Source organism: Symphalangus syndactylus, chromosome 11 (assembly GCF_028878055.3).
Source record: "Symphalangus syndactylus isolate Jambi chromosome 11, NHGRI_mSymSyn1-v2.1_pri, whole genome shotgun sequence".
NCBI lineage: Eukaryota > Metazoa > Chordata > Mammalia > Primates > Hylobatidae > Symphalangus > Symphalangus syndactylus.
This window is the reverse complement of record NC_072433.2, coordinates 119,785,073-120,033,084: the sequence shown is the minus strand read 5'-3', so window position 1 is coordinate 120,033,084 and position 248,012 is coordinate 119,785,073. Positions and strand designations below refer to the sequence as shown.

The 248,012-nt window shown below is 43.9% G+C and overlaps 7 protein-coding genes, 1 long non-coding RNA gene, 1 other non-coding gene and 1 pseudogene across 25 annotated transcripts; 5 read left to right on the top strand and 5 right to left on the bottom strand.

The window, feature by feature from the left end:
• The first annotated feature begins 23,930 nt into the window (after positions 1 to 23,930).
• ZCCHC10 (zinc finger CCHC-type containing 10) lies at positions 23,931 to 55,976 on the top strand. 13 transcript variants are annotated; one of them, XM_063612462.1, is made up of 5 exons: positions 23,931 to 24,173; positions 38,558 to 38,680; positions 45,421 to 45,582; positions 52,764 to 52,833; positions 54,112 to 55,976. In XM_063612462.1, exons 1-5 carry the CDS (start codon positions 24,133 to 24,135, stop codon positions 54,115 to 54,117), a joined length of 402 nt encoding a protein of 133 aa, XP_063468532.1. In that variant the 5' UTR covers positions 23,931 to 24,132; the 3' UTR covers positions 54,118 to 55,976. The 13 variants fall into 13 exon arrangements, with proteins under 13 accessions (XP_063468532.1, XP_055155482.1, XP_055155483.1 ...); XM_055299507.2 differs by lacking the exon at positions 38,558 to 38,680 and adding an exon at positions 28,391 to 28,456; XM_055299502.2 differs by lacking the exon at positions 38,558 to 38,680 and adding an exon at positions 28,391 to 28,456 and having other exon boundaries at positions 23,936 to 24,173; positions 52,792 to 52,833; positions 54,130 to 55,976.
• LOC129457633 (cytochrome c oxidase subunit NDUFA4-like) lies at positions 49,528 to 52,569 on the bottom strand (annotated as a pseudogene).
• An 18,661-nt stretch (positions 55,977 to 74,637) lies between the features above and the next one.
• Positions 74,638 to 163,241, top strand: AFF4 (ALF transcription elongation factor 4). Of its 2 annotated transcripts, XM_055299482.2 has the most exons (21): positions 74,639 to 75,481; positions 101,270 to 101,396; positions 103,504 to 104,298; positions 106,232 to 106,276; positions 111,233 to 111,319; positions 134,091 to 134,127; positions 136,018 to 136,063; positions 138,869 to 138,923; positions 139,369 to 139,406; positions 140,126 to 140,288; positions 141,208 to 142,125; positions 145,319 to 145,407; positions 146,029 to 146,269; positions 149,251 to 149,345; positions 150,261 to 150,324; positions 150,439 to 150,575; positions 150,826 to 150,897; positions 152,008 to 152,101; positions 153,517 to 153,560; positions 155,069 to 155,289; positions 157,433 to 163,241. In XM_055299482.2, the coding sequence occupies exons 2-21, from the start codon at positions 101,274 to 101,276 to the stop codon at positions 157,558 to 157,560; spliced, it is 3,492 nt and encodes a 1,163-aa protein (XP_055155457.1). In that variant the 5' UTR covers positions 74,639 to 75,481; positions 101,270 to 101,273; the 3' UTR covers positions 157,561 to 163,241. The 2 variants fall into 2 exon arrangements, with proteins under 2 accessions (XP_063468487.1, XP_055155457.1); XM_063612417.1 differs by lacking the exon at positions 111,233 to 111,319 and having other exon boundaries at positions 74,638 to 75,481.
• LEAP2 (liver enriched antimicrobial peptide 2) lies at positions 162,819 to 170,727 on the bottom strand. The gene is made up of 3 exons (XM_055299512.2): positions 164,863 to 170,727; positions 164,526 to 164,665; positions 162,819 to 164,204 (listed from the first exon to the last, which is right to left on the bottom strand). Exons 1-3 carry the CDS (start codon positions 164,917 to 164,919, stop codon positions 164,168 to 164,170), a joined length of 234 nt encoding a protein of 77 aa, XP_055155487.1. The 5' UTR covers positions 164,920 to 170,727; the 3' UTR covers positions 162,819 to 164,167.
• A 149-nt stretch (positions 170,728 to 170,876) lies between these two features.
• On the bottom strand, positions 170,877 to 171,683 carry UQCRQ (ubiquinol-cytochrome c reductase complex III subunit VII). Its single transcript, XM_055299511.2, has 2 exons — positions 171,530 to 171,683; positions 170,877 to 171,074 (listed from the first exon to the last, which is right to left on the bottom strand). The coding sequence occupies exons 1-2, from the start codon at positions 171,681 to 171,683 to the stop codon at positions 170,980 to 170,982; spliced, it is 249 nt and encodes an 82-aa protein (XP_055155486.1). The 3' UTR covers positions 170,877 to 170,979.
• Positions 171,684 to 171,972: 289 nt separating this feature from the next.
• GDF9 (growth differentiation factor 9) lies at positions 171,973 to 177,331 on the top strand. 4 transcript variants are annotated; one of them, XM_063612450.1, is made up of 4 exons: positions 171,973 to 172,229; positions 172,921 to 173,103; positions 174,221 to 174,397; positions 175,973 to 177,331. In XM_063612450.1, the coding sequence occupies exons 3-4, from the start codon at positions 174,265 to 174,267 to the stop codon at positions 176,941 to 176,943; spliced, it is 1,104 nt and encodes a 367-aa protein (XP_063468520.1). In that variant the 5' UTR covers positions 171,973 to 172,229; positions 172,921 to 173,103; positions 174,221 to 174,264; the 3' UTR covers positions 176,944 to 177,331. The 4 variants fall into 4 exon arrangements, with proteins under 4 accessions (XP_063468520.1, XP_055155468.1, XP_063468519.1 ...); XM_055299493.2 differs by having other exon boundaries at positions 172,921 to 174,397; XM_063612449.1 differs by having other exon boundaries at positions 171,973 to 173,103; positions 174,154 to 174,397.
• Positions 177,332 to 197,778: 20,447 nt separating this feature from the next.
• On the top strand, positions 197,779 to 197,838 carry LOC129457893 (U7 small nuclear RNA). Its single transcript, XR_008649434.1, has one exon. It is a non-coding gene; the product is annotated as a U7 small nuclear RNA (small nuclear RNA).
• Positions 197,839 to 207,595: 9,757 nt separating this feature from the next.
• SHROOM1 (shroom family member 1) lies at positions 207,596 to 216,830 on the top strand. The gene is made up of 7 exons (XM_055299479.2): positions 207,596 to 208,336; positions 212,786 to 213,805; positions 213,895 to 213,950; positions 214,550 to 215,119; positions 215,205 to 215,346; positions 215,447 to 215,719; positions 215,841 to 216,830. Exons 2-7 carry the CDS (start codon positions 212,828 to 212,830, stop codon positions 216,171 to 216,173), a joined length of 2,352 nt encoding a protein of 783 aa, XP_055155454.1. The 5' UTR covers positions 207,596 to 208,336; positions 212,786 to 212,827; the 3' UTR covers positions 216,174 to 216,830.
• A 1,426-nt stretch (positions 216,831 to 218,256) lies between these two features.
• Positions 218,257 to 220,008, bottom strand: LOC134731859 (uncharacterized). The gene is made up of 2 exons (XR_010114514.1): positions 219,637 to 220,008; positions 218,257 to 219,510 (listed from the first exon to the last, which is right to left on the bottom strand). It is a non-coding gene; the product is annotated as an uncharacterized lncRNA (long non-coding RNA).
• A 2,446-nt stretch (positions 220,009 to 222,454) lies between these two features.
• SOWAHA (sosondowah ankyrin repeat domain family member A) lies at positions 222,455 to 226,138 on the bottom strand. The gene has a single exon (XM_055299480.2). The coding sequence runs from the start codon at positions 225,636 to 225,638 to the stop codon at positions 223,986 to 223,988; it is 1,653 nt and encodes a 550-aa protein (XP_055155455.1). The 5' UTR covers positions 225,639 to 226,138; the 3' UTR covers positions 222,455 to 223,985.
• Between the last annotated feature and the right edge of the window lie 21,874 nt (positions 226,139 to 248,012).

Genomic DNA, 248,012 nt, shown 5'->3' with positions numbered 1-248,012 from the left:
GAGTGAAATGGAGAGTTTAATGGATACAGAGTTTCAGTTTGGGAAGATGAGAAAATTCTGGAGATAGATGCTGGTGGTAGTTGAATAACAATGTGCGTGATCAGTGACACTGATTTGTACATTTAAAAATGATGAAAATGGTAAATTTTATGTATATTTCACCACAATTTTTTAAAGTTTTTTTAAGTTAGGTTGACCTTGACCTTCCTTCCTCTGTTTTTCTCCTACCTAGGGGCAATATCAATAATACCAACCACACTGTTGACGTTAATTATGACAGAGTCCTGTCTCCATCTGTTTATCTCAGTTGTTAATCACTGAGCGAGCAAACAGCCTGAGCTGCCTAGGCTAAAGTGTCCAGTGGACCTAAAAGATCACTGTCTGTGTTACTGCCTGTTTCTGCCTTCCTTCTATTGGAAGACCTCCCTAGGTCTTAGCTAAGTTGATGAAAATTACACCCATATCTTATTATGTTCCAGCTTCATACCTCAACTGCCTTGTTTGCCTTGGTACTGCTTTCAGTTTAAAATACCACCAGCCCTATCAATCTTTTTAATGATTTGTCCTTCTCAAAATAAAACATAACTACCATTAGTCACAGAGAGTACTCATCCTCCTATAAATAGTTTCCTGGATCATCAAACTTATAGCTCAAGAGATTATTCTGGGATATTTAAATAAATGAAGTCAGGAAAAGGTTATTTTAGAATCCTGAAGAATCTAAAGTGGCAAGTTTCCAAGTATCACAATTGCGAACCAATGAAGTGTCCAGAGTATTTAATGTTGGAAGAACTGTGATCGGAGGACAAATTCTTTCCATTTGGCAGAGTGTCTTCAGTATTTAAGTATTTTAGAAGCAGGAAGTTGTTAAATGCCACTCTCAAATGCAACGATTAAATTTAGTCCTAAGCAATCACAGAAGTGTTTTGTTTTTAAATATACAGTGTTCATAGCCTGCCCACCAAAAGACAAAAGGTTCTCCATCAGCGGGGGACTCATATTTCTCCCTAACAAGTGTCCAGTGGAATCTTGCCCTACACTCTGGAGCAGCTTCTGCAATTTTTTGCCTCACAAGGAAACTACCTGCTCAGGTAATGGTGATTTTCTGACCTCCCTGATCTTACAGTGAGTGGATCAATGCCTTTAGTCAAAACGACAACCCTTTCTTAAACTCCAAAACTCCAATAACTCAATAATAATGGTAATTACCATGTCTCTGGCATTCCTACAGCATATGCTAGCATTATGCCAGACACTATACTGATATCAATATCATAATTCCTTTACTCGTCATAGCAAGGCCATCAGGTAGGTGTTATTTTTCCTATTTTATAAAGACCTGATAAGGTTAAGGTACTTGTTCAAGGTCACACAACTTTCTCACAACTACACTGCTTCTCCATTTCTTCTTTTAGATGATCGCGTTCTGTCACCCAGACTAGAGTGCAGTGTCACGGTCATAGCTCACTGCAGCCTGGGCTCAAGCAATCCTCCCACTTCAGCCTCCTGAGTAGCTAGGACTACAGGCATGTGCTGCCACATACAGCTCATTTTTTCTTTTTTTTGTAAAAATGAGGATCTCTTAGCCAGGCACAGCGGCTCATGCCTGTAATCCCAGTGTGTCCAGAATTGGTGGGTTCTTGGTCTCCCTAACTTCAAGAATGAAGCCGCAGACCCTCGAGGTGAGTGTTACAGTTCTTAAAGATGGTGTGTCCGGAGTTTGTTCCTTCTGCTGTTCGGACGTTTCTGAAGTTTCTAACTTCTGGTGGGTTCGTGGTGTACGCTGACTTCAAGAGTGAAGCTGCAGAACTTTACAGTGAGTGTTATAGCTCTTAAAGGCAGTGCAGACCCAAAGAGTGAGCAGCAGCAAGATTTACCGTGAAGAGCGAAAGAACAAAACTTTCACAGTGTGGAAGGGGACCTGAGCAGGTTGCTGCTGCTGGCTGTTGGGGAAGGGCAGGGGTGGGGGGGTGGCAAGCTTTTATTGCCTTATCTGGCCCCACCCACCTCCTGCTGATTGGTCCATTTTACAGAGAGCTGATTGGTCCATTTTGACAGAGTGCTGATTGGTGTCTTTACAAACCTTTAGCTAGACACAGAGTGCTGATTGGTGCATTTACAATCCTTTAGCTAGACACAAAAGTTGTCCAAGTACCCTACCCGATTAGCTAGAGACAGAGCACTGATTGGTGCGTTTACAAACCTTTAGCTAGACACAGAGTGCTGATTGGTGCATTTACAGACCTTTAGCTAGACACAGAGTGCTGATTGGTGCGTTTACAAACCTTTAGCTAGACATAGAGTTCTGATTGGTGCGTTTACAGTCCTTTAGCTAGACAGAAAAGTTCTCCAAGTCCCCATCAGACCCAGAAGCACAGCCGGCTTCACCTCTCAATGGTACTCGCCATGGGACTTTGTGGCACCTAGCTCGGGCACTCTGGAAGCCCAGAGGGAGTTCGTCGCCCCATCAAGCCCAGCAGGCACCAGACAGCCATGCTGAGTGCGGGCTGCCAAGCCCTCACCCACCCAGAACCCACGCCCACCCGGATCCCACACCAGCCCACGAGTGCTGTGGGCAGCCCCAACTCCTGCCCGTGCTTCTCCCTCCACACCTCACCGCAAGCAGAGGGAGCCTGCTCCAGCCTCAGCCAGCCCCAGAGAGGGGCCCCCACAGTGCAGTGGCAGGCTGAAGGGCTCCTGGAGCAAGGCCAGAGTGGACGCCAGGCTGAGGAGGCACCGAGAGCAAGCGAGGGCTGCTAGCATGTTGTCACCTCTCACCAGCACTTTGGGAGGCTGAGGCAGGTGGATCACCTGAAGTTGGGAGTTCAAGACCAGCCTGGCCAACATGGTGAAACCCCTTCTCTACTAAAAATACAAAAATTAGCTGGGCCTGATGTCACGCATCTGTAATCCCAGCTAGTCAGGAGGCAGGGGCAGGAGAACCGCTTGAGCCCGGGGGGTGGAGGTTGCAGTGAACTAAGATGGTACCACAGCACTCCAACCGTAGGCGAGAGAAAGAGACTCTGTCTCAAAGAAAGAGAGAGAGAGAGAAAGGGAGAATGAAAGAAAGAAAGAAAAAGAAAAAGGAAGGAAGGAAAGAAAGGGAAGGAAGGGAAGAAAGAAAGAAAAAAAGAAAGAGGCAGGGCACAGTGGCTCACGCCTGTAATCCCAGCACTTTGGGAGGCTGAGGTGGGCAGATCACAATGTCAGGAGATCGGGACCATCCTGGCTAACACAGTGAAACCCTGTCTCTACTAAAAATACAAAAAATTAGCCAAGGGTGGTGGCGGGCGCATGTAGTCCTAGCTACTCAGGAGGCTGATGCAGGAGAATGGCATGAACCTGGGAGGTGGAGCTTGCAGTGAGCTGAGATCGGGCCACTGCATTCCAACCTGGGCGACACAGCGAGACTCTGGGGAAAAAAAAAAAAGGAAGGAAAGAAAGAATGAAATGAATGGGGGTCTCGCTACATTGCTCAGACAGGTCTTGAATTCCTGGCCTCAAGCAGTTCTCCCACCTCGGCCTCCCAAACTGTGTTTCACAGGACTGCGTTTGTTCTGGGAGATATCAATAGGTTAATATTACCATTTTTAAGGTTCTGAGAAGCCCTGTGGAAAACCTCTTTAACTTTGTATAATCATAAATAGAAATATAAGAAATACTGGGGGCTGGGGGCAGTGGCTCACGCCTGTAATCCCAGCACTTTGGGGAGCCGAGGTGGGCAGATCACGAGGTCAGGAGTTCGAGACCAGCCTGACCAATATGGTGAAACTCCTTCTCTACCAGAAATACAAAAATTAGGCGTGGTGGCACATGCCTATAACCCCAGCAACCCAGGAGGCTGAGGCAGGAGAATCACTTGAACCCAGGAAGAAGAGATTGCAGTGAGCTGAGATCGCACCACTGCACTCCAGCCTGAACCACAGAGCAAAACTCTATCAAAAACAAACAAACAAACAACTACCGGATTAATGGCTGGGCACAGTGGCTCATGCCTGTAATCCCAGCACTTTGGGAGGCCGAGGAGGGCAGATCACAAGGTCAAGAGATCAAGAGCATCCTGGCTGACATGGTGTAACCGCATCTCTATGAAGAATACAAAAATTAGCCGGGCGTAACAGTGCATGCTTGTAGTCCCAGCTGCTCGGGAGGCTGAGGCAGAAGAATTGATTGAACCCAGGAGGCAGAGGCTGTGGTGAGCTGAGATCGTGCCACTGCACTCCAGCCTGGGCAACAGAACAAGACTTCTCAAACAAAAAAAAAGAAAAAAAAGAAATACCGGGTTAAAAATACTGGGAGAACATAGTTTAGTCTTCTGCTTTTTTTCCTCAAGCGTTTTTTCGTTTGTTTGTTTTTTTAGTTGGAGTCTCACTCTGTTGCCCAGGTTGGAGTGCAGTGGCGTGATCTCTGCTCACTGCAACCTCCACCTCCTGGGTTCAAGCGATTCCCCCTGCCTCAGCCTTCCAGGTAGCTGGGATCACAGCTAATTTTTTTTTTTTTTTTTGATTTTGAGATGGACTTTCACTCTTGTTGCCCAGGCTGGAGTGCAATGGCACAATCTCAGCTCACCGCAACCTCCGCCTCCCAGGTTCAAGCGATTCTCCTGTCTCAACCTCCCGAGTAGCTGGGATTAGAGGCATGCGCTATCACACCCGGCTAATTTTGTATTTTTAGTAGAGACAGGGTTTCTCCATGTTGGTCAGGCTGGTCTCAAACTCCTGACCTGAGGTGATCCGCCCACCTCGGCCTCCCAAAGTCCTGGGATTACAGACGTGAGCCACTGCACCTGGCCAATTTTTGTATTTTTAGTAGAAACAGGGTTTCACTATTTTGCCAGGCTGGACTCAAACTCTTGACCTCAAGTGATCCACCCACCTTGGCCTCCCAAAGTGTTGGGATTATGGGCCTGAGCCACCTCGCCCAGCCACTCAAGCATTTTTCTAAGCATAACACTTTTTTCTTTTGACACAGGGTCTCACCATGTTGCCCAGGCTGTAGCGCAATGGCTTGATCATGGTACACTGCAACTTCAACCTCCTGGGCTCAGGCCGTCCTCCTGCCTCAGCCTCCTGAGTAGTTCAGGCCACAAGTGCATGCCACCACACCCAGCTAATTTTTTAATTATTTGTATATATGGGGTCTCTCTTTGTTGCCCAGACTGGACTCGAACTCCCATGTTCAAGTGATCCTCCCACCTTGGCCTCCCAAAGTGCTGGAATTACAGGCGTGAGCCACCATGCCAGGCCCATAATGCTCTTTTGATACAAAAACTACCATCACAGCATTACAGTTCACTTCTCTCTTTTTTTTTTTTTGAGATGCAGTCTCACTGTGTTGCCAGGCTGGAGTGCAGTGGCACGATCTCACCTCACTGCAACCTCTGACTCCCTGGTTCAAGCGATTCTCCTGCCTCAGCCTCCTGAGTAGCTGGGATTACAGGCACGTGCCACCACACCCAGCTAATTTTTGTATTTTTAATAGAGACAGGGTTTCACCATGTTGGCCAGGATTGTCTTGATCTCCTGACCTCATGATCCGCCCGCCTCGGCCTCCCAAAGTGCTGGGATTACAGGCATGAGCCACTGCTCCCAGCCTCACAATTCACTTCTAACTCCAAATTGGCTAAAATCCCAGGGTCTTTACTCCACTCTGGCTATCAAACTGTCTGCTTACATAACAGCACTATGATCTCATCCAGTGGCTTTTTCTCTTAAGCCCTATTTTTTTGTCCTTATTCAGGTTGGTTCACTTAATGTATATAGCTTGCAGCGTCATTCCCTCTTTGTAACTTTTAAATGCTGGGGGAGGCCGGGCGCGGTGGCTCACGCCTGTAATCCCAGCGCTTTGGGAGGCCGAGGCAAGTGGATCACGAGGTCGGGAGATTGAGACCATCCTAGCTAACACGGTGAAACCCTGCCTCCCCTAAAACTAGAAAAAAATTAACCGGCTGTGGTGGCGGGCACCTGTAGTCCCAGCTACTCAGGAGGCTGAGGCAGGAGAATGGCATGAACCCGGGAGGCGGAGCTTACAGTGAGCCGAGATTGTGCCACTGCACTCCAGCCTGGACGACAGAGCGAGACTCCGTCTCAAAAAAAAAAAAAAAAAATGCTGGGGGAACACTGCACAGATTTCTCTGGGCCACATAAGCTGACTTTCTGAAATTTTAACCCTTTCATCTAGGCCCCTTGATTACCAGTAATTTTCCTGACATGACTCACATTTTCACTGGCTCCAACACTCCTCACCTAGCCCCAGACTAGGTTTTTTTCCACCTCTAGCAGCTAACGTTCCAACTCCACCCCCAAGTCCTGCCTATTGGCCTAGTCTGCTGATGCCCAACATGACTCCCTGCTCAGCCCAGCTCTGCTCTAGCCTGGCCTGTCCCTGTCCTGTCCCTAAGTATAGAGGCCCCTACAGGGAACTGTACTGCAGTAATAGCAGCTGCCATCTCATTCCTGCAACTTACAAAACTTTTTTTTTGAGACAGAGTCTCACTCTGTTGCCCAGGCTTGAGTGCAATGGCACCAACTCAGCTTAGTGCAACCTCCTCTTCCCGGGTTCAAGCAATTCTCCTTTCCCAGCCTCCCAAGTAGCTGGGACTAAAAGCGCTCACTGCCACACCCAGCTAATTTGTTTGTATTTTTAATAAAGATGAGTTTTCACCATTTTGGCCAGGCTGGTCTCGAACCCTTGACCTCAGGTGATCCACTCACCTCAGCTTCCCAAAGTGCTGGGATTACAGGTGTGAGCCACCTCGCCCTGCCCAGAGTGTGAATATTTGCAATTTGATAAAGGATCAGTGTGATGGTTAATACTGAGCGTCAACTTGATTGGATTGAAGGGTGCAATATTGATCCTGAGTGTCTGTGAGAGAGTTGCCTAGGAAGATTAACATTTGAGTCAGTGGGCTAGGGAAGTAGATGGTGGGCAGGCTGGGGATTAGATGGTGGGCACCATCTAATCAGCCACCAGTGAATATAAAGCAGGCAGAAAAACATGAAGTGACGAGAGGGGCCTAGCCTCCCAGCCAGCATTTTTCTCCTGTGCTGGATGCTTCCTGCCCTCAAACATCGGACTCCAGGTTCCTCAGTTTTGGGACTCAGACTGGCTCTCCTTGCTCCTCAGCTTGCAGACAGTCTACTGTGGGACCCTGTGACCATTTAAGTTAATACTTAATAAACTCTTCTTTACATATATATGAAGGTCCTACCTATACTAAAAAGATCACTTTTGGCCAGGTGCGGTGGCTCACACCTGCAATCCCAGCTCTGTGGGAGGCCGAGACAGGCAGATTGCCTGAGGTCAGGAGTTCGAGACCAGCCTGGCTAGCATGGGGAAACCCTGTCTCTACTAAAAATACAAAATAATTAGCCAGGAGTGGTGGTGCGCCGCTGTAGTCCCAGCTACTCAGGAGGCTGGGGCAGGAGAATCGCTTGAACCCAGGAGGCGGAGGTTGCAGTGAGCCGAGATTGTGCCACTGCACTCCAGCCTGGGCGACAGAGCAAGACTATGTCTCAATACATACATACATACATACATACGTACATACATGCATACATACAATAAAATAAAAAAGTCACTTTTAGTAGTTTAGAATAGTACCTGAAATATCTCCATTAGGACTTCTCTCTCATGTTCTTTCCAAGGGCATCCTCTCTCAAAGTAAAATTCCTTTCCAAGGTTAGGAGACAAAGTAACAGTCTGCGATCTCCATGTGAATGAAGACAAACGATAACCACAGAAATGAGAGGAGTTTGGGAAGAAGCATGTAATACAGTCACATGCACAAGAAGGAAGGCTCAAAGGGGCAAAGGCAGACAAACCTTACCAACTTTACTGTTTTGCTGAAGGGGCTGACCGTGCAGTATCTAATCCAGTTAGGGTAGGCTTGTTTTTGGAGAGTGGCGAAAATAATTTAACATTAATAACGGAACCCTTTTAAAGGAATGGAAAGTTATATGGCAGCATATTGAATCCCTCTAGAGATCGTACCATAGGCCAAATCAGGTTGCTGCTTTAATTCAAAACCACCAGGAGGTTGGGCACAGTGGCTCATGCCTGTAATCCCAGCACTTTTGGAAGCTGAGACAGGAGGATTGCTTGAGCCCAGTAGATGGAGGCTGCAGTGAACCATGTTCATGCCACTACACTCCAGCCTGGGAGACCAAGTGAAACCACCTAACAATAATAAAACAATCATGCCACTGCACTCCAGCCTGGTGACAGAGTGAGACTCCATCTCAAAAATAATAATAATAAATAAAAATAACAAAACAAAAACCCACACACACCATGAGAAAATAAGAAGGAATCAAAAGATAGGGCTCTGAATACCATAGCCTAACTATAGAATACAGGGTACCTGGACCAACCAACCTTTCCTCTAGGTGCATCATTACTCTTCATTTGTTTGGGTCTGATTTGGTAAAATCTTAACTCAGTATTCAGTGGGTATATGGAGTAGCTTCAAGGGGACTTTGAATATGAAGTTGCAAGCCAGATTGCAAAGGGACTATGAACTTAAAGTTACAAGCCCAATTGTGGGTGTGTGGGCATGCAGGCACATGTAACATAGGGAGAGACAATGCCTGTGTGCCTGACCTAGGGAGGAGGGGATAAATTAAGAAGATTGGAGAAGGAAGGGACAGATCAGAAAACAAAGAATGAAGACCTGTGGTACCTGGCTGGTTTTGGAAGGCTGCTCTTAACACTTCTGCCTGGCAGTTAAAATCCCATAAACTCACATCTTGAACTTTTGGGAGATCATTCCCAGAAACAGGCCATTCTTTTCTTAGTGTAGGCAGGCCCCTGCATGCCTGTTCCTGAGACCTCACTGCATGCCAGGATGAAGAAGAGGAGGTGTAGCCTCAACTCAAGGAATATGGCCTAAGAAGGGCAAGAGTGAAAAATGGTGGCTGGGCGCGGTGGCTCACGCCTGTAATTCTAGCACTTCGGGAGGCCAAGGCGGGTGGATTACCTGAGCTCAGGAGCTCGAGACCGGCATGGGTAAGATGGTGAAATCCTGTCTCTACTAAAACACAAAAAAATTAGCCAGGCGTGGTGGCAGGCACCTATAATCCCAGCTACTCGGGAGGCTGAGACAAGAGAATTGCTTGAACCTGGAAGGTGGAGGTTGCAGTGAGCCAAGATCACACCACTGCACTCCAGCCTGGGTGACACAGCGAGACTCCATCTCAAAAAAAAGAAAAAAGAAAAAGAAAAATGGCAAATAAAGGGAAAAGTACAGAAAAGAACCAGGGCTCCTCTTTTGAGAACCACCGAAGTCAAGGATTTCATTTATTTGCCTTCTCTGAGTACACAAGTTTGCTGATTCTATCTCTCCCCACCTAGACACACACACACACACACACACACACACACACACACATATCACTCAGCATTTGCTTTGCTTTCAAGTTCCTTAAGTTAGTGTCTTTCTCTAGGACTTTCAATGGAAGTTCTTTTTTTTTTTTTCTGAGACGGAGTTTTGCTCTTGTTGCCCAGGCTGGAGTGCAATGATGCAATCTCAGCTCACCTCAACTTCTGCCTCCCGGGTTCAAGCGATTCTCCTGCCTCAGCCTCCTGAGTAGCTGTTATTACAGGCATGCACCACAATACCAGGCTAATTTTGTGTTTTTAGTAGAGACGGGGTTTCTCCATGTTGGTCAGGCTGGTCTTGAACTCCCGACCTCAGGTGATCTGCCTCGGCCTCCCAAAGTGCCGGGATTACAGGCATAAGCCACCTCGCCTGGCTTGCTTGACCTTTCAATATCATAATAAATCGTTGTCTGATAAGTCCATCTAATAGTCATGTGCTAGAAAATGTAACTGACTTGCCGTTTTCTACTGATTAAGGCTCAGACTATAAAATTAGATGTTAACTTATAGAAGACTGATAAATTGCAAATAATTTTTTTTTTTTTGAGACGGAGTCTCGCTCTGTCGCCCAGGCTGGATGGAGTGCAGTGGCACGATCTTGGCTCACTGCAAGCTCCATGTCCCGGGTTCATGCCATTCTCCTGCCTCAGCCTCCCGAGTAGCTGGGACTACAGGCGCCCGCCACCACGCCCGGCTAATTTTTGTATTTTTAGTAGAGACAGGGTTTCACTGTGTTAGCCAGGATGGTCTCGATCTCCTGACCTTGTGATCCGCACGCCTCGGCCTCCCAAAGTGCTGGGATTACAGGCGTGAGCCACCGTGCCCAGCAGCAAATAATTTTTGTATGGTAGCGATATTCATTATTTCTTTTTTTCGTTTTCTTTTTTGCCTCCACCTCTCAGGCTCAAGCTATCCTCCTGCTTCATCTTCCCGAGTAACTGGGACTACAGGCTCATGCCACTATGCTTGGTCAATTAATTAATTTATTTTTTTGCAGAGACAGGATTTCTTCATCTTGCCCATGCTGGTCTCAAACTCCTGGGCTCAAGGAATCTGCCTGCTGCATCCTCCCAAAGTACTAAGATTATAAGCATAACTCACCCACCATGTCCAGCTGAGATGTAAATTATTTGTGTCTGGTAGAAAAAAATATTCCCCGCCAGGAGCGGTGGCTTGCGCCTGTAATCCCATCATTTTGAGAGGCCAAGGCAGGGGGATCACTTGAGGTCAGGAGTTCGAGACCAGCCTGGCCAACATGGTGAAACCCCCATCTCTACTAAAAAAAAATACAAAAATTAGCTGGGCATGGTGGCAAGCGCCTGTTATCCCAGCTACTCAGAAGGCTGAGGCGGGAGAATCGCTTGAACCCAGGAGGTGGAGGTTGCAGTGAGCCATGATAGCACCACTGCACTACAGCCTGGGCGACAGAGCAAGACTGTCTCGAAAAAAAAAAGGCTGGGTGCAGTGGCTCATGCCTGTTAACCCAGAACTTTGGGAGGCCGAGATAGGCGGATAGCCTGAGCTCAGGAGTTTGAGACCATCCTGGGCAACATGGTGACACCCCGTCTCTACTAAAATACAAAAAATTAGCCATGCATGGTGGCGCGCGTGTGTAGTCCCAGCTAGTCGGGAGGCTGAGACACAAGAATCACTTGAGCCTGGGAGGTGGAGGTTGCAGTGAGCTGAGATGGCGCCACTGCACTACAGCTTGGACTACAGAGTGAGATTCCATCTCAAAAAAAAAGATAAAATATTCTCCAAAATTATGTTTTTATGCTCTGTAGAATAACAAGTTTTGTATCTAATTTAGAAATCTAACTTCAGCATTCTTTCTTTCACGAGTCTCTTGAATTCTCTATTGAATCAGCTTTGTTCTCCTGCTGGCAGTCTCTTGAGTCAGTTAAATAAATCACTGACATACCCTCACTACATATTTGCACGTTCATAACTTTTTAAAACTTATACTTTTATGATTCAGACATTTCCTTAATAAAATACAAACAAAAAAATAAAAATTATACTTTGTCCTCAAAGAGCCAAGCATAGTATTACCTATGAGCCAGCAATTCCACTCACAAGTGCCTGTATACCCAAAGGAATTGAAAGCAAAGACTCAAACAGACACTTGCGCACCAATGTTTATAGCAGCATTATTCACAATAGCCAAAAGATGGAAGCAACCCATGTCCCTCAACAGATAAACAAAATGTGCTATATACATAGACTTTTTTTTTTTTTTTGAGACAGAGTCTCGCTCTTATTGCCCAGGCTGGAGTGCAATGGCACAATCTCTGCTCACTACAACCTCTGCCTCCCGGGTTCAAGCGATTCTCCTACCTCAGCCTCCTAAATAGCTGGAATTACAGGCACCCACCACCACGCCCGGCTAATTTTGTATTTTTAGTAGAGACGGGGTTTCACCATGTTGGTTGGCCAGGCTGGTCTCGAACCCTGATCTCAGGTGATCCACTCACCTCGGCCTCCCAAAGTGCTGAGATTACAGGTGGGAGCCACCATGCCCGGCCATACATGGACCATTATTGAGCCATAAAAAGGAAGGAAATCCAGATAAATGCTAGAACATGAATAAACCTTGAAAACATTATTTTGTTTTTTGTTTGTTTGTTTGTTTTGAGATAGGGTCTCACTCTGTCACCCAGGCTGGAGGGCAGTGGCACAATCTCGGCTTGCTGAGACCTCCACCTCCCAGGCTCAAGTGATCCTCCCATCTCAGTCTCCTGAGTAGCTGGGACTACAGGCTTATGCCACCACACTTCGCTAATTTTTATATTTTTTGTAGAGACAGGGTTTTGTCATGTTGCCTAGGCTGGTCTCAAACTCCTGGGCTGAAGCAGTCCACCTGCCTTGGCCTGCCAAAGTGCTGGGATTATGCGTGTGAACCACCACCTAGCTGAACTTTGAAATTATTATGCTAAGTGAAATAAGCCAAACCCAAAAGGACAAATAGGATATGATTACACTTATATAAGGTACCTAGAATAAGCAAACTCACAAACTCACAGAGACAGAATGTAAACTAGAGGTTATAGGGGCTAAGCAGAATGGATGGGGATTTTGTTTGTTTGTATGTTTGTTTGTTTGTTTTGAGACAGAGTCTTGCCCTGTCGCCCAGGCTGGAGTGCAGTGGCACCATCTCGGCTCACTGCAACTTCCACCTCCCAGGTTCAAGCAATTATCCTGCCTCAGCCTCCTGAGTAGCTGGGACTACAGGCGCCCACTACCATGCCCAGCTAATTTTTGTATTTTAAATAGAGACGGGGTTTCACTATGTTGGTCAGGCTGGTCTCCAACTCCTGACCTTGTGATCTGCCTGCCTGGGCCTCCCAAAGTGCTGGGATTACAGGCATGAGCCACTGTGCCCAGCCAGATTGGGGAATCATTTTTAAGTGAATACAGAGTTTCTATTTGGGATGATGAAAAAGTTCTGGAAACAGGTAGTAGTGATGGTTGCCGGACATGGTGGCTCACGCCTGTAATCCCAGGGCTTTGGAAGGTCTGGGTGGGCAGATCACTTGAGCCCTGGAGTTTGAGACCAGCCTGGGAAATATAGTGAGACCCTGTCTCTACAAAAAACATTTTTTTTTTTTTTTTTTGAGATGGAGTCTGGCTCTGTCCGCCAGGCTAGAGTGCAGTGGCGCGATCTCAGCTCACTGCAAGCTCCGCCTCCTGGGTTCACGCCGTTCTCCTGCCTCAGCCTCCCAAGTAGCTGGGACTACAGGCACCCGCTCCCGCGCCCGGCTAATTTTTTGTATTTTCAGTAGAGACAAGGTTTCACTGTGTTAGCCAGGATGGTTTCGATCTCCTGACCTCGTGATCCGCCCGCCTCGGCCTCCCAAAGTGCTGGGATTACAGGCGTGGGCCACCGCGCCCGGCAACATTTATTTTTATTTATTATTATTATTATTATTTTTGGAGACAGTCTCGCTCTGTCACCCACGCTGGAGTGCAGTGGCACCATTTCAGCTCACTGCAATCTCCACCTCCTGGATTCAAGAGATCCTCCCACCTCAGGCTCCTAAGTAGCTGGGACTACAGGCATGTGCCAACATTCTCGGCTAATTTTTTTTTTTTTTTTTTGAGATGGAGTCTCACTCTGTTGCCCAGACTGGAGTGCAGTGGCGCAATCTCAGCTTACTGCAACCTCCGCCTGCTGGGTTCAAGCAATTCTCCTGACTCAGCCTCCCAAGTAGCTGAGACTACAAGCATGTGCCACAATGCCTGGCTAATTTTTTGTATTTTTAGTAGAAACAGGGTTTAACCATGCTGGCCAGGCTGATCTCGAACTCCTGACCTTGTGATCTGCCCGTCTTGGCCTCCTGAAGTGCTGGGATTACAGGCACGAGCTACCGCGCCTGGCCCTGTATTTTTAATAGAGACAGGGTTTCACCATTTTAACCAGGCTGGTCTTGAACTCCTGACTTCAAGTGATCCACCTGCCTCAGCCTTCTTTCTCCGTAAACCAGATTTCTCTCTCTCTAGACACTGGCTGCCCCTCAGCTCTGAATATACATGCTTCAGGACCAGCCCTACACAGGGATGAAAAGTAAAGACTGTTAGTTCTAACATAGAATTCTCAGGTAAGCAGCCTTGATTGACCCAGCTCAGATCAGTCAAACTAGTTCAGTCAAGTGTGGCTAGGGGTATAGGGTCACCAACATCCAGTTTTTAGGGGACTATCATCATGAAGTAGAAAGATACACTAAAATGGCCAGGCGTGGTGGCTCATGCCTGTAATCCCAGCACTTTGGGAGGCTGAGGCGGGTGGATCACTTGAGGTCAGGAGTTCAAGACCAGCCTGGCCAACATGGTGAAACCCCATCTCTATTAATAATACAAAAATTAGCCGGGCATGGTGACACGTGCCTGTAATCCCAGCTACTTGGGAGGCTGAGGCAGAATTTCTTGAACCTAGGAGCAGAGGTTGCAGTGAGAGGAGATCGCACCACTGCACTCCAGCCTGGAGGAGAGAGCAAGACTCTATCTAAAAAAAAGAAAATACCCTGGCTGGGTGCGGTGGCTCACGCCTGTAATCCCAGCACTTTGGGAGGCCGAGGTGGGCAGATCACAAGGTCAGGAGATTTAGACCATCCTGGCTAACACGGTGAAACCCTGCCTCTACTAAAAATAGAAAAATTAGCCAGGCGTGGTGGTGGTCGCCTGTAGTCCCAGCTACTTGGGAGGCTGAGGCAGAAGAATGGCGTGAACTGGGGAGGTAGAGCTTGCAGTGAGCTGAGATCACGCCACTGCACTCCAGCCTAGTCGACAGAGCCAGATTCCATCTCAAAAACAACAACAACAACAACAAAAAATACCCTAAAAGATATCTCACAGTGTTGATGTAATTAGAGGAAAAGTTGGCACCAGAGTACCAGTGAGCAGAGGAATCCAAATAGGCCTGGGTGGGCTTTGAGTTAAATTATATAGGGGAGGGGACATTTATTTACATAACTTTCCAGGGAGTTTCACAAGGCGATTTCTAGGGACTGTGGGATTTTGGAAGGGGTCCTGATCAGAGAGAAAGTGGGGAAAGTCATTGAGAGCCAGAGAGACAGCGGTCACATCATCTGGCATGTAACAACCCTTTCCTGCAGCCCACAAACCTTCAGTAAAATCATGAGATGCTTGGCGCAGTGCGATTTCTAGTGGGCACCCACAAATGAGATGCAGCCTCTTATTCGGATATGACCTAGAGCAGGAACAGAAACAGTGAAGCCTACATGAAATTAAACCACTAAAAGTATAGAGTCATCTTTCAACTACCCTAGACCCTAGATGTTGTAGCCAAGATTACCCAGTTCTCCAAGTTCAACAAAGCCCCTAGGTAACACCTGGGTTACAATTCTAAGGGTCAAAAAAAGAAAACCACGTAGATTTCACCAATAGCAACCTGATTGAATAACCTGTGATTATATTAAGCCCAATTAACTACTGGTTGGAAATCCAATTATTCACAAGAAGAGATTTCTGAGCTCTAAAACCAGCATTTTCGCTGGTTGGAATGGAAAGGTGAGGATTTAAAAACTCTTCTGTGTTTCTTAAGCTCTAAGACTTCCTGTCTATATTTGCTTATTTTGTCCTAAGGAATCCAATTTCCCTGGAGCATTATTGCAATAGCCTGTTTTCTCACCTTACTGATTCAGATAACTTGAGGCTTTAAAGCTCTTAGGTGTTGGGAACAAGGATTTCGGGAACAGGGATTTCAGGAACAGGGATTTCTGTGACCTCTAGCTCACATTAAGCTAAATTAGGCCTTGAGGTAGGATGGGAAATTAGGAAGTACCGCCAAAAGAATTGTCAAAAACAGTAACTTGAAATATTACCAACGCTTCTTAACATTTGCCATCTCATTTTTTTTTTTTTTTTTTTTTTTTTGAGACGGAGTTGCGCTCGTTACCCAGGCTGGAGTGCAATGGAATGATCTCAGCTCACCACAACCTCCGCCTCCCAGGTTCAAGTGATTCTCCTGCCTCAGCCTCCTGAATATCTGGGATTACAGGCATGCGCCACCACGCCCGGCTAATTTTGTATTTTTAGTGGAGACGGGATTTCTCCGTGTTGGTCAGGCTGGTCTCTAACTGCCGACCTCAGGTGATCCGCCCGCCTCCTCAGGTAATCCGCCTGCCTTGGCCTCCCAAAGTGCTGGGATTACAGGCGTCAACCACCATGCCTGGCCTTGCCATCTCAATTTTATAGAATTAAGATTTGAAAGAGGGAGGGGCAATTTGAATGAGGAAGGAAACGTGGGATGTCACGTGAGGCTCCTTGGACTGTCTAAAGGTCAAGAAAAAGATTCATGGTAACTTAGGAGCATCATCATTACAGTGCCACTATCTAATTTTATCTAATTTTTTAAATCTAATTTTGAACAAAGGTTTGTGTCTTTTTCTGCTATAAGAAAAAGTTTTCGGCTGGGCATGGTGGCTCACACCTGTAATCCCAGCACTTTGGGAGGCCGAGGCAGGCGGATCACCTGAGGTCAGGAGTTCGAGACCAGCCTGACCAACATAGAGAAACCCCGTCTCTACTAAAAATACAAAAAATTAGCCAGGCGTGGTGGTGCATGCCTCTAATCCCAGCTACTTGGGAAGCTGAGGCAGGAGAATCACTTGAACCCGGGAGGTGGAGGTTGCAGTGAGCCGAGATCGTTCCATTGCACTCCAGCCTGGGCAACAGGAGCAAAACTCTATCTCAAAAAAAAAAAAAAGTTTTCAAATTAAGTTCCACTGGAATTAAATTGTGAGTTTGCCCACTGTGGTGGTGATTTTTCTTGATCTTCCCAGGACCCCTTCTCTTTACCACGCTAACAGTAGGAGTGGGCATAACCCAAGCTGAATTATCACAGCACCTCCTCTCACTGGACCACAATGATTTGAAAGAGAGATAAGCAGATAAACATGTGACTAAGCACATGGGACTCTCTTCAGAGTGTCTCAGCTGGTGGAATAGTCTTTCTCCTGTTTTCACAACACTGAACTCTATGTAAGTCCTACACTTCCGGAAAACTGAGATGGTTAAGAACCACCCGCCCCCCACCCCCCTCACTCCATGCCAACACACTCACTCTTTGTCCCAGTTTACTGCAAAGAATCACTCTTCTGGATAGGACTTAGATAAGACAACTGATGCTACCCCTGTTTACTTATGGCAAGACCAGACACAGACTCTCCAAATTTGCGTTATTTGTCTCATAAGGGGAACTGTTTGTCCCTCTGAGACTAGCTAGCCATAGAGATATTTCCTATTCAGCTGATTGAGACTCACCTTGATCACAAAAACAATTCCAACTATAAAACACCCCACCTGTGAATTACCGACGCCTCCCTTTAAGTGTCGGACTAACATACCCTGTCAAGAGTCTGACCTTCAGATCTAAGGTGCTTGCCCTATCACAACAGCCTGAATAAAATCAATTTCCTTATTTGCTTGGGTTTTGCCTTTGACAGGCTGCGGAATCATAAGAATGTGTTCCCAAGGTTTCAGTGGCCATACTTTCAGCCAGAGAGGCCAGAAGGAAAGGGACCACTACTTGGAGGAAAGCAGAGGTTAGTTGGTCTTGCCAGAAGGCATCACATCCTTGGTTCTGGGCTGAGGTGCTTAGTTTCCCTGCTCTGGCGTCTCCCAGTATCTTCCCATCCTTTAAATACACTTTTTTTTCCAAGGATTGATTTTGGTTCACTTGCAATTTGAGGAGCCCTAACGAATCAGTCTACCACATATAAAATTCACGATGCAGTGCAGTAGGTATGTTCACATAAAAATGCCAGGGATTAAAATACACTTTGAGCATTTATCAATGATGAAAAACCCTGTAGCTGGATCTGGTGGTGAGCACCTGTAGTCCTAGCTACTCGGGAGGCTGAGGCAGAAGGATCACTTGAGTCCAGGAGTTCAAGACCAGCCTATGTGGTTGTGAACCTGCAAGACCCTGTCCCTATCCCCCCCAAAATAATTTTTTTAATTAGCCAAGCATGGTGGCACATGCCTGTAATCCCAGCTATTCAGGAGGCTGAGGCTGGAGGATGGCTTGAACCCAGGAGGTCGAGGCTACAGTGAGCTATGAATGCACCACTGCTCTCTAGTAGTCCCAGCTACTCAGGAGGCTGAGGTAGGAAAATCGCTTGAACCCGGGAGGCTAAGGTCGCAGTGAGCCAAGATCGCGCCACTGCACTCCAGCCTAGGGGACTTAGCAAGACTCCATCTCAAAAAAAAAAAAATTAAATTAAATTAAAATTTTAAAAAAGCCCTTCAGAACATCGATTTTTAAATGACCTCTAATAAAATTTAATTGGAGAAAATGGAAAAGAAATTGTTTGTACAGTTTTTTTTTTTGAGACGGAGTTTTGCTCTTGTTGCCCAGGCTGGAGTGCAGTGGCACGATCTCTGCTCACCGCAACCTCTGCCTCCTGAGTTCAAGCGATTCTCCTGCCTCAGCCTCCCAAGTAGCTGGGATTATAGGCATGCGCCACCATGCCCAGCTAATTTTGTATTTTTAGTAGAGATGAGGTTTCTCCGTATTGGTCAGGCTGGTCTCAAACTCCCGACCTCAGGTGATCCGCTCGCCTCGTCTCCCAAAGTGCTGGTATTACAGGCATGAGCCACCGTTCCTGGCCAGAAACAGTATTTTTTAAATGCAGAGACAGAACATGAATATTTTGTCACAGAAATAATCCTGGTCCAACATATAATAAATGGACAAGTGTACTGTATTACCTAAAGTGGACACATTTACAAATGCTGGCAATACTTGGAAATTTGAAGCAAGCTTTAATATGCATGTGATCCCAGCACTTTGGGAGGCTGAGACTGGTGGGTTACTTGAGCCCAGGAGTTCAAGAGCAGCCTGGGTGCGCGCACACACACACGTGCACACACAAATTAGCCAGGTGTGGTGGCACATGCCTATAGTTCTAGCTACTTGGGAGGCTGAGGTGGGAGGATTGCTTGAACCTGGGAAGCGGAGGTTGCGGTGAGCTGTGATCGCACCACTGCATTCTAGCCTGTGTGACAGAGTGAGACTCTGTCTCAAAAATAAAATTAAATAAATAAATAAAAACAAATTAAAAATTATACATATGTAATATAGCTCTATCACATATATATGATAGAGACAGAGTTTTGCCATTTTCCCAGGCTGGTCTCAAATTCCTGGGCTCAAGCAATCCACTCACCTCAGCCCCCTAAAGTGCTGGGATTACCGGGATGAACCACTATGCCTGGCCCTAAAGTGTTCTTAAGCTATATTTGCTTTTTGTGGAGACAGGCTATCTTGCCGTTCTTATTCATAAAACAAATTGTAATTACTGTTTTATTTTGCATTACACACCATGTAAACTTAATCTTGATTTAGTATTTTTCTTTTTGAGATAGAGTCTTACTCTGTCTACCAGGCTGGAGTGCAGTGGTGTGACCTTGGCTCAAGCCGAGGCAATATTAGGTACACACGGATACTGCAGAGGGTTGAACCTGATGATCTGCTGGCAATTGTTTAAAGAGGAAGCACACAAGTTCCCAGTCCTGAGATCTGAACTTTTCTGATTCAAGATCTTTGCAAGGCCTGGGTGTTCAATTACTTCTATACTATGAGCTAGCCAATAAACTTCCAATAAATTCATTGCTTCTTTAGCCAGAGTTTTGTTTTGTTTTTCTTCCAATTGAATCTGAATTGACATAAGGAAATTGGTTCTATGTTATCTCAAACAAAACTGGCTGGAAAGGAGGAATAGATGTGTAATGGAAAAAGCTCAAGGCTATGGGCCTTGGACAAATCTCTTAACATGCCTGAGTCTCAGTCCCTTTATTTGTAAAATTAGGATAAACCCTACCTCTGGTGATAAAGTCAAGGATCCTTTGGGGTCAAGAAACAGAAACCTAACTTGAACTATCTTAATAAAAAAAGGGGCTGGGCGCGGTGGCTCACGCTTGTAATCCCAGCACTTTGGGAGTCCGAGGCGGGCGGATCACGAGGTCAGGAGATGGAGACCACGGTGAAACCCTGTCTCTACTAAAAATACAAAAAAAAATTAGCCGGGCGCGGTGGCGGGCGCCTGTAGTCCCAGCTACTGGGAGAGGCTGAGGCAGGAGAATGGCGTGAACCTGGGAGGCGGAGCTTGCAGTGAGCCGAGATCGGGCCACTGCACTCCAGCCTGGGTGACAGAGCGAGACTCCGTCTCAAAAAAAAAAAAAAAAAAAAAAGAATACAGGCCGGGTGCAGTGGCTCATGCCTGTAAAACCAACATTTTGGGAGGCCAAGATGGGCGGATCATTTCAGGCCAGGAGTTTGAGACCAGCCTGACCAACATGGTGAAATACCATCTCCACTAAAAAAACAAAAAAATTTAGCCGGGCATGGTGATGCATGTCTGTAATCCCGGCTACTTGGGAGGCTTGGGCACGAAAATTGTTTGAACCCGGGAGGTAGAGGTTGCAGTGAGCCGAGATCATGCTGGAGCACAAAAAAAAAAAAAAAAAAAAAAAAAAAAAAGGAATATACTGAGGAAGCTGAGATAACCCCAAATAATCAAAGGAAAAAGCAAATCAAGTCTAGGTAGGTCTTTTTCTGTCTCTCATCTCTGTTTCTCTTGGCATGTCAATTTCCTTCTCTTCTATTGCAGACTAGTTTAAATCACCAGAGGAGCCAGCAAATCCTGGACTCACAATCACAAAGCCTTATGATCTATGTCACAGCAAAGTGTTGCATCAAAGCCCAAGGACTTTAAGGAACCCAAGCAGCTTCATCTGAAGATAAGGAAACATGACACAACTTTTGAGCATTTTGTTTTTAGGTCTTCTTGCAAAGTGGAAATAAATTGAGGAAAGCAGCTCTCACCTCATTTTGGGGAGTTTTGGGCACTACTCATGCCCTCATGCCCAGAGGTGGATGAAAGAGCCAATCCTGTTTTCATTTGGAGAATCAGAGCTTCTTACCCACAGAGGCCCAGAATGGCCACTCTCAAATCCCCTTGCATAGCCACTCTTCTTTACGAAATGAATGGTCACCCTGCTCTGAACCACTCCCCTATTTAGCCAAGTTAGTTAAATTCTTTTTCTTTTTCTTTCTTTTTTTTTTTGAGATGGAATCTTGCTCCGTCACCCAGGCTAGAGTGTGGAGTGCAGTGACACGATCTTGGCTCACTGCACCCTCCGCCTCCCGGGTTCAAGCGATTCTCCTGCCTCAGCCTCCTGAGTAGCAGGGATTACAGGCATGTGCCACCATGCCTGGGTAATTTTTTTTTTTTTTTTTTTTGAGACAAGTCTCGCTCTGTCACCCAGGCTGGAGTACAGTGGTGCAATCTCGGCTCACTGCAACTTCTGCCTCCTGGGTTCGAGCAATTCTTCTGCCTCAGCCTCCCCAGTATCTGGGATTACAGGCACACACCACCACGCCCGGCTAATTTTTGTATTTTTAGTAGAGATGGGGTTTCACCATATCGGCCAGGCTGGTCTTGAACTCCTGACCTCAAGTGATCCACAAGCCAAGATCATGTCACTGCATTCCACAGGTGTGAGCCACCATGCCCAGCCAAGTTAGTTAAATTCTTTTATGCTACTGGAAGAAGAGTTCTTGTTGTTTTATGCCAAGGCACATGAAGGGTAAACCCACACTTGATTTTTGTACCAGATTCCACTTTTACCAGTTACAGCACTGAGGTTTCCTAAATAGTTACAATAACCAATGGTAAAACATAAAGGGTAAAAACATTTTTTAAAAAAACAATAGTGCCATCCTGGTGCATTGGCTCACGCCTGTAATCCCAGCACTTTTGGAGGCCAAGGCAGGCGGATCACCTGAGGTCAGGAGTTTGGGACCAGCTTGGCCAACATGGTGAAACCCTGTCTCTACTAAAAATACAAAAATTAGCCAGGCACGGTGGCAGGCGCCTGTAGTCCCAGCTACTCGGGAGGCTGAGGCAGGGGAATCACTTGAACCCGGGAGGTGGAGGGTGCAGTGAGCCAAGATGGTGTCACTGCACTCCAGCCTGGGCAATAGAGGTAGACTCCGTCTCAAAAAAAAGAAAAACAGGGTGCATGTCCTTTGACCCAGCAATCCTACTAGGATGTCATCTTATGGCAACACGGGGGATTGTTTAAAAATTTACTCTTTCTTTTTTTTTTTTTTTTTTTTTTTTTGAGACGGAGTCTTTCTCTGTCCCCCAGGCTGGAGTGCGGTGGCGCGATCTCGGCTCACCGCAACCTCCACCTCCTGGGTTCACGCCATTCTCCTGCCTCAGCCTCCCGAGTAGCTGGGACCACAGGCGCCCGCCAGCACGCCCGGCTAATTTTTTTGTATTTTTTAGTAGAGACGGGGTTTCACCGTGTTAGCCAGGATGGTCTCGATCTCCTGACCTCGTGATCCACCCGCCTCGGCCTCCCAAAGTGCTGGGATTACAGGCTTGAGCCACCGCGCCCGGCCTAAAAATTTACTCTTTCTGTTGTTGTGGTAAATGATCTAATTGTTTAGTAATAGGGTAGTGGCTGGATACTTGGGGAATATCCATGTAATTCATAACATAATATATAAAAAGAATGAATTAGATCTATATGTGTGGACATGGGAAAATATTTTCTTTTTTTTTTTTTTTTGTTTTTGAGACGGAGTTTCACTCTTGTTGCCCAGGCTGGAGTGCAATGGCGTTATCTCGGCTTACTACAACTTCCACCTCCCGAGTTCAAGCGAATCTCTTGCCTCAGCCTCCCGAGTAGGTGGGATTACAGGAATGCACCACCACACCCAGCTAATTTTTTTTGTATTTTTAGTAGAGATGGGGTTTCTCCATGTTGGTCAAGCTGGCCTTGAACTCCCAACCTCAGGTGATGCGCCCTTCTCGGCCTCCAAAAGTGCTGGGATAACAGGCGTGAGCCACTGCGCCTGGCCAGTAAAACATTTTCATAAATACACTGAGGAATGAAAAAAGCAAGCTGGAGAGCACAACATGTAAGAGCCCATTTTTTTGAAGAACAAGTTGTGCTCAAAGGTCACATCATCACCTTCCCTAACTGCTAATCACTCTTTAATCCCTTACTCTGAAATATTTTGCGTTAGAGTACTTATGCCCATGGGAGTAGTCTTCATTCATTGTCTGTAGAAAGTTCCATGTGTACACGGATTTTATTTGTTCAAATGCTCTGTCCTCAGCTCCTAAAACGTTTTAAGTGTTAATTATTAATTGAAAAAATATGGCTGGGCACGGTGGCTCACGCCTGTAATCCCAGCACTTTAGGAGGCCTAGGCGGGTGGATTATGAGGTCAGGAGATCGAGACCATCCTGGCCAACATGGTGAAACCATGTCTCTAGTAAAAATACAAAAATTAGCTGGGCATGGTGGCGCGTGCCTGTAATCCCAGCTATTCGGGAGGCTGAGGCAAGAGAATCTCTTGAACCAGGGACCCGGAGGTTGCACTGAGCCGAAATCGCGCCACGCCACTGCACTCCAGCCTAGTGACACAGCGAGACTCTGTCTCAAATAAAAAAAAAAAAGGAAAAAATATGGATGACCCAGAAACACACACACACACTTCAGAAAGTCATATATATTTCAGAGAACGTGGGTTTTAAGAGAATAATAGCTCCGTGAGCTGACGTTAGATGTAGATGCAGCTAAAATATTCTAAAATATTTGTATAGTCTTTTTCTGCTTGACAAAGCAGGTTTAGTTATACAGTCCCATTTAGTACTTGTAATAACGCTGTGAAATACATAAAAAACAGAAATAACGTATATGTTTGTACTCTATGGCTGGCTAAAGTCATTCTTTCAATTGATGGTCTCAATCCTGGTCAACTAATTCCTTTCTATTCTCCAGACTACTTCTAGTTTTCTGAACACCACAGTTTCATTCTTTGTCTTTGTATGTGTATCCCTCGTTCGAGAATGTTGTTCTCATTTTCCACAGATAATGTTCTTGACTGTAATCATCCTTTGAAACCCTGTTCGGCCCGAGAACCCGAGACCCACACTGGAGACACTAGCCCCTCCCGACCCACCAGCCCCTCCCATCCCGACCCTCCAGCCCCTCCAGCCCCTCCACTTCCGACCCTCCAGCCCCTCCCCTGCCGACCCAACAGCCCCTCCCCTGCCGATCCACCAGACGGCACTAAGATACTGCCGCGGAGGCTGCCCCAGAGCCCCTAGAGACCTGTCTGGCCCCGCCTACGTCTACGGCCTCCCGGTTGGAAGCCCCGCCCCTCCGAGGAGTTTCCCAAAACCCTGCGCGGCCGGCTTTCACCGCGCTAAGATGGCGACTCCCATGCATCGGCTGATAGCCCGGAGACAAGCGTAAGTAAGGATCCGGCTCGGGCCCACTGGAGGGCTGGGAGCGGGGAAACGCACGTCAACGGGCTGGCTTCGGACCCCTATTGGGACTGGCGGAGAATGTCCGTTTCTCAAGCACGCTTCTGCCTCCCGCGAGGCTCGGGCCCGGGCGATAAGTCTGGTGACCGTGGGTTAGCGATTTCGCGGAAGACAGCCGCGTAAAGTCTGCGGCACGGGACAGAGCGGGGTTTGAAGACAACTGTCGCTTTTGGTTTCTCTGAAGGGAACGCCCATAGTTGGTCACTCAGTGATTTATGCTCCTCCGCCAACCCCACGCGTGGACAGGGGAGCCCTGAAGCCCCGGTCTGACACCTTTATTCCAGCCGACGTAAACCTTCAGTTTCCTATTCAGCGTCCAACCCAGCTGCCTTTTCCTACTTCCTTATTCTAGCGCCTTCCCTAGGAACACCCTGCCTACAGTGCCGGTTGCTTTCCCAGGCTATCTTATCACCTTTTGCTACTCATTTTCTCTTTCAGTAAATATTAATTTATTTAGTTCCTACCGTTCTGTGCCAGACATTGGGTATAAACAAAAAGAGGTGTTCAAGACAAAATCCTTGCTTTCAGAGAGCTTACATTCTAGTGATGGAAACAGTCGATAAACCACAAATTGTAAATACAGCTGGTGATAACAGCTTTGAAGGAAATAAGCTGTTGTGATGGAAAGAGGGAAAGGCCCACTTTAGGTTGGTTGGACTGGAAAGGCATCTCTGAAGAGGTGGAATTTGAACAGAGATTTAAGGGGTGAAAAAGGAAAAGTCATACGAGGATTTTGAGAAAGAGCATCCGGATAGTGGCAGAATTGCTTTGAGCCTGAAATTTACGTTTTACAGAACGGAAAGATGGCCGTTACGCCTAATGAACAAGAGAGAGTGGCAGAAGAGATTCACAGCTGACAAATAATGCAAGGGTCACCCCAGATGCCTCTTTCTTTTTTTTTTTTGTTTTTGAGGCGGAGTCTTGCTCTGTCTCCCAGGCTGGAGTGCAGTGGCACAATCTCGGCTCACTGCAAGCTCCGCCCCCCGGGTTCACGCCATGCCCCTGCCTTAGCCATCCTGCTGCCTTAGCCTCCCGAGTAGCTGGGACTACAGGCGCCGGCCACCACGCCCGGCTGATTTTTTGTATTTTTAGTAGAGACAGGGTTTCACCGTGTTAGCCAGGATGGTCTCAATTCCCTGACCTCGTGATCCGCCCGCCTGAGCCTCCCAAAGTGCTGGGATTACAGGCGTGAGCCACCGTGCGCGGCAACCCCTTTCTTATAAAGCTTTTTTTTCCAACAGCCTTTGCACATCCAAACATCTGCCTCTTTTTCATAAATATTTCATGCCATCTCCATTTTCATGTCTATATGTAGCTCAAAGTCTGCTAGTATATATATGTGTGTTTATCTGTATGTCTTTTTATGTATTTTTAATTCAAATAATCTCTTTCTCTTCTCCTTTCCATGTACTCTTTCAGGCCTGATGAGAAGAGTTCCTCAAAGGTACAGACAGACTTAGGGAGTTAGAAGAGTAAGCTTGGTGAAGGAAGAAGGCTCGAAGTCAGACAGTTTTTTTTTTTAGACGGAGTCTCACTCTGTTGCCCAGGTTGGAATGCAGTGGTGCGATCTTGGCTCACTGCAACCTCTGCCTCCCTGGTTCAAATGATTCTCCTGCCTCAGCCTCCCGACTAGCTGGGACTACAGGCGTCCGCCACCATGCCCTGCTAATTTTTGTATTTTTAGTAGAGACGAGGTTTCACCATGTCGGTCAGGCTTGTCTCGAACTCCTGATCTCAAGTGATCCGCCCACATTAGCCTCCCAAAGTGCTGGAATTACAGGCATGAGCCAGTGCGCCCACCATTAAGTCAGACAATTCTGAGATCAAAAATAGGATGATGATATTTAAAGGGAGTGCTAAATGATGTCACCAGGGTCCCATTTCTCCCTGTCTGTCTCTCACGCTTGTTCTTTCGTTGTTGGCTCCATATTTGGCTAGGCTCTATTCTTTGCTCCCAAGATGGCTGCAGTATCCAGGGTCCTATATATTCTCTCAGCTTCAAGTTGATTGCACTTCTTTGGTCTAGATTGGATTACATGCCCTGTGCTAAACCATGCCTGTGGGATTGTGAAGCTCTGATTGATTTAGAGATCTTATTCTCCTTTCAGTACAATTGAATGGATGACCATAAGCCAATGATGACCAGGGTGGATAGGTCAGAGGAGGTAAATGAATGCAGGATTGGCAAAACCAATGTCCACTTTAAATATGAAGTGAAAATAAGACTTAGCATCTGAATAATACTGCTATTTCTTGTTTCAGAAGTATCAAAAGTTAAACAAATTTTTATTTTTTAATTTTATTTTATTATTTTTTTTTTGAGACAGAGTCTTACTCTGTCGCCCAGGCTGGAGTACAGTAGCACCATCTCAGCTCACTGCAAGCTCCGCCTCCCAGGTTCACGCCATTCTCCTGCCTCAGCCTCCTGAGTAGGTGGGACTACAGGCGCCCGCCACCACGCCCGGCTAACTTTTTGTATTTTTTTAGTAGAGACGGGGTTCCACCGTGTTAGCCAGGATGGTCTCAGTCTCCTGACCTCGTGATCCGCCCGCCTCGGCCTCCCAAAGTGCTGGGATTACAGGCGTGAGCCACCGTGCCCGGCCTTAAACAAATTTTTATATCTACAATGTATCTGTATTTGGTACATGAGTTGCATGATTTGTAAAAGACAAATCTTACCTTTAAGGAGCTTCTGGTCTTGTTGGGAAGCAAACATGTGGCATATTATAAAAACTGTTGTGGTATACAGAGTGTAAGTCTCCAAGGGATTCAGCAAAGGAGGGCCTTTAGAGGCTTGCGAAGTCCAAGAGAATTTGGGGGGAAAGCAGGAGAGGAGCCTTTACTTTCATTTTATATTCATCAAAAAGTTTTAATTTTATTTACAAGGAGCATATATTACTTCCATAACAACAAATTTAAAATAGTTTTTAAGTTAGTAATGAGAAATGAGAAAGTACTATCATCAATTTTTTTTTTTTTTTTTTTTTTTTTGAGATGGAGTTTTGCTCTTGTTGCCCAGGCTGGAGTGCAGTGGCATGATCTTGGCTCACGACAACCTCTGCCTCCCAGGTTCAAGTGATTCTCCTGCCTCAGCCTTCTTTTTTTTTTTTTTTTTTTTTTTTTTTTTTTTTTTTGAGACGGAGTCTCGCTTTGTCTCCCAGGCTGGAGTGCAGTGGCACAATCTCGGCTCACTGCAAGCTCCGCCTCCCGGGTTCACGCTATTCTTCTGCCTCAGCCTCTCCGAGTAGCTGGGACTACAGGCGCCCGCCACCACGCCCGGCTAATTTTTTTTGTATTTTTAGTAGAGGCGGGGTTTCACCATGGTCTCGATCTCCTGACCTCGTGATCCGCCCGCCTCGGCCTCCCAAAGCCTCAGCCTTCTTTAGCTGGGATTACAGGCATGTGCCACTCACCTGGCTAGTTTTGTATTTTTAGTAGAGACGGGGTTTCTCCATGTTGGTCAGGCTGGTCTCGAACTTCTGACCTCAGGTAATCTGCCCACTTCAGCCTCCCAAAGTGCTTGGATTACAGGTGTGAGCCACCATGCCTGGCCTTATCGTTCTTTAAAAAAAAAAAAAAAAAAAAGGTATTTGGACTAATAGAAGAAAACGGGAAAAAAGCCTAAATACGAACTCCTCATTCAGTAGATCTTTCGGAGACTTAACTAGTCAGTCTACTAAATCAATTGGAATGAAATAATTGATTTAATTAATTTTAGCTTGTAAACTGTACTTTCATCTACCTATTTTAAGTAAATTATGGAGTCTAGGCACTATTTGGGGTCATTTCTTCTATTAAACCTTATATGAGATTCCACTACTCCTTCTTCAACATCCAGAGTCGTCATCAAACTTGGCTTGAAGACTTCCAGTAATGTGTACTTACCTCCTGAAGTGGCCTGTTGTGTTTTTCAAATCTATCTAAAAGTTTATGTTGAGCTGAAAAAAAAAATAATATTTATAAAGTTAAACCCCACTTCTTTCTTACTCCCTTGTTTTTGACCCTTGCTATGATTTCAGTCAGTTAAAAAACCCTGTTTTCTACCTGAATTGTCATCAAGTCAGACCTCCCCTGCCTTGTATTGATTTTCTGGACTTAAGTGTCAGACTTACCTTTGTCCTTGTTAAATTTCATCTTGTTAGATTCGACACAGAGTTGCAGCCTGTCAAGACCTTTTGGATCCTGATTCAGCCATCCATCATTATTAGGTATCCCTCTCAGCTTTGTGTCAACTGCAGGTTTGATAAATATGTACATTTGTGTCCTCATACAAGGCATTTATAAAAATGTTGAACAAGGCCGGGTGTGGTGGCTCATGCCTGTAATCCCAGCACTTTGGGTGGTTGAGGCGGGTGGATCACAAGGTCAAGAGATCGAGACCACCCTGGCCAACATGTTGAAACCCCGTCTCTACAAAAATTAGCTGGGTGTGGTGGCATGCGCCTGTAATCCCAACTACTCAGGAGGCTAGGGAGGAGAATTGCTTGAACCCGGGAGACGGAGGTTGCAGGGAGCCGAGATTGTGCCACTGCAGTCCTGCCTGGCGACAGAGCGAGAGTCCATCTCAAAAAAAAAAAAAAAAAAAAAAAAGTTGAACAATTCCAAACCATGCACGCCATAACTGGATCTCTCTCTATGTTGTCATGCACCACATAACAGATCCCATATATTAATTCTATGGTTGTCCCATAAGGTTATAATGGAGCTAAAAAAATTTCTGTTGCCTAGTGACATCTTGATGATCCTGACCCTGTGTAGACCTAGGCTAATGTGTGTGTGTCTTAGTTTTTAACGAAAAAGCTTAAAAACAAAAATAAATTTTAATAGAAAACAGCTTATAGAATGAAGATATAAAGAAAAGAAATTTTTGTACAGCTATAAATGTGTTTGTGTGTTAATGGTTATTACAAAAGAGTCAAAAAAGTTTTAAACATTTATAAGTTATAAAGTAGGCTGGGTGCGGTGGCTCATGCCTGTAATCCCAGCACTTTGGGTGGCCCATGGTGGGTGGATGACCCGAGGTCCAGAGTTCAAGACCGGCTTGACCAACATGGCGAAACCCCGTATCTACTAAAAAATACAAAAAATTAGCCAGGTGTCGTGGTGGGCACCTGTAATTCCAGCTACTTGGGAGGCTGAGGCAGGAGAATCACTATCACCTGGGAGGCGGAGGTTGCAGTGAGCTGAGATCACACCATTGCACTCCAGCCTGGGTGACAGAGCAAGACTCTGTTTCAAAAAATAAAAAAGTTATAAAATAAAATTGTAGTAAGCTAAGATTAATTTATTATTGAAATAAGAAAGTTTATAAATTTAGGGCAGCCTAATGTACAGTATTTATAAAGTCTATGGTAGTGTCATGATTACTGTAAGTTCATAATAAGTCTTGAAACCATGTGTTAGACCTCTGATTTTGCTCTTTTTCAGAGTTATTTTGACTATTTTAGATTGTATTTCCAGATAAATTTTAGAATTAGCTTATCAAAAGCTGCTGCGATTTCAGCTGGGATTGCATTGAGTGTACAGATCAACCTATGGAGAATTGGCATCCTAACAGTATTGAGTTTTCTGATCCGTGCGTATGTATATCTCACCATTTATTTAGGTCATCTTTAATTTCTCTTAGCAGTCTTTTGTAGTTTTCAGAGGTCTTGCACGTCTTTTGTCAGATTTGTCCCTAAGTATTGTAATAGTGTTTTTAAAAAATTTTAGTTTCAAAAGGCTGGGCGCGGTAGCTCACGCCTGTAATCCCAGCACTTTGGGAGGCTGAGGCGGGCGGATCACAAGGTCAGGAGATCGAGACCATCCTGGCGAACACGGTGAAACCCCGTCTCTACTAAAAATACCAAAAATTAGGCCAGGTGCAGTGGCTCACGCCCGTAATCCAGCACTTTGGGAGGCGGATCACGAGATCAAAAGATCAAGACCATCCTGGCTAACACGGTGAAACCACGTCTCTACTAAAAATACAAAAAATTAGCCGGGCGTGGTGACGGGCGCCTGTAGTCCCAGCTACTCAGTAGGCTGAGGCAGGAGAATAGCGTGAACCCGGGAGGCGGAGCTTGCAGTGAGCTGAGATTGCACCACTGCGCTCCAGCCTGGGCGACAGAGCGAGACTTGTCTCAGAAAAAAAAATAAATAGAAAAAATTAGCTGGGCATGGTGGCGGGCGCTTGTCCCAGCTACTCGGGAGGCTGAGGTGGGAGAATGGCATGAACGCAGGAGGTGGAGCTTGCAGTGAGCCAATATTGCACCACTGCACTCCAGCCTGGGTGAGAGAGCGAGACTCCGTCTCAAAAAAAAAAAAATTTTTTAGTTTCAGTTGTTGCTGGTAGTCTTGTGTATAATGATCTTATGTCCTCTGACCTTACTAATTTATTAGTTCTAGTAGCTCTTTTTTCTTTCTTTTTTTTTTTTTTAAGAGACAGGCTTTTGCTCTGTCACACAGGCTGTCGTGTAGTTGTGTGATCATATCTCATTGCTGTCTTGAACTCCTGGCTCAAATGATTCTCCCAGCACAGCCTCCCAAGTAACTGAGACTACAGCTGCAACCCACTACATTCAGCGATTTTATTTTATTTTTTTATTTATATTTTTTTGAGACAGAGTCTTGCTCCGTGGCTCAGGCTGGAGTACAGTGGCGCGATCTCGGTTCCTTGCAGCCTCTGCCTCCTAGGCTCAAGTGATTCTCATGCCACAGCCTCCTAAGTAGCTGGGATTACAGGCTAATTTTTGTATTTTCAGTAGAGTCGGGGTTTTGCTGTGTTGGCCAGGCTGGTCTTCAACTCCTGGTATCAAGTGATCTGCCTTGGCCTTCCAAAGTGCTGGGATATTACAAGTGTGAACCACCACTCCTGGCCACAATTTTATTTTTTGTACAGGTGGGGTGTCGCTATGTTGCCCAGGCTTGTCTTGAACTCCTAGGCTCAAATGATCCTCCCAGGCCAGGCGCGGTGGCTCACGCTTGTAATCCCAGCACTTTGGGGGGCCGAGGTGGGCGGATCACGAGGTCAGGAGATCGAGACCACGGTGAAACCCCGTCGCTACTAAAAATACAAAAAATTAGCCGGGTGTGGTGGCGGGCACCTGTAGTCCAGCTACTCAGAGAGGCTGAGGCAGGAGAATGGTGTGAACCTGGGAGGCGGAGCTTGCAGTGAGCCGAGATCGCGCCACTGCACTCCAGCCTGGGTGACAGAGCAAGACTCTGTCTCAAAAAAAAAAAAAAAATGATCCTCCCACCTCTGTTTCCCAAAGTGCTGGGATTATAGGCGTGAGCCACTGTGCCTGGCCTAGTTGCTCTATTTTTTGGATTCTTAGTATTTTTTAGATAAATGGTCATCTTTTATGTTCTCTTTTTGGTATGTACTTTTTTTTTTTTTTTTTGAGGTGGAGTTTCACTGTGTCACCCAGGCTAGAGTGCAGAGGCACGATTTCAGCTCACTGCAACCTCTGCCTCTGGGATTCAAGCAATTCTCCTGTCTCAGCCTCCCAAGTAGCTAGGACTACAGATGCACCACCCCACCCAGCTAATTTTTTTATTTTTAGTACAGATAGGGTTTTACCATGTTGGCCAGGCTGGTCTTGAACTCCTGACCTCAAGTGATCCACCTGCCTTGGCCTCCCAAAGTGCTGGGATTACAGGTGTGAGTCACTGCACCTGGCTGGTATGCACATTTACAATTTTTTGGTTGCATATTAACAAGTTGCCCTTTGAAAAATTTGTGCCACTTTACATTCTCACTAGCGGTGTCCATTTACAGAGTGGCTATTCCCTGCTTTTGCCAACAATAGGCATTAAAAAAACAACTTTGCCAATATGGCAAGTGTGTCCTAGTATTTTTGGTATCAAAGAACGTCATTTCACGTAAAAAGCCTGTACCGTTAAAATACATCCCTCAGCCTTACCTTAGCAAATAGAAATGAATATTGTTTGAATAGATAATTTGTTTGGGTAGAAAGAAATGGTAATCTTCTTTGTTTTGAAATTATGTTTGTCTAACTCAGCAATCTTTATGGAAAATTAGTAATTTTAGGGGTGATTTGTGAGTGTTTAAAACATAAATATAAAATATGTTAATCATACCTGGGCTTCATTTGCTTTCTCTCTCTCTCTTTTTTTTTTTTTTTAGAGACAGTGTTGCCCAGGCTGGTCTCAAACTCCTGAGCTCGGGTGATCCTGCCTTGGCCTCTCAAAGTGCCAGGATTATAGGCATAAGCCACTGCGTCCAGCCTCATACCTGAGCTTTAGATGGTATTTGTGAATGTCGTATTTATAACAATAAAAAACAAACTCCACAATGTCTGGTGGATATTTTTAATGACTAGGGTCCCAAGCTATCAGTTTCTCAATATGGAGAAGACAACCTATAAGCTTGGAAAAGAAGACTATGGACCCCCACCCCCAACACCCTCACATATTTTCATTTTTAGGGAAAATCGTGAAAGGCTTTGAAATGGACAGAAAGAAAAGATGATTACTGAGTGCTCTGTCTAGTCCACCCTTCCTGGCTATGTGACTCTTTGAGGACCTGCTTCTTTCATTGTCTTTGCACTGTTTCTCAAATCTTTAAGTCATAGGAAACTTACAGTATTGCAGAAGATTCTTGCCCATAAAAATGCAGTGCAGAGGCCGGGCGCGGGGGCTCACGCTTGTAATCCCAGCACTTTGGGAGGCCGAGGCGGGCGGATCACGAGGTCAGGAAATTGAGACCACGGTGAAACCCCATCTCTACCAAAAATACAAAAAATTAGCCGGGCGTGGTGGCGGGCGCCTGTAGTCCCAGCTACTCGGGAGGCTGAGGCAGGAGATTGGCGTGAACCCGGGAAGCGGAGCTTGCAGTGAGCCGAGATCGCTCCACTGCACCCCAGCCTGGGTGACAGAGCAAGACTCCGTCTCAAAAAAAAAAAAAAAATGCAGCGCAGGCTGGATGCAGTGGCTCATGCCTGTAGTCCCAGCACTTTGGGAGGCCAAGGTGGGCTGAGGCCAAGGATCACCTGAGGTCAGGAGTTCAAGACTAGCCTGGTTAACATGAGGAAACCCTGTCTCTACTAAAAATACAAAAATTAGCAGGGCAGGGTGGCACGCCCTGTAGTCCTAGCTACTTGGGAGGCTGAGGCATGAGAATCGTTTGAACCTGCGAGGCAGAGGTTGCAGTGAACCGAGATTGCGCCACTGTACTCCAGCCTGGACGACAGAGGAAGGCTCCGTCTCAAAAAAAAAAGGGAGAGGCCAAGGAGGGAGGATCGCTTCAGCCCAGGAGTTTGAGACCTGATTGGGCAACATAGTGAGACCTTGTCTCTATTGTAATTAAAAAAAAAAAAGTCAGCTTGCTGAAGTTCATATAGCTATGTAGTGAAAGAGTAAAGATTTCTTTAAAACTTTAAAGAAGTGCTGGGATTACAGGTGTGAACCAACACACCTGGCCTTGGTTTATTTACTATCTGTGCACTAGAGTTTAATTTTTTTTTTTTTTTTTTTTTTGAGACAGATTCTCACTTTGTTGCCCAGACTGGAAGGCTGTGGTACGATCTCGGCTCACTGCAACCTCCGCCTCCTGGTTGGTTTCAAGCGATTCATAGGCCTCAGCCTCCCGAGCAGTTGGGACTACAGGCATGTGCCACGACACCCAGCTAATTTTTTGTATTTTTAGTAGAGACAGAGTTTTGCCATGTTGGCCAGGCTAGTCTCGAACTCCTGGCTTCAAGTGATCCACCCACCTGGTCTCCTAAAGTGTTGGGATTACAGGAGAGAGCTACCACACCTGGCTGTCTCTTTAAACTTTGTATAGAATCGTTCAATTTGGATTATTCTATCTTATACCTTATGTTAAATGAAGCTGTAATTTATTCTTTGTTATTACCATGAAGTATTCCACTGTATTTTCTACCACAAATTTCTGTTCTAGTTTCATATTATTTCCAATTTTGAGGATACTGCAAATCATGCTGCCAAGCACAGTGGCTCATGCCTACAATCCCAGCACTTTGGGATGCTGAGGTGGAAAGATTGCTTGAGGCCAGGAGTTTGAAACCAGCCTAGGAAACATAGTGAGACCCTATCTCTACAAAAACTAAAAATATTAGCCATGCGTGGTGGTGGGCGCCTGTGGTCCCAGCTACTTGAGAGGCTGAGGTGGAAGGATGGCTTGGGCTCAGGAGATTGAGGTTGCAGTGAGCCATGATCACACCATAGCACTCCAGTCTGGGCAACAGAGTGAGACACTGTCTCAAAAATGAAAAAAAAAAATCATGCTATGGACATTTTTATAGTTCTTCCTCTTCCCTTCCTTAACAATGCAATCCTAAAGGTATTGGGTAGAATAGAGCACACTAGGTGTCTATGCAGAGGGTCAACTTGGCTTTGAAATATTAGAGCTGAATGTGGGGTCAGGAGAGCACCTACAGAGGAGCTTGAACTGGCTTGTGATGTCAGCAGGTTGTAGAGGTCATCCAGTAGTGGGGAAGTCCAATGCAGGGTGTCAGATCCCAAGCTGGGTCAAAGGTGTCCACACGAGGCAGTTTAACAAAAGTTGTCTCCTCACGGAGAGAACATCCACACAGGGTATGTGAGTGGGTATAATTTGGTATAGGGTACCGGAGCCTGAGTATAAAGAGAAATGTGTCTGGGGGGCCCACCTGGCAATGGGAGTCGCGGGTTGGGGTGCAGGGCAGATTCCAAGCGAAGTTAAGAGGATATGGGGGAGGAGGCAGCAGTGGCAACAATGGGCAATTGGTTACATAAGGGGAATTGACCAAATAAGTCATCTATTAAGGATAGTGGGAGCCAGGTTTCTTCCTGAAGAAGGAAGTATAGAAGAGAAAAATAGCTGGGCGCGGTGGGTCACACCTATAATCCCAGCACTTTGGGAGGCTGAGGCGGGCGGATCACCTGAGGTCAGGAGTTCACGACCAGCCTGGCCAATGTGGCGAAACCCCACCTCTACTAAAAATACAAAAATTAGCCAGGTGTGGTGGCAGGCACCTGTAATCCCAGCAAATTGGGAGGCTGAGGCAAGAGAATCGATTGAACCCGGGAGGCGGAGGTTGCAGTGAGCCGAGATTGCGTCATTGCACTCCAGCCTGGGCACAGGCGCAAAACTCCGTCTCAGAAAAAAAAAAAAGAGAAAAATAAATAATAATTGCTTCTCGGCTTTTTGGCTAAGATCAAGTGGAGAAAAATTTAAAAATCTGTGAAATTGGGTTAGAATTAAACTTATCAGTGTGAAATCATGGTTTTCAAAATATTAAATATAGATGTAAGTGTGTATATTTGACAGATGAGTAGGTGTGTGTGTTCCCTAGCTCTATCCACTGACAGTAACTAGGAGCAGCAATATCCCAGTAACAGCAAGCAAGTCTGTGCCCGCATGTTGGCTCCAAACATTATCAGAGCACCTTGGAGAAATGGCTGGTTTCAGGGCTGGAGCAGGGAAAATAAAAACTAAGCCTGTATTTTTTTGTTCTTGTACCAGAAATCAAGGAAATACCCAAATAATAAAGGAGCCATGTCAAAAGAACACAGAATCCAGCTTGAAGGGACTCCCACTGACCAAAACTATGACAATTTGAGCCTCAGACTAAAAGTTGGTGATGGATTATAACCCACTGAATAAAAGGGAAAAACATTAATCCACACTCATGAATAAAGGAACTAAATATTTAATGAGGAGTAGGATACTTATGGACTTTCAAGTATTAGCCCACAAAATAATTATTAGTTATCAATTGCTGTGTAACAGATTACTCCTAAAATTTAGTGGCTTATAACAATAAATATTAATTCACAGTTTCCCTGGGTCAGGAATTGAGGAGTGACCTAGGCGAGTGGTTCTGACTCAGGCTCTCCCATGTGGTTGTTATCAGGATGTTGGCAGGGGCAGCAGTTATCTGAAGGCTTGACCAGAGCTGGGAATCTGCTTCCAAGATGGTTCACTTACATGGCTATTGACAGCAGGGTAAGGTTCCTTGCCACATGGGTCATTGTGGAGGCTGCTTGAGTATATTCATAACATGGCAGCTACTTGACCTAGTCTTCAAAGTCACACTCCCTCACCTTGCTTCATTCTGTTAATTGGAAGCAAGTTGTGAAGTCCAAGCCACACCCAAGGAGAGGGGAATTACAATTCCACAAAATTTGTGAACATATTTTAAAACTGCCACAATTACAAAAGGATGAAAAGTAACTTTACAGGCCAAATGCGGTGGCTTCTGCCTGTAATCCCAGCACTTTGGGAGGCTAAGTCAGCCAGATCACTTGAGGTTAGGAGTTCGAGACTCCTAACCTGGCCAACATGGTGAAACCCCATATCTACTAAAAATACAACAATTAGCTGAGTGTGGTGGTGCACACCTGTAATCCCAGCTACTCAGTAGGCTGAGGCAGGAGAATCTCTTGAGCCCGGGAGGCAGAGGCTGCGGTGAGCTGAGATCACGCCACTACACTCCAGCCCGGGTGACAGAGCAAGACTTAGTCTCAAAAAAAAAAACACCTCACAGTGGTGAAGTCTGGTAGATACTCCTTAATCAAGGGATCAAAGTGAACATCATCAGTAATAAGACAAATTGAAATCTTATGTTAACCTGATAGGATACAATGAGAAGTACACAGCATCACTTCTGTTTTATTCCTGCCAAAGATACTCAGAGATATCAGATGTGATAGCCAGCCTCTAAGATGGACTATGATGATCTCTGTCTCCTGGTACACCCTTGTGTAATCACGCATTATACCATGGTTGGTCTGTGTGATCAGTAGAATACAGCAAAATTTATGGTCTTGGTCATTCATTCTGGGCAAAGCTGTGTTGTAAGTAGCACTTTGGAAAGGCCAACATGGCAAGGAACTAAAGCCTTTTGCAAGTAGCCACGTGAGTGGGCTTGGAAGCAAATTTTCGAACTCAAATTGAAGCACACTGCGAAGATACCTGGCTTATAATCTTGTAAAAGTGTCAAGATCATGAAAAGCAAGACGTGACTGAGGAACTCTTCCCTACTGAAGGAAACTAAAGAAATGTGACAAGTGCAACTCTGGCGCTGAACTGAATTTGCTATATGGGACATTAAGACATTTGATGAAACTTAAATGTGGTCTAAAGAGTAAATAGGGCCGGGCGCGGTGGCTCACGCTTATAATCCCAGCACTTTGGGAGGCCCGGGTGGGCGGATCATCTGAGGTCAGGAGTTCAAGACCAGCCTGACCAACATGGAGAAATCCCCCTCTACTAAAAAATACAAAAAAAATTAGCCAGGTGTGGTGGCACATGCCTGTAATCCCAGCTACTGGGGAGGCTGAGGCAGGAGAATTGCTTGAACCTGGGGGGCGGAGGTTGTAGTGAGCTGAAATCGCGCCATTGCACTCCAGCCTGGGCAACAAGAGCAAAACTCTGTCTCAAAAAAAAAAAAAAAAAAGTAAATAGTAGGAATGTATCAACATTAATTTCTTGATTTTGATTGATATATAGGAGAAGGTTCTAGTTTACAGAAAATATGCAGGAAAATATTCTGGGTTGATGAGGAATCAAGTGGGCAACTTACAAATGATTTAGGAAAAATTATTTGAAACAGAGTTAGAACCTTTCTGTAAGGTTGTGACTGAAAATTTTTGAAAGCTATAGTACATAAAGGAAAAGCAATATTGTAAATATTTTTTGGTATACTTGTGCATGGATTTCTATTGCATACAAGTAGAATTGCTGGGCCATAGAGTAAGCATATCTTTTCAACTATAGTAAATGGTTGTTTTTGAGGCTTTTTTTTTTTTCCAAAATAGTTGTACCAATTTGTATTCTTATCAATAGTGGATGGATGTTTCTTTTCCCATATATATATATATATTTTTTTTTTGAGACGGGGTCACTTTGTTGCCCAGGCTGGAATGCAGTGGCGCGATCTTGGCTGACCACAGCGTCCGCCACCTGGGTTCAAGCGATTCTCCTGCCTCAACCTCCCGACTAGGTGGGACTACAGGCGTGCACCACCATGCCCAGCTAATTTTTGTATTTTTAGTAGAGACGCGGTTTCACTATGTTGTCCAGGCTGGTCTCGAACTCCTGACCTCGTGATCTGCCTGCCTCGGCCTTCCAAAGTGCCAGGATTACAGGTGTGAGCCACGACGCCTGGCCTCCTTTGCTACATATCTTTGCTAACATTTGCTATTACTAGTTTTTATTTTTAGTCTTTCTGGGAGGTGTGTAGTGGTATTTTGTTGGGGTTTTAATTTGCTTTTCTTTGATTTATAATGAATACTTTTTCATATGTTTATTGTTCGTTTGTGTTTCCTACTCCCTTTTTTTTTTTTTTTTTTTTTTTTAGATGGGAGTCTCACTCTGTCGCCCAGGTTGGAGTGCAGCGGTGCTATCTTGGCTCACTGCAATCTCTGCCTTTTGGTTTCAAGCAATTCTCCTGCCTCAGCCTCCCAAGTATCTGGGACCACAGGTGTGCATTGCCATGCCCAGCTAATTTTTTGTATTTTTATTTATTTATTTATTATTATTTTTAATTTTATTTTTTATTTATTTTTTTTTTGAGACGGAGTCTCGCTCTGTCGCCCAGGCTGGAGTGCAGTGGCGCCATCTGGGCTCACTGCAAGCTCCGCCTCCCAGGTTCACGCCATTCTCCTGCCTCAGCCTCTCCGAGTAGCTGGGTCTACAGGCACCCACCACCACCACGCCTGGCTAATTTTTTTGTATTTTTAGTAGAGACGGGGTTTCACCATGTTAGCCAGGATGGTCTCCATCTCCTGACCTTGTAATCTGCCCGCCTCGGCTTCCCAAAGTGCTGGGATTACAGGCGTGAGCCACCGCACCCAGCCTATTTTTTGTATTTTTAGTAGAAATGAGGTTTCACCATGTTAGCCAGGCTGGTCTTGGACTCCTGACCTCAAGTGATCCACCCACCTTGGCCTCCCAAAGTGCTGGGATTATAGACGTGAGCCACTGTGACCAGCCCCTAGTCCCATTTTTGTACTATCTTTTCATATTCTACTTCATCTTATTTTTCTGTTATCCATCTTTTTTTTTTTAATTAAAATCTTCCCTACTTGTTGTTTTACAAGGGCATTTTGTCTGTTACTGGCCTTTTGAATTTCTGTACACTTTTTTTTTTTTTTTTTTTTTGAGATGGAGTCTCACTCTGTTGCCTAGGCTGGAGTGCAGTGGTGTGATCTTGGCTCACTGCAACCTCTGCCTCCTGAGTTCAAGAAATTCTCCTGCCTCAGCCTCCCAAGTAGCTGGGATTACAGGCATGCACCACCACACCCAGCTAATTTTTGTATTTTTTTTTTTTTTTTTTTTTTGAGACGGAGTCTTGCTCTGTCGCCCAGGCTGGAGTGCAGTGGTGCGTCCTCGGCTCACTGCAAGCTCCGCCTCCCGGGTTCACGCCATTCTCCTGCCTCAGCCTCTCCGAGTAGCTGGGACTACAGGCGCCCGCCACCACGCCCGGCTAATTTTTTGTATTTTTAGTAGAGATGGGGTTTCACCGTGTTGGCCAGGCTGGTCTGGAACTCCTGGCCTCAGGTGATTCACCTGCCTTGACCTTCCAAGGTGCTGGGATTACAGGCGTGAGCCACTGAGCCTGGCCCACTTTTTTCTATTTTTTTCTTTTCTTTTCTTTTCTTTTTTTTTTTTGCGATGGAGCCTCTCTCTGTCGCTCAGGCTAGGGTACAGTGGCACAATCTTGGTTCACTGCAACCTCTGCCTCCCAGGTTTGAGCAGTTCTCCTGCCTCAGCCTCCCAAGTAGCTGGGGACTACAGGTGCATGCCACCATCCCCAGATAATGTTTTAAAAATTTTTTTTGGTGGAGATGGGCTTTCACTGTGTTGCCCACGCTGGTCTCGAACTTCTGACCTCAAATGATCTGCCTACCCTGGCCTCCCAGAGTGCTGGGATTACAAGAGAGAGCCATCAAGCCTGGCTGTATACATATTTTAGAATGAGCTTGTTAAGTTCTACACCCAAAAAAACTTTTGGGATTTTTTTTTTTTTTTTTTTTTTTTTTTTTTTTTTTGAGACGGAGTCTTGCTCTGTCGCCCAGGCTGGAGTGCAGTGGCTCAATCTCGGCTCACTACAAGCTCCGCCTCCCGGGTTCACGCCATTCTCCTGCCTCAGCCTCTCCGAGTAGCTGGGACTACAGGCGCCCGCCACCACGCCCGGCTAATTTTTTGTACTTTTTAGTAGAGACGGGGTTTCACCGTGGTCTCGATCTCCTGACCTCGTGATCCGCCCGCCTCGGCCTCCCAAAGTGCTGGGATTACAAGCGTGAGCCACCGCGCCCGGCCAACTTTTGGGATTTTTATTGGAATTGCTTTGAATCTATACGGGAATTTGGGGAGAATTGACATTTTATAATACCGAATCTTCCAGTCTTTGAACATGGTATATCCCTCTATTTGTTTAGCTACTTTTATTGGTATTTAATTTATCTCAGTCAGGGTTTTTTTTTTTTTAGATGGAGTCTCACTGTATTGCCCAGGCTGGAGTGCAGTGGTGTGATCTTGGCTCACTGCATCCTCTGCTGCCCAGGTTCAAGCAATTCTCCTGCCTCAGCCTCCCGAGTAGCTAGGATTACAGGTGTCTACCACTGCACCCAGCTAATTTTTTTGTGTTTTTATTAGAGATGGGGTTTCATCGTCTTGGCCAGGATGGTCCTGAATTCCTGACCTCGTGATCCATCTGCCTTGGCCTCCCAAAGTGTTGGGATTACAGGCGTGAGCCACCACGCCTGGCCTAAGGTTTGTTTTTGCATAAAAGTCTCACACTTCTTTTCTCTGTTTTCTAGGTATTTGGTAGTTTTTAGGATTATTATAAATATTATCTTTTTAAAATGTTCACTTATGCAGTGGCTCATGTCTGTAATCTGGGAGGCCAAAGCAGGAGGATTGCTGGAGCCCAGGAGTTCAAGACCAGCCTGGGCAACTTAGTGAGACCTCTTCTCCAAAAAAAAAAAAAAAAAAATTAATTAAAAGGTTCCTTTTAGCCAGGTGTGGTGGCTCACACCTGTAATCCCAACACTTTGGAAGGCCAAGGCAGGTGGGTCACTTGAGGTCAGGAGTTCGAGACCAGCCTGACCCACATAGTGAAACCCTATCTCTACTAAAAATACAAAAAATTAGCTGGGTGTGGTGGCTGGCGCCTGTAATCCCAGCTACTCGGGAGGCTGAGGCAGGAGAATCACTTGAATCGGGGAGGTGGATGTTGCAGTGACCTGAGATCGCGCCATTGCACTCCAGCCTGGGCAACAAGAGCGAAACTCCATCTCAAAAAAAAAAAAAAGTTCCTTTTAAACTGTTTTTGTGGCTGGGTGCAGTGATTCACGCCTGTAATCCCAGCACTTTGGGAGGCCAAGGTGCGAGGATCACTTGAGCTCAGGAATTTGAAACTAGCCGGGGCAACATAAGGAGACCTCATCTCTACAAACAAAATACGAAAACTGTTTTTGTTATATAGAAACTCAATTCATCTTTATATGGTGTCTCTATAGCTAATATAAGGTTCCACAAACCATGGTCACTGAATCCTGCCTGCTACCTGTTTTTGGAGGCTCATAAGCTAAGAATGTTGTTTATATATGAGCCTTCATTTCATCCACAAAATACGGAAATTTGTTTTCTCTCATGTTATATGAGTACCTGTATAACATCCACAGTTTTGCCTCTTGTTCCACAAAGCCTGTAATATTTACTACCTGACCCTTTACAGAAAAATTTGCTGACCTGTACCAGGCGTGGTGGCTCACACCTGTAATCGTAGCACTTTGGGAGGCTGAGGCAAGTGGATTGCCTGAGCCCAGGAGTTCGAGACCAGCCAGGATAACACGGTGAAACCCCGTCTCTACTAAAATAAAAAAAATTAGCCGTGCATGGTGGTGTGTGCCTGTAGTCCCAGCTACTCCTGAAGCTGAGACAGGAAAATTGCTTGAACCTGGGAGGCAGAGGTTGCAGTAAGCCGAGATCGCGCCACTACACTCTAGCCTGGGCGACAGAGCAAGACTTCGTCTCCAAAAAAAAAAAAAAAAATTGCTGACCCAAATTTAAAACCTTGCTAAACTCACTTAATTCTAATTATTACAAAATATTTTATCTGTAGATTCATTAGGATTTACAATGTACCTAACGCGTTATCAATAAGAAATGACAGGTTTATTTCTTCCTTTTCAATTCTTTTACTTCTTTTTCTTCCTTGGCTGTATCTCAGTCCAATTTCAGGGACTGGATTTTTCTCAGTCTTCTAGGTAACTAGAAGTTGGCTGAAGTTTGTAAAAACTTGGGTTTATTTGTAGGATATAGCCCTTCGTCTTAACTCTGACACAGAGTTTATCTCCCTAGCTTGTAATATGTGATGCTTACCCTCTTGCGATGGACAGACACACCCAGCACAAAAGTTGACTTAATTCTGGATTTCTGTCTTCTTCCATATCTTGTTTTGATTATTCTGTTTTTTTTTTTTTTTTTTTTTTTTTTTGAGACGGAATCTTACTCTGTCGCCCAGGCCAGGGTGCAGTGGCGTGATCTCGGCTCACTGCAAGCTCCGCCTCCTTAAGTTCAAACGATTCTCCTGCCTCAGCTTCCTGAGTAGCTGAGATTACAGGTGTGTGCCACCAAGCCTGGCAATTTTTGTATTAGTAGAGACGGGTTTCACCATGTTGGCCACGCTGGTCTCGAATTTCTGACCTCAAGCGATCCGCCCACCTCAGCCCCACAAAGTGCTGGGATTATGGGAATGAGCCACCGCACCTGGCCATCATTTTTTTTTTTTAAGAGACAGAATCAGGCAGGGTGCAGTGGCTCATGCCTGTAATCCCAGCACTTTGGGAGGCCGAAGTAGGTGGATCACTTGAGGCCAGGAGTTTGAGACCAGCCTGGTCAACATGGCAAAACCCCACCTCTACAAAAAATACAAAAATTAGCCGGGCGTGATAGTGCGTGCCTGTAGTCTCAACTACTCAGGAGGCTGAGGCAGGAGAATTGCTTTAACCTGGGAGGCAGAGGTTGTGGTGAGCCGAGATCGTGCCACTGCACTCTGGCCTGGGCAACAGAGTGAGACTTCATTTTTAAAAAAAAAAAAAAAAAAAAAAAAAAAAAAGAGTATCTCCATCTGTCACCCAAGTTGAAGTGCAGTGGCGCAATCATAGCTTACTGTAGCCTCGAACTCCTGGGCTCAATTGCGCCTCCTGTCTCAGATTCCCAAGTAGCTGGGACTACAGGTGTTTGCCAGCACACCTGGCTAATTTTTGTAGTTTTTTTAGAAACAGGGTTTCACCGTGTTGCCCAGGCTAGTAGTCTCAAACTTCTGAGCTCAAGTTATCTGCCTGCCTTGGCCTCCCAAAGTGCTGGGATTACAAGCGTGAACCACCAGGCCTGGCCCTGGCTAATCTTTCAAAATTTGTTGTAGAGGTTGAGTCTTGCTGTGTTGTCCTGCCTGGCTGGTCTCAAATTCCTGGCCTCAAGCAATCTTTCCACCGTGGCCACGTCTGGGATTACAGACGTGAGCCATTTCAGCTGGTCAGCTTGATTGTTCTTTACCCCCTTGTTGATTCTCTGATTCTTTTTTTTTTTTTTTGAGATGGAGTCTCACCCTGTTGCCCAGGCTGGAGTGCAATGGTGCAATCTCGGCTCACTGCAACCTCTGCCTCCCAGTTTCAAATGATTCTCCTGCTTCAGCCTCCCATGTAGCTGGGATTATAGGTGCCCACCACCACGCCCAGCTAATTTTAGTAGAGACAGGGTTTCACCATGTTGGCCAGGCTGGTCTCGAACTCCTGACCTCGTGATCCACCTGCCTCAGCTTCCCAAAGTGCTGGGATTACAGGTGTGAGCCACTGCTCCCGGCCTGATTTTCTGATTCTTTTTTTTTTTTTTTTTTAAGGCAGAGTCTGACTCTGTCACCCAGGCTGGAGTGTAGTGGCGTGGTCTCGGCTCACTGCAGGCTTTGCCTCCTGGGTTCACACCATTCTCCTGCCTCAGTCTCCCCAGTAGCTGGGACTACAGGCTCCCACTACCACCACGCCCAGCTAATTTTTTGTATTTTTAATAGAGACGGGGTTTCACCGTGTTAGCCAGGATGGTCTCGATCTCCTGACCTCGTGATCCGCCCGCCTCGGCCTCCCAAAATGCTGGGATTACAGGCACGAGCCACCGCGCTCAGCCGATTTTCTGATTCTTAAAGAAGCTCGTTAAAAATGTTTTGATGGTCTTTTCTAGTTCTGAGCCGGAAAGTAGTCTGAATGACCTAGTCTCTCATAACTGGAAGAGAATTGAGGAGCCAAGATTTGAATTCAACTGTATCTTCAAGGTCTATGCTTTTAACCATTTATTATATGTATTAATCCATTTTCACGCTGCTGATAAAGACATACCCAAGACTGGGCAATCTATAAAAAAAAGAAGTTTATTGGACTCACAGTTCAACATGGCTGGGGAGGCCTCACAATCATGGCAGAAGGCAAGGAGGAACAAGTCACATCTTACATGGACGGCAGCAGGAAAAGAGAGAGAGACTGTGCAGGGAAACTCCTGTTTTTTGTGTTTTGTTTTGTTTTGTTTTTTGTGAGACGGAGTCTCGCTCTGTTGCCCAGGCTGGAGTGCAGTGGTGCAATCTTGGCTCACTGCAAGCTCTGCCTCCCGGGTTCACACCATTCTCCTGCCTCAGCCTCCCGAGTAGCTGGGACCACAGGCACCCACCACCATGCCTGGCTAATTTTTTTGTATTTTTAGTGGAGATGGGGTTTCACCATGTTAGCCAGGATGGTCTCCCAATCTCCTGACCTCATAATCCGCCTGCCTTAGCCTCCCAAAGTGCTGGGATTACAGGTGTGAGCCACCACGCCCAGCCAGAAACTCCTATTTTTAAAACCATCAGATCTTGTGATGTTTATTCACTATCACAAGAACAGCACAGGAAAGACTTGCCCCTATGATTAAGTTACCTCCCACCAGGTTTCTCCCACAACATGTGGGAATTCAAGATGAGATTTAGATGGGGACACAGCCAAACCATGTCATTACACTTATTATACTTTGTTATATTAAATCTCACATAACATAAAGGGTAAAATGTTGATTTTTATGAATTGGACCATAAGAGTAAACATAATTTTATCCTTTATATTTTTTATAGTTTTCAGGGTGAAAGTCACAAGACAGAATTTTAAGGGTTGTATTCTATTTTTTGTTCTGTAGTGAAGCAAATAAGCAACATGTAAGATGTCAGAAATGCTTGGAATTTGGACATTGGACTTATGAATGCACAGGAAAAAGAAAATACCTACATAGGCCCTCAAGGACAGCAGAACTAAAGAAAGCTTTAAAGGAAAAAGAAAACAGATTATTATTACAACAAAGGTAGGTTTACATGTGGTATCCAAAGGAATATTTTTTTAATGTATATATAGAATTTATTAAAGGACCAAACGTTTCATGGTGGTTCTCCAGATTTTAATTATAATGTTACTAATGTTTAATGGATGCTTACTGTGTGCCAAGTACTATTCTAGGGTCTTTATAAGTATTAGCTTATTTAAACCTGATATCTACACTATTAAGGTAGGTAGTATTATTGTCTTCATTTTACATATGAAGAAACTAAAGCAAGGAGATGTTGAATAACTTACTCATTGTCATACAGCTAGTAAGAAGAAAAAGTAAGTGTTAAATCATGCAGCTTGTCCCCCAGATTCATGGTCTTAATCATTTTGCTTTTTTGCCTCAACTGTCAATGAAATGACAGTTGAATTAAGAGATAGATTATATGAGCTGACATGGAAAGCTATCCAAGAAGTATCAGGTCTATTAATTAAGGTAGAGAACAGAATATATAATATGCTATGATTTATGTTTATAAAAAGAAGAATTGGCTGGGCAGGGTGGCTCACACCTGTAATCCCAGCACTTTGGGAGGCCGACACCTGGCCAACATGGTAAAATCCCATCTCTGCTAAAAATACAAAAATTAGCCGGGCAGCTGGGTGTGGTGGCTGACGCCTGTAATCCCAGCACTTTTGGAGGCCGAGGCAGGCGGATCACGAGGTCAGGAGATTGAGACCATCCTGGCTAACACGGTGAAACCCCGTCTCTACTAAAAAAAAGCACAAAAAATTAGCCGGGCGTGGTGGCAGGTGCCTGTAGTCCCAGCTACTCAGGAGGCTGAGGCAGGAGAATGGCGTGAACCAGGGAGGCAGAGCTTGCAGTGAGCCAAGATAGCGCCACTGCACTCCAGCCTAGGCGAAAGAGCGAGACTCCGTCTCAGAAAAAAAAAAAAAAAAATTAGCCAGGCATGGTGGCAGGTACCTGTAATCCCAGCTACTCAGGAGGCTGAGGCAAGAGAATCACTTGAACCTGGGAGGTGGAAGTCTCGGTGAGCTGAGATTGTGCCACTGCATTCCAGGCTGGGCAACAGAGGGAGACTCTGTCTCAAAAAAAAAAAAAAAGCAGCATCTTCCTAAGGGCTGTTAGCTGTATAATAGTGTCTTAAATATTTAGACTTTCAAGGCAACAGTCTTCCAATTTGTGACGTGAAAGGTCTTCAAGAGTTATGCAGGAATACATAACCAATTTCTAGATTATCAACATTCATATACAATTCTTCCTAAAACAAATCTGGTGAGAACTTGCCTACTGGTCTCCTTTTCTGCTTCCCCTTTTCCAACAGCGCTTCTCTAATCTCATAAAAGAAAGGTATACCTCTCACCCATCTCTAACATACCTTAGTGTATTGTCCTTACGTATAAAAACCTAGACGGTTTTTCAGAATAGTGGTGTTTGTGCTGAGAAAGTGAATGGTCATAATAGTTTTGTTTGTTTGTTTGTTTTGAGACAGGGTCTCACTGTGTCACCCAGGCTGGAGTGCAGTCTCAGCTCACTGCAACCTCCACCTCCTGGGTTCAAGTAATTCTCCCACCTCAGCCTCCCCAGTAGCTGAGACTTCAGGTGCACACCACCACGCCTGGCTAATTTTTTGTATTTTTGGTAGAGATGGGATTTTGCCATGTTGCCCAGGGTGGTCTCAAACTCCTGAGCTCGAGCAATCCACCCACCTCGGCCTCCCAAAGTGCTGGGGTTATAGGCATGGGCCACTGTGCCCAGCTGGCCATAATTTTTTAGAGTAAAATTTTTTTTTTTTTTTTTTTTTGAGACAGAGTCTCTCTCTGTCACCCAGACTGGAGTGCAGTGGTGCGATCTCAGCTCACTTCAACCTCTGCTTCCCAGGTTCATGTGATTGTGCCTCAGCCTCCGGAGTAGCTGGGAGTATAGGCGCATGCAACCACACCTGGCTAATTTTTTGTATTTTTAGTAGAGACGGGGTTTCACTGTGTTAGCCAGGATGGTCTTGATCTCCTGACCTCGTGATCCACCCGCCTCGGCCTCCCAAAGTGCTGGGATTACAGGCGTGAGCCACCGCACCTGGCTGAGAGTAAATTCTTTTTTAAGGTTTTTCCCTCAACAAAATTAAAGAGGACCTAATTGAATTGTCAATTAAAAAACATATTTTAGGCCGGGCGTGGTGGCTCACGCTTGTAATCCCAGCACTTTGGGAGGCTGAGGCGGGCGGATCACGAGGTCAGGAGATAGAGACCATGGTGAAACCCCGTCGCTACTAAAAATACAAAAAAAAATTAGCCGGGCGTGGTGGCGGGCGCCTGTAGTCCCAGCTACTCGGAGAGGCTGAGGCAGGAGAATGGCGTGAACCCGGGAGGCAGAGTTTGCAGTGAGCCGACATTGCGCCACTGCACTCCAGCCTGGGTGACAAAGCGAGACTCCGTCTCAAAAAAATATATATATATATATTTTAATGGTATATTATTATGTGACTTGTGGAATATAACAGATGGAATGCAGAGAATTGAGTGACATGGAAATAACAAAAGTCTTTCCATTCCAATCCATCTATTTAGGTTAGGGTTTCTCTAGGTTAAATATGTAACACTTAAGAATTAAGCCGGGCGTGGTGGCTCACACCTGTAATCCCAGCACTTTGGGAGGCCGAGGCGGGTGGATCACCAGGTCAGGAGATCGAGACCATCCTGGCTAACACAGTGAAACCCCGTTTCTACTAAAAAGATACAAAAAATCAGCTGGGCGTGGTGGTGGGCGCCTGTAGTCCCAGCTACTCGGGAGGCTGAGCCAGGAGAATGGCGTGAACCCGGGAGGTGGAGCTTGCAAGGGAGCCAAGATTGCGCCACTGCACTCTAGCCTGGGTGACAGAGCGAGACTCCGTCTCAAGAAATAAAAATAAAAATAAAAAAGAATTAAGCTGTGTGCGGTGGCTCATGCCTGTAATCCCAGCACTTTGGGAGGCCGAGGCGGGTGGATCACCTGAGGTTGGGAGTTCGAGACCAACCTTACCAACATGGAGAAACCCCGTCCCTACTAAAAATACAAAATTATCCAGACCTGGTGGCACATGCCCATAATCCCAGCTGCTTGGGAGGCTAAGACAGGAGAATCACTTGAACCCAGGAGGCGGAGGCTGTGGTGAGCCGAGACTGCGCCATTGCACTTCAGCCTGGGCAACAAGAGCGAAACTCCATCTCAAAAAAAAAAGAAAGAAATAAAAAATAAGAAATAATTCCCAAGGAACCATCTCTGCTGAAAAAATAGAATTTAAAAATAGGAATTTAATTGATGCCAAACCTGGTCACATTCTACCATGAAAAAATATTTATTTATAGATACCTGAACTAGAAAAAAATCTGTCATTAAGAAATGCATTTCCAGACTGGGCACAGTGGTTCACGCCTGTAATTCCAGCACTATGGGAGGCCGAGGTGGGTGGATCACTCGAGGTCAGGAGTTCGAGACCATCCTGGCCAACGTGGCAGAACCCTGCCTCTACTAAAAATACAAAAATTAGCTGGTGCGGTGGTGCACCCTGTAATTGCAGCTACTTGGGAAGCTGAGGCAGGGGGATCACTTGAACCCAGGAGGCAGAAGTTTCAGGGAACTGAAATCACACCACTGCACTCCAGCCTGGGTGATACAGCGAGACTCTATATCGCCAAAAATATATATATATATGCACATTACCAGTAAGTTTGTTTTAATGTAATAGTTATTAAAATTTATACTATCAGCCAAATGCTGTGGCTCATGCCTGTAATCCCAGTACTTTGGGAGGCCAAGACAGGAGGATCACTTGAGGCCAGAAGTCTAAGAACAGCCTAGGCAACATAGCAAGACCGTGTTTTGCTTTTTTTTTTCAACTTTCAGTTATTTATTAATCAGTGTAATCTCCAGTAGATTACCTCAACATGATTTCATGCATTTAGAGGAGAAATATTTCCTGTTAAGTGGAAAATTGTGCGGATGGCTTCTGGAAGACCTTCATTCTAAAGGAGCTTTATAGTGAAACATTTCATTTAGAAATCTGAACCCTCTTTCTTCAGTTTGCTGTAGTCCACATTCACTGAGTAGAACTTGTATTGATCATTGGGACCCAGTTTGTTCAGGGCTCTGGGTTATTCTTTCTGTCCCAGCAAACATCCGAATTGAACAATGCCAGACGCGAGAGAAACAGTGCTGCTCCAGTACCTCCAGTTCCAATAAATACAAAAAGGGGGATCAACTTCACCTGCTTCTTGGCCTGATCCATGATCTGGCAGAGAATGTTTGCAGCAGAAGCCTCCAACTGGAAAGGAGACAGCCAGCCTAGCCACCAGGCCCTGGGCTAAGTAGTATCTGCCAAGACCTTGTTTCTTAAAAAAAGGCCGGGCGTGGTGGCTCACACCTGTAATCCCAACACTTTGGGAGGCCAAAGTGGGTGGATCACCTGAGGTCACGAGTTCAAGACCAGCCTGGCCAACGTGGTGAAACGCCATCTCTACTAAAAGTACAAAAATTAGCCAAGCATGGTGGCGGACACCTGTAATCCCAGCTACTCAGGAGGCTGAGACAGGAAAATTGCTTGAACCCGGGAGGCAGAGGTTGAAGTGAGCCAAGATCGCGCAACAGTACTCCTACCTGGGCGACAGAACAAGCCTCCACCTCAAAAAAAAAAAAAAAAAGTATCAGCTGTTAAAAATGTTAGTATGTTCTTATGTGAATAATAGGTATTAAATTATTGTAGAACTTCTTATAATATGTATATAATATGCGCTTTGCAAATATTAAAACTTAGAATTGCAAGTATGAATTTTCCAGAAATTATTTTATTAGGAATGTAAGCAAAAAAAATGTTTGAAGACCCCTGTCCTAAAGAATGAAATATGGGTTATGAAAATTTTCATTCTAGTTTGGGTGCACACCTCTAATCCTAGCACTTTGGGAAGCTAAGGTGGGAGGATCACTTGAGGACAGGAGTTTGAGACCAGCCTGGGCAACACAGCAAGTCTCATCTCCACAAAAAATAAATAAATAAAATTTTATTTTGACATTTACTTTTGTTTTTCTAATTGTATCTCACAAGTATTTTGGTCTAAAAATATATATAATTACATGAATCTGGCTCTGTTAAAAAAGATTGCTGGCCGGGCACTGTGGCTCACACCTGCAATCCCAGCACTCTGGGAGGCCAAGGCGGGTGGATCACAAGATCAGGAGATCGAGACCATCCTGACTAACATGGTGAAACCCTGTGTCTACTAAAAATACAAAAAAATTAGCCAGACGTGGTGGCAGGCGCCTGTAGTCCCAGCTACTCGGGAGGCTGAGGCAGGAGAATGACATGAACCTGGGAGGTGGAGCTTGCAGTGAGCCGAGATCCTGCCACTGCACTCCAGCCTGGGTGACAGAGGGAGACTCCGTCTCAAAAAAAAAAAAAAAAAAAAAGACTACTGAATTTTGATTCAGTTATAATTTAATAAGTATACTTCACCCTCTTATTTTACTCCCCAAATGACAATTCCGTAAGTAATTCCATTGTGTAAAAAATTTTACATAAATACATGTTTATGTTTGGAGACTCAGGAAACAAGGACAGAAGCATTATCTAGGAAATATAGAGAAGGCCAGAATATAAAAACGTTGGCCATGTGTGGTGGCTCACACTTGTAATCCCAACACTTTGGGAAGCTGAGGTGAGCAGATTGCTTGAGCTTAGGAGTTCAAGACCAGCCTGGGCAACATGGTAAAACCCCGTCTCTACAAAAAATACAAAATTTAGGCATGGTAGTGCGTGCTTGTAGTCCCAGCTACTCTGGAGGTTGAGGTGGGAGGATTGCTGAGCCTGGGAGGCAGAGGTTGCAGTAAGCCAAGATCATGCCACTGCACTCTAGTAACAGTGGCATGGGTTACAGTGAGACCCTGTCTCAAAAAGAAAAAAAAAAAAAGTTAAATTTACAGGACAGTGGTGATAGAATTAATTCTGTTTTTTTCTTGTTGTTGTTGTTGTTTTTATTTTGAGACAGTCTTGCTCTGTCGCCAAAACTGGAGTGCAATGGTGCAATCTTAGCTCACTGCAACCTCCGCCTCCCAGGTTCAAGAGATTCTCCTGCCTCAGTCTCCTGGGTAGCTGGGAGTACAGGCGTGTGCCACCAATCTGGCTAAACTTTGTATTTTTTTTAGTAGAGACAGGGTTTCACCATGTTGGCCAGGCTGGTCTCGAACCCCTGACCTCAAATGATCTGCCTGCCTCGGCCTCCCAAAGTGCTGGGATTACAGGTGCGAGCCACCGCACCTGGCCTAATTCTGTAATTTAAAAACCTGATTTAGTATGCATGTTGTTTGACAGAATAATAGCAGCAAGCCATTTGTCCCTTTCATTCAGATTTACCAGACTTTATTCTTTATAAATAATGTGAGTGAGCATAGTTTTGAAGTATTAAATTTCTGGTCTTTAAAGAGTAAATAACTCGGCCAGGCAGGGTGGCTGACACCTGTAATCCCAGGACTTTGGGAGGCCAACGTGGGCGGATCATGAGGTCAGGAGTTTGAGACCAGCCTGGCCAGTATGGTAAAACCCTGTCTCTACTAAAAATATAAAAATTAGCCAGGCTTGGTGGCACACACCTGTAGTCCCAGCTACTCGGGAGGCTGAGGCAGAAGAATTTCTTGAACCCAGGAGGCAGAGGTTGCAGTGAGCCAAGATTGCACCACTGCACCAGCCTGGACAACAGAACAAGACTTCATCTCAAAAAAAAAAAAAGTAAATAACAGGGGACATGCAGAAAAAGAAATAGTTATTTTAAATTAAAGGGCTGCTTTTGAAAAATTATGAAATGGCTATTTATATGATTCTGAGAACTCAAACTACAAATTACGGCTATTGTGCTGTTAGCTTTGTTCTGTTGTTCAGGAAGTAGTGATATAGCTATATCAGCCTAAGTTCCAGACTAAAAAAATTTAATCATCTTAACTACTAACCTACCTGACTTTTATACAGTTGCCAAGATACATTGTATTGCTTAAATGCTGGTTAAGTTGACTGCATGTACCGTATACAGCCTACAATGGCAGACTTTCCACTTGCTTATAATAAGAAATACTGTACTCTATATGTGATAAAAACAAAGAATGTTTCCCCAGAGTAAAATGATTTGGGGGATAGCAGAAGGGCTTGTCTGAGCTGTGTATAATCACTCTATTAACAGGAGCTTTTTCCCCCCTCGTGTTTATCAGCATTGGAGAAACCAATGTAGAAAGAAAGGCCAAGAAAAAAAGGTATGTGTGGTTTTAGCAGTGTTTTATAGATAACATGTAATACTAATTGGAGGGATGGGAAAGGTGATTTTAAAACAATAGCTATGCCAGATGCAGTGGCTCATGCCTATAATCCCAGCACTTTGGGAGGCCAAGGTGGGTGGATCACCTGAGGTCAGGAGTTCGAGACCAGCCTGTCCAACATGGTGAAACCCTCTCTACTAAAAATACAAAAATTAGCTGGGTGTGGTGGCACATGCCTGTAATCCCAGCTACTTGGGAGGCTGAGGCAGGAGAATCGCTTGAACCTGGGAGGCAGAGGTTGCAGTGAGCCAAGATCATGCCATTGCACTCCAGCCTGGGCGACAGAGCGAAACTCTCTCAAAAAAAATAGCTATAAGATTTGGATCTGAAGCCTCTTATTGCAATTTATAATTAAATAATCATCCTATTTTCTGATAAGTTCCTTTTTTTAACCTGTCTGGAAATGCATTGCTTCCATTTCTCCTTTTACTCCAACTTTTTAGAGTCCTTATACCTGGAAACAATAAATAATTGTCTTCTCTTGGCTTAGAATAGGAAGTGTTAATAGGCTGGGAAGAAATTGTTGGCCAGCCATATCTGGTCTGAAGTAGTTAAAGATGATGAAACAGTCACCAGCTAAGCTACATGAGGTTTAAATAGACCCAATTGTTATACTGCAGCTTTATTCTAACATTATTCCCTCTGAAACATAATATAGTAGATATGCTTATCTTGAACTCCATACAAGAGAATTAAGTTGCTGAAGTAACAATGCCTTGTAAAGAGAGGGACTGTGGTTTACAACAGTTAGGCAATCTCCAAAACATCAAACCTAAGGATAACATTCTAGCAAAGCTTCAATATATAAGCATATATATAAACGGAATCATATGAAATTACTTTTGGCCGATCATCGTGGCTCACCCCTGTAATCCTAGCACTTTGGGAGGCTGAGGCGGGCGGATCATGAGGTCAGGAGTTCGAGACCAGCCTGGCCAACATGGTGAACATGATGAAACCCCGTCTCTACTAAAAATACAAAAATCAGCTGGGCATGGGTGTGCGCACCTGTAATCCCGGCAACTCGGGAGGCTGAGGCAAGAGAATTTCTTGAACCTGAGAGGCGGAGGTTACAGTGAGCTGAGATTGTGCCACTGCACTCCACACTGGGCGACAGAGCAAGACTCTGTCGCGAAAAGGAAAAAAAATGAAATTGCTTTCAACATTCTATTACATGTCACCTTCCCATGTATATAACTGTGTATTGTCTAATAGGTCTAAGAGTGTAACCAGTTCCAGTAGCAGTAGCAGTGACAGTTCTGCCAGTGATTCTTCATCAGAGAGTGAAGAAACATCTACCTCTTCCTCCTCAGAGGACAGTGACACTGATGAAAGCTCCTCTAGTTCCTCATCCTCAGCCTCCTCCACAACCTCTTCCTCCTCCTCTGATTCAGACTCAGATTCCAGCTCTTCCAGTAGCAGCAGCACCAGCACAGATAGCAGCTCTGACGATGAACCACCAAAGAAGAAGAAAAAGAAATAAAGTTGCTCCATTCATATTGGACCGATGGACTGAAAACATTAATGTGATTCTTGAAAGGGAATTTAGAATATGTTAAGGCCAAGTAGGTTAACTGGTGAACATTTCTAGAATTCAAAAGTTGCTAAATGTTTTACATTGTAAGAGCATAAAGAGTATTAATAATGGCTTATATAGAGAGAGACTTTTTTATTTGAAGGGTGAATCTTGTTTTTTTTTAATCTTTAAAATATATCTCCAGAACTTAAAGCTGAAATCTGCAAATCTGTTTGTGTGATGAAACAATCTTTTCTCTCTATGAAATAAATGCCATACTTTGTTATATATGTTAGTTGTATGTATCAGACATATTTTCAGGGTGGTGCATCAGGATATCTGGCAGTGGATTTCTAATGCTTTTGGCTGTGTGTTATGTAAGATTTAATATGTTGTTACTGTAAGCTTAGGAGTTTTCCTACTATTAATAAATGTGCTCTATTTTTACATTTATGTTCAGAAAGTTATCTTTTTGTCCTAAGTGGTATGTTCAAGGAGCCTATTAATATATTTATAGTTTTTTAATGCTGTAAGTTTCAAATTGCTGTGTTACATCATTCATCTTCTTCTGGTTCCTTAAGTTTTTCAAGTTATCCTTTTCTGAGGAAAATTATTCTAGAGGAACCTAAAAAGGGACAAAAAATTTGAAACTACTTAGGAGTCTAATCTTGGTGCCTTCTGATAAAAGTCAGTGTATCAGAAAAGAAAGCAGCCATGTAAGAGGCTAACTTAAGTAAAAGTGCTAGAAATATCTTTGTGTATTAACATGCAATAAAAGGTACCATTCAAAGCAGGGGGAAAGGTAGGAAGAAGAGGTAATTTTTACTGAAAATTAGGGCAATGTTGGTTGCCTTTTATTGAAAGCTTTTTTTAAGCTTTCATTAAGATTGCCTTTTGCTATTTTTGAAAATACGATATTATAGTTTGTATGGTAACTGGTCATATATGACAGTCTACTGCATAAATATGAATGACTAGGATTAATCTGGTGTGTTTACATAGGTTATACATAGTTGAAATCTAGCATGAAGGTTAAAAAGGAAACACTGCACAATCTTTCTTAAAAGTAAAATGCTGTTATTGTGATGAGTCTTTGGTTTAATATCACAGTATTCTGTGATGTCTTTTTAACTTTTTGGAAAGAGGTATCATTTGTAGAAAAAATTTGATTTGGGTTAAATATAGGTTTTTAAAACTATAACTTGTCTTTTTTATATTTTTATGAAAAAGCAGTAGAAAATTACTTTTGAAGAAAACAGGCTATTTAAATATTGAAATATATGTATGTTGTGAGTTTAAGGAGCCTGTAATTGTCAGTTTTACAAAACCATCTGTGTTCAGTGGTTGTAAATAAATTCTCAAAACATCATTTCAAAGGCTGCCTACAGAATATTATCACTTGACAGACAGAGTTAATAAATTACCAATCAGGCACATTTTATAATGTTTGTCTCTGTAAAGGTAATATTAGCAGTTAAAGAACACGGATGAGAGAAGAATGTGTTACGTAGGTCGCATCACTTGCAGTTAAATAAAACTCACAATTTGTGCTCACAAGCTTAAACTTCTGTTCTCTTTACTGTTTTATTTAATGCCAGTTCTTTTTTTTTTTTTTTTTTTTTTGAGACGGAGTCTTGCTCTGTCCCCCAGGCTGGAGTGCAGTGGCGCATCTCGGCTCACTGCAAGCTCCGCCTCCCGGGTTCACGCCATTCTCCTGCCTCAGCCTCCCGAGTAGCTGGGACTACAGGCGCCCGCCAACACGCCCGGCTAATTTTTTTGTATTTTTAGTAGAGACGGGGTTTCACCGTGTTAGCCAGGATGGTCTCGATCTCCTGACCTCGTGATCCGCCCGCCTCGGCCTCCCAAAGTGCTGGGAGTACAGGCTTGAGCCACCGCGCCCGACCAATGCCAGTTCTTATTCCATTTGAGGTGTAAAGACATTTGAACAAATTCCAATTTTAAAGTTTTACTATTATGGCTGTTAATAGTATGACTGGAGAAGTACAGAGAGCAGGAACTCAGTTCTTCTAGTCACACATTTCATTCAAAAAGACAGAATCAGGCTGGTCACAGTGGCTAACGCCTGTAATCCCAACATTTTGGGAAGCCAAGACAGGAGAATCACTTGAGTCCAGGAGTATGAGACCAGCCTAGGCAACATAGTAAGACTCTGTCTCTACAAAAAATTAAAAAATTAGTTGGGCATGGTGATGTGCCCCTATAGTCCCAGCTACTCAGGAGGCTGTGGCAGGAGAATAGTTTGAGCCCAGGAGGTTGAGGCTGCAGTGAGCCATGAGTGTGCCACTGCACTGTAGTCTGGGTGACAGAGTGAGAAAACACAAAAAAAGAGAATCAATGGCAAAGTGGAGACTAACTTTTAGAGAGTTTTATTTTTAGTCCTGCCTAAAGGCAGGACTCTGGAAGTTGAGTCCCTGGCAAATGTATTGAGTATGTTACTTAACCACATTCGTATCAAAAGGAGTCGTTAGATCATAGGTTTTCATTCCACACACATTTTGTTTATATTAATAGACTTTATAATATAGCAATTTTGCCCTAGAATGAAAATACAGCATTAGCCATAAGTTAACACTGGAAGTGGAAAAAGTGCAGAGAGGGTGTTTCATATTCTTAGCCATATTTATTCTTTTTAAATCTTGAACTGTAGATTTATAGAAAAGTTGCAAAAATAGTACAATTTCCTTATAAACCTCATCTAGCTTCCCATAGTGTTAGCATCTTACATAACCATGTCACAATTGCCAGAACCAAGAAATTTAACATCTAGTAAAATGCTATTTTTAAAGACATCCTACTATTAAACTGAAAACCTTATTCATATTTTGCTCATATTTCCACTAATACCCTTTTTATATTCCAGAATGCTACCCAGAAAATACATTTCGTTATTTCTACCTTTACTACAGTCTCAATACTTCACTGTTAACCTTGTCTTTCATGCCCTTGTCACTTGTGAAGAATTATCTTGTCTAATACCCCTCAATCTGGGTTTGTTTGGTCGGGCGCGGTGACTCCTGCCTGTTATCCCAGTACTTTGGGAGGTCGAGGTGGCTGGATCATTTGAGGTCAGTAGTTTAAGATCAGCCTGACTGACATGGTAAAACCCCCTCTCTACTAAAAATACAAAAAAATTAGCCAGGTGTGGTGGCGCACGCCTGTAGTCCCAGCTACTCAGGAGGCTGAGGCAGGAGAATCGCTTGAACCTGGGAGGTGGAGGTTGCAGTGAGCCGAGATTGTGCAGTTGCACTCCTTCATGGGTGACAGTGAGACTGTCTTAAAAAAAAAATTTGGATTTGTCTGATGTTTTCTTGTGATTGAACTGAGGTTGTGCTTTTTGGAAGAATATTACAAAAATGGAATGTCCTCAATCATATCATGAGATATGATTCACGTGTTCATGTGTCTTATTTATTACTGGCAGTGTTGACCTTGATCACTTGATTAAGGTGGTTCCAGGCTGAGCGTGCTGGCTAACGGCTGTTATCCAAGCGTTTTGGGAGGCCAGAGCAGGCAGATTGCTTGAGCTCAGGAGTTCAAGGCTGACCAACATGGTGAAACCACATCTTTACAAAAAACACAAAAATTAGCCAGGCACGGCTGGGCACGGTGGCTCACACCTGTAATCCCAGCACTTTGGGAGGCCAAGGCAGGCAGATCATGAGGTCAGGCGTTCGAGACCAGCCTGACCAACATGGTGAAACCCCGTCTCTAGTGAAAATACAAAAATTAGCCAGGCACAGTGGCGCATGCCTACAATCCCAGCTACTCAGGAGGCTGAGGCAGGAGAATCGCTTGAATCTGGGAGGCGGAGGTTGCAGTGAGCCGAGATCATACCACCGCACTCCAGCCTGGGCGACAGAGTGAGACTTCGTCCCCCCCAAAAAAAATTTGCCGGGCGTGGTGTGCGTCTGTAGTCCCAGCTACTGGGGAGGAATAGGTGGGGGGATGGCTTGAGCCCAGGAGTCTCAGGCTACAGTGAGCCGAGATTGTGCCACTGCACACTCCAGACTGAGCAAAAGTACCAAACCTTGCCTCAAAAAAAAACAAAAAAAACAAAAAAAAAAAAAACAGGCATGGTGGCATGGCATACACCTGAAGTCCCAGCTACTCAGAAGGCAGAGGGTGGGACGATTGCTTGAGCCCAGCAGGTCCAGGCTGCAGTGAGCCGAGATCAGGCCACTGAACTCTGGTCTGGGTGACAGAGTGAGACCCTAACTTAAAAAAAAAAGGTTATTATCAGATTTTTCCAGGGTAAGTTACTACCTTTTCCTTTTTCGCTAACAGATACCTTAGGGAAGATATTTTGAGAATATGCAAATTATTTCTCCTCAATCTCACTAGTTTTAGTGGATCAGTGGACCTTGTCTACAACAATTATTACTATACTATCATATTTTCCAAATGATGTTTTTCTTTTTTCCTTTTTTGAGGAGTCTCTCTCTGTCACCCAAGCTGGAGTGTAGTGGCATGATCTCAGCTCACTGCAACCTCTGCCTCCCCAAGTGATTCTCCTGCCTCAGCCTCCCAAGTAGCTGGGATTACAGGCGCCCGCCACCACGCCTAGCTAATTTTTGTATTTTAGCAGAGATGGGGTTTCATCCTGTTGGCCAGGCTGGTCTCGAATTCCTGACCTCAGGTGATCCGCCCACCTCAACCTCCTAAACTTCTGGGATTACAGGTGTGAGCCACTGAGCCTGGCCCCAAATGATGGTTTTCGTGGTTTTTTTTTTTTTTTTTTTTTTGAGCTGGGGTTACAGTCTTGTTGCCCTGGCTGGAGTGCAATGGCACGATCTCGGCTCACTGCAACCTCTGCCTTCTGGGTTCAAGCGATTCTCTTGCCTCAGCCTCCCGAGTAGCTGGGATTACAGGCATGTGCCACCACGTCCAGCTAATTTTTGTCTCTACTAAAAATACAAAAATTAGACAGGCATGGTGGAGCATGTCTGTAATCCCAGCTACTTGAGAGGCTGAGGCAGCTGAATACCCATTTTCTGACACCAGGCTGTGCCTTTGGCAAAAATTAAAAAAAAAAATACTGGAAACCAGACCTTGAATTACGGTGCCTTAATTGAAACAAGTTGACCCAAAACACGATTTCAAATTGTACTTTTGTATGCTTCCCTGTAGGATTTTACACCCTGGGAAAAGTGTGCCATAAAGAGATTTAGAGGTGTGTTTGTGCCAAAGAGGGAGAAAGGCTTTATCAAAGAAGAGAGAAAGGAAAACCAATATGATACCTGGGCTACAGATTCCTTCTCAGTTCAAATTTAGGAGTGGGTACCCATGGAAATTGAAGACCTGGATGTTGCCAATGTTCTTGAAAGTTTTTTGTGTACCCCCAAGGGCATTTGTGTCTGCTATTCAAGCTAATCAGTAATAACCACAAACATTAACAGAACTGTTCTTTGGAAAGTACTATACAAAGACATATAAATAACACTTCAACAGTGGTTTCCTTGGAATTCGCCATCTAGTTGGGGAAACCAGACAAACAAAAAACAAAGAACATGGCCAGGCACAGTGGCTCACGCCTGTAATCCCAGCATTTTGGGAGGTCGAGGTGGGCAGATCACGAGGTCAGGAGATCGAGACCATCCTAGCTAACATGGTGAAACCCCGTCTCTAGTAAAAAAACAAAAAAAATTAGCCAGGCTTGGTGGCACATGCCTGTAGTCCCAGCTATTCGGGAGGCTGAAGCAGGAGAATCGCTTGAACCCGGGAGGCGGAGGTGGCAGTGAGCTGAGATTGTGCCACTGCACTCCAGCCTGGGCAACAAAGCGAGAATCCGTCTCAAAAAAAAAAAAACCAACCAAACAAAAAAAACCACAGGCCTTCCAGCCTGGGCGACAGAGCGAGACTCCGTCACAAAAAAAAAAAAAAAACAACAAAAACCACAGGCCTGGCGCAGTGGCTCACGCCTGTAATCCCAGCACTTTGGGAGGCGGAGGCGGGCGGATCACCTGAGGTCAGGAGTTCGAGACCAGCCTCAACATGGAGAAACCCTGTCTCTACTAAAAATACAAAATCAGCCGGGCATGATGGTGCATTCCTGTAATCCCAGCTACTCGGGAGGTTGACGCAGGAGAATTGCTTGAACCTGGGAGGCGGAGGTTGCGGTGAGCGGAGATCACGCCATTGCACTCCAGCCTAGGCAACAAGAGAGAAACTCTGTCTCAAAAACAAACAAACAAACAAAACAAAAAACAAAGAACAGTCGGCCGGGCGCAGTGGCTCACAAGTGCTGCTGTAATCCCAGCACTTGCGGAGGCTGAGGCGGGCGGCTCACGAGGTCAAGAGATTGAGACTATCCCAGCCAACATGGTAAAACCCTGTCTCTACTAAAAATACAAAAATTAGCTGGGCGTGGTGGCATGCGCTTGTAGTCCCAGCTACTCGGGAGGCTGAGGCAGGAGAATCGCTTGAGCCCAGGAGGTGGAGGTTGCAGTGAGTCGAGATCGTGCCGCTGCACTCCAACCTGGCAACAGAGCAAGACTCTGTCTCAAAAAAAAAAAAAACCCTTGCAGGAAATATTTGAATTTATCAAATTCAAATTGATAAACTGAATTGTGTTATTGAGCCAACAGTGTCAATAGTGAACTTTATTTGCTCTTCTGGACTTAATCATTATGAATTCCAGGATTTTTTTCAGTAATGAAGCTGAATATCCTGACTTGATCTACCATACGGGAGTTTGATGGCTTAGCAGTTGTAACTTATTATTTTATTTAAGCTCAGGGCTGAGAAGGAAATTTTTTTTTTTTTTTGAGATGGAATTTCACTTTTGTTGCCCAAGCTGGAGTGCGATGGCACAATCTCAGCTCACTGCAACCTCTGCCTCCCAGGTTCAAGCGATTCTCCTGCTTCAGCCTCCCGAGTAGCTGGGAGTACAGGCATGCACCACCACGCCCAGCTAATTTTTTGATTTTTAGTAGAGACAGGGTTTCTCCATGTAGGTCAGGCTGGTGTCGAACTCCCAACCTCAGGTGATCTGCCTGCCTCGGCCTCCCAAAGTACTGGGATTATAGGCGTGAGCTACTATGCCTGGCTGAGAAGGAAATTTTTTAAACTTGTGGTAAAATACACATAACATTAAATTTACCATCCTAACAAATTTTAAGTGTACAGTTCAATGGTATTAAGTATATTCACAATGTTGTGAAACCATGGCCACCATTACCACCATCCATCTCTAGAACTTTTCATATTGCAAAACTGAAGCTCTATACCCATTAAATAATAATTCCTCATTACCTCCCTGCTCCCAACCCCTAGGAACTGCCGTTCTACTTTATGTCTTTGTGAATTCGACAGCTCTTGGTACCTTATGCAAGTGGAATCATATAGTATTTGTCTTTTTTGATGGTCTTATTTCATCTTGCATAATATCCTCAAGGTAAATCCAAGTTTTAGCACTTGTCCCTCCTTTTTTTTTTTTTTTTTGAGGCACAGTCTCACTCTGTTGCCCAGGCTGGAGTGCAGTGACATAATCTCGGCTCACTGCAAACTCTGTCTCCCAGGTTCAAGGGATTCTTCTGCCTCAGCCACCCAAATAGCTGAGATTATAGGTATGCGCCAACACACCTGGCTAATTTTTGTATTTTTAGTAGAGATGGGGTTTCACCATGTTGGCCAGGGTGGTCTCGAACTCCTAACCTCAAGTAATCTGCCTGCCTTAGCCTCCCAAAGTGCTGGGATTACAGGCATGAGCCACTGTGCCCAGCTGTTCTTCCTTTTTGAGTTTGAATAATATTTCATTGTATATATATATATACCACATTTTGCTTATCCATTCTTTCATTGTTGAACAGTCAGTTGCTTTTACCTTTGGCTATGATGAATAATTCTGTGAGATGGAAATTCTTATGAATGAGAATTGCCCTCAACCAGTTTTACTGAATCCTAAGTGGTTTTAGAGATTAGCTTTTGCTGAAGATGTGATAACGTTTCTTAATACGTTCAACCTAAAATTATCAGTTAAAATGGTATTGATATGTGAAACTCTTACTGTGATAAAGTTATTTTGGGCAATACATAACGTTGTTTGAATCACAAGAAATGTCAGGCTGATTTACACACTTCCTATGGTGTCAATTTTTTTTTTTTTTTTTTTGAGACAGAGTCTCACTCTGTTGCCCAGGCTGGATTGCAGTGGCGTGATCTCGGCTCACTGCACCCTCCACCTTCCAAGTTCAAGCGATTCTCCTACCTCAGCCTCCAGAGTAGCTGGGACTACAGGTGGGCGCCACCACACCTGGCTAATTTTTGTATTTTTAGAAGAGACAGGATTTCACCATGTTGGCCATGCTGGTCTGGAACTCCTGACCTCAGGTGATTTGCCCGCATTGGCCTACCAAAGTATTGGGATTACAGGTGTGAGCCACCGTGCCTGGCCTAGTGTCAAAGTTAAAACAAGACCTGAGATGTCCATTATCGCACAAGTTTGCAGCATACATCTTTTCTGTGATTTGAACTACAGTGCCTGCAGCATGTTTTGGCTCTCACATATAAAGTAAATTTCCGCACATTTCTTTTTTTTTTTTTTTTGAGACGGAGTCTCACTCTGTCACCAGGCTCGAGTGCAGTGGCATGATCTCGGCTCACTGCAACCTCCACCTCCCTGGTTAAAGCGATTCTCCTGCCTCAGCCTCCTGAGCAGCTGGGACTACAGGTGTACGCCACCACGCCCAGCTAATTGTTGTATTTTTAGTAGAGATGGGGTTTCACCATGTTGGCCAGACTGGTCTCGATCTCTTGGCCTCATGATCTGCCCGCCTCAGCCTCCCAAAGTGCTGGGATTACAGGTGTGAGCCACCACTCCCGGCTGGAAATTTCCATATTTCAAAATCAGTTTAAATGTACAATTGAGGATCTCTCATCTAATCTTCAATTGGAGGTGATTACTTTTCAATGTAATGATATGCTCAAAAGCATATATTAAGAGAAGAGTCTAATACAATTTACTTATTTATTTTTTTGAGACAGTTTCATTCTGTCACGCAGGCAGTGGCACGATCTCAGCTTACTGCAACTTCCACTTCCTTGGTTCAAACGATTCTCCTGCCTCAGCCTCCTGAGTAGCTGGGATTACAGGTGCGCACTACCACGCCTGGCTAATTTTTGTACTTTTAATAGAGATGGGGTTTCACCATGTTGGCCAGGCTGGTGTTGAACTCCTGACCTCAAGTGATCTCCCCGCCTTGGCCTCCCAAAGTCCTGGGATTTCAGGCATGAGGCACTGGGCCCAGCCTCTAATAAAATTTTATAAATTTCTCTCCAGCAATGATTATTCTAAAATAATATCACATGACAGTGGATTGAGATCCTATTTAAGAGTACCTATCTGTGTGAAAAGATATTTTCTTTTTCTTTTTTTCTTTTTTTTTTTTTTTTTTTGAGACAGAGACTCATTCTGCAGCCCAGGATGGAGTGCAATGGTGTGATTGATCTCTACTCACTGCAACCTCCGCCTCCCAGCCTCAAGCTATTCTCCTACCTCAGCCTCCCAAGTATTTGGGATCACAGGCACGCAAAACCATGCCCAGCTAAGTTTTGTATTTTTAGTAGAGATGGGGTTTCACCATGTTGGCCAGGCTGTTCTCAAACTTCTGACCTCAAGTGATCCTCCTGCCTTGGCCTCCAAAAGTGCTGAGTTTACAGGCGTGAGTCACTGCATCTAGCCAAAATTGCTTTATTCTTATTAACAGGCTTGAAAACTTAACTACTATATTTTAAATTTTATCAATAAGCTAGGCGTGGTGGCTCACCCCTGTAATCCCAGCTCTTAAGGAGGCAGAGATAGGAGGACAGCTTGAGCCCAGGAGTTTGAAACCTGCCTGGGCAATATGGTGAGACTGTGTTTTCCACACACACACACACACACACACACACAAAAACTGTAAATGTTATCAATAAAATATTTATGGAAACTTTCATATTATTATATAAGTACCTAGATGAAATCCTTGATTTAGCCGGGTATGGTGGCTCACGCCTGGAATCCCAGCACTTTGAGAGGCCAAAGTGGGTAGGTCTCTTGAGGTCGGGAGTTCAAGACCAGCCTGGCCAATTTGGTTAAACCAAATTGTATACTAAAAATACAAAAATTAGCTGGGTGTGGTGGTGGGTGCCTGTAATCCCAGCTACTCGGGTGGCTGAGGCAGGAAAATTCCTTGAACCTGGGAGATGGAGGCTGCAGTGACCTGAGATTGCACCACTGCACTCCAGCCTGGACGATAGAGTGAGATCCCATCTCAAAAAAAAAAATTTGATTTTGCCACTTGACCTGCAAAGCCTAAAATATTTTACTATCTGTTTCTTACATAGAAAGTTTGCTAGGCTGGGCACGATGGCTCACGCCGGTAATCCCAGCACTTTGGGAGGCCGAGGCAGGTGGATCACTTGAGGTCAGGAGTTGGAGACCATCCTGGCCAACATGGTGAAACCCCGTGTCTACTAAAAATACAAAAAAATTTAGCTGGGCATGGTGGCATGTGCCTGCAATCCCACCTACTCGGGAGGCCAAGGCAGGAGAATAGCTTGAACCCGGGATGCAGAAGTTGCAGCAAGCTGAGATTGCACCACTGAACTCCAGCCTGGGCGACAGAGCGAGACTCCCTCTCAAAAAAAAAAAAAGAAAAAGAATTCAGGGGAGTCCATCAATAGGGTAGAGTAAAAGCAAGTTTACTACAGAAGTAAAGAAACAAAAGAATGATACTCCATAGACAGAACAGTGACATAGGCCGCTTGACTAAGTATACTTGTAGTTATTTCTTGATCATATGCTAAATAAGGAGTGGATTATTCCTGAGTTTTCCAGGAAAGGGACAGGGATTTCCCAGAACTAAGTGTTCCTCCCCACTTTAGACCATATAGGGTAACTTCAGGACATTGCTATGGCATTTGTAAACTATCATTGTGCTGGTGGGAGTGTCTTTTAGCATGCTAATGATTTATGATTAAGAAATAATGAGCAATGAGGACGATCAGAGGTCACTTTCATCACTATCTTGGTTTTGGTGGGTTTTAGCCAGCTTCTTTACTGCAACCTGTTTTATCAGCAAGGTCTTTGTGACCTGTATCTTGTGCCGACCTCCTATCTCATTCTGTGACTAAGAATGCCTAACCTCCTGGGAATGCAGACCAGTAGGTCTCAGCCTTGTTTCACCCAGCCGGTAGTCAAGATGGAGTCTCTCTGTTGGAACACCTCTAACAATTTCAGCAACTTTTCAAAATGGTGTATTAGTCTGTTTGTTTGTTTTTTCAGAGTCTCACTCTATTGCGCAGGCTGGAGTGCAATGGCCGGGTCTTGGCTGACTGCAACCTCTGCTTCCCAGGTTCAAGTGATTCTCCTGCCTCAGCCTCCTGAGTAGCTGGAATGACAGGCATTAGTCCGTTCTTGCATTGCCATAAAGAAATACCTGAGGCTGTGTAATTTATAAAGATAAGAGGTTTAATTGGCTCACAGTTATGCAGGCTGTACAAGAAGTATGATGCTAGCATCTTCTCAGCTAATGGGGAGGCCTCAGGAAACTTACAATCATGGCGGAATGTGAAGAGGGACCACACACATCACGAGGCCAGAGTAGGAGAAAGAGAGGATAATGGAGGAGGTGCCATACACTTTTTATATTTTTTTGAGACAGAGTCTCATTCTGTTGCCAAGGCTGGAATGCAGTGGCGTGATCTTGGCTCACTGCAACCTCCGCCTCGAGTTGAAGCAATTTTCCTGCCTCAGCCTCCCAAGTAGCTGAGACTACATGTGCACACCACCGCACCTGGCTAATTTTTGTATTTTTGTAGAGATGGGGTTTTTCCATGTTGACCAGGCTGATCTCAAATTCCTGACCTCAAGTGATCTGCCCACCTTGGCCTCCCAAAGTGCTAGGGTTACAGGCATGAGCCACCATGCCCAGCTGTGCCACATACTTATAGTCAACCAGATCTTATGAGAACTCACTATCATGAGACCAGAACTAAGAGGATGGTGCTAAATTATTCATGAGAAACACCTCCATGATCCAATCACCTCACATCAGGCCCCACCTCCAACATTGGGAATTACAATTTTACTTGAGATTTGGGCAGGAACACAGATCCAAACCATATAAATGTTTAAAAGAACATCTAACTGCTCAGCTTTTCAATAGATGACTTCAAGTGACTTTATGCTGTGTGGTAGGCAGAATAATTCTTCCCCAAAGATGTTCATGTACTAATCTTCAGAACCTGTGAACCTGTGAATATACTAATATGCTTTTTTTTTTTTTTTTTTTTGAGACAGGATCTCTCCCTGTCACCCAGTGGCAGGATCATGGATCATTGTAGCCTCCACCTCCAAGGCTCAATTTATCCTTCTACCTCAGCCTCCCAAGTACCTGGGATTGCAGGCGTGCACCACCACATCTGGCTAATTTTTCAATTTTTTAAGAGATGGGGTCTCACTGTGTTGCTTAGGCTGGTCTTGAACTCCTGGGCTCAAGTGATCCTCTTGCCTAAGTCTCCCAATGTGCTGGGATTACATGCATGAGCCAACCCACCCAACCTAATATGCTATTTTATTATTTATTTTATTTTATTTTATTTTGAGATAGAGTTTCACTCTTATCACCCAGGCTGGAGTGCAATGGTGTGATCTCAGCTCACTGCAACCTCTGCCTCCCAGGTTCAAGCGATTCTCCTGCCTCAGCCTCCTGAGTAGTTGGGATTACAGGCACCCGACACCATGCCACCATGCCCTGCTAATTTTTGTATTTTTAGTAGAGATGGAGTTTCGCCACATTGGCCAGCCTTGTCTCAAATTCCTGACCTCGTGATCCACCTGCCTTGGCCTCCCAAAGTGCTGGGATTACAGGCATGAGCCACCACGCCTGGCCCTAACGTGCTATTTTATATGGCATAGGGGAATTGAGGTGGCAGATGAAATTAAGGTTATTTAGTTGACCTTAAAACAAGTAGATGAGATTCTGAATGATCTGAGTTGGCCCAAAATAATAAGTCTCCTTTACTTTCATATAATACATATATATATATATATTTTTTTTTTTTTTTTGAGATGGAGTCTCACTCTGTCGCCCAGGCTGGAATGCAGTGATGTGATCTTGGCTCACTGCAAGTTCTGCCTCCCAGGTTCACGCCATTCTCCTGCCTCACCCTCCCGAGTAGCTGGGACTACAGGCGCCCACCACCACGCCTGGCTAATTTTTTGTATTTTTTTTTTTTTTTTTTTTTTTTGAGACAGAGTCTTGCTCAGTCACCCAGGCTGGAGTGCAGTGGCTCCATCTCCGCTCACTGCAAGCTCCGCCTCCTGGGTTCACGCCATTCTCCTGCCTCAGCCTCCCGAGTAGTTGGGACTACAGGCATGTGCTACCACGCCTGGCTAATTTTTTGCATTTTTAGTAGAGACGGGGTTTCACTGTGTTAGCCAGGATGGTCTCGATCTGCTGACCTCATGATCTACCCGCCTCGGCCTTCCAGTGCTGAGATTACAGGTGTGAGCCACCACGCCCGGCCAAATATATATTTTTATATATATAAAATAAATAATGGAGATGGAATAGAAAGTCAAAGTGGCGTGATTTTAAAAGAACACAACCAGCCATTGCTGGCTTTGAAGATAGAGGAAAGGGTCACAAGCCAATGAATGAGGGCAGCCTCTAGAAGCTGGAAAAGGGAAGGACTCTCCCTTAGAACCTGTAGAAAGCAAGTCTTGCCAATACATTGTCTTAATCAAGTGAGACTCGTGTCAGACTTCTATTGACACAATTGTAAGATAACACATTTGTGGTGTTTGAAGCCCCTAAATTTGTGGTAATTCATTACCACAGCAGTAGAAAACTAATACACTATCCCAGACTCTTTAAAACCCTTTCTTGGCCGGGTGCGGTGGTTCACGCCTATAATCCCAGCACTTTGGGAGGCTGAGGCAGGTGGATTACCCAAGGTCAGGAGTTCGAGACCAGTCTGGCCAACATGGCGAAACCTCGTCTCTACTAAAAATACAAAAATTAGCTGGGCGTGGTGGTGGGCACCTGTAATCCCAGCTACTCAGGATGCTGAGGCCAGAGAATCACTTGAACCTGGGAGGCGGAGGTTGCAGTGAGCCAAGAGATCTCGCCCTGTACTCCAGCCTGGGTGACAAGAGCAGAACTCTGTCTCGAAAAAAAACTCTTCCTTGGCCGGGCGCGGTGGCTCAAGCCTGTAATCCTAGCACTTTGGGAGGCCGAGGTGGGCGGATCACGAGGTCAGGAGTTCGAGACCATCCTGGCCAACATAGTGAAACCCTGTCTCTACTAAAAATACAAAAAAATTAGCAGGGCGTGGTGGCGGGCGCCTGTAGTCCCAGCTATTCGGGAGGCTGAGGCAGGAGAATGGCGTGAACCCGGGAGGCGGAGCTTGCAGTGAGCCGAGATGGTGCCACTGCACTCCAGCCTGGGGGACAGAGCCAGACTGACTCAAAAAAAAAAAAAAAAAAAGAAAAAAAACTCTTCCTTACTATGTTCACAAATCCCAATGTATCATGATTCTTATCCAGTTGTAATCAAGCCCCTTGAATTGAAAAACTCTCTTAAATCAGATCCCCAAACCTTATAAATATTCCAACTTTGCTTTCCCCCTTAAAGATGTTAGTGAGACTGTGTTAAGGTAGTGATCTTTTTTACTGAAGTGAACAATCACTCAGTTTTGCTTTTTTTTCTCTTGAGACAGAGTCTCATTCTGTCGCCCAGGCTGGAGTGCAATGGTGCAGTCTCGGCTCGCTGCAACTTCCACCTCCCAGGTTCAAGCAATTCTCTTGCCTCAGCCTCCCAAGTAGCTGGGATTACAGGCGTCTGCCACCATGCCTGGCTAATTTTTTTGTATTGTTAGTAGACACAGGGTTTTGCCAATGGGTTGTCTTGGTGGTATTTTTGGGGAGCTAGTTTCTGACAATTGTCTTATCCGTGTGCTTAGCTATGTAGTAGATGTTTAATAAATATTTGATAAATAATGAATAAATTATCTGAGTTTCTAAAATAATATGGAATAATGTTTATGTAGCTGTAGTTGTGACTTGGTAGTTCCTATAGCTAGGTGTGATTTTCAGAAAATATTGGTGGAGATCATTTAAAGCCCAAATGAAACCTTGTACATGGATATTTATAGTAGCTTTATTCATAATTTTTATTTTGTTTTATTTTATTTTTGGACTTCTACAATGACTTCTAATTGCTTTTTGTTAATGGAAACAACCCAAATGTTCTTCAACTGATTAATGGCTAAACAAGCTATGTTATATCCACACAATGGAATACTATTCAGTGATTTAAAAAAAAGAAATGAAGTACTGATACATGAAAACAACAATGGATAAATTTCACAAGCATTATACCAAGTGAAAGAAGCCAGACTTGAAAGGCTATATACTGCATGATTCCATTTGTTTGATATTCTGGAAAAGATAATGGTATAAGGACAAAAAGTAGATCTATGTTTTCCAGGAATTGGGGTTGAAATGAAGGGTTCATTACCAAGGGGCAAGAGGGAATATTTTGTGGTGATTGAAATGTTCTATGTCTTGACTGTGGTGGTAGTTAATCAACTGTATGCATTTGTAGAACTCATAAAACTGTACATTATATACTTTTTTTTTTTTCTGAGACGGATTGTCACTCTGTTGCCCAGGCTGGAGTGCAGTGGCAAGATCTCGGCTCACTGCAACCTCCACTTACCAGGTTCAAGTGATTCTCCTGCCTCAACCTCCCGAGTAGCTGGGATCACAGGTGTGTGCCACCATGCCTGGCTAATTTTTGTATTTTTAGTAGAGAATGGGTTTCACCATGTTGGCCAGGCTGGTCTCAAACTCCTGACCTCAAGTGATCTGCCCACCTCTGCCTCCCAAAGTGCTGGGATTACAGGGATGAGCCACCACGACCAGCCAAGGATGAATTTTATGATGTGTAAATTATACCTCCAAAAACCTAACTTAAAAACAGTACTCAGTTACTAAGTATTGCTACTCTAACAATATACATTAAATCTTTATTTTTTTTGAGACCGAGTCTTGCTCTGTTGCCCAGGCTGGACTGTAAATGGCACGATCTTGGCTCACTGCAACGTCTGCCTCCCGGGTTCAAGCAGTTCTCCTGTCTCAGCCTCCCAAGTAGCTGGGATTATAGGTGCGCGCCACCATGCCCAGCTAATTTTTCTATTTTAGTAGACAAAGAATTTTGCAATGTTGGCCAGGCTGGTCTTGAACTCCTGACCTCAGATGATCCACCCGCTGTGGCCTCCCAAAGTGCTGGGATTACAGGCATAAGCCACCGCGCCTGGCCTTTGTTTCTCTTTTAGTTTTATGGTACATTATTTTCTGCAATTTCTCCATTCTGCACAGTAGTCTTACACTGTTCTAGAACATGAAGTTAGAGATAGAACATTCACTTTGTTAAAACAGATGTAACTTCTTAAACAAAATGATACAATATTAAAATATTAAAAATTTAGAAATAATTTTAGGAACTTTTTATTTGTTGAAACAGAGGAAACTTTTTTTTGAGATGGAGTTTCGCTCTTGCTGCCCATGGTGGAGTGCAACAGCAAGGTTTCGGCTCACTACAACCTCGGCCTCCTGGGTTTAAGTGATTCTCCTGCCTCAACCTCCTGAGTAGCTGGGATTATAGGCACTGGCCACCACGCCCAGCTAATTTTAGTATTTTTAGTAGAGACTGGGTTTCTCCATGTTGGTCAGGCTGGTCTGGAATCACTCCCGACCTCAGGTGATCTGCCTGCCTTGGCCTCCCAAAGTGCTGGGATTACAAGTGTGAGCCACCACACCTGGCCAGAAACTTCTTATTTGCAGAATAATGCCAAATAAAAGGCTACACTGGCCATTCCTCCCCTTTTTGGTTTTTAAATAAGGTTTCGTTTTGTATTGAAAAAGTATCACTATCCTTTTATACTTTATCTAATAAAAGCATATTATTATTTGCATTAGCCAAATAACCTTTACTTCAGAATAAGCAAGGAAACTTAAAGTTTGTTACATATTTTCAATTTGCACCTTAATACTCATCTTTAATCAAAATTATTATGGTGTGGCCGGGAGCAGTGGCTCATGCCTGTAATCCCAGCACTTTGGGAGGATGAGGAGGGCGGATCACGAGGTCAGGAGATTGAGACCATCCTGGCTAACACAGTGAAACCTCATCTGTACTAAAAATACAAAAAATTAGCCAGGCCTGGTGGCGGGCGCCTGTAGTCCCAGCTACTGGGGAGGCTGAGGCAGGACAATGGCGTGAACCCGGGAGGCGGAGCTTGCAGTGAGCCCAGATGGCGCTACTGCACTCCAGCCTGGGCGACAGAGTAAGACTCTGTCTCAAAAAAAAAAAAATTATTACGGTGTAAAGTGACAAATACTCTTTTCTTTTGCCACTCTCCATCCCCTCAACCCTCCAACCTATACAGCCTTGTAAATCTTCTTAAGCAGAATTTGAAAGCAAGTAAATGAAATAAGCACAATTTCTGTGTAGGATAATTTAGTAGTATCTATCAAAATTAAAAATCCTTTTGATCTAAAGATTCCAGGCTAAGGATTTATCATATAGGTATAATTTGCTCATTATATGGGGTTGTTTTTCGTTTTTAATTATTTTAACTTTTTTGAGACAGGGTGTTGCTCTGTCACTGAGACTGGAGTGCAGTGGTGCTATTAGGGCTCACTGCAGCCTTCACCTCCTGGGTACGAACGATTCTCCCACCTCAGCCTCTCTAGTAGTTAGGACCACAAGCCTGTGCCACCACAAACAGCTAATTTTTTATTTTTTATAGAGATGGGGTCTCACTATGTTGCCTGTCTTGTATGAGGTTATTCATTGCAGCTTAGCATGTAATAGTAATGGCTTGGCAACAAGCTGAATATCCACCTGTAGAGGAATGGTTAAATAAATTAGGATATTTGCATAAGTGGAATATTATTCTGCCTCTAGGAAGAAAAAGGTAGTTCATTATATACTGATATGGCAGGATGTCCAAGACATTTTTTCTTTTTTCTTTTTTTGAGACAGGGTCTCACTCTCATCCAGGCTGGATGGCACGTTCCCGGCTCACTGCAGCATCGACCTCCCAGGCTCAGGTGATCCTCCCACCTCAGTCTCCAGAGTAGCTGGGACTATACGCATGCACCACCACACTCAGCTAATTTTTGTATTTTTCGTAGGGTTGGGGTTTTGCCATGTTGCCGGCATTGGTCTCAAACTCCTGGTCTCAAACGATCAGCCCCCCTCGGCCTCCTAAAGTGTTGGGATCATAGGCCTGAGCCACTGTGCCCAGCCTATCCAAGGTATTTGAAGTGAGAAAAAAAGGACTGAACAGCGTATATAGTGTGTTACCTTTTGTGTAAAAAGAAGTATTCCTATATTTTAATGTATTACTTACAAATATGTAGGGAAGGATACATTATCAAATGCTAAGTGACTGCCTTCCAGGACTGGAACAGCTAACAGGCAGAGATGGGAGAATCAATTATTTTTTACTCCGTCATGCTTTGAGTTTTGTATTAAGACATTTCCTAATTTATATAGCTCTATAGAGAAATTGCATATAAAGAGTGAAGCTTAAAAGAAATAGTAGGTAGTCAGGAATTCTTTTTTTTTTTTTTTTGAGACGGAGTCCCGCTATGTCGCCCAGGCTGGAGTGCCGTGGTGCAATCTCTAGATCTTGGCTCATTGCAACCTCCGCCTCCTGGGTTCAAGCAATTCTCCTGCCTCAGCCTCCTGAGTAGATGGGATTGCAGGCGCGACCACCATACCTGGCTAATTTTTGTATTTTTAGTAGAGACGGGGTTTCACCATGTTGTTCCGGCCGCTCTTGAACTCCTGATCTTGTGATCCACACGCCTCGGCCTCCAAATGTGCTGGAATTACAGGCGTAACCCACCGCGCCCGGACGGTAGTCAGGAATTTTAGAAATGAAAAAGGGCTGGGCGCTGTTTGGTGGCTCACGCCTGTGATCCCAGCACTTTCGGAGGCTGAGGCAGGCAATCCCTTCAGCCCGGGAGTTTCAGACCAGACTGGGCAACATAGTGAGACCCTGGCTCTACCAAAAGCAAAACAAAACAAACAACAAAAAACCCACCCCAAAAAACAAAACGAAAAGTTTTATACTTCTGTTGCTACCTTTGAGGCTCATAAAAGCATTTTTCATATTTCTTATACTACTTGATTACAAAGTTCCTCAAAACCTTTGAATCTCATTAAAAACAATCTCTAAATTGACCGCTTCAAAATCAGAAAGTAAACAGCAAAAAGAAAACAACAAAAAACTTCATAAGGCTTCTTCACTGAAAGTAAACAGGTTAGAGACTGGCTCTGCCGCCAGGCTGGAGTGCAGTGGCACAATATCGGCTCACTGCAACCTCCGCTTCCGGGGTTCAAGTGATTCTCCTGCCTCAGCCTCCCAAGTAGCTGGGACTACAGGCGCGCGCCACAACGCCCAGCTAATTTTTGTATTTTTACTAGAGACGGGGTTTCACCATGTTGGCCGGATGGTCTCTATCTCTTGACCTCCTGATCCGCCCACCTCGGCCTCCCAAAGTGCTGGGATTAGAGGCGTGAGCCACCACGCCCGTCCAATATCTCGTTTTTGAAATGATGAACAAGAGGTTCATCCCTGGACAGTTACCCTATTAGGTTCTATGAGACCCTTTGAAAACCCTGTCAAGTCTATATCATTTTACTCTCTGAGTTAAATTATGGCTTGCCCTGACTGAAAGGATGTTTAGAGGTGAAAAAAGTGTTCAGAATGATATGCTGAAGAAAAACATTAGTGGGCCGGGTGCGGTGGCTCACGCCTGTAATCCCAACACTTTGGGAGGCCGAGGCGGGTGGATTGGTTGAGGTCAGGAGTTCGAGACCAGCCTGGCCAACATGGTGAAACCGTACTTCTATTAAAAATACAAGAATTAGCCGTTGGTGGTGGCGCCCGCCTTTAATCCCAGCTGCTCCGGGGGCTGAGGTACGAGAATCGCTTGAACTCGGGAGGCGGAGGTTGCAGTTAGCCGAGATCGCGCCATTGTACTCCAGCCTGAGCGACAACAGCGAGATCTATCTTAATAAATAAATAAAAAGGAAAACATTAGTGGCAGAAGACGTTTAAATGACGAAGAAACAGGGACGGTTTGGCTTCTTAGGGTAAGTTTACTGGAAATACCGAACAGCCTCCTGCGTCCTTTGCCTTTTTGCTAGACCTGTTGAGGACTCGAGGCTTCGACACCTGGAAGTAAGTCTAGGGAGCTCCGGGTTGGGCCGGATCCCCACCAGGGGCGAGGGGCGGAAGGCCTGGGTCTGTCACCTGAGCCCCAGAACCGGCATATCCGGTTCGGCCCGGCCCCGCCCGTCGGAACCTCACTAGCGGGCTACGCGCAGGAGGGCGTGCGCTCCCGGATGTGCAGGCCCTGTCCGGCCCTGGCAGCCCTGCCCGACGCGGCCGCAGTGCCCAGAGGATCAGGCCTAGATCGCTCGGGCGGGTCCTTTGCCTGGCCCAGGTCATCGGACCCCACAGCCAGGCACGTCACCACCCCGGGCGTCGCCTCCCTGCCCAGCCGGCCCACAGACCCCCGCCCCCTACTCCCCCAGCGGGGAGGGGCGCAGAGGCATCACGTGACGCCCCGCACCCGCCCGGTCCTGGTCACATGGTGGCACGGCCGCTGCGTCAGTCACAGCCCAGGCTGCGGGAGTCCAGCTGCCGTCGCCGCCGCCAGCGGACGGGGCGGGGATCGTGGTGCCAGGTCCTCGTCAACCCGCCCCCGCCGCCTCAGTCAGCTGTCCCAGCCCCGGCCCGACCGTCATGGAGCGGTGCGGGGCCTACGCCTGTTCCGTGTGAGGCGCGTCGCTGCCGCCGCCGCCGCCTTCGTTTGTCGAGGCCTCCGGAACCCCAGCCGCCTCCCGGAGCCCCTCGCCCTTGGCAGCCTGTCACCGCCCCCTGGGCGGGCTCGAATGCGCGTCCGGTGAAGGTGCAGGCCCGGCGCCGCCACTGCCGCAGCCAGGAGATGGTTCGGGCCTAGCGGAGCCGGGACTGGAGGTAAGAAGGGCTGACAGACTGACCAAGGGCCTGGCCGGGCCGCGGGGGTTGTGTCCGGGGGCGGGTGGGGTGGCGGGGGGGGCGCAAGTTCTGCGGGGAGCCTCGGGGAGACCCTCCGGACTGCGGCTGCTCGATCAGGCGTCACCCCTCCCCTCATCTGCGCGTCCCACCCCACCACCTTCCCGCAAAAATAAAATAAAAAAAGCTAACCCAATCCTAACAAAAATTCCCAGAAATCCATCCGTTTAGTGTTTCTCCTTTCCTCTTTCTTTCCTCAGACATTCCATCGGCTGATTTGTTACTTTTTCATATCCTCTTCAATTTCCATTTATGTCTAATTAAAGAGAAAATAGGCCTAGATTCTGGCTAACATTACCCAGCTAGTTCTCGCTTTCCTTCTCGCGATCCTGCGCACCTCTCCCACACCCCCACCCCCGCAAAAAAAAAAAAAAAAAAAAAAAGGAAAAATTTCCGCCTTCGTCTTGCGAAGGGGGTTGACTAAAAATGGGAACGTGGGGGTATAATACTCGAATACTCCCCCCCACAACTTCTGAATCGGTCTGTTACCTAGTTATCCCAGTAGCCTGTGCGTGGATATTGATGTTTAGGCCTTTCCTCCAGCTGCCTGTGCTTGGGGTTAATCTCGTAATTGACGTCAGTGCTTTGTTCCTTTTACTTTGCTGTTCCTTCCACTCTTTCAGGATGGATCATGGAGTACAGGAGTTTTGGGAGTAACCTAATTGCCTTTTCGTTTACAAACAGTATTATTTTCAGGAAGTGGAAGTACAAATCTGAAATGTTTGTATATGGAGTTCAGGGCGAAGAGTTCAATTTAGAGTTCTCGTAGTTTTGTCAGTTGTAATTCAGAATTGTGCGGTTTCTTCCCTGCTGGCCACATGGAAATTTTAAACTAAGGCCAGTCACTTTTCCATTGACCAGTGTTTTTCTTGATGGAATCTAAGCTATAGGTGTCTGTGAATAGACTGTAAATGTAACATAAAATGTATGCTGTTTTTAGGGCTCAGATATGAAAAGCGCAAAGCTTCGTTTCTATATTGATTCTGCACTTCATAAAGTGCTTTTTAAAACTTAACTGGCCTTTAACTTATGAAAATTGAAATATTTATGAGAACTTTCTTAATTTGGGATTTGATAGAGAGCCTTTGTGGTCTGTGAGTCTGCCTAGAATCATCTTTGGTCATACGTGCATAAAGAAGTGTTGGCAAGTGGCCACTTGGTTTTCAACAAAGCTGGCTTCTTTAAATTTCTCAGGTTCGTTTTCTTTATTATCACTGCATCTTTCAGCTCCTAAACATAAGAAAAATTCCCAATAAGTTATTTTAAGTTATCTTTCAGAGTTAACTTACTAAAAACCTGTAAGCAGTCAAATTTTTCTTTTTTTATTACCAGCAGTTTCATTCAATTTGTGGTGGTTTGCAGGCTGGTACTTTGATTTTTGTTAGCTCTCTAGGAATAGTAGGCAAATTTTACTTTAAATAAAATTTTGCTTCAAGTGGGGACAAGATAGGGTGTCTGAAAAAGGAGCCTAGCTGTGTAAATTGGAACATGATCTACAATTTGGGAGTGTAACGTGAAGCTGTGTAATGAAGAATTCTTAAAGATTGAATATTTTTGTTCTGAGTCACTTTCTACTTGTCAGATTCTCACATTCAGGTTGATACATTTTCTCTACTGTGTACTCTTCAGTTATTGTACCCTTTTTGTAGCAATATATTCTGCAGCTGGGCCTGGTGGTTCACGTCTGTAATCCTAGCACTTTAGCACTTTGAGAGGCTGAGGTGGGCGGATCACCTGAGGTCAGGAGTTCTAGACCAGCCTGGCCAACATAGTGAAACCCCCGTCTCTACTAAAAATACAAAAATTAGCCAGGTGTGGTGGTGCACACCTGTAGTTCTAGCTACTTGAGAGGCTGAGGCATGAGAATCAAATTAGCCAGGCATGGTGGTACACGTCTGTAGTCCCAGCTACTCCAGAGGCTGAGGCCCGAGAATTGCTTGAGAATCGCTTGAACTGGGAGGCAGAGGTTGCAGTAAGCCGAAAGCACACCACTGGAGTGCAGTGGCTCCATCTCTGTTCACTGCAACTTCCGCCTCCCGGGTTCAAGCGATTCTGCTGCCTCAGCCTCCTGAGTAGTGGGGATTACAAGTACGCGCCACCATTGCCGGCTAATTTTTTTTTTTTTGTATTTTCAGTAGAGACGGGGTTTCGGCAGGTTGGTCAGACTGGTCTCGAACTCCTGACCTTGTGATCCACATACCTCGGCCTTCCAAAGTGCTGGGATTACAGACGTGAGCCACTGCGCCCGGCCAACCTAGGCGATGTCTCAAAACAAACAAGCAGAAGCCCACTATATATTTTTAATTGTAATTTTCTTCTTTTCCCTGTCTCTTGCAGATATTGAGGGGTGCATAATAATTTTCTTATAGATCTGTTACAGGGTCTTTGAAGAAGTACTATATTTATTCCTGTTTTTATCTTCCCCAGTATTTTACACAATTACTAGATTGAATTTGAATGTGATAATATTTTGAACTTGAAAGTGTTGCTATATGAACTTATCTAAGATTTCACAAAAAGGTAATGTAAAGAAAGCTGTATGAGCAAAGGATCAGTATTTGAAAGGGAAAAACCTGTCAGTTTCAGAAGATGAGACAGAAGATGCAGCTTTCTAAAAGTTATGTATTTTGCCTTTTTTGAGAAGGTAAGGTAAATGCCATAGTTTTATGTGTACCTGAGAGGAACAAATAAAACAGGTATTTCTTCCTTTGTGGCCATCTACTGGTTTAGAATGGAGTTCAAAATCTATGAGGACTTTTCTTCGTGGTATTTTTTTTTTTTTTTTTTAGACGGAGTCTCGCTCTGTCGCCCAGGCTGGAGCGCAGTAGTGCGACCTCGGCTCATTGCAAGCTCCGCCTCCCGGGTTCACGCCATTCTCCTGCCTCAGCCTCCCGAGTAGCTGGGACTACAGGCGCCTGCCACAGCGCCCGGCTAATTTTTTGTATTTTTAGTAGAGACGGGGTTTCACCGTGTTAGCCAGGATGGTCTTGATCTCCTGACCTCGTGATCTGCCCGTCTCGGCCTCCCAAAGTGCTGGGATTACAGGCGTGAGCCACCGCGCCCGGCCTCTTTGTGGTATTTTTAATAAAATCAAAGAGATATTCTTAAGTATTGAGAGCACACCTGGACCATGACCCAGAAGTACAGCATGTACTATAAAAAATTGATGACTTAGATTTTTTTTTTACTTTAGCTTTATTCTACAGATATCTCACTACGAAGACTTTTCTATATGATATAAAGGTTCCCACCTCTCCTGCATCCTTATTATGTTTTACCCATTCCCTTATTCATTTCCTCTGATAAGTTGGAACAATTCTATTTGATTTCTGGGAGGGTGTTAGCTAGTCTCAGTTATTGTGAAAGAAGGTGTAGTTAGTGACTAAAGACTGCATAAAGCTAACCTGACCTGTTACCTTGCTGCTTTTTCCTTTGGTTTAAGAAAAGCACTCCTACTGGCCAGGCGCGGTGGCTCATGCCTGTAATCCCAGCACTTTGGGAGACTGAGGTGGGCGGATCACGAGGTCAGGAGATCGAGACCACAGTGAAACCCTGTCTCTACTAAAAATAAAAAAAAAAATTAGCTGGGCGTGGTGGCGGCCGCCTGTAGTCCCAGCTACTCGGAGAGGCTGAGGCAGGAGAATGGTGTGAACCCGGGAGGCGGAGCTTGCAGTGAGCCGAGATTGCGCCATTGCACTCCAGCCTGGGCAACAGAGCAAGACTCTGTCTCAAAAAAAAAACAAAAAAACTGTAACCTGAGGAATGTTCTGACAGAAGGCATTTTATGTAACTTTTTCTCTCTTGGAGTTCTTAATCAACTGTGTTGGTGGCTTTTAGGCAAGGAAACATAGCTTATTAGTGGATACTGTTTTAAACTAATTACTTCAATAATCATTTCCTAGGACAGGTAAAAGAACTTCATGTATTCTTTTCCCAAGGTTGTTGGGTAGGAGGAATCAGGGACTGACATGAATAGACTGCACTGGAAAGCCAGTATGGTTTGATTATCCAGAGATCTCTTCGGGGACAGGGCTGCCTGGGGTTGCTTTGGGCCTAATAGCTCTCTCAGGATTTTGTCAGTTTGGAGTTGCCTAGTGGGTTATGACTTTTCCTTTTCATGTCATCATTAGGGAAGGGGCAGTTTTATGGAGAGGTGAGTACCAGCCAATACTCTGCAGAGACACACCTTCTCACCTTTCTGCAGTTGCTTCCATTTCTTCCAAATGGAATATTATTTCTTCTGTCTTGTTTCTTACCTGTTAAAATTTCACCATTTTTAAAGGTCTGATTCACGTTTCATTGCCTTCTTGAAGTTTTGCTTAATTCTTCACCCTACTCCAATTGTGATCTACTTCCTGCATCACTTTGTAGCTCCTTTTTTTTTTTTTTTTTTTTTTTTTTTGAGACAAGGTCTCACTCTGTCATCCAGGCTGGAGTGCAGTGATGTGATCTTGGCTCACTGCAACCTCTGCTTCCCAGGCTCAAGCAATTTTCATGCTTCAGCCTCCCGAGTAGCTGGGACTACAGGTGTGCACCACCATGCCCTGCTAATTTTTTTTGTATTTTTTATAGAAATGGGGTTTCGCCCTGTTGTCCAGGCTGGTGTACCTCTTTTAATTATTCGTTATGCAGCTGCTATGGGACTATAGCCTGCTGAGTAACATCACGAAAAATGTATTAGGGAAGACACTAGTAAAAGAAGGACTGTAACTGTTGTAATATTTCATTATGTGTTTCTAAAATATAAAGATTAAAGCGATCACAATATTATACACTAAAAAAAGTAACACTCATTCCTTAATATCATCAATATCCAGTTAATTGTTCACATTTCCCTGATTATAGTTTTTGTATTGTTTTTACAATTTGTGTGAATTAGGATCCAAATAAGGTCTGTATATATTACGTTGGGTTTAGGTAATTGATACTTTTTTTTTTTAATCTATAAGTTTTCCTCTATCTTTTTATTGTGGTTATTCCCATACAATTGGTTTGTTGAAGAAGCCAGGTCTTTGCCCTATGATACTTCTCAGAATCTAGATTGTGTTGATGAGATCCCAGTGGTTTCATGTAATATGTTCTTTTGTCCCTTGTATTTTCTGTAAATTTTATTTATTTTATTTTATTTTTTTATTTCTATTATTTGAGATGGAGTCTCGCACTGTCACCCAGGCTAGAGTGCAGTGGTGTGATCTCAACTCACTGCAACCTCCGCTTCCTGGATTTCAAGCAGTCCTCCTGCCCCAGCCTCCTGAGTAGCTGGGACTACAGGCACTTGCCACCATGCCCAGCCAATTTTTGTATTTTTAGTAGAGACGGGGTTTTGCCATGTTGCCCAGGCTGATCTCGAACTCCTGACCTCAGGTGATCTGCCCGCCTTGGCCTCCCAAAGTGCTGGGATTATACGTATGAGCCACTGCACCCGTCCTTTCCGTAAATTTTAATGCTTAACCTCTAGAAGTCTGATCTGATTTAGCATTAAATTAAATAACATTTTAAATAATAATAATAATTATAATTTTTTTGGACAGGATTGCACTTGGTTGCCCAGGCTGGAGTGCATGGAGCAGTCATGGCTTACTGCAGCCTCGATCTGCTGTGCGCATGTGATCCTCTTGCCTCAGCCTTCCAAGTAGCTAGGACTACAGGCACGAGCCACCATACCTGGCTAAATTTTTTGGTTTTTGCAAAGATAGGGTCTTGCTGTGTTGCCTGGGCTGGTCACAAATTCCTGGCCTCAAGTAGTTCTCCCACCTCAACCTCTCAGTGTGCTGAGATTCCAGGCATGAGTTACTGCACCTGCCCATTTTTCCTTTTTTTTTTTTTTTTTGAGACGAATTCTCACACTGTCACCCAGGCTGGAGTGCAATGGTGCAATCTCAGCTCACTGCAACCTTCACCTCCCAGATTCAACTGATTCTCCTGCCTCAGCCTCCTGAGTAGCTGGGATTACAGGCGCCTGCCACGACGCCCAGCTAATTTTTGTATTTTTAGTAGAGATGGGGTTTCACCACTTTGGTCAGGCTGGTCTTGAGCTCCTGACCTCATGATCTGCCTGCCTTAGCCTCCCAAAGTGCTGGGATTACAGGTGTGAGCCGCCTTGCCTGGCCCATGTTTACATTTTTAAATGGTGGGAGAAAAATCATTTCTTTAGCAAGTGAATATTTTAGGAAACTCAGATTTCTCTCTCTCGCTCTCTCTTTTTTTTTTTTTTTTTTTCCTTAGGTGGAGTCTTGCTCTGTTGCCCAGGCTGGAGTGCAGTGGCATGATCTTGGCTCACTGCAGCCTCTGCCTCCCAGGTTCAAGCGATTCTCCCTGCTTCAGCCTCCCGAGTAGCTGGAATTACAGGCGTGTGCCACCACGCCTAGCTAATTTTTGTAGTTTTAGTACAGATGCAGTTTCGCCAGGTTGGCCAGGCTGGTCTTAAACTTCTGACCTCTGGTAATCCGCCTGCCTTGGCCTTCCAAGGTGCTGGGATTACAAGCATGAGCCACCGGGCCTGGCCAGGAAACTCAGATTTCAATGTCCATAAATAAAGTTTTACTGGAACACAGACAGCACACCTGTTTGTTTTTTTGTTTATGTATCGTCTGTGGCTGCTTTTGCTGCTGTGATGGCAGAATTTAGTAATTGTGACTATATGGCCTGCCAAACCTGAAATATTTACTGTGGCCTTAAAAACATTTGTTGAATCCGGCCTTAGTGGATACTTGGGTTTGAGGATTTCTTTAGGGTTGAGCAGTTAGTTACAAAGTCCCTATTTACTGTGGTGGCTGTTAGGGTTTTTTGTTTGTAGAATATGTATATTTGTGTAATACATATGTGTATAATACACGTATATTATATTTACATATATTACGTGTATTATATATTTATATATTACACATCTTGTGCATTATATTATATATACTATAATATATAGTATAGTTTATATTATATATACTATAATATATAGTTTATATTATATATACTATAATATATAGTATATATGTACTACATATAGTATATATGTAGTATATATTATATACTCTGCTGTATATTATATACTACATAATCTAGGTAATACATGTATATATTTTATGTGTGTATATAGATATATATAAATTTTTTTTTTTTTTGAGACGGAGTCTCACTCTGTCACCCAGGCTGGAGTGCAGTGGCATGATCTTGGCTCACTGCAACCTCTGCCTTCCGGGTTCAAGCAATTCTCCTGCCTCAGCCTCCTGAGTAGCTGGGATTACAGGCGCACGCCACCACTCCTGTGTAATTTGTGTATTTTTAGTAGAGATGGGGTTTCACCATGTTGATCAGGCTGGTCTTGAACTCCTCACCTCGTGATCTGCCCGCCTTGGCCTCCCAAAGTGTTCGGATTACAGGCGTGAGCCACTGCACCTGACTTGTATAGTTATATGTACACTATTATGTAGTATACTATGCAAGTGAGCATTACTGTCTGAGCTTTGCTTCCTATGAGATCAGATTCCCCTAGTGATACAGACAGGAGGCAGGGAAATACTGGCTAGAAGAGGGTGGGGTACCTGGTGAGGGCCCCTCAAGCTTGGACCCATAACACTAAATAAGAACTTCACATCCCTGTTTTCCCGCCTGAATGTTGCCTTTTCCGTAACCACCCTGGCCCGCCACGCCCCTCCACCCTGTACCCATAAAAACCCCAAGCTCCACTAGCAGAGGAACCGAGTGGTACTGCAGAGGAGAGAAGAGAAGAAGCAGAGAGGAGAAGCAGCAGCTGGACACTGGAGACTATGGGTTGGAGAGGATTTCAGCTAGGGACAGCTGAGCTCCAGGGGAAGATTATCTTCCCACTCCATCCCTTTTCCAGCTCCCCATCCTGCTGAGAGCCACTTCCATCACTCAATAAAATCTCTGCATTCAGCATCCTTCAAGTTCATGTGACCTGATTCTTCCTGGATACCAGAGAAGAACCTGGGTACCAAGAGGGCAGGATGTGAAAGACTATCACCCTGACCTTCCACTGAGCTTAACACTTAGCCATCCATGGACAGCAAATGATAAAAGAGCATTGTTTGTAACACACACCCTCTGGGGCTCCAGAGGTCATGGGCAACCACCCCTAGATGCTGCCATGGGCCAGTAGGGGGTTCATTCCTGCCGGCACCCAAAAGCTTCTGCACCCACTCACCCTGTGTGCTCCCCCTCCTGCAAGGGGTTTGAGCATGGCGGGTAAGCAAGTGAGCCACCCCTGTCACAAGTCACGTGATGGGGTAGAGGGAACTCTGCTGTGTCAATAGGAGCTCCAGCCCTGCTGTGAACTGCACATGCAAGGGATCTAGGTTGCATACTCCTTATGAGAATCTAACTAATGCCTGATGATCTGAGGTGAAATGGTTTTCTTTCAAAATCATCTCCTTGCGACCCCTGTCCATCCATGGAAAAATTGTCGTCTGTGAAACTGGTCCCTGGTGCCAAAAAGATTGGGGACTGCTCATCTGCATGACTTTTCTGAATCCGGAATGCACACCGTGTTCAAGAACTGGAAGGGACTGGTAGAAAGTATGAGATTAATCTGATGAGGAGACAAGAGTCAGATCAAGTAGAATATTGTAAGCCACGTTGAGGACTTTAAAGTTTATCTTAAGGTAAACGGAAAGCTTATTTAAAAATTTTAAGCAGAAGTTAGGCAATCTGACCTGATTTGTGTCTTAGAAAGATTACTTTGGCTGCTGTATGGCATATAAAGAGAGACCGAGGGAAGTAGAAGTCCAATTAGAAGGGCTGCAGCGTTTATTCAAGCCGAAGATAAAATGTGGTGTGTTTTGAACGGTGGCAGTGGAAAAAGAAGTGAGGAGGGAGATTCAAAATATATTTTGGAGGTTATGGTGATGGATTAGATTTGGAGAGAGGTTGAAGGAAGAATTCAGCAAAAGCAGTTGGCTGGCTGGATGCACTACTATTAGGATGAGGATCACTGGAGGAGGAGTGGTTGGGGTTAAGGGAAAGCAGATCAGAAAATTAATTTTAGATGTATTAAGATTGAGATTTTTGGGACTGGGCATGGTGACTCATTACAAAGTTCTTGTAATCCCAGCACTTTGGGAGGCTGAGGTGATAGGATTACTTGAGGCCAGGAGTTTTAGACTGGCCTGGGCAACATAGTGAGATCTTGTCTCTACAAAAAATTAAAAAGAAAAAAAAAAATTAGCCAGGTGTGGTGTCATGCACCCTTTAGTCCCAGCTACTCAGGAGGCTGAAGTGGGAGGATCACTTACCTAAGGAGTTTGAGGTTACAGTGAACTATGATTGCACCACTGCACTCCAGCCTGGGTGACAGACTGAGACCCTGTCTCTAAAAAATAAAAAATGAAAATTAAGCAGAGATTTCTTAGTTTTGAAGCCTTTGGGATTAAAAAACGGTAATACAATTTTTTTTTTTTAATAGAGACAGATTCTCCCTATGTTGCCTAGGCTGGTCGTGAATTCCTGAGCTCAAGTAGTCCTCTCACCTTGCCCTCCCAAAGTGCTGGGATTACAGGCATGAGACATAGTATCTAGCCCTGATTAAGATTTCTTTTTTTTTTATTTTTTATTTTATATTTTTATTTTTATTTATTTATTTTTTTTGAGACAGAGTCTCGCTGTCACCCAGGCTTGAGTGCAGTGGTGCAATCTCGGCTCACTGCAGGCTCCGCCCCCCGGGGTTCACGCCATTCTTCTGCCTCAGCCTCCCGAGTAGCTGGGACTACAGGTGCCCGCCACCTCGCCTGGCTAATTTTTTGTATTTTTAGTAGAGACGGGGTTTCACTGTGTTAGCCAGGATGGTCCCGATCTCCGGACCTTGTGATCCGCCCGCCTCTGCCTCCCAAAGTGCTGGGATTCCAGGCGTGAGCCACCGCGCTCGGCCATGATTTCTTAGATAGCCAAAGGGCGTTGTCAAACAGGTTCCTGGATGTGTGGTTTTGTATTTCGGGAGAGAAAGTGTCATGGAGAGCATATCTGGGCATTCTGGTTGTAGGCATAGAGTTGTTTTTTTTGTTTTTTGTTTGAGACAGAGTCTCACTCCGTCACTTAAACTAGAGTGCAGTGGCACGATCTTGGCTCACTGCAACCTCTGCCTCCCAGGTTCTAGTGATTCTCATGCCACAGCCTCTCGAGTAGGTGGAATTACAGGCATGCACCACTATGCCTAGTTAATTTTTGTTGTATTTTTAGCAGAGACGGAGTTTCACCATGTTGGCCAGGCTGATCTTGAACTCCTGACCTCAAGTGATCCGCCCGCTTTGGCCTCCCAAAATGCTGAGATTACAGGTATGAGCCACTGCGCCTGGCCACATAGAGATATTTTAAGCTTTGGGAATGTAAGGAGAGGATATAAAATGAATGAGAATAAGACCCATGGCTGAGCACAGAGGAGCACCAATTTTGAAGACATCTGGTAGGTAGGATGGGAAGAGCCAGAGGAGCTGGGGAAACTGGGAAGGCTAAGTGTTACAGAAGCCAAAGAGTATATCAAGGAGAGGTAAGTGGCTGAATGTATTGAATGGTTAAGTCAAGTAAAGTGATAAAATATCTGTTGAATTTAGCAATATGGAAGTTGCTAATGATCTTGGCAAAGAAATATGATGTGGGAAATTGGAAACAGAATATTGGGAAATTGGAAACAGTAGAATGTTGAATAGTGATTGGATACGGCATTTTGGAAAGTACTAATAATTTGACTATCTACTAAAGTTGAAAATGTTCATCCTCTGCAGTAGTTCCACTTCTAGTTGTCTATTCTAGAAGAACTCTCACTCATTGGTACAAAGAGATGTGCATAAAAATGATCATTTAGCATTGTTTGTAATGGCAGAGAAAGGGGAAACTACCTAAATATGTGTCGTCTGGAGAGTAGATAAGTAAACTGTGTGGATACACAGTGAAAATAAATGAACTACAGCAATGGATTAACCTCATAATGCTGAGGGTTAAAAAAATAGAGTTGTTAAGAGTATACCTTTTTAATAACGTTGAAAAAATATGCAAAACAATTCAGTTTCTTATTTAGAGATATATACATATGTAGTAAAAGTATAAAGAAAATTCCTAGCTGGGTGTGGTGGCTCATGCCTATAATCCCAGCACTTTAGGAGGCCGAGGTGGGCCAATCACTTGAGGTCAGGAATTTGAGACCAGCCTAGGCAATATGGTGAAACCCCATCTCTACTGAAAATACAAAAATTAGCCTGGTGTTGTGGCAGGTTCCTGTAGTCCCGGCTACTTGGGAGGCTGAGGCGGAGAATTACTTGAACCTGGGCTGTGGAGGTTACAGTGAGTCGAGATCGTGCCACTACACTCCAGCCTGGGGAACCAAGTGAGACCCTGTCTGAAAAAAAAAAAAAAAAAAAGAAGAAGAAAAGAAAAAGAAAAAAAAGAAAAGAAATTCCTGAGAATGGTTGACAGCAAAATCAGAATAGTGTCTGCTGCTTACAGGGGGAGAGAATACTTGGAGATGTGATCCAGGAGAAGTACACAGCAGCCTTCAACTATGTTGGTAATGCTTTTATTTCCTAAGGTGGTTGTTTGATGGGTAGCACAACTGTTCGCTGTATTGGTCCTTACCTTTTAGGGTAACATTTTATAAAATGAGTGGTTGCTGAGGAAGTGGAGAATCACCAAAAGTCCTTTTGAGAAGCTTGGCTGGAGAGAGATGTGGGGCCAATGAAGACTTTTTTTTTTTTTTGAGACTGAGTTTCGCTTTGTTGCCCAGGCTGGAGTGCAGTGTCGTGACCTCTGCTCGCTGCAACCTCTGCCTCCTGGTTCAAGCGATTCTCCTGCTTCAGCTTTCCGAGTAGCTAGGACTACTGGTTTGCACCACCACGCCCCGGTAATTTTTGTAATTTTAGGAGAGACATGGTTTTGCCATGTTGGCCAGGCTGGTCTTGAACTCCTGGCCTGAAGTGATCTGCCTCTCTCAGCCTCCCAAAGTGCTGGGATTACAGCAGACATGAGTCACCATGCCTGGCCTTTTTAAAAATTTTTTTTAAGAAGAATATGTTTGAATGCTGATGGAAAGGATTCGTAGGATTCACTAGAGACGGAGAAGTTGAAGTTGTTGGAGAAAATCGCAACTGCTAAAGGTCTAGAAGGTAGCAAAATGAGGATAATTGTTCTTTGTTAGGAAGATTCGAGTTTTTTTCCTTTGTCACTGGAAGGGAAGAGAATAGATGTACACGCTGATAGTTTGAAAGTTGATGGTTAATTGATAAAAAATATTTTTCTTCCATTGTTTTTTATTTTTATTTTATTTTTGAGATGGAGTCTCACACTGTCGCCTGGGCTGGAGTGCAATGGCGCAATCTTGGCTCACTGCCTCCTGGGTTCAAGGGATTATCCTACCTCAGCCTCCCGAGTAGCTAGGATTACAGGCGCCCACCACCATGCCTGGCTTGTTTGTTTGTTTATTTATTTATTGAGATGGAGTTTCGCTCTTATTGCCCAGGCTGGAGTGCAATGGCACGATCTCGGCTCACTACCACCTCTGTCTCCCGTTCAAGTGATTCTCCTGCCTCAGCCTCCCGAGTAGCTGGGATTACAGGCATGTGCCACCATTCCCGGCTAATTTTGTATTTTTAGTAGAGGCAGGGATTCTCTATGTTGGTCAGGCTGGTCTGGAACTCCCAACCTCAGGTGATCCGTCTGCCCCGGCCTCCCAAGGTGCTGGGATTACAGGCGTGAGCCATCGCGCCCGGCCAGGCACGGCTAATTTTTTGTATTTTTAGTTGAGATGGGGTTTCACTATGTTGGCCAGGCTGGTCTTGAACTCCTGACCTCGTGATCTGCCCGCCTCGGCCTCCCAGAGTGCTGGGATTACAGGCGTGAGCCACTGTGCCTGGCCGCTTTTTATTTTCGTTTATTTATTTTTGAGACCAGGTCTTGCTCTGTTGTTGGCCATGCTGGAGTGCAGTGGCACAAACATAGCTCACTGCAGCCTCAAACTCCTGGGCTGCAGTGATCCTTCTGTGTCAGTCTCCAAGTAGCGAGGACTACAGGCATGCACCACCTTGCCTGGCTAATTTTTACTTTTTTTTTTTTTTTGAGACAGAGTCTCACTCTAGTGCAGTGGCACGATCTCTGCTCACTGCTAGCTCTGCCTCCCGGGTTCACGCCATTTTTCCGCCTCAGCCTCCCGAGTAGCTGGGACTACAGGCACCCGCCATCATGCCTGCCACGTGTGTGTGTGTGTGTGTGTGTGTGTGTGTGTGTGTGTGTGTGTTAGAGACGAGGTTTCACCGTGTTAGCCAGGATGGTCTCAATCTCCTGGCCTCGTGATCTACCCACCTCAGACTCCCAAAGTGCTGGGATTACAGGCTTGAGCCACCGTGCCCGGCCTAATTTTTACATTTTTAAGAGATGAGGTCTCACTTTGTTACCCAGGCTGGTCTGGAACTCCTGGGCTCAAGTGGTCCTTCCACCTTGGCCTCCCAAAGTGCAGGGATTGCAGGTATGAGCCACTGGGCCTGGCCCATTGTTTCTTAAAGCAGAAAAATAATTTATTCCAAAAGATGGCAGAGAGCCAGGTATGATGGCTTATGCTTGTAGTCTCAACTACTCTGAAGGCTGTGGCAGGAGGATTGCTTGAGCCAAAGAATTTGAAACAAGCCTGGGCAACATGGCAAGACCCCATCTCAAAAAAAAAAAAAAAAAGACAAAAGATGGCAGAAATAAGATTTTCATCCTGAAAATGTAATTTGGTGTAGTTTTGTTGGGATCTTGCCTCTCAACATGCCTTCCTACTGACTGCCCCACTGGAGTCTTGTTTGTCTAGTAGCAGGTTTTAGACCCGTCACTGATTCCCATGTTTTGATAAGGCAAGAGGCATCTTCAAATCTATAAATTCCAAGGGATAGATTAATATATTTCTCAGAAGAGAGCATCTTCTGTCTTAGAAGAGTCCATAAACATTGTGTGGAATCCGCACAGTTTAGGTTAAGTAGACACATAATTCATCAAAGTGTAAATAAGGTGAAGGAAAAAATAACTGCATTGTGAAAAAAAATTCAAATGTGGTATGAACATTTAAGGCAACTGATGCCCCAAATAGGCAAAGTCAAAGAAGGTGGCCTGCATCTGGAGGTGATTTTGCATCCAAAAAGGAATTCACTTTCTTGATTTCAATGACTGAACACTGTAGAACGTGTCTTCTTCCTCAAGGCCAATGATGCTTCAGATACCAGGTGGTTTCATCTTTCAAGCATGGTCCATAGAGAGGACTGCATTGGGCCAAAATTGCAATCAGCCAAAAGAGAGCGGCAAACTGAACAGGTCACCATCATGGTGATGATAACTCCCCAGTTAGTCCCCTTAGGGATGAACTAGGGCACAAAGAAGCCAACAAAGCCCCAGAACATGCTCGTCACTGTGAGGTCGTGATACGCTATGTTTTCTGCTGGAGCTGCCACTCTCTGATTTTTAGTATTCTGTTTTTTAATCTTTGTCCATTAAGACAAGGTTATTTGTGAATAAAAATTAGGATTGTGGGGAGTCACAGAACTTCGTGAAATACTTGTGAGGAATGGGAAAGAACATTAATCAGAGAAAAACAGTACAGTTTCACTTTGGGAGGCTGAGGCGGGCGGATCATCAGGTCAAGAGATCGAGACCATCTTGGCCAACATGGTGAAACCCTGTCTCTACTAAAATACAAAAGATTAGCCAGGCGTGTTGGCGGGCGCCTGTAGTCCCAGCTGTTTGGGAGGCTGAGGCAGGAGAATTGCTTGAACCCAGGAGGCGGAGGTGTCAGTGAGCCGAGATCGTGCCACTGCATTCCAGCCTGGCGACAGAGCAAAACTCCATCTCAAGAAAAAAAAAAAAAAAGCACAATATCTGGGAAACTTTGAGGGACGAGTTGAGAGTGATTTATGAAATACAATAAGAAATTCATGTAATACATAAGGATGTGATGAAGAAAGCAAAAATGTGTGGAATTGTTATCTTTGTTTTCATATTTTTCACTACATTATTTTAAACCTGAAGGCTATAGAAGTCTCATGACTAACTTTGGGGCAAAGGTCCTTCTGTGCTAAATATTGTCTTGGGACCTGATGTTTTGTTATTGGCTTTGATCTCTAGGTGTACAACCCTTGCTTCCCTGACTTGTAGGAAGTGACCTCTTCAGACTGTCTCACGGGTAGAGAAATCCTACCAAATGAGGCCAAGAGGGATTTATGTACTGTTGAGGCTTTGTGCTTTAACATAGTGCATTGTGGTAAAGTTACAGTTTAATAGCAGTTGTAATATACTGGGTTTGAAAATAATTGAAATCCTAGCTCAAATCTCATTTTGACTTTTCGGAGTTTAAATCACTCAATAATCTTATCGTTGAATGACTGTTTTTCAGTAGGATAGTTATTCTAAGACACTAAGTGAAAAAAAAAAACATTGTAACAAATTCTGACCTCCACTTGAATGGGGAAAGTTAGAGTACACATTTTACACTAAACAGTTTTAATTTTTTGTTTTTGAGACAGAGTCTCACTCTGTTGTGCATGCTAGAGTGGAGTGGCACAATCTCGGCTCACTTCAACTTTTGCCTCGCAGATTCAAATGATTCTCTTGCCTCAGTCTCCCGAGTAGCTGGGACTGCACGTGCGCGTCACCACACCCGGCTAATTTTTGTAGTTTTAGTAGAGATGGGGTTTGGCCATGTTGGCCAGGCTGGTCTTGAACTCCTGACCTCAAGTGATCCACTGCCTCAGCCTTCCAAAGTGCTGGGATTACAGATGTGAGCCACAATGCTCGGTTGTTTTAAATTTTTAAAAATTAAACTTGCAAAAAGTCATAAAGTGTTTTATATACTTATTTAATTTATTTGAGACAGAGTCTCATTCAGTCGCCACAAAGTGCAGTGGCATGATCTCGGCTCACTGCAACCTCTGCCTCCCGGGTTCAAGCGATTCTCGTGCCTCCACCTCCCAAGCAGCTGGGACTACAGGAGCACGCCACCATGCCTGACCTAAAATGTTTTATAACTAATGTATGTGTTTATAAAAAAATTATAGAATGAATTTAATTCCTAGGAATACACATTTAAATTTTTATTTTTACGGTGTACTAATTTTTTTATTGTGGCAAAATATATATAACATAAAATTTACTATTTTAATAATTTTACATACACAATTCAGTGGCATTAAGTACATTCACAGTGTTGTACAATCATCAATACTGTCCGTTTCCAGAACTTTTTCATCATCCCAAAGAGAACTTCCCCACCTCTATTCTATTTTCTGTCTCTGTGAATTTGCCTATTCCAGGTGCCTCATATTAAGTAGAATCATACAATATGTGTCCTTTTGTGTCTGACTTATTTCACATAGCATAACGTTTTCAAGGGTCATCTATGTTGTAGCATGTATCAGAATTTCATTCCTTATGGCTAAATAGTATTCCATTATGTGTGTGTGTGTATATATATATATACCAGATTTTGCTTATCCGTGTTGATGGATCATCATCTGTTGATGGACACTTGGGTTGTTTCCATCTTTTTGCTATTGTGAACAATGCTGCTGTGAACATTGGTGTACATGGATCTGTTTGAGTCTCTGCTTTCAGTTCTTTTGAATATATTCCTAGGAGTAAAATTGCTGGATCCTATGGTAATTATTTGTTAAAAGTTTTTGAGGAACTGCCAATCCATAGCAGCTGCACCATTGCACATTCCCACCAGCAGTGCACAGAGGTTCCAATTTGTCTACATCCTCACCAACATGTGTTATTTTGTGTTTTTGTTTTTATCATAGCCATCCTAGTGGGTGTGGAGTGATATTGTGGGTTTTTTTCTCTCATTAAAGTTTACTTGTTTATTTATTAATTTATTTTTTTTGAGACAGAGTTTCGCTCTTGTTGCCCAGGCTGGAGTGCAGTGGTGCAATCTTGGCTCACCGCAACCTCCGCCTCCCAGGTTCAAGCAGTTCTCCTGCCTCACCCTCCTGAGTAGCTGGGATTACAGGCATGCGCCACCACGCCTGGCTAATTTTGTATTTTTAGTAGAGACAGGGTTTTTCCATGTTGGTCAGGCTAGTCTCGAACTCCTGACCTCAGATGATTCGCCTGCCTCAGCCTCCCAAAGTGCTAGGATTACAGGCGCGAGCCACCGTGCCCGGCCTGTATATTTTTATTTTTATTTTTATTTTTATTTTATTTTATTTTGAGATGGAGTCTTGTTCTGTCGCCCAGGCTGGAGTGCAGTGCAGTGGTGCAATCTCGGCTCACTGCAAACTCTATCTCCCAAGTTCAAGCAATTCTTCTGTCTCAGCCTCTTGAGTAGCTGGGATTACAGGTGCCTGCCACCATGCCCAGCTAATTTTTGTATTTTTAGTAGAGACGGGGTCTCACTATGTTGGCCAGGCTGTTCTCGAACTCCTGATCTCAGGTAATCCGCCGGCCTCGGCCTCCCAAAGTGCTGGGTTTACAGGCGTGACCCACCGCGCCCAGCGTTGTTTGTTTTTAAAAGTAGGTAGTCAAGTGTGGGAGTGAGAAGGGGTCAAAGACTAGAGCAAGGGGTTCAGTCTATAACTTGACTGTGAACAATCAGTTGAGATAACTGACTACCTTCGAACCAGCCTCTCATTAAACTTTGTTTCATGGATCTCAAAATTCTGTGACAGATTCTCGGTTAAGTCGCTTCCATTAAACAGTACTGATTTTAAAAACTAGTAATTTAAGACTGCCATGTGAAAAAAACTCAAAATGGATCACAAAACAGTCATCTTTTCCTTCTGAAGATTTTACCATGCACTGTTATCATTAACCAGTCTCTTACTGTTAAACTTAAATGGCCAATTGAAACAGTTCTGAGACTGTTCTTCTACCATTGATTGAGACTGGGGTGGCAGGTATTAGGGATGATATTCATTTAGTCTTCTGAGCTTTCTGAGCAGACTCGATGATATTGCCAGGTCCAGGAGCCTTCTTGTCCCCCTTTTTTTTTTTTTTTGATTAAAAAAATTTTTTTTCTTTTTTTTTTTTGAGACGGAGTTTGACTCTTGTTGCCCAGGCTGGAGTGCAATGGTGTGGTCACGGCTCACTGCAACCTCCACCTCCCGTGTTCAAGTGATTCTCCTGCCTCAGCCTCTCAAGTAGCTGAGATTTCAGGCACCTGCCACCATGCCTGGCTAATTTTTGTATTTTTAGTAGAGATGGGGTTTCACTCTGTTGGCCAGACTGGTCTCGAACTCCTGACCTCAGGTTATCCGCCTGCCTCAGCCTCCCAAAGTGCTGGGATTACGGGCGTGAGCCAATTTTAAATTTTTTGAGAGAGAGTCTCATTCTGTCACCCAGGCTGGAGTGCAGTGGTACTATCTTGACTCATTTGAACTTCCACCTCTCAGGCTCAAAGCATTCCCCAGACCTCAGTTTCCTGAGTAGCTGGGACCACAGATGCATGCCACCATACCCAGCTAATTTTTTGTAGAGATGGAGTTACACCATGTTGCCCAGGCTGGTCTCAAATTCCTGAGCTCAAGTGATTCTCCTGCCACGGCTTCCAAAGTGCTGGGATTACAGGTGTGAACCACCGAGCCTGGCCTTATCTTCCGTTTTTTTTTTTTTTTTTTTTTTTGAGACGGAATCTCGCTGTGTCGCCCAGGCTGGAGTGCAGCGGCGCGATCTCGGCTCACTGCAAGCTCCGCCTCCCGGGTTCACGCCATTCTCCTGCCTCAGCCTCCTGAGTAGCTGGGACTACAGGCGCCTGCCATCACACCCGGCTAATTTTTTGTATTTTTAGTAGAGACAGGGTTTCACCGTGTTAGCCAGGATGGTCTCGATCTCCTGACCTTGTGATCTGCCTGCCTCGGCCTCCCAAAGTGCTGGGATTACAGGCTTACCAACTCTGTTTTGATGACACAGCAACTGTCTGTCTTACATTATGAATAACAAGACAACCCAAAGAAGGATAGTCAGAAGCTCTCAACACACATGGGCTTGCCAGGAATCATATCAAATATGGGAGCATTATCAGATTTCAAGAATTTAGGGCCATCTTTCAGCTTACCAGAATGGCAGTTGGTCTTTCCCTTCAGCTCAGGAAACTTGCAGGCAGTGTGAGCCATGTGGCAATCCATTACAGGAGCATAGCCAGCACTGATTTGGACTGGGTGGTTTAAGATAATCACCTGAGCAGTGAAGCCAGCTGCTTCCATTGGTGGGTCATTTTTCCTGTCACCAGCAACATTGCCATGATGAACATTTTTGACAGATACGTTCTTGACGTTGAAGCCCCCATTGTTCCCAGGAAAAACTTCACTCAAACTTCATGGTATATTGCAACAGATTTGGCTTTAGTTGTAACATTGACTGGAGCCAAGGTGACCGCTATGCTGACACCAGTCTCCACTTGGCCCACAGAGATAGTACCAATATCACCAATTTTGTAGATATTTTGGAGAGACAGACACAAGGCCTTGTCAGTTGGACAAGTTGGTTGTAGGATGCAATCCAGAGCTTCAAGCAGGGTGTTTACACTGGCGTTGGCCATCTTTACAGGTGACTTTCCATCCCTTGAACCAAGGCACGTTAGCACTTGGCTGCAGCATGTTGCCATCATTCCAACCGGAAATTGGCAAAAATGCTACTGCGTTGGGGTTGTAGCCAACTTTCTTATTGTAAGGGCTGACTTCCTTAACCATTTCCTTGTATCTCTTCTGTCTGTAGGGTGGCTAAGTGGAATCCATTTTGTTAACTCCAACAATTAGCTGTTTCACACCCAGTGTGTAAGTCAGAAGGAGTTAACAGCTTCAAATTCACCAGCTGCAACAATCAGGGTAGCACAGTCAGCCTGAGATGTGCCTGTAATCATGTTTTTTAAAAAGTCTTTGTCTTGGGGCATCAACTAGTTACATAATACTTTCTGGCCTCAAGTTTCCACAGGGAACTGTCATCAGTGCCACCACCCTCACACTCAGCTTTCAGTTTATCCAAGACCCAGGTGTACTTGAAGGACCCCTTTCCCATCTCAGTAGCCTTGTAGAGACTGGGTCTCATCATGTGGCCCAAGGTGGTCTTGAACTCCTGAGCTCAAGCGATCCTCATGCCTCGGCCTCCCAAAGTGCTGGGATTACAGGCATATGCCACTGCACCCAGGTGATAGATAGTATTTTGTCAAGTGGCAGGATTAATAATATCTGACATGGGCCGGGTGCAGTGGCTCACGCCTCTAATCCCAGCACTTTGGGACGCTGAGGTGGGTGGATCACCTGAGGTCGGGAGTTCGAGACTAGCCTAACCAACATGGAGAAACCCCATCTCTACTTAAAATACAAAATCAGCCTGGCATGGTGGCGCATGCCTGTAATCCCAGCTACTCGGGAGGTTGAGGTAGGAGAATCGTTTGAACCCGGCAGGCGAAGGTTGTGGTGAGCCGAGATGGAGCCATTGCACTCCAGCCTGGGCAACAAGAACGAAACTCTGTCTTAAAAAAAAAAAAAAAAAAAGGTCAAAGGACTGAGTTCAGGGGGCTTCCAGAGAGGTAGCCTAGAACGTGTTCATGTGCTGAGAGGGTGGCGCACCATTCTCCAAGGGAATTGAAGCTCCTACACCATTGTACATCTTGCCTCTGTAAGTCTTCATTTGACGGTTTATTTATATCCTTTAAAATAACATTTGTAAGAGCCCAGTAACCAGGTTTCCATTCATTCTGTGAGCTTCTCCAGCAAATTATTAAAACTGAAGGAAGGGGTTGCAGAACCCCAATTTTTAACCAGTTGGTGAGAAGCACAGATAAAAACAACCTGGGATTTGGGATTGACATCAAAAGTGGGAGGCAGCCTTGGGGACTGAACCCTCACTCAACCTGTGGAGTCCGACAGTATCTCCAGGTAGGAGACAGAGGATACCCAGCTGGTATTTTCTGAAGAATTGATTGCTTCCTTTTTTTTTTTTTTTTTTTTTGAGACTGAGTCTTGCTCTGTTGCCCGGGCTGGAGTGCACTGGTGCGATCTCGTCTCACTGCAACCTCTGCCTCCTGGGTTCAAGTGATTCTCCTGCCTCAGCCTCCTGAGTAGCTGGGATTAAGGCCTGTGCCACCATGCCCTGTCAATTTTTGTATTTTTAGTAGAGGAGGGGTTTCCCCATGTTGGCCAGGCTCGTCTCAAACGCCTGACCTCAGGTAATCTGCCCTCATTGGCCTCCCAAAGTGCTGGGATTGCAGGCGTGAGCCACCGCGCCCAGCCGATTGCTTGCTTGTGTGTGGGAAAAAAACCCCACACGTCTGGTGTTAGAAGGATGTTGTGAGAGTATTGTGTGAGAAACTGAGTTTGTTGGCTGGGCGCTGTGGCTCATGCCTATAATCCCAGCACATTTGGAGGCCAAGGTGGGCGGATCTCTTGAGGTCAAGAGTTGGAGACCAGCCTGGGCAACATTGAGAAACCCTGTCTCTAATAAAAAAAAAAAAAAAAATTAGCCAGGTGTTGGTGGCGTGTGCCTGTAATTCCAGTTACTTGGGAGGCTGAGGCATGAGAATCATTTGAACCTGGGAGTCTGAGGTTGCAGTGAGCTGAGATTGTGCCACTGCTTTCCAGCCTGGGAGATAGAGCGAGACATTGTCTCAAAAAAAAAAAAAAAAAAAAAAGAAAGAAAGTGAGCTTGTTTATTCCTGTATTCTCATAGCTATAAAATAGTTTTGCCTGTATGACAAAGATATACTTCACATTGACTCATTTAAATTTCATGTTAACATTAGAGGAGTTCAGATTACTGGAATTACTGCTTTTGGAGAAAACTTATTTCATCTTAGGCAGAGATAGTGATGGTAAGAGACACAGGAGGGAAAAAAATCGAACCAATATATTTGATACAAAAAGATCAGAAAAAAATAGAGAATAAGTGCTATAACTGGTATATTAATTTTTTCTTTTCCTTCTTTTCTTTTTTTTTTTTTTTTGAGATGTAGTTTCGTTTTGTCACCCAGGCTGGAGTTCAGTGATGAAATCTCAGCTCGCTGCAACCTCCGCCTCCTGAGTTCAAGCTTTTCTCCTGCCTCAGCCTCCCGAGTAGCTGGGATTACAGGCACCTGCTACCTTGCCTGGCTAATTTTTGTATTTTTGGTAGAGACGGGGTTTCACCATGTTGGCCAGGCTGGTCTTGAATTCTTGACCTCAGGTGATCCGCCTGCCTCGGCCTCCCAAAGTGCTGGGATTACAGGAGTGAGCCACGGCACCTGACCTAATTATTACAGTGAGTTAATTTAGTTCTTAGCTTCCTGGTAGCCTTATAAATGTTCACTTGTGTGACTTTGATTGTTTAAAAAACCAGTTTCTTTGACGTTGAATTACAGAAAGAATTTTATTATGGGAATCACCTATTTTTACAAGAGATATAGAAATATTTCTTGAATGATTATTTTAGTTCTGCTCAATCTATAAAATAAAATCATACTTTATTTTTTCTTTTTCTTTTTCTTTTTTTTGAGACGGAGTCTTGCTCTGTCGCCCAGGCTGGAGTGCAGTGGTGCAATCTCGACTCAGTTCAAGCTCCGCCTCCCGGGTTCACGCCATTCTCCTGCCTCAGCCTCCCGAGTAGCTGGGACTGCCACCACGCCCGGCTAATTTCTTTTTGTATTTTTAGTAGAGATGGGGTTTCACCGTGTTAGCCAGGATGGTCTCAATTCCTGACCTCGTGATCTGCCCGCCTCTGCCACCCAAAGCGCTAGGATTACAGGCATGAGCCACCACACCCAGCCTTTATTTTTATTTTTTTTGAGATGGAGTCTTGCTCTTGTCACCCAGGCTGGAGTCCAGTGTTGTGATCTCGACTCACTGCAACCTGCACCTCCCAGGTTCAAGCAATTCTCCTGCCTCAGCCTCCTGAGTAGGTGGGATTACAGGCACCTGCTACCACAGCAGGCTACTTTTTTGTATTTTGTAGTAGAGATGGGGTTTCACCGCATTGGCCAGGCTGGTCTTGAACTCCTTACTTCCAGTGATCCGCCCGCCTTGGCCTCTCAAAGTGCTGGGATTACAGTTGTGAGCCACCGCTCCTGGCCTTAAGCCAAAGTTTTCAGGCTCACGCCTGTAATCCCAGCACTTTGGGAGGCCAAGGCGGGCGGATCACCTGATGTCTGGAGTTTGAGACCTGGAGTTTGGCCAACTCGGTGAAACCCCATCTCTACTAAAAATACAAAAATTAGCAGGGCGTGGTGGCAGGCGCCTGTAATCCCAGCTACTCAGGAGGCTGAGGCAGGAGAATCTTTTGAACCCGGGAGGTGGAGGTTGCAGTGAGCTGAGATTGTGCCATCGCACTTCAACCTGGGGGACAAGAGCGAGACTTCGTCTCAAAAAAAAAAAAAAAAAAGAAGTTTTCAGATCTCTCAGGATTTAAATTTAAGGAAACTGGTAGTTAACATATTCCTTAGTCTCTCAGGTGTAAATAACTTTGTATGTTGGCAGAACCATAGCCCAAGACGCCTATTTGAAGCATGGTTGTTAGTGATAGTTTTATAAAACTATTACTTGGTTCAAATGTGATGGAGTATAATATGTTCTTTGGTTTTGTTTTATGATACTTAAGTTTTGTGGTAGTCTTTAAAGATTGAAATACTTTTTGTGGTTCTATAGAGTGCTAAGTACTAGCGAAACCAAAGAAATCCTGTTTAAGCTTATTAGAAAATTGTACACATACAAAACAATTTGAAAACATATCTGAAACACTTAGAACGTTCTTTTTTTTTTTTGAGACAGAGTCTTGTTCTGTCTCCCAGGCTGGAGATCAGTGGCACACAATCATGGCTCACTGCAACCTCTGCCTCCTAGGTTCAAGTGATTCTCTTGCTTGAGCCTCCCGAGAAGCTGAGATTACAGGCGTGCACCACCACACCTGGCTAATTTTTTTAATTTTTAGTAGAGATGCAGTTTTGTCACGTTGGCTAGGCAGGTCAAGCGATCCTCCCACCTCGGGTCACCCCTTTTTTTTTTCTAAACATTGAATTGCTTTTTTTTTTTTTTTTTGAGATGGAGTCTCGCTCTGTTGCCCAGGCTGGAGTGCAGTGGCGCCATCTCAGCTCACTGCAAGCTCCGCCTCCCGGGTTCATGCCATTCTGCCTCAGCCTCCTGAGTAGCTGGGACTACAGGCGCCTGCCACCGTGCCTGGCTAATTTTTTGTATTTTTAGTAGAGATGGGGTTTCACCGTGTTAGCCAGGATGGTCTTGATCTCCTGACCTCGTGATCCGCCCACCTCGGCCTCCCAAAGTGCTAGGATTACAGGCCTGAGCTGCTCCAGCCATTAAATTGCTTTTATTGCATGACACTTAGTATGCAAATCAGGAAGTTTTAATTTTAAACGTTTGCTTTCAGTAGTTCTAACCACTGATTAAAGTCCTCAAAAGTACTTGGTGGCTCTCATGCCTGTAATCCCAGCACTTTGGGAGGCCAAGGTGGGAGGATCACTTGAGGTCAGGAGTCCAGGCCAGCCTGGCCAACATGGTGAAATCCTGTATCTACTAAAAATAAAAAAATTAGCCAGCCATTGGCATGCACCTGTAATCCCAGCTACTCAGGAGGCTGAGGTAGGAGAATCGCTTGAACCTGAGAGGCATAGGCTGTGGTGAGCTGGGAGATCGCACCACAGCACTCCAGCCTGGATGATAGAGCAAGACTCTGTTTCAAAAAAAAAAAAAAAAAAAAGTATAATACTGGTTTTGTTATTAATTTTAATTTTATAATTATAGTTTATGATGAACTTTAATTTTCTGATTTGATTTATGAATTACAGGCCAGCAATGCTCCACACATACAACCTGATTGTTTCTTTCTGGGCTCCAGTGGGACTGTTTTTTTTTTTTTAAAACAAAACCAGGTCTGATTATTTACTCTGTCTCCAGGGAAGAGTGTTGCAGATTCCCTGGTAATCCCTAGTGGCAGAGTTTGACAGCCTTTACTACCATTGTCTATTTAACCAAAATCCTTGCTGCTATAAATTGGCTGTATTTCTCTTGGTTTGTTCTAGTGAAAATAAGACAAACTGTCACGATTATAGAGATGGGACTTCCATTTTTCCCTCACTCCAAAGACTTCCTTTTTCAATACAATTTTAGTTACTGTTACTAACCCAAGTTAATTTTTGATTCTATCATTGAAAACCTGGGTTTTGCCATTTATGGAGGTGTTAATTGAAATATTAATATATTTAGAGCAGGAATGTCGTTTTTTAGGGAATCTAGAGCAACAGCAAAGCTGAGGTCAAACTACCGTAAGGATGGACACCAAGGAAGCTGTGTTTGGGACAAAAAGAAATCAAGATAAGGTGGATGCAAAGTAGAGAAAAGAACTGGACCCTGGGGGGAAGGGTGGTAGTTGGGAGTGCGTTATATGCTTCTAAGGGCAAAGAATAGGCAGATTTCTGAAGAGGAAGGCCCAAAAGGAAATACTGAGGATTTGTGTTCAAATACTACTTTCCCTCTGAATGTACAAGTTTTTGCTTTTAGCTAACAGAGTACTTCAAACTTTGATAAGGTTAAGTGTTTTGTTGGGGTGGGTTCTAATATTCTGGGCTAGTGTTTCCTCGGAATAGTTGTGGAAGACACTATTGGTATTTGTTGATAAAACCATTGCCAAAACCCAACTTCAGCACTAATGCCTGTTATTACTTGGAGGTCAAAAGGGAATGTGTGATTGAAGTGTTAAGCTGACAAAATCTGTACAGAATATTTAATTTTTCCTTTTATTTTTGGGATACAAAGGTTGTGTTTCTTTTCATAGCAACATGAACCGTGAAGACCGGAATGTGCTGCGTATGAAAGAACGGGAAAGGCGGAATCAGGAAATTCAGCAGGGCGAAGACGCCTTCCCACCTAGCTCTCCTCTCTTTGCAGAACCATACAAAGTTGTAAGTTGCCCTTCTGTGAATGTTTTTTTCCCATTAGCCTGACATTTTTGCTTTTAAAATGTTTCGTACTTGAATGTTTACATTAGAAAAGAATTACTATGAATAGCACTTAACATTTTTTTTCTGTCCTTTACATAGAACATACTTTTTTGGAGATAAACTTTTCTTTGGAGTATATTATGCTTACAGAAAAATACACAAAATAGGTATTATGGCTTGAAGAATTTTCACAGCATCAACAGCTTCATACAACTCAGATCAAGAAATAGAGCATTACCAGCACCCTAAAAGTCATTTTCCAACCCACCTCCTATTGCTGTCCTGTGTTCTTAAAGATGTGGTCTGAGTTGGCTCATACATTTACCTCTATTTTCCTAGTTGTGCTACTAACCATGGGCGGGTACTTCACCATTCTGAATTTTGAATTAAATTAGAATTTTGTGACTCAATTTGCATTGTTTGATTTTTCCTAGGTATTCTTTAAGTATGATATCAATAAAAAATGAATATTTCGTAGATGCTTTTGTTTCTTCTCACTGCCATTTGCTACTTAGTTTACAAAGTTTCAGAGATTATTAGTATGTTTGAATAAATGTGTCTTCAGTATCAGTCTGATTTCTTTCTCTGTTGTTACAGACAGTCATTCGGGTATCACTTGTTTCATTAAGTTTTTGTTTCTGCCTCTAACTGTAACATTGAGTTATAAGGAATATAATATTTTCATAAACTGCCAAAATATGAGTGTTAGCTAATCTGCTGGACTGTGGAACTTAATTTTTTTTTATTTTTATTTTGTGAGACAGAGTCTTGCTCTGTCGCCCAGGCTGGAGTGCAGTGGTGCGATCGAGCTCACTGCAAGCTCCGCCTCCTGGGTTCACGCCATTCTCCTGCCTCAGCCTCCTGAGTAGCTGGGACTACAGGCGCCCGCCATCACACCCGGCTAATTTTTTGTATTTTTAGTAGAGACGGGGTTTCACCATGTTAGTCAGGATGGTCTCAATCACTTGACCTCGTGATCCGCCCGCCTCGGCCTCCCGAAGTGCTGGGATTACAGGCGTGAGCCATTGTGCTCAGCCGGAACTTAATTTTATAAAGGCAGATTACTTTCTGTTCTTCAAACGATTTTTTTTTATGAGACGGAATCTTGCTCTTTCGTCCAGGCTGGAGTGCCATGTCATGATCTCGGCTCATTGCCACCACTGACTTCTGGGTTCGAGTGATTGTCCTGCCTCAGCCTCTCGAGTAGCTGGGATTACGGGCATGCGCCACTTTGCCGGGCTAATTTTTTTTTTTTGGAGATGGAGTCTTACTGGAGTGCAATGACGCAATCTCTGCTCACTGCAACCTCTACTTCCCAGGCTCAAGAGATTCTCCTGCCTCAGCCTCCTGAGTAGCTGGTATTACAGGCACCCGCCACCATGCCTAGCTTAATTTTTGTATTTTTAGTAGAAACGGGGTTTCACCATGTTGGCCAGGCTGGTCTCCAACTCCTGACCTCAGGTGTTCTGCCCACCTTGGCCTCCAAAAGTGCTGGAATTATAGGTGTGAGCCACCATGTCCGGCCATACCTGGCTAACTTTTATATTTTTACTAGAAATGGGTTTTCACCATGTTGGCCAGGCTAGTCTAGAACTCCTGACATCAGGTGATCTGTCCGCCTTGGCCTCCCAAAGTGCTGGGATTACAGGTGTGAGCCACTGCACCCGGCCCTTCAAAATACTTTGTGTATTTAAAAGACAGTCTTGCTATGTTACCCATGCTGGAGTGCAGTTGCTATTCACAGGTGAAATTATAGTGCACTGGAGCCTCAAAATCTTGGAATTGAGCAAACCTGCCTCAGCTGCCCAGAGTAGCTGGGAGTACAGGCACATGCTACTGCGCTCGGATTATATTTTAGTATGGTTATTTTTAGGCACTTTTCAATGATTTTTTTTTTTCACTACAGAAATGATATATTTGGAGTTTACTTCAAGGTATTAACGTTAAGATATGAGGTAAAGCCTCCCTTTGAAAGGCTCCTTTCCGTTTGAAGTTTGGAAAATTAGTTCAGAAGCATATTTTATTTCTGATTATGCTCATTTTATAATTTTATTTTATTTTTTTGTAGACTAGCAAAGAAGATAAGTTATCAAGTCGTATTCAGAGTATGCTTGGAAACTACGATGAAATGAAGGATTTCATAGGAGACAGATCTATACCAAAGCTTGTTGCAATTCCTAAGCCTACAGTACCACCATCAGCAGATGAAAAATCTAACCCAAATTTCTTTGAACAGAGACATGGAGGCTCTCATCAGAGTAGCAAATGGACTCCAGTAGGACCCGCACCCAGCACTTCTCAGTCTCAGAAACGGTCCTCAGGCTTACAGAGTGGACATAGTAGCCAGCGGACCAATGCAGGTAGCAGTAGTGGAACTAACAGTAGTGGTCAGAGGCACGACCGTGAGTCATATAACAGTAGTGGGAGCAGTAGCCGGAAAAAAGGCCAGCATGGATCAGAACACTCCAAATCACGTTCTTCCAGCCCTGGAAAACCCCAGGCTGTTTCTTCATTAAGCTCTAGTCATTCCAGGTCTCATGGGAATGATCACCATAGCAAGGAACATCAACGCTCCAAATCACCTCGGGACCCTGATGCAAACTGGGATTCTCCTTCCCGTGTACCTTTTTCAAGTGGGCAGCACTCAACTCAATCTTTCCCACCCTCATTGATGTCAAAGTCCAATTCAATGTTACAGAAACCCACTGCCTATGTGCGGCCCATGGACGGACAGGAGTCCATGGAACCAAAGCTGTCCTCTGAGCACTACAGCAGCCAATCCCATGGCAACAGCATGACTGAGCTGAAGCCCAGCAGCAAAGCACATCTCACCAAGCTGAAAATACCTTCCCAACCACTGGATGTAAGTCACATATTTAGAGCTTTTAACATTGTGACTATGTGAAGCAATTGACTGACCATGAAATTACGATTGAACTTGAACACTGCTTCCTTGCCTTAATAGTAAGGAATGTAAAAGTTGAAAGATGAAAAAAAATGTAAAGACAGACTTGTGAGTTACTGCCAAGTGGATCTGTAGATCTGTTAACTTGTCCTCTTGGGAAATGGAGAAAATGTCTTTCATAGTTTTCAAATATTAAGATGACAAGTCAGTTATAGAATAAAAGAATGACTAATTGATATCTTAGATTTCTGCATTTTGATTTTATAGAACAATATACCTTTGTTGTTGTTTAAAAACAAAACTAACTTTTCTATGCTTAGATTGACACTAATGAATGAGATGCAGGTGATGGTTTATGGTTATGATAAATGGGACTTTTGGGTCTGTGGAAATGGTAATATTGTATACTTTGAATGCTATGATCCTTTTCTCTGGTTATACTTAAAGGATTAAGACAGCTGCTCCAGGTTGATAGTGATGGTTTGAAATTTAAATTGAATTGCTTACCAAAGCATTTTGGAACATTTCATTGGGATATAGCTGAAACTGTATCTTTTTTTTTTTTTTTCAAGATGGATGTCTCATAATGTTGCCTAGGCTGGTCTGGAACTCCTGGCCTCAAGCGATCCTCTTCTTAGCCTTCCAAAGTGCTGAGGTTACAGACATGACCATCATGCCTGGCCCAAATTTTATCTCTCTCTCTTTTTTCTTTTTTTGAGTTGGAGTTTCGCTCTTGTTGCCCAGGCTGGAGTGCAATGGCACGATTTCGGCTCACTGCAACCTCTCCCTCCCAGGTTCAAGCGATTCTCCTGCCTCAGCCTCCCGAGTAGCTGGGATTACAGGCATGTGCCACCACGCCCGGCTAATTTTGTATTTTTAGTAGACATGGGGTTTCACCATGTTGGTCAGGCTGGTCTTGAACTCCTGATCTCACGTGATCCGCCCGCCTCGGCCTCACAAAGTGCTGGGATTACAGGCATGAGCCACCACGCCCGGCCCCAAATTTTATCTTTTAATGTAGTTTGTGCAATAAAAAAAAATTTGGAAAGTGACGTCAGTAGCCAAAAAATTACAACTCTTAGCTCAAAGTGGTGGAAGGAAGAATCCGGGTAATGTAAAATGCTGTTTTGCAAACATTTAAAACATCTTTCCAGTGGCCTTGGGAAACTCATTTTGAGTGGCATTTGTTATCTAATTACTCCTCTCAAGAGAAAAGTAAAATGGTAATTTGTTCTTTCTTTAAACAACATGATCTTTAAAGTTTGACTTGAGTTCGGCTCTCTAATTCCTGTTTGTGCCTTAGAATAAGCAATTTGCTTTTTGTGACTTAGAAAGACTATGTAAAATGTCCATGTTCCAGGCTAGTAATCTTTCAGTAATACTTGTTTAACCCATTTATGCTTAGTGTTCCATTATTGGAATGCTAAGCTCTTAGGAGTTACTTACATCCTACTGCTCAAGGTCATCGCTAAGGTACGATTTTTCACACAAAAAATTTGCAACCTCTGGCATAAATGGGTTAACTTTTTTTATGTGAAATGATGTATCTCAGTATCATGATATATTTTATATATAGATAAGGTTAAATTTTTATATAAGCTGCACACCTGAAAAATGACATTCTAAAAATTATTTCTAATCTAAAATATAGGATAAAAAACTTAAAACCTTTGAAAACTATAAAGTTCCGCCAGCTTTGTATAGTTTGGTGATTAAAATCTTCTGGTGCTTGAAAAATTTATATTTAAGGAAATTAATCCAAAGATTCTAACCAGTGTACTGATTTAGAGTAGTGGGATCATAAATACTTTTAATAATGTTTTTAAATCTGTGAAGCAAATACTAAAAATCTACTGATAAAAATCTAATGTGTGCTGCTTTTTCTCTCAAGGCATCAGCTTCTGGTGATGTGAGCTGTGTGGATGAAATCCTAAAAGTAAGTTTTTAAAAAAATATTTCAATTTCTTTAATTTTTTATGCTCTGCCACCTTCTTACCCTCTTTCTACCTGTATTTCGCAAAGGATCGGAAGCAACAGATTGCTTATATTTGTAACTTGATTATGTCCATCATAAATAATTTACTCTCTTCTTTGTTTACCATTTGCCTTCAGAGAGCTAGTTTTGTTCTTTGTGTTTTTTTTGTTGTTGTTGTTTTGAGATGAAGTCTCACCCTGTCGCCCAGCCTGGAGTGCAGTGGCGCGATCTCGGCTCACTGCAACCTCCACCTCCCAGGTTCAAGCAATTCTTTCACCTTAGCCTCCTAAGTAGGTGGGATTACAGGCTCCCGCCATCATGCCCGGCTAATTTTTGTATTTTTGCAGAGATGGGGTTTCACCACGTTGGCCAGGCTGGCCTGGAACTCCTGACCTCAGGTGATCCACCTGCCTCGGCCTCCCAGAGTGCTGGGATTACAGGTGTGAGTCACCGTGTCCAGCCGTGTTCTTTGCTTTTAAGTAAAATAAGTTTTAATCTTAACACTTACTTTGCCTGGAAAACATCAACAAACCAATTATAACTGTACTTTCTCATGCTTAACTGTTAATAATTTGAAGTTCAAAAAACTCAGTAGTTATCAGTCAAACCATTATGATCAAAATACTTTGCTTTGGTTCATCTGTACATACTGGTCAAGTCTTACAGTAATAGATTTCTTTCCAGTTTTGCACATTTTTTTTTTCTTGATTTGGAGTCTCACTCTGTTGCCCAGTCTAGAGTACAGTGGCATGATCTAGGCTCACTGCAACCTCTGCCTCCTGGGTTCAAGCAGTTCTTGTGCCTCAGCCTCCTGAGTAGCTGGGATTACAGGTGCCCACCACCATGTCCAGCTAATTTTTGTATTTTTAGTAGAGATGGGGTTTCACCACTTTGGGCTGGTCTTGAACTTCTGACCTCAAGTTACTCCCCACTCCCCCATCCCCCTGGCTGGCCTCCCGAAGTGCTGGGATTATAGCCTGAGCCACTGCATCCGGCTGTTTTACACATTTTTTTTTTTTTTTTTTTTTTTGAGCCGGAGTTACTCTGTCACCTAGGTTGGAGTGCAATGGCGTGATCTTGGCTCACTGCAACCTCCGCCTCGCAGGTTCAAGTGATTCTCCTGCCTCAGCCTCCTGAGTAGCTGGGATTATAGGCACCCGCCACCATGCCTGGCTGATTTTTGTATTTTTTTTAGTAGGGACAGGGTTTCACCGTGTTGGCCAGGCTGGTCTGGAACTCCTGTCTTCCTGCCTTGGCTTCCCAAAGTGCTGGGATTATAGGCATGAGCCACCACACCCAGCCAACATTTTGGGTATTTAATGACACATCTTTAAAATTGACACATGATGAAAAAGTACATTACTCTATTGGAAAAAGAGAAAGTCCAGTGAATTAGTGAATGACAATGGCTACTTTTTGCTTAGTAGAGAAAACTGTCAGTCACATATTACATGTATTTTCTTTTTTTTTTTTTTTGTGAGCTCCTGAATTTGTGTCTATACTTAAATTTCAGTGTGAACACCTTTGAAAGACTACCTGCATTGGTTGCTTCCACTCTTTCTTTCCCATTCCTTCCTTTTGCCCACTATAATCTCCCTTTTACCTCTGCCGTTTTGCTGAACCTGTTTCTCTATGGTCATTATCTTTCTCCCTCCATCCAGAGGCATCATTTGAGTTCTTTTTTATTCTTTCTGCTATGTATTTTTTCCTTCTGCAAACATTCTTCTTTCCTTGACTGTTTTTATGCTTCATTGTTTTTATTTGCCTTCCACCTTTCTTGCCTCTCTTTCTTTGCCCTTTTTGGAACCCTTGTGCCTTCTCTTATCTCTTAAGAGCAGGTGCGTTCTTCTAGCCTCTGCTCTTTCTGCTCTTTGACTTGCCTTTTCCACCATTCTTGGCTTTATCTCTTAGGCAGCTATTTAGTCTTTCTATCCTACGCTGGCCTCCTTTGGGTTTTGGTTTGTCTCTTAATTGCTTCTTAGCTGAGTTTCCATTTGGATGTATTTCTCTTTGCCTCTTCAGACTCAACATGTCTAAAGCCATATTTATCAGACTTCCTTGGATTAGTAGTACACCATTTTCCCATGCTTGTAAGTGTAGAATCCTAAATATCTCTAATTTCCTCCTCATGTTCTATGTAGTTTCAAAACTAGATGTAGACTTTAAAATTTTTGCTTTTGAAATATCCATTCCTTCCCGTTTCTGCCACCTTGAGCTTCAGTAATTATAACACTGAGTCCTCATTCAGCCTTTCTGCCTCCAGAATCTCCCTACTCATATGTCTTTTGTATTGCTACCTGATTCAGGCCCTGTGGTCTTCATAAATTAATTTTTCCCTTAAAAATTTTCAGTGGCTCTCTAAGATTATAGAAAGAATAGTATCCAAATTTAATATCCGCAGGCCAATCCTAACCTCTCTCATTACTGACTGACCGCTTTTGCCAAACTGGTTTCCCTAAGCCACATACATTCTTGCTCTTTTACCTCCTTAAATAAAGTAAGCTTGGAATATATTTCTCCTCCCTCTTCATTTATGCATAGATTTTTTTTCCTGTAATCCCAGTGAAATCCTTCTTCCTCCATATCAGATTATGAGACCACAGTGATAGCTCTTTCATTTGAATCTCATTCATTTCTTAGTTGCCATGTATATAAAAAGTGTAAGGGAGCATAAATATTTTCCTCTAAATCCTCAACAGTGCATAGAATTATTAGTATGTGGAAAATTTTCTTAAATTTAATGATCTCTTTAATGTTATTGACATCTATATTTTATATGTACAGGGGCTTGGCACTTGGCCTTTAGTTAATAGGTTCTCAGTCATTCGATGATAATTGGAGAATTAAATCAAATTTTCAGTTGAGAGTTTTGATATTTGAGATATAAAATGCTGATGCTAAAAACCTGAGTTTATGAATTTTTGTTTCCTTTTCCCTTTCCTGTCTGTAGTATGCAAGGAACTTCAGGTGTGTGTTCCCTTCATGTTTTCTTTGTATTTGTAGTCATATCATTTTTAGGAACCCCATTATCATTATGAACTTAAAAAAATTTACTCTAAATGTATATTTATTGAAAAAATGATTTATTCAAGGCATGCTCATTCAGCACCTACTTTGTGTCAACCACTGGGAATACAGTGGTCATAATGTTATGCCTTTGAGCTGATATTCTAGAGCTGGATGTAGGAAGCAATCTGTTACATAGTATTATTTCAGGAAGTGAAATTCTATTAAAAAACAAAGCATTTTAAGGGAATAAAGAGCAATTATGTGCAGGTGGCTGTTTTAAGAGGTTCAAGTAGTAATATATCAAGTGCCCTTGTCTCCTTCCGTCATTCTGTTGCCCAAAGCTAAACATTAACTAGGACGTAGACTATGATTTGTCTTTGTCACTTAATAAAATACTATGGACATCATTACATATCAACAGTTAAATTTCTCATTTTAATGTCTGCTTGGTGTTCTATTTTATAGATGTTTGGTAGTTTATTTAATCAGTACTGTGTTGGTGTCAACCTAAATAACAGAGGCTCTCTGAAAGAAAAGATGATGGGAATAGAGCGTTGCAGTGGAAATACATGTGCCATAGTAGTCTATGGGCATATTCAAAGAGGTAAAGAGAGACAAAGGTTTTTAAAGGAAAAAATGAGGAAGATTACATAATTGTTTTTGAAATAATTATCCTTGGCTACAAAGATCAGTAGTAAGGATGACACCAGTCTGAGGTCGGACAAGCTGGACAGATGTCCTTGTGGAAATATTTTTTTGGTTTAAGGTTTTGATGACCTTTGTGCAAGGTTGTGGTTTTTGTAGACTTTTTTGTTTATCAGGCATACAAACATGAGAAGCCTTTCTTCATGGTCTTTCCCAGCTCAGGGTGTTTGTTTTTGTTTTGTTTTTTGTTTTTTTAAATATATAAACATCAGTGACTCCATTTTGATTCTCACAACTTTCACATTGACTACCTAGATTGTTTCATTTTTTTAAGTGTGAGCCCCTTATACGTGTATCTTTACAAAATTGTGTGGATATTGCTATGGGATAAATTCTTAGGTGTTATACCACTGTTAATTTGTTGCATTTCCTTAATTTACCTGATGGCTTACTTTGAACTAAATGCCAGAAATAATATACTCACTGCTTATTCTGATACCTCTGTCTCCTCGGCTTATCTAATATACACATTGTAATCTTAACAGACCTCACCCAGACATATTTGGCATTAAGATTAGGCAGAAGGCATTGAATGAAATCAAACATAGTGTCTTGCTTTTCTGTTTTCCTCCTCATGTGCTTTTGAAATTTCTCTTCTGATTTCTTCCCCTGACAAAATTTTTCTACAAGTATATAGACTCTATAGCCAGACTTTTGAGGATGAAATATAATGTTCGTTATTTACTAAGTGTATGGCCTTGAGTAAATAACTTTTGTGCTTCAGTTTCATCCTAAATAGAGGTAGGATAATAATGGTATCTACCTCATAATGTCATTGTGAGTACGAAATGAGTAATAAACATGTAAAACACTTAGCACAGTGTCTGGCCCATTCAAGGTACACAGTAAATGTTAGCTGTTTTCCTTATCATTGTCCCCTTCCTCCCACTCTCCCAGCAAACTCTTCCTTATTAGTGTTTTATTATGTGCCTTGTATTTGATTACAGGCTGATTTCTGTAACTATTCACAGGTTTCATAATTTGAATTGTAAACTCCTCAAAGCCAGGGAGCGTTTATTAATCTTCTTATTACCTACAGCATAGTGCCTTGCACACAATTGTGCTTAATATTTATTGACTAAATATGTAGAATTTTGGAGGAGCTGTCATGAAACCAGTATTTATAAATACAAATCTGGTTTTTAGCTGTATAATTTTTATCCTTGACCTGGTTGAAAACAAACTGTAATAATTACATTTCAGGAGATGACGCATTCATGGCCTCCCCCTCTAACGGCTATTCATACGCCATGCAAAACAGAACCTTCCAAATTTCCTTTTCCAACTAAGGTAAGTAAATAAAATGTATCTTTCATAATGTAAGAAAACTTTAGATGGCTTGACTAAAATCATACGGATTAAAATTGTCTTGCCATTCCTATTCTAGCGGGAGACAGACAGTAAATAAGTGAATAAATAGATAAATTCAGATAGTGACAACTGTTATGAAGATAATTAGCAGGGTAATGGAATTGAGAGCATCTTGGATCAAGAGGTATTTAAGAAAGCTTTGAAGGCAATATGGGAGAGAGATTTAAAAGACATTAATATAGCCGGACACAGTGGCTCACGCCTGTAATCCCAGCACTTTGGAAGGCTGAGGCAAGAGAATCTCTTGAGGCCAGAAGTTTGCGACCAGCCTGGTCAACATAGGAAGACTTTGTCTCTACCAAAAGTTGAAAAAAAAAAAAGCTTGGCATAGTGGCACATGCCTGTGGTCCCAGTTACTCGGGAGGCTGAGATGGGAGGATCACTTGAGCCTGGGAGGTCAAGGCTGCAGTGAGCTGTGATTGCACCACAGCACTCCAGCCTGGGCAACAGAGCAAAATTCTATCTAAAAAAAAAAGACATTGATATTTATTGCAGACTATTACGGTATTGTAGGCCAGAGGTGGTAAGGGCTTCTCAAACTGTTGTTTTAAGAACCTATTTCCATAAGACATAGCAACCATACTTATGTCCCATGGAAAGAGGTTCCTCAGATAACAGTTCCAAGGTTGTTTAAAATCAGCTTTTTTTAAACTTATACTTGACAGTATTAATTTACACTTAAAACAAATAATACAGAAATACATTCTCCTTGTGAAAGTTTGACCAGTACCCCTAATAATAGCCTTTCCCCAATTCCGTCCCCTTCATCCCAACAGAGCTCCTTTCATACGTACCTTTGCAAGTCTTTTTTATATTCATGTAATACGTATATAATCATTACATGTAAGCATTTTCTCATTTATTTCTACACAAATATATTGTTCTGTATCTTTCATCAGTCAGCAGTAGGTCTTGGGGACCTGTCCATGTTACTACATGTAGAGGTATTTCGTTTCTTTTAATTGCATCTGTAGTGTTAATGTATCCTAGTTTATTTAGCCATTTCTCTTTGGTATTTAAGCTGATAGCAAGTTTTCATTTCTATAAATGTTTCTTCAGTTGGTATCTTTGTTGGTGCCTTCTGCGTGCATGTGATTTTCTTTAGGGTAAAAAGCAAAAAGTAGAATTGCTGAGTGTTGAGAGTATATATTTAATACATACTCTCACAAATTCCTTCCATAGTTCTATTACAGGATTTGTACCAGGATAATTTGTGTATTACCTGTTGTTTCACACATGCACACCACCATTTGATATTATTAAACAGCAGTATTTTGAGTAAAAATGGCATTCCATTTGCTTGATTGCTAGTGAGGTTCATCATCTTTACATATTTGTTATCCATTTGGTTTCTTTGTGGGTAAATTTGCTTATTTTCACTGTCCTTTGGGTTGCATTTTTTACCTGTTGAGTTTTAGGTGGTCTTCCTTTTTTGTTTTGTGTTGTTTTGTTTGAATTCTGGATTCTAATAATTTCTTATACATGCTGAAAATTTATCTACCAGTTAGATTCTTGTCTTTTTATGGTCTAAAGTTTTTAATTTTTGATGAATAAAATATATCTTTCTCTTCCTTTATAGTTTTTGCTTTTAATGTCTTGTTAAAGAAGACTTTTCTTTCTCTAGGATCATAAACATACCCTCTTATTTTTGTTTTAATGTGGTTTTTAGTTTTATTTTTTATGTTTACTTTTGTGAATGATGTCAGGTAGATTTAAAAATTTTCTGTCTATATGTGTGCCATAGCACTCTTACCTTTTATGTTTTTGTTTACATATACAAAATGCACTGGTATTTATTTATTTATTTATTTTTCTGAGATGGAGTCTCCCTTTGTCACCCAGGCTGGAGTACAATGGTGTGATCTTGGCTCACCGCAACCTCTGCCTCTTTGGTTCAAGCGATTCTCCTGTCTCAGCCTTCCGAGTAGCTGGGACTACAGGCGCCCGCCACCATGCCCAGCTAATTTTTGTATTTTTAGTAGAGGCAGGGTTTCACCATGTTGGCCAGGCTGGTCTTGAACTCCTGATGTCAGGTGATCCACCCGCCTCGGCCTCCCAAAGTGCTAGGATTACAGGTGTGAGCCACCGCACCCAGCCAGTGCACCAGTATTTAATGTGCAGTTTGAGTTTTGTTTTTTGTTTGTTTGTTTGTTTGTTTTGAGATGGAGTCTTGCTCTGTCACATGGTGCGATCTGAACTCACTGCAACCTCCGCCTCTTGGGTTCAAGCGATTTTCCTGCCTCAGCTTCTTGAGTAGCTGAGATTACAGGCGCATGCCACCACGTCCGGCTAATTTTTTGTATTTTTAGTAGAGACGGTTTCACCATGTTGACTAGGCTGGTCTTGAACTCCTGACCTCAAGTTATCCACTTGCCTTTGCCTCCCAAAGTGCTGGGATTAACAGGCGTGAGCCACCGCGCGCGGCCTGCAGTTTGAGTTTTGATAGGTATGTGCACCTGTATAACCACCACCATAATTAGGAATTAGAACATTTCCATCACCCCCAAATTTCTTCATGTTCCTTTATAGTCTCCCTTGCCTCCACCACTGTCCCTATGCAATTTCTGATCTATTTCATGTCACTCTGGATAAGTTTTGCTTTTTCTAGAATTTCATGTAAATGCAATCAGTACATCATGTGCTTCTTTTATATATTTACCTTCTTTTGCTCAGTATTTAGTTTTATAATTCTTCCATGTTCTTGATTATATCCATAGTTTCTCTTTTTCTTTTTTTGAGACAGAGTCTCACTCTGTTGCCCAGGCCAGAGTGCAGTGGCACGATCTCGGCTCACTGCAACCTCCGCCTCCCAGGTTCAAGCGATTCTCCTGCCTCAGCCTCCTAAGTAGCTGGGATTACAGGCATGCACCACCACACCTGGCTGATTTTTGTATTTTTAGTAGAGACAGGGTTTCACCATGTTGGTCAGGCTGGTCTCGAACTGCCGACCTCATGATCCACCTGTGTTGGCCTCCCAAAGTGCTGGGATCACAGGCGTGAGCCACCATGCCCAGCTGAGTTTTTCTTCTTTTATTCCCAATCAGTATTTTATTATATGGAAATACCAAAATTTGCTTCCTGTTGATGAGCATTTGGGTTATTTCCAGATTTAGACTGTTAAGAATAAAGCATCTATAAACATTCATGTTTTCTTTTATCCTGGGTAAATACTGGGTCACATAGTAAAAAGTAGAATTGCTGGTTCACAGGGTAAGTGCATGTTAAATTTTACTTATTTATTATATTTAAATTCTTTAGAGACTGAGGTCTTGCCTAAGCTGGTGTTACCTAGGCTGGAGTACAGTGATGTGATCGTATGGCTCACTATACCCTTGAACTCCTGAGCTCTAGCAATCCTCTCATTTGAGCCTCTTGAATACCTCGGACTACAGGTGCTTACCACCATGCCAGACTTATATAGAGACGGGGGTCTCACTATACTGCCGAGGCTGGTCTCAAACTCCTGACTTCAAGCCATCCTTCTGTTTCAGTGTCCCAAGCACAAGCTACTGTGCCCACCACTAAATTTATAGTAAACTGAAAACTCCTTCCTTCCTTCCTTCCTTCCTTCCTTCCTTCCTTCCTTCCTTCCTTCCTTCCTTCCTTCCTTCCTTCTTCGCTGTCTCTCTCTCTCTCTCTCCTTTGCTTTCTTTCTTTGCAACAGGGTCTCACTTTGTCATCCAGGCTGCAGTGCAGTGGCAGGATCATGGCTCATTGCAGCCTCGACCTCCCAGGCTCAGGTGATCCTCCTGCCTCAGCATCCTGAGTAGCAGGGACTACAGGCATGCACTACCATGCCTGGCTGACTTTAAAAAATTATTATTATTTTTTTGAGACGAGGTCTTGCTCTGTTGCCCAGGCTGGAGTGCAGTGGCGCAATCTTGGCCCACCGCAGCCTCTGCCTACCGGGTTCAGCCTCTGCCTACCTGCCTCAGCCTCCTGAGTAGCTGGGAGTACAGGTACGCACCACCACGCCCGGCTAATTTTTTGTGTTTTTAGTAGAGGCGAAGTTTCACCATGTTGGCCAGGATGGTCTCAATCTCCTTAACCTCCTGATCTGCCCGCCTCAGCCTCCCAAAGTGCTGGGATTATAGATGTCAGCCACTGTGCCCGGCCCCCATTCTTTTTAATTACTAAGGTAATATTCAATTATGTGGCATCATAATTTACCTAATTATCTACTAATGGACATTTGGGTTGCTTCTAGTTTTTGGTTACTTTTTTGTTTGTTTGTTTTTTGAAATGGAGTCTTGCTCTGCCGCCAGACTGGAGTGCAGTGGCATGATCTCGGCTCACTGCAACCTCTACCTCCTGGTTTCAAGCGATTCTCCTGCCTCAGCCTCCCAAATAGCTGGGACTACAGGCACGTGCCACCCCGCCTAGCTAATTTTTGTATTTTTAGTAGAGACAGGGTTTTACCATGTTGGCCAGGATGGTCTTGATCTCTTGATCTCGTGAGCCGCCTGCGTTGGCCTCCCAAAGTGCTGGGATTACAGGCATGAACAACTGAGCCCAACCTCGTTTTTGGTTATTAAAAATAAAGCTGGCCGGGCGCGGTGGCTCACGCCTGTAATCCCAGCACTTTGGGAGGCCGAGGCGGGTGGATCACGAGGTCAGGAGATCGAGACCATCCTGGTTAATATGGTGAAGCCCTGTCTCTACTAAAAATACAAAAAATTAGCCAGGCGTGGTAGAGGGCGCCTGTAGTCCCAGCTACTCAGGAGGCTGAGCGCTCCAGCCTGGGAGACAGCAAGGCTCTGTCTCAAAAATAAATAAATAAATAAATAAATAAATAAAGCTGACGTGAATATTTGTGTATAAATCTTTATATAAACGTATACTTTTATTTCTTTTTTTTTTTAAGACAAGGTCTCTGTTGTCCAGGCTAGAGTGCAGTGGCATGATCATGGCTCATTGCACTCACGAACTCCTGGGCTCAAGCAGTCTCTCACCTCAGCCTCCCAAGTAGCTGGGACTACAGGCACATGCCACTATGTCTGGCTAATTTTTGTATTTTTTTGTAGAGATGAGGTTTTGCCACGTTGCTCAGGCTGCTCTTGAACTCCTGGGCTCAAGCAGTCCTCTTGCCTTGGCCTCTGAAAGTGCTGAGATTACAGGCGTGAGCCAATACACCTGGCCTGTTTTTATTTCTATGTTATAAATGCCTATTAGTGGGGTGGTTAGGTATATGGTAGGTGTCTGTGCCTCACACCTGTAGTCCTAGTACTTTGAGAGGTTGATGCAGGAGGATCACTTGAGTCCAGGAGTTTGAGACCAGTGTAGGCAATATAATGAGACTCTGTCTCCACAAAAAAAAAAAAAAAAAAAATTACCCAGGCATGGTGGCACAGGCCTGTAGTCTTAGCTACTCAGGATGCTAAGGTGGGAGGATTGCTTGACTGCAGCTGGTTGAGGCTACAGTGAGCAAAGATCATGCCACTACTCTCTAGCCTGGGTCACAGAGAGAGACCCTCTCTGGCCGGGGGAGGGAATTAGAAAACAACTGTCGTGCTGGGCGCAATGGCTCACGCCTGTAATCCCAGCACTTTGGGAGGCCAAGGTGGGTGGATCACCTGAGGTTGCGAATTCGAGACCAGCCTGACCAAGAGAAAACAACTGTCATACTGTTTTCCAAAGTGGTTGAACCATTTTATATTCCTGCCAATGGTATATGAGAGTTCCACTTGTTCCATGTCCTTAGTAACACTTGATATTGTCAGTCTTTTAAAACTTTAGCCTTCTAGCAGTATTATAGTGGTACCTCATTGTGATTTCACTTTACATTTCTCTAGAGACAGAGTATCTTGAGCATCTTGAGCATCGTTTCATGTACTGATTTGCCATTTGCTTATCTTCTTTGGTGCAGTGCCTGAATATTTTACCCATCTTTGGTGCAGTGTCTGAATATTTTGCCCATTTTTAAATGGGCTAAGATTCTTTTTTTTTTTTTTTTTTTTTTTTTTTTTGAGACGGAGTGTCGCTCCGTTGCTCAGGCTGGAGTGCAGTGGTGTGATCTCGGCTCACTGCAAGCTCTGCCTCCCGTGTTCATGCCATTCTCCTGCCTCGGCCTCCCGAGCAGCTGGGACTGCAGGCGCCCACCACCATGCCTAATTTTTTATATTTTTAGTAGAGAGGGGATTTCACCGTGTTAGCCAGGATGGTCTGGATCTCCTGACCTTGTGATCTGCCCACCCCGGCCTCCCAAAGTGCTGGGATTACAGGCATGAGCCACTGCGCCCGGCCTGAAATGGGCTAAGATTCTTATTGCCATTATCATATATGTGATTTGAAAATTTGTTTTCTTGCTCTGTGGACTACCTTTTCATTCTCTTAATAGTGTCTCTCTAAGAACACATGTTAATTTTTATAAAGTCCACTTCTTCAGTGTTTTCTTTTACAGGTCATATTTTTGGTGTCTATGAAAGCTTTGCCTGGCTGGGTGAGGTGGCTCTTGCCTGTAATCTTAGCACTTTGGGAGGCCGAGGTGGGTAGATCACTTGAGGTCAGGAGTGTGAGACTAGCCTGGTCAACAAGGCAAGACCCCACCTCTACAAAAAATGTAAAAATTAGCCAGGCATGGTGGCATGACCTATATAGTCCCAGCTACTTGGGAAGATGAGGTGGGGGATCGTTTGAGCTTGGGAGGTTGAGGCTGCAGTGAGTCATGATTATGCCACTGCACTCCAGCCTAGGTGACAGAGTGAGACCTTGTCTCAAAAAAAAAAAAAAAAAAAAAAAAATGTTTGCCCGCTGGGCTGGTGGCTCACACCTGTAATCCCAGCACTTTGGGAGGCTGAGGTGGGCAGATCACTTGAGGTCAGGAGTTCGAGACCAGCCTGGCCAACATGGTGAAACTCTGACTCTACTAAAAATACAAAAATTAGCCAGACATGGTGGCGGGCATCTGTAATCCCAGCTACTTGGGAGACTGAGGCAGGAGAATCACATGAACTCAGGGGGCGGAGGTTGCACTGAGCCAAGATTGCGCCAGTGCACTCCAGCCTGGGCAACAGAGCAAGACTCCATCTGAAAATAAAAAAAAAAAGAATAATCTTTGCCTAACCCAAATCCTCCTGTGTTGTTTCCTAGCCTTTTTTTTTTTTCTTTTAAATAAGAGACCAGGTCTCTCTCTGTTGCCCTGGCTAGTCTTGAACTTGTGGGCTCGGGTGACCATCCCACTTCCTCTGCTTCCTGCATAGCTGGGACTCTGCTCTTAGTTATCCTAGACTTTCTTTTCTTTTTTTGAGAGAGTCTCACTCTGTCACCCTGGCTGGAGTGCAGTGGTGTGATCTTGGCTCACTGCAACATCTGACTTCTGGGCTCAAGCGATTCTCATGCCTTGGCCTCCCAAATAGCTAGAATTACAAGTGCATGCCACCACACCCAGCTAATTTTTGTATTTCTTGTAGAGATGGGGTTTTGCCATGGTTACGCAGCCTGGTCTCGAACTCCTAAGCTTAAATGATCCACCTGCCTTGGCCTGCCAAAGTGCTACAGTTATAAGCATGAGCCACTGTGCCCAGCCTTTCCTAGATTTTTTATAGTTTTAGGTTTTACATTTAGATCTATGATTTATCTTCAGCTAATTTTTCTATATTGTTACAATATATGGAATGAAGTTTTATCCTCTTGTATGTACATATCCAATTAGCATCTTTATTTAAAAGCCTTCTCTTTCCATTGAATTGCCTTTGCAGTTGTAGTTGACTCTGTATGTGCGGTACATTTCTGACTTTTTATGTTTCATTAACCTGTTTGTCTGTCATGGTGCCAATATGAGCCTGTCATGATGATTTGACTTTGAGACTTACTGTAAAGTCACTGCAATGTAAATCCTCAAATTATATTAGTGTTTTTCAAAGTACATTTGACTTTTATAGGCCCTTTCCATTTTCATAAGAATTTTAGGCTGGGCACAGTGGCTCACACCTGTAATCCCAGCAGTTTGGGAGGCCAAGGTGGGTGGATCACCTAAGGAGGAGTTTGAGTCTAGCCTGGCCAACATGGTGAAACCCTGTCTCTACCAAAAACACAAAAATTAGTTGGGTGCGGGGCATGGTGGTGCACACCTGTAATCCCAGCTACTCAGGAGACTGAGACAGGAGTCTCTGGGAGGCAGAGGTTGCAGTCGGCTAAGATGATGCCCATTGCGTGTGCTCCAGCCTGCGTGACAGAGCAAGACTCTGTTTTAAAAAAAAAAAAAAAAGAACACCTTATCAGTTTCAACATAAAAGCCTTGTGGGATTTTGACAGGGATTGCGTTGGATCTATAGATCAATTTGGGGAGAATTGACGTCTTAGCCATATTGAATCTTCTGACCCATGAGTCCTTTTTTCTCTCTATTGTGGTCTAATTTAATTTCTTTCAGTATTGTTTTGTAGTTTTCAATATACAGATTTTGGACATCTTTTGTTAGAGTTATCTTTTTGTTTTTTAAAGAGTCTCACTCTGTCGCCCAGGCTGGAGTACAGTGGTTCTCAGTGCAACCTCTGCCTCCTGGGTTCAAGCAATTCTCCTGCCTCAGCCTCCCAAGTAGCTGGGATTACAGGCGCCCACCATGACGCCCAGTTAATTTTTATATTTTTAGTAGAGATGAGGTTTTGCCATGTTGACGAGGCTGGTCTCGAACTCCTGACCTCAACTGATCCACCCGCCTCGGCCTCCCAAAGTGCTGGGATTACAGGCGTGAGCCACCATGCCTGGCTGATTTTTTTTTTTTTTTTTTTTTTGTGAGACAGAGTCTTGCTCTGTCACCCAGGCTGGAGTGCAGTGGCACGATCTTGGCTCACTGTAGCCTCAGCCTTCTAAGTAGTTGGGATTACAGACTAGTGCCACCACACCCAGCTAATTTTTATACTCTTAGTAAAGATAGGTTTTCACCATGTTGGCCAGGATAGTCTTGAACTCCTGGCCTCAAGTGGTCTGCCCACCTTGACCTCCCAAAGTGCTGGGATTACAGGCATGAGCCACTGTACCCGGCCCTGTTTGATTTTTTTAGTGCTATTATAAATGGAATTTTATAAAAATTTCAGTATTTGATTTTTCCTTGCTAATTTATAGAAATACATTTCATGGGCCGGATGCGGTGGCTCATGCCTGTAATCCCAGCACTTTGGGAGGCTGAAGAGGATCACCAGAGGTCGGGAGTTCAAGACCAGCCTGGCCAACATGGTTTAGTAGAAACCCCATTTCTGTTAAAAAAATACAAAAATTAGCCATGTGTGGTGGCACACACCTGTAATCCCAGCTACTTGGGAGGCTGAGGCAAGAGAATTCTTTGAACCTGGGAGGTGGAGGTTGCAGTGAGCTGAGACTGCGCCATTGCACTCCAGCTTGGGCGACAAGGTGAGTCTCTGTCTCAAAAAAAAAAAAAAAAAAGAAAAGAAAAAGAAATACCTTTCATGTATAATTTTATGTTTCATCTTGTAATTTTGCTAAATTTACTTAATTTTAATAGCATTTTTGTAGATACCATGTATTTCCTACTTAAGACAATCATTTCACCTGTGAATAAAGATTTTGTAATGTTTGTTTCAAATGGATGCCTTATTTTATATTCTTGCTTTATTGCACTAGCTAGAATGTGTAGTATGATGTTGAATGCCAGTAGTGAGATTAGACATTCTTGCTTTATTTTTTATCATAGAGGAGAAAGTATCCAGTCTTTCATTATTAAGTGTGATGTTAGCTGCTGGCTTTTTTGGATGTCATTTATTACATTGAGGAAATTCTTCTGTTCCTCTTTGCCTAAGAGTTCTCATTAGGAATGAATTTTGAATTTTGTTGAATATTTTTTAAATCTATTGGAATGATCATAAGATTTTCCTGTTTTGATTTGTATTAATATGGTGAATAACATTGGTTAAATTTGGCTGGGCGTGGTGGCTCACGCTTGTAATCCCAGCACTTTGGGAGGCTGAGGTGGACGGATCACCTGAGGTCAGGAGTTTGAGACCAGCCTGACCAACATGGAGAAACCCCGTCTCTACTAAAAATACAAAATTAGCTGGGTGCGGTGGCACATGGCTGTAATCCCAGCTACTCAGGAGGCTGAGGCAGGAGAATCGCTTGAACCCGGGAGGTGGAGGTTTGCAGTGAGCCAAGATCACCCCATTGCACTCCAGCCTGGGCAACAAGAGCGCAACTGCATCTCAAAAAAAAAAAAAAAAACCCAGAAAACATTGGTTAAAATTTAAATGTTAAATCAATATTACATTCCTGATATAAACTCTACTTGGTCATGATGTATTTTTTTATAGTGCTGAATTTGATTTTAAAAGTATTTTCTAATTTTTGCATCTGTATTCCTGGGCTATCTTGGTCTGTATTGTTCTCTTCTTACATCTGTAACCATAACAGGTCTCTTGTCTGATGCACACAGTAAGTCAATAACAGAGACACTGGGTTGTGCAAAGAAGTTTAATTATAGTGCCTCCAAACAGAGATGAGAGGAAACCTCAAATCTGTCTTCCCAAGGAGTTGAGACCATGGCTTTTAAGGATTTTGGAGTGGGCTGAAGTATTAAGATCATTGATTTGTCAAAGAATTCTAGGTGAAATCATGGGATAGGAAGATGTACAAGCAGTAGTCTCATGCTGATTCTGTTCCCCTGTGGAGATTTAAACTGGTTGGCTTCAGCTCTTCCACTGTGCTTAAGCAACTCTTGATTTAAAAAAAAAAAATTTATGGAAACAGGGTCTCATGATGTTGCCCATACTGGTCTCAAACTCCTCGGCTAAAGCAATCCTCCTGTCTGAGCCTCTCAGAGCACTGGGTTGATAAGCATGAGCTACTGAGACTGTCCTGCTTAAGCAATTCTGTTTTTTTTTTTTTTTTTGAGACAGCATCTTACTCTGTCACCCAGGCTAGAGTGCAGTGGCATGATGTCAGCTCATTGCAACCTCTGCTTCTCAAGCTCAAGTGATTCTTCCTGCCTCAGCCTCCTGAGTAGCTGGGATTACAGGTGCCCGCCACCACGCCCGGATAACTTTTTAGTAGAGACAGCGTTTCCCAGTGTTGCCCAGGCTGGTCCTGAACTCGTGATCCACCTGCCTCACCCTCCCAAAGTACTGGGGTTACAGATGTGAGCCACCACACCTGGCCTTAAGCAATTCTTAAACAACAGCCTTAAGTTTCTAATGTCAGAAATTCTATCTGTAGGAACAGTGGGGATGCTGATGGTCAGTATCTAGTGTTAGTGACTCTCTGTTACAAAGAAGTGAGTCAGCCGGGCATAGTGGCTCACGTCTGTAATCCCAGCATTCTGGGAAGCTGAGGTGAGGGGATCACAAGGTCAGGAGTTCAAGACCAGCCTGGCCAATATGGTGAAACTCCGTCTCTACTAAAAATAGAAAAATTAGCTGAGGGTGGTGGTGGGTGCCTGTAGTCCCAGCTACCCAGGAGGCTGAGGCAGGAGAATTGCTTGAACCTGGGAGGTGGAGGTTGCAGTGATCTGAGATCATACCACTGCACTCCAGCCTGAGTGACAGAGCGAGACTCCGTCTCAAAAAAACCAAAAAACAAAAAAAAACAAGGAAGTGGGTCAAAGTGCAGTATAATTAATGCTTAATTATAATTATATTTCTGTCCAGAATTCTGTTTAACCCTATGAGGATGATTTCATATCCTTGCCTTATTTTGGTATGTTGAGTAATGGTGGCCTTATAGAATGGGCTGGGAAATAATTGCTTCCCCTTCCATTTTCTGGAATAGTGTGCATAGAAATGGTATTTTTTTCTTTCTTTTTTTTTTTTTTTTTTTTTTTTTTTCTGGAGACAGTCTTGCTCTGTCACCCAGGCTGGAGTGCAGTGGCATGATCTCGGCTCATTGCAAGCTCCGCCACCTGGATTCATGCCATTCTCTTGCCTCAGCCTCCCAAGTAGCTGGGACTACAGGCATGCGCCACCACGCCCGGCTAATTTTTTGTATTTTTGGTAGAGATGGGGTTTCACTGTGTTAGCCAGGTTGGTCTCCATCTCCTGACCTCGTGATCCACCTGCCTCGGCCTCCCAAAGTGCTGGGATTACAGGCATGAGCCACTGTGCCTGGCCAGAAATGGTAATTTTTTTTTTAAGTGTTTGTTAGAATTTATCTCTGGATATAAGCTTTCTTTGTAAGATGGTTTTTAAGCAAAAATTAGACTTCTTTAGTAGCTATAGGGCTACTCATCTATTTCTCCTTGAATGATCTTTGGTTGTTTATATCTTTCAAGGAATTTGTCCATTTTATCTATGAATTACCAAAGTTAACAAATTGCTGTAAGTTTTTTATAATATTCCCTTATACATTTAACATATTTTATTATGATAGCACTTCTCTTACTCCCTACTCTGGTAATTTGTTTTCTTGAGGTCCTGGCTAGAGATTGTCAGTTTTCTTGATAGCTGTTTTTTCTTTCTCTGTTGTTTTTGTTTTTTATTGCATTGATTTCCACCCTGATCTTTTACTTTTCTGCTTTCTTATGGTTTAATTTTTTCTTCTTCTTTTTTTTTTGAGATGTAGTCTTGCTGTGTCTCCCAGGCTGGAGTGCAGTGGCGTGATCTCGGCTCACTGCAACCTCCACCTCCCGGGTTCAAGCGATTCTCCTGCCTCAGCCTCCTGAGTAGCTGGGATTACAGGCATGTGCCACCATGCCTGGCTAATTTTTGTATTTTTAGTAGAGATGGGGTTTCACCATGTTGGTCAGGCTGGCCTCGAACTCCTGACCTCATGATCTGCCCACCTCAGCCTCCCAAAATGCTGGGATTACAGGCTTGAGCCACTGTGCCCGGCTTACTCGTCTTTTTAACAGATTTCTTGAGGTGGAAGCTAAGGTCATTTAATTGAGATTTTTCTTATTTTCTTATTTTATTTATTTATTTTTAGATGGATCTCGCTCCGTCGCCCAGGCTAGAGTGCAGTGGTGTGATCTCGAATCATTGTAACCTCCACCTCACGGGTTCAAAGGGTTCTCCTGTCTCAGCCTCCCAAGTAGCTGGGATTACAAGCATACACTACCATATCTGACTAATTTTTGTATTTTTAGTAGAGACTGGGTTTCACCATGTTGGTCAGGCTGGTCTCAAACTCCTGGCCTCAAGTGATCGACCCACCTCAGTGTCCCAAAGTGCTGGGATTACAGGGGTGAGCCTCTGTGTCTGGCCTAATTTCTTGTTTTTTGGATTATAGCTAATTGTGTTGGTTACCAAATATTTGGAGATTTTCTCCATATTTGGTTTTGATTTGTGATTTAATTCCATTGTGGTCATGAAGCATACATTGTATGAGATTGAGACTTATTTCATGTCCCAGATGATTGTCTGTTTTTGCTAATGTTTTGTGTACACTTGAAAAGAATGTGTATTCCAGCCAGTGTGGTGGCACACGCTTATAATCCCAACACTTTAGAAGGCTGAGATGGGAGGATCCCTGGAGGCCAGAAGTTTGAGACCAGTCTGAGCAACAGCCAGACCTCATCTCTACCAAAAATTTAAAAATCAGCCGGGCCCGGTGGTGGGCACCTGCAGTCCCAGTTACTCAGGAGGCTGAAACAAGAGGATTGCCTCAGTACAAGAGGTCAAGGCCACAGTGAGCCATGATCATGCCACTGTACTCCAGCCTGGGTGACAGAGAAAGACCCTTTCTCAAAAAGAAGCTTATTCTGCTGTTGTTGAGTGGAGTATCCTGTTAGGTCAAGTTGGCTTATAGTGTTATACTAATCTTCTATATCCTTACTCATTTTAATTCTATCAATTATCTATTATTGAGAGTTAACTCCAGCTATAATTTTGGATTTGTGTATGTGTTCTTGCTTGTTTCTTCATGCTTTCTCAAACTCCGTTTTTAGGTGCATAAACATTTAGGATTGTTACCTCTTAGTTGAGTCTTTATTACTATGAAACAACCCCTTTTAAACCTTATAATATTCTTTGCTGTAAAATTTACTTTTATATTAATATGACCAGCTCCAACTTTCTTTTATTTAATGTTAGCATGGTATACTTTTTTCCAACCTTTTGCTTTTAACCTGTTTATGTTCTTATATTTAAAATGCATTTCTTGTAGGTAGTATATGATTTTGTTTTGCTTTTTAAATATAATCTGACACTCTGCTCTTTAATTAGGGTGTTCAGACCACTTACATTTAATGTGATTATTTATACAGTTGGGCTTAAATCTACTATCTTGCTTTTTGATTTCTCGTCTCATCAGGCCTTTTGTGTGTGTGTGTGTGTGTGTGTGTGTGTGTGTGTCAGCCTCTATCTTCAAGTGATTTTATACCATCCTTTTGTACTGTATGAGACCCTATTGTCGTTATACTTGCATTTCTCCTGTCGTAGAATCTGTATTGTTTGTTTTACTTCCACATAAAGTATAAATGGCACTATATTGTTACTATTTTTTATTTAAACAATCTATTATCTTTTAAGCTGGGCGCAATGGCTCACACCTATAATCCAAGCACTTTGGGAGTCCGAGGAAGGAGGATCACTTGAGTCCAGGAGTTTGAGACCAACTATCTCTACAAAAAATAAAAAAATTATCTGAGTGTGATGATACGTACCTGTGGTCCCAGCTGCTCAGGTGGCTGAGGTGGGAAAATAGCTTGAGCCCCAGAGGTCTTGGCTGCAGTGAGCCATCATCACTCTACTGCACTCAAGTCTGGGTGGCAGTGAGACCCTGTCTCAAAATAAATAAACACAGTTTGTTATCTTTACTTTTTTTTGAGACAGAGTATTGCTCTGTCACCCAGGCTGGAGTGCAGTGGTGCAATCTTGGCTCACTGCAACCTCCACCTCCCTGGTTCAAGCAATTCTCCTGCCTCAGCCTCCGGAGTAGCTGGGATTACAAGTGCCTGCCACCACGCCCTGCTAAATGGTTTTTTTTTTTTTTTTTTTTGTATTTTTAGTAGAGACAATCTCGAACTCCTGACCTCAAGTGATCCACCAACCTCCACCTCCCAAAGTGCTGGGATTACAGGTGTGAGCCACCACACCTGGCGCATTTTACAAGTATCTGGAGGACTTTTTTTAATATTTCTTTTAGTACTTTGAAAAAATATTTTGCCTTTCCATTTTTATTTTTAAAGTGTTTTTGCCAGCTATAGAATTCTAGATTGAGGACCTTGCCCCCTTGCAACTATCTGCCAGCTTGCATTGTTTTTGATATGTACATTGTTGTCATTCTTTTGTTTGTATGTAAAATGTCCTTTTTTTTTTTTTTTGGCTGTCTTTGAGTTTTTTTTTTAATCATTGCTTTTAATCTGTTCAGTTATGATACATTCTCCTGTAGTTCTCTTTATCTTTCTCGTGCTTGAGGTTTGTTCAGCTTCTTGAAACTTTGGTCTTATAGTTTCCATCAAATTTGGGAAACTTGCTATTACTCAATTTTTTTTTTTTTTTTACCCACTTCTCCCCTTTTATCATCTTCTTCAAGGACTCCAATTACATGTATATTAGGCCCCTTAAAGTTGTCCCAGAGTTCACTAATGTTCTGTTCTTTCTTTTTTTTTCTTTTTTTTTGTGGGGGGTCTTATACTGTATTGCTCCATTTTGGATGATTTGTATTGCTGTGTCTTTAGGTTCACTAATATGTTGTTCTGCGATGTCTAATCTGCTGTTAGACATTTAATACATACTTTTATGTTAGACATGATATTTTTATCTATAAAAATTTGATAATGCTTATATATTTATTAATTAAACAGATATTTATTAACTTCTTACTATGTTCCTGGCATGAGATTTGACAATTTGTTCTTTATTAATGACAAAGGTTTTTAGTAGAAAGATGAGGGTAAAAGACTAGTTGTACTAGTCTCAAAAGATATCAGAGTAAGTGTCTTTTGAAGCATTTACTGTAAAAATAAACAGAGAATGTGGTACCAAGAACTGTATGGTGATGTCAGGGGAGTGTTTTTATAAGGTGAAGATATTTTGTTATTTTTATAATACTGATGGTTTAGTAGAAAGGGAAAAACAAGTGATCCATGGGAAAGAGAAGAGGTAACCTTAAGAAATCTTCACAAGAGTGATTGAGATTCAGTGCCCAAGTAGAGGACAGTAGCTTTAGAATAGAACACCCCTACTTCATTGGCACCAGAGGGAAGCAGAGAATATGGGTATAGTTGGGGATAGCTTGGAAGATTTTCCAGTGATAGTTTGGAGAATATTAAAGATTTTGATTGCCTTTGCACTTACCATGTTTGGAACAACCTCCAGCAGTGTTCTTGACACTGGAAATAGAACACTGTACAATTTAAATGTTCTTGCTCTAAGACGGGTATTTAAAGAACATAGGAAAATGCTGTGCCAATGCTTAGAATGGTTCTGGCACAAAGTAGCTGTTCAATGAATGTTTGTTAACTGAATTTGGATATATATACTCAAGTAACAGTGTTTAGATTTTGGTGTTTGTGAGACACCTCAGCTACTGACTGATTGTTGCTAAGGTGGGTTGCTTCTTACCGATAGCTTATCTCATTCTCTGAATTTAAGTGGGTACAACTTCATGTGTAATACACCTAAAAGCTCTGTGTGATACTTTAACAGGTACTTACTCTCCATGTGCACTAGCTATATGTACCAAGTCCAATGAGAGGACAGAGAAGGGAGAAAGTTGTTATACCTAGGGAATTTGGGGTTAGCATCCTACAGGAGGTGACACCAATTAGAGTTTGAAGGAGAAGTGTAGGAGTGCTAGCAAGATGTGGGAAGATAAGGAACACATCGGAAAGCACTTCTCACCATTGATGAGTCTGAAAGAGCAGTTCACAGGTGGCAAATGGTGCTAAGTTTAGGATCATATTGGGGAGCTGGTTTAGTGTATCATCTCTCTCCTTGAATTGGTCCCATTTAAAAACAACAATTCAATCCCTCTGTTCCATGTGATTCCTCAGTCATTCCTTTTGTTTAAAACAAAACTTACTAAAGATTGATTCATATTTGCTATTTTTCCCTGGTATTTTGCTGGGTGCTATAAGGAAGTGTGAAACAAGAAATGTGTTTTGCCTGTACCAAACATTTGGTTGTAGAAATCAATAATACAAAAGAAAGCAATAGGAATTATTTATTAGTGTTTAATTGGATGTGTAGTTGTGTGCATCACACTTAGACATAAGTTGTCTTCTCTTTGTATTCTGTTCTTTACCTAGAACCTCTTTACCTAGGTGCTTCACAAATCTTTATCTTCTCCTCCCCATCTCCTTCCCTCTTTTCCTTCCCCTTCCACATGCCACTGTTGATACAGTAGCTGCTTTAACATGAATTACAAAAAGGAACCCAGGACGAGGCAAGAGTAATGGCACAAGTGCAGTTTATGCACAGTTGCAGTGTTGGAACAATGATGTTGAAGCCAGAAATGTCTGGAACTGTGAATATCTTCAACTCGGTTATAGAATCATGCTCTGTACGATATATTCTGTAATGAAATGAGGAGTGAATCTGAATATTTTTTATACTAACAGAAGTTGTTTCATATCAGTTATCCCACTTAAAAATGAGTTAGACACCTCTCTCTTTTTATCTCTCTCTCTCACACACAGATACACACACACACGCACACCACCACCAAATATGCTATATGTATCTTTTCATAATGTATTTTTAAAAAATAATTAAACCCCCTTCTCTCTTCAGAGGAAAGATGATGTTGGCCTAGCGTGGTGGCTCATGCTTGTAATCCCAGCACTTGGGGAGGCCGAGGCAGGTGGATCACCTGAGATCAGGAGTTCAAGACCAGCCTGGCCACCATGGTGGCCCCATCTCTGCTAAGCCCCATCTCTACTAAAAATAAAAAATTAGCTGGGCGTGGTGGCATGCACCTATAATCCCAGCTACTTGGGAGGCTGAGGCTGGAGACTCTCTTGAGCCCAAGAGACGGAGGTTGCAGTGAGCAGAGATTATGCCATTGCACTCCAGCCTGGGCAACAAGTATGAAACATCCTACAGGAGTCTAAAACTCCATCTCAAAAAAAAAAAAAAAAAAAAAAGATGATGTTTTAACAATGAATGAAGTAACTGCTTCCCTAAAAAATATACTTGAGTGGCTGGTTGTGGTGGCTCACGCTTATAATCCCAGCACTTTGAGAGGCCAAGGTGGGTAGATCACGAGGTCAGGAGTTCGAGACCGGCGTGGCCAACACAGTGAAACCCCGTCTCTACTAAAAATACAAAAATTAACTGGGTGTGGTGGCAGGTGCCTATAATCCCAGCTACTTGGAAGGCTGAGGCAGGAGAATCGCTTGAACCTGGGAGCTGGAGGTGGCAGTGAGCCGAAATCGCACCACTGCACTACAGCCTGGGTGACAGAGCTAGATTCCGTCTCAAAAAAAAAAAATATATATATATATATATATATCTATATCTATATCTATAGTGTATAGATATATATACGAGTGTGTATATATGTGTATACATATCCGTGTGTGTGTATATACATATACATATACTCGAGTTGGGAAAATAACAATAATATTGTCATTGTTTATGTACTTTTAGTTTTTTGTTACCAAAAAACCACAGTTCTAATGTGAATACTTTAAAGAGCTGAAAAAAATTACTATTCAGTGGTTTGAACCTATTTGCTAAAAATATTAAAATGCATCCTTCTAATTTATTTTCCTAAATGATTTACAACAGGGAACATGGAAATCTAATTCAACTTCAATAGAATTCTTTACATAATGTATAGGACTGAAATTTTGTTACTGTGATTTAATAAGCATGGTATTTCTTCCATGAGTATAACTATATTTTTGTGGTATCCAGTGAAACCAGATATCAAAAATAAGTCCATCTTGGTGTCATACCTTTGAAGCATTATATTTTTGTGTGTAAGAAAGGTTTTGTTGTCATTCATAAATATATTTAAAAATTACTCTAAAAATGGTATTTAATTTCTGTTATGCCTTTGAAATTGCAGTATTTTAATCTTGTACATATGTTAAGTAGTAATGCATATTCTATACATATTTTGGAGATACAAATGGAAAAATTTCTTAGTAGTGGAGTATATGATAAAAAAACAGCTTGAAGACAAACTTGTTTAAGCTGTAGTTATCTCCTACTGGTGCTACTCCAGTAACCTCATTTTGTATCCTTCACTCCATTCTAGCTTTCGTAAAGCTGTTCTCCACTTAGTAGGCGAGATGGTCCTCACAATGTGCAGATGTAGTTGTGTAACTCTCCTACTTAATAAGCTGCACACACACAGGTCTTTAATATGGTCTATAAGGTCTGTAAACCGTGTGATCTAGCGTTTTAGGTCTTCAGTCTCATATCTCACCACTCTTCCACCTTTACTTTTTCGTCTTTGTGGGCTGCCTTTAAGTTCTTTGTACCAGCCATGCTCTTCCCTTTAAGCTGGACTTTACACATGTTTTCTCTCTGCCTGTGGCACTTAGCCTATCTCTTCCTTTCCCAGTTTATTTCCTATATATCCTTCAGATTTCAATCTGAATGGCAGTTCCTCAGGGAAGCCTTTGCTCATCTTCCTGGCTAGATCATGCACACACACACACACACATATACACACATATGCACACATGTGCACACAAGCACACAGGTACACATGCATGCACAATTACAAACTCAATATAATTATGTGTATTTGTCCTTCATTGTATTTATTACAGTTGTCATTTTACTTTGATTTGCGTGAGTACTTGCAAAGGTAGTAATTATTGACATTCAAATAGATGTTAAGCTCCATGGGGGCAGGGCCCTTGTCAGTTTTTGCTTGTTTTCTCAGTACTTTGATACATGAGTAAGTGTGTTGCCAGAGAGTTTGGGTTTCATCCTTAGGAAAAAACAGAGTCATTGGAAGTTCTACGAAAAATAGGAGAGCAGTGATGACGCATACTAAGACTTGGGCTGTAGAAGGGTAAACTGGAGGCTGTAGTTGAGTAGAGGAGAGAGACTAGAGCTAGGAAGATCCATTAGAAGGCCATTGTAGGTAAAAAAGATGAGGACCTGAAGTCTTTCCGGTTCAGATGGTCTTGTCTTTGGTGGGTGTTTAAGAGACAGAATCCAGTAGTATTTGTGGACCTGCTGACTGTTGTCAGATATAAGACAAAGAAATCAGAGATTATTTGGAATATGGGGCTATTAACTTTTAGGCCATTTACCAAGTAAATGAATATAAGACAATAAACAATTTGAGGGGGTAAAGGAATCTTCATTTTATTTTATTTGTATTATTTGTACAGATAGGATCTTGGTATGTTGCCCAGTCTGGTCTTGAACTCCTGGCCTCAAGCTGTCCTCGTTGCTTAGCCTCCCAAAGTATTGGGATTACATGCATGAGCCACCACACCCATCTTGGAATCTTCATTTTAAACAGAAGTCACAAAAGTGACCTCTTGCCCACTGCTCTATTTACAGTTTTTTAACAGCAGTACTGAGATGTGATTCACTTACATGTAATTCACCTACTTCAAGTGTAGAGTTCAGTGGTTTTGAGTTTATTTATAAATCATCAACTCAAAAAGAAACTGTACCCTTTAGCTGTTATCCCTCTTTCCCTCTACCTTCCTAGCCTTAAGCAACCACTAATCTACTCTATCTCTCTAGATTTCCCTGTTCTAAACATTTTATATAAAAAGAATAATGTAGTATGTGGTCTTTTGTGACTATATTCTTTCACTTAACATTATGTTTTTAGGATGCATCTAAGTTGTAGCATGTAACAGTACTTCATTCCTTTTTTATGGCCAAATAATATTCCACTGTTTACATATATATCACATTTTGTTTATACGTTCAGCAGCTGATGGACATTTTAGTTGTTTCCACTTTTTGGCTATTATGAATAATATTGCTGTAAACACTTATGTAGAAGTGTTTGTGTGGACATATGTTTACATTTTGTTTGGTTATATACCTAAGAGTGGAATGGCTGGGTCATGTGGTAACTCTCTGTTTACTTATTTGAGGAACTGCCAGAATATTTCCAAAGCAGCTGTACCATTTTGCATTCTTACCAGGGTTCTGATTTCTCCATCCTTGTCAACACTTGTTACATCTGTCTTTTTGATTCTAGTCATCCTAGTGATTGAGAAGTGGTATCTCATTGTAGATTTGTATTTCCATGATGACAGGTGTGAGACATCTTTTCATCTGCTTATTGGCCATTTATGTCTTCCTTGGGTAAATGTTTATTCAGGCCCTTTTCCTCTTTTTTAATTGGGTTGTCTTGTTGTTGAATTGTAAGAGCTCTTTGTAGTATATTGTGGATACCAGCCCCTTATCAGATACATCATTTGCAAATATTTTCTCCTATTCTGTGAGTTGTCTTTTCACTTTTTTGATAGCAACCTTTAAAACACAGAAGTTTTAATTTTGATTAAGTCAAGTTTATCTTGCCAAATCCCAGGTCATTTAGATTTGGCACTGTTTTTTTCTAAGGATTTTATAGCTCTAGCTTTTACATTTATAGGTCTTTGGTCCGTCTTGAGTTTTTTTTTTTTTTTAATATGATGTGATATAAAGGCCCAGCTTTATTTTGCCCATGGCTATTCAGTTTGCCCAGCATCATTGTTAAAAAGACTATTCTTTCCCATATAATGGTCTTGGCATCCTCTTGGAAAATCAGTTGAGTGTAGAAATAGGTTTTTAATGTTTTTTAACCACAAAACTATATTTTAGCTCTCTATTTGGATTGTTCTTTCACAGACAATTCTGTAACTAAAGGAAGATTATGCTTATTTTTAAGTAAGCTTTTAGGAATATTTGTGTAATTTTAGTGCTACATCTTGTACCCAGATTTAATTTTAAGAAATGCATAGTTTGCACATATGGAACAGCTGTTCTGGTCATGAAAATTGAGTTTGGAAAGCCGTGTTTCACTGAGGGTGACATTTTGGCTTCTTTCTATTGGTGCTTCCTGAATGCCGGCCACTATGCTGTTATAGGGCTTACATGGAAGTAAATGACCATCTCTTCCTCATGTTGCTAATGTATATAAAATATTGGGAGCAGGGAGAAGGAGGGAGTAAAATGACATGGAAATATCCATATGGGATTTTTTTGTCCATAAAAGTGGTATACCTTTTTTTTTTTTTTTTGAGATGGAGTCTCGCCCTGTTGCCAGGCTGGAGTGCAGTGGTGCGATCTCGGCTCACTGCAACCTCCGCCTCCCAGGGTTCAAGTGACTCTCTTGCCTCAGCCTCCCGAGTAGCTGGGACTACAGGTGCACGCCACCATGCCCAGCTAATTTTTGTATTTTTCATAGAGACGAGGTTTCACCATGTTGGCCAGGATGGTCTTGATCTCCTGACCTCATGATCCGCCAGCCTCAGCCTCCCAAAAAAGTGGTATATTCTAATGGATAAAGGTTATACAGCTATTTTCACCTAGTACATTGTCTTCGGTATTACCTTTAGTTTTAAATGAAGTGTTTTCTTAAGACCAAGAATTTTAAATTGAAATTATTTATTTTATAAAGGGCTCTAAATAAGGATATGACTACAATGGATGCTGCTGATAGAATTGAATGATAAAGATTATTAGGTGGCTTAATGCTTTTTGTATTAATCTCTGGGAAAGTCCATTATTGATCACAAAATTGCCAAGGCTGATCAGACAGGATCATTACATTCTTTCTGTGCTTTTTCAGGTACTTGAAGTGTTTTTATGTAATTTAAGCATTTTTCACTAATTAACCTTTCTTTTTTAGCGTCACTTTGTATAATTTTATGTTCCTTTTTCTTAGGAGTCTCAGCAGTCCAATTTTGGCCCTGGAGAACAGAGTGAGTATTTCTTTCCCTCTTTGTTTTCAAATTAAGCTATTTATTGAACGTTCAGTTTTCATGGTCACACCATATATAACTTTAGTAATACGTTTACATGTCATATCCTTTTTCGTTTTTCTTTTCTTTTGTTTTTCTGGAGTGTAGTGGTGTGGTCTTAGCTCACTGCAGCCTCGATCTCCAGGGCTCAAGTGATCCTCCTGCCTCAGCCTACTAAGTAGCTGGGACTATGGGCACATGCCACTATGCCTGGCTGATTTTTTAAATTTTTAGTAGAGATAGGGTCTCACCATGTTGCCCAGGCTGGTCTCGAACTCCTGAGCTCAAGTGATCCACCTGTCTCGCCTCCCAAAGTGTTGGGATTACTGGTGTGAGCCACCATGCCTTTGTATCCTAATTTTTATGATCTAATGAGTAGTAGTGGGTTGAGCTGAAAAATTGTTATGCTTTAAAAAATTCAAGAACCGTAAGTCATTGGGGATCAAAATACACTACTTTTATTAAGCATTTGAACTAACAGTTCATGAATACAATTTGATGGGCACCTTGTAAACTCAAGAGTTATTCTTCTTTCTTTTAACTTACTTCATGAAGATACTTGGTTCTATGATGGTAAAACTCCACACAAGAAGGGGTCATTTTATTTAGCTGACCATGGCCCTTTTCTTCTTATATTTGTACAGTCCCTGTTTATTCTTCCTTGGTTTTCTGATCTGGGTAGAAAGTCTGCTGCCTGCTATACCCTCACCTTCACCCTTACTCTTTTGGCCTGTCAGAAGATTTCTGGGGAAGCTATTCTTAGGGAATTCAAATATGGTCCCAAGAGATTGTGGTTGTATAGATTGAGAGTGGTAGGATCAGGAACCATTGCAAATGTCCGGGCTTCACCATAAACCTCTGTAACAAAACAGGTATTATTTTTGCCAAGAGCAGTAACTTCTTAATTAAGGTAGATTTATACTAGTCATAAGGTATTTTGGAAATGAAAATGTGGAACTTTTTGATCCTTAGTTTATCTTCAGTGATCTTAATGCAGGGATAAAACTCGAAGAATACCTCTTTTGATGTTATGCTTTATCTGTATATCAATTTCTTAGTTCCACCTTAAAGACTGTAGCTACAGGAAAAAGGGATCTGACATTGTTAATATGCAGAAAATGTTGAAATGCAGAAAATAGCTAACTATAGGCCAGTGAATTTACATTTTCTCTCTTCTTTTTATTTCCTTTTTTTTCTCAGCTTGTTTTCCCTAGTCATCTTCTTTTAATAATGCTTCATCCTTCTACTCTTCTCCCATTCTCTTTTCTGAAAGCTGTTCAGAAATGGGATCATAAGCTGCCTCTACTCACTATTCGTGTTTCTCACTTTGTTTGTTTTAGAGCTATTTCTATATCAGCATAAAGCTCTAGCTCATTGTTTTAACCTTAAAATTGTTATATGAAAATATCTTAATTTATTTCACTTGTCCCCTATCGATGGACGTTTTTTTTCCAGTTTTTGCCATTACAAACCAGGCTATAATAAACATTCCCGAGGGTGTGCTTGTGTGTTCGTGTATTCCTCAAGATTATACCTGTAATATAAATTCCTTTCATTGGAATTACTGAGTCACTTAGCAGTATAGTTACTTACAGTACTGAGAAGGTATTACCAGATTGCCCTTCAAGAAGATCTTATGAGTTTACAGTCCTACCAGCAACATGTGCACATGCTTATTTCCCCTGTAGTCACCAGTATCTCATATTATTGGGCTTTAAGGTGTTACCAGTTTGGTGGTTGAAGAATTATATTTCATTGTTTGATTTACATTTATTTGAGGGTATTTTACATAGACATTTTACAGTCTAAATAGCCATCCTTTAGTTGCTCACTTCATTCTTTTTGTTCCAGAAAGATATAATCCTTCTAAAACTTCAAATGGGCACCAATCTAAATCGTAAGTTTATTGCTTAATGAGTTTAATGTTTATCGTTTTTGCTAAAAGTTACCTGTAATATCTGGGTGTTTTGAACAGTATTTAGAAATATTGAGGCTGGGCAGGGTGGCTCACACCTGTAATCCCAGCACTTTGGGAGGCCAAGGCAGGCAGATCACGTGAGGTCAGGAGTTCGAGACCAGCCTGGCCAACGTGGTGAAACCCCTTCTCTACTAAAAATACAAAAAATTAGCCAGGCATGGTGGTGAGCACCTGTAATCCCAGCTACTTGGAAGGCTGAGGCAGGAGAATTACTTGAACCTGGGAGGCGGAGGTTGTAGGGAGCCAAGATCATGCCACTTCACTCCAGCCTGGGCCACACAGCAAGACTTGGTCTCAGAAAAATTAAAAAGTAAAAGAAATATTGACCTTTTAAGGCATGAGCATGCAAATTTTTATGTAAAGGGTCAAATAGTGAAATATTTAGGCTTTCAGAGCCACGTAGTCTGTGATTTGACTGCTCGGCTCCGCCATTTGTAGTATGAAAGCAGCTGTAGACTCTTAAGTGTGGCTGTATTCCAACCACACTCTTTAAAACAATGTGGTAGGTTGGATTTGGCTTGTGGGCCACAGTTTGCCTATCTTTGCTCTGAGATCATGGTTTTTTCTCATCTGAGGGTTGTATGTGTATGTTTTTGTGTGTATATTCCTAATTTATATTTAATAAGTCATAAAATAAAGACAGGATTCTTCTTTAGGCCAAGCCCTTCATTTAACCACTAGATTAAGTAACATACATAGTTTGTACTGTCTTTAAGTTTTCTTATTTTTATTTTGTTGGTAGAAGCAGGAATGTATATAAAAATGTAACAGGGTAATGTATTGTATGAAAATAAATTCCAACTTAAAGAATGAACTCCTGAACTCCTGAGACCACAAGTTAACTCAGTGATAAAGCAAAGTTCTAAAGAAGCAGTGACTACAGTGCCAGCTTTCTATGCCATAGTCACAGACTATACTGTGATGACCCTAGCCTGGTAGCACTTCAGCTGAATATAAGAACTAAGAATGAAAATACATGAACACAAAAAGTACCCCCCTCACTGCTGAAAAATTCAAATTATACTCCTATTCATCATATTTATTTGTAAAGAACGGATGTGTACTTACCATGTATATACCTATCACTTTGGTTGTGAGGGAACAAAAGCGTGCAGGGCCCTGAGCAGTCTGGTAAAAGCTTTGACATATTCACATGTGTAAACAAGTTCATTGAGCTGCCATTGTTAAATCATAAGGGCTGAGAGAATTCAGACTAAGTACATTTCCTTAGAGGAAAATCAGTCATAGAAATAGATGCACTAAGCCCCTGTCTGAAAGAAAACTCTTTTTTCCCTGTTCTGTTTAATTGGGCCAGTCTTAAAAATCATCTGGTTACTTTATTTCAAGGTGATGTTTAATATGTAATATTTTGAACTTAGAGTCAGACATAGAAATGTTGGTTAAACTTTGAGGGGGAAAAGTACAAGTGGTTAATAGAGTGAAAGAAGATTTCCTTCTCACTGATTGGAGATTGTCATGAAATTTTAAGAAAGGTAATGGAATTACTGGTAATGAGAAATTAGACATTTTCCTAGTTGTAGTTCTTCCTAAGCTTTGTATTAATTTTTCCTCCCATGTAAAAAGACAAGGAATGTTTTGTGGACTGTTACATAGAAAATTTTAAGTTTAATGGTTTTGATTTTATGACCTTAAAAGAAAATTTACATCTTTAATTTTGCTTTCAAAAACAAATTCCAGAAACTGTCAGCTTATGGTATTTGTGTGTGTGTGTTTTAATTGATTTGAATTTTGATCAAGGGAGATTTTGGAACTTGGGAGATTTTTTTGTTTTGTTTTGTTTTTTTGAGACAGAGTCTCGCTCTGTCGCCTAGGCAGGAGTGCAGTGATGGGATGTCGGCTCACTGCAACCTCCAGCTCCCGGGTTCAAGCGATTCTCCTACCTCAGCCTCCCGGGTAGCTAGGATTACAGGCGCACACCACTACGCCAGGCTAATTTTTGTATTTTTAGTAGAGACAGGGTTTCACCCTGTTGGCCTGGCTGGTCTCAAAGTCATGACCTCAGGTGATCCGCCAACCTCAGCCTCCCAAAGTAGTGGGATTACAGGCATAAGCCACCGCACCCAGCCAGAACTTTGGAGTTTTAAAAATATATACATAGCCATTTCTGCTATATAGCCAGGACTTTTACCCAAAATATTTATTTCTTCAGAGGGTACTTTGTTTCATAGCAAGGCATTTATGAACTAGAACTTTGGGTTAGGAAACTGTTCTAGTTTTCACAGTTACCCAGTTGTCAACAGTTATACTAACCTCTCTTTATGGAACATGGGGGACAGAGGAAGAATTGCTTGATGCTTTCATTTTATCTTCCTTCTTTTTAGGAATTATATCTCTCTAGTGGATTGTTGGGTATGACTTTGTTAATTTTTAATAATGAATGTGTGTGTACAACAACTAGGGGAAAAGTTAGAGATTACAGAACTGAATATGAGAGTTCATAGAAAGTAGCTTTTGTTTAATTAGAAAAGGTGAATATTTTATTCATGGGAAGGATAGAGCTTAGGAATGGTAAAATTCTTCCATTCTCAATTTTGAGATTTTGAACCAAACCAGACAGAATAAGACTTACTGGTGTTTTGTTTTTTGGTTAAATTTTTGGCTACCGCAGTGATTATTTCTAGAATTTGTAGTAGATATTTAGTACTCTGGCATACCATGTAAACTGTTCCAAAAATAACAATTCTTTCTGCCTTTTCCCTCTAGTATGTTGAAAGATGACTTAAAACTAAGCAGCAGTGAAGACAGTGATGGGGAACAGGTGTGTCTACTATTGTATTATTTTGCCAGTCTCATATAGTATTTTCATTGTATTTTATAAAAATGATAATTGGATAATGTATTTATTACTTAAAATAAGTTTCTTATAAGCTTTCTGACACTGGAATGTTGTGGTTTTCTTCTCTGTTTTTAAATCTCCGTTTTTTTCTTATATTTTTAAAAAATTGGGTTTTCCTCAACGTTTATTATGGATCAAAACATACTCATGAAGCAGTAGAGTATTGACAGTAATAACTATTAACAAAGCTTTTGATCTTATTCTGGCAATTCAGTTACTCTTTAGGTAAAAACAGTATAAGTGCTAAACGTTGTTGCACACATTAGAGAAGCCAGTTTTTTCTGTTAAGAGTTCAGATATTATTCACACTAAGCAAATAGAATACTGTTTATTCATTCACAGATTCCTTCTTATGTTTTAATTTTAGGATTGTGATAAGACAATGCCGAGGAGTACACCAGGAAGGTGGGCATCCTTTTCTTTTCTGTTTTATTGGTAAGAGTTGGGTCAGCCTGATAACATTGCAGGGATATAATAAGTGGCCTTATAAGTAAATATCAATTTTGATAATGGTTGTACAACTCTGTAAATTAACTAAAAGTCATTGAATTATACACTTAAAGTGGGTGTTTTGTGTATTATACCTCAAACTGTTTTTAAAAGGTGAGTATTAATAGCTAAGTAGCACATCAGAAACTTTAAAAAGAATTGCTCATTTCATTTACAGTGAAGTTCTGGATTGATAGAATTATAGCAGTCTAACACATAGTAAACATTTTAAAGAAAGTTGCGGCCGGGCGCAGTGGCTCACGCCTGTAATCCCAGCACTTTGGGAGGCCGAGGCGGGCGGATTACCTGAGGCCAGGAGTTTGAGAACCACCTGACCAATATGGTGAAACCCCGTCTCTACTAAAAGTACAAAAATTAGCCGGGCGTGGTGGTGGACGCCTGTAGTCCCAGCTACTTGGGAGGCTGAGACAGGAGAATTGCTTGAACCTGGGAGGCGGAGGTTGCAGTGAGCTGAGATCGTGCCACTGCATTCCAGCCTGGGCCACAGAGCAAGACTCCATCTAAAAAAAAAAAAAAAGAAAAGAAAAAAAAGAAAGTTGGTTGTCCGATTTGGATGTTTTCTTGTTGTCAGTGTAAAATAAACTTTGGACATTTGTATATTTCATCTCTTTTAGTAACTCTGAACCTTCACACCATAATAGTGAAGGAGCAGATAACTCCAGGGATGATTCTAGTAGCCACAGTGGATCTGAAAGCAGCTCTGGATCTGACTCAGAGAGTGAAAGTAGTTCCAGTGACAGTGAGGCAAATGAGCCATCCCAGAGTGCATCTCCCGAGGTGAGACAGAGGCGGTGGGGTACTTTCCATAGGCCCTCTCAGGGTCCTTGGTGATGTCCATTTAAAACCTGATCCAAATATAAAAGGAGAAGGAAAGAAGGTTCCACAGTCTGACAAAAAGAAATTGTACTGTGTACCTTTGAGGAAACCTAGATGGTTCCTTGTTGTTTGAGCAAATTCGGTCTAGATTAGGAACTGCTTGGCATATTACAGGTCACTAAAATATTGTGTACCTTTAGTATGGTCTTTTATTTTTATGACTCAACATGGTAACTGATGTTCTGCAGTTAAAAAATCTCTCTTTGTACCTACATCATTTGTTTACTTTCTGGAATTAAATATTTTGTATGGTAATTTGTAGTTATGCCTTTGAAATTGGATTCTTGAATAGGAATATTTGCTATTTAAAGGTCATATATAACATTAAGCTTATCTTCTTTTTTTTTTTTTTTTTTTTTTAGACAGAGTCTTACTCTGTCACCCAGGCTGGAGTGCAGTGGCTCAGTTTTGGCTCACTACAACCTCCGCCTCCCGGGTTCAAGTGATTCTCCTGCCTCAGCCTCCTGAGTAGCTGGGATTACAGGCGTGCACCACCACACCTGGCTAATTTTTGTATTTTTAGTAGAGACGGGATTTCACCATGTTGGTCAGACTGGTCTCAAACTCCTGATCTCATGATCTGCCCACCTCAGCCTCCCAAAGTGCTGGGATTACAGGTGTGAGCCACCATGCCTGGCTGCTTATCTTCTTATTCAGATGATAAGAGCTAATAGTCAATACTCAGCCCTTTGCTTTGGTTCATAGAGAACCGTTTGCTTTTGTTACATTAGGCATTATGGTTTTTCCTCTTCTTTGAGCTTGTAAAGGAGGGAGAATGCTTCAGTATCGAAAAAAACATACATATTTCTTTGTTTTTCAGCCTGAACCCCCGCCAACAAACAAATGGCAACTTGATAACTGGCTGAATAAAGTGAATCCACATAAAGTGTCACCCGCTTCTTCAGTGGACAGTAACATCCCATCATCTCAAGGCTACAAAAAGGAAGGCCGAGAGCAGGGCACTGGGAATAGCTACACTGATACAAGTGGACCTAAAGAAACGAGTTCCGCCACTCCTGGACGAGACTCCAAAACCATCCAAAAGGGATCAGAAAGTGGGCGTGGGAGGCAGAAATCTCCTGCACAGAGTGACAGCACAACACAGAGAAGAACTGTAGGCAAAAAACAACCCAAAAAGGCTGAGAAGGCAGCTGCTGAAGAGCCTCGTGGAGGCCTGAAGATAGAAAGTGAAACCCCTGTAGACTTGGCTAGCAGCATGCCCTCCAGCAGACACAAAGCAGCCACCAAAGGCTCAAGGAAACCCAATATAAAGAAGGAGTCTAAGTCTTCCCCTCGACCTACAGCAGAGAAAAAGAAATATAAGTCAACAAGTAAATCTTCCCAGAAATCAAGGGAAATCATAGAAACAGATACCTCATCCTCAGATTCAGATGAAAGCGAGAGCCTTCCTCCTTCCTCACAAACTCCTAAGTACCCCGAGAGCAATAGGACTCCTGTTAAACCCTCCTCAGTGGAGGAAGAAGATAGCTTTTTTCGGCAACGAATGTTCTCTCCTATGGAAGAGAAGGAACTTCTTTCTCCCCTCAGTGAGCCTGATGACAGGTACCCACTTATTGTGAAGATTGACCTGAATCTTTTGACTAGAATACCAGGAAAGCCTTACAAAGAAACAGAGCAGCCGAAGGGGGAAAAGAAAAATGTGCCAGAAAAGCACACGAGAGAGGCTCAGAAACAAGCCTCAGAAAAAGTTTCCAACAAAGGCAAGAGGAAGCATAAGGTTTGTGAAGGGTTTTGTTTGTTTTGAAACATCAGAATCTGAAATGCGGGGGAAATCTGAGTAAGCCACGAAGTAACAAGGTGGGTCATAAGCTGTGAAGGAAAATAGTGGGTAAACCCAAGGCCCAGGTGAGGCTACATGTGAAACAGTCTCTTGAGGATTTCTGTGCGTCTGCCTGTGTCCTTCAGTAAAGCAGAATAGTTGCTAATGAAATAAGAAATGAGTCAGTGCTTTTCAGCATGTGCTGGCCAGTGTAGAGGTTAGAGAGCAGCAACTTGCAAACAGGCATTTGCAACATTCTCAACATTTAGGTTTTAGGTGTTTTTAGTTTGGATATGTACTCCCTGGATTGTTATAATCCCTACCATTCTCTTCTGTCGTACACCCAGACCAAGTCACACTTTAAATAACTAATCTGCTATGTACCTCTATGCCCCAGCTTATTTTCCTTAACAAAGGTCAGAACTAAAAATATTGCTGGCTCATAGCCAGCTCTCAACCCTAAATACTTCCAATATAATTTTGGATATAGAGGCAAAATTTGTACATTTAAGGTCTGCTTTTCTTAGACTGAGGAAATGTGAAAACTCATACGTGTCTATGATTGGAGGATAATAATCATACAATGAAGAGATCCGAATCACTACATATATAGAGACTCTGTGGGAAAAACAGCCTGATCTTTTCAACTCTAGTGAGGAATTTTCAGGAGAATGTAAAGTTTTAAGTAGTCTATATCAAAGAATACTATAATTTCCTCTGATACATGTGTATGATTGTGAAAGACCAGAAGTTAAGCTTGAGTAGGTGAACGGATAGGTACCAGAATGGCCTTACCAAGTAAACTTAGAACACAAACACCAGTCCAGTTGACCTGAGAATCACATATACTACAGGGAGAGTAGAGCACTTTCTTAAAATGGAGTGAGATATTTTCCTCTCCTTTTCATAAAACCACAGTGCCATGTGCAGATGATATATATTCAGACAAATTAGAATAATACCTCACTTCTTTTTTGAATCTTTAAAAATTGAAATTGTCCACATTATTTAAATTTTTAGAAAACCAAAGCTTAGTACTCTCCATACTATACCTAATGAGTTTCCATTATCATAGTATAGAGATGTTTTGCTCAACTAGTTAAGCTGTTTAGAGCTGCTGGCCCCTGTAGCCCACAGCCTCAGATCGCTGGACTTGGCTGTGGGATTTAATTCATAGAATTATGTGGAATAAGAACTTGTGTATGATAGACTCTGCTCTTTAGGAAACTAGGACATTTTTTATGGAATTTTAAAAAATGGTCCTTTTGTGCTTAAAAAGTATTACTTTTTTTGTAAGATTTTATTTTTCTTATTTTTAGAGACAGGGTCTTACTCTGTCACCTAGGCTGGAGTGCCATGGCATTCATAGCTCACTGCAACCTCAAACTCCCAGGTTCAAGTGATCCTCCCTCCTCAGCCTCCCGAGTAGCTAGGACTACAGGCATGCGACCCGACACCTGGCTAATTTTTTATAGAGATGGTGTCTTGCTATATTGCCCAAACTGGTCTCAAACTCCTGGAATCAAGCAGTCCTCCCACCTCAGCCTCCCAAAGCACTGGGATTACAGGTGTCAGCCACCACACCTGGCCGTTTTATAAGGTATTCAAACATTTAAAATACAAAGTGTCAAGGGCAGTACCTGGAGATAAAGCAGGTAGTACTAAGAGAAGACCCAGTTAAGGGTAATGAAGGATGTAGATTTCTTTTTCTCATATTTTCATTTGTCTGTCTTTATTCATTTGTATAGGGGAACAGATTCTTTTGTTATGGTAGAATATTTGCATTCTCGTGCCCTGATATTCGAAGCAAAAGGAAAACTTTGATTCACTTAGAAAAGTAACATTGGCAATGGATGGGCCCACCACTTGTGTTTTCCATCAGAAAGTTTTTTGAGTCACTAGGCTGTGCTCTAATCAAAAGTATGGACCATAAAAAATGTTGGCAAAGTTGTGAAAAAGTTGGAACTTTGATACGGTGCTGATGAGAATGGAAATGATACCACTGCTTTGGAACATAGTTTGGTAGTTACTGAAAAAGTTAAACATAGAGTTACCTTTTGATCTGCAGTTGTACTGCTAGGTATATATCCAAGAGAAATGAAAACATATATCCACACAAAAACTTGTACTTGAATGTTCATAGTAGCATTATTCATATTAGCCAAAAAGTGGAGACAACCCAAATGGCCATCACCTGATGAATGACTAAACGAAATGAATAAATTCTATGCAGTGAATACTATTCAGCCATAAATGAGAATGCAGTACTGATCCATGCTGCAACATGGATGAACCTTAAAAATGTTACACTAAATGAAAGGAGCCACAAAGGCCACATATATTGAATGATACCGTTTTCCTGAAATGTCTAGAATAGGCAAATCTATAAAGATGAAATGTGATTGCCAGTGTCTGGGGGAGGAGGAGATGGGGAGTGACTACTAATGGGTATAGAGTGTGTTTTCAGGATAGTGAAAATATTTTAAAATTCATTAAGCCGGGTGCGGTGGCTCACACCTGTAATCCCAGCACTTTGGGAGGCCAAGGCGGGCAGATCATGAGGTCAGGAGATTGAGACCATGCTGGCTAACACGGTGAAACCCCGTCTCTACTAAAAATACAAAAAATTAGCCGGGAGGTTGAGGCAGGAGAATCGCTTGAACCCAGGAGGTAGAGGTTGCAGTGAGCTGAGATCGTGCCACCGTACTCCAGCCTGGGCGACAGAGCGAGACTCCATCTCAAAAATAAATAAATAAATAAATAAATAAAATTTCATTGTGGTGATGGTTGTACAACTCTAAATACACCAAATGTTATAGAATTGGGCACGTCTAAAGAGTGAATTTTATGTTATGTAAATTATATCTTAATTATAATTTCACAGATACCATCTCCCAAATCATTACACTGAAAAGATGCCGTCTTAGAGACTGTAGGAAATCTGTTTCAGTCTTTGGGTTCTGTGTATCTAAAATAGGAGACCTCAGCCTTAAAACCTCATCTTTTTGAATATTATTTAAATGAATTATTGTACTTCTCTTTTATCTTCTTTCTGATGCCTAATCATGGATAAACTCTTTGTGGGTAGCTAGTGCTGGAAGCTGAAGTTAGTTGAATAAAAATCAGACCACAGTTTCTATTTTTCATCTAGAATGAAGATGATAACCGAGCCAGTGAGAGCAAGAAACCCAAAACGGAGGACAAGAATTCAGCAGGCCATAAGCCATCCAGCAACAGAGAGTACGTTCCCAAGACACGTTGCATGCTAGTGTTGTTAATATATGTATATCATTTGATAGTGGGTACTTTCTAACATGCTCTGAGTGTTCCTTTTAGTAAGCAAGTGTTATATAAATGCATACACATAACATATGCCAAATAGTGGCAGCTTTCGCTTTTAGCTAATAGGGATGGAAAACATTCAACATTTAATTAGTTCTTCCTTTCTTCATTTTTTATTGGGGTAGGGGTGAGTATAGGGGGAGAACTAAAGTAAAGCTATGCCACTTTCTGGTTAGATGGCAAACTTATCTGTAATTTCCAAGAGACTCGTTGCCAGCTTAAAAGTGGTAATCCCTTCATTCACCATTCATCAATTTGTTCATTCAGCCAATATTTATTGAGTACTGCTGAGTGGTAGGTCAGTTTTTGACCCTGGATATACAGCCACGGGAATAAAAACAGAGAAGATGCCTACCTTTGTGGAATTTACAATCTTATTTTGTTTTATAGAAATCATGTGTCCTAGTAATCAAATGGGGAAAAACAGATTTGTCTTGAAAGCAGACAAAGAGAAATGGAAAAATCAATTACCCCTGTATTACTGTGTGGAGAAATGAAGGCATTCGTTTCGTTTGGCAGGTCATCTAAGCAGAGTGCTGCAAAAGAAAAGGAGTTGTTGCCTTCTCCTGCTGGGCCTGTTCCTTCAAAAGATTCAAAAACAGAGCATGGCTCTCGGAAGAGGACTATTAGTCAGTCTTCTTCCTTAAAGTCAAGCAGTAACAGCAACAAGGAGATGAGTGGCAGCAGCAAAAACAGTTCCTCCACATCAAAGCAGAAGAAGACCGAAGGGAAGACTTCCAGTAGCTCCAAGGAGGTTAAGGTAAAGTGTTGGGGGCCTGGGGCTTTTGAAAAATCACTCAACTAGCCATGTGACTTTTCCAGGGTGACACTGTGCTTTGAAATTATTGTAACATCTCAGTAAATACATAGGCCTATGCCTTTTACCCTCTATATGTAATTATCCTGATAAATGAATACAGTGATGTAAGACTGTGAAGGCAGTAAGTCAGCTGGTCACATACATATTGAAATAAAAACCCCTGGGTACGGTGGCTCATACCTGTAGTCCCAGCTATTTGGGAGGCTAAGATGGAAGAATCATTTGAGGAATTTGAGTCCAGCCTGGGCAACGTGGTGAGACCCTGTCTGTAAAAGAACTTTAGAATTAAAAAAAAAAAAAAAAAACCAGTAATTGGAAAAGTTGGTTATGGAAGTTTTTAAAATAAGAACTAAGTGGTTCTAGTTGCTAAGATTGAGTTCTTGTATATTGTTTGAAATAGGCTTTGAGTTTCATAGAATTATACTTTACAAACAAGTTATATTACGTAAAGTGACAAAGCAATCATTTGACTTTGATTCATAAAATAGAAAAAGAAATCTTTAGCTAAGTTAGCACTGAAATTATTTCTAATTATTATTCCTAGGATACTCACAATGTAGGGGAGCATTCTTCGTGTTTATAGTTGGAGATTTGGATCAAAGGAGCTTTTTCAAGGCTGTACTTTAATAGTCACTCACCCTCAATTTGTTTACCAAGTTGTTTGCCTTCTGAACTGTTCTGATCAGGAGCAAATTTACTCAAATCAGAAAATAACTATTATTTAGTAAGCAAAGGTTTGAGAGTTGAAAAATAAGACTCCTTAAAGCTATTATATTTATTAACTGTGGTAAAATTAAAATTTTTTAAATTGAGATTATTTTAATTAAGAGCTTCTCACATTAAAATACACAGAAAGCTTTTTCTCTAGCCTAACAACCTCCTTCTGTAGTAGTTTAGTGTTAGCACAAGGTGCTTAGGAGCTTGACTCTTATATTGGCCTGCTTCATTGCTCCAGTTCTCCATCTGCCTGCTGATGGTTTTTCTCCATTTCCCATCCTTTAACTGGAGGATTTGAGGCCTCTGTGCTTGCTTCTTGAATCCTGCTATTGCTTTTTTTTAAAATTTTTTATTCTATTTTATTTATTTATTTATTTGCTTTTAAATAAGGGAGCTGTCCTCATTTGGATTCTGCCATCTCATAGGTAAAAATCACTGTGTATGCTTCTATCACACATAAGAAGGGAGTTTCTTCAAGAAGTTCGTTAGCTTCTTGAAAGCAGGGATTTGTGTCTTACTTTGTGTTTTATCTGGTGCTTAACTTGCTGGGTAATGAGGAAATATTTGTTGGATCGACTGTAGTCATTTGGTACTCTGTTGTTTTCAACAAAATATAGAATAGGGCCTTACCACTTTGGTTTCAGTAGCTCTTGGCACTTAACAGTTATTGAAGTTAATGTTTGTTAGTCTTGACAATTTCCAAGTTAGGCAGTAACATTTGAGTTTATTAGAGAACAATCTGTAATTTAGTTAGGAAATATGCTATTTTTTATTCTATCAACTAAAGAAAAAATTAGATCTGAAAAACCAACATTACACATAGTTTTTATATAAGAAAACTGTGTTTAAATATTTGGAAACTTATTTTCAGAAATCCTCTGAAAAGCAAATCTGAATGTAGGTCCTTATGGGTCTATTTATAAAACATAGAGGGGGCCAGGCATGGTGGCTCACGGCCTGTAATTCCAACACTTTGGGAGGCTGGCTGGAGGATTGCTTGAGCCCAGGAGGTTGAAGCCACAGTGAGCCATGATTACACCACTGCACTCCAGCCGAGGCAACAGAGTGAGACGCTTTCTCAAACAAATAAATAAATAAAACAGAGGAAAAGCTATCCTAGTAATGTTACAGTATACAGTACGACATAATATTCAGAAAGCCATTTCAAAGTATAATTATATATTTAAAAATTTTATATTTTTTATATAAGTATAAAAAACTTTATGTTGGGTAAATTGTTAGGTAAAGTAAAATTATATATTATTGAGTTTTCTAATGTTGAAACATCCATGCATTCCTGGAATAAATTCCACTTGTTTATGGTGTTTTATTATGGAAAAATGTATATTCGTTTTATTAAAGATAGGGCTGGATGGAAGGCAGTTGAGAGAGAGTCATAGCTCTTTCATAAGGGGCTATATTGATAGAATGCAGAATAGACATATAGCCAGGTGCAGTAGTACATGCCTATGGTCCCAGCTTCTCAGGAGGCTGAGGTGGGAGGATCACTTGAGCCTAGGAGTTTAAGATCAATCTGGGCAACATAGCAAGACTCCATCTCTTAAAATAAAAAAAAGACATGTGGATGAGAGGCAGAGTAAAGTTTAAGAAAGTAACTAGGCTTTTGAAATCTGGCAATTCTGAATTTAAAACTCAAATTCCAGGAATGCCACTTAAAACCTGTTTGAACTTAGGCAAGTTACTCATCCTCCTTGATACTGCTTTTTCATTTTATCTTAATAGCAGTACTTATTTCATAGGTTTGTTAAAGGATTAACAATAATGCTAAGTACTTAGTTAACTTAGTGCCTGGTAAGTAGTAAGCACATAATAAATATTAGATGCTATTAATATTATTGCTGTTTTTATTGACCAGTAAACTACCAATAAATTTCGCCGTAAGTAGTGCTGCCATGTTCATACTAGGCTTTTGTCTTCCTTATGTTTTAACAACTGCCTAGGCCAGTGCCTGGCATATAGTAGACCCTTATATAAATATTAGAATGAATATTTCAGTTATATAAAATGGACCCTTTTTTTTTAAAGTTTACATTATGAAGTTTATAAAAGTTTTGTAACAAGGAAATTCATTACGAAAGGCAATGAAATTTTGTTTCCTTTTTACCAGTGGCTGAAGAAATGCTATTAGTTTCATTTTTCATCTCCTTACAGTTTTCATTGTAGTTATGTATTTTTTTGGTCAGGAAAAGGCTCCAAGTAGCTCCTCCAACTGTCCTCCATCTGCACCAACTCTTGATTCTTCTAAGGCTCGGAGAACAAAGCTTGTCTTTGATGACAGGTAAGATAATATGATTTTTTGTATCTGTATTTAAGAAATGATTCCAGTCAGCATATAAGAAACTCGTTTTAACTTCTATCATTGGCCGGGCGCGTTGGCTCACGCTTGTAATCTCAGCTCTTTTGGAGGCCCAGGCAGGCAGATCACGAGGTCAGGAGTTTGAGACCAGCCTGACCAACATGGAGAAACCCTGTCTGTACTAAAAATACAAAAATTAGCTGGGCATGGTGATGCACACCTGTAATCGCAGCCATTCAGGAGACTGAGGCAAGAGAACTGCTTGAACCTGGGAGACAGAGGTTGCAGTGAGCCGAGATTGTGCCACTGCACTCCCGCCTGAGTGACAGAGCAAGACTCTGTCTCAAAAAAAAAAATCTATCATTGATCAGAAGGATGTATAGTTATGTATGATCTGCAGAATATTCAGGTTTCAATTTGAAAAGTATCCACTAGTCCAAGTACTGCTTCTTTAGCTTAACTCCATGACTCCCATGGGGGATGTGAATGATCTGCCTTCCAGTAGAAGAATCTTACTACTGCTGATATCACTGTTAAAATAGAGGGTTTCTTAGATGAGGAAGAGCAATATTGTTTTCTCCTCTATTTTAATAAAAGGTAATTTCTCCTACTCACATTCTGTTTATGCTTAATCTTTCAATCAACTTGAGTAACTTAGTATTTGATACTAGGGAGCTTGATTTCTATTTTCCTAATTAGGTTTGCCATGAGTTGGTCAAAACAACTTATGCTTTTAACCTGATATAAACATTTGTCAGAAAATACTGAAACAAATACCTAGTAATAGCTCATTTTCTTTGCTTGAGGACATAAAAACTGAGGGATACTAGATACTGAAATGAACTAGTATTATGAAAATATTTACTATTCTATTTATAATGAAAATTTATCTTGCAGAAATTATTCAGCAGACCATTATCTACAAGAAGCAAAAAAGCTAAAGCACAATGCAGATGCATTGGTATGTAAATATTCTCCTTACATTTACATATTTAATCAAATTAACTTAAGTAATCTTCTGATGTTTGTAGCCATAGTAGATGACTACTCATTACTTGCATTCTCCTTTCTTCAGTCTGATAGGTTTGAGAAAGCTGTATACTATCTTGATGCTGTGGTATCTTTCATTGAATGTGGGAATGCATTAGAGAAGAATGCTCAGGAATCCAAATCCCCATTCCCTATGTATTCAGAGACGGTGGATCTCATCAAGTAAGTGGAAAAACTTGGCAGATCATTGGCAATAACATTATTTCTCTGGTCCATCAAGGAAGGGGCTGATATATAGTAAACTGAAGAGGGTGTATAATCCTTTAATGTCCTTGGATAAAGAAGTAGATACTTCAATGAGTATTTTTGCTTTTATTTAGGTTTGAAATTCTAATGTTTTGAGGACAAGTGAACTCATAAGATCAAGGTGAAGTATTCTGTTTGTCATTTGTTTGTTATTGTAACTCAACAGATACACTATGAAGCTAAAGAATTACTTGGCACCAGATGCTACAGCTGCAGATAAACGACTCACAGTACTTTGGTGAGTTTTCTGTGTTCTAGCCTCTGCTAGATACAGACAGTTCTATAATAAATAGTGCTGTGTGTGCTCTTCTGAATGTTTTCCTTGAATCAGACTTCTGTAATCCTGTCTTAAATCTGTTCCTGATGGGTCAAGCAGGAAGTAACTCAAAATTCCTACTGAAAGGTTTGAGTTGTTGTCAGTCTCTGATCCATTTCCCTCTTGATGAAAGCCTTGGCTTTGTGAGACTGATAGTAGAAACCTCCATGGTCTTGAATAATCACTTTTCCACACTCTTCTTTTGGTACCCGCTCTCTCCATTCGCATATACTTTTCCTTAGGGAGCAAGCATCTAGTTTGTTCAGAATAAATGATGTGACTTGTTTGCTTCATCCCAGTGAGATATTATCAGTTCAGTTGTTATAGGTCTTTACCTGGCACTGTGTTTAACACTGGGACTGCAGCTAAGAAGAAAACTAACACAGCCCTATTCATCATGAAGTATAGTCTAGTGTGAGTAGACAAATCTAATCATCATACAAGTCCATATGAATTAAGTATTTTGAAAGAAAAGTATATGTAACTGTAACAGCAGAGGGTAGGGAGACCTACTCTATTTAGAGGGAACAACATATACAAGGGCTGGATGGTGGAAAGTCATGGGAAACTTTCAAGGAACTAAAAGAAGACCAGCAAGAAGTGGGTGTGACTGGAGAGATAGGCAGGGATGATCCTGCACAGTCTTTGTAAGCTATGTTGTGGTTTGTAATATTTGCAGTTGAGTTTCCTAGTTTTTGTTTTTTAATTTTAGATTGTTTACACTTTGGTTTGGAAATTCTACCCCTTCGTAATTTTTAAAACTTCATGACATGTTGGTGTCCTATGGATAAGGTTTGGACTTTGGAATGTCAGCAAATAATGAGAGGCTCGTCCAAGGCTTCTTAGCCATCTTCCTCTCCCTAAGATGTGTACCACAATAAGAACACATCTGTTGGTTTTGCGTAACGGTTAATGTTGTGGCCTATGCCATGGTCACAGGAGCCAGTCTCCTGCACAATGCAAAGGCTGTCTATGCAAATCTGGCCAGAGTTTGCTGTCCTGGTAAATAAGCTGCCCTTTTCCATTGGCTAGCCTGCGATGCGAGTCTTTGCTGTACCTGAGGCTTTTCAAACTGAAGAAGGAAAATGCTCTGAAGTACTCAAAGACGCTGACAGAGCACCTGAAGGTAAGTATGCAAAAGCACAAGGTCCATTTCCTAGGAGACAGAATTTGTAGTCTCCCATCCCTACCTGAGAACTGCCCTCATGTTTATGCGAAACACACCAGGGGAGGAGCTACTGTTTGGGACCTTGCAAATAAGTTTGAGGTTTCTTCGAGTTTTTTTAATCTATGTGTATCTGATTGTAGAACTCTTATAGCCATGTGCAGCGGCTGTATTTACTTTTTAAATGATCTTTTGTTTTTGGCCGGGTACGGTGGCTCACGCCTGTGATCTCAGCACTTTGGGAGGCCGAGGCGGGCGGATCACGAGGTCGGGAGATCGAGACCACGGTGAAACCCCGTCTCTACTAAAAATACAAAAAATTAGCCGGGCGTGGTGGCGGGCGCCTGTAGTCCCAGCTACTCGGAGAGGCTGAGTCAGGAGAATGGCGTGAACCCGGCAGGCGGAGCTTGCAGTGAGCCGAGATTGCGCCGCTGCACTCCAGCCTGGGTGACAGAGTGAGACTCCATCTCAAAAAAAAAAAAAAAATATATATATATATATATATATATATATATATATATATACACACACACACACACACAAAAAAAAAAAAAATTAGCTGGGCGTGGTGCCACACGCCTGTAGTCCCAGCTACTTGGGAGGCTGAGGCAGGAGAATTGCTTGAATCCTGGAGGCAGAGGCTGCAGTGAGCCGAGGTCACACCACTGCACTCCAGCCTGGTGACAGAGAGAGACTGTGTCTCAAAAACAAACAAAAAGTCTTTTGTTTTCATGCCATCCTTTTCTGATTACTATCTTAGTTTCCTAAAAGATTTTCCTATGTTTCTTCAGGCCAGCACCACATAAATCCTCCTAAAATCTGCCTCTGGTTATGACTTGGAACCCTTCAGTACTTGCCTGCTGGGTCAAGTTTAAACTCCTTACCCTGGCCCCAAGGGGTCTCTCTCTTGTTCCTTGTCTAAACCTCTGATTTAGGCAAACTACATGGGGCACATACATTGTCTGTTCTGCAGCCTTTGTGCATAGTATGATTCATGTCTCCCCTCTCCCCACCTATCGACCCACCCACACCTTTTTTTAAGAGGGAGTTTTTAAAAAAAACGATCATGGCTCACTGCAGCTACTCCCAGGTAGCTGGGAGTAGCTGGGATGTATTCCCCTTCCCTTTATCCATGTGTTTCTCATTCTTTCCTTGCCTCTTCTGTGAAGTCTTCCAGAACACCCAGCTCTCACCTAATAATTTATTTCCTTTGTACTTTTACACACACACACACACACACACACGTGTATTTTGGTGTCTTAAATATTTAAAGCTGCTTACGATCAGCTCTTGCCCAGTGCTTTTAAATATATTTAGAACGTTATAAAGTAGTGGTGGTTTCTGTTGTTGTTAAGTACACTTTACTTTTTCCACAGAATTCTTATAATAATTCTCAAGCACCATCACCTGGCTTGGGAAGGTAGGTAAAATTTTATTATGTAAAATATTATTGTGGCGATAAAAGTGAAATGAGTATGGTCCAATTTCCAAAAATGGAAAGATGACTACTTTTTAAATAAGTAAAACCGTCTCTGATAAAAGATTTTTAGAAGTTATAATTTTTTCTCTGTATTTTTTATGAATTGAAAATATAAATGAACAGAATCATAAAGATTAGATAAGAGACATTTCGCCTGTTAAGAAATCTGAGTTTTTACTAGCGCTCAATCCTTTCCACAGTTTGATGTCCATAGTTACGTGGACCTATCACAGCAGGCTTATCTTTAGTCAGATCTTGGCACTGCCAGAATTTAGTAACAGTGACATGATTGTGATTTCTCCTCCATCTCCACGTCACTTTCATCCCACCTATCTCCCAAAGGATGAAAAACACCGTGGAACCTTTTAAATTGTATCTGTTCAGTTATTATGTTTATAAGAATTGACATTCTTTGTCCTGTATGTATTTTCTTACATAAGTTTATAATGTTAGAAGTGCAGATAAAAATATAAACAAGCTGGGCGTGGTGGCTCACGCCCGTAATCCCAGCACTTTGAGAGGCCGAGGCGGGCAGATCACAAGGTCAAGAGTTCAAGACCAGCCTGGCCAACATGCTGAAACCCCATCTGTACAAAGAATACAAAAATTAGCCAGGTGTGGTGTCATGCGTGCCTGTAATCCTAGCTACTCCGGAGGCTGAGGCAGGAGAATCATTGGAACCAGAGAGGCGGAGGTTGCAGTAAGTCGAGATCGCGCCACTGCACTCCAGCTTGGATGACAGAGCACGAGTGTCTCCAAAATATGTGTATATATGTATACATAAGTTTATTTTTATCCCAACTTTTGATTTTTCCTTTCTTTTAGTGTGTGATCGTAGTCTTGAACATTTCACAAATTTTAGTACTCCTGAAATGAACCTGCCAGATTTCAACATGTATGTTTTCTAAGAAATATTTAATTGGCAGGAAGCTTGGGGTAATTACAGTTGCTTGAGAGAGCTGTACCTCTTTGTCAGCTCTGAGTAATTTGGTTAAACTAGGAAAGTGTCAGAAATTATGGAGTTCAATAAAAGATGTTCCCGTCTTCTACCACAGTTTTTTAGGTTAAATGCAATTCCACCAAACTTTCTACAAAACAGTATAAAAAATACATAATTATATGCCCGAATAGATGGAAAATGTTGAGCAGAGAGTGAGGGAATCTGGCTTTTAAGTCTTTGAACTGTAACAAGGTGCATGACTTCTTCAGTTATTGTCCATGTCTTGTTTTGTTGTCATTCATTAAAACAAAGGGTACAGATTCTAAGATAACAAGATTATGAATTATAAGATTATAGTACTTATTTAGAAGAAATTTTAGTTCTCTGCAAACCCATCTAAAGAGAATCTTTACATTTTAAATGCTTTCATGTAGAAAGAGCTAGTAGTACTTGATTTTATAATGCTCACCATGTCCATATGAACAAGCTTCCTATTTCTGTTGTGTAGCAAAGCTGTGGGGATGCCTTCCCCTGTTTCTCCAAAGCTGTCACCAGGCAATTCAGGAAATTATTCATCTGGGGCCAGTAGTGCTTCTGCAAGTGGTTCTTCAGTGACCATTCCACAGAAGATCCACCAGATGGCAGCCAGCTATGTTCAGGTCACATCCAACTTCCTTTATGCCACTGAAATTTGGGACCAAGCTGAACAGCTTTCCAAAGAGCAAAAAGGTAGGTAGGTTTCTGGATAAACTTCAAGGGATGGAATTGTTAGAAGGAACTTTTATAATTTAGTTAAGTAAGTATTTAGTCTGTATTTAGTTTTATTATTTGCTTTAGAGTTAATGATATTCTGTTTGTTAATAGTCTTCATTGCTTAGCAGTTAAACACTAAATGAAACTGAATTTGGTCAAAAGATACCTCTCATGATGCTGGTGACAAAACTAAACTGCAAATAGTTCTTGGTCTAAGACAAATGTGCCTCTATTCTGGCACGTTAAATGCAGCTAATACCATAAAAGTAATAAAATATATGTCCTACCCTAGGATGGTTAACAGTAAATTTGGCAATAGGCATAAGATTACATCCAAACATCTGTACATCTGAGAAGGTTAATGTATAAGAAAGCACGTTCATACTGGATTTTTAGGTATATTGGAAGAAACCTGTGAAATAAAGGAGACTGGGAAATGAATAGAATTTTTTTTTTTTTTTGAGATGGAGTTTTGCTTTTGTTGCCCAGGCTGGAGCACAGTGGCACGATCTCGACTCACTGCAGCCTCCACCTTCCGGTTTCAAGCGATTCTCCTGCCTCAGCCTCCTGAGTAGCTGGGATTACAGGTGTCTGCCACCACGCCTGGCTAATTTTTGTATTTTTAGTAGAGATGGGGTTTCACCATGTGGACCAAGCTGGTCTTGAACTGCTGACCTCGTGATCTGCCCGCCTCAGCCTCCCAAAGTGCTGGGATTACAGGTGTGAGCCACCGCGTCTGGCCAGAATTCTTAACATTCTTTAAAATTAGGTTGTTTGAGGCTTTGCCCCTTAAAAGTTTATTATTTCCCAAACCAAGTACATTGAGAATTATAAAGTCTTTGAAGACCTTAGTGGAAAGTACTGTATAACCACCATTTTATTTAGTGATATTATTAGCAAATATGTGCATGCAGCTTCTCTTTAGGCAGATCCTTTACAGAGAAACACTACATTAGCCAATCAAGTGTCATTTTGTCACAGAGTACATTTAAATACTTATAGTGTGAACAGGTAATCAGATGAAAATGAAAGATTCCTATCCCTAAAGAGAGGCAATGGTGAGACCAAGGTAAAAGTGGAATCCCAACTTTTTTTTTTTTTGAGACAGGGTTTTACTGTGTCACCCAGGCTGTGGCACAGTCACAGCTCACTGCAGCACCTACCTCTTGGGCTCAAGTGATCCTCCTGCCTCAGCCTCCTGAGTAGCTGGGACTACAGATGCGTGCCACCACACCTGGCTAATTTTTCTACTTTTTGTAGAGATAAGGTCTCATTACATTGCCCGGGCTAGGAATTCCAACATTCAACATAAAGCTGTATTTATAAAAACATAATGTGTGGCTGGGCGTGGTGGCTCACACCTTGTAATCCCAGCACTTTGGGAAGCCAAGGCGAGTGGATCACCCAAGGTCAGGAGTTCGAGACCAGCCTGGCCAACATGGTGAAACCCCATCTCTACTAAAAAAAAAAAAAAAAAAAAAAAAAAAACTTTTTTGTATTTTGTATTTGGCTGAGGCGGCAGAATCACTTGAACCCAGGAGACCAGGGTTGCAGTGAGCCGAGATCGCACCACTGCACTCCAGCCTGGGCGACAGGGAGACTGTCTGAAAATAAATAAAAACATGGGATTTAGTTATTAGTTGGTTCATGGCATATGATTGTAGCTGAAAGTCTGATATAATCTTAAGTGTCTAACCTCACAGAGCCTGTTACAGGAAACAGGCAAAGAACGTCCTCCTTTTTGTATCACTTGCTTCTTATACAAAAGCACTGCACAAAATGTTTTGAGTAATCAATAGCACATTATGGCATTAAATCTTCATTTTAATAATATCTAATGCATAATAGCAATTTATCATTCCCATTTATGGAATCCTGCTGATATATAACACTTAATTTCTGACCATACATTTTGTTTAAAACGTTGCATGACTTAGGGAACAAATATAACTTGAGAGACTGTGGAATGATTTGCTCTAAAACATGGACAGTAAGCGTTTTAGTGTAGGAGGAGGTATTTTTTGAGTTTATGAATGCTGTTTTATAATCTCTACTCATAATTTTAAAGCAGTGATTCAAAAGAGTATATATCATTTAATGAATATTTTTGGTTTTCTAGAATTCTTTGCTGAACTGGATAAAGTAATGGGCCCTCTCATCTTTAATGCAAGCATCATGACAGATCTAGTTCGTTATACCCGCCAGGGACTGCACTGGCTTCGCCAGGATGCCAAGTTGATATCTTGAACTGAACACATTCTCGTTGCCTCTGATTTTCTCCACAACACTGTGTCACATCACGAAGGAAAACTGCCATAACATACCACCTAGTCGACATTAAGAATGAGGAATAGTTTTCTCCTCGTTGGTTCATGTGTTGTTGTTTTTGATAATCCAAAGCCATCATGTCAGTTGGCCCTTTAATATTTCCAATGTGAAAGATTATTTAAATGCTTTTAAATCTGCAGCACATTGATAAGATGGTTTCCGTGAGCTATGATAAGATTGAAATTCCAGTTGCAATTCATAACTAATGAATTGAAATTTTATTTATTTTAGTTTTTTTAAGTTCCCAGATTGGGGCTAGTTTAAGACTTAGTTATTTCTGCTTATAAATTTACTCTGTTGAATATTTAGCATAAATTTAATGTAGACATTTTTATTTATATACCTTGGGAGCTTTATTACCTAGTATCTTTTTGTGGTAGCTGTTCTAAGAGTAAGAATTGGTTCATCTAAAATAAGGACATATTCTTTCTACACCTACTACCTGACCTGATATTTGAAATCTTAACTCCAATTTTATTATTGTGGAATTTACAGTTAGTATTAAGGATATTCTTCTACACGTGAAAAAATCACTTAAATATGAGAAAATGGCATTCTACATGTATGTACTATGAAATGTGTCTGATTTGGTATGCATTATTTCAAAAACTGTGAATGTGTGTTAACACTACAGCAATCACACGGTGACTATAACTTGCATTTAATGCATTACAAAAGAGGGAGGACAAACTTTCTAGAAGAAGCATTTCGTGTTGAAGGGTTTCATAAAAGGACAATCCTGAATGTTACGGATTTTATTAAAACCGTATGTTATTTTTTGTTGCTAATCATTTGACACTTAATCGAAACAGAATAAGTTACTGTGGAAAAAAGGATGATCCAACTCCTGAGGATTGCTGCCTGTGTGTCTTTAATTGATTATCTTTGACGGTTAGAGTTATTTTTTCAGATTTTTCCCTCTCATACTGGATTGTGATGCTCTGATATGAGCATGCAGTGACTGTTACAGAAATAGGCTGGAGCTTCGGTGTGTGCTTTTGCTATACAACTTACGGTTCTAATGCCTGATGTAGAGATGATGAATTTTCTCCTTTTTAAACCTATCTTCTGTTTACTCCTTTTGTATTATGAAGGCCCTCTTCAATGATGTATGTTTCTGATGGAATCAGAAAATTTCACACTAGAAAAGTGTACCTAACTTGATTCAGTGTGAGCTCTCGGGACAGGGAGGGGAGCCAGGGGTAGAGCTTAAGAAGCTGGCTCTGTAAGAGTTGTATATCAAAGTACCTTTTGCTACAAGGTGCATATAGAAGTCTAAGGTAAGAAATGTACCCTCTATACTTTATTTTTCATGCCCCTATCATGTTTGGTGTGCCTTAAATCTTACCTTTAAATGAAGACTCTATGGATTGTTTACAAATGAAGTTTTACACTAGGACCAGATTGTCCATGCATGATTGGTCTTCTACAATAATAATGTTCAATTCTTTCGTTTTAAATCTTTCTTTAGGGTCATATAAAGATTAGTTCTTTCAGAAAAGCTATTGCTTTGGTACATGACTTAGTCTAACCAGTTGGGTAGTGCTGCTTTGAAAAATAGTTTGTCCCTCTCCCCATTCCAAAAATGAATCCATTCAGTCAGAAAAAAGGATTATCCTACTATTTGTAGATGATTGCTAAGGCTTGAAATAGGAAAGGGGAACGAAGGGATAGAAAAGTTTCAAAAGTCCAGTAGTGCAGTGAATCCTTTGTGTTTGAGACTTTTTTACACTTATTTCTGAAGTTAGTGAACTTTCATTGTCCTTGTGGCCTCATATTTATAGAGCTTCTTAACTGTTTTGTACCTCAGATTGTTTTTAGATATCATTGAAGATTGAGATGTACAAATTATGTTGAATTTAACCTGGTTCTCTTGAAGAAATTGCCTCTGATATCTTTTTAACTTAATCTTAGTGTGTTCTAGGAACAGTTTTCCATAAGAGGACAACTTCTCAATGATCATGACAGTTATTTAGTAAGAAATAATGGTTGTTAATCAAGTCCATGTACGTCTTGTCCTTCTCTGATTTCTCTGACTCGGATTCCTTAATTTGCAGTGATGTCTTAGAAATGGAAAAAGTATCCTCTGGGCTTTCAGACTTTCAGCAACAACAGCCAATGGGATACCTCTAAGTTCTAGTGTGTTCTCGTCTCTTGTATGTCCTGAAAGGCAGCAGGAGCATTTCTGGGGTCACACTGATATTTTGTTAAAGCAGAGTTTCCTGCATGGTTTATGGTGCTGCTCTAATATTTTCTCTTTAAAACTGTGTCAATTTTTGGAGAATGAATTTTTCAACCTTTTCATTGTGGAGGATTTTTCCCACAAGGTAGTAATGGGCAATGGATCAAAATCCTATCGTAAATGATTGAATTTTCAGTGTCATAGTGTGTGGAAATACTACTCCCTTTCCTTCACGTCTGTCTTCTTAGATGTTCTTTGTCATCACCTGCTCCAGCACATACTTTGGACTCCTTTACAGGTGACCTTCCTCCCTCCCTCCTCAATAGGTGTCCTCAGTATTTTCTAACCATTTAAAACTGAATTTGACAAGTGGCTAAAAACTTAGTCTGAGACTTGTACTTAGTATATGGTTAATTATAGAAACAACAACTATTTTAAACAGTTACTCTGTTGACTGCTCTTTATGACTACACTTGTATGCCAGGAGGCAGCAGCCTATACACCATTAGACTCTTTACAAGCAACCAGCGAACCAATTGCAGTGGATGCAGTTGTCACAGTAGTCTTGCCTGGGCTGGACTGGGCTGGGCTGTGGGGAGCGTTCCCCTTCAGGGGAGTTTCCACAGCTCAGCCCAGGCTCCAGGCTGGCTAGAGAGCATCCAGCCCATTCCTTGCCTCAGTGCCACCTTTTTCTGCGCAAGTAGCCAAGAAGTGACTTTATACACAGTGAGTACTTCAGATAAACTTACAGCTATAGCTGCCGAAGAGTGGAGAAGGTTGACCACCATTGATTTAATTCTCTAGTGTAAAGCAATTGAGAGCAGTGTGCATGAGCCCACAGACACCTGTGTTTCTGGGAGCTCTCGCAGTGGCGGATTCGTAGGCACTTGGGCTGCACTTCGAATGACACACTTGGCTTTTTTAGATTCACTAGTTTTTTAAAAATTGTTGTTCGTTTCTTTTCATTAAAGGTTTAATCAGACAGATCAGACAGCATAATTTTGTATTTAATGACAGAAACGTTGGTACATTTTTTCATGAATGAGCTTGCATTCTGAAGCAAGAGCCTACAAAAGGCACTTGTTATCAATGAAAGTTCTGGCTCTAGAGGCCAGTACTCGGGAGTTTCAGAGCAGCCAGTGATTGTTCCAGTCAGTGATGCCTAGTTATATAGAGGAGGGGTACACTGTGCACTCTTCTAGGTGTAAGGGTGTGCAACTTTGGATCTTAAAATTATGTACACATACACACTTTATATATATGTATGTATGTATGTATGAAAACATGAAATTAGTTTGTCAAAAATGTGTGTGTTTAGTATTTTAGCTTAGTGCAACTATTTCCACATTATTTATTAAATTGATCTAAGACACTTTCTTGTTGACACCTTGGATATTAATGTTCAAGGGTGCAATGTGTATTCCTTTAGATTGTTAAAGCTTAATTACTATGATTTGTAGTAAATTAACTTTTGAAATGTATTTGAGCCCTTCTGTAGTGTTGTAGGGCTCTTACAGGGTGGGAAAGATTTTAATTTTCCAGTTGCTAATTGAACAGTATGGCCTCATTATATATTTTGATTTATAGGAGTTTGTGTCTGGGTCCCAGGAACATCTACTGGGGATGACTGTTAGGCAGCTTGTGATGATGTTTTTTAAAAAACCTAAGTAACTTGGGGAGCCAGAGCATTTCAAACCCATAGAGACACCTATCATACCTGTATATCCCCTAATACATGGAACATAAATTTCATTTCAGCTTTATGCATTAATGTATTGAAGAGGCAGGCTTTTTTCCAGTAATAATACTGTACATCTAAGGTTGCTATTCAGTAAAATTAATAGAAGAGATAATTATTGAATGCCTTGGAATATGTAGTGATAAGAGGCCAAATTTTTCATGTTTGTGAGCATGTCTTTCAGATACTCACTAATGGAGAAATTCACTTTAGACCTCTAGACCCCAAAACCAAGTTAGCAAGTGACAAAAAGCAAATTATTAACAGTTCGTAAAGTGGATGCTGGTCTTACAAAGCTCCTATTCACATGAACCCTATGGTTAATTAGAAAGAACTTGCTGTCTCCAGAAAAGGGAATGGAAAGAATAACTATGTATCCTCTTTTCATGTAATTTGGTCACAGAATAAGGTATTCAAGTTAAGTTTAATCCAAGTCTTAGAGATCTTTAAGTATCCTAAAATAGCAGCCTAAGTAGTCATCATGTAAAGAAGTTGACTTTCAGGAATGTCAGCATTGACCTCTCCTTGCCGCTGTTACTCAGCTAAACATAACTTGCCATTCTGAAAAATAAAAAAAAGCTCCCACCCAGAAATTCGAGTGATACTCAGTTTTGACCTCTTACTGCTTCCATGTGGGACTTCTTTTCAGCTTTTAACCATTGGAATTTTCTACCTGCTATGTTCCTCTCTGGAAAATATCAATTTGGAAATGCTGCCTTTCAAATCAATGCCATGATTATCCATATTGTTGAGTTTGTTGTTGGTGTTCCAGAAGTGTCCCCATTTTACAACTTTATGCACACACCTGGCAAATCATTAACATGAGCATTCAACAGTACTGGGATGGGTGGGGTGGGGTGGGGGTGGGGGGCTCACCAACAGAACTGGCCAGTTGACATTGCCTGAAAAGGCACCACCTTTAAAGGCCAGTTGTGGGGTTGGTAAGCACAGTTATGAAAATTTCTATCTAGCCTCCGTTTTGAATGGTTTTAAGAAATTTTGTATATGGAGGATGGAAATGCTTATATATTTATTGAAAATCCTTTTATTTGAAATTAAAATTATTTGGTAAATAATTGATATTTGGGGAGGGTTTTGGAGGGGAGATAATGTCACTGATAAATTAAAAGCCTGTTGATTTTGCAGAAAGGTACTGTTAGTGACTGATAGGATGCCTTTGTTTTGTACATGAACCAAATCTTTGTTTTACATTTCTTTTATCCAAAATATTTAGGCATCTGACATTTTCAACCAGAATTTCAATTATATACTGTGATTTTTATTTGTTGCAATACATTACAATTTCAGAGGTACTTTGGGGCTCAAAAGCTAGGATTTCTAAGTCAGTATGTGCATTTCACATGATAAAGCTGTTAATGGTGAGCAAAGTATTATATACTAACTAGATTTTTCCACATCTGTATAGTATATTATATGTATTTTGTGGTATTGAGAGTATAGAAAGTTTAGAGTGTCAAACATGCGTTTAATGTGTATTTTTAAACAAATTTATGGCAATTAAAATATTTGGAGACAAGGGTATCACATTTCAATTTGTAAAGATCTTTTTAACTCTACTGTGTCATTAAGATGCTTTGTACAATGCCAAACCATAGCTGGAGAAACTAAGTTTAATAAATATCAAATAGATTTTCTGTATTAAAGTTAATGAACACTGTACTCTTTATATTTCTTCAACTCTGAGCCCTTTTCATGCAATTCCTGTTTTGTGTCTTAAGGTCCATTACTACTCTTTAAAAGTCTGTTCCCGCCAGCTGAGGTCTCATTTTCTGATTACAGAAATTCTGAACTTGCTGGCCATGGGTCCTTGTGCATATGTCAAAATTCACCTTGTCCCAACAGAAATCTTAAATCTCTTTTGGTGCTTTTGGTGGCTTGGGCTTTCATTGCTTTATTAAACTAGATTTTTCTTTCTGTTCTGCCTTATGTTCAGACAGTCATAGACAAACCTGGGTGCTTCATTAGATGGCAAGTGCTTGACCATCTTTTTTTTTTTTTTTTTTTTGAGACAGACAGTCTCTCTCTCACCCAGGCTGGGGTGCAGTGGCATGATCTTGGCTCACTGCAACCTCCGCCTCCCAGGTTCAAGTGATTCTCCTGCCTCAGCCTCCCAAGCTTGACCACCTTTGACACCTCCCTGAAGAGTTACGGAGTGAAGGGATCCAGGGCCACAGCTTAGGAACTTGCTAAAGTTGTATGTAGCTGTTGATTATGTAGCTGTCACCACACTTTCCAGATTGAGAAGCTAACACATTATTGGGCAATGCCGTTTTTTTCTTCAGTATACAAAGTGAATCCTTCTTTCCCTCAAAAGCTTGAATTCCAGACTGCTAAAATTTCAATTTGAGACATTTAATAGTATCCATAGAAAAATAAACTCTAAATTGACAAGTTTAGTTAATGCTTATCCATATATCAACATTCTAAGAAGAAATGGAGACCAATTTAAAGCATACATCTGCCTTTAAATATTAAAAATACAAGATTGCTTCACTTGGGTCTCTCCAGCCAAAATGCAGTCAATATTCCATAGAACGGAGCATTATCGGAGGTGACTGCTGTCCTTTCTTCCCCTGGTATGTACATCATTCCTGGGCCACACTTAAGGAACAGCGTCTTTTTCTAGGGGAAAAGAAAGGATAGTTTTTTTAAGACTGGGTCTAGGAATGACCAGGGACACCTATGCTGCATTTCCTTCCTCTTCGCTTCATCTGTCCAGTCTCGGGAAAGACTGAAGAATGGAAAGGCACCACTCTTTCATGGTACCCACATGGAGCTGTTCTTGGCTCCTAACTCCTAAGGGATTTTCCATGGAGCTCCCAGTCTCAGTCTAGAACTCCTCCATCCCAGCTTTATTCTTAGGTTCATGTGTCCCCTTGTCACTCCTCTGCCCAGCTTCCCAGGGCTCTCTGGCCCAACCCTGCTCCCAGGTTCGTGGAGTACCTGCATAGCCTTGTGATACACTCAGAATCATCCCGGCAGGAGGCTCCAATAGGCCTGAGGGAAACCCCTCTCCAAAATGGGGTCATTCTCCGTGGCCTTCTCTTTGCTGAACTCACTTCTGGTATTGGGGAGCCATCTATCTGTAGGGCAAAGACATTCAGATATGAAAGTGTTGACACCCTGCTGCACACCTTGGAAGAGTGATCATTCCATTCCCCGGATGCTGTAGACTCGGAACAGAGGAACCATTCCTCGGGACTGAATCTAGCTTTCAAGTTCCACCACCACTATCATCTCCACACTCCACACATACAGATACGTCTCCTTCCCTCCTTACCTGGCCCAACAGCAACAGGAAGATCATGAGGACTGCACAAAGTTTGAGGTGCCACATCTTGACAGAGGGAGGATGTTGGAGCCTGAAAGCCAGGGACAGTTCCTACTTCCTTTTATAGACTGACATCGACTCTTGCATTGTTACCGGGTGAGATGGGGGCAAAGTTTATATTTGTAATCAGAATCAATTTAATAAGTTAATGTCTACCGGAGGAATGTGCTCAAGGGCCGCCTTTCAGGCACATTGTATTTACTGATCCCTCATCTGGACTTTGAGTGATTGTGTTGCTGGCATGGACCCTTTCGCCCATTTTACCAAAAGTCAGCAGTGCCCTTCCTTCCCTTTGAAAGCCACATGAAACCATTGAGGGAGGTCAGGCAACTAGCCACATTTCTATTCCAAAATAGCTCAGTGAGATCACTCCCATAGAATTCCAATAATGAAGTCTTCAGAAATAATGTTGGCCCCTTTCAGCCTTGTCTAGGAAAGAAGCACTAATCTATTGTGTACAGGCAATTGGATAAGGCCCTTATCTCCTTTCTGTGGGAGGATGCTTCAGCAAGGTCTACAGTTCCCCAGATCGTCCACTTGCTTAGATGGACTGTCACCCTAATCTGCACCTGTTCATCTCACTAGTAAAATGAAGACCCAGCTGTGGAAAGTTCAAAGTCTGGCCTCGTGCCCTCTCAGGGGAATGGCTGGATGTGAGACTTACTTGGACCACAGGTGAATTTAATAATTATAGGTTTCTTTTTGTCTTTAAGCACATGTAGATGAGGAGGTAACAAGATCTCCTAAATCAGAGGGAGAGCTTGTGTAGTGACTGTATTAAAAGCCTTGAATTATGGGCTTTCTTCCCAGTAGTTGAGTGGGGCCTTTCCTTCCGGCAGCTTCAGGGCAGCAGGCATAGGGATGAGATACCTCCAAAGCCCAAAGCATCAGTTTAAGTAGGAACTGCTGCAGATTTCTAGACCAAGGGAGGACATGTATCTAAACCATGGGTAGTTATGGGTACTCGTGAAATGACATGGGCATTTTAAGTTTGAGGGGAAAGGTGTGAATTCCGAGTAAGGAGATTCATTGGGCTTTAGATCTTCCTATGACCTGGGAGGATAATAAGCTTAAGATAAATACAACAAATTCTTTCTGCCAGGCATCACACTGAAAACTTGGCTAATACCTCTTCCCAAGGGCCATCTGTCTCATCTTCACAGGTTGTGTATTTGGATAAGAACCTGCTTGTTCCTTTACCCCAGGAAAACGTGGAGGAGATGCACAACAAACAGCTGAAGGTAGAAAAGGATGGCCACTGACCCTGCTGCCAGTCAGATAGAGGGAGCTTCTTGCCAAGGGAGAAGCAGATGGTTTGATGGACCTCAGAGCTGGAATTGGGCAGGATGTGACCACAGATCTGACTGTCCTGATTCTAGTCCTCTCAGAATCATGGAGCCAGGCCTTGAGGGGGATGCCACTGCATGCATTTTAGGAACATTGAGAAGAGACCTATATACCAACTAACTAACCAGTTGAGACTAGTTCTCTGCTCCCTCCCTTCACCCCTGAGCTTGGATACTGGATGATCCCAGACAGGGGCCTAACTGGGAACTTTTGCTGGGAGGGGAAGTGGCTATGTGGGTGACCTAGTGAGCATTGAGTAAGAAAGAACACAAATGTGATTAGATAAGCAAAGGACTGAACAACGTGCTGTCCTAGAGCCTGTTGGGTCTGTGGCCTCAGTGCCAGCTTCCCCTTTACCAGTCTAGAGTGACGTGCCAAATGGGATTTGGAAACTGTTCATCCAAAAGATGAGTAATTCTCCTAATCCTCCATTTCTGCCTTCCTGTACTTCTAGCAGGATCAAACTAGCCTTTGTGTTAATTATTTGTAAAGCTGATAACACAGTCAAGGAAAGAAAGAGCTTGAAGCCCTTGCCCCTCAGTGTGTAGGGGGAAAAGGACCATACATCCTCATGAGTGTGACAACATTGCACAGGCCTTTGGTTCAAGCCTCTATGTCGTATGCCACCCTCTCCCCAAAAGAAAAAACCATTAGTCACTTTCTGTGGAAGGAACCACTGTTGGGGGAAAGTATTTTAACATATGTCTACGTGAATGCTAGTTGTTCTAGTTAAGTAAGTATGGAGCAAAAATCAAACTCAAAGCAACATCCAGGCAGCACTTAGCTGAATTGACAGTATTTGTCCACAGCCATCCCATACTTGAGAGACTGTGAAGGCCTCTTCTTGAAATTAAAAAAAAAAAAAAAAAATTCATGGATTCTACAATCAAGTATTTTGCTCAGTGAATATACATGTAACTACATGCTCCTTCATCCAATAGAAAGGCCTAAGTAGCCTTTAACAGTTTCAGCCATAATAAGGTAGAATGCTTGGCTGGTAAGCAGTAGCCTGAGGTCTACAGAGTGCAACTGCCCATAGGCCAGCCCTTCCCCTCTTTGGGCTTTAGTCTCCTATTCTGTCAGTTTGGGGGTTCAAATGACTAATTTACAAGAAGAAAATGAGACTGAAGCAGATTGGATAGCTGAGAGCTTGGTAAATCTGGATACAACTCTCAGAGATTTTATGCTTCTGAGGCAAATGCTTAGGATGAAATGGGAGAAAGAGGGTATAGCTACCTGAGCAGCTGTTTGAAACACACGCCAGGTGGATCACTAGGAGTCGGCAGTAATTGGAAACTTTTTGCTGTCCCTAAGCAGGAGGTGCCTAATAAAAGATGAAAGACTCTGAAATGGAAAAACTTTACCAGGTAAAATTTCAACAAAAGGTCAAAGTGTATTTGCTTTTTTGCTAGCTGGAACTGGCATAGACTTTTGGGCCTACCTTAGGCCTGCATTTTGAGGACTGCCTGCAAACTAGAAGAGCGAGGGCATTCCTTTCATCAGACTCTGCAGCCCGTAGATAAAAACGCTTGTGGGGGCAGGAGCATTTGGAAAAAGAAAGTTTAAATGGAGCAAGTGGTTGTGCCAGAGTAGCAGGTAAGGGATCCATACTCAGGACTGGAGGCTGCAGATGGGTTACCAGCACTGAAGCCCACAGCAGCTGTCCTTCCTTAAAAGGTTTTACTCAGGTCCTCCTCTGAGGATTTCTGCAAATAGAATGTCCCCTAAAATGATCCCAGGTCATGTATAGGAGCACTGAACTACTAAAACTCACCACATTCCACACACCCACCACCTCAGCACTCCTGCCACATAGGTGAGATCCATTTCCCCAAGCTTAGAGAGGGAAGCCCTTTGATGAGACACAGGCTTAAAGCAGACTAATTTCATCCAAAGCAGAAGCTCCACACATCACAGGGCTTACGGCAGGGTCATCTCAGTAGAGCACTCCTGGAATAAAAATAATAGGCTCGGTGCCTGGTTTGGGCTGAGAAAAGGGGTTTGGATCTTTTAAGCTGGTCTCTCCAAAGGAGTCAAAGAACCAGGGAGAAATAGTCTAAGTGTAGAACAAGGTGAGCAAGATGGGAGAGGGTGGCCGTCTACTTTGGCGGCTTGGGGCAAACACCAGAGGGAGAAAGACATTAACGGCCTCTCAAAGCATTGGTCCTCCTCTGGGCTGTGAACTTTTTGAAGCTATGCAAGGTAAGGATGAGTCCACAGTTTTCATCATTCTCAAGGAAGTCTATGACCCAAATATGTTGCAAGACCTGGGAATAAATCTGGACAAAAAGGCAAATGGGAAAATTGGACTGTCTTTTGGGGGTGAGGTAGAAGAGTTCCTCAGTTAGTTGCCCTGTGTTAAGCCTGTACCATCTTGCCAGACACTTGTCACTCATTTCACCATCACAACCCAAGAACTTTATAATATTTCCATTTTATGGGTGAGAAGCTTAAGGCTCATGAAAGTAGGTTTCTTGTCTATATCACATAATGAGGAAGTGAGGGGCTAAGAGGACGAGCCCAAGACTGTAAGACCCAGCCTTGTCCCCATATCCTGCTTCACAATGTAGTTTATCTTTTAGGTTTTGTTTTGAAGTCTCGCTCTGTCACCCAGGCTGGAGTGCAGTGGCACAATCTTGGCTCACTGCAACCTCCACCTCCCAGGTTCAAGCGATTCTGCCTCAGCCTCCCGAGTAGCTGGGATTATAGGCGTGTGCCACCACGCTCAGCTAATTTTTATATTTTTAGTAGAGACAGGGTTTCACCATGTTGGCCAGGCTGGTCTCAAACTCCTGACCGCATCCGGCCATGTTTTGAAGTATCTTAACTTTTGATTCTTAAAAGGCAATAGCAGTAATTAGGATAATAAAGATACAGTCTGGCCGGGCACAGTGGCTCACACCTGTAATCCCAGCACTTTGGGAGGCCGAGGCAGGTGGATCACGAGGTCAAGAGATCAAGACCATCCTGGCCAACATGGTGAAACCCCATCTCTAGTAAAAAAAAAAACAAAAATACAAAAATTAGCTGGGTGTGTTGGTGTGCGCCTGTAGTCCCAGCTACTTGGGAGGCTGAGGCAGGAGAATCACTTGAGCCCGGGAGGCGGAGGTTGCAGTGAGCTGAGATCACACCACTGAATTCCAACCTGGTGACAGAGCAAGACTCCATCTCAAAAAAAAAAAAAAAAAAAGTCTGACCCAGAATCAAAGTTGCTGCTAGCAGGAAGAGTCCTTAGAAGAGTTTCTAAAAACAGATCTCAGATCCCATATCATGTACTGTACTGAGTTTTGACAACTCATCATATTCCACATACCTGCACAGGTGAGATCCATGCCCCGAAGCTTAGAGAGAAGCCTAAGGAACTAGAGGCATAAAACTGCCAACCACACCTACCCCCACCATCCGTCGGTGGGCAAAGGGAAAATGGTACCTTTAATACCAAAAAGATAATTTAAAGGCTTTAGATCAGGGGTAAACCTTATTCATAAAGGGCCAGAGTAAATCTTTGAGGCTTTATGAACCACATACGGTTGAGAACATTGTTGGCTTCCTGGCACAGAAAAAGAAAACTGCTGTGGAGGCCAAGAGATCACCTCATCCGTTTTATAGCTGATATCCCCTCAGGCTAAGGCCTGCCTTAGGAGGAAAGGCAGCAGAGCAAGCTTGTCCAACCGCAGTCCTGGGCAGCAAGCGGCTCAGGATGGCTTTGAATCCGACCCAACAAAAATTTGTAAACTTTCTTAAAACGTTGAGGTTTTTTTGCAATTTTTTAAAGCTTATCAGCTATTGTAGTGTTAGTGTATTTTACGTGTGGCCCAGGGAAGCCAAAAGATTGGACATCTCTGCAATAGAGCATAGATTTAAGAGCATCACTTTAGTGCAAGACTCCACCATTCACTGCTGTATAATTTCTGGCAAATTACTTAATCTCTCTGTGCCTGTTTCCTCATCTTCCAAATGAGGATACATTAAAGGTGCTTGTGAGGTTTAACAGTTCATTTGTGTAGCCAAGAAGAGTATGTGAGGTCCAGAGCACCATGGCTTACGCCTGTAATCCCAGCACTTTGGGAGGCTGAGGCAGGCAGATCATCTGAGGTCAGGAGTTCCAGACCAGCCTGGCCAACATGGTGAAACCTGTCTCTACTAAAAATACAAAAAATTACCCAGGTGTGGTGTCCTGCACCAGTAATCCCAGCTACTCGGAGGCTGAGACGAGAATCGTTTGAACCCAGGAGGCAAAGATGGCAGTGAGCTGAGATCGCACCACTGCACTCCAGCCTGGGTGACAGAGCAAGACTCCACCTCAAAAAATAAAAAATAAAAGTGTTCTTGACACATACTAATTACAATATAGTTACTAGACTTTATTGTTGTTATGGGAGCAGAGGGCTAAGAACCTGCACTCCCCATAGCCCATGTCACCCACAAATGGTTAGCTGCAGGAGTAGCTGCAGCTACTTTCTTGTAGATAATGGAACAAAGGGCGAGCCCTGCTCTTTCACCAAAACCCGAGACCAGGCAAAACTTCAAGACTCATGCTGAGGAGGGGCGCTTCATGAACTTGAATATTAGTGGCCACACAGGATTCTACTCACAAAAATGTAATATCACAACAGTGCAGACCATAGGAAGTTTATTGTGTCTTTGAGACACTACAGTGCAGACTCCTCTTCCAGAGAGGTCTTTCAGAGACAGGGAACCGTCATCCGGATGCGTTGCTCATTTGTCATTTTCATAGGCAGCTGGATTCTTCCTCTTGGATTTCTCGAACTCTTCAGTCCCCCATGTGTAGATAAGATAAAACACTACAAACTCTTTAAAAATTAAGAGAGTAAACAGAGATCACACATATAAGACATATAGAAGAAAAAAAGTCTCAGTCCTCTTGACTTCTTTAAAGTATACACTTCAGTAGTTCTTAGCATATCCAAGGCCATGCAACTATCATCACTATCTGCTGCAGGTTTAATATAAAGCATTTCACCACGGGTAAGAACTAAATAAAGATGACCTCAGAGGAACATGCTGGAATCACCCGAGTGACCCTGGGCCAGTCATTTCAGTTCTGTAACTCAGTTTTCCCCGTGTAAGATGGGGAGGATGATATGACCAGCTTAAGGGGGGTCAGGAATATTCAATGAGAACGGTGCGTACGGCAAGTTACAGAGCGCCTGCCCGGCCGCCAGCGCTCAGAAGGGAGGCGCAGTGACTGCTGCTGCTGCTGCTGCTGGGGTCCAGCCTCCCGCTCCCGCGGGCCCAGGGCACTCACGCGGCACCACGCGAAAGAAAGACTCCCGAATGCGGCGCAGAACGTTGGGGATTCCTTTAGTGAAGACGTGCGGATAGACGCGCTGCTCGAAAGGTGACAAGCTGTAGCTGATCACATGCCGCATCCGCGTCAGATTCCCAAACTCGCGGCCCATTGTGGCGGCGGCCCTGCAGGACCGAGGGTGGACAGGCGCTTGGCTCGCTTTCGCGAAGCGCCGCAGTCCCCGCAGGGGTCCGTCCCCAACCCTAGACTCCTGCCCCTGCACTCCTTATCCTTTCCCAGCCCAGCGGGGCGCCCCTAGCCTCCCAGGGTCCACCAACACTGCACAACCAGACCCCACTCACGCACAGGGGTCAGCTCGCCCTCCGCAGTCACCGATCCGGTTGACTCGTTCGTCACTTCCGGCAAGATTGGAAGCTGCTCTTGGAGGTGGTGAGGTAACTTCCGGGAGATACCATTTTCCTACTGTCTCTAAGGGATGACGCCATTGTCCCAGAAAGAAGTGGCCTGACTGGGTGATCCGTAGGTGGGCGGTGCCTTGGAGGCCCTGCCGGGGCCGGTGGGGTGGAGCCTAGCGGAGGACGTCGGGGATTGAACTGACTTTGGGGGACAGTGGACAGGCGGAGGCGCTCACATTTTTCCTCAGCCCTCGGCTTTTCTGTGGAATCCCAGTCAGGAAGCGGCCGAATGCGGGAGGCGGGTGAGGGAACAAAAAGGTGACGAGGAAGGGGCCTGCCGACCTCCGGGGCCGCTCTGGCCAGGAGCTTGGGGCCTGCGAGTTTTCCCAGCTGTAGACAGAGCGCCTCTGAGCCCCGAGGCCGGGCCGCCCCACAGCAGAGGAGCACGAGGCCTTGGCCAGTAGCTCAAAGGGGGCTTCGTTATTTTCAGGCCATCAGCGACCCCAGCACCAAAATCAGGGACACACATCTAAGGCTTGTCTTGGACTCGGTTTTAGAGTCCACTGGCAGGCTGTAAACGTTCCCAAGAGATAATACAAACGTTTCCTCAATTTTAGCCACAAAAATAATCGTCAATTGATGAATGCTGAGGCCGCCTCGACAGCAGCCAGCTTCCTCCCCAGATGGTTTGCGTGGGGTGGGGGGTATCACGATGCCCCAGTTCTTTCTTCTCCCCAGGGGAGACGCAAGGAACGTCGGGTGAGAGGCCTTATTGTGTTTTCCCTGAAGTACATTCCGCTTGACGATGCTGTTGTCCTGTACAGCTCGCCCTGAGGCGTCTTGTGTTTTGTTAATGGCATTGCTGGCCATATTTAATCTAGGACTAAGCTCATTCGACAGTTGGGGGTGTTTGATAACACTGCCTACGGACCACGGAGGCTCGGCAGGCAGTCAACTTGTATTTTGCAGACATACCTTAGTTCTCCCATGTAGGTACTGCACAAACTGGCTTCGTATCTTGCACTATGAGTGTAGGCTGACTCTTCCAGCATAGTCTCCTTAGGGGTGGCGCTGGATATCCCCTCATTTCAGCTTTTCGTGGTGCTCCTTTGCCTCATTTTTTTAAACCGTAATGTCTAGCCTGGTCTCAGCTCCAAGGCAAGAACAGAAATACAGGTAAGGACAGAAATATTGTAGCAAATTCTACCACCATTTGGATGAATAATAATAATAAAACATTCATTTATTTTATAGCATCTGCAACTATCCCAAAACCTTTCAACCAAAATATGTATAGATGAGTGTGCAGACCAAAGTAAGGACATCAATATGTTACATTTAAAAATAAGTCAAAGTTAAAGGCGATGTCCTCTTTTAAGAACATTGCAAATACAATTCCAATACTCCAAGTACATATTCTGTACCCAGCCACCTGGGAGGACTGAGAAACCTAACGGTTTTCTGCTCTCTGGAACTTCTATGCCAGTTGTGACTTTCTCACCCCTCAAATTAACATGCAGCGAATAATTACAATTGTAAACACCTGGAGGTGGAAAAGGCCGTGAGGATAAGTTGAGAGGAAGAGTAAACCTAATACCATAAGTTGCATAACAACAGATCTGAGTATCATCCTGAGTAATTGTTTAGCTTTTCCACATGCCTCAGAAGTTTCAGCAAGCACCTAGCGAACATCTTAATCCAAATTTCTCAAAAAATGAGAGATTTTATTTAAGATCATTCCTCAATTTATCTTAGACTTTCAGCTACATAGCTAGTTCGGTAGTATAACAATAACAGGTTTTAAGTAAATGCCAGGGGAAAAGAGAGGAAAGCTAAATGACCAAATAAATCTGTATCTAATTAACAAATTGGCTAAATAAGGTGTTATCAGCTGCTTGATATAGAGCTGATAAAAATCATCTTCAGCTAGGCATACTTGAGGCCTGATTACAGAAGTGACGCTAGTCCACCCACACACCTGAAATTTATTTAAGAGACCAAGCGAGGCTCTTCCTGGCCTTTAGGAAGAGGACTGGCATGGAGAAATATGTTCCTCACTAGTTCTCCCAAGCCATGGCACTTCCCAACAAATTCCTCCTTTGGTTTTGCTGCATTGCCTGGCTGTGTTTTCCTATTAGCCTTGGTTCTCAGGCTTCTGGGGGAGATGCTCAAATTGCTGCTAGTGCTGAGTTGGAATCTGGGGCTACGCCTCGGTCCTTGCTGCAGCCTATAGATGAGAGAGACAGAGCTGGCCTCCTTCCCCCGCTTTTCAAAGTTCTATCTGTTGGGCAAGGTGGGGCACCTAGGCTGCAGCCAGACTCCAGAGCTTTGCACTACATGAAGAAGCTCTATAAGACATATGCTACCAAGGAAGGGATTCCTAAATCCAATAGAAGTCACCTCTACAACACTGTTCGGCTCTTCACCCCCTGTACCCAGCACAAGCAGGCTCCTGGAGACCAGGTAACAGGTATGTAAAAGCAGATTGGTTAACTGGGTGGAGGGAAGATGATAGACACTAATGCATTTCAATTACAGAAAGGAGCTGAGCCTAGTTCCTTGAATTGCATTTTATTTTGCATAAAACTCAATATCCAGTTGAAACAAATCTGGGACTTGAGATTATTGCTTTTTCCTAATGCTCTCATTGGTTAAGGTGGGCTAATATGATGGAATTTTAAAGCAACACCAGAGACTTAATGGCTTTCAAGGCTGAGGGGAAGTGCTGCTAGAGAATGTTAGCATCTCTTTCTGTTCCACCAAGCTTTTGGCCCAGAAATGGGCCTTAAACATCTCTTACAGCTATTGGTGTGATGTGTTAAATAGGATATTTTTCTCTTGTTTGTTACTTTCTGTGAGAGAAAAGCTTGAAGTTCCCCTTTTGAACAGTTGGCCCTTACAAGAACGAAGTATCAGTCCACAATTTGAGTCAGCAGTTGGGTGTGGTGCTTTAAAAAATTGTAATATGGTAAAACCCCATCTCTACTAAAAATACAAAAATTAGCCGGGCGTGGTGGTGCATACCTGTAGTCCCAGCTGCTCGGGAGGCTGGGCAGGAGAATCGCTTGAACCCAGGAGGCAGAGGTTGCAGTGAGCCAAGATCGCACCACTGCACTCCACCCGGCAACAGAGGGAGACTCCGTCTCAAAAAAAAAAAAAAAGGTATATATCCAGCTCTTGATTTAAAACCATTCTAACCCAACAGGGCAGTTGTATCTGCTTCCTTAATTTCCTATTTTAATATAGTGGTTTTAGAGCATCCGTTTTTAATCTCAAGTGTTCTAAATTAACTAGGACAATTACATTGTTTTAAATTGACTTTCTTCACTAGGGCTTAGAATGTCATCTTAATAAGTCTGATAAGTGTTTTTATTATGGTTTTCCCTCTAGAGATTATCCAAGAGAAAAATACTACTTTCCTTATCAGCTGCTTCTGTGTTTGGAGCAAATTACTCAGAATGAAGCTTCAGGCTGAGCACAGTGGCTCATGCCTGTGATCCCAGCACTTTGGGAGGTTGAGGTGAGAGGATCGCCTTAGCCCAGAAATTCAAGACCAGTCTGGGCAACATGGCGAGACCTTGTCTCTACAAAAACAAAAAATCAGCTGGGCGTGGTGGCTCATGCCTGTAGTCCCAGCTACTTGGGAGGCTAAGGTGGGAGGATCAGTTGCACCTGGGAGGTTGAGGCTGCAGTGAGCCATGATGGTGCCACTGCACTCCAGCCTGGGTAACAGAGTGAGACCCTGTCTCAAAAAAAGTAAAAATAAAAATGAAACTTCAGAATGTAGTGATTCCCTGTTACTTTGATGCACCACCAATTCTGACTTTCTGGAGATAAAATGTCCAGTAAGGTTGCTGGGAATTAGTAATGATACCAATTGCCTTCCTTTTCTATATTAATCCCCATTTTTTTTTTTTTTTGAGGCTTGAGAAAGTGGGGAAAAGAGAAGGGAGAAAGCATATTATGAAGTACTAATTGTTTGACTTGACTGCCTGTTATGTTGACTCATATTCAAGCACTACTGGTAGATTGTTTTTCTTCTTAGGAATCCTTCCATCAGTGGAACTGCTATTTAACCTGGATCGCATTACTACTGTTGAACACTTACTCAAGTCAGTCTTGCTGTACACTATCAACAACTCAGTTTCTTTTTCCTCTGCTGTCAAATGTGTGTGCAACCTAATGATAAAGGAGCCAAAGTCTTCTAGCAGGACTCTCTGCAGAGCTCCGTACTCATTTACCTTTAACTCACAGTTTGAATTTGGAAAGAAACACAAATGGATTCAGATTGATGTGACCAGCCTCCTTCAACCTTTAGTGGCCTCCAACAAGAGAAGTATTCACATGTCTATAAATTTTACATGCATGAAAGACCAGCTGGAGCATCTTTCAGCACAGAATGGTTTGTTTAACATGACTCTTCTGGTGTCCCCCTCACTGATCTTATATTTGAATGACACAAGTGCTCAGGCTTATCACAGCTGGTATTCCCTTCACTATAAAAGGGGACCTTCCCAGGGTCCTCACCAGGAGAGAAGTCTGTCCGCCTATCCTGTGGGAAAAGAGGCTGCTGAGGATGGGAGATCTTCCCATCACCGTCACCGCAGAGGTCAGGAAACTGTCAGTTCTGAATTGAAGAAGCCCTTGGTCCCAGCTTCCTTCAATCTGAGTGAATACTTCAAACAGTTTCTTTTTCCCCAAAATGAGTGTGAGCTCCATGACTTTAGACTTAGCTTTAGTCAGCTGAAGTGGGACAATTGGATTGTGGCTCCGCACAGGTACAACCCTCGATACTGTAAAGGGGACTGTCCAAGGGCAGTTGGACATCGGTATGGCTCTCCAGTTCACACCATGGTACAGAACATCATCTACGAGAAGCTGGACTCCTCAGTGCCAAGACCGTCATGTGTACCTGCCAAATACAGCCCCTTGAGTGTTTTGACCATTGAGCCTGATGGCTCAATTGCCTATAAAGAGTATGAAGATATGATAGCTACAAAGTGCACCTGTCGTTAACAAATGGTCCTCTTAAAACCTTGAGCCTATTTGGCAAAGTAACTACTGTGTGCCTGTAAGAGAAAGCTTCATATATTGTCTCTAAATGCAGCATATGTTGTATAAAGAGGAGCCTGTGTAGATTAGTACTTTCTATGGCATCTATCAGGATAAAGGGATAATATCAATTGTTGCTACAGAGCCTTTATTTCCAAATTTAAATGAAATATTATTGTGGAGAACGGTACATTTTTTTCCTTGAGCGATTTTTTTCTTTTCATAGGAGTCTTATTCTTGATAGGGAAAAAACCTTAATTAGCATCAATCCTGGATGGACTTGCAGCTATAAATAGGCAATTCAGATTGCTATAGTCTTAATGGAAGAATAAATTTCTGTCAATGGTATAAATTTTGTGTGTGTTTTATTAGAGATTGCTTTTAAGTGATCCTTTGGGGGGAGAGAGGAAGTGTCTAAAAGCTGGCCATAGCTCAACTTTTGATCCTTTTTCAGAGTGAAAGGGAGGCTAACGTCACCAAAATTCTCATGAAGTTAAGACTCACTAGGACTAGAGAGTAGGCAGTGTAACCCATTTCCATTGCTTTAGTGTGATTGGTGAACAGTATACTAATTCTCCTTGTTAACTGGCATATATAAATCAATCGAGTTACATAGAACAATATAACATTTGTTCCATTCATGTAAAGGAAATTACCTTGCATGTTTTTCCAAGAAAACCTATGCACAAGACTTTGTAAGTGTATTTTTTTCTTTATGTATTTAAAACCCCTGACCTTATGAAAGGAAGCCAGGGAAGGTTTTTTGTTTTGGTTTGGTTTTTGCTGATTTGCTTAGCTCCCTCCACTCCACCCCCACAGGTTTTTTTCCAGTTCGATTTAGAACTGTTTCTACTAAGCTTGTAGTAGTGACTGCTTATGTTACTGACTGGGTCTTATGTGGATGCTAGGGTTTTTATGTAGGTTTTCAATATATCTATTTTGAGAGAGCCCTGGAGGCACAGAGGTAGGGTTGATACCGTGATTTTGTGTTTGAGTTTCTAAAACCTTGATGTATAAACCAAAAGTAACTCCTAGATGTAATAAGTACTTTTCATTCTTGTAAATGATCTTTTCTTGGTGCTATTTTTAGCTTCATTAAATATGCACATATCATATAATTTACCCATTTAAAGTGTACAATTCAGTGGTTTATAGTATATTTATACACATGGGACACTATCACCATCAATTTTAGAGCATGTTCGTCGTCTCAGAAAGAAACCCTATACGCTTTAGCTATTACTCCCATTTCCTGGCCTGCCCCACTCCCAGCCCTAAGCAACTATGAACTTGTTCATAGGTTTCTGATTCAGGACTTCCAAATGAATGGAATCATACAATAGACTGGCTCCTTTCACTTAGCATGTTTTCAAGGTTCATCTGTGTTGTAGCATGTATCAGTACTTCTTTCTAGTGATTATATTTCATTGTATGGCTATACCAAATTTTGTTTATCCATTTGTGGGTGGACATTTGGGCTGTTTCCATTTTTTAGCTATTACAAATAATGCTAATAAAATTCATGTAGAAGTTTTATTTCTTTGGGGTACATACCTAAGAGTGGAATTGCTAGGTCATATGGTAACTCTACATTTAATCATTTGAGGAACTGCTAGACTTTTCCAAACAAGCTGCACCATTTTACATTCCCACCAGCAGTGCACGAGGGTTCTGATTTCTTAGCATCCTTTCAACACTCACCTGACTTTTGGGGGATGTTTTTATTTTCTATGGGTACGTAATAGTTGTACATATTTATAGGGTACATGTGATATTTTGGTATAAGCATAGAATGTGTAATGAACTTACTGTTCTAGCTATCCAAGTGGGTGTGAAATGGTATCTCATTGTGGTTTTGATTTGCATTCTCTGGATAATTAATGACGTTAAGCACCTTTTCATTTGCTTATTAGCCATTTGTATATCTTTTTTGAAGAATGTCTATTAAGATCCTTTGCCCATTTTCTAATTGTTACGTTTATTGAGTTGTAAGAGTTATGTATTCTAGATATAAGTTTCTTACACAATTTTCAAATATTTTCTCACTCTAGGTTACCTTTTTGTTATTATAAAATATATATAACAACATTTTACTATCTTAACTATTTTTAAGTATACAAGTCGGTGGCATTAACTACATTCACACTGATTTCCAACCATCACTGTATCTCGAACTTTTTCATCATTCCAATCTGAAACTCTACCCATGTAGAGTTAAAAAAAAAAAAAAATCCCAGCTTGGCAACAGACAGGGTTTTGCAATGTTACCCATTAAAAAAATCCCAGTCTGGGCAACATTGCAAAACTGTCTCCACAAAAAATACAGAGATTAGCTGGGTGTGGTGCCATGAGCCTCTAGTCCCAGCTATTGGGGAGGCTGAGGCAGGAGAATGTCATGAACCTGGGAGGCGGAGCTTGCAATGAGCCGAGATTGCGCCACTGCACTCCAGCCTGGGCGACAGAGCTAGATTCCATCTCAAAAGTTAATTAATTTAAAAATCTTCATTTCTTTCTTCTAGTAACCACTATTCTATTATAGTTCTACAAATTTGCTTGTTCTAGGTACTTCCTATAAGTGAATCATTCAATATTTGTCCTTTTATCTCTGACTTACTTCACTTAGCATAATGTTTTCAAGGCTCATTCATGTTGTAGCATATATCAGAATTTCATTCCTCATTAAGGCTGAATAATCCATTGTATTCATAACACATTTTGTTTATCTATCAATGGACACTTGAATTGTTTCTACCTTTTAGCTATTGTGAATAATGCTGCTATGAACATTGGTTTACAAATATCTGTTAGAATCTCTGCTTTCAGTTCATTTGGATCTATTCCTAGAAATGGAAATGTGGGATCACGGGGTAATTCTTTGTGGCTGTGGCATTTTACATTTCTACCAGAAATTTACAAGTATGCTAATTTCTGTACCTCATAGCCAGCACTTGTAATTTTATTTGCTTTTTAAATATATATATATATTTTATATAAAATAGCTATCCTAATGGCTGTGAAATGGCATCTCATTGTGTGTTTGGTTGTTTTTTGTTTATTTATTACTTTTAGAAAACTAAAGGAATAGTTACTCCATAGGCAGAGTAGCTTCATTGTGGTTTGGATTTGCATTTCCCTAATAATTGATGATGAGTATTTCTTCATGTGTTTACCAACCATTTGTGTATCTTCTTTGGAGAAATGTCTATTCAGTCTCTCTCTGTCGCCCAGGCTGGAATGCAGTGGCGCCATCTCGGCTCGCTGCAACCCCCACCTCCTGGGTTCAAGGAATTTTCGTGTCTCAGCCTCTTGAGTAGCTGGGATTACAGGCGTGTGCCACCAGGCCTGGCTAATTTTTGTATTTTTGGTAGAGATGGGATTTCACCACATTGGCCAGGCTGGTCTGAAACTCCTCACCTCAAGTAATCTGCCTGCCTCAGCCTCCCATAGTGCTGGGATTACAAGCGTGAGATGCCACAGCCAGCCCTATCCACTTTTAAATATATTTTCTTATTCTTTGGGTTACCTTTTCACTGTGTGTGTGTGTGCACATGTGTGTGTATAGAGATGGGTTTCACCATGTTGCCAGGCTGGTCTTTTTTTTTTTGGAACCGGAGTCTCACTGTCGCCCAGGCTGGAGTGCAGTTGCGTGATCTCAACTTACTACAGCCTCCGCCTCCCAGGCTCAGGTGATCCTCCCACTTCAACCTCCCAGGGAGCTGGGACTATCGGCAAGTGCCACCATTCCTGGCTACTTTTTTTTTTTGTATTTTTAGTAGAGATGGAGTTTCACTGTGTTAGCCAGGATGGTCTCGATCTCCTGACCTTGTGATCTGCCCGCCTCGGCGTCCCAAAATGCTGGGATTACAGGCATGAGCCACCACGCCCGGCCAACGAGGCTGGTCTTGAACTCCGCAGCTCAAGCAATCTGCCCTCCTCAGCCTCCCAAAGTGTTGGGATTACAAGCGTGAGCCACGGCACCCAGCCCCTTTTCACTCTCTCGATAGTCCTTTGCACAAAAGTTGTCAATTTTGATTAAATCTAAAACATCTATTTTTCAATTTTTTGACTATGCTTTTGGTGTCATATCCAAGGAATCATTGCCACATCCAATTTTGGGTTGTAAAATCAATGTCATGAAGATCTTTCCCCTATGTTTTCTTCTAAGAGTTTTCCAGTTTTAACTTTTACTTAAGTCTCGAATCCATTTTGCGTTAATTTTTGTATATGGTATGAGGTAGAGATCCAACTCTTACTCTTCCATGTGATTATCTAGTTGTTTCAGTACCATTTGTTAAGATGACTTTTTCTCCTATTGAATTATTTTGGTACTCTTGTCAAAAAACAGTTGACCATTCTGAGAGTGGTGGCCCACACCTGTAATCGCAGCACTTTGGGAGCCAGAGGCAGGAGGATTGCTTGAATTCAAGAGTTTGAGACCAGTCTGGGCAACAAAGTAAGACATCATCTCTACAAAAAATAAAAAATTAAAAAAATTAGCTGGGTATGGTGGTACACATCTGTAGTTACAGCTATTCAGGAGGCTGAGGCAGGAGGATTGCTTGAGCTCAGGAGGTTGAGGCTGCGGTGAGCTATGATTATGTGCCTGTACTCCAGGGTGACAGAGAGCAAGGTCCTGTCTAGATAGATAGATAGATAGATAGATAGATGATAGATTAGATAGATACACACTTTTTTTTTTTTTTTTAAGAGACAGTCTGTCTCACTCTGTCATCCAGGCTGGAGTGCAGTGGCAAGATCTCAGCTCCACTTCCCAGGTTCAAGCGATTCTCGCACCTCAGCCTCTGGAGTAGCTGGCATTACAGGCAGGCGCCCTCATGCCTGGCTAATTTTTGTATTTTTTGTAGAGACGGGGTTTTGCTATGTTGGCCAGGCTGGTCTCCAACTCCTGGCCTCAAGTGATCTACCCACCTCGGCCTCCCATAGTACTGGGATTACAAGTATGAGCCACTGCGCCCGCCCAAAACCATACGAATTTTAGAATCAGTTCATTAATTTCTGCAAAAAAGCTAGGATTTTGATAGGGATTGTATTGAATCTGTAGATCAGTTTCAGAAGAATTGCCATCTTAGCAACGTTGTCTTCCACCTCATGAACATGAGATGTTTTCCATTTGTTTAAATAATCTTTAATTTTCTTTTCTTTTTCTCTTTTTTTTTTTTTTTTTTTTTTTGAGACAGGGTCTTGCTGTGTTGCCCAGGCTGGAGTGCAGTTGCGTGATCTCGGCTTATTGCAGCCTCCACCTCCCAGGCTCAGGTGATCCTCCCACTTCAGCCTCCCAGGGAGCTGGGACTATCGGCAAGTGCTAATTTTGTGTACTTTTAGTAGAGATGGGGTCTCACCATGTTGCTCAGGTTGGTCACAAACTCCTGGGCTAAAGTGATCCTCCCACCTCCCTCCCAAAGTAGTAGGGTTACTGGCCAGGTGCAGTGGCTCATACCTGTAATTCCAGCACTTTGGGAGGCCAAGGCAGGTGGATCACTTGAGGTCAGGAGTTCAAGACTAGCCTGGCCAACATGGTGAAACCCTGACTCTACTAAAAATACAAAAATTAACTGGGCAAGGTGGCACGTGCCAGTAATCCCAGCTACCCAGGAGGCTGAGGCAGGAGAACTGCTTGAACCCGGGAGACAGAGGCTGCGGTGAGCCGAGATATCGCACCACTGCACTCCGGCCTGGGCAACAGAGTGAGACTCCATCTAGAAAAAGGAAAAAAAAAAAAAGTGGTAGGGTTACAGGCATGAGCCACCATCCCTGGCCAATTATGTCATTCTTAAGAGTTAGAAAAGGGCCAGGCATCGTGGCTCACGCCTAATCCTACTACTTATAGAACCCGAGGTGAGAGGACCTCTTGAGTTCAGGAGTTCAAGACCAGTCTGGGTAATATAGTCAGACCCCTGTCTTTAACAACAACAAAAAATCTGCTAGGCGTGATGGCTCCAACCTGTAGTCCCAGCTCTTCAGGAGGATGATATGGGTGAATTACATGAGCCTGGGAGGTGGAAGCTGCAGTGAGCCATGATTGTGCTGTTGCACTCCAGCCTGGGCGATGGATGGAGTGAGATCCGATCTCTAAAAATAAAAAAAGTAAAAAAGTATCTGGAATGGGCTAGGCACAGTGGCTCACGCCTGTAATCCCCGCAATTTGGGAGGCCAAGGCTGGCAGATCGTTTGAGGTCAGGAGTTCGAGACCAGCCTGACCAACATGGCGAAACCCCATCTCTACTGAAAATTCAAAAAATTAGCCAGGCTTGGTGGCGTGTGCCCGTAATCTCAGCTACTTGGGAGGCTGAGGCAGGAGAATCACTTTGAACCTGGGAGGTGGAGGTTGCAGTGAGCCGAGATCGTGTCATTGCACTCCAGCCTGGGCAACAAGAGTGAAACTCCATTTATTTTTTGCATGACCTAGTTCTGTGCTTGAGTATGAATGTGGTCTGAAATCTGAAGATTTCGAAAAGAAGAAAGCAGGGGAGTTAGAAAATAAAATGAAGGGATAATTTTGATAGAAGTTAAGTATTAGGGTCAATGCCAAAATTTAGGTGCAGAAAAATCGGGCATTCTTACAGGTAAATTCTAAAATGTACTTACCTAAACTTTTTTTGCATAGTGTTTTGATGCTACAGGTGAGTAATGATAGCTTGACATTTAATTTTTTTTCTTAGACTTTATTCGTAAATCTAGTCTCACTCATAGGACAGTGTTAATATTCCTGTAATGTGTCAAGGCTGATAGATCTTTTAAATTTAAACTTCAAAGTTTCTCTTATACACAACTGACAAGGGTATACTAATCGCTCAACTCTCTCTCCCATATGAAACCTATTTTCTTTAGTTACTCTTATAAAAGCTGCCACTCTAGAAAACAAATGAGAAAGGACAACAGTGATTTAAATCTGGAAATTTAAGGATGAAGCTACATCTGCCTTAAATAGATGCATTCAGCTTTGGTATTTAGTCCAGATGAGATATGAGGTCACTTAATGTGATGAGTGCCTTAGTATGCCAAGAAACAATGGGGTACGTCAGGAGCTGGTTTTACCTTCAGCTCTGAATTTCCTGCCCTTTATCAGTTTAAATCAGCTCTTGTGTTATGTTGAATACTTTGTGTTTTACTAATCAGCTTCAAGGGCAGCAGCTACTGGACTTGGTTTAGAGTGCAGTTTAGACAGTCTGTGGGAAAAAAAATTGCTCTTTCATGGGGTAGGAGGGAATGAAAAATGTTCAGACAGAAGAACTTGGTTTATATAAAATTTTATGTAGTCAATTTTAATGAAAAATAAAAATTTAAAAAACAAAAAATTTTTATGTAGTTAATTTTAATGTTTAACTTTGTAAGGATTGTAACTTATAAAGTAATAAGTGAAGTGAAATTAAAATTTTCAAGATGTACTTTTAGAGGATGTAAGACCCAAAAATATTTTAGGTATGTAGATTAGCTAAATGGATACAATAGACAACTATGCTGCTTAACCCATTAACTGTTCTCTAAATAGAAACAAAATATAAACACAACCAGGAGATGCAGGCACTTCATCCTTTACCATAATTGAGAAGTTAAATAGGGCCTCTTCATGTGGGTAGCTACTTCCTGATACAGTTGTCCTTCCCAAACCACACATTTACTAGTCGATTTTTGGAAAGGGCTTGTTAATAAGATCAGGACTATTTCAGTATCTATTTAAAGAGCAGGATCTTATACATGGCCTACCAGAGTATTTCCTTGTCCTACCTTAGTATGTAATGCAATTTGTATCAAAGAATTGAGTAACTAGACATAGGTGGATAAGTGTCAATTGTACATTTTGGGAATCTTAATCCTTTAAGAGTAATAGGGGCTTTGTGAACAGTACACAGTCATTTATAGACCTGTCTTTGATGCTGGTATCTTCCCATGCTGGAATAACAGTCAGTGTTATAAGAGTTCACAACCTGTGCCTGGATGTCATTTTGGCTTTCTCAAATAATTAGCTCATTGAATAAATATTTATTGAACACTGACTATGGACCAGGCGCTGTGTGTGGTTAAGAACAGTTTGATGTTTTTAGCTCCCAGAGAAGGGTATCAGCTACCAGCTATGGAGGCTTCCTCTATGACCCTAAGTTCCATCAGTGAGCATTCGTTTCTGCGGAACATTCTATAGAGGAACACATTTTGGGGTGGCACTGCAAAAGCAGGCTGGGTGAATACTAAATGATCTTACCTTTGATTAGAATTGTTTAAACTTTTTATTTTAGAAGAGATATTAAAATAACATACTAAGTAATATAAATAATTTAGTAAATTTAGATACCAAATAATATACTAAAACAGATAACTGTAAATTTACATGAAATAAGAAATAATAGAGAGATCCTGTGTATCTCTTATCCAGTTCGTTCAGTCTTGCAAAACTACAGCATAATATCACAACCAGGATATTGACATTGATAAAATAGAATTTTTGACATTGAAACCTACTTGGTCCGAGGGAAATATTGATTCTAACATCAATAAAGTTTTTATATTCCCTGATGGAATTTGCTTAATGGTTCAATATTTTTTTCATTTTACGTTGTTTCACCTCTCCCTTGAAACTCTGAGGCTTCTGTACTATGATTTAATTTATTCAATATTTATTGGGCGCACACTACGTGTCAGGTACCCTTGTAGATGGTCTGATGGAAAATAAGATAGACATGATATTTGCTGTCATGGAGCTTTTGTTACAGTGTGGGGACACAGACAAAAAAAAAACAGTCATATTCAGGAACCTCTAGGCTAAGGCCTGAGGGGAGAACAACCTTGTGTTCTAGGAACAGAAAGAGCTGGATGTGGCTGGCATGTGGTGGGGGGAGAAGGAATGGGTGGAATGGCAAGTGGAGTGGGAGAGGTTGAAGGAGCATAGAGACTTGATACCAGACCTTGTTGGCTAGCACAAGGGCATTAGATTTATTTATGTATTTATTTATTGAGGCAGGGTCTCACTTTGTCACCCAGGCTGGAGTGCAGTGGCATGATTTTGACTCACTGCAGACATGACCTCCCAGGTTCAAGCGATCCTCCCACCTCGGCCCCCAAAATAGCTGGGATTACAGGCGTGAACCACCATGCCCGGCTAATTTTTGTATTTTTAGCAGAAAGGGGGTTTCAACATGTTGACCAGGCTGGTCTCAAACTTCTGGCCTCAAGTGGTCCGTCTGCCTCGGCCTCCCAAAGTACTGGGATTACAGGTGTGAGCCACTGCGCCTGGCCAGGCATTAGTTGTTTTCTGTTTGTTTGTTTTGTTTTGTTTTTGTTTTTTAATATGGAGTCTCACTCTGTCGCCCAGGCTAGAGTGCAGTGGCGCAATCTCGGCTCATTGCAACCTCTGCCTACTGGGTTCAAGTGATTCTCCTGCCTCAGCCTCCTGAGTAGCTGAGACTACAGGCACATGCCACCATGCCCAGCTAATTTTTGTATTTTTAGCAGAGATGAGTTTTGCCATGTTGGCCAAGTTGCCCTCGAACTCCGGAGCTCAAGTGACCCACCTGCCTCAGCTTCCCAAAGTGCTAAGATTATAGGCATGAGCCGCCACGCCTGGCCAGGCATTAGATTTGTATTCCAAGTTCTAAAGAAAGCCTTTGAGAATGTTTAATCAAGGGCCTGAAATGGGTGGATTCTCTTCTTCTCTTTTCTTCTTTTTTTTGAGACAGACTCTTATTCTGTCACCCAGGCTGGAGTGCAGTGGCGCGATAAGGGCTCACTGCAACCTCCATCTCCCGGGTTCAAGCAATTCTCCTACCTCAGCCTCCTGAGCAGCTGGGACTACAGGCATGTGCCACCATGCCCAGCTAATTTTTTTGTATTTTTAGTAGAGATGGGGTTTCACCATGTTGACCAGGCTGGTTTTGAACTGACTAGTACAGGGCAGTGGCATGATTTTGACTCACTGCATCCTTGACCTCCCAGGTCAAGGCCTGCCTCAGCCTCCCAAAGTGCTGGGTTGACAGGCGTGAGCCACTGTGCCCAGCTTCTTTTTTTTTTTTTTAAATAGATCATTCTGGCCCGGTGCGGTGGCTCATGCCTGTCATCCCAACACTTTGGGAGGCTGAAGTGGGTGGATTGCTTGAGCCCAGGAGTTTGACACCAGCTTGGGCAACACAGGGAGACTTCATCTCTACAAAAAAAAAAAAAAAAAATCCCAGGTGGGTGGTACACATCTGTGGTCCCAACACCTTGGGAGGCTGAGGAAGGGGAATTGCTTGAGCCCAGGCAGTCAAGGCTGCAGTAAGCTGTGATCGCATCACTGTACTCCAGTCCGGGCAACAGAGTCTCAAAAAAAAAAAAAAAATCATTCTAAATGTTCTATGTAGTATTGTTTGGCAGGGACTAGTCTGAAGCAGGGAGACCTATTGAAGGGGCCGTTGTCATCATTCAGGTGAAAGATGCTGCTGCTTTGGACTATGGCAGTGGAGATGGGGGTGCAGAGAAGTGAAAAAAACTTGGAATTTATTTTCATGGCTTTTTCTTATTTGGCTTATCTCTGAAGTGAAAGGGTGGCAACCTTCTAATAAGAGAAGAAATACAAGTTTATCGAGTGAAATGAAAGGATACAGCTTATCCCATTCTTTGGCTTTATAGTTCCATCCAAATGAAGTGTTTCTTAATTACAACTTTTTTGAAATTTTCTTCTTGCATTTATTCATTTGAGTTTTTATTTATTTTGGCCTTTACCTTTCATGGTAGAAGCTTTTTTCTTTTTTTTTCTTTTTTCTTTTTTTTTTTTTTTTTTGAGACGGAGTCTCGCTCTGTCGCCCAGGCTGGAGTGCAGTGGCGCGATCTCGGCTCACTGCAAGCTCCGCCTCCCGGGTTCACGCCATTCTCCTGCCTCAGCCTCTCCGAGTAGCTGGGACTACAGGCGCCCGCCACCACGCCCGGCTAATTTTTTGTGTTTTTAGTAGAGACGGGGTTTCACCGTGATCTCGATCTCCTGACCTCGTGATCCGCCCGCCTCGGCCTCCCAAAGTGCTGGGATTACAAGCGTGAGCCACCGCGCCCGGCCGGTAGAAGCTTTTTTCAAAAGTCTTTTGTTGTCTACTTATAAGGCCCTAGAAAAGCCATTGGAAGCTCTGTGTCAGAAGATGTGTTAGTGCACTGTGGTTTGAAGCTCCTATCAATTTCTATAGGTTTCTCCACAGAAGAATTATCCAATCTTCTGGTGGGAAAAAGATGGGGCAAATATACACACTTAGCTACTGGTGACTTTAGAGCCCAGCAATGCAAGCTAAGATCTCATTATTCACAGTGAACAGTTCACCTTTTTTCCCCAACAGTGTATCGCTTCCCCCAACATCCACCATGCCTGGAGTTTATTTGCCTGGAACCTCTTTGATTGAAACTCTCCCACAGAATCAACTCCCGGTCTCTTGTTAGTTGGGAGAGGGGTAGTCATCTAGCTGCTTGGGATGAGAGTGTACATAGGGGCCCAGTTGTTCCATGTAAAGATTCAGCTGACAGTCACAGCTGGTCCCCTGTTTTCCATACATGGTATGATACATGGTACATGGCGTGATACATGGTACATGGATCCTGAGCTTCCCCAGCGTCTGAGGCCTGACTCATTTGCTTCTCATTGACATTCCCATCCCCAACAGGTCTAGGTTTCACTTTTTCCTAACTGCTCACTCTTCTAGCCAGTTTCTAACTTCTGAAACTCTGTTCACACTCATCTGTTGTTCTCTCCTCCCTTATTCTTTGTCCTCATGGGTATATTTGATGTTCACTTGCTCTAACGTTAGTGTGAAGAAGTAGAGATAAATGCACGTGCTCAGTTCTCCAAGTCAAAAAGAGGTGCTCGTTAAAGTATTATGTAAAGTCCTTGTCCAAGCCTCTGCTTAGAGAAAATGAGTAAGAAAAGTCTACAGCAATTTGCAATCCCTTTGTGACCTACAAATAATTTGCTGCATGTTCTTTGATAGCATCCTTAAATTTTTCCATCTCATCCTTCTATCAGTTTTGGGTAAGGAAAGTAGGAATATTCCTAAGGCAGGAGAACATCCAACATTTCGACTGTATATCATATTTGACATTTAAAACTACCTCATTAGATAATATTAACTAGCAGGGCTAAATCACTTGAAATAAGTAATCTGAAGTTTTGTCTAAGTGTAGGAAAATGGGTTTCAATTTTATCTTTAGAAAATGGACAAACAGGTTTCACAGTTTATTGAAGTCAAAAGGCTAGTATGCTCAGCTTCCATTGCATCATTCTCCAGGAAAATTGTGCTGTGGACTTTGCAAATCATTGCATGATTAGAGAAGAAAGTGATTAGCATCACAAGTTTCATTGTGTTTGTGCCCTTGAACATTGCCAGTTTGTGAAATATTTGTAAAGGGCTGAAACAGGTTTGTAGAGATTAAGGAATCTTGGAGATTTACTGAGTTGATGCCCCACATTTAGCACTTCCTGGACCTGAAAAGTTCATGACTCCACCTTACCAGATCTTTCTCCAACAAAATAAAAAGTATTCCCAATAGAGTAGCACTTGGTTTATTACCACTTATTAAGACCATACTAGAGAGAGAAATAGTAGGCAGGCCCCAGGGAGTTTAGTAGAATAGTTAAAAGCACAAGCTCTGAAACTACCTTGGCTATGACTTTGGGCAAATAAGCTCACCTCTCTGAAACTCAGTTTCCTTCTCTGTAAAACAAGATGATAATACCTACTTCATAGAGTTGTGAGGATTAACAGGTTAATACCTGTAAAGAGCTCAGAACAATGCCTACCAAAGTCAATTCTCACTAAGCACTGCTTTTATTATTCCCACAGCTAACATGCTCTGAAGCTGTGCTGTCCAATACAGTTGTCACTAGTCACGTGTAGCTACTGAGCATTTAAAATGTGGGTAGTCAAAATTGAGATGAGCTGTAACTATAAAATATTACCAGTTTTCAAAGATGTATGAAGTCTTTTATCAAAGATTTATGCATGTAGCATAAATCTATTCCCTCCATGGAAAACCCACACGCCCACACATTGCCCACCTCACTGATTTTTACAAATGGTTTCAATTCCCTTTGAAGGCTGATGGTGGGCTGATGTATTTACCAAACTATTGGCAGTTTCACACATTCAAATTTTAATCTCCGACCTCTGCAAACAAAAGATCTTTATGTTCTCCAATTGTGAAATTTATTCACAATTTCTCCCATCTAAATACTAACCAGGCCCCACCCTCCTTAGTTTCTGAGATCAGATGAGATCGGGCGTGTTCAGGGTGGTATGGCTGTAGGCTTAGTCACAATTTCTATGCAGAGCATCTGTCTGTGCATGAATTCAGATGCTCTGTGAACATATCTGCTCACTGCCACATTTGAGAATTTTCATGGAAGAGAGGGTTTTTTTGTAAAAGCCTTGGCAGTCCCATCTCTTTCCAAAGAATACCCCACAAATGCTGTGCCGGAGTGAAATTGTCACAACAGAGACATCAGCCCCGGCAGTGTGTCCAAGTATTTTGAGAAATCCCATACCAAAGTAAGCCCACAACAAGCTATGCTGGTTTCGTCATGAGGAACAGTGTTTTTTTAATTTTTATTTATTTATTTATTTATTTATTTATTTTTTGAGACGGAGTCTCTGTTACCCAGGCTGGAGTGCAGTGGCGTGATCTTGGCTCACTGCAACCTCCGTCTCCCAGGTTCAAGCGATTCTCCTGCCTCAGCCTCCTGAGCAGCTGGGACTACAGGCGTGCGCCACCACACCCGGCTAATTTTTGTTTTTTGTTTTTTTTTTTTAAGTAGAGACAGGGTTTCACCATGTTGATCAGGCTGGTCTCAAACACCTGACCTTGTGATCCACCCACTTCGGCCCCCCAAAGTGTTGGGATTACAGGCATGAGCCACTGTTCCTTGCCAAGGAAGAGTGTTTTAAATGCTTGGCCGGGCGCGGTGGCTCACGCTTGTAATCCCAGCACTTTGGGAGGCCGAGGCGGGTGGATCACGAGGTCAGGAGATCTAGACCACGGTGAAACCCCGTCTCTACTAAAAATACAAAAAAAATTAGCCGAGCGTGGTGGCGGGCGCCTGTAGTCCCAGCTACTCGGAGAGGCTGAGGCAGGAGAATGGCGTGAACCCGGGAGGCGGAGCTTGCAGTGAGCCGAGATTGCACCACTGCACTCCAGCCTGGGCGACAGAGCGAGACTCTGTCTCAAAAAAAAAAAAAAAAAAAAAAGAGTGTTTTAAATGCTTGACAAGAGATTCATATGGGTTTTTGTCTTGTTGATACATTTTGGGACACCAAGACGGATGGATTGCTTGAGCCCAGGAGTTGGAGACCAGCCTGGGCAATATGGTGAAACCATGTCTCTACAAAAAATACAAAAATTAGCTGGGCATGGTGGCGTGTGCCTGTAGTCCCAGCTACTTGGGTGGCTGAGATGGGAGGATTGCTTGAGCCCAGAAGGTTGGGACTGCAATGAGCCATCATTGCCCCACTGTACTCCAAGCTGGGTGGCAGAGCAAGACCCTGTCTCAAAAAAAAAGTATAATGGGAGTTTACGAGCAAGCAAGGATTTTGGAGTCAGAGATATCTGGATCTGAGTCCAGGCTCTACCATGTAATAGTTCTGAGATGCTGAACTTGACCTCTCTTAGTTTCTTTACCTGCACAGTGGCATAATAAAAATTACTTTGTGGAAAAAGACTGATGAAATATGAAGAAAATAATGTAGGCTGGGCATGGTGGCTCACACCTGTAATCCCAGCACTTTGGGAAGATGAGGCAGGAGGATCGCTGGAGCCCAAGAGTTCAAGACCACCCTGGGCAATATAGTGAGACCCTGTCTCTAAAAACATAAAAATAAAAATTAACCAGGTGTGGTGGCATGAGCCCGTAGTGAGCTGTGTTTGCACCACTGAACTCTAGGTGACATAGCAAGACTCTATCTCCAAAAAAAAATAATAATAAAATATCTCTATTGATTACATGGTGAAATAATATTTTGACATATTGGGTCTATTTGGATATATTAAATAGTTGCATATATTTAATATATAAATTAGTTTCCCCTGTTTCTTTTTACTATTTAGTTTTGAGACAGCGTCTTACTCTGTTGCCCAAGCTGGAGTGCAGTGGCACAATCTTGGCTCACTGCAACCTCCCCCTCCCGGGTTGAAGCGATTCTCTTGCCTCAGCCTCCTGAGTAGCTGGGGTCACAAACATCCACCACCACGTCTGACTAATTTTTTCTATTTTTAGTAGAGATGGGGTTTCACCATGTTGGCCAGGTTGGTCTTGAACTGCTGACCTCAGGTGGTCTGCCCACCTTGGCCTCCCAAAGTGCTAGGATTGTAGATGTGAGCCACTGTGCCTGGCCTACTTTATTTACTTATTCGTTTATGTATGTATTTATTTGGAGACAGGGTGTCTCTCTGTTGCTCAGGCTGGAGGGCAGTGGCACAATCTTGGCTCACTGCAACCTTTGCCTTCTGAGTTCAAGTGATTCTCCCATCTCAGCCTCCCAAGTAGTTGGTATTATAGGCATGAGCCACCACGCCCCGCTAATTTTTTTGTATTTTTAGTAGAGACTGGGTTTCACCATGCTGGCCAGGCTGGTCTCAAACTCCTGGCTTCAAGTGATCCACCGGCCTCAGCCTCCCAAAGTGCTGGGGTTACAGGCATGAGCCACCGTGCCCAGCCCTTTTTACTATTTTTTTTTTTAAGATGGGGTCTAGCTCTGTTGCCCAGGCTGCAGTGCAGTGGCATGATCTCACCGCAACCTCTGCCTTCTGGGTTCAAGCAATTCTCCTGCCTCAGCCCCCTGAGTAGCTGGGGTTACAGGCATCTGCCATCATGCCCAGCTAATTTTTTTTGTATTCTTAGTAGAGATGGGGTTTCATCATGTTGGCCAGGTTGGTCTCAAACTCCTGACCCCAGGTGTCCCACCTGCCTCGGCCTCCCAAAGTGCTGGGATTACAGGCGTGAGCCACTGTACCTGGCCTACTTCTTAAATATGTCTATTAACTGACTTAAAACTACATATATGGCTCATATTTCTATTGAACAGTGCAACAGTCCCTTCCTCATATGATTTTATTCTAAACTCTGCCTGATACTGCCCCAAGGTAGGGCTCATGATACTTCTAACGTATACACATTGTATATTTATTATCTTTTTTTTTTTGAGACAGAGTCTCATTCTGTCTCCCAAGCTGGAGTGAAGTGGCACGATCACAGCTCACTGCAGCCTTGATCTCTTGAGCTCAAGCAATCCTCCCGCCTCAGCTTCCCAAGTAACTGGGACTATAGGCATGCACCGCCATGCCCAGCTGATTTTTTTTTTTTTAAGTTGAGACGAGGTCTTGCTATGTTGCCCAGGCTGGTCTCAAACCCCTGAGCTCAAGTAATCCACCCACCTTGGCCTCCCAAAATGCTGCAATTACAGGCATGAGCCACTGTGCCCAGCCTATTACTTAATATATTTCCTCCTCCTATGCAGTGGCTTTCTCTGTCTCTCTGTCTGTCTGTCTCTCTTTTTAAAGAGAAACAGAGTCTTCCTGTGTTGTCCAGCCTGGTCTTAAAGTCCTGGGCTCAAGTGATCCTTCTGCCTTGGGCTCCTTAGTAGCTGGGCCTAACAGGCACATGCCACCATGCCCAACTAGCTTTCTGGTCTCGAACCCAAATGTACTTCTTTTCCATTACTGAACTGCCTAAGCATGGTGGAATCATGAATGGTATAAGATAAACTGCAGCTCTCCCTGGTGAAAATGGGCACAATTTGGGAGAGAGGCACAGTCTGAGACACCTGTGAAATGTGTTGATTTTCTGCAGCTACCTTTGGAATGCAGTCCTCAAGAGCTGTCTAATATCTGTCCTATCCAAGTCAAAGGAACTGATAGAATACAGGGAGATGATACTCTGCCCACCAAGAGGACCTGGACCTAGTTCTGCCAAAGTTCTTATTGTTTCATGAAACTGCTAACATGAAGCTGAGAACTACCATGTAAATACAAATGTGGTGTCAGGATTGGGTCATGCCTTGACCTGATAGGTTCTAAGGATAATGTAAATATTTTCATTATGGTGTGATCAAATCAGATTAGAGTTGGTTAACAGGTAGCACTAGGCTATATACTTTTGAACAGACTACTTTTGTATTACTGCTAAAGATTTATTTATTTTTTTTTTTGAGACGGAGTTTCGCTCTTGGGTGTCCAGGCTGGAGTGCAATGGTGCAGTCTTGGCTTACTGCAGGCTCCACCTCCTGGTTTCAAGCGATTCTCCTGCCTCAGCCTCCTGAGTAGCTGGGATTACAGGAGCCCGCCCCCACGCCTGGCTAATTTTTGAATTTTTAGTAGAGACGGGGTTTCACCATGTTGGCCAGGCTGGTCTTGGACTCCTGACCTCAGGTGATCCTCCCGCCTCGGCTTCCGGAAGTGCTGGGATTACAGGTGTGAGCCACAGTGCCTGGCCAAGATTCTTAATTTTAATGATTAGTAGACTAATTTACACACAATGGTAATTTTTTAAAAGTCATGTGATCTGCAGGCACATGAACATCTGAACATGTGGCCCACAAATAAACCTGAGATCACCTGGCTTGCAAGATACCTTTAGGTCTATGGGCAGAAGGTGCTCTGAATTAGTAATTTAGTGCTAGAGTACTTGAGCTTGCTTTCTGCATTTGTAGACACATGCTTAAAACATCAGAGTGGTTAGAACCCTTAGAAGCCATCTCTTGCTTTGTATGTGAAGACCCTGAGCAAGAATGGACCAACATCAGGCCGGGTGTGGTGGCTCATGCCTGTAATTCCACCACTCTGAGTTGGGTGGATTGCTTGAGACCAGGAGTTCGAGACCAGCCTGGTTAACATGGCAAAATCCCATCTCTGCTAAAAATGCAAAAATTGGCCAGTTGTGGTGGCACGTGCTTGTAATCCTGGCTTCTTGGGAGGCTGAGGCACGAGAATCACTTGAACCCAGGAGGCGGAGGTTGTAGTGATCTGAGATCACGCCACTGCACCAGCCTGGGCGACAGAGCGAGACTCTGTCTCCAAAAAAATAAAGAATAGGCCAATGTCAATGACAATTCTTAAGTGTGTGTGTGTGTGTGTGTGTGTGTGTGCATTGCTTGAATTGAATTGCTTGAACCCGAGAGGTGGTTTCAGTGAGCTGAGATGGCGCCACTGCACTCCAGCCTGGGCAACAAGAGTGAAAATCCATCTAAAAAAAAAAAATAAATATAGGCCCTGCACGGTGGCTCACACCTGTAATCCCAGCGCTTTGGGAGACCGAGGTGGGCAGATCATAAGGTCAGGAGCTCTAGACCAGCCTGGCCAACATGGTGAAACCCCGTCTCTACTAAAAATACAAAAAAATTAACTGGGCATGGTGGCAGGCACCTGTAATCCCAGCTACTCCGGAGGCTGAGGGAGGAGAATTGCTTGAACCTGGGAGGGAGAGGCTGCAGTAAGCCGAGACCACGCCACTGCACTCCAGCCTGGGCAACAGGGTGAGACTCTGTCTCAAAAAAAAAAAAAAAAAAGTGTAAATTCAGTTATCTTTAGTATAGTCACAAGATTAAAAAGTTTTTTTTTTAAAATAGAGACAGCATCTCATTATGTTGCCTAGGCTGGTCTCAAACTCCTGTGCTCAAGCAGTCTTCATGCCTCAGCCTCCCAAAGTGCTCGGATTTCAGGCTTGAGCCACCACACCCAGCCTAGTCACAAGATTTTATAATTATCCCACTATCTAGAGATGGGGCCTAGAGATGAACATTTCTGTCATCACCCAAAGAAGCCTTGTACCATTTAATAGTCACTTCTCATCCCTTCTTTCTCTGTGGATTTGCCCATTCTGGACATTTCATATACATGGAATAATACGTGGGGTTTTGTCTGTTTTCTTTCACTTAGCATAATGTTCTCGAGGTCCACACGTTGTAGTACATGTCAGCACTTCATTTCTTTTTATGGCTGAATAATATTCCATTGTATAGATATACCAGATTTTATTTATTCATTAATCTGTTGCTGGCCATTTAGGTTGTTTCCACTTTTTGGCTATTATGAATCATGCTGATAGAAACAGACGTACAGGTTTTGACATGAACATATGTTTTCAGTTCTGTTAGGTATAGACCGAAGAGTGGAATTGCTGGGTCATATGGTAACTTTCTGTTTCATCATTTGGTGAACTGAGAAACAGTTTTCCAAGTCAGTTGTATCATTTTACACTCCCAGCAGCAGTGCGTGAGGGTTCCTTCATATCCTCCTCAATACTTACTATCTGACTTTTTGTCTTATAGCCATTCTAGTGGGTATGAAGTGGTACCTAATTGTGCTTTTGAGTTGAATTTGAGGTTGAGCACCTTTTTAGTGCTTATTGGCTATTTGTAGATCTTCTTGCGAGAAATTCGAATTCTTCCTGTTCAAATCCTTAGTCTATTTTTAAAAATTGAATTGTTTGTATTTTTATTTGGTGCATTGTAAGCTGTTAAGCTTACTAAGGTAAATCTAATTTAGGGAAAACATTCACTATTTCAGGAAGACCAGAGAGTTGCAGGTTGGCATTATTATTATTATTATTATTATTTTATTATTATTGAGATGGAGTTTCACTCTTGTTGCCCAGGCTGGAGTGCAATGGTGAGATCTCGGCTCACCGCAACCTCTGCCTCCCAGTTTCAAGTGATTCTTCTCCCTCAGCCTCCTGAGTAGCTGGGATTATAGGCAAGCGCCACCATGCCCAGCTAATTTTGTATTTTTAGTAGAGACGGGGTTTCTCCATGTTGGTCAGGCTGGTCTCAAACTCCCGACCTCAGGTGTTCCGCCCACCTCGGCCTCCCAAAGTGCTGGGATTATAGGCATAAGCCACTGTGCCCAGTCTATTTTTAATCCTTTTCAGGCACTTATAAAGTTTTCAAAAAGAACGCATGTTCACAGAATAACTATAAAGCAGGACCTACCACCATTACTAATAAAGGTTATTAATCCAATCCCAAGAACCAAGAAAGAGGATCCAGGCCAGGTGCGTTGGGTCATGCCTGTAATCTCAGCACTTTGGGAGGCTGAGGTGGGTGGATCACCTGAGGTCAGGAGTTCAAGACCGACCTGGCCAACATGGTGAAAACCCATCTCCACTAAAAATACTAAAATTAGCCTGGCATGGTGGTGAATGCCTGTGATCTCAGCTACTTGGGAAGCTGAGGCGGAAGAATCACTTGAACCTGGGAGGCAAAGGTTGCAGTGAGCTGAGATCGTGCCACTGTACTCCAACCTGGGTGACAAGAGTGAAACTCTGCCAAAAAAAAAAAAAATGGGGTCCAAATGAACTCTCTTGAAAGTCCTTGCTTCCATTCATGGCAGCACCTCCCTAGACCTCTCACTGATGTGCCCAAGTGAGTGACCAAAGAAATCTGCTCTGAAAAGAAAGAAGCCTCTTCGGGTATGGCAAGTCACATCTTTTTGTCAAAACCACCAAGAGGAGAGAGTGATATAGGAAGTGTGGTGACCTGAAGGAAATGACTGGCCCAGGGTCTAATGTTTTTTTAAAAGTTGGTTCAAGGAGGGTGGATCACTTGAGGTCAGGAGTTTGGGACCAACATGGTGAAACCTTGTCTGTACCAAAAGTACAAAAAATTAGCCAGGCATGGTTGCTCATGCCTGTAATCCCAGCCACTTGGAAGGCTGAGGCAGGAGAATCACTTGAATCCAGGAAGCGGAGGTTGCAGTGAGCCGAGATTGCACCACTGCACTCCAGCCTGGGCAATGGGGCAAGACTCTGTCTCAAAAAAAAAAAAAAAAAAAAAAAAAAGAGTTGGTTCCCAGTGTTATAGCTCTTAGACTTTGTCTAGCAGGTTTTCTGGTTTTTGCCAGAAAGCCCGTAAAAAGTTAAACAAAAAAGTCAGTTCTCCAAGTGAGCGCTGACAGTGAGTCTGCTCATGGACAGAGCCATTGGGCCCTGGCTGATGCCAGGGCAGAGAGGGGTTGTCAGCAATGGCTCTCGGTGGAAGGAGTACTGCTGATTTCCTTTCTGGCTCCTAGGACATGTGTTCACTGCCTCTTACCTTAAGTGTGGGCCAACTGGTACATGAACACTCAATAATTGCTTGCTAATTAAATAAGTCCTTTTATTCAATTTAATCACTTCCCTAGGAGGGCCATTTAGTGCCTTAAATGCTGTTTGCATGGACGCTCCCACTCCCATACCCCCCACCAACACACGTACGGGGCCTGGAGGCCAAGGCCATTCGTGGCATGTTGCTATCAACTGTGAACTCACAGAATAGAGGAATGACACAGCTGTTCACATGAAGTCAGGTCTCCCACATTCATTTATTCAACAAACTCTGAGATTACTTCTGAGTCTGGTACTGCCAGGCATAGTCCTTTCCGTCAAAGCCCTCCCTATAGGTCTAGTGAGGCAGACAGACAACTAAATGACCACATACTCTACAATGTAGTATTATGTAGGGCCGGAAACAATGAACTCTACCTGGGGATATCAAAGAAGACTTCACTGGTGAGGTGATACTTGGCTCAAGGGTCATGTAACTGAGCATCATGAGGGGTTCTTATCAGGGACATTTGCTAATGGAGAAAGGAAGAAAAAAGGAAACTTCAGGACACACCCAGTCCCCTGTTGGGGTAACTATGGGATGGAAGCCTATGTCTCCTCCCTGGCCTGACTTCAGCTTAGTCTTTTTGCCTATGCTGTCGAGCAAAGAAAAGGTAGAATCAAGGTCAACCCTCCTTAGTACAGCAAGAGGAAAAAGCAACCAATCTCCACATTTTCTTGCCTTTGTTTTGTTTATCAAGGGAAATCTTGTTCTCATTTTTATGGCAAATGTTTATGACTTTGAACCAGGAACTTGCCTGCTTTGTATTTCTCTTGCACTGCTTTATCCTGTTTCCTGAGTTGCTAGTTTTGAGATTGTATAAGCGTTGTTAGAGGATTTCCAGCAACATCAAAGGGCAGAGAGACTGCCTCCCCTGAACCCTGGGGCAGCTATGGAAATCTCTCTTGCCCTCTTTGCTAGTAGTTGCTGTTCCCAGGGAAAGGGCAGCTCTCAACACCCAAATCTCAACAGGCTGGATTTTCCTCTTGCCTGGCAGTATGAAAAAGGTGTCTTGACTCCACATTAGAAACTTATTCGTTTCAAACAATAGCAAGCAGCTCTGCCTGACTCATTCAAAAAAGGAATGTATTGGGAGGAGACCTAGTGGTTCACAGAATTGACTAGAAGGCTGGAGAACCAGGCTGTGAAAATAAGAACAAAGGAGGCTGCCCAGCAAGAGCAGGGGACAGGCCGGGATTGTTACTGTCCTTGCGCACCCTGACTCGTGATCATTTCTCACCTGTCCCAGTGTCTCTCTTTTACTCACGTAAGAGTCCCAGCTTCTGGAAGAAGCATCAAATTGATTAAGTCCAGGTCTCAGGCCTGTACTGTGACTGGGCTGGCTTTCAAAGCAGGAGGGGGAGTTCTGTCTCCCCAAGACTTACACAATATGAAGAAAGTGTTCACTACAGCCCTGTTTGCCAGAATGGTGAGAGAAGCTTAGGAGAGAAACTACCAGCAGCATAAGCAACACCTATGGGAGACCCCAGGTGGACAAACCAGTCCTTAGAGAGAAAATCGGGACTGGGGTTTAGTTGAGATTGTATTTCTCAGGAGAAACTCAAGTGAGGAATAATGATAACTAACATCACTTATTGGTGGCCTACTGTGAGCCTGGCACTACTCTATGTGATCAAATCTCCTTTAACCTTTATCTGGCAGGTATGTAGTATCCTTGTTTTACACATGAGGAAATGGAGGTTCAGGAAGGCGGGGACATCTCCAGGTTCATAGAGCTACTGGTATTCAAACTGAAGTCACCATACTTTGGAACTCACACTCTTTCCTACTTCACTGATTTTCCATCTCTGGGATACACCAAATTGAAGAACACCTTTCTCTCCCTGTTTCACTTTGAGAAATCAAGGGTGGGCAATGAGCCTGTCTATAAATCTGTCTCTGCCACTCCTAGGCAGTTGCTGTCAGTTGCCCTTTGCCCCATAATTCATTTGGTGTCATCCAGTTAACAGACACATTCCCCTTTCATCTTGCTAGGTGATTTGCTAGGAAAGTCAAAAGTAACTTGCTGTGTTGTTTTTTGTTTTGTTTTTTTTAATTTGCTTGCTGCTTCCCTTGAAGTAGAAAAAGCTGCTAACTAGGACCTAAGGACCCTGCCAGGGGTAAATGTGACCACAGACACAGTGCCCAGACTGTGATGAATGCTGGGCATACCCCCGGGTTTTAGAACAAAGTATCCTCTGTGTGAGTAACTGACCAGATACGCCACAGTTAAAATCAGGAAGGTTTTCTAGGTGAATGCTTAGGGCATGCATTATCAGTCTCCTGAGCCACCAGCCAAAATTCATCCACATGCACATAGCATGCTGTGACCTAATTCTGTACCAAGTCTATCACGCAGCTTCTGTGTGCAGCCTGGGGTCCAGAGCTCACAAATTGGATTTTTCTTCCATTGAATATTCTGGGTGACTCCTCAGCAAGCAGAAATCTGGGAGGTTTAGCTCAAACAGAATGACTGTTTTAGGAGAGGGGCTTTCTAGAGACTATCTCAATCCCATTTTATGATCTGGACACAAGAGAGATAGTCTGGCCATTCCTGGGCCTGAGGAGGCTGTTGCCTTTTCTAAGCAATGCTTTTGGGGTCGAATTCAGAGCCTGAGATAGTTTCTTTTCTTGAAAACCAAAATGAACCTTAGGGGACCAGAAGAGCAAAGTGGAAAAGCTTATTTGCCCACACCTATCTGTCCGGGGCCCACTGAAGTTGGCAGAGAAGAAGAAGCCTGTATCCATCTTTTTCATGAATCCTCTTTTGTCCAAGGATGTGTGAGTAACATCTGAATGAAGGAAGACCACAAGGATGGAATGGTTTCAGGCCTGGGGCTGGGGGCCAGGCTGGAGTAGAAAAGTTATTCTGACCAAAGCAAATAGAGGCTGGGTGTCACCCAATGTCTGCAGGGAAAAGGTGACATATGTGTACTTAATGGGAACGTGACAGCCCAGCACTCCTTTCCAGGAACTGCTGATCTGAAAGGGAATCTCGTTCAATCCCTGGAACAGTCAGCCCTCACCCAGTCTTACCAAGAGGCCCTGCTTGTCAGGAGTCCCCACCACGGAAGGCAAGCTTCATTCTCCCTGCACTTTCTTCTTGTGCACTTTCTACTTTCCTATAAAGCCCTATCATTAGACAACTGTGGTGAATTCAGTGCATAATTAGAAAGCAAACAAACTTACCCCAGAAGAACATTTACAGTTTAGGTAGACATTTGTGTATAAGCAATAATTCATGCTTTGTTGAATTTCTAAAAATAAACAACATGATTTTGTTGAAAGGTTTCTGACCTCTAATATACTTTAACCAGTACATTACCATCTCTGAATTATTGAGACAGCTATGTAGCTGCTGCCTAAAAGAAAGATACATCTGGGCTGGGTGTGGTGGCTCACACCTGTAATCCCAGCACTTTGGGAGGCTGAGGCCGGCGGATCACGAGGTCAGGAGATTTGAGACCATCCTGGCTAACACGGTGAAACCCCATCTCTACTAAAAATACAAAAAAATTAGCTGGGCCTGGTGGCGGGCGCCTGTAGTCCCAGCTACTCGGAGAGGCTGAGGCAGGAGAATGGCGTGAACCTGGGAGGCGGAGCTTGTAGTGAGCTGAGATTGCGCCACTGCACTCCAGCCTGGGCGACAGAGCGAGACTCCATCTCAAAAAAACAAACAAAAAACAAACAAAAAAAACATACATCTGTTGCTTCAACTATGAACTACAGATCCACTGTTAAACCATACACAAAATCAAAGGACACAAACTTGGAAAAATATTTGCCACACATAGGAAAAACTGTTAATCGCCTTAATATATAAAGAAGTTTTTTTGTTTTGTTTTGTTTATTTGTTTGTTTGTTTGCTTTTTGAGACAGGGTCTCACTCTGTCACTCAGGCTGGAATGCAGTGGCACAATCATGTGTAACTGCAGCCTCAACCTCCGGGGCTCAGGTGATCCTCCCGCCTCAGCTCCCTGGAGTAGCTGGAACTACATGCATGTGCTACCATGGCCAATTAATGTTTGTGTCTTTTGTAGAGACAGGCTGGTCTCCAACTCCTGGGCTCGAGCAATCTGCCCACCTCGGCCTCCCAAAATGCTACTAGGATTATAGGCATGAGCCACCGTGCCCAGCCCTAAAGAGGTCTTACAAATCAATGAGACCAATAATCTAACAGAAAAATGAGCAAAGAAAATGGACAGCCAGATCACATACAAATGGCCTTAAAATACACAAAATGGTGTGTAGTCTCATTTATAATATATGCAATATAAATTAAGACAGATATTATTTTTACCTTTCAGATTTCAGAGTTCCAAAAGTTTGATAATGCACTAGGCATGGTGACATGTGCCTGCAGCAGCAGGCTGCTTGCAGGGGACAGGCCCAAGAGCTGTTGGCCACAGCACTCATTCTGCAGAAGAGAAACTTGAGGCCCCAGAAGGCAGGGGTTGGTCCCACAGAGACTGGTGGGCAAAAGGGATCACCCCAAGTCTCAATGGCACTGGGAACACTTACACACTCTGACCTGGACTAAGGCTGCCAGGATGGTCCATGGCACTTTAAAAGCTAAAAAGGCCAAACACAGTGGTGTGCACCTGTAGTCCCAGCTACTGGGGAGGCGGAGGCAGGAGGATCACTTGAGCCTGGGAGTTCAAATCCAGCCTGGGCAACACAGCAAGACCCTGTCTAAAAAAATTTGATAATGCACTGTGTTAGTGAGTGTATTAGTGTGATCTCACACTGCTGTAAATAAATACCCGAGACTAGGTAATTAACAAAGAAAAGAGGTTTAATTGGCTCACGGTTCTGCAGGCTGTACAGGAAATGCAGACTTCCACTTCTGAGGAGGCCTCAGGAAAGTTACAATCATGGTGGAAGGCAAAGGGGAAGCAGGTACATTTTACATGGCCAGAGCAGAAGCAAGAGAGGGGGAGGGGTGGGTGCCACATACTTTTAAATGACCAGATCTCATGAGAACTCACTATCATGACCAACGGGGATAGTGCTAAACCATTCATGATGAAACTGCCCCCATGATCCAATTGCCTCCCACTAGGACCCACCTCCAATATTGAGGATTACAACTGAACATGAGATTTGGGTGGGGACATAGATCTAAACCATCTCAGTGTGCTTGTATACATTTTTTATGGGAATGTAAATTGGTATGGGCTGTTTGTAAGTGTGATTTGATTGATATTGTTATCAATCAAAATAGAAAATTCATGTACCCTGTTACAGTTGTCTATTATCATGTAAGAAACTACACCCAAACTTAGTAGTTTGCACTTCTATAATTATTGTGCTCATGTTTTTGAGGGTCAGAAATTCAGGAAGAGCTAGGCTGCTGAATTCTTCTCTGATCAGTATGGTGTCAGCGGGGGTGGCTGACACTGCAGGATTCACTTCCGAGATGGCTTAGTTACTTGCCTGTCCAACGCCTAAGTGCTCCTTGGCCTCTCTTTCCCGTCTCCACATGCTATCTCATACCCCTGGGCTTCTCCATATGGCTTGTATTTCTCATAGCTTAGTAGTCTCAGAGTAGTAGCACTACCAAGAGGCAAGAAGTGGAAGCTACCAGGCCAGTTAAAGCCTATGTCCAGAACTAGCCCAACATACCTTCTGCTACATTCTGTTGGTCAAAGCAGTTACTGTCACCCCTAAGCTCATTATCCAAGGGGACGGAGAAATAGACCTCACCTCTTCTGGGTAGAGTAGTGGCAAAGTCACATTGTAGAAAAGCTTGGGAGGTGGAAAATTTTTTCGTGATTGTCTTTGTAAAGTACAATCTACTACCTACACTTTAACCCACCAATTCATCTTTTAGAAATTTATCCTGTAAGTGGACTTACAAATGTGAACAAAAATAAATGAACAAGGGTATTTGTTACTAAAATAGTAATAGCAAAAGACTGGATTAACCTAAATGTCCAATAATAGGGTTATTTAACCCAATTTATTTGTGTCCATGCAATGGATAGCTATGTGCCTGTCTTGAAAAAACAAACAAAAAAACCTATGCACTGACTTTGAATCAACTCTAACATATACTTTCAAATGAAAAAAATAAAGGTGAAGGCTGGGCACGGCAGCTCATGCCTGTAATCCCAGCACTTTGGGAGGCCGAGGTAGGTGGATCACCTGAGGTCAGGAGTTCAGACCAGCCTGGGCAACACGGTGAAACCCCATCTCTACGAAAAATACGAAAATTAGCCAGATGTGGTGGCACACCTCTGTGATTCCAGCTACTTGGAAGGCTGAGACGTGAGAATCACTTGATCCCAGGAGGTGGAAGTTGCAGTGAGCTGAGATCACGCCACTGCACTCCAGCCTGGGTGACAGAGTGAGACTCTTACTCAAAAAAAAAAAAAAAAAAATTGTTTTTTGGTAGATACTGGGACTCACTACATTGCTCAGTCTGGTCTCGAATTCCTGCCCTCAAGTGATCTTCCTACCTCAGCTTCCCAAAGTGCCGACATTACAGGTGTGAGCCACTACACCCAGCTCCATCTCTGTTGGAAAAAAAAAAAAAAAAGGTACTTACAGAAAGAAATGTTTCTATAAGTCCTTTACAATAAACCCCTGGAAATCATATATGAAACTAAGCCCTCATATGTGTTGGACTGTTGGGGACACACAGAGATAGGGAAGTCCTGAATGGAGTCTCGCTGCTGCTACCATCTCATCTTTCCCACTTGCTTGCTAGTTCTGCTCAATCTGAAGTCCAAATCCTGCTCTCCTAGGAAGGCTGCACTGACATCCACAACATACAATTCTTTACACTGGTCATGTTCACATGACAGCATGGCCTTTGGAACCAGACATTAGGGGGTTAAGTATTGCCTCTACTGCTTATTAGCTACCTGACATTGACAAAGTAATGTCTCTAAGTCCCAGCTTTCTCACTTGTAAAATGGGGTTATACTGATACCTACTTTTGAGGAGTAAGAGGGCTAAAAAGATACATACAGCACTTAGCACAGTGCTTGGCACTAACGAAGTGGTCTTTAGTATTCCACTCATAGTCACATCACATTAACCATATCCAACAAAGAGAGTGGGCATCAAAGCAAGAAACCACAGGGACTTGTGAGTGGACAGTTGCTTTGCTTTGGTGTCATCAGTTTAGATTACAAGTGCCAAACTATGTGGAGTGGAGGCCCACCACCTCCCCACCTATCAGCTCCTTGATATAGGGCCTGGCCAGGAACAGCAAGGTCTGTGGCTCTAATCCCAGCTAAACACAGCCATCTAAGGGTCTCTTCAAAAGAGCTCCCCCAGGCCTGAGAAAGTATTGAGATACTGAAGGGTGCAGACACCTCTCTTTATGTATTGGAAACGTGCATGTTTCCACTCTCTCCATGCACACTCACCTCCCAACCACCATCACTAAGGGAGACTCCAGCTTTGTGGCAGTTTCTACCCCTTTCTCCTCTCCAAGATTCTCTGTGCTTTTGTAATAATGAGATAAGAAGTGTCAGCGCCTTCTGGCCAGAGACCACCACGAGCACACCTGTAGTTGAACAAGTTGGGTTCATTGCTTGTTGAAGTGAGAGAGGACACATAGCATGGGAAACCATGTGGCATCTCAGGAAGAGAGCATTAGAAAGGACTTAGAGGATCTGGGTTTGGGTTAGTGGTTTTCAAGAGGGTTAAAGAAGCAGAACTTTCCTTTGTGCTGGATGCTGTCAGGAAGCAAGAGTAATTCTATGATTGAGTATATTAATAAATCTTATCTAGAAAGAGGAATGATTAGAGTGAGGCTAAAGCTGCAATTGGTAAAGAAGCAGCAGGTACTCACATTAGCTAGGACAGCAGGCACTCACATTAGCTAGGTCATTTTTGTGACTTGGACAATGTTCATGCTTTTGTATGTGTTAGACGTGATTAGAGTGCTGTTGTTTTTGTCTTGATCCATCATAGTTAAAGAATGGCCCTGTCTCACGGTGATGCCCTGTGAAATGGCTTATGTCCAATGGGACAACACTAAGGCCTTGCTGTGAATGTCAGGTCAAATTCTGGCAACACCAAGGTCCAGCTGGGCCTTTCAGATGTTAGGGGTTACTTTTCTCTTTCTCAGAACAGAAGAGGTTAAGAGAGACATGGGTAGGTGGGATTTCAGTTTTCTCGGGACTTAGGCAGAAAATTGCTTAGTGTATGCAAGAGGTGAGTGGTAGGTGGGTGGAGTGCGTCCCATAGTTTTCAAGAAATGTAAGTAAAAAACATAAGCTTTTTTTTTTTTTTTTAAGACAGAATCTCACTCTGTTGCCCAGGCTGGAATGAAGTAGTATGATCTCAGCTGACTGCAGCCTGTGCCTCTTCGGTTCAAGCGATTCTTGTGCCTAGGCCTTCCAAGTAGCTGGGACAACAGGTGTGTGCCACCACGTCCACCTATTTTTTTTTTTTTTTTTTGTATTTTTCTAGAGACAGGGCTTTACCATGTTGCCGAGGCTGGTCTTGAACTCCTGAGCTCAAGCGATCTGCCCACCTTGGCCTCCCAAAGTGCTGGAATTACAGGCATGAGCCACAGCCCCAGCCAACATGAGCAATTAAAATATTTTTTTGTTTGTTTGCTGGGCTGTCTTTCTTCTATTTTGATGCTGCTGTGAGACTCTGTGGATCAGGGTCTTAAAAACATTAAAAGTCTTTCAGGCTGGGTGCGGTGACTCATGCCTGTAATCCAGCACTTTGGGAGGCTGAGGTGGGTAGATCACCTGAGGTCAGGAGTTTGAGACCAGTCTGGCCAACATGGCGAACCCCGTCTCTACTAAAAATACAAAAATTAGCTGGGCATGGTGCCCGGTGCCTGTAATCCCAGCTACTCGGGAGGCTGAGGCAGGGAAAATTTCCTGAACCCGGGAGGCGCAGGTTTCAGTGAGCAGAGATTGGGCCACTCTACTCCAGCCTGGGCGACAGAGGGAGACTCTGTCTCAAAAAAGCAAAACAAACGACAAAAGTCTTTCAAAGCCAAAAGGTTCTTAGGCACTGTCTTAAAGCCTAGAGCTCCAGCTGAAGCTGGTGCCTGAGTCCAGATGGTGTTGAAGAAGGAGCAGGGCCCAGAGGGCACCACTCTCAGAAGTCCGACTCAGGTGTCTCTTGCCTCCGAGCCCCAGAAGACCCAAGAAGACAGAGTTCCTCAGGCTCCCAGTGTCCCTAGGAAGTGGCAACCTTGACTCTTGGCCAGAGTTCAGAGTCCTGGTTATTAACACTAATAAACCTTTGTTTGCCAGGGATACTACCATGGGAGGACACGGCCCCTAGCCCAGCCCTGCCGATCCTGTGGTGGGGGGAGGGCAGCGGAGGACAAAGGCAGAAACCTGAGAGCTGCAGAGGCTCAGCAAAGGGCCCCCAGCCCCTCTCAGGAACGGAGCATTTCTTGGCAGAGTGGTATTCACAGGACAAGAGTTTGGAAAGTCGGGGCAGGGGAGCCTGAGGACACAGCAAGGAGAGCTCAGTGGCAGGTGCAGGCAGAGCGTTCTTCGGAAAATGGAGATCCCGGAAGGTGAGGGCCTCGAGCGCCAGCGTCCAGCCTTAGTGGATATGCGTATGTCCAGCTCCCTAAGGACCCACTCAGGACAGCTAAGGTGCACACAAGTCCAGGGGCTTCCCCGTGCTCCGCCCCCCTCCCCCCCCACCCCGGTAGCAGGCTGGAGGGCCCAGACCATGCGGGGTAGTGGGAGAAATGGAAAGAAATGGGACAGGGAACAGGAGACAAGAGCCCATGGTGGGAGTCAAAGAGCTGGAAGAGTTTTGGAAATGGGGGTCTGGGGGTAGAGTTGATCAAGGGGCGAGTTACTCAGCGGGACAGGTGGGAGGCACGAGGCCCTGGCAGCTCTGTTTTCTTGGCCGGGCTTGGGGAGGAAGGCGGGTAGCCGTCAGGCGCCTAAGGGCCCGCCCTGGACCTCCCCACCGAGGGAGGTGTCAGGCCCCCAGGGACCCGGCCCCCGAGCATCACGGACGCGCTGGAGGCCGGTGGGCGGTCGCCGTAGTCGCCCTCCCACCACCTCGCTCAGGTTTCTCCGGCCTGGGGCAAGAGACCTGTGGCCCGCGCGGGAACGCACTGTCCACCCTCAGGCCTGGGACTGGGCCGGCGAGCGAACGCTACCAAGAGGCTGCGGCTCCCGGCCCCGCGGCCGGACCTGGCGCCTCCCCTGCGACCGCGGCCGGAGCCTGGAGGTGGGGTCAGAGTCAGAGCCCGGGGCTCTGATGTCACCGCGCGGCCGCGAGGGCCCAGGAGCGCGTCTCGCCTGGAGCCTCAGGTACGCGGCGGGGGCGGCGGAGCGGGAAGCGGGCGGCGGGCGGCGGGGTCCGCTTCCCCCGGGAGGCCGGCGGGGCTGCGGACGGACGGGGGTGAGGAGCGGGTGGCAAGGCGGTGGTCGCGGGGCAGCCCGGGCGTAGTTCGGCAGGGAGGTGTCCGGCTCGGCGCCCCGTCAGGTTGCGCCAGTGGAGTCGGACCCCACCGCGCCTCTCCCAGCTGCAGAGCTGCGGGGCGGAGAGGCGGCCCCCTCTAAGCTGGCGGCGAGGCTCAGGGGCGCGGCTGGGGGCGCCGAGTGTGGCTCCAGGGGCGCCGCGTGTGGCTCGGGGGCGCCGTGTGTGGCTGCGGCGCGCAGCGCGGTCTCACTCCGCCACCCTCCGCGCCTGCCCTTTGTCGCCAAGCATCTGGAGAAGCCAGGTCCTTCCCTCCCGGGCTCGCGCTGTCCCCTGCGCGCGATCCTTCCCCGACGGTGAACCCAACGGGAAAGGCCCAGAACTGCGTGGGGTGGGGTTGCGGCCATCTGCTCTCGCGCCGCTCCGCGTGTCTCTGTCGGCCCCTGCGGCCGCCAAGGCCTGCGCCTCTCTCTCTCCCGTGCCTGGGCTCCCAGAGCTTGAACCCCAGGTAACCGGGTCTGTCCACGCCCGCGGCCGCCTCTCCCCGGGTGTCGCCAGCTTCCTGCATTTCCTGTGCATGGCACGGAGCTCGGATCTCCAGAGACTCTGCATCTGGGGTGCAGCGACCGATGAGCCCGTAAATCAGTCGCACACTTGGAGCGCGGATGCTGCGTGGGGTGCGCTGTCAGCGTGGACAGGCTGGGAGAACAGGGGGACGCTGGGGACAGGGAGAGCCGGTGAACTTCCCAGAACGTCCGCCTAGCCAGACCTAGCTGCGGGTACTGGGGTTCGAGACGTGGTCCAGTACCCAGGAACTCAGTCTGACAGGGAGACAGCGCCTACACAGTGAGCTCAGTACTGAGGGAGGACCCGCTGGGAGGGGCGGCCTGGATAGCCCCTCCACAGAGACGTGAGATGTGAGGTGGCCTTAAGGGAGGTATGATCTAAATCCTGATCATTCGTTGTATTTGAGGCTGTCCGTTCCCCTGTGCCTCCTCGGTCGCCTTACCTGGATCTATTCCCATTTCCTTGGTGTGATTTTATCCACCGGAAACTGTCTTCAGCTATTTCCCCAGTAACCTCTAACTAAAAACCTGGGTCTTGCCTGGTCTACCCTCCCCTGCTGAACTCCAGAGCCACATCCCAACTGCTGCCAGACTTGTCACAGACACCATGAAGCCCAGACTGAAGGAGCACTGGCCCCCTTGACAAGTCCTCGGCCCCAGCTCCTCCTTTCAGACTGGTGCCTCCACCTGCCAGACCCCTAGCTTTGAAGGCCAAACTCATCTTCGTCTCCTTACTCTCTGGCTCCTTCATTCGGGTGACAAGTATACATCAAATGCCCACCTCAACTCCCCCTCCCAGGACTCCAATCTGGTGTCTTTCTAGCGGGCAGTCTAGGTTGCTCCCTCTGCTCTGGAGAGGCTTGGCAAAATGCCTGCAAAGCTCCTTGAGCTCCACCTCTGAACTCCCTTTCAGCAGCAGGCACAGGCGTGGCAGCCCAGCCCACAGGTGCCACTGCCACTGAGACAGGGACCCCTAAGATAGGGCTACCCCCAGCCACACTGGGGCTGGACTGCAAGAGGCTCCCTGCAGCCAGACAAGTGTGAAAATGCCTTGTTGTTTTGTGCTGAGGCCCCCCCAAAACACACCAAAGCAGCTGGGCCCTCTTGGCATGGTAGGTTCTGCAAAGGACACACTGTGAGGAACCTGCATGAACATCAACCTGATAGGGCCACCAGTGCAAAAGCATCTTCAACAAGTTACAGTCAATAAGGAAACACATGTGTAGACACATTTTTATTGCCCATTCAAGCTGTTTTTATTTGCTGAATTCAGAACCCTTTAACATAGTAACTCACAAACAAGATAGATTTTCATAGATTTTCAAGACCTCTTTTGAGGAAACATCTTGTATTTGGTGATCCCCCTTTGTAGCTGCAGCAAGCCAAAATGGGCAGGACGGGTGGCATAAGCTAGTGCTCCTAAGCTGGACTCAGAAAGAGTAGGAAGAGAAAGGGCTAATGTCTGAGGAGTCGGGTGGGCTTCCTAGATGAGGTGACTGTACTCCCAGGAGCTGCTACTCAGAGTAGTTTCTTGTCCTCCTAAAGTTTAGAGTGGAAATACTTTGCAAAAGACGTCCCCAACCCTAAGTGTGAGGGCTAAGCTCCTGGGCTTAGTAGGCATATACAAATGCCCCCAGGTGGGTGACATCAAGATGTTCTGGTCCTAGGTCTGCTGAGAGCCTCTCCTGGGAATGTTGTAGGTACTGCCTTTCCCTTTTAGGAAACACCATATCCTCCTACCACTAACCCCCATACTTGCCCTAACCAGCAATCTGTAACATCCTGGGCCTCAGGGACATGGGTGGAGGGTGACTCTGAGCTCCAGATTGTGTCTAGGAGGCTCAAATAAGCCTGCTTTTTGGTCTTCACCCTAGCCGTGGGCCACCCTACTCTGCACTCCCTACCAAGCAGCTCAGAGAATGCAGGCCAGCCCCCCAAAGTCTCCATAGTTCATAGGGAGCCCCAAACCTCAACATTGCCCTTTCCCAAGCCTCAAAATTGCTCTTACCCTGACCCAGGCACACCCACTCAACTCTTACCCTTGATCCCCCTCCCAGGACCAGAAGGGATTGATTTCTGGTCAGTCCTGCCCCAAGCTGTGCTTGCCTGCTCTGTTTGTACCTAATATTGCATGAGGAATCTGGCCAGTGTCTATGGTGGCAAGTGCTTCACCCATTCTGTCCTCTTCCCCAGAAAAGACTAATAGGGAGGGAATAAGGGTGTGCAGAAGCTAAGGAACTCTCTTCCTTCGTTACCAAGGCCACCCCTACATCTACTCCCTGCAAATCTGTTATTTCCCTTGACATTCAGCAAATATTTGGGGTTTTGTTTTGTTTTGAGACAGAGTCTCACTTTGTCGCCAAGCTGGAGTGCAGTGGCGCGATCTCGGCTCACTACAACCTCCGCCTCCCGGGTTCAAGCGATTCTTCTGCCTCAGCTTCCCGAGTAGCTGGGACTACAGGCGCGTGCCACCATGCCCAGCTAATTTTTGTTATTTTTAGTAGAGATGGGGTTTCACGATGTTGGCCAGGATGGTCTTGATCTCTTTACCTAGTGATCCGCCCACCTCGGCCTCCCAAAGTGCTGGGATTACAGGCATGAGCCACTGCATGCGGCCCAAATATTTGTTTAACATTGACTATATGCCAGGGACTCTGCTGGGCACTGAGAGTGCAGCAATGAAGAAGAGCAGGGCCCGTTCCCAGGAAGTTCAGGGGTGGGAATGGGAGGAGGGAATCAGAAGCAAGACAACAGGGACAGTGTGGGGTGGCGGTCAGCTCAGGACACTGTTGGGGGTCCCAAAAAGTGAGGAGACCTCTAAGCTGAGTCCTACAGGAGAAGCAAGAATAGAAGCAGGGCAAAGATGGGGGTTGGCCCATCATTCCTAGACGAAAGGCAGAGTTTGAGAAGTGGGGACCAGATTATTTTGGAATCTGCCAATAGTGTGTGGGGAGGTAGGGGTGACTTTCCTATAGTGGAGTGTGGGCTTCCTTGGAGGATTCAGGCTGTTGGGGAACAGGAGGGATGGTAAACTGCCTTTCAGCAGGGCTTGCTTCTAGGAAATTGATTCTGGCTGCAGTGAGCATGGAGGCAGGCCTGGATTCCAGGCAGGCTTCTGCCATTTCCCAGCTGTGTGACCCTGGACAAATCATTTCCCCCTCAGAACCTCACTGTCCTCGTCTGTAAAATGCAGACAGCAGTTGCGACGATCAAAATAAATATTTATATAAAGCACCTGGAACATAACAGGCACAGAGGGAGGGAGGAAGACTGTGAAGCTGCCTCTGCCCCTTGCCCTGGGTCTTCCCCCACCCCTCCTTTCTTAGCTCCCCTGAGGTCACAAGAGTGTTCTTGACCATTGTTTATTAGGGAAAGATCACATGGAGAAGCCAACAGAGCGGCCAGGAAGCAGCCTGGGTGGAACAGGGTTGGGGAGGAAAGGAACATGGGTACATTCTCCGAGTTCCAGGAGGTCTCAGGGTACAGGCTGCTTGTGTGGGCAAGGGGAGCCCGGCAGGGAATGAGCTGGTCCCAATTCCTTCCCCTGAGCTGGGCCCTCAACCTTCAGAGGTGCTCCCTGGGACTGGTCCTACTTCCTCTGCCACCTCTGATCCCAAGGTGACTCTGCCAAAATCTGGGGGATGCCAGCGCTTGTGACGGTGTGACCAGGGAGGGGAAGTGTAAGCGTCTGGCCTTCCGTGGTGGCGGGGCCAGCAGGCTGTCCCAGCCCTCATCCGGAGCTCCTCACCCAGCACCACGTCTGTGTTTTCCCAGGACCCACGCAGCCAGCCAGCCTCAGCATTCATCTGCGCAGCCATGGAGGCCCTGGGACCTGGCGGCGACCGCGCCTCCCCGGCCTCGTCCACTAGCGGCCTGGACCTGCGGCATCTGTCCATGCGCGCGGACTCGGCCTACAGCTCTTTCTCCGCAGCCTCCGGCGGCCCTGAGCCACGCACGCAGTCGCCGGGGACAGACCTCCTTCCTTACCTAGACTGGGACTACGTGCGCGTGGTTTGGGGCGGCCCGGGCCCCGCCCCACCCGACGCTGCCCTTTGCACGTCCCCGCGGCCCCGGCCCGCGGTCGCCGCCCGCAGTGGGCCGCAGCCACCAGAGGTCCCGGGGACCCCGGGGCCACTGAACAGGCATGCCACCCCGCTGCTGTACGCGCTGGCGGCCGAGGCGGAGGCCGCCGCGCGGGCTGCCGAGCCGCCCAGCCCGCCGGCCTCGAGGGCCGCCTACCGCCAGCGGCTGCAGGGCGCGCAGCGGCGAGTGCTCCGGGAGACGTCGTTCCAGCGCAAGGAGCTTCGCATGAGCCTGCCCGCCCGTCTGCGGCCCACTGTCCCAGCGCGGCCCCCGGCGACTCACCCGCGCTCCGCCTCGCTCAGCCACCCGGGTGGGGAGGGGGAGCCGGCGCGCTCCCGGGCTCCCGCGCCAGGAACTGCCGGCCGGGGTCCCCTCGCCAACCAGCAGCGGAAATGGTGCTTCTCGGAGCCAGGAAAGCTGGATCTTGTGGGTCGGGGCGGTGGGCCGGCGGGGGAATGCCTGGGTGAGGCCTGTTCCAGCTCTGGCCTCCTTGGGCCCGAGCCCTTGGAGTTCCAGCATCCGGCGCTGGCTAAGTTTGAAGATCACCAGGTCGGATGGCTGCCCGAGATGCAGCCCAAAGGCTCCATGAACCTGGACTCCGGGTCCTTGAAGCTCGGTGATGCCTTCAGGCCCACCAGTCGGAGTCAGAGCGCTTCAGGCGAAGTGTTGGGTTCCTGGGGAGGATCAGGAGGGACCACACCCATTGTCCAGGTATGGAAGTCAGGAGATGCAGGCTGGTGAGGGGAGCATCTGGGAAACAAAACTTGAGCCACATTTCAGTCGACTGTTCACCCTTCCAGGCTGTTCCCCAAGGAGCAGAAACCCCCAGACCATTGTTTCAGACCAAACTTTCCAGGTGAGAGACACGGACCACTCTGGACCAAGCTGGGGGGAAGCAGCTTGCATAGCTTTTGCCCAAAAAATGAAAGGGCTTCCTGCCTACCCTCAGTCTGAGCCTTCTGGTTATTTTGCAAATACCCTACTGTCTCCCTGGTGCAACACCAAGAGCTTCCTTCCTTTCACTGTGGTCACCATGGGGTCCCTGCCTCCAGATTCTTGCCTCAGAAGGAGGCTGCGGTGGTGTATCCTGCAGAGTTACCCCAGAGCAGCCCTGCCGACGGTGAACAGAGGGTCTCAGAGACCTGCACTGTGCCTGCCCGGCTCCCCTCCCTTCCTGATGAAGTGTTCCTAGAAGAGGCCCCGCTGGTCAGAATGAGATCACCACCAGACCCCCATGCCTCCCAGGGGCCCCCAGCCAGATATTTCCCTCTTGCTTCCAAGCATCGTGAGGCACCGCCCTGACACACACATCTACAAAACGCTAGAGGGGTGGGAATGCTCTCCTAGCTGGAGCCTGGGATTCCAGGTGATGGGGGTAGGGACAGATGGCCCTTGGAGGCCACCATTTGTTTGTGGCTGGAGCTTTTTCTGATTCAGTGTCTTTTCTGCTTCCAGTGTCCATGCCTCTGACCAGCAGTATGGAACTGGCTTAGGCCAAAGAACTGGCCAGGCTACAGTCCCCCCAGAGTACCCGCTCCATGAGTGTCCAGGAACTGCAGGGGCAGATGACTGCTGGCAGGGGGTGAATGGTTCTGTAGGTATTTCCAGGCCCACAAGCCACACCCCCACTGGGACTGCAAATGATAACATCCTAACTATTGACCCCACTGGACTGACCACCAATTCCCCCACAGCTGCAGAGACTGACCTCCTCAAACCTCTCCCAGTTGATGCCTTGGGACTTTCAGGCAATGATATTCCAGGTCCCCCTCACAATACTGCCCTAGCCAGGGGCACTGGCCAACCTGGTTCCAGGCCCACATGGCCCAGTCAGTGCCTCGAGGAGCTGGTTCAGGAGCTGGCCAGATTAGATCCCTCTCTACGTGACCCTCTTGCTTCCCAGCCCAGCCCAGAGCCACCCCTGGGCCTGCTGGATGGACTGATTCCTTTAGCGGAGGTCCGGGCTGCAATGCGGCCTGCCTGTGGGGAGGCTGGAGAGGAGGCCGCCAGTACTTTTGAGCCAGGGTGAGTGAGGGGTACTAGGGATTCTGGACACTGAGCCCCTGAAGTTGGGGACAGGAAACCCAGGAAGCTCTGGTTTTGTTCCCAGGTCCTATCAGTTCAGCTTCACCCAGCTCCTGCCAGCTCCTCAGGAGGAGACAAGGCTTGAAAACCCTGCCACCCACCCTGTGCTTGACCAGCCATGTGACCAGGGGCTCCCTGCACCAAATAACAGCATCCAGGGCAAGAAAGTGAGTGGAGAAGGGCTGGTGGAGGCTGGGGGTGGGTAGGAGCCTAGAGCCTGGGCAGAGAAGTCATGAGCCTGGCCCCAGCTTTGAGCCTTCCCTGCAGGTGGAGCTGGCCACCCTCCTCCAAAAGATGCTTCAGGACCTTCACACGGAGCAGGAGCGGCTGCAGGGGGAGGCACAAGCGTGGGCCAGGCGCCAAGCGGCTCTGGAGGCTGCAGTGCGCCAGGCCTGTGCCCCTCGGGAGCTGGAGCGGTTCAGCAGGTTCATGGCCGACCTAGAGCGCGTGCTTGGCCTTCTGCTGCTGCTGGGCAGTCGCCTGGCGCGCGTGCGCCGCGCCCTGGCCCAGGCGGCCTCAGACAGCGACCCTGATGAGCAGGTAAAAGGGGTTCAGTTTGCAAGCGAGTAGGGCGGTGAGGGGCCTGCTCTCTCCGGAGGGAACCATTCCGGGAGCGGCGGCGCCCTCACCCGGCTCACGGCGCCTCTTCCTGCGGCTCCAGGCCTCCCTGCTGCAGCGACTCCGGCTCCTGCAGCGGCAGGAGGAGGACGCCAAGGAGCTGAAGGAGCACGTGGCGCGGCGCGAGCGGGCCTTGCGGGAGGTGCTGGTGCGAGCACTACCGGTGGAGGAGCTGCGCGTCTATTGCGCCCTGCTAGCGGGCAAGGCCGCCGTCCTGGCCCAGCAGCGCAGCCTGGACGAGCGCATCCGCCTCCTTCAGGACCAACTGGACGCCATCAGGGACGACCTTGGCCATCATCCCCCGTCTCCCAGCCCGGCGCGGCCCCCAGGGACCTGTCCTCCAGTTCAGCCGCCCTTCCCTCTTCTCCTTACATAGTAATAGGTGGAGAGGGTGGGGTGCACCGCCCCTACCTCTCACCCACGTGAGTGGGGTGATGCTGATTTAGTCTCTGCTTTTCCCTTGAGGGATTGGGGAGGACCCAGGGCAGGCCTCTCTAAGATACTCCTCCAGCCGGGCGCGGTGGCTCACGCCTGTAATCCCAGCACTTTGGGAGGCGAGGAGGGCAGATCACAAGGTCAGGAGATCGAGACCATCCTGGCTAACACGGTGAAACCCCGTCTCTACTAAGAATATAAAAAATTAGCCGGGCGTGGTGGTGGGCGCCTGTAGTCCCAGCTACTCGGGAGGCTGAGGCAGGAGAATGGCGTGAACCTGGGAGGTGGAGCTTGCAGTGAGCGGAGATCGCGCCACTGCACTCCAGCCTGGGCGACAGAGCGAGACTCCGTCTCAAAAAAAAAACCAAAAACCAAAACCAAAAAACAAACATTCCTCCACAGTGTTCTCATGTGGCCTCACCCACGTCTTGTGGATTATTTGGTAATTAATTTATGGATCTTAGAAACTGTAGTATTCCCCCATTTTGTGATGAGAGTGTGGGGCTGGCAGGGGTTGGTTGGAAGGAGGAGAGAAGACAGAGGAGCACTTAAGGTGCAAAGCAGCCTATTTTTTCTTCAATAAAAATTGTTAAGAGAAGTGTGTGTGTCACCTGCAGCACGGCTGTGGGAGGAGTGAGAGGGGTCTTGTTTACACAGTCACCAGCCCTGGCTGACTAGAGCAGAAGAGGGATTTGCTGGCAGAATATCAGTCAACCCTGCCAGCGTCTAGTTAGTCTGGAGAACCTGGCTTGAAAACAGGAGGGACCAGGGGAATACTGGGCTTTCAGCTCCACTGTCACCAATATTTCCTAACTGTTCCAGTGACTGTGTCACAGCCACAAAGGCCTAGGTCTGATTGGCTGAGTCTAGATTCTGTAGCTGGTTTCTAGCCAACATCCCAGCTTCAGTAGTGAAGTAGGAGTCCTGTCTCCTTTCAAGATTCAAGCTACTGAAATGGGCTCAGATGCTGTGCTGCCTAAATGCCCTGACAAAAGTTCAGAATACTTGGACATCTGGGGACATTCATTCCAAGACCCAGAAAGCACTTTCTTCTTCCAGTTATGTTATCAACACTGTTTATCCTTCTCTCCTTCAGAGATCCCACTGGGTCAGCCAGGCCTGAGGTGGGCAGTCGAGGGTGGGAGCTGAAGGTGAGGGGTGGGAGACCTCAAGACCCTCCATGCTGGGACTAAGGACCTGGAGACATGGGAGTGGTTGTAATCTGAGGGTGGGCCATGGTTGGGAGTGGGAAGTTAGGGGCTGGAGTGGTATGACACATAGGACTCCTCAATTTGTGCATCCACCCCATGTATATAGAATCAAAGTTAGGTTCTCAGATACACATGTTGAAATCTGCTTCAGCCTTTGTAGCTGCAAATGCTGGGGCCAACAATATTGTTCCACAAATATTCAATATATTTTTGGAAGTTGGGCACATTAAAAGGCATGTTTATGTGCATTTATAGCCAACTGACCCCCAAGTGAGAAATCTCTGCTCCTGGGCTTGTTTTCTGATGCGTATTGTCACCAAGTGCAACTGGCTGGGAATTTTAAATGGCCGTATTCATACCAAAAGCGTTTGTTATAACAGTTGTGCTATTGAGCACGGAACAATGCTCACATTATGCCTTTTTATAAAAAGCATATGGGGCTCCTGCTCAGGCCTTTGCGGGTTCTAACATTATACTTTGCTTTGCCCCTTTGAACACAGTGGGCAGAGCCTCTGCTCCAAGGTCTTCAGCCTAGTAAACACACCCAGAGGCATGTTCTGGATAGAAGCTACTAATTTCTGTGTTTTGCCCTGTATGGACCCTACTGCATTATTCCGTTGTGGTATTCTTAGAAACACAGCTACTTGGGAGACTGAGGTGGGAGGATCATTTGAGTCTGGGAGGTGAAGGTTGCAGTGAGCCGAGACTGCGCCAATACACTCCAGCACTTCAGCCTGGGTGACAGAGTGAGACCCCTGTCTCAAAAAAAAAAAAAAAAAGAAAAAAAAAAAAGAAACACAGCTAACATATCCATTAAGCCAATGGGAATTGTGTATTTCAAACAAAGCATCCCCAGCCCGGCTGGGCGTGGGGAGCACGGGGGTAGGAGTAGGGGCATCTGCCACCTTCGCATTAAACTGGACTTTGGTTGTGCGCTGGGTTTTTCCGTGGGGAAATAAATGAGGCTTTTGTGTTTGTTCTTGCCAGATCAGGAGAATCCCAAAAATAAGGCCACACCTCCTGCAATGGACCTTCTATGTTCCCTCGGTCTTCTTGCCCCAGTTTTCTCCCTTCCATTTCGTTATTTCTCCAGAGGGCAAGAATGAGCTCACCATATTTGTTCCATATCAGCACCACAGAATTCAAGACTTTGTGGGGACCAGAAGCCCGGTGAACTGACCCTTCAGGATACTGCCAGCAGAGGGCGCTGTCCTCCTATGGTGAAAGCTGGTATCTACGCTTCGCCATCCGCAGCTTCTGCAGCTTACCAGGCACTCTGGGCCAGCCACAGGGACTTTGACTTGCCCTGCTGAGCAGTTAGTCCCGAAAGCTGGAGCTGAGCCTTTTGCTTCTTTCAGAAAGAAACTGACCAGCCAGGCAGGGAAAGGCTGGCTGTCTTTGCCACTGGGCCTTTGTTGGAAAGTTGCTGGCCAATGAAAAGTAGGAGAGAGGGCAGTCGGGGGGAGGGGTGTAGGGGGATTTAAACGGTACACTGATTAAATCATATCCTCCTAATACGGATTTGATCAGTGCACTTTTTGATTTCGAACATCAGTATCAAAAAAAAAAAAAGCCTTGCGTAGTCTCCCAGGGTGAGAAAGCGGGTTGCATGGGTCCCTATAGGGGTTTCTGCGCGCCACCCCCCCCACCCCGCCGTCTGCTTTAGCCGCCGGCTCCCCTGCCCCATCCTCCTTCCTGGCTGCCTGCCGCGGTGCTCTCGGGCTTTTGGGGGAGCACAGGCTGCGGCTGGCATCGTTGCTGGGCAACAGGCAGCCCCGCGGCCGCCTCCCCAGCTCGCTTATTCCGCCCCCGCTGCTCCTCCTAATAAGGATTTGATCAGTGTACTTTTTACCTTCAGGCTGTAAATTAGAAACGGAACAGGGAAGCCATGTTCGGCGGTGCCCGAAACCCGCGCGCAGTCTGTCTTGAACATCCTGCTCGGCACAAAACGTACCCCTGAGAGCGGCTGGCGCAAACCTCAGGGCTCCTCATTGGAACAAATTGCCGTGCTGTGCATTCACATGTAAACCAGGAGCTCAGGAAATTTCGGTCAAATGTGGTTGAGGGCTGCAGAGAGAAACAGGTGAAAGGGGCATTTGGGGGCGCAGGAAGGCGGTAGGCGGCAATTGCTGAGCACCCCATAGTGTTGCTGTCAGCCTAGCTACAGCGTGGAAGGTCACAATGGACGTTTACCTGTTGTCTTTGATGTTTAAATCAGCAGCCACTTCCCACGAGGAGGATTTTTTTTTCTTTGAGGAGAGAATCTAGATCACGATGTCTCTGCTTTCTTTTCTCTTCCCTGCAGGCACACCCGAGGCACCCCGGCCCCAGGTTGAAGTCCGGAGGTGTGGCAGTTCCAAACAGGTGAGGCGGGTTCAAGGCAAAAGGCTATCTGGAGAGCAAAAGAGAATCTAAGTATAGGCCAGGCGCCTATAAATACAGGGTGACTCTCGCCTGTAATCACCGCATTTTGGGAGGCCGATGCGGGCGAATTGCCTGAGCTCAGGAGTTCGCGACCAGCCTGGCCAACATGGTGCAACCCACATCTCTAACGAAAGATTAGCCAGGCGTGGTGGTGCACGCCTGTAATCCCAGCTACTCGAGAAGCTGAGGCACGGAAATCGTTTCAAGCGAGAATCGCTTGAATCAGGGAGGCGGAGGTTGCAGTGAGCCGACATCCCGCCACTGCACTCCAGCTCAGGTGGCTGAATAGCAGTGGTTTAGGTCTGGAAGGTGGGAGTAGGAATGCTAGAGGAATGTGAGTTTAGAAAGACATTATTTCTATTTTAACTAAAGTGATATCATGTACAGAATATGGGATAATTTCCCTCCTGTGGGAATACATTTTTCCTAGTAGAGTCAATTGTAACTTATGTATACAATCACTAACATGTTAAAAGAATGGTGATCATGGCAGGGCGCGGTGGCTCACGCCTGTAATCCCAGCACTTTGGGAGGCCAAAGCAGGCAGATCACCTAAGATCAGGAGTTTGAGACCAGCCTGACCGACATGGCGAAACCCCATGTCTACTAAAATTCAAAAAATTAGCTGGGCATGGTGGCGTGTGCCCATATTCTCAGCTACTTGAGAGGCTGAGGCAGGAGAATTGCTTGAAGCCGGGAGGTGGAGGTTGCAGTGAACTGAGATTGCACTACTGCACTCCAGCCTGGGTGACAGAGTGAGACTCCATCTCAAAAAAGAAAAAAAAAAAAAAAAAGATCATGTAAAGCAGATCCACAAATCAGAGCTATTTGGTTTTGGGATGCAGCCATTTACCCCCTGGAACCAACTCGGCACCCCACATTGGTGTTGCAGTTCATAAAGAGCTCTATCCGCTCATTCCGTGTGCTCTTCCTTCCCCCACAGCCTGTGAAATAGGTACAGGAAGCCTTTTGTCCCATAGACAGAGAAGATGGAGTTTGGGGAGCTGGGAGACTTGCCCAAAGACACTAAATGAGTGAAAAGGGCTGAGATGAGCCCACCCTGCGTCCTGCAATAGGATAGCAGACAGTGTCATGAAAAAGAGCACCAGGAGACTATCCAGCTCTGCATTTACTAGCTGTGAGGCCCGGACAAGTAACTAACTTATGACTTCTCTAGGCTTCAGTTTCCTCACTTTAAAATCAAGATACAAATAGTACATACCTTATAAACTTGCGATTAATACCTGCAAAGTGTTTAGAATTGTGCCTGGCACTTAATCAGCACAGGTTATACAGTATATGCATTACCCTGGATCTCCATTAGGTAAGGGAGACATGCTTAAGAATAACCTCCAACCTCCAGCCAGGCACGCTTGTAATCCCAGCACTTTGGGAGGCCGAGGCGGGCGGATCACGAGGTCAGGAGATCGAGACCATGGTGAAACCCCGTCTCTACTAAAAATACAAAAAAAATTAGCCGGGCGTGGTGGCGGGCGCCTGTAGTCCCAGCTACTCGGAGAGGGTGAGGCAGGAGAATGGCGTGAACCTGGGAGGCGGAGCTTGCAGTGAGCCGAGATCGCGCCACTGCACTCCAGCCTGGGTGACAGAGTGAGAATCCGTCTCCAAAAAAAAAAAAAAAAAAAAAGAATAACCTCCAACCTCCATTAAAGGATATGTAAAACTTTATTTAAAAGCTTGCTATAGATATGACTCATACCCATCTATACCAACAATTCTTCCTCATTAAAAGGAGTGATTTCGTCTCTGTGACAATTCTTGTCAGCTAAATTGCCTTCACAATTATTTTCTGTTAGTGTTGAAAATACCCTTCTAATGGTGTGCCTCCTGCTAGGTGATATATGATTCTTAAAAACTTTCCATATGTGTATGAAACTATAATTTCTTATTGGCTTACCTTATAGTTGCAGAAAGCTTTGGCCTGCGAGGGAAAGCAGTGTTTTCTAACACCTAAGCTTTAGGTATATTGATCCTAAACTCTCGCTAAATGTTTTACTTCACTTGGAAGGCTTGCAGCACACTCTTCTGAAATACATAGATTCTTCCGGCCGTTCAAATGACGCTCCTCTGATTTAAGTGTGCAATAAACATTAGTTATTGTTATTGCTACTTTGCTGGTTTAAATGTTGTCTTTATCAAGGCAGGTCATACCTGTGTCTGTGACCTTTGTCTGAGGCCCTGTCTCAGCCAGGCGTCTCTTTTACTATGGAAAATCTCCAGGATTTTATTCTGTTTTCTAGACTGTCAGCTACTCCAATTGCTATAATTGTGTCTCCCACAATTTTTCTGCAGAGGCAGAAGATTTAATTTGCATTTTAAAATAATTTATGCAGAGTTCCAGGCAAGGAAGGTGGGAAGGTCACATCAGGGCCCACATTTATCTACAGTTCTCCATTACGATATCCATGTGTGGTTGACTCCTTTCCTTTGCAGAGCAATCCAACTTCTTTCAATAACAGAATGCTTGAAAGAGGCAGAAGAATGAAAGAAAAGAAATTAGATAAAAGGAAAAGAAAAATACAATAGCAAAAACTGTAGAATTTTTAAGGGAAGTACATCACCACTCCAGTGGAAACAAAATGGAGGACTGTTTATTTCATTGCTCAATCAAAACATTCCATGAAAGACTGCCTTAAGTAATTTCAAAGGCTTCACTGACACATAGGGGGGTGGGGAGGGAAGCTCCACTACCCCATGTCACAAAACTGTTTGATAAAACGAATGACATGCAAACACAATTTGCAAAAGCAGAGCATTATCACAATATGCTATTTAAAAAATTGGTTGAGTAAATAGATTTCATATCTTTAAAAACATAAAATAATTACACTGTATTGAGCCTGGGAGATCTTGGCAATATCTACAAACTTTCTCACTTACAGATAGGAACAAAGGCCCAGGGAAGTTAAGCCACTCATCCAAGCTCACTGAGCAGAGATTCTGCATTTGCTATTTTGGAATAAGTTGTCTACTTTCAAATGGTTTTGTAAAATGGGTATTACATACTTTTTGTTTGTACAGAACAGTCATATAAAATACTTGCTCCTTAATCATATCCATTACTATTTAATCGCTCATTTTTCTGTCATAACACTATTACTTTTTTTCTTTTAATATTCACCTATTGCACTGAAAGGCTCCACTGGATTTGAAAACCAGATTCAGAAACATGGCATAAAGGTGCAATTCACAAACCACAATTTTTTAAAAAAATTAAGTATTCATGCCAAATCAAAATAGCCACCCACAAGTGCCAAACACATGTTTATATTTCATGATGGAGACAACCACAAATTAAAAGTATCTGCCAAAACGTCTCTTTTCTCTAAGTCACCTTTACTTTCAAGATGTACTTGTTTGCAAATATTTAGCATTCACAGTACAACTGAAATTAGTTACATTCATAATGGTCACAATCGTTATTCTGTGTTCAAGACTCTCCAGAATCTTGATTGCCTAAAATGAGGTAGATAAACTTTTAAGTTTGTTGGTTGGGATTAATTTCCTTTAGATCTTGATCATCTATTTTTTAAATAGAATTCCAAAGTATTTAGCAAAAAAATGGAAAATGTCTAAGCACTTTGCCTAAAAGTGGAAAAATATAATTCCAAAATGTTACTATGAAAGTTGCTTTACCTCATTTCAATTTAAAAACAGAATAAAAGCATCAAATTACAAAACCACCACATATCTTAAAGCTGACAACCTAACATCTTTTAACATTTAAAGAGACCCTTGCTCTAGTTCTGGCTTGGGATTGTGTAGCTGCAGAGGCATCAGGTGAAGGCATTCAGGGGCCAGACCAGCTGCTGCCCCTTAACCTTTGACCCTGGATTTCAAGTTCCCTCTAGAGTTCAGGCCTGTCTCCTGGAGTTCTTTATAGGAAGCTCTCACTGATTTCTCAAATCCCATCTCTAGAGATGGGTCATGCTTCAGAAAGAAGCTGGAGGTGCAGGCCCATTTGGGTTAAACAGGCTGCCCTGGACAAAGTTGGAAACAGAATGAGGCTCCAGGCGTTGATTGGGCTGCGGTCTTGGGCGGGTTTGGGCTGCGACGAGCAAGCCACGATAGATCAACCAGGTGGTAGCCCCCAGGGACCTTCAGGTTGTTGGAGGCAAACTGGGCACTAGACCAGCTAAAGGCCCCGAAGTAGGTCGACGAGAGATTTCTGAGAAGGCTGGAAGACCACCACGGGTCTTTGTCTTTTTACGTGGAGCCATGGGCGAGGTGCTCAAGAACTTGCTGAAGGAGCTCGACTTCTTCAAGCCTCGGGCCAGGTCCTGGAGCATGAGGTCGTCAGCCAGGACGCCTAGAAATGCACTGGTGGTGGAACTGAGGATGGTGGCGGCCACCTGTACCGGGCGCCTGGCAGCAAGACTGCCACTTCCACCACCGGTCGCATCTGGCTCCGTGGTGCCTCGCAGGCCTGGATCGCCAAGAAGGCGGCGCAGCGCGTACGAGGAGCCGGGCCGCAGGTACTGGTAGGCGCGACGCCCGCTGTGGTCACGCACGTGCACCTGGGCACCCAGACGCACCACCAGCAGCACAGCAGCGTCCTCGTGGCCGTGCAGCGCAGCCAGGTGCAGCGGCGTGTAGCCGCCGTGGGAGCGCGCGTTCACGTCGACTGGTGCGCCACTGCGCCGCGCGACCTCCACCAGCTGCAGCGCCATCTCGCCGTCGCCGCTCTTGGCGGCCCAATGCAGGGCCGTGAAGCCAGACATGAAGTCGCGCTTGGCCGCCAGGCCGCGGTCGCGCAGCAGCAGCCCGTGCAGCTGGTGGGTCCAGCGGCCCCCGGCGGTCCGCACGAGCCACTCGTGCTCGGACGGCTCCAGGGGCACGGCGGACGGCGGCGGCGCGGCGGGCACCTCCTCGGCGTCGGGGCTCAGTAGACGCGGGCCGGCGCGCGACAGGCGCCTCAGGTGCGGGGAGCGGCCCGGGCCCAGGCCGAGGCCCAGACTGGACTCCTCCACCGAGAGCCGCCTCAGCAGCAGAGGGGAGCTCCGCGGACTCGGCTCCTCCGACAGCTGCCGGCGCAGGCCCTGCTCCTCCACCCGGATGCGGAGCGTGGCGGGGGCCGGGACGCAGCGGACGGGCAGCATACAGGGCTTCTGCTGCGGCGGCCCTTTCACTGCCCCGGGCCCGGGCTCCGGGTCTGACGGATCAGAGCAGGGCGAGGCCGCCTCAGAAGGGGCCCTAGGCGGTGGGGCCGCGTCTGCGGAGGGTCTCTCGGTGGCCTGGGCTAGCTCGAGGGCTGGAAGCGGTGGGGCGGCGGATGGCTCCCCGGGCGGCTGAGCAGGCTCGGAGGCCGGCCCCCTCGGGGTGTCCTGTGGCTCTGTTGGCAGACCCAGGTCCCCTGGCGGCTCCACTGGCTGCGGCACCAGGACCAAGGGCGGAGCTCCCGGGGCAGAGGTGCCCCCCGGCAAGACCACAGTGGGCTTCGACGGCTGGGCCGCTGTCCCCGGGGGGCCGAAGGGTGCGGGCTCGGGCTCCGGGGGCCGCGGCTTCTTCCTCAGCACCACGAACTTGACGCCGTCGAGCTCCTTTACCACCGCCACGTTGTTGACGAACTGCTTGAAGCGGTCTCTGCGGGCAGCGCGGCCCAGCGGGTCGCCCGCATCGAGCAGCGGCTTGAAGCGGCTCAGCAGCTCGGAGTTGCGCACCTTCCCGCCGTGCTCCTGCAGGAAGCCCAGCACCGCCGCCTGGCTCACCCCGGCAGCCGCAGCGGCGGCGGCGGCAGCGGCGGCCAGCGCCATGGTGGGGCCCTGGGTTCCTGGCTGCCGGGGCGGGTGGGCGCCGCGTCGCCGCGGGACGCGCGGGAGCGGGGTTCCGGGAGGCGCGGCCGCGCTCACCTGGCGCCTTCCCCGCGGCCGGCCGGGCGTGTCCCCGAAGCTGGACCTCGGTCGCGCCGGTGCCGCCGGGCTGGAGCGTCTCGGGGCAAAGGGCTCCGGGGGCCGCGGGGAGCGCCCACGCCCAGCGCCCCGCCGGGCCCCGGCCTTCGGGGTAGGTTTCTGCCTTTGTGTTCTGTCCAATGGGCGCCGGGTTGCATCCCCCGCGCCGCGCTCGCCTTACAGGTGACAGCTGCCCTGGCGATGCAGAGGGAACCGGAGCAGAAATTCCCGCCGCCCCCCGCCCGCCCCGGAATTAAAGGCGCAGCGCTCCAGCTCTGGTCCCGGTTGCTAGGTGGGTGTGTTCCCTAGGGACGCCGCGGTCCTCCAAGGAGGAATGGATTTTTATTCCTTTAATAAACACTTAACCACTGCAAAACACCGAGCGATGATTTCAGAGCAATCCTTTTTTTTTTTTTAAAAAGGTCGTCAATACCGCTCCAATTTTTTTTTTTTTTTTTTTTTTTTTAACTGCATTTCATGCAGGAAAACGGCTTCATGCGATTTACAGCGAAACCAATTCACTCTGCGCGGCAATGCACGTTACTCTAGGTTTAGAGAGACGTTTTCAAAAGCAATTTTCTCATGGTAACAATACATTTTCACCTAGGATTTGGGGTATAAAACCACAGGAAACATAAACTAACAGGAAAACATAGAGGAAAACATAAAGAAGGAAAAAAAATCACCTGAAATCATCATTAACATTTAGAAATATCCTCTCCCTCTCTCCCATATGTGTATGCATGTTTATGCTTTAAAATAAGAAAGCAATGCAGAGTCATGCTACGTTTTTAAACCTTCATTTGTTCCAAAGATAGGTATTGAGCACGTAGTTTGTGCCAGGACTTTTTTTTTTTTTTTTTTTTGGCTAAGATGCATCAGTTAGCAAGACAGATTTAAAAACACGTGACCTAGTAGGGCTCATATGTTGGAGGAGAACACAAGCATATGGTGAATCCGAAAACTATATGATATGCTAAATAAATGCTATGAAAAAAGCACAGCAGGGTAAAACGGATGAGGGGCAGGTTGCAATTTTGATCTGGGCAGTCAGGATAGTACTCGTTGTGGAAGTGACATTTAAACAAGGACTTGAAGGAGATCAGGGAGTTACGTAGACGGAGAAGAGGTTTCTAGTTGAGGGAACTGCCTGGCAGAGGTAGAATCAGTTCCTTAATTTAAAATGCAGGCCGGGCCCGATGGCTCACGCCTCTAGTCCCAGCACTTTGGGAGGCTGAGTTGGGCGGATGATCTGAGGTCAGGAGTTCGAGACCAGCCTGGCCATCATGGTGAAATCCGTCTCTACTTAAAAATACAAAAATTAGCTGGGTGTGATGGCACACGCCTGTAATCCCAGCTACTGCGGAGGCTGAGACAGGTAAATCGCTTGAACCCGGGAGGTGGAGGTTGCAGTGAGCCGAGATCGCGCCACTGCACTCCAGCCTGGATAACAAGAGCAAGCCCTGTCTCATAAATAAATAAATAAGTGCAGTACTACAAATATATATAACCAGAAGCAGCATACTGTGGTAGCTAAGAAAACAAGACTCTGGAGTCAACATTCCACGCTTGAATTCTGACTCTACCTTGGGCAAATGCCTGGACTTCTCTGTGCCTCAGCTTTCTTGTCTGTAAAGGAATGATGAAAATAGTACTTACCTGCTCAGATGGTTGAGAGGATTAAGTGAGAAAATAAACACAGAAGACTTAGCATAATGCTTTCCTTACAGTAATCATTCCAATTATTAGTAGTAGTATAGTCACTACTATTAGTATTACTGAAAAGGAAAAGAGAAGACTAAAATGTGAAGGGTCTCCTTTCCCCAATCCAATCCCCAGGGGCAGTTTCTGAGTTCAGCCCTATCCCCAAGATGCAAACAATTTAAACATTTCCCCCTCACTTTATATTCTGAGCGTTCCTCCCAATGAGAGTAGCTAGTCTTCAAAAACATACAACTTTTAATGATAGCATCAAATAAATGTAGTATTATACTTTGTTTTCTTTTTCTTCATTGTTTATGTTGTTTCTAGTTTTTAATTTTTATAAGATGCTGTTGATACATAAGACTTTGTGCACCTTTCTGAGTAATTCCTTAGGATAGGCTCCTAGGAGTAGAATTCGTAGGGCATGCACCATCACACCCAATGCCATCACATCCAGCTAATTTTATTTTTATATTGCCCAAGCTTGTCTCAAACCCTTGGCCTCAAGCGAGCCTTCCACCTCAGCCTCCAAAGATTATACGTGTGAGCCACTGCATCTAGCCTTACCGCCCCCCCTTTTTTTTTCTTTTGAGATGGAGTTTTGCTTCTGTTGCCCAAGCTGGAGTGCAATGGCACAATCTTGGCTCACTGCAAGCTCCACCTCCCAGGTTCAAGTAATTCTCCTGCCTCAGCCTCCCAAGTAGCTGGGATCACAGGCATGTGCCACCATGCCTGGCTAATTTTTTATTTTTAGTAGGGGCGGAGTTTCGCCATGTTGGCCAGGCTGGTATCGAACTCCTGACCTCAGGTGATTCACCCACCTCAGCCTTCCAAAGTGCTGGGATTGCAGGCGTGAGCCACCGCACCTGGCCTACCTTACCCATTCTTTAGACCCACCTCAAGGTCCACCCCTGTAAAGCCTTCTGCAACTGCCTCAGGTGTATCATCCTCTGCATTCCTCAATAATTTATTTCAGCAAACATCTATTGGATATCTTTGGGTGCAAGGCTGTAAGCCAGATACTCTGGGTAGAAGACACAACCTGCCTTTGAAGAGCTTACTGCTTAGTGGAGAAGAAAAAACATATTAAATACAATTAATTATGTGACATAGCCAAATGAAATGAATGCTCCAGGTACTTACCAGAGCAAGTAGGGGGCGGGGGGTGAAGGGGTGGGGAAGGATAGGGAAGAGGGAGGCCTGGGATGTCTCCAAGAGGCAGGCTATGAGAACAGGATAGGTGAAAGCTTGAAAGTGGGACTGTGGGCCAGGTGTGGTGGCTCACACCTGTAATCCCAGTACTTTGGGAGGCCAAGGTGGGCAGATCATGAGGTCAGGAGATCGAGAGCATCCTGGCTAACATGGTGAAACCCTGTCTCTACTAAAAATACAAAAAAATTAGCTGGGCATAGTGGCGGGCGCCTGTAGTCCCAGCTAACTGGGAGGCTGAGGCAGAAGAATGGTGTGAACCTGGGAGGTGGAGCTTGCAGTGAGTCAAGATAGTGCCACTGCACTCAAGCCTGGGCAATAAAAAAAGAAAGTGGTACTGTGAAGGCTGAATTCAGGGTAAAGAGTATCCAGTGTGTTTGAAGTTCAGGGTGTGTGCCAGGGATATAGAAAAATATAACATTGGAAAAGTCATCTGGGGTGTTGGGTGAAGGGCCTTAAATGGTAGTTTGGACTTTACCCTGTTTGCAGTAGAATGTCATTGAGAGCTTGCTTTCTTCTTTTTAAAAAGTGGCTTTATTTTCTGATTATAGAATTAATAATAATGTTTTTTCCAATTCTCAATAGTTTCTAAAATATAAAAAGAATATGTCACATGTTAGAGTCACTTCATATTTTTTAGTTTATGCTGTGAGGAGTTTTTCTCTGTACATCCATAGATATATACACAAACATCTAACCATTTGGTACACATGGGATTAGACCGCATGTTGCTAAGAACCCATGTTACTGTAGTCAAGGCTGGTGTGGGGAGTGGGCGGAAGAGGGGACTCTGGGGAGGTAGTGGCGGGGTCCAGTGGAAGATGGTAGGGCTTATCAAGCTTGGACAGTGGATGGGTGCCAAAGATACTTCAGAAACAGAATTTGCATTATATTGTCTTGTTTTCACTTTTTAAGTTATATTCCCTTTGTTTTAATTTTCATTTCAATAGCTACTTTTTATATTTTATTTTCCTAGCTTTTTCTGGGCTAATTGTTGTGTTCCTTGAAAAGTCATTTCCATGATCTCATAGGTAGTGAAGCCTCAACTTGGACTTTTGTTACCATCTCTTGTCTCCAAGAAAAGAGATGAGGGAGAGCACTCTCTGTTGAAGATCATTATTGATTTATGTGGTTTGAACTAATTTTGACTATGATTGTAACCCCCCAGTGGATTTACCTTGCCCACTACCTAGACAGAGCCTATTTATCAAGACAGGGGAATTGCAATGGAGAAAGAGTAATTCACACAGAGCTGGCTGTGCAAGAAGACCAGAGTTTTATTATTACTCAAATCAGTCTCCCTGAGAATTTAGGTACTGGAGTTTTTAAGGATAATTTGGTGGGTAGGGGGGCCAGTGAATTGGGAGTTCTGGTTGGTCAGGTCAGAGATGAAATCATAGGGAGTTGAAGCTGTCCTCTTGCACTGAGTCAGCTCCTGAGTGGGGCCTACAAGACCAGATGAGCCACTTTACCAGTCTGGGTGGTGCCAGCTGATCCATCAAGTACAGGGTCTGCAAAATATCTCAAGAACTGATCTTAGGCTTCACAATAGTGATGTTATCCCCAGGGGCAGTTTGGGGAGGTTTAGAATCTTGCAGCCTCCAGCTGCATGACTTCTAAACCATAATTTCTAATCTTTTGGCTAATTTGTTAGTTCTACAAAGGCAGTCTAGTGCATTTTGGGAAAGGGCTGTTACCATCTTTGTTTCAAACTATAAACTAAGTTTCTCCCAAAGTTAATTTGGCCTATGCTCAGGAGTGAACAAGGACAACTTGGAGGTTAGAAGCAAGATGGAGTTAGTAAGGTCAGATCTCTTTCACTGTCTCAGTTATAATTTTGCAATGGTGGTTTCATGATCGCTAAGAATAGACAAGGATTAAATACTGATTGAACAGGAACTGCTAGTACAAGCAGTTTACTGACAGTGCTTAACAGGCTTCAGGCTCTGAGCTACGTAAGGAAACTTGGCCAAGGTCACAGTTAACAATTGGCTGAGCTCAAACTGGAACCCCAGGCTACCTGCCTATGCTCATTTACATGCAAAGTTAGGTCACTGATGATTTAAAATTGATGTTCTGAATGTTTAATAAATAAAGTAGGGGAAAACTCCTCACAAATACCTCACTTAAACTTTTATTTATGCTTGTGCTTCTGAACATACTCTGCTTTAATATTTTAAGTGATAAGTTTATAGGTTGAGCAAACATTACAGTGAGGATGCCAATGACATCCAGTTCCCCAGGCTGCTTTTCAATTTTGATGCCCTGTTGCCAGTGAGGCCAGAGAATCAATTCTTCCAGTGACCCAGCAGTTTGCCCGCAATATTAGGAAAATCAAATATAAAATGTATATTTATAGCAAGGGTAAAATTCCATGATGTGTCTTGAACATGGAGAATGAAATAGGAAGGCTATTTGTTCTTATCTCGGTATCTTAAATATGAAGCAGATCAGGGTAGATGCCCTCTGTAATTTTTAAAGCTACAATATTTAAATAGAAAATAATTTCATAATCTTATACTATGTTACATTACATTTATATTAAATATATAATTACATTTATATTATTATTATTATTTTTGAGACAAAGTCTCACTCTTGTCACCCAGGCTGGAGTGCGATGGCACGATCTTGGCTCACTGCAACCTCTGCCTCTTGGGTTCAAGTGATTCTCCTGCCTCAGCCTCCTGAGTAGATGGGATTACAGGTGCCTGCCGACGGTATTTTTGTGTTTTTAGTAGAGACAGGGTTTCACCATGTTGTTCAGGCTGGTCTCAAACTCCTGACCTCAGGTGATCCACCCACCTCAGCCTCCCAAAGTGCTGGGATTATAGGCGTGAGCCATCGTGCCTGGCCTATATTGTATTCTATTCTATTCCTTATTCTAATCCACACTACCCTCTGAACCCCATGCCTAGGCCCCACCAAGAGCTGTAGCGGATGCTAAATGTTTGTAAATGTCTTCTCCCCTACCATGGCAGTAAAAATCGGCTCCTTCCATTGAGTTTATCCATTGCCGCCTGCCACCTCTGCCCCCTGGTGTCTCACCAATACATCTTATCTGTAAAGAAGAGTTCCTCCGGTCCCAGGAGGCAGGAGCTCCAGGGACTTGAGGGGGATGGGCTGCCCAGCAGGGGCTGTAAAGGGACTTTGCCCAGATATCAAGCTTTTGCGGTCAATTTCCGGAACAAATTGTGCTTTGTTCTTGCTTCCAGCCCGGGGGAAGCAAGAGGGACCTCTCTCATGCCTGCAGCTTGTTAAGCCCACTTCTCTCTAAGGTCAAAAGAACTTTATTTCTAAATCTGAGTGAAAGTGTCAGCTCACGTGTTTCTGCTGTAGACTGAGTTTTTGACTCTGCAGTTCATTTTTCAGGCTGCTGCTGCTCTGATTGCTCAGACTGTTGCTTGGTTGCTAAGTAGGGAGCCACAGGCCTGGTCCATGGAGACTTGGAAAGCTGTGTCCTGGCTTCGTGAATCTCCAGCAGTTGGTGCCCTTTGCTACCCATCTTTAGTCATCCCTTTCAGTCCCTTGCCTTCTCAGGTATGAGGTGTTTTTTGTTTGTTTGTGGTTTTTTTGAGACAGAGTCTCGCTCTGTTGCCAGGCCGGAGTGCAGTGGCACAGTCTCGGCTCACTGCAACTTCCGCCTTCCGGGTTCAAGCAATTCTCCTGCCTCAGCCTCCAAGTAGTTAGGACTACAGGCGCGTACTACCATGCCCGGCTAATTTTTTGTATTTTAGTAGAGACAGGGTTTCACCATGTTGGCCAGGATGGTCTTGAACTCCTGACCTCGTGATCCGTCTGCCTCGGCCTCCCAAAGTGCTGGAATTATAGGCGTGAGCCACCGTGCCCAGCCTGAGTTTTTATTTAAAAGAGTATACCTGCTCCCCGACTCTTGGGGCATTTGGGGGGGTCAGTTTTTCTTTTTCTTTCTTTTTTTTTTTTCTTTTAATGGGCAGCACTTCATTCCATAAAATAGAATACGTGTTCCCTGGGGTCAGCTTTTCTTTCACGTGGGACAGTGTCTGAATTAGGAAGGGCCTAATCTGAGAGGCCTGCAAAATGCTGGTCTTTTATTGTTGTTGTTGTTGTTTGAGACAGAGTCTTGCTATGTTGCCTGGGCTTGTCTGGAACTGCTGGGCTGAAGTGATCCCCTGCCTCAGCCTTCCGAGTTGCTGAGATGACAGGCACCTGTCAATGTGCCTGGCTCAAAGTGCTGTTTATTTTTATTTTTTATACTTTAAGTTCTAGGGTACATGTGCACAACGTGCAGGTTTGTTACATAGGTATACATGTGCCGTGTTGGTTTGCTGCACCCCTTAACTCGTCATTTACATTAGGTATTTCTCCTAATGCTATCCCTCCCTCTGCTCCCCACCCTCCGACAGGCCCTGGTATGTGATGTTCCCTGCCCTGTGTCCAAGTGTTCTCATTGTTCAGTTTCCACGTGTGAGTGAGGACATGTGGTGTTTGGTTTTCTGACCTTGTGATAGTTTGCTCAGAATGATGGTTTCCAGCTTCATCCATGTCCCTACAATGGACATGAATGCATCCTTTTTTATGGCTGCATAGTATTCCATGGTATATGTATGCCACATTTTCTTAATCCAGTCTATCATTGTTGGACATTTGTGTTGGTTCCAAGTCTTTGCTATTGTGAATAGTGCCGCAATAAACATACATGTTCATGTGTCTTTATAGTAGCATGATTTATAATCCTTTGGGTATATACCCAGTAATGGGATGGCTGGGTCAAATGGTATTTCTAGCTCTAGATCCTTGAGGAATTGCCACACTGTCTTCCACAATGGGTGAACTAGTTTACACTCCCACCAACAGTGTGAAAGTGTTCCTATTTCTCCACATCCTCTCCAGCATCTGTTGTTTCCTGACTTTTTAATGATCACCATTCTAACTGGCGTGAGATGGTATCTCACTGTAGTTTTGATTTGCATTTCTCTGATGACCAGTTATGATGAGCATTTCTTCATGTGTCTGTTGGGTGCATAAGTGTCTTCTTTTGAGAAGTGTCTGTTCATATCCTTTGCTCACTTTTTGTTGGGGATGTTTTGTTCTAGTAAATTAAGTTCTTTGTAGATTCTGGATATTAGCCCTTTATCAGATGGGTAGATTGCAAAAATTTTCCCCATTCTGTAGGTTGCCTGTTCACTCTGATGGTAGTTTCTTTTGCTGTGCAGAAGCTCTTTAGTTTAATTAGATCCCATTTGTCTATTTTGGTTTTTGCTGCCATTGCTTTTTAGTCATGAAGTCCTTGCCCATGCCTATGTTTTGAATGGTATTGCCTAGGTTTTCTTCTAGGGTTTTTATGGTTTTAGGTCTAACATTTAAGTCTTTAATCCATCTTGAATTAATTTTTGTGTAAAGTGTAAGGAAGGGATCCAGTTTCAGCTTTCTACATATGGCTAGCCTGTTTTCCCAGCACCATTTATTAAATAGGGAATCCTTTCCCCATTTCTTGTTTTTGTCAGGTTTGTCAAAAATCAGATGGTTGTAGATGTGTGGTGTTATTTCTGAGGTCTCTGTTCTGTTCCATTGGTCTAGATCTCTGTTTTGGTACCAGTACCATGCTGTTTTGGTTACTGTAGCCTGGTAGTATAGTTTGAAGTCAGGTAGCATGATGCCTCCAGCTTTGTTCATTTTGGTTAGGATAGTCTTGGCAATGTGGGCTCTTTTTTGGTTCCATATGAAGTTTAAAGTACTTTTTTCTAATTCTGTGAAGAAAGTCATTGGTAGCTTGATGGGGATGCCATTGAATCTATAAATTACCTTGGGAAGTATGGCCATTTTCATGATATTGATTCTCCTATCCATGAGCATGGAATGTTCTTCCATTTTTTTGTGTCCTCCTTTATTTCGTTAAGCAGTGGTTTGTAGTTTTCCTTGAAAAGGTCCTTCACCTCCCTCATAAGTTGGATTTCTAGATATTTTATTCTCTTTGTAGCAATTATGAATGGGAGTTCACTCATGATTTGCCTCTCTGTCTGTTATTGGTGTGTAGGAATGCTTGTGATTTTTTCACATTGATTTTGTATCCTGAGACTTTGCTGAAGTTGCTTATCAGTTAAAGGAGATTTTGGGCTGAGATGATGGGGTTTTCTAAATATACAATCATGTCATCTGCAAACAGGGACAATTTCACTTCCTCTTTTCCTAATTGAATACACTTTATTTCTTTCTCTCGCCTGATTGTCCTGGCCAGAACTTCCAACACTATGTTGAATAGGAGTGGCGAGAGAGGGCATCCTTCTCTTGTGCCTGTTTTCAGAGGGAATGCTTCCAGTTTTTGCCCGTTCAGTATGATATTGGCTGTGGGTTTGTCATAAACAGCTCTTATTATTTTGAGATACGTTCCATCAATACCTAGTTTATTGAGAGTTTTTAGCATGAAGCGCTGTTGAATCTCGTTGAAGGCCTTTTCTGCATCTGTTGAGATAATCATGTGGTTTTTGTCGTTGGTTCTCTTTATGTGATGGATTATGTTTATTGATTTGTGTATGTTGAACCAGCCTTGCATCCCAGGGATAAAGCCGACTTGATCATGGTGGATAAGCTTTTTGATGTACTGCTGGATTTGGTTTGCCAGTATTTTATTGAGGATTTTTCACATCAATATTCATCAGGAATATTGGTCTAAAATTCTCTTTTTTTGTTGTGTCTCTGCCAGGCTTTGGTATCAGGATGATGCTGGCCTCATAAAATGTGTTAGGGAGGATTCCCTCTTTTCTATTGATTGGAATAGTTTCAGAAGGAATGGTACCGGCTCCTCTTTGTACCTCTGGTCCTCAGCAAATGTAAAAGAACAGAAATCACAACAAACTGTCTCTCAGACCACAGTGCAATCAAATTAGAACTCAGGATTAAGAAATTCACTCAAAACCGCACAACTACATGGAAGCTGAACAACCTGCTCCTGAATGACTACTGGATAAATAACGAAATGAAGGCAGAAATAAAGATGTTCTTTGAAACCAATGAGAACAAAGATACAGTGTACCAGAATCTCTGGGACACATTTAAAGCAGTGTGTATAGGGAAATTTATAGCACTAAATGCCCACAAGAGAAAGCAGGAAAGATCTAAAGTAAACACCCTAACATCACAGTTAGAAGAACTAGAGAAGCAAGAGCAAACAAATTCGAAAGCTAGCAGAAATAACTAAGATCAGAACAGAACTGAAGAAGATAGAGACACAAAAACCCTTCAAAAAATCAATGAATCCAGGAGCTGGTTTTTTGAAAAGATCAACAAAATTGATAGACCACTAGCAAGACTAATAAAGAAGAAAAGACAGAAGAATCAAATAGATGCAATAAAAAATGATAAAAGGGATATCACCATCAATCCCACAGAAATTAAAGTGCTGTTTTAACCATTTCTTTAGTTATGAAATGGAGTCCCTGCTTGGTCAAGGTGGATGAATTAGCAACTCAGAGGTCAGACTTCTATTCCATGCAGTTTCCCATTGTATTAGTCTGTTGTCACTCTGCTGATAAACACACACCCAAGACTGGATAATTTATAAAGAAAAAGAAGTTTAATGGACTTACAGTTCCACATGGCTAGGGAGGCCTGACAATCATGGTGGAAGGTAAAAGGCACGTCTACCTGGAGGCAGGCAAGAGGAAACTTGTGGAAGGAAACACCCCTTTATAAAACTATCAGATCTCACGAAAGTAATTCACAATCACAATAACAGCACAGGAAAGACCCACTCCCATGATTCAGTTACCTCCCACAGGGTGCCTCCCATGACACGTGGGAATTTTGGGAGCTACAATTTAAGATGAGATTTGGGTGGGGACACAGCCAAATCATATCACCCATGCAGATGGGCTTGGAGATTATAGCACCAAATGTCTGGAAATGTGAAATCCACTGACAACATTCCTCGTTGAAACAACCTTGTCCTGGCTTTAGAGATGACAGGTGGAAATGATTCAACTATTCCCTAAACTCTTGTTGTACTAGTGTACCATGTTTGGTTGTCTTTAGAGATGGAATCTTACTATGTTGCCCAGGCTGGGTTTGGAACTCCTGGGCTCAAGTGATCCTCCAGCCTCAGCCTCTCAACTAGCTGGCACTACAGGCATGTGTCACTGCACCAGGGTTAGTATACTGTGTTTAATTTGCCCTCTATTTAGCAACTTGGTTCAAGGTAGGAAAAAATCCTTAAACATCAGCTTATCGGGTTTCCTATTCAATGATTCTAAGAGCTAATTCACAGAGAGCTTAAAATAATTTGAAGTGAGCTGTAGTAAAAGACTGAATGTCAGGTGTTGATCGAGAATCTCCTTTATAGAGGGGAGGTGTTTCGGGGAAGAGTCAAGCTAGGTCTGTGTGGTGGAGGGAGCAGGACATGAGGTGGGTGGCAGGGTGGGTAGGCAGCCAGAAGGTCTAGAGATTCTCAGAAGATCTGCTTGTTTGCCACTTTGAGACGATCAGCTATGTAAATATTGGAGAGTTTTATTTACAGCCTTCAGAGGAATAATTTGTGATACTAAACAACGAGCAAAAAACAGGAAGGTGAACTCTACCTTTGAGGATGTGTGGTCTGGGGAAGAAGTCATTGATAGTACTGATTTTACTTACCTAACTAAGCCTCAATGAAATATTGGCAATGCTAAATGAAAACGGGGATGAATACAGGTCTCTTTTCAGCTACGTATTCCCTGGGTGGCCCAAGTTCCAAAGAGTAAGATTCTGTGTCCTTATCAGTTGGGGTATAGCTCTAAATATTTGATAAATATTTATAATGATTAAATGGCAAGAATTTGTCACATAGTAGTGACTGTGGTCACTTTGAGTTGTTTTTTTTTTTTTTTTTCAGAATGAGGTCCCAGGTTACTGTCTATATACCTTATGTTCAATAACTACTGATAATGATAAAACAGTAACAGTTCATCACATGGCAGTGACTCTCATCGTATCAGAAGGCAGCTAGGCACACCACTATAACCACTGTAACCCTTATGCCACCAACACCACTCTCATCACTTGGATTTTTCCTTTTCAAAATGGGATCAGAGGTTACTGTCTACATACCTGACTCTCATCCTAGGGTGAGTCAGTTAACACCTTGGATATGTTACAGTAGTTTGAAGTGGTTTGAGTCTCATGATTTCAGGAGCTAGAAGTGGGGCCGTGGAGAGGGATGTTTTTCTGGAAGTTTTCAGAATGTAAACTTCTGGTTACCTGTTACCTTCCCGGATGTTGATGAATGGAAGTGAGCATAGCACAGTTAGCAGCACAAACATTTCCACTACTAACCTTTAGGCAGGGAAGGATTCTCCCCTAGAGCCCTCAGAGGGAGTGGGACCCTGTTGACACCTTGACTGGGGGCCTCTGGTCTCCACAACTCTAACAGAGTTAGTTTCTGTTGTTTTAAGCTACTCGGTTTGCAGGAATGTATTATGGCAGCTACGGGACTTCAGTTCCAGATAAAAATGGCTGGAACAAGAGCAAGGAACAGCAACAAAAACAAAACACAGATTATGCTGGGGGCACTCAGCAGGAGGAAAGGCTCTGCTTCCCCCAGAATAAGTTTCTGTCTCTAAAACACAAACTCTTGGGCATTTGTTTCTTAATGGTAAGAGACTAGAGGCTGCGGCTTTGTTATTTATGCATGGCAGTGTGTTTCTTCCTCTCTTCTTCCTTCTCCAATCTTTGTCTTCATTAGCAATGATGATAGAATTTCCTAGGCAAAATAATCCTTTATTTTTTAACTGGAAAATTTTGGCAAAATGTCACAATGTTCTAGTGTCCTAAAAGCTCAACATACTGGGGCTTAGGAACTTTCCAGGGGAGAGACAATAAGACCACAGTCTGCAAAGAGCCTTCTGTGTGGCTGTGACAGCGAGGACAAAAACAATCACATTAATGTTGTTCGTTAGGATGGGGCTTTTTTGTTGCTGCTTTTTCGTGATAGTTTTTCACTATTCAGTCTAAATTTGTAAAGACCATTGTTTGTTTCCATTAAGAGAAACTGTTTATGTCTCAAAGTTAACCCATCCTAGGTCCTGTTTGTTATTTTCCATTCAGAAGATGTAGTGAGTTAGAGGGTAGCCCCCTAAAGATATGTCTATGTCTTAGAAGCTGTTAATGTGACCTTATTTGGAAAAAGGATCTTTGTAGATGTAATTAAATTAAGGATCTTGAGATAAGAATATCCTAGATTATCCAGGCAGGCCCTAAATCCAATGACAAGTGTCTTATAAGAGACAGAAGAGGAGGGCCAGGAACGGTGGCTCACACCTGTACTCCCAGCACTTTGGGAGGCCGAGGAAGGTGGATTATTTGAAGCCAGGAGTTCAAGACCAGCCTGGCTCACGTGGTGGAACCCCGTCTCTACTAAAAATACAAAAATTAGCCGGGTGGTACTGGTGCACGCCTCCCAGGTGGAGGTTGCAGTGAGCCGAGATTGCGCCACGGCCCTCTAGTCTAGGTGACAGAGTAAGACCCTGTCTCAAAAGAAAAAAAAAGAAGAAGAGAAGACACAGTGGGAGAAACGGAGAAGGCCAAATGAAGATGAAGGCAGAGATGGGAGCGATGCTGCCAAGAAAGCCCAGGAACATCTATCTGCAGCCACGTAAAGCTGGAAGAATTGAGGAGGGATTCTCCCCTGGAGCCTTCCGAGGCATCGAGACCCTGCTGATACCTTGATGTTGGACTCCTGGCCCCAGAACTCTGAGAGAATAATTTTCTGTTGTATTAAGTTACCCAGTTTGCAGTATTTTGTTATGGCAGCTACAGGAAACAAATACCAGAGGTTAGAAGGAAATGGTGGGTTTACTCAAATCTTGCTGAAATGGAAGATTCTATCCTGAAATATGAGTGGCATTCCTCAGGCCTTTGAACTCAGATGACCTGAGGCTGTGAGGAGATCTGGCCCAGGCATGTCTCAACTAAAGCTATGGCTTTGGCTGCATGTTGGAGAGTCTTGATGTGTAGATCACATTTTAGGAGCAAAACTTCCCTATAGCATAAAGGTGTTCAGACTCCAAGGAAGGCTCCTCATTCTACAAGGTATTTTATGTGATAAGACAGGCCAGCAGTCACCTTTTTTTTTTTTTTTTTTTTTTTTTTTGAGACAGAGTTTCACTTTTGTTGCCCAGGCTGGAATGCAATGGCGTGATCTCAGTTCACTGCAACCTCTGCCTCCCAGGTTCAAGCGATTCTCCTGGCTCAGCCTCCTGAGTAGCTGGGACTAAAGGTGCATGCCACCACGTCCAGCTAATTTTTTGTGTTTTTAGTAGAGATGGGGTTTCACCATGTTGGTCAGACTGGTCTCAAACTCCTGACCTCAGGTGATCCACCTGCCTCAGCCTCCCAGAGTTCTGGGATTATAGGCGTGAGCCACCACACCGGCCCAGCAGTCGCTTTTTATAGCCCTTGGGAGGGGTGTTTCTTGTTAATTCCTTTGAAAAACTCCTGGTCCCTACCTCCTCCTCCACCCATGCACTTTCTGGCACCCCACCACCACCCTGCACGGCCTGCATCTTTCTGGAATCATCTTCCATGTGGCATTCCAGGTAGCCATCACCAAGCTGATAGAGTTGACAAACAAGATGAAACACCTTAGTACTTCCAGTTCAGAGTTAAAAATACAAAGGATAATAGGTGGCAGCTCTTGTTTTCTGCAAAACCATTTCCTGGTGGAGAAGATACATATATAAACAGAGATCTGCGGGAAGATGTGCTCATGGATAGACAGTGGGGTTGGTGGGGGTGCAGTGGCTCACTCTTATAATCCTGGCACTTTGGGAGGCCGAGGCGGGTGGATCACTTGAGGACAGGAGTTCGAGACCAGCCTGGCCAACATGGTGAAACCTTGTCTCTATTAAAAATACAAAACTTAGCTGGGTGTGGTGGTATGCACCTGTAATCCCAGCTGCTTGGGAGGCTGAGGCAGGAGAATCGCTTGAACCTGGGAGGCAGAGGTTGCAGTGAGCCGAGATCGCACCACTGTACTCCAGCCTGGGTGACAGAGCAAGACTCTGTCTCAAAAAAAAAAAGAAAAAAAAAAGATAGATGGGGGATCTTTTAGCTGTCTGGGATGCCCAGAGGAGGAGCCCTTTTCCTTGGGAGAGTCTGAAAACATTTTGAGAAGACATGACCTTGAAGCTGAGACCAGAAGCTCTGCAAGCTGAGATGGGGGAGGAAATCATTCCTGGCAGAGGAGCATAAGCAAAGGCATACAGTGTGTTTGTGGAACAGCGAGAAGTACAGTGTAACAGACCAGGGATGAAGATGGGGGGTGAGTGAGTGCAGAAACAGGTTGAAGAGGGTGGTTGGTGCCAGACCATTAAGGGCCTTACACATCCTTGATGACTCAAGCTGAACGTGTTCCACTTGAACTGGTTATCTTCTTCCCTAACCCTCCTTTCCCTCCCCCAGGGTTCCCCAGCTCAAAAAAAGCCATCATCACCTACGCAATCTGGGTCTGGCAGAGACCTGGGCATCTGTCATGATTCTTCACCCTCTTTAGTACCTCCTGAATCCCTCCTGCTCTCTCCATTCTTATGCCAGGCCATAATCACCTCAGCCTGGACATCTGCTGCGGTCCTCCCTCCCCTCTTCCTGTTGTACCCAATCTCCTTGCTCCTAGTCTGGCTTGCCTCCACACTCTGTTTTCTACTTACAGCCGGAGCATTCCATTTAGAAAACAGATTTAACCATATCACTTGGCTGTCTGTGTAAAACTCCGTAAGCTACTTTCAGTGGCTCACAATGCCCTCTATGATATAGCTTCTGATCAAAACAATGCATGCACAGAGGAGCTTGGAATGAAAAGTGATAGTGTCCTGACACTGTGATCCCCACTCCCAGGCTTCCTCTCCATAGGACTTCTTTTGGCCAGTTCTGGGTTTTAGGTACTCCTGGTGATGATCTCCATATCCCCCAATGGTATATACTGATGTTTATTGATTTATCAACCTTGGATAGCCTACTCTAACAAATAAGGGTTTTTGTCTCCCTTCTTTTTTTTTTTTTTTTTTTTTTGATATGGGCCTCTCTCTGTCATCCAGGCTGGAGTGCAGTGGTGCAATCAAGGCTCACTGCAACTTCAAACTCCTGGGCTCAAGTGCTCCTTCCCTGCCTCAGCCTCCCAAGTAGCTGATAGAGGCATACATGATGACGCTTGGCTAATTTTTAAATTTTTTTTAGAGATGCTGTCTTGCTATGTTGTCCAGGCTGGTCTTCTCTGGCCTCAAGTGACCTTGCCACTTTGGCTTGCCAAAGTTTTGGGATTACATGCATGAGCCATCGTGCTTGGCTTTGTCTCTCCAGAGGATTCCTGGTTCCTCCTCAGGTCTCTTCTCAAATTTCAAACAATATACTTAAACCTCAATGTCTGTCTTCATCAGTCTTGAACTTTTGACTTACCACTTTGTAAGATGGAAACTTTAGAGTTCCTACCCTCCCATCCACCTTCTGTGACCCAACCATTCCTTGTCTATATCTTGGCATACATTATGGAGTTTGATAACATTTACATTTCATTTAGCTATAGTAAAATCCTCCATAAGTTCTTCCTAAGTTGATTCTGAAAGAAAAAAAAAGTTGACTTCATAATAACCATGAAAAATGGTGTTGGCTGGGTGCGGTGGCTCATGCCTGTCATCCCAGCACTTTGGGAGGCCGAGGCGGATGGATCACTTGAGGTCAAGAGTTTGAGACCAGCCTGGCTAGCATGGTGAAACCCCTTCTCTACTAAAAATACAAAAATTAGCAGGATGTGGTGGTGCATGCCTGCAGTCCCAGCTACTTGGGAGGCTGAGGCAGGAGAATCACTTGGACCTGGGAGACTGAGGTTGCAGTGAGCTGAGATCGTGCCACCGCACTCCAGCCTGGGCAACATAGCAAGACTCCATCTAAAAAAAAAAAACAAAGAGAAGAAAAGAAAATTGGTGTTTACTGCAGCCATCTCTGTGCTGTGTTTCGGTTTGCTTCATATTCAGGTTTGGCCTTTCTTGTCTATTTTGTTTTTCTGGGAGTGCAATTAATTGCCTTTCTTCTTTTTTTGCATTCTATAAATTTGCCAGGCCATCAGTTGTACTATCTATTCTGTTGAATGCTCTGCCTCAACTCCTCACCTCACTCCAAGAGCCTTGGAGACAATCTGGCCTGGTTGGTGTCTTGACTTGCTGCACAGCTCTCAGCTCTCCTCCTGGGATTTCCTATAACTGCTCTCCTGGGTTGGATGCACTGTTTCTGAATGATGTGTCTTTTTCTATTGCTTTGGTAACTTTAAAGCATGCTGTCAAGTAACTTCCTAAGAAAAGGTCCTTAGGAAATAATTTTTTTTAACCTTTTTGTTATAGAAAACTTCAGGCCAGGCACATCCCAGCACTTTGGGAGGCCAAGGCAGAAGAATCTGTTGAGCCCAGGAGTTTTTATTTTTTTTGTTTTAGATGGAGTTTCGCTCTTGTTGCCCAGGCTGGAATACAATGGCGCGATCTTGGCTCACCGCAACCTCTGCCTCCCAGGTTCAAGCACTTCTCCCACCTCAGCCTCCCGAGTAGCTGGGATTACAGGCATGCACCAACACACCCGACTAATTTTGTATTTTTAGTAGAGATGGGGTTTCCCCATGTTGGTCAGGCTAGTCTCGAGCTCCCGACCTCAAGTGATCTGCCCGCCTCGGCCTCCCAAAGTGCTGGGATTACAGGTGTGAGCCACTGCACCTGGCCAAGCCCAGGAGTTTGAGACCAGCCTGGGCAACATAGGGAGACCTCATCTTTACAGACAATTAAAAAATTAGCTGGGTGTGGTGGCATGCACCTGTGGTCCCAGCTGCTCAGGAAGCCGAGATGGAAGGGGATTGGAGGCTGCAGTGAGTTGTGATTGACCACTGCACTCCAGCCTGAGTAACAGAGCGAGACCTTATCTTGAAAAAAAAAAAAAAGAATTTCAAACATCTATAAAAGGAGGTAAAATAATACCATAATGAACTCATATATCTATCCACCACTCCAATAATTATCAACTCTCAGCCAACCTTATTTCACCCGCACTCCTAGCCACTGCTCGCCTCTCCTGAATTCTTTTTTCCCCCAGATATCATATCACCAGAAAATTTTTAAGTATATGTCCCAGAAAGATAAAGACTCTTATAAAAAAACATAATAAATATACCATTAACACACCTAAAAATTCTCAATGATTTCTTAATATCATCAAATAACTGATGAGTGTTCAAATTTCCCTGATATATATAAACATTTGCTTGTGTGAGTTGGATCCAGTTGCAATTGTTCGATATGTCTCTTGAGTCTCTTTTAATTTATGGTTCCTTCATCTCATTTTTTTCCCTTGCAGTTTATTTGTTGAAAGAAACTGGATTTTTTTTTGTTTTGTCTTGTAAAGTTTCCCAGAGTCTAGGTTTTGCTGATTGCATTCCTGCTGTGATATGTGGCATAGTCTTTTATTCCCTAGAGTTCCTGTGAGTTAATAATGAAATCTAGACTATCGATTAGATTACGTTATATTATTTTGGGGGTACCTTCATAGGTAGTATAGTGTGCTCCCAAAAGGAGGCACATCATGTCTACTTCTCTCTTTTTTATGATGTGAGCAGCCATTGATGGTCCTTGTATAGATCCATTGTTTTATTAGTGATTATGACATGGTGATATTCTAGTTATATTATCACTCATTTATTAGTTGCAGGATTCCTATGTTAGAGAGAAATTTCCCCTTATTTACTATTTAGTTATCCTGAAGTCCCTATGGGAAAGGTAGAATAAATGCTTGATTCTTTCCCTTTATTTACCATTTTAAAAAATGAGTCCCTATCTCTTCCAAAGGCAACCTGTGAGTTTTAAATTTTTTTCTCAATGTTTATCTCTTCTTTTGCCAGTGGAAACATCTTTTAGTTGACTCCAAGCCTCCTGTCTCAACTCTTCTTTGATATCTGAATCTTTAAGATGTCCCACTTCTACTTTTTATATTTTCCATTGTAGACCTGGAAGAAAGTCATTGCTCTCATTTGTTTTTCATTGTTACTGAGTTGATCATTTTTCTAGGCCTTTTCAGTAGACTGAGCTAGAAATGCATTTCTTTAAAGATAAGATATATCATTAACTCCTACAAAACTTCTAAATCAAATTGAAAACTAAGGATTTGGCCGGGCGCGGTGGCTCATGCTTGTAATCCCAGCACTTTGGGAGGCCGAGGAGGGCGGATCAGGAGATTGAGACCACGGTGAAACCTCGTCTCTACTAAAAAATAGAAAAAAATTAGCCGGGCGTAGTGGCAGGCGCCTGTAGTCCCAGCTACTCGGAGAGGCTGAGGCAGGAGAATAGCGTGAACCCGGGAGGCAGAGCTTGCAGTGAGCCGAGATTGTGCCACTGCACTCCAGCCTGGGCGACAGAGCTAGACTCCGTCTCAAGAAAAAAAAAAAAAAAGAAGAAAACTAACGATTTTTACTTAACCTCAAGGATCTTATTTTTATTTTCTCCCATACTCAAACCTGAGGTAAGTTTTATACCTTTTAAGATGTCTGAGCAGGCCGGGCGCGGTGGCTCACACCTGTAATCCCAGCACTTTGGGAGGCCAAGCTGGGCGGATCACCTGAGGTCAGGAGTTTGAGACCAGCCTGGTCAACATGGTAAAACCCCATCTCTACTAAAAACATAAAAATTAGCTGGGTATGGTGGCATGTGCCTATAGTCCCAGCTACTTGGGAGGTTGAGGTGGGAGAATCGCTTGAACCCAGGAGGAGGAGGTTGCAGTGAGCCGAGATCACCCCATTGCACTCAGCCTGGACGACAGAGTGAGACCTTGTCTCAAAAAAAAAAAAAAGATAATAAAATAACATGTCCAAACATTTCATTATTCTCCCTTATGAATTGATGGCTTGGTGTAGAATTCTGAGTTGAAAATAGTTTTCTCTGGGAACTTTTAAACCGTTGCTCTATTTTCTTCTAAGTAACCAATGTTATTAATGAGAAGTCTAATGCAATTCTGAGTTTTGTTTTTCTTGTATGTGGCCTCCTTTTTTTTGTTTTGTTTATTTCCACTTGAGGGAGCTTTTAGGATCTTCTATTTATCTTGCAGTTCTGAAATTTCACCATGGCATGTTTAGGTGTGGGTTTCTTAAAAATAACTGTGAGGCCAGGCTGGATACAGTGGTTCATACCTATAATCCTAGCACTTTGGAGGCTGAGGTGGGAAGGTTGCTTGAGCCTGGGAGGCAGTGGTTGCAGTGAGCTGAGATTGCACCACTATACTCCAGCGTGGGCGACAGAGAGAGACTCTGTCTCAAAATAAATACAAACAAATAAATTAAAGAGCATTAACCCTGATCTACTCTTGGTTGGGGAGATATGAGGGGGAATATTCAATATGTGGGTGGTCAATTCACCTCTTTCTGTTCAGTCCCCTTCTGCTGCCGGGTCTCCATGGCATCTGTGGTCTCTGCGTGCAGAGGGAGGGGTGTCTGAACGGGTGGATACAGCCCCTCTGTGAGGGTTCTGAGCTCCACCCAATCTGCTTTAACCATGAATAGTCACCTTTCCACTTTCTATCTCCTAGAAACCTGTTGTAATCCTTTATCTTTAGATCTCTTCTCTTGTTTTCTGTGCTATTGCAAAAAGGAATATACTTTAGAAGATTTCCTAGCAATGTCTGTCATGGCATCTTGGAAAGACAGGAGATGATCCTGAGCTGGGAGGCCCTAGCCCTGTCTGTCAGCACTCATCCTCTACCCTTAGCTCTTCTCCCTTCCTGGAGTGGGTCTCCTTTTCTCTTACATTGGGACCTTCTCAAATTCTGTTCCTTCATCTTGAAATAGTTCTCCTTTCCCACCTCCCATTCCATACAGACTTTGTGCCTGGTTAACACCTGCTGCAGTCTGTGCCCCTTCTTCAAGCAGTCTCCTCTGAGCCTCCACTAGATCGTCCCTCCTTATGTGTGCTTCCATCACATTCTCTACCTTCCACATCACCATGCCTCCAGCTATTGCAGCTACTTGCTCAGTGCCTCTCTGCAGACTCTTAGCACCTTGAAAGCAGGATCTCACCTGCCTTGTTCAGGGCTATACTCCTGATTTGAAGGAGCTCTATGTAGTCAGCCAGGAGTCAATGTGCGGCCGGCTCAGCTTCTAGGAAGCTCCTGGTGGCAATGTGGGTGATGAACAGGAGAGATCCATGTCAGGGAGACCTCTGAGGAAGTATTGCTGGAGTCCACAGGAGATGAAAAAGTCCTGGATGAGGGCAGTATGGGGAGGGGTGGGGGAGAGAAGAGAGCCTGGCTCAGGAGATGTTTCCAAGAGCACAATCAGGAGTTGGTGACCCTTCACAGATGGATGAGGGAAAGTGAGTATCCAAAAATGACTCCATAGTTTTTGTCTTGTGAGAAGAGGAAAACTGTTTCTGTTTGTCAAGATAGGAAAGATAAAAGAAGGAGAAGGTACAAGCTGAGTCTGGACAAGTTAAGTTTATAAGGTAAGAGGGGTATTTGTGGATCACCTGAAAGGAGGTTGTCCATGAGGGTCTGGAGCTCAAGAGAGACATCTGGGCTGGAGCCAGGGGGAGTCCTAAGTTTTCATTTGGTGACCATCTAGGGGGAAGGTGTAGCAAGGGCAAGAAGGGACAGGAAGAACCCTGAGGAATCCCAGTCCCAAAAAGGCAGGCGAAGGAATAGCCATGGAGCGGAAGAGGAAGGAACGGGCCTCTGGAGAGGCAGGAAAGCCAAGGGAGGAAATAATTTCAAGATCTAAGGAAGGGCTAAACTGTGCTATGGCCACCCCTGCGGGACACATGAGGAAGAGCTGTATGTACTGACAAGGAGGAAAGTCCATGCATGAGGTTTTCTAAATAAACCCAGCAACTTCATTCATTTACCTTATGTTTATTGAGGGCTTGCTAGTGCCAGGCACTGTTCTAGGCCCTGGGGATTTATTAGTGAGCAAAACAGCAAAATCCCTGTCCTCGTGGAGCTCATAATATAGTAGGGAAGACAGAAATAAGATAAGTAAATGAAATACACGGTATATTAGAAGGTGACAAGTGGTGGCCGGGCACGGTGGCTCACACCTGTCATCCCAGCACTTTGGGAGGCCAAGGCGGGCAGATCACCTGAGGTCAGGGGTTCGAGACCAGCTTAGCCAACATGGCGAAATCCCGTCTCTACTAAAAATACCAAAATTAGCTGGGCATGTGGCGCACGCCTGTAATCCCAGCTACTCAGGAGGCTGAGGCAGGAGAATCACTTGAACCTGGGAGGCGGAGGCTGCAGTGAGCCGAGATCGCACCATCGCACTCCAGAGCAAGACTCTGTTAAAAAAAAAAAATGGAGGCCGGGTGC

Excerpts from the sequence above, each read along its gene's own strand:
- ZCCHC10 (XM_063612460.1), top strand. The coding sequence starts at position 24,133 with ATGGCGACTCCCATGCATCGGCTGATAGCCCGGAGACAAGC. Across the intron at positions 24,174-38,557 it reads CTGATAGCCCGGAGACAAGC|ATGGGAGTCTCACTCTGTCG; the intron begins GTAAGTAAGGAT and ends TTTTTTTTTTAG. Across the intron at positions 45,583-52,791 it reads AGATTATTATTACAACAAAG|CATTGGAGAAACCAATGTAG; the intron begins GTAGGTTTACAT and ends CGTGTTTATCAG.
- AFF4 (XM_055299482.2), top strand. The coding sequence starts at position 101,274 with ATGAACCGTGAAGACCGGAATGTGCTGCGTATGAAAGAACGGGAAAGG. Across the intron at positions 111,320-134,090 it reads AATTTCCTTTTCCAACTAAG|GAGTCTCAGCAGTCCAATTT; the intron begins GTAAGTAAATAA and ends CCTTTTTCTTAG. Across the intron at positions 153,561-155,068 it reads CCATCACCTGGCTTGGGAAG|CAAAGCTGTGGGGATGCCTT; the intron begins GTAGGTAAAATT and ends TCTGTTGTGTAG.
- LEAP2 (XM_055299512.2), bottom strand. The coding sequence starts at position 164,919 with ATGTGGCACCTCAAACTTTGTGCAGTCCTCATGATCTTCCTGTTGCTG. Across the intron at positions 164,666-164,862 it reads TCCTGTTGCTGTTGGGCCAG|ATAGATGGCTCCCCAATACC; the intron begins GTAAGGAGGGAA and ends TTTGCCCTACAG. Across the intron at positions 164,205-164,525 it reads TGTATCACAAGGCTATGCAG|AAAAAGACGCTGTTCCTTAA; the intron begins GTACTCCACGAA and ends CTTTTCCCCTAG.
- UQCRQ (XM_055299511.2), bottom strand. The coding sequence starts at position 171,683 with ATGGGCCGCGAGTTTGGGAATCTGACGCGGATGCGGCATGTGATCAGC. Across the intron at positions 171,075-171,529 it reads TTTCTTTCGCGTGGTGCCGC|AGTTTGTAGTGTTTTATCTT; the intron begins GTGAGTGCCCTG and ends TAATTTTTAAAG.
- GDF9 (XM_055299493.2), top strand. The coding sequence starts at position 174,001 with ATGGCACTTCCCAACAAATTCCTCCTTTGGTTTTGCTGCATTGCCTGG. Across the intron at positions 174,398-175,972 it reads TCCTGGAGACCAGGTAACAG|GAATCCTTCCATCAGTGGAA; the intron begins GTATGTAAAAGC and ends TTTTCTTCTTAG.
- SHROOM1 (XM_055299479.2), top strand. The coding sequence starts at position 212,828 with ATGGAGGCCCTGGGACCTGGCGGCGACCGCGCCTCCCCGGCCTCGTCC. Across the intron at positions 213,951-214,549 it reads TTTCAGACCAAACTTTCCAG|TGTCCATGCCTCTGACCAGC; the intron begins GTGAGAGACACG and ends TTCTGCTTCCAG. Across the intron at positions 215,347-215,446 it reads ACAGCATCCAGGGCAAGAAA|GTGGAGCTGGCCACCCTCCT; the intron begins GTGAGTGGAGAA and ends CCTTCCCTGCAG.
- SOWAHA (XM_055299480.2), bottom strand. The coding sequence starts at position 225,638 with ATGGCGCTGGCCGCCGCTGCCGCCGCCGCCGCTGCGGCTGCCGGGGTG.